Source organism: Dunckerocampus dactyliophorus, chromosome 12 (assembly GCF_027744805.1).
Source record: "Dunckerocampus dactyliophorus isolate RoL2022-P2 chromosome 12, RoL_Ddac_1.1, whole genome shotgun sequence".
Taxonomy (NCBI): Eukaryota; Metazoa; Chordata; class Actinopteri; order Syngnathiformes; family Syngnathidae; genus Dunckerocampus; species Dunckerocampus dactyliophorus.
Genome location: NC_072830.1, coordinates 9,710,615 through 9,985,556, shown reverse-complemented (window position 1 = coordinate 9,985,556; position 274,942 = coordinate 9,710,615). Strand labels below are relative to the sequence as shown.

Below are 274,942 nucleotides of genomic sequence, written 5' to 3'. Positions count from 1 at the left end.
GGAAGTGTTTGCAGCTGTGGACTGGGCAGATTAGCCGCTTCCCAGCATGCTTTGCTGTAGTTAAAATGATCACATTTGACTGTCTTATGCCTCTTTAAAGTGTTGTTTTGTACAGACAGGGTGTAATTGTTAAAGTCCTGCTGTTTTGAGTCGTGTACAGTTGAATTCTTTTGACGTTTGGTCTGAATCTCGCACCCTTATTGAGACTGGTTGTGAATTTCGTGGCATATACAGCTTTTAAAATGTAAATGCTATTGAAGTAGTTTATACTAGAGGAGTCACCATATTATACAGACCTCTGTAAGTCAGGGGTCTGAAACTCATGGCCTCCAGACCATTTGTGGCCCACCAAATCGTATCTTGGCCCGCGACTGTACATCAAAGAGTAGTGTAACTGCAGCCCGCAACATCCGGGCAAGCTCAGTGTTACTTCCATACTTACAGGGGCAAGTAAACACCAACACTGAACTAACAGTGGTGTTATCACATGGATGTATTGTGAATTGTATCGTATCTTGAGGTACCCTGAGATTCCCAGCCCTACTCCCAATACTTGATGCGGCCCGGCCTCACCCAGACTCTACCTCTACTGGCCCCCAGTGAAATTGAGTTTGAGACCCCTGCTGTAAGTACTTTGTTTGATTTCAATGCTACTGTATTTTCCAAACAGCGTAGGCCGGATTTGGTCCCCAGGCCTGAGTTTGACACGTGTGCTTTAGTTCAGGGGTGTCAAACTCATGCCATGGAGGACCGAGACACTGCAGGTTTTCTTTCCAGCCGGTCCCTGAAGCAGGTGATTTTATGGTCAACTTGAGGGATCGATTTGAGCGAAGGAGCGTCAATTAAATCACCTGCTGGAGAAACTGGTTGAAGAGAACCTGAAAATCATCCAGGACGTTTGTGAGGTGTTAGAACCCTTTGAGGAAGTCACGGACTGCTGTCATGTCAAGCTCTGTTATTTCTTGTGTCAGAGGACTGAGACATGCAATCAAAAGATGACTGGTGACAGGAAGTGCCCACCTTACAAACCTCACTTGAGAGACGACTAGTGACATTTGAGGACATGGCATGCTTTCAGATGGCTCCAACTTGGCTTCATCCAAGATTTTAATTAGACTGGTGCAGCGGTGAAGAGCTGAACATTATCAAAAATCTCCTCGCTGCAAAAATGGAGTCTGTGTGTCTAAAAGTCAATGCCTCCTCTGACATTAGTACTCAGCCAAGGAAGCCCAGACTCTTTTCCTCCATGGAGTCTCAAACAGCTGCGGCTCCAACTGACACAGCCTCACGAGCTCCCAGATTACTTGATGTTTACCCTGAAGATGCCAATCCTTTATTGTTCTGGACAGAAAACCAGAGCACTTTCCCAAAGCTAGCTGTACTTGCATGCAAATATCTTTCAACACCAGCTTCCTCTGCACCTGTTAGAGGATCTTTAGTGTTGCAAGCAAGGATATTCACACCAGAACAATGCTGCCTCAATGACTAATTATTTGTGCATTAGATGCAACAACTTCACCCTGTAAAGTACTTCAATAAACGATTACTGCATTTTGTAAAATGTCAAACATCTGCCATGAATCACCTATTTAAAATTAAAAATAAATATGTAATATTTAATATTTTTTGCAAATATTTGTACATATTAATTTTTTTAAATATATTTATTAATTTTTTATATACAGTATATAAAAATATTTAAGTCAGCTGGGATAGGCTCCAGCTCAGATGGACCCTCGTACAAACAAAGCACTATAAACAAATATGATATAATATTTGTTTTATAATATCGATGTAGATTTTCTCTTTGCAGTAATGTAGTATTTACAGTTGTGTTTTGTATTTTTAATGACGTTGAAATAGAATATAAAATGAAAATGGTCGTAGTTTCATAGCCAACCGCCAGAGGGCTATGTAGCTCCATTTATTTACAATTGCCCGCTAATGACGCACACACGCGTACACACAGTTTGCACACAATTGAAGGGTGGTGCGTTCATTGACACTTCGTGTTTACCCGTGTCGTTTCGCCACAAAAAACAACAACAACAAAAAACAAACAGTGGGAGGATTGGCTGGACCTGAACAAACACTCTTTACGCAAATACCCTTTACAGCAATATTCCTTACAGTAACTGCAGCTGGCAGGGAATGAAGAGACAATCACAGATGTGTATCCTCAGTGGGCAGCTTTGTAAAACACGTACATGCAAACACTTCCTTTGTGTTCCTGCAGGCAATTACAAGCACTCGATGGACTGGAGTGCTGCAGCAGTTTCTCACATTTAAAGGCTGCTGGGAAAATGTCCTAATTGCCTCTAATGAAATCCACTTTTATCACAGCAGCACCATCTTTAAATAGAAATGATAAAAGCCTCAGTACTGGATATAGAGAAGCTTTGTCTCCAGCTAACATTCACGTCTTTAGAATGGACCCTCTCATGCTAGCACCACGATGGCAAACATGACGTCTCCTTTTTATAGGGAATACAGAGCAAGGGCAAATCATCCTTTTGACTCGTTTGAATGTAAAATCCTGACGTGCGGTTCCCCTCCAGTCCTGTAGGTGGCAGCGTGCATTAAAGTGTGATGATTTGGTGGGTTTCTGCTCACTAGCAGCAATGATTAGTGCTTTGCGGAGGCAACACTGGGGTGGCTTTGTTAGGACAACAACAACAACAGATTCCATTTTATAACTCTTTGCTGGGTCCTGATGGAGAGAAAATCCTGCATGACATGACTATGGAATCAGGATTTGTTGCATTTGCTGAGTAATCATCTGCTGCTGTGTTGGGAAAGTTGTACTATCTATTAGTTACATAGCTGCTGCATTCTATGTATCACCTTTCTATATGCTTTCTGACACTGGTGATGCACGAGTGCCAGCTGTTTCATCTGTATTATGCGCATGAGTGCCAGCTGTGTCATCAGTGCTGACGCGCATGAGTGCCAGCTTTGTCATCAGTGCTGACGCGCATGAGTGCCAGCTTTGTCATCAGTGCTGACGCGCATGAGTGCCAAGCTGTGTCATCGGGGTTGACACACATGAGTGCCAGCTGTGTCATCGGGGTTGATGCACAAGTGCCAGCGGTGTTATTGGGTTGACGCACATGAGTGCCAGCTGTGTCATCAGTGTTGACATGCATGAGTTCCAGCTTGACACGCACGAGTGCCAGCTGTGTCACGGGGTTGACATGCATGAGTGCCATCTGTGTCATCAGTGTTGACAGATATGAGTGCCAGCTGCGTCTTCGGGGTTGATGCACAAGTGCCAGCGGTGTTATTGGGTTGACGCACATGAGTGCCAGCTGTGTCATCAGTGTTGACATGCATGAGTTCCAGCTTGACACGCACGAGTGCCAGCTGTGTCAATGACACAGCTGGCACACAGGAGTGTCAGCCTCTGCACACATGAGTGCCAGCTGTGTCGTCAGTGTTGATGAGCATGGGTGCCAGATGTGTCATCAGTGTTGACGGCACGAGTGCCAGCTGTGTCATTAGTGTTGACGCACATGAGTGTCAGCTGTGGCAGTGGTGTTGACACGCATGAGTGCCAGTTGTGTCAGTTGTCAGTTGTGCGGTGTTGACACACAAGTGTGTCATCGGGGTTTGATGCACGAGTGCCAGGGGTGTTATTGGGTTGACGCACATGAGTGCCAGCTGTATCATCGGGGGTTGATGAACAAGTGCCAGAGGTGTTATTGGGTTGTCACACATGAGAGTCAGCTGTATCATCAGTGTTGACGAGCATGAGTGCCACCTGTGTCATCGGGGTTGAAGCACGAGTGCCAGCGGTGTTATTCGGTTGACTCACTTGAGTGCCAGCTGTGTCATCAGTGTTGACGCGCATGAGTACCAGCTTGACATGCATGAGTACCAGCTGTGTCATGAGTGTTGACATGCATGAGTGCCAGGCTGTGTCACGGGGTTGACATGCATGAGTGCCATCTGTGTCATCAGTGTTGACACATATGAGTGCCAGCTGCGTCTTCGGGGTTGATGCACGAGTGCCAGCGGTGTTATTGGGTTGACGCGCACAAGTGCCAGCTGTGTCATCGGGGTTGACACGCATGAGTGCCATCTGTGTCATCAGTGTTGACACATTTGAGTGCCAGCTGTGTCTTCGGGGTTGATGCACGAGTGACAGCAGTGTTATTGGGTTGATGCACACGAGTGCCAGCTGTATAATCAGTGTTGATGAGCATGAGTGTCACCTGTGTCATCGGGGTTGATGCACGAGTGCCATTGGTGTTATTGGGTTAACAAGCATGAGTGCCAGCTGTGTCATTGGGGTGACACACGAGTGCCAGCTGTGTCATGAGTGTTGACGCACATGAGTGCCAAGCTGTGTCATCGGGTTGACACACGGTTGCCCGCTGTAGCATTGGTGTTGACACGCATGAGTGAAAGCTGTGTCATCGGTGTTGAGGCGCACGAGTGCAAGTTGTGTCATCAGGTTGACGCACATGAGTGTCATTTGTGTCATCGGGGTTGACGCACATGAGTGCCAGCGGTGTCATCAATGTTGATGTGCATGAGTGCCATTTTGCACCCTAAATTAAAGTGTCAGTTTATGTAGATTAGCCAGCGACACTCAGACGTGAAAGTAGAATTGTTTTGGCTACAGTTTGTAAGTTAGCACGATTAACGGGACATGCTATTTTCAATTTTGTTGACAGGGGTGTCAAAACAAGGACCAGGCTGCACTGACTACACCCCCACCCTGCCCATTCTTCCCTTTATCTACAAAAGTGCAATATCCTACCACTACTCATATTCATTAACATATCACTTCATTATTTCCCTTTCTTAAACGGAAACTTTATTCTATACTGTAAATGGATACTGTATATATTTTTCTGAATTTTCATATTTTCATACATGTCTGCACAGCTCCTTTAAATCTCATTGTACAGGTTTATAGTCATAATAAAAGGCATTCTATTCTACTCTATTTACCTTTACATTACAATAGAACACTTCACCTGCTCAAATAATGATCAGTTTGGTGACACGTGTGGTAAATTGATGTTTTTGTTAGCTAATTATTGTCTTGACCATATTTTACCTTACCAGTGCATCACTTTCACTGCAGTAAGTTCCAGTTCTATGGTTATCGTCATCAGTGAACATTGTCATTCATCAGGTGGCCCAAGAAAAATCGAAAGATTCTTGTGTAGTTAAAACTTAAGTTTGATATCAACTTTTGTGTGCCTTTTTTGAGGTATATTTTTCCAACAAATATTGCTGAGTTCCGAGGTCATGCGGCCAAAGAAGTGTTTGAAGTTTCCATGCAAATGTATTCCCGGGAAGAGCATGCATCTCATTCCTAGAGTCAAGTGTTCTCACGGCAGGATGCGCCTGAGAGAGTCCTCGTGCGCGTCTTTAAAGTCCTCCATAAGAAAGGGAAATGAGCTCATGGAAATCCAAGGAGATGCTTTACCTGCTTTTGGAGAGTCTTATTTAACAGTTGATGTCACGCCGCCGCATGCATCGCACAGGCAGGACAGGACAACTCACTTGGAAAATGAAAAGCGGTTGGTGAGGCAGTGGGCCGCAGTATTGTGTGCATGCTCACCAGCAATGCAGGCTAAAATGTCACGGTTGTGCAAATCTGAGGCATCTCTGGCGCCATCTTTGATTCTCAGTGCTGATGCATGTCCGCCTGAGGATGGCGCTCCAACACAGAGCCCTCCCAGCCAGCCGGGCTCTTCAGCATGAGAGCTGCGTGCGCTTGAATAAAACATGCAGCACCTGTACGCCTTCAGCGCTACAACATCAAGACTCAACTAGAAGCATTGCCATTTTGTCAGACACCATGTCGACTACAAGAAAATACAAACATCACCAACATACTTTTAATAGAAGCGTGATCGTTTCTTTCTGATGACTCTTATAACCCCAGGCCAGCACGCTAGCACGTTTATGATGCTCCACACTCAGCTAAAGGAAAGAAGGCGCTGACCCCAGTGAAGCTCAAATTCATCAACATAAACACAAACAACCTTTCAGAAAATGGCGGCACCACAGAGCGAGAGAGAGGAGGACCAGGAATCACTTTTGTGCACACCGGGAGGACAGAAGGACTGGAACAAATTAGGATTTGACCAACTGTACCTGTTAATTGGTTCTAATCAAATATCATGACATTACTACTACCACATCACTACTATCAGGAGAACCAGAGTATAGAGCTGAGGGAGCCGCATGCTGTGGCCCAGCAAAGTGCACTACATTCGGACACATACTGTGAGCAGCCCGTGTGCCACTGCAGAGGTCAAAAGAACCGAGGTATAAAGAGGGAAGAGCCACCTGGCGTGGCCCAATATGGTGCACTGTATTCGGACACACACTCCGAGCAGCCAGTGACGCCATGGAGGTCTCTGGCAAACCTTTTGTACTTGTCAAACGGCGCTGGCGTTTCAGGTGGCTGATAAGGTTTTTTGTGTGCTCCATGTTTTTTTTTTCCCCTCATCACGGGGCATTTCGTTCAACTAGCCCGCAAAATATCTTCCTCGGAAAGTGAATGTTTGATTAACGTCACAGGTAGGATAAAAAAGGAGCGCTTGATTGCCTCACCCACACAGCGTGGGTAATCTCGCCACATTGGAGTGTTTTTGAAATTATCAGAGCTATTTTTAATACTATGGATTATCGGTATGATGTCATAATTCCCTCATATCGGCCCGATAATTATCGGTCCGATAGTTATTGTGCACCCCTAAAAAAACCCTCATACATATATTTAAAGACACATCTTTGTGTTATTGTTATTAATATCACCATTTCAGCCACACATTTTGTGTGTTTCTGGTTTATTTGATTTCTATCACAGGCCCTTAAAAAAACATGACAGGGCTGCAAAGTGTACTTTGGAAATGTGCGGTTTACTTATTTTACCAAACAAAGAGTGACTTTTATCTTCTTGTGCCCTCAGCGGCTGGGTGGCACGCTTGTGGAGGTATTCAACTGTTACGTAAGTGTAAAAAAAAGTTAACCACTGTTGAGGCAGTCAGAAAGATAAAGTTTTGTGCGACTTTCAAGGCGCATTTTGAGTGAATTGAATTGAAAAAATCACCATGAATGCTTTGTTGAAGAGCAGCTTAATTATCTTCACTGAGACGATGGAGCGTCCTTCACTGGTGATGCTGAGGTTTGCTCTCGTCTGGTCGCAGTGGATGTAGCAGAGCCAACCATCTGTCTCCTGGCTCTCGTCCGTGCAACAATTTGCATTTATGGAGAGAAGGAAATGCACTGAAATCCCGTTGATCTCCTAGTGGAGAGGACAGGGCCTTCATTTTTAATGTAAAAATTTATTATATATGCTTTTTTAAAATTAATTAAATAATGATTTGCAGTACTATGGAGCTTTATATACTTTTGAGTATATTGCACAACACAGCAGCAACAGAACCAATGTTGTTAATAGTAACAAACTGCTGAGTCAGCATTAATAGTGCTGATGAGCTGGTTGTAAACAATACAACACGTATGACTTCACACCAACAGCTGAGTAGCATCATTTTAAAGTGCATGCAAAGCTAGATAAAGCTACATGCTAGCTACAGTAAATACCAATCATCATACTTCACATGCAGATACTGCCATCTTGTGGAGCAATTCAACTCACCGTGATTGGTTTGTTCAGCCGAGGTCCCGCCCTCGAGAGCAATTTAACTCACCGTGATTGGTTCGTTCAGCTCCGCACACGACAAGTGTCATTCATATCAAAATTGCGGGACAAACGAATATTAATCTTTCATATTAAGACGGGGGGCGCAAACTATCGTCCCGGGGGCCGCGAGTCTGAGACCCCTGGTGTAGGCTGTATACGCTACCACTCATGGATTTGTGACACGCTAAGGGCATTAATAAAGTTGATAATAAAGTTGAATCAATACAAGTTGGTTCCATTCCCAGTGTCACAGTGCCCTCTACTGGTCAAGCTGCAAACTTACCTGCAAATACAAACACAACAGCCTCTCCTCCTCTCCATCTCCACTCGCCAAGAAGACAGTTCTGTCTCAAGGTATGTTGGCGTATTTTGACTTGTACGTAACTTACAAATAACGTGCGTGAACGGGCGTCAACGATGGCATAACTAATTGCCCGCGGATGCGGGACGTATGAATCATACGTTGACATACGTAGAAAAGTTTTATGCAGGCACAAAATTTTTGGATGATTTGGACGTACTACGACGTATGCCGACGTGCTTCCGCGTGCTGTTAACATATACAAAACTTACCCATAACTTATTCGACGTACGCCAGCGTATTGGCCAATTTTTTCATACGTTGGCGTAAGCTGGCTAAATCGTCAGGGTGTGACAGGGCCCGTAGCACTTTTAATGATAGACGTTAAATGTCACTCAAAAGTCTGCCTGTCTATGACGTCCTCGTCTTCAGGGTGTGTGGTGGTCATGGGAGTTGTAGTGAACCTGTGAAATACAGTCGATTCGCTGCTTCTTCTTTTGGTCAGCTCATCCACTTCATTCAGTATTCGTATTTAACTCATCTGTCCTTATTTGAAGCTCTTTTTAAGTGACATTTATGGGGACATTTATGCAAAATAGGAAAATTCTGTACGGTCCAGTAGCGGTGACGCCTAGTGACGTCATCATCCAGCACGGTGTGTCCAGATGAAAACAAATAAACTTCCATCATATGTGTATTCTTGCTTGCAGGAGACAGGTTGTAATTTTGGCGGAGAGCACTATATGGTAAGGCGGGTGTGTATGCTTCCGCGTACGTAAGCACTTGTTTGTGCCGGGGCGGAAGGAGAAAGGAGAGGTTGGGAAGCCATAATTTATGTTGACCGTTTATTCATTTTGTCACACATTTACACTCGCGTTACTTAAGTATTCTTCTTTTGCTTTTACACGTTTCCTGACACTGCTGCACGCCATCCTGCCATCATTTCACAAGATTATAATAAATCCACTACACCACACGGTATCCTGTTCAGTGTCTCTGTTAAGTGCGTCAAGACGGAGGACCCATCCCGACCCTCTCAGTGGCAAAAGGTACAAGGAGGCCACACTACTCGAACCGTTCTTTCAAATGGCTGCTCTGATCAGGTGAGAAAGTTTCAACAGCTAACTGAATAAACCATACCACGTTCATTTGCGTAATGTCCCTCACCTTTGGGTGCAAAGTGTAGGGTTGGATTGCACTCTATTAAAGTAAATAATTCATCATGGCAAGCTGTACCACTCTCTGTTCATCCTGGTTTTGTATTGCATTTTCAACAATTTTTTTGTACCCATTGATAATTTATTATGAAGTATGTCAGCATTATTAATAATTTATACCTGATTCCCTTCCAAAAAACAACGGGACTCTAGGAAACTTCACCTGCACAGTTCAGTATCCAGGTATTTCACCTGGATATTATTTCTATACTATCTACTATTTCTCCTCACCGCTCGCAATATTTTGTGCAGCTCAAAACTTTCGGAGCGGTAGGAGGGACCATCAGCGGTGGCTGAGTGTATTCGGCGTTGCCTTAACGGGGGCCAACTTCTGTTAAACGGTGGTGCGCGGTTACGAACGGTGATTAATTTTTTTCACCGCTCCAGGAACGCTACAGCAAAGTTCGGGCGGTGTGACCGGGCCTTTAAATCAACAGTGGTCAATCTTGCTTTTTCACTGAGTGATAAAGGTTTAGAAGATTGGCTAGTAAACTGCAAACTACTACTACTACTACTACTACTACTACTACTACTTCAAACCCCTGGGTATAGTCAATAGAGAGTCAATAGAAAGTCAATCAGGAGTCAGTTGGGAGTCAATAGCCAGTCAGTGTGGTGTCAACAGATAGTCAATAGAGAGTCAATGGACAGTAAATAAAGAGTCAATAGGGAGATAACAGAGGATCAATAGAATCAATACACAGTCAATAGGGAGTCAGTAGAGTGTCAATAGGGACTCAATAGAGACTCAGTAGAGAGTCAATTTGGACTGAATGGAGAGTCAATAGAGAGTGAATAGGGAGTCGATAGGGGAGTCAATAAGGAGACAATAGAGGATCAACATAGTCAATAAAGAGTCAATATGGAGTCAATAAAGAGTCAATACGGAGTCGATGGGGATTCAGTAGAGAGTCAATATGGAGTCAATAGAGATCAATAGGGCGTCAATAGTGAGAAAATAGGGAGTCAATAGAGTCAATAGACAGTCAATAGGGAGTCAGTAAAGAGTCAATGACGATTCAATAGACAGTCAACAGCGAGTCAATAGGGAGTCAATACGGAGTCAAAAGAGAGTCAGTGAAGAGTCAATAGAGAGTCAATAGGGAATCAATAGGGAGTCGCTAGACAGTCAATTGGGAGTCAATGGAGGGTCAATAGGAAGTCAGGAAATAAAGAGTCAATATGGAGTCAATAAAGGATCAAAAGAGTCAATAAGGAGTCACTAGAGAGGCTGTAGAGCACATGTGTCAAACTTGTGCCATGGAGGGCCAAAACGATGCAGGTTTTCTCTCCAACCAGTTTCTTCAGCAGGTGATTTAATTGATGAGCTCCTTCCCTCAAACTGAAGGTGTTGATTATTAAAATCACCTGCTTTAGTGACCGTCTGGAAAGAAAACCTGCAGTGTCTCGGCCCTCCGTGGCACGAGTTTGACACCCCTGCTGTAGAGGGTCAATAGAGTCAAAATTGGGAGTCAGTAAGATTCTTGCCTTGACATCAAACTTAAGTTTGTAAACGTCAGCAATGGTGTTTCCATGGTGGCCATCTTGTCGCAATTGCTAATCAATCAGGTTCTCTGTCAGACCAACATGTCATTTGGCATGAGGGCCAATTCTAGACGCATCAAGCACGCTGAGCATTTTGAGAATTGTGTCTCCAAGCATATTGAATGTGTTGTGCCGGCGTTTCAATTCTCATTAAACAAAGTGAAAGTGATACTTTGAATAAGGCGGGAGACGCGACGGTCGTTGTTGGCCCGGCGGTGCAGGCACTAGATGTTGTAGCAGGTAAGCAGGCGAATAAATGGATGTCACTTTAATAAATGTATCAGACTGCCAAATCAATTAGAATTGATCCCCATTTATGAAAGCTGGCAGGGACATTTATTAAGCCTCTGAGGGTTTGCCGGCTTTGATTAAATGCTCTGCGCTTGTCAACACAACAACGACACTTTGCAAAGTGTCAGCTGACGTTTGAAACATAACTCCTGTTAGAATAAAAATATAAATAATAAACGTGGCCATCATTTGGCTTTGTTTGGGAGTCAGACTGCAACGCTCAATCCAACAAGAGATTCACTTTTTGACTCATTTGGTGGTAAATCTCATGATGGAATTTAGGCACAAATAACAGCAGCAGTTTGGCCAATCTATGCCTCGTCAATAATATCATTTTTTATTTTCATATATTTAAAAATGAAATTGTCCATAGGTATAACTGTGAGTGTGAATGGCTGTTTGCCCTGTGATTGGCTGCCGACCAGTCCAGGGTGTACCCAGCCTTTTGTCCGAAGTCAACTGGGATAGACTCCAGCATGCCCGTGACCCTAGTGAGAAAATGCATGGATGTTTGAAAATAATATCTAACAATATACACATACTTATACATATACTGTACATACATATACTTATACAGTACTGTATATGTACATTTTCATCATAATGTTAGATTGTTTTTATTTTTATGTATTTTTAAAATATCATACATTAAATTATTTAATTTTTTCATTAATTGTAATATTTATTAATTAATTACATTAATTATTTATTTTGGAAATTATTTTATTTTTATGAAATTATTAATTAGTAAATACAACAAAGGCACTCATGTCATTTGAAATCTCAAATTTATTTTTTTTATTATATGGTTAGAAGTAATTAATAAATATATTACGTGTTTGTCATAAAATGAAGTTATTCTGTTTTATTAGGTTTTTCATTGTGTAAATAGTCTGTGCCGTTTTAAAAAATTGATATATATCATTTTGATTTTTGTATAATATCAAACTTAGGCACTCTGGTATATGTTACTATTATGATAAATACACAAATATTAAGTCATGATTCTAGTTTAGTAACTGATTGAATTAGAACAATTAAAAGGCATACAGCTGTCCCTCGTTTATCGCGGTTAATTGGTTCCAGACCTGAATGTGTTAAATTAATTTCCACAATATACCATGTAATGCTAATAAATGGAATCCTTTCATAATTGCAGCATAGAAACCCTGTTTATGACTTTCTAATACGTTTTTTAACATTATTAGAGCCCTGCAGGCATGAAATAACACCCCTATAGTCACCTTTACACTCTTATTGTTGTTTGTTTACATCACATTGCGCAGGCTACAGGATCCCTGCAAGGACAGATGAGAGAGACGGCCACCGCTGGCATAGCAAGCTAGCAAGCTAATTAGTTAGCCTCTCTAATTTACTTTTTCGAAACTAAAAGTGTTTCAAGCAGAGTGGGGAAGAAGGACAAAGAAGCCAAAAACGTTACCACTTCCACACGGAACGAGAGGGTAACCTTTCATTTCATTTGATCTCAGCCACGTCATGTTGGCTCGTCCCCATGTGGAAGCGCGAATGTCATGAAGCGCGACGTGTCATCACAGTCATTGTGCTGGAAGCGTGCTTAGTGTGACAGCAATGATTGGATCAAACGTGCTTTAATGAAAGAAACAGCAGAGAGAGAAAAGGAGTCGATGGCCTTTGGTGGCATTACATTTGCATTTGATTGCATTTGGCCCTCTTCAACACACACATTGCATTTTGCTGCAATTCAATTGCGTTAATCAGATTAGTTTTCCGCAACAAACACAACGGCGTCCCCGCCAGAGGCCAACGTGGGCATCTTTCATCAACATATACACGCCATCACGTCAGATGTCTCATTTCCATTTGGCCGCATGCCGCCTGACTAATTAAAGATCTTAATCTGCTTGGATGCGGAATTCCAATCGATGGACCTTCTTTTTACACATTTCACACCAGTCATCACTTGCAAAAGTTTAGTTTCCTTCATTGCTGCCTCGGGGCCGAGAAGAGAAAGTCTACCTGTTTCATTGTCAACTATTAATTGCTCATAAAGCGAATGAATAAGCACGCTGTTTGTCTTAAAAGGTTGCTGACGAGGTAGCAGAAGATGAAGCACTGCAGTTTGTCACTTTATGGGACAAACAAAAAAGCCTTTTTCTTGCTGTACTTTTAAGATAAGATAAGATCATCATTGTGCAGTCGCCGAAACTACAACATCAAGTATAAAGTGCTTCAATGTAGATATAAAACAGTGACTACATCCTGTAAACTATACACATTCAAATGCTAGTAATAAATAATTCATAAATACATTATTGCAAGACCAGCTTCTTTCAAAGTGCATATTAAGTCTTCTCATATGGTAAAAATAAAAACAAAACAATTTTTGCAGTTTTCTTGAGCAAAAAGATCAAGTCAAATTGTCAGATCACAACTTCCGCCTTTGCCTTCGTACACAAAGCCCAGCAACAACGGACGTCGAACAGAATGGGGGGCGGGGGTGACGCCAACCTGGCAATTTTTTGTATCAGCGGCACTAACAATCCATGCTGACAGTGCGTCAACACAGCAATCGCGTCATTCGAGATGAGTTAGCATCAGAATCTGCTGTGTCATGTAAAATACTTGCAACAACTGCTTTCAACACAACAGAACAGGAGAAGCCGGCGTCACTACGTGCGAAACGTCAGACATCACGTTCTCTTTTACACAGACTCTGTCCCGCCTATGTTACAGCTCTAGCTCCTTTCACACTGCTAGCATTTTCCAACTTTTCTGTGCCATTGAATGCAGGGGACAACATCAACATGGCAATTTCCCACCTGTCCGTCCCTTGCGGCGTTAGGGGGTGAAGGGGTCAGGGTTAGGGAGCGTCTATGGTGCTGCCGGGTTGACAACATCCACCCATTTTGTGCCACGTTGTACGGCAATGCGTAAAAAAGGTCGAAAAATCCCGGCTTTAGCAGGCTATGTGAGTGGGGCTTGGAATCCAAATTTACTGAACAAGTTGTGATAATTATTTTTAACACGCTTGAATGATCTCCTTCAGCGTCTCCCAGGCTTGCAGGCACATTTGTTACTCCAGATCATTTCACATCAAGCTCACCTCCCGACCGTTTATTGGCTTCACGTTCCCGACTTCTCACCCGGGAATTCAGCTCGGCTTTTGACAGTTATTTCACGGAATCTTGTCGACGTGGTGGTGCCTCGTCACAATGTTGTGCCAAAGCGACACAGAGATGTTTGATGAATGTGTACTTCAGCAGTCGGAGCAGAAAATTGCAGCTTGTACTACCTGGATGCAGTTTGTGATCCAATAACTGTCAGATATCTTCATGCCTTTACCGCAGATATTCTTTGCACAACTCTAGTTCCCCAGAAAAAGATTCCAGTTGCACAGATTACTGTTAAAAAATCAGTAAGAGGTCCTTTTTGCATAGCAGGGTTATGGTGGGCAGCATTGGAACCCAAAAGGAGAGGCTGATAGTTTGCATAGTTTAATAGTTTATTAAGTCTTATTATTAAGTTTATTCGGTCACCCACACCATAGTGTGAAGTGTCACCCGCTGAGGTAGCGCGCCACCATATATACAGTATTCGCAGAAATTACGCAAACGAGCGACCGATGACCAGAGCACGCAGGGTGAGGGACGAAAAGGGGTGACAGCCGAAAACCAAATGTCCCTTCGAACCCTTAATTAACATCTTAGTCCAACTCGATGAGGGAAATACTCGATCCACAGGTTGTTATCAGGTAACGCTTCATATTATCCATCCGCAATGGAAAGTAGTCCCCTTTTGTTTTAAACCATAACTTGTTCTAGTTAAGTGAACGCATCGTGATCAGCCCGAGGTTAAGAAAACACGTAAAGCCAAGTTTAACTTCAGAAAACGTGCAAACTTCAAATCCCAAACTTGTCAGAGCTCTTTGAGTTAACAAGAATTATTAATTTGACAGAACTAAATCAGGCTGAGGCGTTTTACACTGCAGTGGAGTGAAACTGTGACAACCGAAATCAACTGAAAAGCGGTTGAGTGGAAAGCTATACAAAAGCAAAGTAACAACCAAAAGAGGTAAAGCCACACATAAAAAAGAGCAAACTACTGTAAGCACACAAGACCAGCAGGCGAGGAACGCGAGGCAGGAGGCACGGAGTAGCTCTGACACTAGAAGACAGTCCGGCGTTTAGCGTGCAGTCCAGAGCGAGTACAAGAAGCCTTGATTGCTAATGCCACTCAGGTGTGCAGCAGAGTGTGGCTCCACCCATGAACAACCACAAAGAGGAGAGGGGGCAGTGCAACGCAAAACAGGATCATGACAGTAACACTCCATTATAACCCACAATTTAAAAGGTCACGATTGCGTGAATATGTCATATATTGTTTGTAATTCTGTTCTACATTGTTCGATTTTTAAAAGCGGATGATAAATTCACAAAAATGACATTTATAGCACGAGCTAGCTCTCGCAGTTTAAACTCATTACCGGAAGTTGACGCCATCGGAGTACTGGCACTCAGGTAAACAAGCACTGCGGTGTAAAGACAGAGGGTGTTTATAGTGATTTTAGCGAAGATTTGATGCATCAATTGTTTTAGAGGAGGAAGAAAAAATTGGAGATGAAATAGAGAAGATTGGTCCCCTTCAAAACACAGAATTGTAAGTGTAAATTACTCTGGAGCTGCTTATCCTTCAATCATCGTATTTAAATCAGCTTCTTAATGAGCGTAAAGGGGATTTTATAGCCTGTTTGATTGTACCTCCCATAACGTAAACCTCCTTTTACGTAAATTCCACTGAACGTAAAGAATTTATGTAAAGTTTTTGCATCGTATTACGTAAGAAATTCCATATAACGTAAAGCGTCTTTTTTTTTTTCAATCAACTTTATTAATGCCTTACAAATTACAGCGCATCAAACCATGGGCATTGAAAAATAACAGTTGATAACAAAAACACAGAAAAACAGAAAAGTGATAAATAAATAAATTTAAAAAATAAAAAAAAGATAATAATAATTAAAGTAAGTTTCACCAGGGTACATGAGCAATGAAAATTAAATTGAATTAAGGATATTGAAGTGGGAGCATATTGATTTGAAGTACAGCTTCAGTTCTTTCATGAAAACATAAAAAAGGGGTTTCACTTTGGCAAATTTAAAGTCGGTGCAAGTTCAGACTAACAGAGTACTGTACACTTGGTGACGCCTTTCAGTTTTATTCATTTACAGTAATCTTATTTATTACCTTATTTCATATTGAAATGTTACTCTACTGTGTTTATGCTAACGTTTTCTTATATTTTCCCACCATATTTGGTGGGCTTTGAATATTTTGAAGGGCCAAAGGGGTGAGTTTGGGAAGATCTTGGAACGGATTAGGCTAAAACCCTATAACAAACGTTCTAGGAACTAATTATTTACGTTGTAGGGGCGTCTACTGTATATGTGGGCGACGCTGTCGTCGCCCCTGCTTCCCACAGTAAACATATCGCTGTGAAAAGATGTTACAGCCTTGTCACTATCATGGAATACTCTTAAGAAGACATTATGTAAACAAAACGCAGGGGTCATTTTTCCTTGTTTTGTGTACCAGTGGAATAGCATCCTTTTTCAAAATGCGTTTATACCGTATGCTCAGGCCAAATACTTCTTGTTCCGATGACGTCACTGTCCACAAATGAGGCTGAAATGCGAGCTTTTAACTTTCAAAAATTGCACAATGTAGAACATAATTACAAAAAGTATATCTGCCATATTTAAGCAAGGCTGATGAATCATCTCAGGGTCCCTTTAAGAAGTGTCACTAACGACCAAGCGCTTTGTGCTAAGCTAACCAAAAAGTTCCCTCAGCATTGTCACTATCATTCTGCACCTTCACATTTCCTGCAAACGACATCATTCAACAAAACACGTCTTAACCGTCTAGTCATGATATATACTTACTTTTAAATAAATACTTTTGAATCCCCATCAGTTGTTTAATGTCTCTTTCCCGTTGCGGAATGTGACCGAAAGTTGGAAGAATGATGAAGCGCTCGATCATCAAGCGCGGGAACATTACTGCTGATGAATGGCAGACAGCAGCTCCTCCCAGATAACACATCGGCGCTCAGACTCTTTGGCCAAATACCTTGATTAAAAACGCTGATCTTCCTAATGTTCTTAAAGATGGCGCGCTGCCAATGTGCCTGACAGTGACATTGGGAGTTTGTTACCAGAGTTTGCAGGTCTAGAAACCAACTGAACAAACAAAACAGCAAACTGTCAAATAAACAATTCTCAGGGCATTGAATCGATGGCAACTGGACTCCTCAGGTCGTCTTAAAAGACGTTTTTCTCTCGTCCGAGCAATAACATTGTCATGCCGTATGTCTCAGGTCTATTTGAGAAGCTCTGAATGAGTTTTAACAAACACAACATACCAGTACACTTCAAACCTGCTAACACTTTGAAACAGAGGTTCAAAGACAGGACTCCCCATAGCCAGAACAACAACCTGGTGTATGCTGTCCAGTGCAGCGAGAACGCACCCATGTTTACCCTGGGGACAGCAAGCACGGCACAACACAGATGGGCTAACTCTTCAGGTCGAGACTCTGCGGTCTCCCTGCACCTCAAAGAGAAAGAACACACTTTTGAGGACAAAGATGTACACATTCTGGACAGAGAAGAAGATGCTGTGGTGAGCTGAGGGGTGAGGGAAGCCATCTATGTTAAGTTTGAGAAGCCATCTCTGGATGGGCTAAAATGTTTCACATACAATGCTGTCCTTTCATCCCTTTCTAAAAGATTCAATCATTTATCCTCTAACAAATAAACAAGGCACGCCCACCTTGGTTTCAGGTGGGTCCATGACCACCAGTACATCTCATGACCACCAGTACATCTGAATGGAACGCTAACAAAGGTGATGCCACCCAAACCACCATTCTCGGTGGGCAAAGGCCCCACTCCATTGTATACTAATGATCGTCATTTGACACCACTACAGAGCCAAAGCATTCCTGTCTGGACCCGCCTCCTCCTTTTAAATAGATTTGATCTTTGATCTTGCAACAAGCTCTCAGACTGAAGCTGTCCTATCAAGTCTGACTGGTGTGTGTCCCACCTAGTCTTTGAGCATGAACTGATGAAGCCTGCTCGGATGAGAGGCCAAACATCTTCTCAGACAAACTGAACTGTCCAGTTGCCATCCATTCAATACCCTGAGAATACGGTGACCTGGATGAATGACAGTATTCACACGCATGGTCAAATAAACTAACCGTTTTTCTTTGAGCAAGGAACAAAGCGAAAGGATTGTCGCGCATGCTCCGTAGCTTAGCATGACTGAAGACCAGAATGGATGTAAATAGCATTAGCAGTGCTGGCGTTAGCGGTGCGCTAGCTAGTCACCAGGAAAGATTTTAAACACATCAGCAAAACATACGCACGTTATAGCCGTCTAATTCACCTTATTTATTATGTATTGTGTAAAACTAAGACAGGAACAACATCAAATTAAAAGCACGAAGCCACCATCCAGGAGTACCAGCCTGGGCTTTGTTTTTCAGAGAGGTTGTACAGCACAAATATGCACATTAGCACTCAATAAGGTCATCAAATCTTACCTTTATGCATTCCCACATATGAGGAAAAAAAGAAGGTCAAACTGCAGTATCGTAGTCTATCTGTGCAGCGTGGGAGAAAGTTAGATGGTGCGTTCAAGGACCATTAAAAAGAAAGTGGGAAAGGTTGCTGCTTTTGGATTTCTAACTGTATATTATTTTTCAATAAAATAACGGTCCATCTTTCCCAAATTGATATCCATTTCCATAAAATGTGATGTAGTTATTTACAAATTATTCTTTTTTTCTTTTTTTTGGGTGGCTGAAAGTTTCCCGTGGCCTGCGGGTTGGGGGCCCCCGCCTTACAGCACGCTTGGAGATTTGATGTGCTTTTTGACACATTTGAAAATACTGTAAGAATGACACTTTTATACAATTGGCTTCTTTATTTTATAATGTCAGATTCATGTCTACACCAACAAAATGTAACCGCTGAATCAGATCGAATCGAACGGTATCAAGTTGAATCGTATCTCTTGTACACTGTATCAAATCGGTTTTTAAAATATATTGTTTGTTTTAATCGTATCCTAACACAACACATAATTATACGCAACTTACATGAAGCTTTTCTTAAGAGATGCACTGCATAGGTTGTCTTCACTTCACATACTGAGTTTATTCTTTTTTACTGCATCGATCTTCTCTTAACCTTCCTTTTTGAGAAAGAAAAACAAACAAAAGGCAAACAAAAAGCCGACAGAACAGTGTTGCTGCGATCCGGCATGACGATGGTTTGAAATGTGACATTTTGTGTGATTCCAGAGGTGTGTTAATGTGGAAAAGTTTGCTGAGTTGTTTACCTGAGGGACTTTCAACTTCCTACTGCTTCTAAAAAGGACGGATGTTTAATGCGACTAAAACTAACACAGACAACGTAATGGTGGGCAGCTAGCGTCATTTCATCCGCGAGAAAGGACATCATCTTTCATCTGAGCTGTGAGGATGACATGCGCGTTTTCTCAGACCTCCTAAATGTGCCCGAGTGGCCAGGATGTAAACAGACTTCAGCAGAAGCTCTCAAGGTCAACGCATTCCTGGAAAATAGATTCCAATCCTTTTGGAGCCAATCTTACCGGCTGGAACATGGGAAGCTTTTATGGAACCTCTGTGTAGGAAATGTTGCCTTTTATGAGGCCTCACATGTGACATTGTCATGTGTGGCCGTTACATAAGCGCAGCATCCCTGCAGCCAGTCGCTCAGAAAATGTTGTCTTCAGCTCAGTGAGGCGTGCCAGCCTCTGACAGCCATTACCGCCGCCCCGTGCTTCCTCTGCATTGTGAGCATGAATACATTTCACTGACTCCTACTCGCGCCATCCTGCCAGGCAAAGAAATCTCCAGCCGGCCTCGCCACCTTTTACCCGATGAGAGCCACGCACCGGCGGAGGTAGAAGGTTTTTATTACCACCCTTGACCTGTTCTGTGTACACTTGTTTAAAATTAGGCATTTTGGGCAGGGTGGAGGGAGAAATGACATCAGCGATCATTTTAAGGTTTGACTGTGTGCGTTTCAAGCAGCCTAAGGTCGGAGACTGGAGTCTCCATCTTTTTCAGGGCAAATTTGGCAGATGCGTACTAGTATACCCTTCTAAAAATGTACATATTTGAGGAGATAGCTCTGCCCACCAACACAGAACTTGGTGGACATGTCAATCATGTCATAATGCACGCAAGTCCTTTTTGCCAAATCCCAGGGGTTGCAATTGAACTACAGCCGTCTTTACGCTTGCACGCATTTTGTCCCTGCCAATGAATAAATTGGTGGTAAACAGGTGCAGGGCTGCGTGCCAGTGCGCAAAGAAAATTTCGAAATGTTCCAAATTTGTGGCAAGCATATTCAACGCAATTTATGCCTAAACAATGCGAACGCTGCGTGTCTCATTCGCACGAATGGGTTGACTTTTCCACCACCTCTTGGAGCAGGTCTGGATGGAATTCTCAAGCAATTTCTCAAGCCTTTTGGATCTTCCGTGTGAATTTCTGTTAATGATCACAATGCCCAAAGCGATGTCTTCTAGACAGCAATTCCCTCTCTCACGCCTCTTTTTTTGTCGTTGCTCTTTCTGCAGCTGCAAGATAGTATAAGCTTACCTTTGTTTTTTGCAATGAGTTCAGTCTGTAGTTCAACATCTTTTCGGTCCCTTGCAAATGGAAGCCTTATGAGGCCTCATATAGAGGTAGGAGTCCTCCTTTTTGTGGAACTGTGAATTGTACTACGTGATGTGTTTCAATGTAACTTGTATGCATGTTCAAAATAAATGAAACCAATAGAGGATATGGATGACCCTAAATTATGACTATGTTTATGGCACATGATGGGATGTGGGTGGAGCATGGTGGCAAAGTTTGCTAACTGGATGTCATAAGGTCAGATCTTGATCAAATTTGGTCTGAATGATGACGCCGCCATGAAAAAGTCTCTTTGTCACTTTCCTCAATTACTGACAGCACCACCCGGTGGCAACAGATAATCAAACGTCTTAGGCAAGGGACACGAGGGACGTCCGAGATCATTTTAAGGTTTGACAGTGTGTGTTTCAAGCAGGCTAACCATGAGGATTTGAGTTGATGCTGTAACAGATTGCCAGCCAATGAGAGCAAGGAGCAGCATTTTTATTCATCCGGAAAATTGCAGAGCACAAAGACGGGAGGTAAACGTCACAGGGAGCAGGGAGTTGTTTACACTTCAAAGCATCCACTGTCTAAATCCTGACAGGAGATGATAAAAGTTTATTTATTTTTTAAGGATTCAAACAGCTCTTATTATTGCTCTTGTTTACCAACTATGCATTAGGTAATTTACTTCTTTTTGCAAACACATTTCTAGCTCCATTCCACCACCCAGTGCTCACCAATGTACTCAATTTCACCCACTTTGCTGCTTTTTAACAGCATTAGAGGACATTTATTCTGTTCTCCCCCTCACTCTTCAAAAGAAATTCAATGCAGTGTTATTTATACAATCCTAACAAAAGGCACATTCTATACGCAGCAGCTTTTAAAGTGGCTCCTCCAACTGTTTCCTTCTATCACCTTTATTGCCTGCAAGTGACAAAAATACAATCGCACAATCTGTCTCTTTTGGCGCCTGCATGGGGAGACTTGCATATAGTGCAGTCATACAGTAGACTATGAATAAACTTGCAGTATATTTTCAAATATTAATTACACAGTTGTCAAAGTCAATGGTTTTTGTTAGTAAATAATCCCAAGGTCAATAAGACACATTCACTAATGTCCTTGACATGACAGCTGTCGACGTTTAGATGTGAATTACGGTAAAAGTGCATCCAGATCTGAAAAACAAAGAAGAGTTTGTGTGTGAGGAGACTTCCTTTGCAGTCTCATCACTTGCACCACTGGAAAGCATCCAAATGTTTTTGGGGGGCGGGACTGTCACCTGTCATAAAGATGAATTCATCCCAAACTAGCAATCGATGGCATCACAGCAGGACAGAAGATGAACTCCCCCAGGGACGTTTTGTACCACCACTTTCTCCTCCGTGGGCCATTTGTCAAGAAAATTGTTTCTTTTTGATGCTTTGTGTGTGTTTTTTTTTCCCAGAGAAGACGAGCTAATAAGATGAAAAAGCTTTTCCGGGCACAAACGTCCTCTTTGGAAAGATGAAAGCGGCATTTTGACGGCACTTCCGTGTTTTTGCTGTTTGATTCTCGCTTGTCTTTGTCGCCATTGTGCTCACGTTGCAAATCTCAGCATTGTGAGAAGATATCTTAGCCTGGTAGAAATACTTTCATGTCAAATTAAAGAGCGGTGCCACGCCGTTACCTTGCGCTTGGTGCTAATTGGCTGTCCTTGACGCTTTCATGCTGCTGACAGTCTCGTCCCTGATTAAAAAGCTTCTTTTTCACAAGGAACTGTGACGTAAACACATTTTCTTCCACTTCATCTCTGTCGTCTCAGTATTTTTCTTTGACATGAGTTTATTTTGGGTTGTCATGATGGAATGTTTTCTCCCCAAGAACAATCTCAGTGTGGGACAACCAACCTCTTTCTGCACATACACTCCTGGTCAAAATGTTAAGACCATTTGAAAAATAGCAAGACTGTGCATTTTGCTCTGTTGGGTCTAAGTGGAGCTTCAAAATGCAAAAAGAAGAAATGGCACTGAGAGAAAAAAGGAATTTATTGCAAAGAAGCATTAAAGTGAAATAGGCTGTTCATCAGCTGATCAAAAGTTTAACAGCACAGCCTTTAAAAGGCAAAATCTTGGCAAAAATGTGGATTGAATGTGATTTAGTGTCAAGATTTCTTGATGGCAAAAGCAAAACAGCTTTCTCTCTTTGAATGTGGTGGGATTGTTGAGCTGCATGAGCGAGGCATCTGGCAGTGCGCCATTGCTCCTGAGGTTGAACGCAGTACGACTCATTTCAAACTTCTTTAAACAACCAAAGTCAAGTGGTAGACCCAAAACAATGTCACCAGAGGATCCCATCGGCTGTCCGTCAAGAAATGGAACCATCCTCGGCCCAATTGCTACTGGTGCTCAGTGCAGTCCAAGAACCATCAGACGCCATTTGAAAGACAAGGCTTTTAAAGGAGAATCCTCCACAATCCTTATGTGAGGAATGACCACACGTCTTTCTCTTTTGTGTGCGTTCATTACTGCACGTAATGGGATACACCTATGCCGCCTACAAAGACCGCTATTAAAACACCTATTACTGTTTTTATATACGGTGATGTAAATCATGCAAACTGATGAATGAAACTTTTTATTATTAAGGGAGACATTTCTAAAGCTTTGGGACTCCAGCGAATCACAGTGACAGCCATTGTCCACAAATAGCGAAAACATGGAACAGTAGTGAACCTTCCCAAAGTGACCCCAAGAGCGCCGCAACGACTCATCCAAGAGGTCACAAAAGACCCCACAACAACATCCAAAGAACTGCAGGCCCCACTTTCCTCAGTTAAGATCAGTGTTCATGACTCCATCATATGAAAGAAACAGGACAAAAACAGCCTGCATGGCAGAGTTCCAAGACCAAAACCACTCCTGAGCAAAAAGAGCATTAAGGCTTGTCTCAAGGTCCCAAGACCTTTAGGAAAATATCGTGCTCTGACGAGACAAAAGTTGAACTTTTTGCAACGTGTGTGTCCCATTACATTTGGTGTAAAAGTAACACGGCATTTTAGAAAAAGAACATCATACCAACAGTAAAATATGGTGGTGGCAGTGTGATGGTCTGGGGCTGTTTTGCGACTTCAGGACCTGGAAGACTTGCTTTGCTGTGTAAATGGAACCATGAATTCTGCTGTCTACCAAAAATTCCTGAAGGAGAATGTCCGACCATCTGTTGGTGACCTCAAGCTGAAACCAAGTTGGGTTCTGCATCAGGACAATGATCCAAAACACACCAAGTCCACCTCTGAATGGCTGAAGAAAAACAAAATGAAGACTTTCGAGTGGCCTAGTCAAAGACCTGAATCCTATTGAGATGCTGTGGCATGACCTTAAAAAGGCGCTTCATGCTGGAAAACCCTCCAATGTGGCTGAATGACAACAATTCTGCAAAGATGAGTGGGCCAAAATTCCTCCACAGCGCTGTAAGAGACTCATTGCAAGTTATCACAAACACTTGATTGCAGTTGTTGCTGCTAAGGGTGGCCCAACCACTTATTAGGTTTAGGGGGAATCACTTTTTTCATAAAGGGCCATGTAGGTTTGGATTTTTTTTGTCCCTAAATAATAAAAAGTTTCATTTAAAAACTGCATTTTGTGTTCAGTTTTGTTGTCATCGACTAATATTTAAATTTGTTCGATGATCAGAAACATTAAAGTGTGACAATCATGCAACAAAAAAAGAAAGGAAGGGAGCAAACACTTTCGTACCACTGTGCATGCTGCGAGCTTGTAGTAACAGGTAGTACATTCCTGATAACATGTAACACTTACAGTATTTTGCCGTATTTTGGTCATTTTAAGCATTGCTAGAACTTCCTTCCTGGGTGCATTGATTTCACATAGCAACATAGAAATGGATGCCCACACGTTCTAGCGTTAAGTATCCCAAACTCAAAAATAAAAACACAGTTCAAATATGTACCTTTTTGGTCGTGGTCTGAGGCACTGTGCACGTGGGCGAGTGAGTGGTGAAGCTTGGGCGGTTTGGGGTTTTTTGAGCTATGGTGTAAAACTTTTGATCAGCTATTTCACCTTAATGCTTGTTTGCAATAAATTGCTTACTCTAAAAAATGTTTGCATCACTCCCATTTCTTCTTTTTGCATTTTGCTGTCTGTAGAACCTCCTTGATCAAGAGTGTATGTGCAATACAAAAAGAAAAGGAGTAAAAATTCTAACTGAGACTTTGCTCACTTTATTTGTTTACTCAACTTGCTCGGTCATCTTTTTGGGGGCGGGCGGTCAAGCCTCTGCTCCGCTTCACAGCTTCCCTTCACGCATTAGCTGTTCCACTTGATTTGCTAAATGGATTTGTTCGCCCTGCAAACAAAGCATCTGGATTCGTCTCCGTGATTGAGATTCTACTGCTGGTGGTCTCAAACGAAACGCTGCTGTGCTAGCATGACCCGCACATTCTCGGCCCCAGACATGTCCACTTTTTGGAACATACATGCTTTTCAAAAGTATCTCTTCACCTACGATGTAAAAATGTTGTCTAGTAAGAGTAATATGTGTTCATGAGCACCAAAGGTTTCACTTTATAATAAGTTACACAAGAATACAGTAGCTGCTGAGGAACTAATGAAGAACTAATGAGGAACGAATGACTAAGGGACATAAATTTTGAGTAGTTCCTGAAAAACTAATGAAGAACTAATGAGGAACTAATGAGTAGAGTAGTTAGAGGAACAAAGGCACATATATTTAGAATAGTTTCTGAGGAACTAATGAAGAACTAATGAGGAACTAATGAGTAGAGTAGTTAGAGGAACTAAGGCGCATACATTTAGAGTATTTTCTGAGGAACTAATGAAGAACTAATGAGGAACTAATGAGTAGCGTAGTTAGAGGAATTAAGGAACATACATTTAGAGTAGTTTCTGAGGAACTAATGAAGAACCAATGAGGAACTAATGAGTAGCGTAGTTAGATGAACTAAGGAACATACATTTAGAGTAGTTTCTGAGGAACTAATGAAGAACCAATGAGTAACTAATGAGTAGAGTAGTTAGAGGAACTAAGGCGCATACATTTAGAGTAGTTTCTGAGGAACTACTGAAGAACCAATGAGGAACTAATAAGTAGAGTAGTTAGAGGAACTAAGGCGCATACATTTAGAGTATTTTCTGAGGAACTAATGAAGAACTAATGTGGAACTAATGAGTAGCGTAGTTAGAGGAACTAAGGAACATACATTTAGAGTAGTTTCTGAGGAACTAATGAAGAACCAATGAGGAACTAATGAGTAGCGTAGTTAGAGGAACTAAGGAACATACATTTAGAGTAGTTTCTGAGGAACTAATGAAGAACCAATGAGGAACTAATGAGTAGCATAGTTAGAGGAACTAAGGAACATACATTTAGAGTAGTTTCTGAGGAACTAATGAAGAACCAATGAGGAACTAATGAGTAGCGTAGTTAGAGGAACTAAGGAACATACATTTAGAGTAGTTTCTGAGGAACTAATGAAGAACCAATGAGGAACTAATGAGTAGCGTAGTTAGATGAACTAAGGAACATACATTTAGAGTAGTTTCTGAGGAACTAATGAAGAACCAATGAGGAACTAATGAGTAGAGTAGTTAGAGGAACTAAGGCGCATACATTTAGAGTAGTTTCTGAGGAACTAATGAAGAACCAATGAGGAACTAATGAGTAGCGTAGTTAGAGGAACTAAGGAACATACATTTAGAGTATTTTCTGAGGAACTAATTAAGAACTAAGAGGAACTAATGAGTAGAGTAGTTTGAGAAACTAAGGCACATACATTTAGAGTAGCAATGACATTTCCAATACGCTATTGTGGACCTGACACTTTTTTGACAAAAATCAGGTGGGCATGCATTTTTCTCCTCTGGTTTGTGCTTTGGTTTCAGTCCCACCTTGCCATTGACTGTCTTTTGAGTCAGTCTTCATGCAATCGTTGGGCAAAGTGTCCAATTTAGCTCATTTTAGCCTTTGTACTTTGCTGTCTGACTTTGTGATGCATTTTATTACCCGGCCTCACATCTAACCAGTGGAGACTGCATGAAATTGCAGCATAATTACCTCCCTACAATGTCTATAATTCTAATATGTCTGCATGGGAAGTTTTGAGATTAAAGCAGAAACCTAAAAGTCTTTGAAAGTTTGAGAGGAAGAAAAGCAGGAAAGTTCATGACTGAGGGAAAAACAAGTTCACGCGCTAATCATGCAAATCAGATGATGGCTGCCTGGCTTGAGTTTTTTTCTTGTTTTAATCCTGTCAACAAGATTAATTTGTACAGGGATTAATTGTGTAAAAATGGCGACCCAGTCGGGCTCATTACCATTTCAATTCCTTGTGATGCTGAACATCAGGGACATGAAATTCATTACCAGCTTGGTGAGGACGAGATTGTGTCCAAGAAGAGACACCTGTCCTGGCCGTCCCATGACAACCACATTAAGTCACACACTATTTGATAAGAGCACATCAGCTTTGGCAGCAGAACTCCATCTTTCCCACGCATCTGAAGGTGTCTTACAGCGTATCCCACTTGCATGTGTAGCAAGGCAGCGCCACGTGTTGCACTCAATTTTCATCTGCATGCATCAGTCAGTGAAAAAATAGCACTGTCTGCTCAAAACATGACGCTTATCATCCCCGCAAACATCTCCGTCCATCTCGCAGCTCGCCGGAGATAAAACACCTTGGAATTGACGAGCAGATGTTTTGTGTTTTCCTCGACGCTCTACTTGAGCAAGCAACAATCAGCGAGCAAATGAACAACGGTAACACGTGTCAGTGAACGCACCGCATGTACTGTAATTGCGTTTCTTTGGTTTCCCGTCACCAGGATAGAATGGGAATACACACGCTTGTCAGCTGCCCGGCTGACACTTCTCTGAGTGATCGATCGATGGATTAGCACGCTTGTGTTTGATATTTCCACAACCACAAGCAGTTACTCTATGTCCATTCTATCAATCTAATCTATTCCACTGCAAACTGTAATATGATTATGAATATGTTTTTGCATGATATCCATGTGTACTCGTAATCCACAGGAAGCCTCTTAAGGCCAGAGTGGCACTGAGGCGTGATGGGTGGGCAGATGTTGCCTCATGCACATGCAGGAGTAGAAGGAGAAGCATGGTCGATTTGTTCATGTGCAACATAAACCGTCGTGAATATGAACTGTATGTTTACGTCCATTAGTATTGCTGCTATATACATAAGTAGATATGGGGATATTTGCAGCTGTTTTGTTTTGTTTTCCGGCGAAAATGTATTTTAATGTAATGAAGTCAGCTGAAACTTCCAAGAATGTTGTGTATTTAATATTTCCGTGTCTGCCAGGTGTGGTGAAAGGTGGAAATCCAATTCCCGCATAAAAGAAGAACATGACGTTCGTCTTCTAAACACTCTCTTGACTTTCTAGCTGACGTTTTTTTCTTTTTTTTGTACTTTCTTCTTTGAATCCAACAAGCGCGGCCGTTTTTTTTCTGCTTATGGGTTTTATCACACAAGTGAGCGAACATTAAAAAAAAAAAAAAAAAGAAAGAAAAGACCCCAAAAAAAGTTCATTTCAGTTTAAAAAGCTGCTGGCGCCGCCTTAATTGGGAAGCGGAATATTTGATTTCTGGGGTACTTTAATGCCACATGATTTATGATGTTGTGCATTTTTGGAGGCTGCAGGAAATAATCTTCCATATTGTGTTTTGTTTAATGGAAATGAAAATGAGCTTCATCCACACTGGCAGAAGAGCTCCCTAAGGATGCTGATGCTGATGTTTTACCTTCGCAAACGTAGAACAACTTATTGATTTATTCTTTTTCTACTTGTCAGGGCAGCAATAAGGACGCCTCGTGTTCTTTCCAACTACGACAGGTCACATGTGTTGTCTCAGTACTGCAATTCAAGGGTGGGCGATTCTGCTCAATTTGGTTTTGACAGGAAGGCTAATACTGCTGATGCAGATATTGATACCAATGCTTTTTCAAGATCATTGATTGATTTTGTTATTTGTCGCTAACACGCTGGGAATGTATCCTCATGCCCTCACATGCTAACACGCTGGGAGTGTATCCTCATGCCCTCACATGCTAACACGCTGGGAGTGTATCCTCATCGCTTCACATGCTAACATGTGAGTTGTATTTTACTCTGTGTACAATGGTACTAAAAGTATGCTAACCAAAATATTACACAGCAGATTTCAGCATATGTTTAACAGCAGGTAAAAGGCAGTACGCTAGCATGAGTTAACTTGAGACAAATGTGCACATTAGCACTCAATAAGTCATCAAAACTTACCTTTATGCATTCCCACATAGTATCAGCATTTGACACCAAATATGAGGTGAAAGAAAAATGGTAAAAATACAGTAGTAGTCTATCTGTGCGGCATGAGATAAAGTTAGCACACGCACAATGGACATGCGTCAAGTGAGACGGATGTAACAGAGAGAATCCGGCCACTTTTCAAAATAATACACAAAAAATGAAATAATGAAAATTGATTTTTTCTTTCTGTGCGGCCCGGTACCAAATGACCCACGGCCCGGTACCGGACCGCGGCCCGGGGTTTGGGGACCACTGATCTAGATGATCTTTGACTGGTCTTATTCTGTACAGGTCTTTACAGACAGCAGAGCAGGTGTGGTTATATAGAGGATCTTTGAGTAAGGTTTTTTTTTTTTTTTTTCTTTAAATGTGTTATTTTATTTGTGACTATATTAGTCGATATTATGGGGTAAAAAAGTGAAGTTATGGAAGCCCATTGCATTGATTGATTGAGGTGATGTACAAAATAACAGTAAATGACATAAGTAACAGTGAAGAATAATTAGGGTGAAAAGGTTCACATTGATGCATGATGCATTCATGGACGTTATATGAAATAAAAGCAGGCCCACAATCATGTAAAAGAGCATTATTACGTCAGCAAAGGCAGCATCTTGGATGCAAGTCTTCTATTGGATTGTTTAGATGTGATAAGACGTCACACTGAGACTCGTTTGAGTCGTGCACAAACTCCACAGGTCCGTGCGGTCACTCTTCAGGCATTCAGCCGATGCGGAGAGCATCTCGCGTTAGCTTGGCCTCATCACACACGATGGCAGGCAGGACCCGATAAGGAGCTTGGAGCCTCGCAGGTATCACACCATTACAAACATGGCGGCACGGCCAGTGACAGGCCGACGGCACCGTGAGCACCCGCCTGAGACGGAACAGCGGCAGATAGTAAATCACCGCCTGTGGCCCCCGGCCTGAGCGACTGGAGACGGCTTGTGAGGTGATGAATGGCGCAACCAATACACAACCAATCTGGACGCGTTCCGTCCGGATAGCCATCTCCCTCCTTCTTCTCTTAGCCGCACGCTCCCGCTTGGATGGGAGCACCTTTTCAGCCGGGGGATTGAAAGGCGTGCTTCAGGCGGTGTATGGAAATGCGTGATGTTGGAATGATGCTCTGCATTCTTCCTGCATCTTGGCATCTTCTCTTATACGCCATTTACCAAAACATCCACCAATCAATGAGCCAGACCGCCCGGTTCCTGCTGATGTCACGGGGACTTTGTCGCCAAAGCCTCGTGTTTATGAAACACAGCAGACTTGAAGAGCGCTCCATCAAATTCCCTCACAGCAGTTGTTTCCTTTCCAGCATTGTGCACATCGTGCACGGCACAAAAAAAAGCTCAGGCGGCTCCGAGCAAAAAGATCGATGGCAAAAAGAAACAGGTATAAAACACACACCTCGGAAAGAAGAAAGCCAACTTTTAGGTTGCGTTTTCTGGGTTGTGTTTTGATTGTGTGGAGCGGAGGAATGAGTTTCTCCTGCCTGCGCTCCACTTTCAGGAACATAAAGTACATTTCTGCTTTTCAAAGGGGATTATGGAGCATGTGATACCCAACTGTGACAATTTCTGTGATAACGTTGACAGAACGGAATGAGAAACTTTGCAAGCAATTCCACAGACTTTTGGTGAATTGCAATATATTTTCCCACAACAAAGTAGTTTACAACAAGCCTCCCGCAACCTGACACCATCTTTTTATCAGCAGACACAACACAAACCCAGAAAAACTATTCGCACATGTTTTATTAAGGTTTAATTCAGGCACATTCTATATTTGCACCAACAATTCTTTATCAGTCAATCAATTTAACAGTAGTTTGTGTACACCTGGAGGTAAGAAGGACTGGAACAAATTAGGATTTGACCAACTGCACCTGTTGATTTGTCCTAATCAGATATCATGACATTACTACTAGAACATCACTACTATCAGGAGAACCAGAGTATAGAGCAGAGGGAGTCACCTGCTGTGGCCCATCAAGGTGCACTGTATTCAGGCACACACTCCGAGCAACCGGTGTGATGCCACGGAGGTCTCTGGCAAACCTTTTGTACTTTTCAAACGTGGCACTGGCGCTTCAGGTGGCTGCGAAGGTGTTTTGTGTGCTCGATGGGTTTTTTTTTCCCCTCATCGCTGAGCATTTGGTACGACTAGCACGTGAGATGTCTTCCTCAGAAAGAATGTTTGTTTACAAATGAGCTCAGGGGAAGTTACGACGTCACAGGCAGGAGAAAAAAGGGAGCGCTTGATTTGCTCAATGGGTAATCTCGCCTCACTGGAGCATTTTTTTTTAGCCGTTTTTTTATGTTAGTGGATTTATTGGTATGACGTCATAATTCCCTCATATATTCCCTCATAATTCCCTCATATATTCCCTCATAATATCCCTCATGAGAACGTGGAAAAGCAAACATAGATGTACCTTACCACATGCGCATTTATGAACGCGTGTATTGCACAACACAGCAGCAACAGAACCAGTGTTCTAATAGCCGTCATGAGCAAACTGCTGAGTCAGCATTAATAGTGCTGATGATTGTAAACAACAATATGACAAGTATACCACGCATGACACCCACGCCGACAGATGAGTAGCAACATTTTAAAGCGCATGCAGAGCTAGATAAAGCTGCTCACGATACTTCAAATGCAAACACCATCTTGTGGAGTTAATAAAAAAAATACATCAGGAGGTGGACCGATACTCACCTATGGTCTTGAGCTTTGGGTAGTGACCGAAAAGACAAGATGGCGGGTACAAGCGGCCAAAATGAATTTTCTTTGTAGGGTGGCTGGGCTCCCCCTGAGAGATAAGATGAGAAGCACTGTCAGAGTAGAAACACTGCTCCTCCGCTTTGAGAGGACCCAGATGAGGTGGCTTGGGTATCTGGTCAGGATGCCTGCCAGAGACGCCTACCTCGGGAGGTGTTCAGGGCACGTCCGACAGGTAGGCGACCTCGGGGAAGACCCAGGACACGTTGGAGAGACTACGTCTTTCAACTGGCCTGGGAAAGGCCGGGAGGAGCTGGGCGAAGTAGCCGGGAAGAGGGAAGTCTGGGCTTCAGGAGGTTGCCTACAGCCACAGCTGTAGTGCCAACGTGACCCTCTGCGAGTTACCGACCCCAGCAGTTATTTGCGTTGCTAGACCACATACGGTAGACCGTTAATAGTGTTTATATTTACTGCGGAATAACTGCCAGTGTGTCAGGTTGGTGTTGGGTTAAGAATTGTCACTGCTATCCAGACGGCGCAGTCCCAATTACAAGCAAACAGGTGTATCGCTAGTCTACAAACCCTGCATCCCTTTGACAAGCTGAGCTACACACACACACGTCTTTAAACTGCCTGCGGGCAATGGATTTTCTAAATATACAGTATATCTTGTATTTTTATGGTCTGCGTGGGACATCTGTTTCGGAATACATTTTTTATTGACAAAACACACACACGCTGAGGTGTTTATGGCTTTGTGAGAGCTACTGTATGCTTTGTGTTCTTGCATGGAACGGCACTTCCACTCAGGCTGCTGCAAAAATGAAAAGTACATAAATATTGATATGCACACGCGGCCTATCGCTTGTTGCTAAGCAGATTTGGTGACACCCTATTTGTCATCAGTATCGAGTTTGTATTATCTGTGTTTTATCCGCTAAACATACACACTAAGATTGATTCACTTGTTTATGTTTTTATTCGCTATTTATTCTTCAACCACGATGGAGGTGAAGATAAGGCGCTCCTATTGGATGAGAAAAGGCTGCCTTTTGTTTCCCCGTCCTGATTAATGCCAGCGTAGCAATCAGAATCATGGAAATGACATTGCAGCAATCAGATCATAAATGTTTGCTCCTGTGTGGCATTGATGATTTACAACAAGCTGAGGACCCCCCCCCCACACACACACACACACACACACGCACACAAAGGCAACGTGAGAAGGATGTGCAGCATCCTACAAGTCGTCATCAAACAAGAACATCATCCGGGATCAGTGCGTACGCGCTAGATAAGAAGTGCTGCATTATGCAGCGGTTACATGCTAGCAGACACAGACAGTCAATTAAGGCGCCATGGAGGGCGTCTCCTCTGCTTGGCGGAATCTTTGCAGCATGGTGCCTCATCTCCCTTGCAAAAGAGCCAATATGTCCTCTGTGGAGGTTTGGGTTCTCGAGCAGCTCGCATTGCTAAACAGCACACATCCTCTCCTGCTCCAAATGCTAATCATGCAAATGAGAATATTTTTACATGGAATCTTTTTTCTGACTCTTCACTTACCTGGAAGGTCAAGTTCTTCTTTTGTTCCCTAGAGGCATCGCCAACAAAGACCAATCACTGATAGCGGATCAAATCACACGCTCGGGACAGCATCCATCACCCGGCTGCTTAAAGGGTTACTTTGTGACACACAGAGCTCCATGCACTGGCCCTCTAGGCGTAAAGCTGCACACATCATCTGTTTCAGCGGCACGGCGACCTCGTGGTTAGCATGTAGGATATCCGGGTTCACTTCTCTGTGTGGAGTTGGCATGATCTCCTTGTGCGTGACTTCTCTCCGGGTACTTTGACGTCATTCCATAAAGGTGCATCATTGGATAAATTGTCCATACCAACACCAGGATTGACCAGAGACAACACATAATTATCTTGCTAGTCACTTGTGTTGCCAGATGTGGAAATATGTCCATCCATCTTCTTCCGTTTATCTGAGGTTGGGTCGCGGGAAGCAGGGAAGCCCAAACTTCCCTCTCTGGCTACTTTGTCCAGCCCCTCCCGGCGAATCCCGAGGCGATCCCAGGCCAGTTGAGAGACATTTTGTCTCCAGCATGTCCTGGGTCTTCCCTGAGGCCTCCTACCGGTCGGACGTGCCCTTAACACCTCCCCAGGGAGGTGTCCGGGAGGCAGCCTGACCAGATGCCCGAACCACCTCATCTGGTTCCTCTCAATGCAGAGGATCAGCGCTTCTACTCCCGAGTTTCTCCCTGATGACAGTGCTGCTCACCTTATCTCTAAGGGGGAGCCCAGCCACCCTATGAAGAAAACTCATTTCGGCCGCTTGTACCTGCCATCTTTCCTTTGGGTCACTACGCAAATATGCATTTTGACTCATGATCAGACTCATTACACTGACTACTCTAAGGCAGTGGTAGTATTGTCCCTTGGAAAGGTTTTGTGGAATAATGAAATGTGAGGCGTGTTCTGATGCGTTCAACGTTGAAGCGATGGAAGAGATGCAAGCATGCCCTTCGAGGTTGGTGTCACAAGGTCGTCAGTCATCTCCAAGGTCAAACTTCTCGGCAGCCTGTCCTCCGAGAAAGCTGCAGGACGAAGACGGGGAGATGGAATAAGAAAAAGTGATTACGGTGGAATCTGGCGTTGTGTGGATGAATGCACTTTGCCACTCAGAGGCTGATTGTGATTGACACCCCACGACCAGTCGCAGCCTGCCGGAGCATCTGTGCTGTCAGGGTGGGAGGTGATGGTGGTGGTGGGGGTGGTTGTCTTATTGTGATGCTGGTGCTTTCTTCCTGGAGTAACTTTCCCAGAGATGGCTTTGGACAAGAGGATGCACTGAAATTGAAAGAAAGAAACTGCAGCTCCTTCAGCTGCGTTTCTAACGTTGATGAAATTGACAGATTGATATGATTGGTGATGGGTGTAGTTGTTGCACGTTCAGTTACTCTTAATTTCATTTTCTCTGCTGATAATTGGAGCCGCCAGCGTCCAGTCAGTGGAAAGTCATGATTGTGACGGAGTGAAGGTGTTAGGAAGCTACACCTTCTCCACTGAGGTGCTTTGCCTGGCTCTTCTCACCACGGCCAACAAGCAGATAGAGCAGGGGTGCTCACACTCTTTTTAGCTTGCGAGCTACTTTTAAAATGACCAAGTCCCAAAGACCTACCTACTACTATACATATAGAAAATATATATATTATATATAGTATGTATATCAGGAGTGCACGCGCTTTCTCAGCATGCAAGTAGAAGTCAAAATGATCTACCTCTTTCTATAAAACATAACATATACAAAATGTAAGCAGTAAACTCTGAAATTCTATTGTAAATATTACTGATTAGTATTTCATATTCACATTTTCAAAGTTTACAGGTAATCAAAGTAGTTGCTGTCATAATTCACTTCAATATGGAAATAAAGATAATACACATAACTCCTAAATAGTTGTGTACATAACCTGAGTACTGGTAATATGTCAGTCAAATTAGCTATGTAACGTTCATTAGGGCACACAGTTCATGTATTACATCCAGTTAGCATTAGCTATCAAGCATTACCCATATACAAGAATTTAAAATGATGATGCAAAAGACAATGCAGCCCAAGTCAAGGCAACATATTGAAAAGGTTTCACCAATGGGCACATTTTTAATTTCATCATGAAATAATACTTTAAGAAGGGAACGTGTAGAAAACACTGATTTCTGTAGTAGAGTTCTTGACGCCAAGCAAAGCCAGTAAACAATACACTTTTTTTCTACGTAGCTAGCCGCTACAAGTGGACAGATAACTTTAGTTATAGATACTGTAGAGACATCTTACCACAGAGTTAGTTCATCCATAATCACAATAATAAAGATGAACGTTGCATCTTCGTGTGTAGCTTGAAACACTGCGGGGGAGCAAGCGCGAATCAGGAGGGGAGCTTGATGTCAGCTGACTGATGTCATATGACAACTGCAAAGTGATCGACCCAAACTACCTTGGCGATCTACCGGTAGCTTGCGATCAACGTAATGGTCACCCCTGAAATAGAACATCATCGACATCAACACTTACATTTTATCTGCTTTGTACTTTTGCTTTGTTTATTTATTTATTTGCTTCATTTAAGTGGCAACACAGCGATGCTTATCAGACGCCAGATGTTACGAGATCATTCCACACTTGCCAAACGCTGGCTGCTCTCTGAAAACGATCCTTTATTCTTCTTCTTTCATCATCAACTGCACTTTGGACTTTTTGTTACTAGGCAGGATTCATCAGTCCCATATTAGTATTGCATGCAAGATGATGTGCTGTAGGGGGGAGCTGCAAGGATGGGGGGAACTAAAAAATATTCATATTTATTAGGGATGCCGATACCGATCATTTATGTATTTGTTATGAGTGCTGTTGGCCCGGGGTGCTTTATAAGGGGGAATGTTAGAACAATTCCAAGGTCCCCTGACCACAAGGGGGCCCAAAAAATATGTAATTATTAAAAAATAAAAAGGAGGAGGGAGGGGAGAAATGTAATTTTTTTTTGATGGGGCCCAGAATTCCTGGCTGCACCGCTGCTTTTGGTTTTCAGATATGCAAAAAGGAAGCATAAAATCACCTTCATTTAGACAAAACATATTTGACTGGATGGATGGAAACTTCCAGAGGATGAGACAACTTCTTTAAGGAGGACTTTGCATGTAAGAGTACACTGGTGGAATTCTAGCAGGACTTCCAGGTAGCATGTAGGGGGGCTCCAAGTGAGAGAGCACGGGGGGAACCTGTAGCTCATGTACCAGCTCATGTAGTCCCATCAGTTCAAGGTGTCACTACACCACTAACGAAGTTCTTGGGCGTAATAATGTTAATAATAATAATAACAACAATGTCGGCCTCATGGTGGACTAGTGGTTAGCGTGTTGGTCACACAGTCAGGAGGATCTGGGCATCTCTCTGTATAGTTTGCATGTTCTCCCCGTGTGTGGGTTTTCTCCGGGTACTCCGCTTTCCTCCCACATTCCAAAAACATGCATGTTAGGTTAATTGGAGGCTCTAAATTGTCCATAGGGATGAATGTGAGTGTGAATGTTTGTTTGTCTAAATGTGCCCTGTGATTGGCTGGCCACCAGTGGACAACAATGTCGCTTTGGCTTGATTAATATGCAAGTCACCTTATGTAAATGGGACATGTTGGCGCTTTTTGCAGCTTTTTTCAGAAGGTTTTTTTAGGCGGAATAGGTGCGTGCCATTACGTGCATTCTTAGCTGCCTCTTTTTAGCTGTTTTTACATCTAAATTTATATAGAATGCACAGAAGAGAGAAAGACGTGTGTGTTCATGTCTCACATAAGGATTGTGGATGATGGGCGGCTTTTTTTAAATGGGCACTTTCCCTTTAAGGAGGTGCTCTTTTATCTGCTAATAGTAACTGAGAAAACACACACACTGCAAAAAAGAACATGGGGTCATGAACTCCAACCACTATCTCGCTCGCGGTGCGATCAACACAAACACTCACAGGGCGCCAACAAATCAATTACTTCATACTGTATAATAATTTCATGCTGCAGTAGCAGTAGTAGTCGTAGTACTGGTGGTAGTAGTAGTAGTAGTAGTTTTTGAGCATAGGTAGGTTGGTTATTTCAGGTGTTGAGCAAAGACAAACAGACTGATATCACATATTTTACAAATGGAAAGTCTGATATTCATCCTATTTATCCTATTATGTTGATATGTTGAAAATGATATCACACCAGGATCGGTATCTCATTAAAGCAATTAACCTTGTTTTGCCGTGATGGCTCCATTGCGGTGAGAGACCGGCGCCCGCGGCCGCCATCACGCATCACGATCGATTAGTCATGTGACACGCGGCATGATGTTTTCATGTTCTCCCGTTGTTGTGCGTATCATCACACAGCGATGATGTTGTCGGACTCCATGTTTGTCAGCCAACGTGCTGATGGAGCGATCAGCCGTGCGTGTTATTATCCGATCAGATGTACGCTGGGTGACATATTTATTATTATTTCTATTTCCTGTTCATCCCAAGTTACAGTAAGACAGAGTTTCTTTCCCTAGAAAGAAGTCAGATTCTAGTCCAGAGAGTTCTACAATAGTAAAGCTAAGAGAAGAGTTAGCTAGCAGCTAACATGCAGCCCCGCTCCTTCTTTTTTATCTACTGATAGTCGGGGTGCTCATTGCTGCCTCTTGTAGGACAGTCCAGGCACTGCAAGTCAAATCAGGGTTGATCCGACATGAATTGATTGATTGATTGACCTTACCTTGCTTTACATTGTTATGCTATTCACGTACCGTACCGTACCGTACTGCATCAAACTGTACCACTGAATAGCAGGGGAGACCAAAATGCAGCCTGGCCACCATTTTTACCCTGATTTTTTTTTTTTATTGTCAATATTATTTTACAATATTGTGCATATTGTCAAAATAATGACAATAATTATTACTTTTGCCAGCTGTAAGATGTTTTGTGCAGATATATTGACCTGCTTGGGATCGCTTTTAGCATCTTTAATGTAGAAAATGTATCAAAGTGCCCCCCCCCCACATTTTTCTATTGCGATGTCACTACACGGGCCCGTACCGCAAACACATATTTTCAAGGCGGCGCTTCTGCGACGTCACGTGCTGTGGTAGCTATTATTATTTTGAAAATGTATGAAAAGAAATGGTCCATAACCATTCTTCATATATTTGATGTATTGGGGGGTTATTCTCTTAGCGGCTCTTGTTAAAAGACTTCGCTAGCATGCCGATGTTCCTATCGTCTTTATTCACGATGACTTGTCGGCGTAAAAACGTCCACAATGTACATAACGCATGCGCAGACGAATAAATCCAAATCCAAATGCAATAAAACATATAAAAGACAACATAAATACGGTGCCATTTGCATGAAAACAACCATAAGCAGAGTGCAAAGGCGGATTCAACAGAGAAACGTGCTTAGTGCGCACGCTTAGTAGAAATCGTCTTGCTTGACGTTTATGATCTGGAACTTCCGTAAAATAGACTGATACTTTACATTTGCGGAGTACAAATCGAGTTTTGTCACACCTGACTGCTAAAAAAAAGGCCGACGCGTTCTGCATATACGTAGAACCGATTGTGTTTCAGGTAGAGATTGTGTCGTGACATGTGACCCCCTGTGCTGCGTTCGCCGGACCTGTGAGGAGGCTTAATGCAGCAAAGAGAATGTAAGCCTTTAACACTCCACCTGTCAGACCGCAGTCTCAAATCTTTCCCAGGGCTAATCGGCCGCACTTATACTAATAAGGTATTTTACCACAAAAAAGTGTTTTTTTATGTGTTAATTTGGGGTTAGGCAGCTCGTGTTGCCTTTTATCGCTTTTCTGAAGCTGCGCCAGGGAAGAAGCGCTATGAAAAAAATATAATGGCATAATTGCCCAATTATCTACATGAAATATGATTTAATAATAATAATCACGTCAAACATTCAATCATTTGCAGTGTTTACATTTCGGTGCTCGCTTCTCTTGTCGCTTCACATCATATTTTAAGCACACTGGTCATGTGTTGATGCGGCAAACGGACTAGTTTGTGTAATTTTCTCATGTGAACGTGCTTTACAGGACAGCGTAGTATTATGTATACTGTCTAAAGCCTAGTTACCCCGGGGGTGCAAGACCGCACTTCTTCTGTTTCAACCACGCGCACCTCCCGGGCTTGACTACTCCGCTTAAAGGGATAGTTTGGATTTTTTGTTGTTGTATGACAACCCCATCAGCAGTGTACAACAACAAGGAACTGCTAAAGTGTGAGTCTTATTTATGTCTAATATGTCTTATTTTCTGTGATTGTGTCCACTATATTGGGTAATACAAATGTAAAGGTGACTATAGGGGTGTTATTTCATGTCTTGAGGGCTCTAATAATGTTAAAAAACACATTTAGAAGATTGTAAACTGTTTTTTTATGCCAAAAGTACGTAAGTATTCCACTGATTAATATTGAATCCTACTTTGTGGAAATTCACTCATCACAGTGAATGGATCGTCATAAACGAGGGATTACTGGATATTGAAATATCTCATTTAGCTACACAAGGAGAGAATAAACAAATGCATTTTATGATATTTGATCATACTGTAGGGCCCAACGGTCGGGAAGACCTGGGTTCGAATCTCCATTGGGCATTTCTGTGTGTGTGTGGGTTTTCTCCGGGTACTCCGGTTTCCTACCACATCCAAAAACATGCATGTTAGGTTCATTGGCAACTCCATAGGAATGAATGAGTGTGAATGGTTGTTTGTCTATACTGTATGTGCTGCGATTGGCTGGCGACCAGTCCAGGGTACGCCGCCTGTCGCCCGAAGTCAGCTGGGATAGGCTCCAGCATGCCCCCCCGACCCTCATGAGGATAGGCGACATAGATGGATGGATGGATGATCATACGATATGAATTCAGTACACATTTTATTACATATTTGTGATTTTTTTTTACAAACATGTACAGTATATTTTAGATCAGTGGTTCCCAAACTGTTCCCAGTCGCGTACCCCTCCAGACATTTGGCCTGAAGCCATGCACCCCTGACTCACTTATGTTTTCATTTTTGTCATCTACCACCATGACAATGATTTGCATACCCCAAGGGGTACATAGTGTGGATATGGTGAAGTCTCCCACTTGCGTTAAAAAAGATGGTTCGGTTCCCATTAAAGGACTGCTGCAGGACCTTTGAAGAGTCTTTCAGGGGGTGTCTTGTTTGTCCACTCAGTGGACGTTCTTTGCTATCGTCTTTTCTTCTCGTCTGCATGTTCCACAGGTTTTCTCCCAGCAGATGACTGATGTGCTGAAATGAGGCGGGATTATAAACATGATGATGTTTCTCTCATGTTTGGGTGGAAATCATATAGTTGTGTCGTGGGGGTGCTAACATACTGCAGATGAAAAGCATGCTACAGCATGATGCTGCTGCATGAAACAAAAGGAAAGCATTTAGGCTGTTTTTGTTCTCCGTGCAGCGCTCCCGTTGTCTTGACCTAAGTCGGGCTGACATGTTCACCTCCTATCCTCAGTACCTATTTCGGGATGACTCTAACGCGTTGTGACATGGCTGGGGGGCAGCACTTCCTCTCTAGTTCTGGCAATACACAACCTCGCTAATGTATTTTGGCTGTTATTTATCTTGGCCCGAAAAACAAACGGTGTCTAGGGAGAAGAAGCAGCGCACCATTTTGTTTCACAGCCTACAGAGCTGATAGTAATGTAACGCGGGGGTGAGGTTTTTATTAGCGTTCTATACGCCTCGCGTCGGGAAGAAGGTTGGAGTCATTTTCAGTTTTGGACATCAAACTGTCTTCAGCCTATCATTGTCCATGAAAGAAATGCACTGCCTGGCCACAATAAGGTCACACACACACACACGCACACACTACACATGCACACGCGCGCACCACATGCACACGTGCACACACAATATTCAGTTGGACCAAACGATGTGCAGAATAGATGACTTAGACAGACTATTGATCCACAAGGAAATTGCTTGCTTACAGTAGCTCAACTGCAGAAGAAAAAGACAAACACTCTTAAATAAATAAAAGTGCATTATAAATAAAATGTAATAAAATAAGAAGAATATAAGATGAACAAGATTTGCATATTCACATATCGTGTGTAAAAATATGAGTAAATACAAGTACATTTACACTTTACACAAGGGAGGGAAGACAGTACAGGGCAATAATGTTGTGAATTATCTTTTGCAGACAGGTGAGGTGTTGTAGAGCTGCATGGCGTGTGGAGTGGATGAAGTCCTGTAGCGTTCACTGTGAGAATGGAACCAGAGGAGTCTTTTGGAGAATGAGCTCCGCTGCCCCTCTATTGTCCGATGGAGTGGGTGGGTGGGGTTGTCCATGATGGTTTGTCCAGTCCATGAGTTGGAGTAGAGTAGTGGTTCCCAAACATTTCACAGTCGTGACTCCTGCACACTTCAAAAACATAAACCACACAATGAAACATCTTTGATGGATTCTGAAATATATTCTATATTATGACATTATGTTAAAAAAACATGTGTGTTATTATTCAACTCACAAATAGGCTACTAATTTAAAACAGAGATGGTTTTAGAGGAGTAAGATATCTGGCAGATTTGTCTTCTGTTTGGTGAATTTATTTGTATTTGTATGTGTACTGAGTATTTAAGTGGTGACAAGCTGTGGTAAGATGTGGTCAATTGTGATCTTTATGCTCTTTTGCTGTGCTTCGGTCTGCAAAAACATGGAAACTGATGTAATAATTATAAATATTTATGAAAACAAAGGCACATAACGAACATACAGTAAATCAGTCAGGAAATGAATTCAATACGAGGCTTCTTACTGAGCCAAACGGACATACGAGCGCATTTAGCATGAGATTGTTCACCAAGCAAAAATGCACAGCAGCACGGAGCTAATATTATTAATAAAGCTCTCCTCTGTGCATTTATGCACAGCATTAACATTTGTGAACAAGGACGAGATGAAAGGAAGAATAGAAAATACACATCTTTCTGTGCAGCGTCTGAGAAAGTCGTACACATAAGTCTCAATCTGTGGCACACATGGTGTGTTCAAGGACTGCTGAACAAACTGGCCGCAACGCCCAAAGGAGGCACGTTATGAAACACGTGGAAGCATAAATTTACTCATATAGTAGTACCTCGCATAACGTAAACCTCCTTTTACGTAAATTCCACTGAACGTAAAGAATTTATGTAAAGTTTTTGCATCGTATTACGGAAGGAATTCCATATAACGTAAAGCGTCAAGTCTGTGCAAGTTTTTCAATCAACTTTATGAATAAGTCAGTGCAAGTTCAGACTGACAGAGTACACTTGGTGACGCCTTCTGAGGCTTCACGCTCTCATTGGCTGATTATCGGGGCACCGCCTACGCTCTCATCTCATTGGCTGATTATACAGCGCGTACGTGAGTTTGTGTGAGAGACAGGCTTCTCCCTTCAACCTCCTTTCCTCTTCGTAGTCGCCCTTAAACTAACTTAAACAATTAAGTTAAGTTACAAATTAAAATTTTGCACACAGCATTATCGTGTAGTGCGTGTGCGTTTGTCTGTGAGACCAGCTGACTCTCAGACTCTTTGAGTCGCGTTTCGACTCAGGCTAGTCCTCCTCCTCCTTCTTCTGCCTCCACTTGTGTGCTCCTGATCAAGACGTCTCGTGAACGGGAAGATTGTTTTTGTTTTTCAGTTTTATTCATTTACAGTAATCTTATTCATTACCTTATTTTATATTGGAATGTTACTCTACTATGTTTATGCTAACGTTTTCTTATATTTTCCCACCATGTTTGGTGGACTTTGAATATTTTGAACGGCCAAAGGGGTGAGTTTGGGAAGATCTTGGAACGGATTAGACTATTTACATGTATTTTACGCTTCGTATAACATAAAATCCCTATAACATGAAGGTTTTCGGAACGGATTATTTACGTTGTAGGGGCGTCTACTGTACGTGAAAAATTGTGGGCTTCCTAACATAGTCAGTGCATTCATTCAACAAACAAATGACACACCAATGAGTCACAGCACCATGTAAGAAGATCAGCTCTCATTTAGCACACAAAGTAAATCATCTTGAAAAGTCTTCAAGATGAAACACTTTTAATGCATAACGTCATCATCAGACTTACTTATTTGTTCTAACACACACACACAAAACAATGAAAACTTCATGCTGTCCTTCTGCACTGTATTACCTGCTGTGGCTGTTCACATGAGGCGTTTGAGCGCAGAACGTAAATCTCAGTGTTCAGCGCTAATGTAGTCAAGCCGTTTTTAATTTTTATTCATGTTCTCACATAGCAATCTGTACCCTACTTGAGGAACCTAGAAGGTAGAGCACACACATGAACGGTGTGATTGTCACTGGGCTCCACATTACACGTTCCACGTTAAGGGAGAAATAACACCGCAACACTTGTCATTTTTGTGACGTTCAGTAACAGAAAAAACACAAGAATCAAACAACAGAATCGTTGAGATCGACGAGCAAGCTGAAAGATCAAACTTTTACATAAATAAAACGCAACAAAAAAAACACAACATCGACATCAACAAAAAGCACACAACTTAAGGAAGCCAGAAGAAAATTCAAGTTGATGTAAAATCTACATGAAGAACCAAAGAAGAGGCCAAAGTACTTACGTATGAAAACACGAAAATATCATCATCTTGACGAACAAGAAAATGAAAGCCAAACCAACGATGCTCCGATCAATCTATCGTTATCTAACGCTAACGCTGCATGAGGGCGCAGGCAAGTGAATCAAGACCCTGACGTGGGCTCCTGAGTTTGGTGAATCCGGTAGGCGGACCTGTTGCACTTTCTCGGGTGACTTAGACGCCGCATTGCGCGCCGAATCATACGTGGACGTCACCACCATATTGGGTGTGGCAAGACAGAACGGGGAAGATGCCTAATTCATGTTGCGCATGGAATTCTGCCAACCCGTTTACAGTCCAAACAAGATCTCACGGCATGACCTTTCATAGGTAAGGCTGAAAAAATACTTTTGATTGTATTTGGCCATTATAACATCATTTTACCAACAGAATTTGTTGACTTTGTGGCAACCAGCCTACAAAAACTTTGTAGAAAGAAGCTTTATCAAGTTTGGTCCATTTTTTTGCATTTGTTTAAGGGACCGATCTGTCACTATGGTCATGGTTGAATTTATTTGAACATGCATACAAGTTACATTGGAATACATCACATCATACAATTAGAAGTTCCACACGTAGGAAGGAGTAGGAAGAAGTAATACTTATTTAATCCTACCCCCCATTAAATTTGAGATGTCCAATATTGGCTTTTTTGCCAATAACCGATATGCCGATATTGTCCAACTCTCAGTTTCCAATACCGATATCAGATACCAATGCCAATATGTGTAAAATCACATATCTCCTGTGGTGGAATTAACACATACTGTATCTGTTGTGAAGGTAATCGATACAGCATCAGCAATTAGCTTCTCAACGTGGCTGAAAACACCGTTGTAAAACACCTGAGAAATACTTGCGATTAGGTTTAAGCTCTGGAATTTGTTCTAAAAGTCAACAGAGTAGCTGTTTACATTTAATTTTTTGATCATCAAAAAGTCCAGGGAAGAAAATCAAGGGTCATAATTTTTGGCACATCAGTGAGGAACATGGAGCTAGGATTCCTGTCTATAGTTTCATTCCGTTCATCCACTGACCAGAATTTTGGGATCTTTTTTTCCAGTTTTTGTCCAATACTTACAAAGTAGTCATTGAACTTTTCAACTACCTCGTTCATACTATCATTATTGGCATTTCCAACTGTGAAATAATGAGGGTAGTCTGCTTTCTTACTATTCCTGATAATACTGTATGTCTGTGAAGGTTGCTTTGATCCAATCCTGGAGCATTTCAATGCTTTACTTATGTGTATTAGAGATATCATACATAAACAACCATTATAAACAACTTATTCATACATTTTTGCTTTGTTCTTTACAGATTTCAATCGTTATGCATTCCAAAATGTTATCAGTAACAAATTATATGTTCATCTTGTACTTCAGATGTTTGTCCACGTACACATACACTTTTCCTCCACTTGTTGTTCCTGTTAATGCGCCTAATTTCATAATCTTCCAGGTCAAGGTCCTTGTCGGCATAAATGCAAGTTTTTCTGAGATTGTGATTACTTTGTAGGGTTCCTTGAATTGATTCATGTTGTTATAATTCACCTCACAGGTGTGCCATATCAAGATGCTGATTAGACACCATGATTAGTGCACAGACGTGCCTTAGACTGCCCACAATAAAAGGCCTGAAATGCACAGTTTTATCACACAGCACAATGCCACAGACGTCGCAAGATTTGTGGTAGCGTGCAATTGGCATGCTGACAGCAGGAATGTCAACCAGAGCTGTTGCTCGTGTATTGAGTGTTCATTCCTCTACCATAAGCCGTCTCCAAAGGCGTTTCAGAGAATTTGGCATTACACCCAACCAGCCTCACAACCGCAGACCACGCGTAACCACACCCGCCCAGGACCTCCACATCCAACATGTTCACCTCCAAGATCGTCTGAAACCAGCCGCTCGCACAGCTGCTGAAACAATCGGCTTGAATTTCTGCACAAACTGTCAGAAAACCGTCTCCGGGAAGCTCATCTGCATGCTCGTCGTCCTCATCGGGGTCTCGGCCTGACTCCAGTTCGTCGTCGTAACCAACTTGAGAGGGCAAATGCTCACATTTGATGGCGTCTGGCACGATGGATAGGTGTTCTCTTCACAAATGAATCCCGGTTTACGCACACACGCACCACCCGACTCGAGTGAATCGAGTACTCGATAAAAACTCATAAAAATGACTCATGAAAACTCGAGCCAGTCAAAGGAATGGAGTTTCCCATCACTAGTCCATATTAGGTTAGCAAGGTCATGTGGTGGAGCAAAGAGAGGTCAGGAAGAAATGGACTCCAAAGTGATTAGAATCAACCTTTGGCGGCCGCACATAATGAGCTTCATTTAGCGATGCAGTCCGTCGGGATAATCACCTTGGCTCCTGCGGGCACAATCAGTCGCTCTCAGTATCACACGCCCAAATCTCCCCGAGGCGGCACAAAGACGTGTTTTCAAGAGCGCGCTGATCGAGGAGGCCTGGAATCAAAAGAAGATTCAAAGCGGCTTTTATGGAGAAACACGGTGGAATCTTTACCTTCAAAGCCGCGCTGCTGAATGGACGTGAAGGTAACAGAACGTAATAAAAGCAACCAAGTTCTATCCAGTCTCATTTTCATCTGGAATCTTTAACATCTTCTGGACTCGAGCAGCCCCACTGAAGATCAGGATTCATGTATATATGTATTTATTTAAATATAATATAATAAGATGTCATTGTGAGGAACAGAAACCTGTCAATCAAACATTTGTCTTTATCATGACAAGCAGTCGCTTTCATATTAGCTCGTCAGCAAAGATCCTGACAAGATGGCGAGCTGTAGCTTTATCCTCTGCGCTGTTCTATTTATAAAGCGCAGGCCACTCGCCTGTCTTCATGAATAAACCTTCCTGGCATCACTGCTTCCCACCGGGAATGCGATATGGGAGGCAGGCCGGCTGATGTCCGCACTTCCATCAGATGGAGCCCGTCAGCAGCACCTTAATACACTGGATTTTAGCACGAGCGTCTGTTAGCATCTTTCATTCTTCAGTGTGTGTGTGTGTGTGTGTGTGTGTGTATGTGTGTGTGTGTGTGTGTTCTCCCTAACCCCTTATCCCCCTAACCCCCCAAACCTAACCCCCTAACTCCCTGCGTATCTACGCATTCATACCTAATGTAATAATAATTGTTATTATTACTTACTTACTTTGTGTTACCAGTAGTATTAGTGTTATTTTCATTTTATAGTATGTCTTTTTTATGGAAAATATGTTACATTATTATTAAATATGTATATGACACGTTGTATACGACACCTCCCAATCTGCTGACTAAAAAGCTGACAAGGGAGAGAAAATTTGAAATTGAGCTGCACTCAAAACGTGCTTATTTTTTTTTTGCAGCGTTCAGTCAGCACCATATCATCAAAAAAAAACATGTCAAAAGATAACTGCACAACGTTAAGCTCATGAAATATATAGCCAAACAGCCAAAAATACATGTCAGCGATAACAGTCGTGATGATTGCACACCACACGGCTTTTAGATATCAACACATGATGAATTTAAAAAGGGTTTATTGGCTCCGTAACTACAGCTTTGCAGCTGGCGTGTGCGTTCAAGGCGCTTCCCACACTAATTAACGAGCGTGACGGTGCTGGACACGAAAGGTAACGATGGTGCCCGAATTCCCAGAGTTCCTGTACTTGGTCAATATTATTTGTGTCACAGAAAATGTGTGCTTATTTTGCAAGCAGCGCATCAATAATGACTTCCGCTGCAGATCACGTTACACGATCAATAAAGCCAAGATATTCCAACACCATTGTATCATCATGAGACCTCAATAATGTAACAATTACAAACATTCCATTTCTCCTCCTAACTGTATCCTACCAACTGTAGTCGTAGAATAGAAAATCCTTGTGAGCATCTCTGCAGGTACGGACTAATAAATGTGTTAGCATCTCTAAGGATTGCTTCAGGCTTTGAATAATATCCATCCAGGTTTGTATTTGGTCGTGTACTGCAAACAAGTTGATGCATAACTTTCATGTCAAAGGCAAGGCAGTGCGCGTTATCATACACGCACTGTAAATATATCACAAATATATTGCATTCCGCTAGTGATGGAAGGTGCAGCGCAGCGCCGTCGCATTTCAGACATGTCAGCTCCTCTTCATATTTAACAACGAGAAAAAAAAAACACAATTTACTTCCTAATCTGCGCGGTCATCAAAGAAAAGAAGCAGGGGGCTGATTTGGTAAACAACTGTCTCACATTTTTCCGAGCCAGCGCGCTGACGTGACCCCAAGGTGCCGCTGGCGGGATTGACAAGCCACTGGGGGGTGGGGGTGGAGGGTTGGGATTTGGAATAAATCACAGCGACAGGTCTTAGCCTCTCGCTGCTGCGCTCCGGGACGCTAATATATCTCCCACCAAGCCGCATGGCCCCCACGTTGCACTCTGATGAGAGCAACGACAAGGCGCCTGCAGGGAAATGAATCTTACCGCAAAATAATAACACCTTATGAACGCTAGCAGGTCGCTACGTGACCACATGATGCACAGATATTCATTTATTCCCATCACTAGCATGATGATGATGATGCGATGGATATGCTGATATTCTGGAACACTGATGGAACTTGTTTGGATTTCCAAGTATTCCCATTCCAGTCTGAGATCTTGCCAGGCACATTTCAACTCCGTTTGTGGTTCTGTATGACTTTAGAGGCCCACTTTTCCATGAAATTACTGGTTGAATTCTGAATTGTACGGCCTGGACTCCCGCCAGAGAGGAAGCAGTTCCAGTGGGAACTTATTCTGTTTCAAGACTGACTTGGTTTGTCAGGTTTTGGTCAAATTCTGAATTGTACGCCCTCAGAAGTGACTTGGAGACTCTAAATTGGACCAGTTGACGACATTACAAACGGTTGTTTGCGCCACAAAGTGGATGAATTGTTAGTTGGGAAATTGTTAACTAACGCAAAACAAGTACGTAACCTATTTGACTGACAGGATCTCAATGAAGATTAGGATACGGGAATTTATTCTGACCACATGAAGTCAACCTCCTGAATCAGAAATGGCGCCGCCTGCCGGTTCATTTCTTTGTTGACATGCTAACATTAACAAACACACCTTTTTGTTAACTATTTGCTTTATCTCAGGCCTTTGCCAACCTACTTTATTTTTATTTTCATATATATTCTCTATATGACCCTAAACCTAACCCTGAACCCCTAACCGTAACCCTAACCCGAACCCTGAACTCCCCATAAACTTAACCCCTTACCCTAACCCCTAACCCTGTGCCAACCTACTTATTTTCATATACTGTATATATCCATGTACATCCCTAACCCTAACCCCGAACCCCTAACCCTAGTCCCTAACCCCAAACCACTCCTCTCTCATGCCAGTCAGAGCGTTTCTTCCTGTCACTCACACCCTAAGCAGTTGTGATGAACCTGAGACTCGAAAGTAAGTCAAAGGTTGTTAGCAAACAAGAGGGGAGCAACTGTGATGCTGATTTGAAGATAATGCTGATCAATGAAGCAGAAGATAAGCAATATGATAGATTTATATCCTTTTTCACTGCAATTATTGCAGATTATCACACGTTATTTCACAGCAAAGCGTTTTTGCTCGTTTGTTGTTTTTTTTCTTCCTGTGGTCTGTTTCATTGAATGTTATCGTCGTGCGCACGTGACTCAATAATATGTCTCACTCCGAGTGGCGCTTTAAGTATTAATGCTGCACATTGTCATGTGACCTCTCAAAATATCTCCGTCTTGTTCATATTTTATGCCTCCTGCCTAATTTAAGGAAGGGAATTAGAGCATAAAATCAGCCTGCTCTACACACACACACACACACACACACACACACACACGACAGCGGCCGCCATCTTTTTCCTCACGCCAACAAGGGAGATGTTTTATTGGAGGTTTCATCTAAAACGTCGTCTCTCAGATGCAGAGCCAAACGTAGGAGGATGGGGAAGGGTGGGGTTGTGTGTGTGTGTGTAGTGGTGGTGGTGGTGGTGGGGGGTGGGGGGTTACAATAACCTAATTAATTAATCCGCTGCCAGAAACAGAGCCCCACTGTTCAAAATGCACTTCATTTAATTGTTGTCATTATTTCCCTGAAAAATGTCACGATGGTAAAGAAAAATGCTGAATTGACATGACACTCAAGTCACTTCTTTTGAGGTGTGCGTGTGTGTGTGTGTGTGTGTGTTTGCGTGTGCATGTGTGTGTGTGTGTTTTGTTATTATATGAAAATGTCACGCGAAATCAAGCCAAGTGCTTGTGTGACTTTCACACTTGACGTCATTGTAGTTGCTTTTTGTCCTTTCAGCTCCTAACTGAATAGAACTTATTATTATTATTTACTTTTATTTTTGAATACTTTTTTTATTATATTATTTCTTTGTGTTAGTATTAGTAAGAGTAAATTTTTTAATTTTATAGTAAATTTTGGAAAATATTTTAAATTGTTCAATTATAGTATTTGTTAAATTATATTATGTTAATATTAAAATATGTTAATATGTTAAATATGCCAGATGGCTCGCTCAGCTCGTCGCACCGCAGATTCATGGTGCAGGGGATCGGGGTTCAAATCCCGGTCAGGGATGTACTTGTTTGGGCCGCACGGTGGTCTAGTGGTTAGCATGTTGGCCAACACAGTAACAGTCTGGAGATCGGGAAGACCTGGGTTCGATTCTCCCTTGGGCATTTCTGTGTGGAGTTTGCATGTTCTCCCCGTGTGTGCGCTGGTTTTCCTCCCACATCCAAAAACATGCATGTTAGGTTAATTGGCGACTCTAAATTGTCCGTAGGTATGAATGGTTGTTTGTCTATATGTGCCCTGTGATTGGCTGGCGACCAGTCCAGGGTGTACCCTGCCTGTCGCCCGAAGTCAGCTGGGATAGGCTCCAGCATGCCCACGCTACCCTAATGGGGAGAAGTGATATAGAAAATGGATGGATGTTAATATTATAATTATTACATTATTTTCTATTATGTACTTTATTGTTACTAGTAGATAATTATCCTCGTTTTTTTCCCCCCTACAATAAAAGCCATAACAGAGCTTTCAGTGTCAACGTCCCAAATTTGCAACACTGTTGAACATGCTGCATCATGACGTTAATACTATGAGGATTCTAGTCTTACTCACAGTTTTTTTTTTAATGAAAGAGCTAAAACAAACATCACAGAGCAACGCAATGGGTAGTTAACGGCAGACAAGACACTACCAACGAATAATAACCGACTATGTGAGCTCTAAACGTGTAACTTAGCGGCTATTGACAACAACAGTACAGCAAAGCACGCTGGGAAAGAGGAATCGCTGCTGTCAAAACCATATGAGTAGACGCCGCTTCGCTGAGCCGTACGTCGACATCGCCACCATATTGGATGTGGCAAGTCTGTGCTAAACGTGAATACAAGTAAAGGTACTTCATAACACGCTTTTCTACAAAGACATACTAATACACAGTATACACTGTATACAGTGGCTTTAATGAGTAGGTTTAATGCAATGAAATAAGAATATAAAATAAAAACATAAAAATTATCAATCAAAAATAATAGTCAGGAAATTAATGTATTTTAAACGATACCCCTTTAACTCAAATTGAATTAAATCTTTCCAAAAATAACATAAGTCAAGGAACACGAAACACAAATGTATTCTTACATAAAATATGTAATACATTCACTCTCTCCTCAGTCGAGAATGAATGTATTACATATTTTATGGAGTAGCCAACAAAACAACTGTACTCATTTAAGAGTATTGTTACTTTACAACAATTTTACTCAAGAAAAAGATATGTGATGTGACAGATATCGGTATCGGTTGATAGTGGAATCAGAAATTGAGAGTTGGGTAATACCAGCATATCGTTTTTTGTCAAAAAAGCCAATATCGGACATCCCTAAATATTAACCATGAAAGGGACTTTTTGCAATGCTCAAGCGTAGGCCTGTCACAATAACAAATTTTGCTGGTCGATATTTGTCCTACAAATTATTGGTGATAATCGACATCATTGACAACATTTTTTCATTCATTATATGACAATACAGTACAATACAGTACATCACATCAAAAGCAATAAATTGTAATTTCTGAAGCGTATTTAACATCGTTATTGGAATGTCAAGCGCTTTTAAATAAATTAACCAAACAACACAAAAAATTCTGCAAAAAAAGACAAAAAAACCTCAATGAAAATAAAATGGACTTTGTCTCTGTTAAGAAAAAAAACACTCCAATAAAACACACACACACACACATGCAGTTATTGTATTGCTAATGTATTGTTAAACTAATGTAGGGGGCCGTAGCTGAGCTGGCCCACATATCTGTGGTGGCGGAGTAAATCACAATGTTTCTGATGTCCTCCAACACGTCTTCTTTCACTCGGTTATACAGCTGTTTGTGACATGTTGTACATGTACGTTCTCCCAGGCAATTTGTGCTGTCTGTCAAACATTAACATTTTCCGAAATGTTGCATTTCTTTTGCAATGTAGCAAGCTGTTTAAAAGCAGATAACGTCTCATTTTGATGTGTACCTAATGAAGTGGACAATGACTTGTAGCAGCAACAATATTAACATTGATATTTGTAGCACAATGACACACAGTATGACCCTCCCTGACTTGCCTCATTTGCCATGAACAGAAAAAGTCTGCTATCGCTATAACAACACTGACGATGCCGGCAAAAAACTAACAAATAAAAACAGTCTCTTGCATGACTCCCTGCATAAATAGAAGCATCCAACATGGCGCCTTGTCACTTGCATGGTATCACTGTCGCTGGAGCAACACTAAACCAAGTCAGGCTGCTTCCCGCCCCGCTTGGCGCACGTAAACATGCACGCAAGCTAACATTCTGCAGTGACAAACCATGCATTTCCATGTGATGTGCTGCAACCCCTAATCCTGCCTGGGAGCCAACAACACCTCATTTACACCTCTCACCTTCTCCAAGGACTACCTGTATATTCTCTTTCTTTCTCCAAGGAACACTCTCCTCTTTGCTCCCACTTCCCAACGTTGGATAGATAGATGCACGAATGGTTGGATGTTTGATTTTGTTTTGTATTTTTTTTTTTGGTCCTGTCCAGCCATTGGGGCAGATGGTATTGTTGATCTAAATGCCCTTACAAGCTAAATATTGATGTGATATCGATTTTATGCGACTTTATTTGATGTTTATTGTTATGCAAATGTGGAGCGGCTGGACCGGAGCAGGAGGGGATAGAAAAGAAGAAAAAAGAAAACAGAGGGGGGAGTGCAGGGACAAAAGAGGGACAATGCAGAGAGCTAGAACAACAGCAACAACAACAATTGCAACGACAATAACAAAACAAACAGGACTATATCAGCAAATGGCGGCTATAAAGACCATAATGGAGATGACAAAATCATATCAAAAGCCACAGTGATAATACTGAATTGAAACTTGTTAATGGTAATAGTAATCGTAGAAAATATTAACCATAATAGTGAACAGAATGACAGTTACTGTAATGCACACAATTGTAATGACTATAATCTTATTGCCATCCATCCATCCATGCATCCCATTCATGCATGCATGCATTCATACGTCCATCCATCTAGCTAATTATCCATCTGAGTCCCTGCAAAGACATTTTGCTTGATGGCGGCCATGTTTTTCAACCAATGTGACACACACGTGCTTGTCAGTCTCATAAAGGTGTGTGCCAAATTCGTGGTGATTCTCCGAAACACCATAAATTTACAAGAAATTTCAAGTCAATCGGACGTATGTGGTGTAGTAACAGTGCCACCACGTGGTGTATTTGTCATCAAAATAGTAGCACAGGCAACACAGCAGGGGCGCATGTTTTCAAACGTTTTCACCGTTTTGTGTGTAGCGCTTCAGAAGTCGAAGGTGACACGGGGTGACCAAATGTCCTGTTTTCCCAGGCCATCTCCTGTTTTTACATCCTTTTTCTGGCTGTCCTCTTTTTTTGTTTCGAAAGTGATGAAAATGTCCTGGTTTTTGTCGTTTTTCATGGGGTGTCATCCCTGAGAGGCTGCCCTTGTGGGCGGCTTTTTGAATTAGTGTTGCCAAAAAGCCAAATAAAAAGCTAAACACATGCATGGAGGTCATTGTGTGTTGACGTCTGGTGAAATTGGGGAGGTCATGCACAACTGCGGTTGAAATTTTCAAGTTCGTGTGACTTTAGAGGGCACATTTTTACCCAAAATATTAGTTACATTCCAAAGCATTTAGGTTTTGCGCTGGTTTTTGAACAGTCTTCCTTTGGAATGTGGGTCTTTGTTATAGATAGTATTTTCTAATACAAGAATAGTGCATGCTTACAGAGGAGGCATACTTTAAATGCAATAAAATGATAAGGCGTCGTTGAGTAAATGTATTATTAGTGTTATGTGAGGATCTCATTGCTGAGTGTCCTGGGTTTTGCTCATGAAAATATACGATAAAAAAGCAAAACAAATGTACAGTTAAGTGAAAAACTCGGCCCCCCAGTAGGCTTCTATAGGTGGTCTCTCATCTGTGCTGTCTAGAAAAGGCGAGTGAACGGAGGTTAATAAATGTAATAAATGCTAATGAAGAAGTGAAGCTCAGGCGCTGACCTTCTCCACACTGGAGTCCCTGGTAGCCTAACGGGATGTCAAGCATGCATGAGTAGCCTGTCGCATCGCGTCCGCCTTAGCCCGCCCAGACGTCTCTTATATAATGCTAATCGCAGAAAGGCAACAATGTCATGCCTCCTTGCTTGCTTGTCTCTGTGATTTGTTCCAGCAAAAGCTTCCATTTCACCTCCACCGCCATCGCTCTGTAATCCCACACTCTTCCAGTCAGGTGGGCGACCCCTGAGTGAAAAAAAAAAGCACGTCAGGCTGCCTCGTGCCCAGCAGATGCAGCTGCTGCTCATTGTGCAGCCACTCATTGCAAATGTGGGGAGGACATTACATATGCATGAGCGACTGCAAGCTGCTTTGAAGACAAACACGGATGCTCCATGGTCATGAAAGCAGGAGGTGATATCTCATCAATCACCACTTCTCACGATCATTACACCTTTGCAGCAAAGTAGCGAGATCAGTGTGACGTGTGACGTGTGTGCGTGTGTGTGCGTGTGTGTTTGTGTATGTGTGTGTGCGGTTGCCAGTCTCAGCTTGTTTGCATTTAGAAGTCAAATGTGGCACAGCGACACTCTCCACCCATCCCGATCTTCCCGAAAGAGAGCGACAAGCGGCACACTTCGCATTCGTCTGAGCAAAGCGCATGACTTTTATTCACCCACAGAAAGACTGTCAGCGTGTGGGCGACACGCAGGATGTACTTTAGCATCTTACGTCTTCTCACTCAAACCTCATTTCACCAACCATGACAATCTCTGCTTCACCGTTTTACACGTCAACGTCACCCTGACATCACGATCAACCACACACTCACGACGTTACAACGCTATCATACATTTCTAACCAACCAACCAAAAACTGACTGACTCACCAACTACCCAACTGACCGTCTAACTAAAAAGTCAGGTAACTGACTTCCTGACTAACCAGCTGACCGACTTGCTAACTCACGGACTGAATAATGTACCAACTAACTCATTGACTAACCTACTGACAATGTAACTAACTAACTCCCTAACTAACTGACCGATTGTCTAACTGACCGGCTGATTCAAACAATAAAGCAACGATTTAAATGACCAACTAACCCACCTAGCGCTACATTACAACTGACCACTTAGTAACCGAATGACTAGCTACCCAAACAACCCAGTGAATTTCTACCTAACCGCAGTAAATGACTGACTGAACAACTTACTAACTGATTAAGTACCTGAATAACTAATGCCGCATCTGTGTGGATGAAAGGATGAAACCATGAAACACTGAAAAGGTTTCCGTGTGGGTAGCCCCTAAGTAACCAACATACTAACTCACTGACAAACTAGGCGAGTAACTACTGTAACTAGCTTTATGATAGACTAACTGAATAACTAAGTAACCATCCGACTAGCTGACGTAAGAAGTAACCAACAAAGTATTCGACTAACTAACAACGAACTAACTGAACACTAGAAACTGACTTAGGTGACTAACTAACCAACTGAAGAAGTGACTGATGGGATGATTGTTTACTTATCGATTAGTCGCTGTGTCTCAAGACTTTTGTCCATCTACAGTAGTATCGGGTGACCAACCGTCCTGTTTTCCCAGGTTTTCACGTCCTGTCCTGGCAGGGCTGGGTTTTTTAGTGTTTAGTTAATCCTCATGCTGAGTCCAAGTCTCGTAAAATTGGGACATTGTGCACAACAGCAGTCTGTGACACTTTTGTTGAAAATATTGCTTGCATTCCAAAAGATAGCAAGCATTTGACTCTAGGTTCCTGTAAGTGTGTCTGGTTTTTGAACCGTCTTCCTTTGGAATGTGTGTCTTTGCTTCTAGGTGGTATTTTGTAATATCAGAATAGTCTATGCATAGAGAGGAGACGTACTTGAATTGTAATGAAGTGATAAGGCATCTTCGAGGAGACTTCCATTCCAGTATAATTTCAGCATCTCATTGCCAAGTGTCCAAATGTGGTGACTTTAATATCGTAGTGTAATGGCCAGCACTAATCATACCAGTCATGTGACGCAGTGGTAAAAACAAACAAGCAAAAAAGCCGCAAGTGAACAAACGTCAGATTTCCTATTAAAGTGTGGAAAAAGCCATGATTAGCTTAATCAATGTCATCAGTGCACTGGCTGTAATGTTTGGCCATGTAAGAAGAGAATGAGGGACAGGACGCTGTCCTGGGGGGAGCGGGTGAGATTATCGTCCATCTCTTCAATTAACTGTCGGCTTTTGCAGAAAAGGAATTAAAAAAAAGCAGAAAGTGAAAAAGCGGGTTGATAAAGCCGAGGCCACAAATTGAAACGGTGGCCTCATGCATTTGTGAGTGTGGACACAGACCACGCTAAGTGCACGAGACAGAGGGGGAAAAAAAGAAAGAATTCAACTAATTTCCGACGAGAGCCCTGCAAAATGCGCTTGATATCGATATCAGGCGATAAGCATAATGAGCTTTTCTTCTCCTGGGTTGGATGAGAGGAAATCACATTGTCCGTGTTGCACATGTAAGTCTCATTATCTCACCTTAACTTTCTTCTTTTTCAATTCCCACACTCTTTGCGATGCAGAGTGATAAAAAACTCTTCTTTTCGAAAGCAGTTTTATCGCAAACTCATGGCCAAACAGCAAGATAGCGAGGCCTTCATGCTGGCCTGTGCCCAGACGGTCCTCGTCGTCCTTGTCTTCCGCTTCTTCAGACACCAAGGGTCAACCTTGGAAAAGGAGACACAACATTAGGTACGCTAATGAGTGCTTTTTCTATGCCGCTTATCCTCACTAGAGTCACGAGTATGCTGGAGCCGATCCCAGTGCTTCGGGCGAGAAGTCACCAATAGGCCACCATGTGGTCCTAGTTGTTTGCCCTGGTGTATACTGGAGAACTAGAACTAGAACTAGAACTAGTTTCTAATATGTTGGTTACCCGCATGAAAATGTGCTGAATATTAGAAGCAGAACCTCACAGTTCCATAATCACACATTTGCAAGCTATAAGCATAATTAGGCTTGCAAAAAGTGCACATTTGCAATTTTTCCCAGGGCTTGGGGTGAAGTTAAGGCTGCGTGTTGACTCATTTTCAGTGGCTAGTAAATCTATACTGCTATACAGGCTGTATGTACGCTGCCTTAATTTCACCCACTAAATTTAGAGAGAAAAAACATTGGAATGTGAGCAGCAATGGACTGTAGCCAAAGGTGTCCACGTCATAAAACGGGATATTTAGTGCACAGAAATATTGTGACTATCAGGTTGTGACTATGCGCATGGGCAGAGTGCGTCTACATCCGGTAGGCCTATTTTTCAGCAGTCACGTGTTAAGTAAACCAATTATTACTACTCATCACAATGGTTGTTTACATTCAAATTAGACGGTATTTTATGTTTTCTTTTATATGGTTTATTGTATCTGTATTTGTATTTATTCATGTATTGTATACTTGACCAAATATGGCATAGCCTGTGGCACTATGTTGTACGTTGCCTAAGTTTTAAGTAGGGTCACATTTTACGCATTATTTCCAGGCTATTTTGACATCATTAAAATAAGAAAAATGTAATAGTTAGCATGGTAGCGCTATCACGCTGTGCAAGATAGCACAGCAAGTGCAAGATAGCAAGATTGCTGTGCAAGATAGCACTACAAGATAGCACTACCAAAAGTGCCGAGGCGGTTCTTTCACGTCCCAAGATCATGACATGTATGTATTTGCATATAGACATAGGTAATACATAGGTAGACCATGGAGAGGATTATCCTGCAGCACCTGCGACCCCTGGTGGGCACTCAGCTGGACCCCCTGCAGTTTGCTTATCGGCCTGGGATCGGAGTGGACGACGCAGTGATCTACCTGCTGCACAGATCTCTGCTACACCTGGAGGACAGCGGGAGCGCTGTGAGGGTCATGTTTTTTGACTTCTCCAGTGCCTTTAACACCATCCAGCCATCACTACTCAGAGTGAAGATGGAGAGTGTGGGAGCAGACCAACACCTGACTGCATGGGTTATAGACTACCTCACCAACAGACCACAGCATGTGAGGCTCCGTCACTGTGTGTCTGACATGGTACTCTGCAGCACAGGTGCCCCTCAGGGTACGGTGCTCTCCCCTTTCCTCTTCACCCTCTACACCTCGGACTTCACACACAACTCCACACAGTGTCACATCCAGAAGTTCTCCGACGACACAGTCATTGTGGGTTGTGTTTCAGAGGGGAACGATCTGGAATACAGGACGGTCATCAGGGACTTTGTCAGATGGAGTGAGCTTAACCAGCTACAACTCAACACCAGCAAGACAAAGGAGATGATCATTAACTTCCAGAGGAAAACACCTCACTTCACACCGGTGAACATCCAGGGAGCGGACATAGAGTTGGTAGACAGCTACAAATTCCTGGGTGTTCACCTTAACAACAAACTGGACTGGTCCGTCAACACCCACGCCCTCTACAAGAAGGGCCAGAGTCGCCTCCACCTGCTGAGGAGACTGAGGTCCTTTGGTGTGTGCAGGACTCTCTTACGAACCTTTTATGACTCTGTGGTGGCCTCAGCCATCTTCTATGCTGTGGGCTGCTGGAGAGGGGGCAGCACGGACAGGGACAGGAGCAGGATCAACAAACTGATCAGGAGAGCGAGCTCCGTCCTGGACGGTCCTCTGGACTCCGTGGAGGAAGTGGGGGAGAGAAGGATGTTGGCTAAGCTGACATCCATCATGGACAACACTTCTCACCCCTTACACGACACTGTGGGTTCTCTTAGCAGCTCCTTCAGCAGCAGACTGTTACACCCACGGTGTAAGAAGGAGAGATTCCGCAGGTCCTTCATACCGACCGCTGTCAGGCTCTACAACACCTGCACCACCTGAACCATGTCGTTTTCACTATGCATTCTTTACACTGTATTCTTTACTTGCGTAACTTGTTTGCTGCTGTAACAAGTGAATTTCCCTGCTGTGGGATAAATAAAGTACAAATACAGTACAAATACAATACAATACAATACAGTAAATTAAATGAAATGATAACAGTCAGCATGCTAGCAAGGGGGCAAGGGGCTAGCAAGATAAAACCTGTTACGACAAGGTCCAAGGCAGTTGTATACTGTCCATAAAACATGCCATGTATGAATTTGCATTTAGACAGTAGTAAATTGCATAAAATGCTAATGTTGGCATGCTAGCACTAAGTGCAAAAAGGGCCAAGGCAGTTCTATTGTGTCTCTACATTATGTCATATGTGCTTGTGCAAAGAACCATGCAGTAGCGAACCAAGGCAGACAGCTAGTAATGTGCAGATATGGAGTTATGGCTCTGGAGTTCTGGAGAACCACGGTAGAAAGGGACCAGGGATACCATGGTCCGTGTGTGGAGCCCCGGGCGGATGCTGGTAAGTGTCAACAACGCGTTCGCTGCACAAATTCCAATACATGTTGCAGACTTTTCTCCTCTTTTATGTGTCACTTTTCTGTTTTGCTTTCATTCAACACAGCAGGCTTTGTGATCTTGACAGTATATCTTCTCCGCATTTTGTGCTTGTCTCCTGAACTTTTTTCCCCATTATGATGGACTGTCTTAGTAATAGTGTTTTCCCAAATACACATTTAAACGATTAGTACTAGTTGTGAAGTATACCAGATGTCAAGAGTTTAGAACATGGCCATAAACATGCCACCGCCGTATAAGCGGTACTACAAGTACTCTTCTAAGGTTGACTTTTTATAATATTGTCCCTTGGCAAGACTGAATAATGTGCTTGCTGACACATGAGGAGCGTACTGACTTTTTTTAAGATGCAGTAAATGTTGTCCTAAAGTGGCGGTTGAACTTTTGCGACAATGGGTGTCGCTTGGAGACAAAAGTCCATCCTTGTCCATCCTTGCTGTTTGGGCATAAATTCACAGGTTGAAGAAGAAAACAGGATGTAATCAATTTGGCCACCTGGTGCCTTATCACCACTTGCAGATCCTCCCTTTGCTCCGGTTTATAATTTATTTACTGTCGCTATCTTTGAATGCTCCAATGCTGTGTTGGAATAAAAAGTTGATGAGTCAGCTTGTTTCCAGGAGGTGAGTGCTGATAACTTGCCTTCATGCCAAAGAGGGATCAGATGTGGAAAGGTCGCTGTTCCACGCAGGGACATGACAGGATGTCTTTCCCAGTGGAGTGTGTGCATTTATTCATCGTTTTTTTTATTTTCTCCTGGCGACTTCTATTCCTGCAGGACGCTTGATGTGCGTGCATCAGATTGCACCTTATCAGAAGAAGCAGACTGCACGTCCTTGGATGAAGTCACTGAGCTCTCAATCCGCGTGTGGCTGGGCACGTACGTTACTCACACTTCTCTTGCTAGGCTGCTACGTACAAAAATTTTGTTATGTACCCCAGAAATGAATGAATGAATAAATTATGCCTAGACCAAGGTCTATTATGAGTACAAACATATGTGAATACAAGTGTTATGTACTATTGTGGTCACTAGGTGGCAGTAATGGCACAAAACATTGAGACATTAGCTTACATGACATTACCTTAACACTGCATGAAGTCATGAAGTCAGCCATGGCATGTCCCACATGATAGAGTGGAAACAAGTTCTGCACCCATTCTGTGTGGAAGTGGTAAGTTTTTGCCTTCATAAATTGAGAAGAAATTTACGTGGCTCTAACATGTCCGAGATATACTTTGCAGGACCATGAAAAGACTTGTACACAAGGAGAGCTGCTTTAAAGTCTATTCTCTGAGCGACAGGAAGCCAGTGCAGAGACCTGAGTACTGGACTAATGTGGTCATATTTCCTGGTTCTAGTCAGGACTCGAGCATCAACATTCTGGGTGTACTGCAGCTGTTTTACAGCCCGTTTAGAGAGCCCGGTTAGAAAGCTGTTCCAGTAGTCTAGCCTACTGGAGACAAAGGCACAGATTAGTCTCTCTAAATCTGGTTTAGACACTATTCCCTGGATTTTTTTGGCAAAATTTTTTGGGTGGTAAAAAGCTGATGATGTTATTGATTTAATGAGGCTGTGAAAGTTCAGATCTGAGTCCGTTATTACCGTTAGATTTCTAACCTGATGATTAGATTTTAGAGGAAGATTGTCAAGGTGGCTCATAACACTTTCTCTTTGTTTCTGTGGGCTAAAGACAATGATTTCAGTTTTGTCTGAGTTTAGCTCGAGAAAGTTTGGTTTAGTTTATTTAAACATGAAGGTTACAATGGAATACATCTCATGAATCATTCTTTGACAGTTCCACATGTCCAAAAAGGAGTAGGAAGAAGCAAAGCTTATTTAATCCTACCCCTCATCTATTCCACATCTAGTACAACACTTGTTATTCACTTCCTGCGTTCCATGTCATGTTTTCTGTGGTAATCAGGATAATAAAAAGATTTTTTTCCTTTTTTCTTTTTCTTTTTTTATTTTCCCTTCCCCCTTTTTTCTCTTTTCTTTTTCTCCTCCCCTTTCCTTAAAAAAACAAAAGCAAAAATATATATATATATATACATATATACATATATATATATATGCACATGTAATTAACCTGACAGAACAATCTTTGTGATAATCAAGACTCTTCTGCCTTGTATTTAGCAAACACCAACTGCTTGTATTGTTTTTTGAATTTGCTCATCTCTGTACATTGTTTGAGTTCTTTACTCAATCCGTTCCATAATTTGATTCCACATACAGAAATGCTGTGGGTTTTCAGCGTTGTTCTCGCGTATAAATGTTTTAAGTTCAATTTTCCTCTAAGATCATATTTCTCCTCTCTGATTGAGAAATACTGTTTGAGGTTTTTTGGTAACAAGTTATTATTAACTTTATGCATTATTCTAGCGGTTTGAAAGTTTACTAAATCTGCAAATTTGAATATCTGTGATTTTAAAAATAAAGGGTTTGTATGTTCTCTATACTTGGTATTATGAATGATCCTCACCGATCTTTTTTGCAGTACATTGAGTGAGTGAAGATTGCTTTTGTAATTATTACCCCATATCGCCACACAATACATTAAATATTGTAATACTAAGGAACAGTACAGAGTGTGGAGTGATTTTTGATCAAGAACATATTTTGCTTTATTCAATATAGAGATATTTCTCGCCACCTTTTGTTGTATATATTTAATATGAAATTTCCAACTCATTTTTTCGTCTATTATAACCCCCAGGAATTTATATTCTTCCACTTTTTCAATATCCACTTCATTAATTTGTATTTGATCGTACATCTCCCTTCTGCTATTTCCAAATAGCATTATTTTAGTTTTACTTATGTTCAGGGATAATCTATTCCTGTCAAACCATGATTTTTGACCATTTTTGACCATTTCATCCTTGACCTTTTTAATGAGTTCTTGTGTGCTTTCTCCACAACAAAAGGCGGTGGTATCATCCGCAAATAAGACCAATTTTACATCCTTTGTTACTTTACAAATGTCATTTATATACAAATTGAACAGTTTTGGTCCCAGTATGGAGCCCTGGGGTACTCCACACGTGGTGTGTAAACTCCCAGATGTGTGTTCTCCTAGCTTTACAAATTGTTTCCTCTTTGCTAGATAACTTTTAACCCAATTCAAAACTAATCCTCTTATTCCGTACCTTTCTAATTTTGAAAATAAGATATTGTGGTTAATTGTATCGAAAGCTTTTGTCAGATCCATGAATACAGCTGCTGCACATCTTCTGTTGTCTATGGAAGTTGTTTTGCATCTGCACACTGATCTGTTTGATGCAGTGAAAGAGTAAATCTGCAGGACCATGTTCATGTGCCGGCAGTGACATGTAGATCCGAGTGTCGTCTGCATAGTTGTGGTAGGACACATTACATCTGCATATTGGGTGGCCTAAATGAAGCATGTACAGATTGAACAATAGGGGTCCCAGGATTGACCCCTGGGAAACCCCACAGGTCATAGCCATTTGGTCTGACACAGTTACCAAATCCAACAAAGTACTTCCTGTCCTCCAGATAGGACTTGAACCAGTTTTGAGCAGTAACAGAGATTCTCACCCAGTTTTCTAACTTCTGTAAAAAAAATCACATGGTCAACTGCGTCAAAGGCAGCGCTCAGGTCTAGCAGAACTAAAAGTGAGACTTTGCCTGCATCTGTGTTCCAATAGATATCATTTGTCACCTTGATCAGAGCTGTCTCAGTGGGGCCTAAAGCCTGATTGGAAGTATCAAACACATTGTTAGAGAAGAGAAAGTCAGTAAGCTGTTGGTATACAACTTTTGCTAAGACTTTTTTCCAGTGTCAGATCGAGATGTCTAGCTGGCTGCAGAATAGTTATTTGTGTTGTGGAAATGACTGCATTTTTTTTATACCTTGAACTTTGTCTAGAAAGAATGTTGCACTCATTGCACGTAGATGAAGAAATGAGTTGTAAGGGCAGTGAAACTGGAGGGTTTTTAAATCTGTTAACTGTAGCAAACAGTACACAAGAATTGTTGCTATACCGTAGTTGGTAATGATTTCAGAAGAATAACGCTCCCTTGTTCTGCACAAGGTTGTAGCTTTACTTTGTAAACCTCATATTGAACCTGGAGCTTTGACTGGCGCCATTTCCCTTCAGCTCTCCGGCACACCCTTTTTGTGCCATGACAGACTCTTCGTTTCTCCTATTTTTAACCATTCTAACCTTGACAGGAGCAAAGGTATCCAAAACATTTACAACACTTGCTGTATAAACGCTCAACAGATCATCAACGTTAGAACATGGGGAGTTTTCAAACCTCACCCTTGTCATAAACTGTGTCCCTGTGCTGCCATTAATGAGTCTTCCCTAAACAACTGCAGACCCAACCGCTGGTTTGGGTGTAACAGACAGGCCAAAGAAAAGTGATCAGATAAAGCAACAATCACAACATTCACATTTGAAATAGCAACACTCTTAATAATGATCAAATCAAGAGTGTGCCCTCTGCTATGGGTAGGTTCAGTCACATGCTGAGTTAGGTCAAACATTTCAAGGACAGCAGTGAGCTCTTTAGCATGCTTGAGTTGAAAACAGCTCGTATCGCGTTGGTCACTGCCACCACTCCGTTGTTTTTTTTTTAGGTTTTCCTCAGCTCAGCTCGTATCCAGAATTACTTGGTAAATTTGTTTCATTACGTACGGAGAGCATATGACAAGACGGAGCTGTAAACGGCTCATGTTGCATTGGTCACTGCCGGTGTTTTTAGATTTTTATTTTTTTGTCTGCTTGCGTCTAATTCGGCTGGTCATATAAAGTCAGCTGGAAACTTTGCTCGTACTACTGAACGTGGTGCTTTTGAGAAAACTACAGTAAACAAGGCTGGCAGATTATTTCCCTGTTTGCCATCACTGGATGTTTGCATGAATCACCAACTTCACACAGATCATGAAAAAACAATGAAATAATAAAGTCTTACAGATCACATATACACATACACAGTACACATAGAGCTGAATAATAATGAATATAGGAACTTCTGATCAATCTATGCCAATTTCAGACTTATAATGTACTTATTTAAACCCCAACTATTGAACCCACTTCCGGTTTATGCCCCGCCCAATCAAAGTACAGATACGGATACAGATAATGTCGATGGGTGAACAGATGCAGATATAGGTAGTTGTGTACTCGCTCATCCCTAGAGGTTATCCAGGTTATCCACTCCACCTCTGTTCATGTGTGGGCCTTTTCCTTTAAACAGATCCTCTCTTTGCCAGAGGAGAGTGAAATTCTCAATGAAGTGCAGTTCTCTGCACTCACAGACTTTGGCCATGTGTTCAACTGAAGCTATGCTTGAAATGTACAGTATCTATTCACAAAAAGCTGGTTTTCTCCCTTGTCTAGTCGGGAACAGATATTTTCCAGAAATGTACCCATGTTCTACTTCTGTTTACTAGGGAATGGAAAAACGTCCAAACAAACCTTTTTCTTTTTGATGAAAGATGGGAGTCTAATTATTCTTTTGGTAGATTCCATGTTTATTTAGCTATAGAACACAATATTCTGTGTGCCTTGAAAGATCAGTCAAAATTGCCTAAAATGGCCATTACTGAAGGGGTTGTGTTTTGAAAAATGGCTGTGATTGAGTTAATTTATCGTGGTCGGGTCTGGAACCAATTAACCGCTATAAACAAGGGACGACTGTATTGTGTTTGCTACACTAGCAGGCTACCAGCTGCAGGATTTTTTTTTTTTTTATTGTACAGTATTTGCATAAGCTGTTTTCAAATACCAAAGTTGTGTGAGCAAGATTGTTGAAAAAAATGGCCGTCGTCAAGCAAAATGTGGGCGGGACTTAGCAGCCAGTTGCCCACATTTGTCTCATGATGATATGTGTATGAAATGTATGCTTGAATTCTCAACACAACCCATAGGGGGTGCCCCCATATCATTTACACGCAGTGGTCCCCAACCTTTTTGAGACCAAGATCCCTGGTCTCGGCCGTAAAACTGCACAAGATCTACCCCCCCCCAAACAAGCGAGCTATATACATATAGATATGTAGATACAGTAAATGCTTTGTGTTATTATTAGTTGTTGGTTTTAGTTGGAGTTGTTGGTTCTTATTTGAGAACTACGATCTGTGCAGTGTGGGAGAATGTTAGCACATGCACACAACTATGGTGCGTTCAAGGACCGCCGAACAAACAACATAAACATGTAAAAACTGTCGGATTTCGTACTATACAGTATATTATTTTTTGACTAAAATAATGGCCCATATTTCCCAAATTGATTTCAGCCCCATCCACGGACCAACACTAGGCTGCCTCCCGGAGGTTGGGGATCCCTGTGCTCAAGAGCACCTTTGGCAACATGACTGTAGTTATTTCATCACTTGGCACAAAGTGTATTCTGCCACAATGTAAAAACGATATCAGCATATGTTAAGTAGAGTATGTATGCTAGCTTGAATGTGTTAGTGGGAATTCTTTTTAAGCTCTAACATGAAAGTAAGAGCTAACACAGCCACAACCATTCAGACGTCTGCAGCAGTTCTGGTGATGAGGCCAGTATCACTGCCCACCCTGCGCTCACTTGGCAGTGCTCTCATTTTCCCGCTTGGAAGCCCGAAAGCCTAATGAAAGATGTGCAGATATCGCCATCGCTCCACCACCTTGCTCAGCACAACTGAGTGGAGCACATACTTGCTTTTTGAATATATTTCATATTTCGAAAGAGAAGAAGCAATAAGTGATAATAATCACACCTTTGTGTCTTTTTACATTTCCACAGCACAGAAAGTTGCATGTATATCTAATGACTAATACTCCACTGCAGAAGAAACAGCCAGCACAAAGTGTAGAAATCTTTACCCAATAACAAATCCTCACCAGCTTGGATTAATGAGTACAAACAACAAACGATCCAAGCTAGAATTGAAGGCAAAGTAGGGGAGGTCATTAGAAAGACACAGCTGGGTGCAACACAAAGGCAGGTGAGGACTTCATTGAAACACACACAAGGACCAGGACGGAATGACAACACATGAATATTAAAAAAGCAAGGATCTGAAAAAGTCCCACAGATAAACAAGCGCCACATTTGGAATGATCCATCCCTCCATCTTCTACCATTTATCCGAGGTGAGGTCGTGGGGGTGGCAGCCTAATCAGGGAAGCCCAGACTTCCCTCTCCGTGGCCACTTCGTCCAGCTCCTCCCGGTGGATCTCGAGTTGCTCATAGGCCCGTTGAGAGACATAGTCTCTCCAACGTCGGTCTTCCCTGAGGCCTCCTACCAGTCGGATGTGCCCTGAACACCTCCCCAGGGATGCATCCTGACCAGATGCAGGAACCACCTCATCTGGCTCCTCTCAACGCGGAGGAGGAGTGGTTGTACGCCGAGTTTCACCCGGATCACAGTTTTTGTCACCTAAACTCTAAGGGAGAGCCCAGCCACCCTACGGGGCACATTCGACCTGTCATCTTGTCCTTTCGGGAAAGCTCATGACCATAAATGAGGCCTCGGGGAAGACCCAGGACACGTTGGAGAAACATTGGGCCTCATTCATGAAACGTTCTTACGCACAAATGTGTTCTTCAAGCCTTCTTACGAAGATTTTTGGCATTCACGAAACGTGTTCTTAACTCACAGTTCTTAGATCTAAGAACAAATTCTACAAACGCTCAGGAGGACTCTTATGCACAAGCAAAGCTTGCACTTTCAATGCGCAATCGCCCTCATGATGGATTTTGCAACCTGATCTCAAAAAATGTAGTGCAAATAAAATATCCCAACAATTATTTATCATCAAAACAACTAAAATATACTCCATGGATAAATATATAATCAAATCCCAATTCATCAAAAAAAAAAAAGGCTGGCTGGACGTGCGCTGTGCAGAGAGAGAATGTAAAGGGACCATTAGATTTATTTGCTGAAAGCCACGAATATTTGATGTCCTGCTTCAGGCTTCAGGCTTCCCTCTCTGTTCTTGCAGGTGTTCAGGATCATCAGAATAACATCACAATGAAACGTGGTGTGTCTATTGTGCACGTAGCACCCCCAGATAACGACATGCACCCCCAGCCACGTCTTGAGCCAGAGCACGGGGCTGCTGTATTAATTAGGCAGCGTCTTATCAAATGTAACCACAGAAAAAATACATTGTCACACACAAACTATGTATTTTGACTTTATTTTTCCATCATGATTGTGTAAATGTTTTCTAGAGTTTCCCAAATGGTTTGGTTTTTGATTGATGGCCCACCTCCCGTTTCCTCCAGATCCCTCCGGTGCAGTCCAATCTTTTTATTTGCCTCTATTTTAAGTCAAAACACTTCTTTTTAACCTCTGCGGTGGTGCGTTTCTCCGTGGAAACGGCATTTATGTTTCCTGCAATGGTGCTCCATGCCGACTCTTTTTGGATGGCCTGATGACCGGTGGATACACGTGAAAATAAGGTGGTCTTGTGTTCGCTCACTCCTTGTAAAAGCACCTCTATTTCAGTAGAATTGAAGTTTTTCTCCTCAGTCTTGCCCTTGCGCAATGCCATCTCCGCCTCCAGCTGCCTGTTGCACACGGCACATTTTTTACCTTATATAGGAAATAATAGGTGGTGACCTATGCAAATTAGGCCTTACGTGCACGTGCATCCCCGTTGGCATTCATCAACCTAAGAACACCGGTGCGAACGATTATCCCTACTTAAGAACGTGTCGTGAATGTGGCGCAGTTTCCAACCCACACCTTCTTAAGTACACTTCTTAAGAAGACTTTTAAGAAGATGTTCGTGAATGAGGCCCAATGTCTCTCAACTGGCCTGGGGACGCCTCGTAGATCGGCCAGTGAACTGAGAGCGATGCCTTTCGACTCAGCTCTCTCTTCACCACAACGGAACGATGCAGAGTCCGCCTCACTGCAAATGGCGCCCCAATCCGCCTGTCCATCTCGTGTTCATTTGGAATTAGCATCGAAAAAAAAAAGCGCAACCATCTACATGTTTGAGAAAGTGCCTGAAAGCAGACTTCATCTTCTAAAGACATCAACTTAGATGTGATCTTCTGATGACATGATGCCATAGTTAAAAAAAAATAGAAAAACTGCTGAAAGAAATGATTGATGCTCTTAAAAGCTGCCGTCCTCCAGCTACGTCGCGCTAATAGCTAATCCGGATTTTGACTGTGACAGCAAACCTCGGCTAATTAATCCACTTTGATACAAGCTTCGATACGCAGCCGAGCAGCCAGCTTCTGAGAGATCAACTCCCAGCTTATCTCCAAAAGACGACGACGACTCGGAAACATTAGCATTCCAGCAGCGGATGGACTCAGCCTTTTCCATTTACACATCGCATGGAAGCCGACCAGTATAGCGTCTTAACTTCTCCACCTCTGAAGTCAATTCTTTTTTTTACGTCTTTATGCTAATAGCGATTCACAGATGTCACACTAAAACATGCTCACTAAGTCAACGTCTGACCCTGGCTCTTTCTATTCCTATTATTTCCAATGGGATTTGGTTCAGAGCTCAACCAAGGTCCCTGATTGGCTACACAAGTATGTCACATGACCAGGAAGAGAAAAACCCACTATTTGCTAGGCTTTTGTTGTCTGTGTCATGTAAGACATCCGATCTGTTGGATTTAGCCGTGATCGTGCTCCATGAATTCTGCCCAGCGACAGCTGGCCATACAAATGAGTCACATGACCAGGAGAAAGCTGACTGCTAACCTGCTAGCTAACTGAAGTTTGATTTTAATTGTGAGATTGTACGATTTGATGCGCGCCTCCAATTGAATGCATGGCTGTTAGGGGCAGCAGTGATTGTGCCCCATGAATTCTGCCTCGCAATAAGTGTGAGCCATCCTGATGCGCTACGTGGCAGCGCCTAGCGAGCTGCCGTAGCTAGCTCAGTTTTTATGTTATTGACTTATTAATGACCTGTTCTGTTGTCAGAGTTGATTTTTAGGTTGCAATTGGCAGAGAAATTGAAAGTAAAAATGCTAAACCTAGTTGTTTAAGATAATAATGTAGTGTTTCTACTGAAGTGATTCTAATTATTCCAACACGAGTCAATTATTCATAGATGTCCATGTATTTTTGATAAGAGAATGTGCCTGCTAGTAATCATCAAATGGATGATGTTGTGAATTAATGCCAAGACCAAAAAGCAGAGCCCCGATTGGACGTTTGAGGTGCAGGAAGGATGCTGCAGCTATTTTAAGACGTGTGCCCGAGGCTGCTTATTTGCTTTATGTGGAAGAAACACATGAAAAAATGATTTGCATGGAGACACGTATGTTTTTTTTCTCGATTAGCTTCTATTTAGTTGAACTGCAGCTTAGCATGCGTTCATCTTGACAAGGTGATGTTTGTCTTTCAGCGTGCAATCATTTTAATATCTCATGCTTTCATTGTAAACCCGTGTGGCCTTTTAGCCATCTTGCAGAGATAAGACACTAAAAATGTGGCGCGGTGTAGCCTTTGAGTCACGTGACATGAAATCAAGTGCGTGTGCTTGCAAAGTAATAATAAAGTTTATAATAAAAACATCAGATGTTTTCCATGGCTGCTCTTTCCTTGCAGATGTTTATGGTCAGATATTGTAGAAATGCGATCAATAGCTTTGATCAAATGCTAATGATGACATGAAAGCAGTGCAAGTATACTTGAGTCATGTTGTTATGTGAATAGAAGCAATATTAATACACAAAGATGATTTGCTTTTATGACAAAAACACCGAATAGTAAATGTCTCTTGGAGATTAATAAAGTGTCTATCTATCTATCTATTTACATTCTTACAGCTTTCATCTTCTTGCTTTCTTCTGCTTTTAAAAGGGACGATTCAGCCAATGCCGAGCTAGTTGGCTCAATCACCACAAACATCTCACAGCAAAAATTGCTCAGAATCAAGAGTTGCTCTCAGTTCTTGCGGGGCAAAAAAGCAAAAAACGGAAAAAAATCTGAGAACAAAAAGCCAACGTGATGCACCGTAAACCTTCTTTCAGGTTCTAGCTTTCTACTTCCATGACGAATTTGTGTTGCTACTGCTGCGTTCGAGTATGCTGAGAAATTGGAAAAATCACACTCAGAGCTTATGAGTTGACTTCAAAGGGCAATATTTTGTATAAATAGATAAATATGGATAATTTTGTATACATAAATATCATTTCTATTGTCTTTTATAATAATGTAGATGAATATCGTTTATACAGTTGGCCCTCACCACTTTGCGCTTCAAGTTTTGCGACTTCACTCTCACGGTTTTTCCAAAATATATTCATGAATAAATCATGCTGTTTTGTGATGGAATATGGCCCATTATTAGTAAAATGCAGTTTTGGGCTAATTTTCAAGCATAAAGATGGCCAAATGAACTAAAATGCAAATATAAATACACTGTGATGATATGAATGATGATTGGGCGAGACACACAAGCACCACAAAAAATAATCCCTAACACGGCTACTGTTGCAGCCATAGCTAATTTATAGTAACACACACAAGCACGAGTCTTATTTATGTCATATTGGGTAATAGGACTGCAAAGGTGACTATAGGGGTGTTATTTTATGTCTAGAGTGCTCTAATAATGTTAAAAAGAGTATTTAGAAGGTGGTAAACAGGTTTTCTATGTCTTAAATGTCTTATTTTCTCTTATTATGCCTATTATATTGGGTACTATCAATCAATCAATCAATCAAAGTTTATTTATATAGCGCTTTACAATAGCCCACGGACTCCCAAAGTGCTTTACAATAAGCCGATACATAAGAACACAGCATAAAACATGAACACAAAGTAAACACAGAATAAAAACTCTATAAGAAAATGCTTCAGTGCTTCAGTCAGTAATAGGAGTGTAAAGGTGACTATAGGGGTGTTATTTCATGTCTACAGTGCTCTAATAATGTTAAAAAGGATATTTACAAGTTGGTAAACAGGTTTTCTATGTCTTAAATGTTTTATTTTCTCTTTTTATGTCTATTATATTGGGTAATAGGAGTGGAAAAGTGACTATAAGGGTGTTATTTCATGTCTAGAGTGCTCTAATAATGTTAAAAAGTGTATTTAGAAGGTGGTAAACAGGTTTTCTATGTCTTAAATGTTTTTTTTCTCTTATTATGTCTACTATATTGGGTAATAGGAGTGGAAAGGTGACTATCGGGGTGTTATTTCATGTCTAGAGTGCTCTAATAATGTTAAAAAGCGTATTTAGAAGGTGGTAAACAGGTTTTCTATGTCTTAAATGTTTTATTTTCTCTTTTTATGTCTATTATATTGGGTAATAGGAGTGGAAAAGTGACTATAGGGGTGTTATTTCATGTTTAGAGTCCTCTAATAATGTTAAAAAGAGTATTTAGAAGGTGGTAAACAGGTTTTCTATGTCTTAATTAAACGTCTTATTTTCTTTTATTATGTCTACTATATTGGGTAATAGGAGTGTAAAGGTGACTATAGGGGTGTTATTTCATGTCTGCAGTGCTCTAATAATGTTAAAAAGCATATTTACAAGTTGGTAAACAGGTTTTCTATGTCTTAAATGTTTTATTTTCTCTTTTTATGTCTATTATATTGGGTAATAGGAGTGGAAAGGTGACTATAGGGGTGTTATTTCATGTTTAGAGTGCTCTAATAATGTTAAAAAGAGTATTTAGATGGTGGTAAACAGGTTTTCTATGTCTTAAACATCTTATTTTCTTTTATTATGTCTACTATATTGGGTAATAGGAGTGGAAAGGTGACTATTGGGGTGTTATTTCATGTCTAGAGTGCTCTAATAATGTTAAAAAGCGTATTTAGAAGTTGGTAAACAGGTTTTCTATGTCTTAAATGTTTTATTTTCTCTTTTTATGTCTATTATATTAGGTAATAGGAGTGGAAAGGTGACTATAGGGGTGTTATTTCATGTTTAGAGTGCTCTAATAATGTTAAAAAGAGTATTTAGAAGGTGGTAAACAGGTTTTCTATGTCTTAAACGTCTTATTTTCTTTTATTATGTCTACTATATTGGGTAACAGGAGTGGAAAGGTGACTATCGGGGTGTTATTTCATGTCTAGAGTGCTCTAATAATGTTAAAAAGCGTATTTAGAAGTTGGTAAACAAGTTTTCTATGTCTTAAATGTTTCATTTTCTCTTATTATGTCTATTATATTGGGTAATAGGAGTGTCAAGGTGACTATAGGGGTGTTATTTTACGTCTAGAGTGCTCTAATAATTTTAAAAAGCGTATTTAGAAGGTGGTAAACAGGTTTTCTGTGTCTTAAATGTCTTATTTTCTTTTATTATGTCTACTATATTGGGTAATAGGAGTGTAAAAGTGACTATCGGGGTGTTATTTCATGTCTAGAGTGCTCTAATAATGTTAAAAAGCGTATTTAGAAGTTGGTAAACAAGTTTTCTATGTCTTAAATGTTTCATTTTCTCTTATTATGTCTATTATATTGGGTAATAGGAGTGTCAAGGTGACTATAGGGGTGTTATTTTACGTCTAGAGTGCTATAATAATTTTAAAAAGCGTATTTAGAAGGTGGTAAACAGGTTTTCTGTGTCTTAAATGTCTTATTTTCTTTTATTATGTCTACTATATTGGGTAATAGGAGTGTAAAAGTGACTATCGGGGTGTTATTTCATGTCTAGAGGGCTTTAATAATGTTAAAAAGTGTATTTAAAAGGTTGTAAACAGGTTTTCTATGCACCTAACTACCACAAAAAATAAATTTATAAATAAGGGATCCTACTTACCCACCATAAACGAGGGATTACTGTATTGCGTTTTATAATAATGAATAGATAATGAATAGATAAATATCATTTATATGGTGTAATATAGATAAATATAATTCAATAATAATTTCTATGATTGTTGCTCATATGTTTATATATATATATATATACAGTATATATATATTGTAGTTTATATTATAGAGTGCCCTCAATAAAAACAAATAAACAATCTTTTTTCACCACAGCACCATCTGCTGGACGTGCTTGGACATTGTTTATGCATTGATCATACCAATGTTCAACCTGTAGGGATCATGAAGCAAGCAGTTGAACAGGGAGAAAGATTCCTTCCTGAAACTTTCTTGCTTCCACGCTGTGACCTTCTAATGTAGGCGTTATCATCCTGCACATACTTTCTTTTTCTGCCACTCTTCGACCTTGCACGCGCTGCATGCTGACTGCGGGGGCTGGGGGCGGCGGGGGGGCGTGGTTTTCTGGGCGCGTATGTCTTGGAAGTAATGAAGAGCTTTGGAGGAGAGAGAAGAAGGGATGATTGCCGTTTGCGAAATCAAAGCAAATACATGGTTTTATCTGTGGCGGTCGGCCACAGATACATTTATCAAAAAGCAACAAATCTTGGCAACTCCGACATGAGAGCACATATTGTTCTTCTCAGTGTGCAGTGGGTGTGCCTGCCCCCCCACCTTCTAAAAGCACTCACAGGTGGCTCCGTCTTGTTTGTGACATTAAAAAAAGTGGAATTGTACTTCTGAACACATTTGTTTTAGGGATTAAGGAGTAGGAGGAAGAGGGGGTGTCTCCAGGATGTTAAACTCCATTTAGCAGCGTAACGTAGCGTCTTATCGGAAGCAGAGAAGTTATCCGTCGCTCCAAGCCGAGATGGAGCTGTGAGATGGCCACTTAGCGCAGATAACGCCATCATCACACTTGTGTGCACTTTTTCCTCCAGTGAGGATGAGAGAAAATGTCAAATGAAAAAAAGGAAAATGTGGTGATTGTGCTCCCGTTCAGTGTATCAATGCTAATCTTTTATGCTCACACTTTATTGGTGGTGTTTTTACTTAGTTTAGATGATCATGTTTCATGCTTTTGTGTTCATCAACATCACAGATAAAGACAAAGATATGGAAATAGATTGACTAACTAAAGCTAACAGTTAGCTCACTTGTGCTAACACGCATGCTAATGCGACAGCTAACTGCATTAAAAATGAAATTCATAATGAAACTGTGTGGATTTTGTTGATATTTCTCATGTTTTTGTCAACTCAGCTTCTGCCATCCTGATTCTTTCTTTTGTAACTTGGCAACGCTAACAGTTAGCTCACTCGTGCTAACACGCATGCTAATGCTACTGCTAATTGCATTAAAAGTGAAATTCACAATGAAACGGTGTTGAGTATGTTGATGTTTCTCATATTTTTGTCACCTCAGTTTCTGCCATCTTGATTCTTTCTTTGATGACTCGGCGACGCTAACAGCAGCTGTGGCTAACACTCTAATGCTAATGCGGCCCTGCTGAAAAAAACAGCATAGGTCAGCATGGAAATTATGCTGGTCTATGCTGGTTTGGTGCTGGATTAGCAGGTGGACCTTGCTGGTCTATGCTGGTCAGTGCAGGTCTATGCTGGTGCACCTTGCAGGTCTATGCTGGTGGACCATGCTGTTACTGTATGCTGGTCACCAGCACCAGCATGCTAGCACGAAAACACAACATACGCTTGTCTATGCTGGTCATGCTGGTCATGCTGGTCATGCTGGTAGCTGGTCTGTGCTGGTTTTTCCTTATGGACAGGTTAAGTTGCACAGTTGTGAGAGTGTTTCTTTCTTTTTTTCCTCAACTAATGATGAAATCGTTCTGTCTAAATGAGCAAACAATGGCTGGTAAGTGAAAAGAATAGAAAAGCGTACATCAGCATTGCTTTAGTTAGCTGTGGTTTTGGCTTAGAAACACACTTTAATGCAACAATCACATTTGTTTTCTTTTGTTTGATTTGAACATGTATTTCTCCTCCACCACCATGACAATAGATGAACAGGTGATGTTTTTTATTGATTATTTTGGGGTATTTACGTGCCTGGCTGAAAATTAGTGCAGATGGAAGCTAATGTCTACTTTTTAAAGTACATTTAAAGTATTTCTACCGTGCTGGGATTGCATATGGAATATTTTACATGATACTGCATATTCATTTGGACATTGTTTATTCCTCGCAGGCTTGTTGAAAGCTCCCCATGAAATATGAAGTAATATTTGTGTAAATGATCTTTTTATTTGCATACTGTGCGTTTGAAGCGCGGTTGCAGCATGTTTAAACTTGACCACAGATGGCAAGAAATAAAAAGAAGCTATGTAGAAATACAAACTGTAATGTTTTTCTTCTCTTGCAGACAAACAAACGCTGTTGGATGAAAGACGTGTTCTCCGCGGAGACAAAGACTTGGGAAGCTCCCAATGCAGATTTCACGCTACAGACCTGGACTCGCTTCCGCTCATCAGCACTTCTGCCAAACTTGTGCTCTCATTTGTGTCGCGCTCAGCAGCACATTTGCGCCAACTTTCATGAGGCCGTCAGTGGAGACACATGTGGCTTCTTCTCAAGACACATTACTCACGCAGAGAGCAATAATCAACAACAGCAGGTATGACAACAACAGACCGACCCGACAAAACCGCTAACATAAAAAATAGCTCCGATAACCGATCATTTAAAAAACTGCTCCAATGAGGCGACATTACCCGTACTGTGTGGGTGAACAAATCAAGTGTTCCTTTTTTCTCCTGCCTCAAAAAACCTTATCAGCCACCTGAAGCGCCTGAAACGTTTGAGAAGAGCAAAAGGTTTTCCCGAGACCTCCGTGGCGTCACACCGGCTGCCCGAATCCAGTGCACCTTGCTGGGCCACGCCAGGTGGCTCCCTCCGCTCTATACTCAGGTTCTCCTCATAGTCGTGACGTGGTAGTGACGTCAAAATCTGGGGAGTTGGAACACTGAGGATTGACTGTATTTTTACCTACAGTTTATTTATTGCTTCATTGCGCTGAGTCACATTCAATCCAACAGCATTGACTTGCTGTTCTTCGCGGGAACCGAAGCCTTGTCAATTCAACACCGCAGCGTCACGCTTAACACGATGCACGAGCCACCTAATTCGCTGCGTCACGACTTTCAAGTTTATCTACAAGTATGTGGCGTGCAACATCAACAACTTGTGTTTATCCTCACAGCAGTGGAGATGTCTGAGAAGGAGCGGATGAAAATAAACCAACTGATGAGAACCTTGGTGGAGTTGATGCAAAAGGGACTTTTTTTTGGTACGCTGCTGAATGTTCTACAGGGCGTGACTGCTCAGGAGGAAGATGCAGCACTGAAGATGGCTTCCGATTTGGCTCTTAAGGGGAAATTTAATGTGGAATTGCAGATAACAATTAGCAGTGTGAGTATTTGTCTGTTTTTCGCGGCACGTCGTAATGTGAAAACATTTTAGGTAAGACATTGTCTTTACCTGACGCTCACTGCTGTATTCGTGAAAATGCCATACAGGCACATTTAGATGTTTTTTTAAACACCTAGTCCATATTAGACCTGGTCCACTTCGAAAACCACCCCACCTAGACCTCTCAAATGTGGACTGGATTCATCTACAGACCCCAAAGGTTCATATAAACAGTTTGTGATTAGTGAAACCTTTATTGTATTTGTGAAAATGCAATATAGGTACATTTCTCTATGTTTTCAGCCTATAGACCATATTAGACCTGGTCCATTTTGATAAACCACTAAGCCTAGACGTCTCAAATCTGGACTGCATTAATCTACAGACCCCACAGGTTCATAAAAACACAGTTTCTGATATAGACTAATATGGTCTACAGGCTGAAAACATAGAGAAATGTACCTTTATTGCATTTTCACAAATAGAATGAAGGTTTCACAAATTACAAACTGTTTTTATGAACCACTGGGGCCTGCAGATTCATCCAGTTCAGAATTGAAAAGTCTAAGCCTAGTGGTTTTCAAAGTCTACTGTGGACTAGAGGCTAAAACAGAGAGAAATGCACCTTATTGCATTTTCACAAGTAGAATAAAGGGTTCGCAAAAGAAATAATGAGTGTCAGGCAAAGGTAATGTCTTAGCTAAGATGTTTTCACGTCAAGAAGTGTCACAAAAAACAATCAGTGGACAAACAGTCACACTCATATTAGGTTAATACCGCTTTAAATCAAATCGGAAGCTGGCGAATCGGAAGCTAACTTCAAGGTTGTGAGGTGGATGAGGATGGATTTCTCCAAAGGTGACATATTTAGTCATCTCCAAATACCTCCAGGTGTTTATGAAGTGTCACATGATGCCGTTCATTCATACTTCATATTTTCCACTTCCCACACGTCACCTACTCAACACACAAAACCTTCTCTTGGCAGTGTCTTCCTGTCTTTCAAGCAGCCTCTCAGCTTACCAAGTACAGGAAGTTGTCTTGACACAACGATCACGCTCAACCATTTTGTTAAAATGGTGTGTACGTTTTGGAGCAAGACAATTCAACCTCCAACGTTTCCGTAGATGAGTTTTTTGTAAACGCTTTGACGAACATAAAATATGCAATGTTTGTACGCACAATTGTAAGACATTAGCAAAGTTAATACGCACGTGTTCATGAACACCATTTCATCTTCCACTAAACCAACTTAGATGTTTTTGCAGTGAAGATCATTTCTAGTTGTCAAGTCTGTAAAAAAAAAAGTTCTTAAACACTGAAGTTGGTCTTAAATGATCCTAACTTTGTTTTGGAAACAATAAAGCCGCTTAAAAGTATTTGACAAAGTGTGCTAGGTTTTTTCCATTGAATAAACTGAACATAGATCCATCCATCCATCCATCCATCCATCCATCCATCCATCCATCCACCCATCCATCCCGTCTTCTTCCGCTTATCCGAGGTCGGGGAAGCTGAGAATTCTCTCTCCCCGGCCACTTTGTCCAGTTCCTCCCGGTGGATCACGAGGCGTTCCCAGGCCAGTTGAGAGACATGGTCTCTCCAGTGTGTCCTGGGTCTTCCCCGAGGTCTCCTACCGGTTGGACGTGCCCTGAACACCTGCGGACCAGATGCCCAAGCCACCTCATCTGGCTCGTCTTGATGCGGAGGAGCAGCGGTTCTACTCCCGGATGCCAGTGCTTCTCACCTTATGTCTAAGGGAGAGCCCAGCCACCCTACGGAGAAAACTCATTTCGGCCGCTTGTACTTGCCATCTTGTCCTTTCTGTCACTACTCACAACTCATGACCATAGGTGAGGGTGGGAACGTAGATCGGCCGCACCAATACAGCTGTCTATTTTGCGTTCCATCCTTCCCTAATTTGTGAACAAGACCCCGAGGTACTTAAACTCCTCCACTTGGGGCAGGATCTCATTCCTGAATGTAGATGTACAGAGGAACCTTGGTTAGAATCATTAATTCATTCCAGAAGGTCCGACTCAAATCAAATCTGGTGTTAACCAAATCAAAATTTTCCATAAGAAATCATGTAAATCCAATTAATTTATTCCCGAAAACCAAAAATGTTAACTCAAAAAACATTTTTATATTTTTACAACTATAATTTTACACGCAGTAAACAATTGGAAGTTCATATAAATGATAAATGAAATGGATAAATTTACTTTGAAGGTTACTTTTACCTTCACTGAAGACATAATTGTTGACATGCGTGAAAGCAGGTGGTGGTGGTTGATCTCGCTGCCACGTGGCGTCTTTGGGAACAATCACACCTTCAGTTAAGGTAAAAGTAACCTTAAATGTTCACTTATCCCTTTCATTCCTCATTCATACGCATTTAAATGTCGTTTATGCATGTAAAACTATAAAAACATGTTTTTTGCTAACATTTTTGAGCCAATTCCTGATGACGTCATGGACGTAACTTCCGCTTCACATTTTGTTTAGCTAACTAATTGGATGCTAACAAAAAAAATACATGAAGAACACAGTTGGAGTATTAATAACACAACAAGACGCGGAGAATGGATGCAAACCGAGACAAAATTGTGGTGTAAATTTTTGAGCGTTAACCGAAAAACACAAGGTTTACTGTATTATTAAATAAATCTCATGTGCTGCTTTAGGAAGAATTGAAGACGGATTAGTGTTATGAACTAATTGTAAGTCTTGCTGTTTTTGTAAGCACTGAAGACTTTTTAGCCTTTGGAAAACCTAATAAAGATAATCCAGAGTCTCATATCAAGCTAACACACTGTACAAGAGGTTAAATGAACCCTCAGTCAAACCCGTAGTTTGAGTTAAACGGCAGAGTTTGGAAACAAGTTTGACACTTCCTGTCAGGAATGTCAGACTGAAATTGCTTGTCAGAGCTTCCCAGAGAGGTGGTCCCTGAAAGGCCTTTGAGGTGATGTCAGCACATCTCTTCACACATCCACAGCTGACTGTCCTCCTCCTGCATTTCTACCGAAGTCTACTTATTCAAATGTCAGCATCACATCTTGGAAGAAAAGCTTGAGTCGTGTTTTCTGGATTAACTTGGAAAATCAGGCCTTGCTGACTCATTCATCTGCTCGGCTTCACTTTGGACTTTGCTGCTTCTGTGTTTCAGCATATGGTTCTGGTGCTGCCCACCTGTTCCTGGCCACATTATTCTGCTTTTATTGCTTTGTTCACCGTGCCTCACATATCCAAAGAGCGGAACACTTCCCTGGTGTGGAATGTCCACATCCTCTTCCAGCATTCCTTAACAGGACATCTTCTCTAAATAGCTACGAAGCTCATTTCAACAATTTATTCCATATTTTTGCCATTCATGAGCTGCCTCTGCTATAGAAATATAGTTTAACGCTTCCCCAATGTCTGATAGCAAGACAGCCTCTTAGCATTCCATTCCAAGCATGTGACAGTCATAAAAGAAAGTCATAGTTATGATGAAATGATTTCCAATCAGCTGCACCAAATCTTACACTGCAACCTCCGTCCATAAGCACTTATGGTACTCATGGTGGCCTTTTATTGTAGCCAAGCTAAGGCATACCTGGTGGATGAATTATGATTTATGAATAGGTATGTCACGAGACACCCAACTCACAAGATGAGGCACTGCACGAAATTGCGTCCACGAGACGAGACAAGATTTGAGCATTAATTTTTAGAAAAGTACAATGAACAAATGCGACAAACTTTTTGATTTAGCACAAAACAATGCAGGTCCGTTTTGAAATGTTTATTGTGCAACAAAATTGACACTAAAAAATCGTATTGTCAACATTTTCCAGACCAAATAAACCACTTGTGGGACTCTCTTGGTTTTCCGCATTACAAGGAAGTCAGGAAGAGTACCTCTGGAGTGGTGAACCGGGGTGGTGGTCCCCCTTTTCAAGAAGGGTGACCGGAGGGTGTGTTCCAACTACAGGGGGATCACACTCCTCAGCCTCCCTGGGAAAGTCGATTCCAGGGTGCTGGAGAGAAGGGTACGACCGTTAGTCAAACCTCAGCCTCGGCCTCGACCTCACAGGAGGTGCAATATTGTTTTGGTCCTGGTTGACGAACACCGGACCAGCTCTACACCCTTGCAAGGGTACTGGAGGGTACATGGGAGTTTGCCCAACCGGTCTACATGTGCTTTATGGACTTGGAAAAGGCATTGGAATTGGTGGCGCGCTACTACGTGCCAGTCAGTCCTTGTAGAACCAGAGCAGGAGCCTGGTTCGCATTGCCGGCAGTAAGTCCAGCCTGTTTCTGGTGAATGTTGGCCTCCGCCAAGGCTGCCCTTTGTCACCGATTCTGTTCATAATTTGTAAGGACAGAATTTTTATGCGGAGCAAAGGCGCGGGGGAGACCAGTTTGGGGGTCTTAGGATCTCATTTCTTCTATTCGCAGATGATGTGGTCCTGATGGCCCATTGGGCTGTGACCTTCAGCACATGGCAATACAGTATATGGAGGCCGGCAAATGATCCAGTTCATTTTCATTTATTAAAGGGATAGTTCGGATTTTTTGACATGAAGTCCAGTTCTGGTCAGATTTCTGTGATGAAGAACGTAGTTCCGCTTAGCTGCTGGGGACAATTAAGTAAAGAGTTTGGCTTCTCAAAACAATATGCGTTCAAAAGATGAATACATTTGCATCACAAAAATGCCTTCTCAAAAAAAATCAAACCTCCCAAAACGCTCTGCGTTATATTTGTCTCCCGCCGTAACACATATGGAAACAAGATGGCCGCAGCGCTCCCTTGCAGACGTTCATGTGTGCGTCTTCGTCACATTCACATGAACGCACAGGCGACAGCGCACAGGAATGCTCTTTTGAACGCATATTGTTTTGAGAAGCCAAACTCTTTACTTAATTGTCCCCAGCAACTAAGTGGAACTACGTTCTTCATCACAGAAATCTGACCAGAACTGGACTTAGGGGACCAAGTGGGGGGTGAGTCGCTCTTATTGGACTACAATGCTGACGGGGACGTCATACAACTTCATGTCAAAAAATCTGAAGTATCCCTTCAAGTGATGATTAATATATGGTTCATTAATAAAAAAAAATGTAACATTGCGAGACAGTTTTTCTCTGAACGAGAAATCTCGTCACGTTTTAATCTCGCGAGATCTTGTGACACAAGATCTTATGACGTCCCTAATTATGAGTTATGAGTGCTTACGAAAACAGACGTAGACAGATTTGTCAACAATAGTTGAGAGCGATAGCTTTTGTGTGTGTAGAAAACATCTTTGACTTCAGCTCATGAAAAATGGGGGCAAAGACAAACGTGTTGTGTTGATATTTTAGTGTTTTTGTGTTGAGTCAGCTGGGATAGGCTCCACCCAAACTGACCCTATGAGGATAATGGAGAAAATGGAGGTATAGATGGATATAGATTCAAACATCTTTAATTTCCCTCATGATGCGTGTTTATTGTTTTGTTGATATTAATTTGCTTCATGCGGGTGTACCTAATATTGTGGACAGGGCGAGTACGACAGATTTATTTCATAAATGTCTTTCATTGTTTTTTAATAATGAAATTAAAATGAAGCCATTATTAACACTTTATTACCCTTTTGATTACACTTTATTAGATAATACATTTTTATTGCCTTTCATCTAGAACAATTCAAAGTTTTATTAAAAAATAACAAAAATTAGGATACATAATACATATTTTAAATTATTTGTTGTTATGTTTTTGTTGATTTATAATATTTAAAATATTACCATTCTCTTTAATATAAAATAATAAAATAAAGAAAAGGAGAAAAAAGTAAATTACGTCTGTGTTTTTAATGTATTTTTTTTTAGCCATTATGTTTTTTTAGGCCTTGGCGGAGGCTCCCTGAACTTTCCATCCCACCACTGAGGCTCCTCCCTTCCTTGTAACGTCAGCAGATCCCAAGCTCTCCCGGAGCTTGTGGCGGTGGGGGGGGGTAGCCAGTCAGTCGGCGAGGCGTCGAGCTGGATAGAACCTCTCACTTTCTACTTCTCGTTCCAGGAGAACACTGAGGATCTTCGGTGCTTTCCCGCCTTGGCTTCGCGCAGACATCGCTCCTGACGGGAACTTGAGGAACACAAACCGCGGGAAAGGGGACGTTTTCCCCCCTCAAGTGTGTGGAAACTTCCCGGCTTACATTGCCCACGTTTGGAGAGACTTGATCCTTGGATGGAGCAGACTCACTTGACGCAAACTCTTGTGAGCCGAAAGAGAGGGATCGTTGCGTCAAATTGATCGCCTAGTTTGCACGTGAGGGACGGAGGACGACGAGTAGTACCACCAGTAGTAGTACCAGTAGTAGTATTACTAGTAGCAGTCCAGGGACCCCCACCACCACCAGCCCACCAGTCACATCTGCACTCCGCTCAAGTGGGATTTGCGCAAGTTTGCATGCTCGCTCTTTGTGTGCGGTTGTAAGAGAAGAGCCGCAGAGTTGAGGTGCAATGGCGCAGCTGTGTGCGGGGATTTACGTGCTCCTCCTGGCGCTGCACGTCCAAGGTAAGAAAAAACAGCCCCCCCCCCCAACAAAAAAACTCTCTTTGCCTCATTTGTCTTTTTGTTGTTTGCATCATCCTCATTTTCATCATCAGCTTGCATGAAGGATGCTTCATGGAATTAGCACACAAACACAAACAAACACATCACATTTGCAATTCGGAGCGCTTGATGCAGAATTTGACTGGCTGTAAAAAAAAAAGGTGACATTGCAGCGGTGCACTAGATGGCGCAGTGCGCGAGGGCCCGCAAGTTGGGCTCCTTTCTTCCCAGTCTACTGGGAGGGTTGGAATAAAACCAGTTTGGCATCCTCACATGAAGACACTATGAAAATCTTTTATTTGGATTTGGAATATGATATTTATTAGGGCTGTTGATACACACTTTAATTCTTATTATGAGTCATGCAGAGTTGCGTTCAATGACACCACGTAATTCAAGTAGATTTCACTCATCAAATTCTACTTCCGCAGTAAGAATTACGTTAGGTGAGTGAAAAGAATATCCTCGTATTGTTTTTCTTTGGCTTTCAGTTTATTTAGACCACACATACACGCATAATCAAGACGTTTTTGGGATTTTCGGAGTGCCCATGAATGCATCTCGCGGTCGTCTCGTGACAATGAGGAAGTGTCGTTCCGAGGAGGACTTTGTGGGAATATTTAACATATTTAATGAAATAAATGAGTTCACCGCCGTTAACGAGCTATTTTTGACAGCCCTAATATTTATATGATGTTTCATGTGTGGCTGAGAGGAAGTGTTGACAAATGAGTGCTAATTTATTGAAGCTGGTCCAAGCCAGGGGACAGCCGTCATGGGAAACATGTCCCACGTCTGCAGTGTCCAGAAGGGTGAAAATGATGGGTAGACGTTGTTCACTGGGTTGCGTTCTTTGATCAGAAGCTGTGTGTGTGATTTCCACTGAGATGATCCCTTTGCTTGCTGAGAAGATCAGGATTAGCCAGCTCCCTCCGGGATCCGCTGTTTGAAGCTGTGCAATCAAGGGTGTGCAAAATGTCTCCAAAATTTCCACTGGAGGCGTCTTGGGAAAGATTGTTGTTTGAGTGAGATGGGAACTTTTGCGGCGGCGTTTGTATGCCGAGCGACGGCCTTGTGATGTTTGCACAGCGGCGCTGTCGGGAGAAATGGAATCCGATATCATCAGATCCCAACACGAGTCTTAAAATGTGTGGATTGAATGGATTAATTGGCAAAACACTGAATGAATTGTTAAGTGTACATATTCTTTATTGACCACCTACACTCACTTTTGACTCAAGAAGCAATTCATCAACAATTGATCGCTAGTTAATGATCAGATGTGATGGTATGCCTGAAATGTGACTGCAGTATCAGTGGACAGATCGGATATCGCCATCGGAATACTTCAATCAATGACATAAAGTAGTGATGATATTTGAAGATATTCCTCCTGCTGAATCTTTATTTTACTTAGTGGTAATATTTACTTACTTTAGTGGTAATACTTACTTTAGTGGTAGTATTTGCTTACTTTAGTGGTAATATTGACGTACTTTAGACAGCCAAGTAGTGTCAACAGCACCTCTGCTGGTTGCAGCAAAATAGTGCACTGTTTTCCTGCTTCAGTTGCTTCAAGATGGAAGGTTAATCAACAGGTAATTAATTCTTAGTTGCGGATTAATTGATTATTGCACCCATCCTTAATTGTAGTTGGGATAGTTTTTATCTTCTAGCATTAAATTGGAGTCGTGTATGAAGAGCTACTCTACGGTGTTTCCATGCAACTGGAGCAAAGTGCGTGTTGATGCAAAGACGCTGCAGCTGAGATTCTTCCTGTGGAACGTGCACTGACAAGAATTTGCTCTTCGGGGCCCCCGAGGGTTAAAGGGCATCACCATAAATGTCCTCCCTCTTTTGAAGGCCTAATTGATATACAGCATGTTCCAGCCTCATTATGGAAGCACAAACAAGTGGGCGGGGCCTGAACCAATGCGTGTAACAGGACGCCTTGTTGCTAGCCATCCGTCAGAACCAAGAAAGAACGCAATTTGGGTTCAATCAAGGCTTGTGGTGGCCAAATTCTAAACAGAGTGAGCCCTCGCCAGCGAGATGATGGTGGATCTGCGGATGGTAATTTGAGCTCCTGCTGTCTTTGGCCGGAGCGTGCCAGTATTCCACACTTTTTCTTTTATTTCAATTCTCAACCAGGTGGTTGTCGGTGGCGCCGCACCATCATCAGGCACATTTTGTGTTTCTATTTCATGGTAATATTATATCTGTGATTATTTTGCTATTACTATGATGTTATTTAGGGGCTTAGTTAGTAATGCAAGTCAGTCACTGTTTGGCTTCTATGTGAGTTCACGTGTCGCTGGTCCTTTAAATGTTGAGTCGCTGCATGTGCGGTGTTTCCTGTGTGAGTGACAGCCGTATTCTTTTCAGGTGCATGTGGAGCGGGCGCATGGCTGGCGGCAGCAAGGCCAAAGTGTGCCTTTAGGCGTGGAAGGTCGTAGCTTAGGGCGGACGGGTAAAGAATCCAGGGGGTCGGAGGCCACTGGGAGGCAATCAGAGCTCTTGTAGGGGGTGTTTGATGGTTGCTGTACATACGTCTTTAATTACAATGCTGACTTTGCACATTTATGACTCTCCCTGTGGGGGGATTTTTGTTTTCTTCCCCTGTTGTTGCTTTGATAGTGATCCAAAATGCACTAAACCAAAGGTTCTGGAGAGGTAGGACATAAACCCAAGAAGTGAATTAGGGAACCTTTATTTGGACATTTTCCTTCCTTCCAGTGGTTAAAGGTAGAAAAGATGACAACAGTTGGACCTGGAGTGGATAGGTGTGTAACCATGAAGGTTGGTGCTGATCCAAATGAGGAAATTTGGTGTTAGTTAGCCGAAACGTCCCATCTGAAATCCCTTAATCAGATGCATTAAATTTGAATTTAAAATACATTTATTGAGGATCTTTTCCCAACTGTAGTTATCATTTAGAGATGCGCAGTATCTCTTTTTTCAATCCGATGCCGATAACTTCTAAAGACCAATATGGTACAGATTAAGTGTAGTTTGTGCACACCTGGGGGTAAGAAGGACTGGAACAAAGTAGGATTTGACCAACTGTACCAGTTGATTTGTCCTAAACAAATATTATGACATTACTACTACCACATCACTACTATCAGGAGAACCAGAGTGAGAACTAGAGTGAACTAGAGTGGAGGCAGCCACCTGCTGTGGCCCAGCAAAGTGCACTCTATTCAGACACATGCTCCGAGCAGCCGGTGTGCCACTACAGAGGTCAGGAGAACCCGAGTATAGAGTGGGAGGAGACCAGTAAGGTGCACTGTATTCGGGCACACGCTCCGAGCAGCTGCTGCGATGCCACGGAGGTCTCTGGCAAACCTTTTGCACTTTTCAAACGCGACGGCGCTGGCGTATCAGGCGGCTGATAAGGTTTTTTGTGTGCTTGATGGATTTTTTCCCCCCCTCATCGTAGAGAATCTGGTACAAATAGCATACGAAATGTCTTCCTGGGACAGTGAATGTTTGCTTACTAGTGAGCTCAGGGGCTGTTAACGTCACAGGCAGGAGAAAAGAGGAGCAGTTGCTTTACAGTAGGGGTAATCTCGCCTCATTGGAGCGTTTTTGAAAAATGATCTGTTATCTGAGCTATTTATGACATCATAATTCCCTCATATCGGTTTGATAATTATCATGCACCCCTATTAAAATTTCTACTGTGTTTTTCATCATTTTCTTTAATAAATAATTGCATAAATGCACAAATGACACAGTCTATGTAAATACAAAATGTTATCTACTCAGGTGTACAAGTTGGTGCTAATCCAAATTAGGATAGTTTGGCCTTGGCGGAGATCTCTGTTGAGTGCCATTCTAGTTCTTTCTTTGTTTTTGAGGAAGATGATGCAGAAACGACACACTGGATTTCCACGTGGAGGGATGGCGAATGCGCCAAAAAAGAATCCATTCAGTTCTGATCCAGATTTCATTTATGTTTTCTACCCTTGATTTTGCAGCAAATATTGTCCGGCCTTGGTGGAGGTCTTGGCTGTCCATGGTTTGTTGTGCAATTGCTGATTTTTGGCAAGTTGCTGGGGCTGGTGGACTCTAGTGGTGATGTACGAGGAAGACACCATGGGAATTGTAAGGTCTTGATGCTTTCAATGTGAATACTAATTGCTGTGATTGTTTCTCCTCGGGGGCGTCTGCTCCGCTGGCCGCTGAGGTGATGGATGGGAGGGAAGCGTGGAGAGTCCTGGGAGAGTTGCTTGACGCGAGCTGACAGGAGATTAAGCGTGGCGTTTGCTGCAGGAACTAATGGAGGCGCTGGCTGCAAGTTTTCTTTGAGCGTTTTCGTTGGTTGTGCTGTCAGCTCGCCAGCGAATCTCTCCCAGAACAGTTTATGAAACGGAAAGTTTAGATTCCGTTTGGTCCGCCACGAGTTGCCCTGCAGTCATTTGCAGCCTCTCAAACTATATTTTCCATGCAAAACATTTGAATTGCTGTCTTTGTGTTCCTCGCAGCATTTGAAGGAGTTTTACTTGTAAGATAATGCCTCGCGTTTCCAGCCCCCGTGCTCCGTGCACACTGAATAAAACATGCAGCTGAAGCAGACAACCTGAGTCTTCGGAGCACAAATAGAATCAGGAGTGAACGAGTGATGACCTCCACATGCCTGCCATCCATTTTGGAGCAGAAATCCTGTCGCGATGACCAATAAAACACTTTATTACCTTATTTTACAATCACCTGGAATGTTTGTCTGTGAACCAGGAAGCCAAGACGAAGCATTTTCTCATTTTAATGGTGAACCACTAATATCAGTCATGCAAGTCATGGTCATCCACGAAGCTTGCATGGAGGCAACTGGACTCTTCTTGTTGCTTGAAGATATTTCACCTTTAAAGTACGACCAACTACCACCTACTACCAACTACTACCTTCTAGTACCTACTGCTACCTATTACTACTACCTATTACCACCTACTACTACCTACTAAGACCAACTACTACCTTCTACCCACTACCTACTACTACCTACTACCTTGTGACCTACTACTTCCTACTACTACCTACTACTACCTACTACTATGGGCTACTACTTCCTACTATTACCTGCTACCTTTGTGGAAATTCACTAACCGCGGTCGGGTCTTGAACCAATTAACCGCTACAAACAAGGGACGACTGTTTTTATCATTTTGCTGTGATTTGCATCAGCCTCCTCCGTAGAGGTCAAGCTTACATTCTTCCAATACGTAGCCTTACCTTTACCTTTTTAATTGATTTTGTCTTGTTGGAATCGCTTAGGTTAGGTTAGCTCATGTTATGCTAAGCAGTGTTATGTGACGTTATGTCCCCAACCTTTTTTGACACACGGACCGGCTTGTGTTCCCACAAATCTCCCGAGGACCGGGGGCGGGGTTTCCTACATTATAGCGATCTAATTTATCTTATTTCTTATGTATTGTGTCAAACTAAGACATTAATAACATCAAATTAAAAGCACAAAATGGATGCCGACCCACCATCCACCAGTTCAAGTTCCAGCCAAGTGTTTCCAGAGAGATTATTACATCGCTGTTTGACGTGTGTGGTAAAAGGCAGTACGCTAGCATGAATTAACTTGAGACAAATGTGCACATTAGCACTCAATAAGTCATCAAAACTTATCTTTATGCATTCCCACGGAGTATCAGCATTTGAGACTAAATATGAGGAGAAAAAAAATGGTAAAATACAGTAGTAGTCTATCTGTGCGGCATGAGATAAAGTTAGCACACGCACAATAGACATGCGTCAAGTGAGACGGATGTAACAGAGAGAATCCGGCCACTTTTCAAAATAAGACATGAAAAAAAAATGAAATAATGGAAATTATTTTTTCTTTCTGTGCGGCCCGGTACCAAATGACCAACAGCCCGGTAGCGGGCCGCGACCTGGGGGTTGGGGACCACTGACGTACATTACATTATGTTAATAGCTACCGGTTGGATATTTTGGTGGACGGAGGCTTCTTGCTGTTCTTTCTCATACTCGGTCATCATGTTGGATCAGGATGAGTTAAAAAAAAAAAAAAAGCATGGCTATCGGCAGGCGGCAGGCGCAATTTTCTGCTTGAAATCCTTGAAATTCTTCAGTTTCAGCTGGAATCTCCGAATCAGCAAAGCGAGGAAAAAGGAAATCAATAAAGGGGATCAAATCTCGCCCCGAGCTTTTCTGATTTGGCATTAATCTGCCTTCAACATTTTGCCTTCTGTTTAGCAGACAGATTCTTGTCGCGGGATTAACCGGTTAAAATCCTACTGACTGACTGACTGAGCCCGTCCCGTGTTTGTCAGATTGGGGGTTCCGGCGGTGCTTGATAGGCTTATAATGCCTCCTAAATGGATCTTAATCTTCTTGTATGAAAGTAAATAACCTCGCATGTTGGGGGACTTTTGCAGCGTTTTGTTGACACTAATTGGCGTTCAGCCTCGTCTGCTGTGTTGCCATAGCGACAACCTTTATCCTCATACGACACGCTTTTAAAATAAATCGTCTTGTTGCGAGTGTAAGAAAGTTTGAAAGGCGTACTTTTTTAAAAATTTGTGTTGAAATGGAGACGTTATTGTTGCTGACAGAGCGCCTCAGAAAGATGAGTGTATTTTTCCAGGACGAGGAGATCCAGTTCAGATTTCAGGACTAGTGGCGCTGGCTGCGTCCAACTCGTGACTCAAACCATCCGTTCCCGCCTTCAGAGACTCAGTGTGTCAGTCCCGTGACGAGCAGCGGCACCTTCCAGCGAGGGCGTTTGAATGAAAGTCTTTTTTCGCAAACGTAGTGGCGAGCTTGCGTTCCAGAAAAGTACGCTGTGATGAAATTTCCATCATCTGCGTGTTGGGGGAGGGCTGCATCCGCTTGCCATAGTTTGACATCTTTCTCCGCCTCCTCCCCTCCCTCCTGATTCCTGGTTCTTCCTGTTGGCTTTGGTGGAAAAAAAGGGGGGGGGGGGGGAGGGTTGTATCATCAAGTGTTTCCTTTCCTGACCTGACAACGTGCTCGTAAGCGTAGCAGAGGTGGAGGTTTATTTTTTTCCTCCCCGACACCCACAAAGCTCCTTAGCAGCCAACAGACGAGCGAAACATGACTGATAGCGGGTCAGCGTCTGCCGTATCGCTCTCGGCACGAAACTTTGATTCTTGGAGAATAATTGCGCTCCTCTTTGTCTTCTGTTGTGCCAAACGTCCGCTCGCCTTCCTTCAATCGCCTCCGCAGCGGCGATTTGGTGGAAGTGTTCCACCGCGGCACGGCGAGGGAGATAAAGACCAACAAACCCACGGCCGACGTTTGGCATCGATCCTTCCGTGTCGCCGTGACCGAGCCAAATGGGTTAATGTAGTCTGATATTGATTTCACTTTCAAGCATGGCTGCATTTCACTGCCATGTTTGCATTCACTCAGCTGCCACTTCATCTACTTAACTTTATTCTACGTCTTTATTACTGACCTTTATTCTATTTCATTATGACTCACCTTTAGTCTATTTCATTCTAACGTACCTTTATTGTACTTTCATTATGACTTACCTTTATTGTACTTTCATTATGACTCACCTTTAGTCTATTTCATTCTAACGTACCTTTATTGTACTTTCATTATGACTTACCTTTAGTCTATTTCATTCTAACGTACCTTTATTGTACTTTCATTATGACTTACCTTTATTCTATTTCATTGTTTCTTACCTTTATTCTACTTCATTATGATTTACCTTTTTCCTATGTCTTCATTGCTTACCTTTTTTCTATGTCTTCATTACTTACCTTTGTTCTACGTCTTAATTACTTACCATTATTGTACTTGATTACGTACCTTTACGTACCTACTTTATCCTCTGCCATGCCAGCCTCGATGCCCACCGGAGGATTATGTGTTGAAGCGAGACAGAATTACGTCACACCTCAGCAAGCATTTTATTCTATCTCGTTGAGGGACCATATTATTGGCAGGAAACTTGGATATACTTCAGAGTAGTCATTGTACAGCTTGTATAGCAGTACAGATGTAGTATCCTGTGAACATGAGTCAACACAGCTATTATTGTCTAAACACAAGTGAGTACATGTTGGAATTGATTGAACCGCAACTCCCCATTGCTGGCAGCACTCGTGCACTTCCCCAGACCGTGACCATACCACCACCGTGCTTGACTGTGCACGAGACACACTTATCTTGCTACTCACTTGTGCTGCCAGGTATTTACACATTAATGGCTAGTAGTGTGTTGATACTTCATCTACGCTGCTATACAAGCTGACTCGTATAAAGTTGATATCCAACTTGTATTGTCCCTTGACAAGATATAGGGCCATAAAAGTGTGACTTTAGTGCCGTCCAGCATGTATGAGAAGATGCTTTCTTTCCACAGCTGACAACATGAAGCAGACGAGGCGAGTTAAAGCCCTTCATGACGGTGCACGCACACCAGGCTGCTGCAGCTCCCCAAATGTATTATTTATGTAAAGACACGGCTGACAGGCCGGGGAGGATGTCCTACTCTCCTCTCTGGAGGACTCCTCCTCCACTTATTCTTTTCCTTTTGCTGTATTACTCACACAAAACATGACTTATTTCTCCATTGTGTTGTTTTTTTACGCAAACATATTAAGAAGCTCAGCGCTCGTAGAATCCACATCGGCTAATTCCGCAGGCTGACTTTCCTCTTTGCATTGAGCTCATTAAAGTGTCTCGAGGGATTATTTATCTAATGTGTAACGTAGCCTGCCTTCAAGCAGTGAGGACAATAGATGTTTGTTTGCAGGCTAGCTGTGTTTGGAATACGGTGGAAGTGCTAGGAAGGGTACGGAAGCTACCAGGTATTGTCCCTGTCGTCCAAGTGTTTTACGCGTCAGGTTTGCTGGATTTCTGTGCTAAGAAGCCTAACCCAACCTCAACCCCAACCCCAACCTCAACCCCAACCCCTACCCCAACCCCAACCCTAAAATAACCCGAAACCCATTTTGCCTCCATTGCTTGAAGATGACCAACAATGAATTCCAACATAATGAATTCCTGCGTGCAAAGTTACGCATTACAACGTGACTTCGCCAACTACTGGCTCGGCATATGACATCATATTTCCAGATGTTTTTGCAGGACTACACTGCCAACTACTGGTATGGAAAGCACAATGCAGCATCTGTGATTGTTGTTGCAGAAGTTTTTGGTTCCTTCACCAAGATGTTGTCCTTCCTGCTGGAAGAGGTGATGTTTACGGTGGAGCTGCTAAATAAATGCTTGCCGCCCCCTCCTTTCCAGCTGCCAGGGTGGGGGCATGCACGGATCTCGCTGTAGCTCTAGCGAGGAACCTGGAAAGCGTGAGTTGCTGCATCACGCGGGGGACATTTTATCTTACTGCAGCGATTGTCAGCTGAGCCGGGAAGAAGCCAAATGTCACGTCAAGGCAAGAGAAAAGCTTGCTGTTGGGGGGGCGGAGGCGGGGGCACAGGTTCTCCCACCATATGAGGTACATGTCAGTGAGCTGTGTGGCTACAAGTGGTGATGAGCACCCCCCCCTCACCGTCTCTGCTGCTGACTTCATGGATGATCCAAGTGGAGCGTCCATGTTGGAATGAAGAGGGACATTCCTAACCTGCAGGCTGCCAGCTTACAAATGGTTTTAAGAGCTTTAGCTTCCTTCCCAAAACATGCAAATATGAAAAAAACAATGCCTGCCTGGAAGAAGAAACCACTTGTGGAGGTCCTCATGAAGGCCCTGCAGGGGGTTGGAGCTCCTCAGCGTGGCCACCTTCCAAGGATGGTTGCAGTCGGCCTTGCTCTTGTTTGGACACGTTGGGACTGCGTGTACAAATACCAGCTCAGTCATTATTTTCCAGCTGTATTGTCTTTTTTTCTCCAAGCTATCTTCACGTGCTTCTTCTTTGGCTTAATTAAGACTTAATGACAAAAAGTCAAAAGTGGAAATTAAATTAGCGGCTCTGTGGTTTGCTGGATTTAATACACGGTTTTGATTTTTGTAATGAGTGTAATGAGCGATGCAAATACCTTTTCTATCAAGAGGGACTGGGGGGGGGGGGGGGGGGGGGGGTGAACCAGCGCTCCCATGATGCACTGGGCTTCCATAAAGGAAAGACAGGGAATGTGTTTGTTGTTATACGGGATTTAAATGTTTCATTCTATCGATTGGATGGTGGGATTTGCCAGCGTAATCCCACTTGAAGTTCCCCAGTGCTCGCTGATGAAATGTTTTTAAAAGGTGGGTATTAGTGTGTGTGTGTGTGTGTGCGGGGGGGGGGGGGTGTCAGGCTCCGTAACCCCCATTTTCATGTATTTGTTTGGGTAAGTGAGACCTGGAAGGCAAGCGCTGAGGTATGAAGGAGGTCTGAGTGCATCCAAACGCACGCCCAAGGAGGCGGCGACGGCGGCTTCCCGCTTACACTGCACCCCCCTCCCACCGCTCCCTCCTGGTCCTGACCCACTTTCTTCTCCCCCCCCCCGCTTTAATTGCCGCTCGGCACACTGAGGCCATCTGCTCGACTGTAGCCAGTCGCCATGGAGATGCTGGGAGGCTTTTCGGATTTGCTCCACAGTGACCAACAGGGAAATGGAGGTCAGGGATTGGGGGCAGGGCGCCGGCCGACCACGAGCATGGGGGGTACACACCCGTGTACGGATGGGACTGTGCAGAAATACACCTGGAACATGAACGGGGCACTTAAGTATCTGGAATACCATACCTCATGCATATAATAAATAATAACACTCTTCATACCATTCTTTTAACTCCAGTTTTGGACAGCACTGTACAGCCTGCTAGTACATCATTTACGACATTATCTAGCGGTATATCACCTGGTATCACGCGCACACACACGTCATAGAATGAATGTAATGCGATCGCTCCTCGTGGCTTGTCAATGATAACCAATATCATTCATAATGAAAATAAAATAATCCAAAAGTCAACCCCACCGCACTCTTGCTCACCCGAGACTATGTTCATGCACGTATTAAAGACGTGTCATTTCACTCCTCTCACACGGAATTAATGATAGCAGCCACCTTCCACAGTAGGAATCATCAAGATGACTCCAAACAGGAAAGTCAGAGAAACTAAAGTGAAAGAAACGAAGAAGAAAAGTGCTGATGCAAGTAAACGTAGCATGAATGATCAGTGTGAGCGCAGGCCTGCAGGGGCCAGGAGAGGGAGGGGTAACCCAAGTCCATCACGGTATGAATGGTCGTGTGTCAATGCGCCCTAAACGTTTCATCACTTGCAGCAGTAGTGGGAGTAGCAGGATACAGTAGCTCTAACAGACCTTTAGCACTTTAGACACCCAAGATGGAGGGATGAATGGATGAATGGATCGATCGATGGATGAACGAATGGATGGATGAATGAATGATACTGTAGATGAACAAATGGATGGATAGATGAATGAATGGATCGATGGACAAATGCACGGGTGAATAAATGAATGGATGGATGAATGGATCGATGTATGAATGAATGGATGGATGATCAAATGCATGGATGAATGAATGGATGGATGGATGAACAAATGGATGGAGGAATAGATTAATGAATGAATGAATGAATGAATGCATTCATGGATGGATGGATGAATGCATTAATGAATGGATGGATGGATAAATGCATGAATGAATGGATGAACGGATGGGTGGATGAATGGATAGATAGATGGATGAATGGATGGATGGATGAATGCTAGATGAACAAATGGATGGATAGATGAATGAATGGATGGATGAACAAATGGATGGATAGATGAATGAATGGATGGATGAACAAATGCACGGGTGAATGAATGAATGGATGGATGAATGGATTGATGTATGAATGAATGGGCGGATGAACAAATGGATGAATGAATGGATGGATGGTTGGATGAACAAATGGATGGAGGAATAGATGGATGAATGAATGGATGAATTAATGCATTAATGGATGGGTGGATGAATGCATTAATAACTGGATGGATGGATGAATTGCATGAATGAATGGATGTATGGATGAATGGATGGATGGATGGATGAATGATAGATGAACAAATGGATGGATAGATGAATGACTGGATGGATGCACAAATGGATGGATGAATGGATCGATGTATGAATGAATGGATGAATGAATGTCTGAACGATTGAATTAATTGATGAATGAATTAATAAATGCATGAATGGATGGAGGGGTGGATAAATGAATGAGCAAATGGATGTATGAATGAATGAATGCATAGATGGATGATGAATGGATGAATGAATGGATTAATAAATGAATGAACGAGCGAATGGATGGATTGATGATTGAATGAATGCATGAATGGATGGATGAATGTATGTATGGATGGATGGATGAATGAATGAATAGATGGATGGATGAATGAATGCATGCATGCATGAATTAATGAATGGATAAATTAATGAATGCTTAGATGAATGCATGCATGCATGAATGAATGGAGAAATTGATTAATGGTGGATGAATTTACTTAAAAATTATACTCGTAATACCTAGTAATACCTAGTAATACCTAGTAATACTTAGGTATTACCTAAGTAATAGCTAGGTATTACATAAGTAATACTTTGTATTACCTAAGTAATAGCTAGTATTACTTAGGTAATACAAAGCTAGGTATTACCTAAGTAATACCTAATATTACCTAAGTAATAGTAATATTACTTATGTAATACCTATCCAGGTCACCTGTAGCATCACATCTGCCTTGTTTTAACTTAAACCTTCAACATTCTGCTGGCCTTCAAGGCTCTAATTTGGTTAAACGAGTGAAGTCCTTTGTCACATTCCGGCATGTTTCCAAGTTAATGGCTGGAAGTGAAGCACGTGGAGAAGCCCAGAAAGAGTTTTTGGGAAACTCTTCATGTTTACTCATCTTTTAAAGGTCAATATCGGTCGCTGTCTTTTCTTGGTTGCCATTTATAGGTCAATACCTTGTTAGCAATCCAACTGAGTAGCTTGTCTTGCCCGTGTCACGGGGCTGCCGAGTAATGTTGATGCAGAATGTGATTAAGATGCTGCGATCTTGATTGAAGACACTTTCACTCTGCTTATTCTGTGGAAACAATGAACTCGGAGACTAAAACTTTAAAAACATCCAGCAGATTTAACTCAATGAACTGGCAAGCTGGAAATTCCATTTTTCACTCGTAAAGAAAACTCAGTTATTGCTTTTGTACTTTTGCTAATCAACACAGGAAACAATTATGTAAAAAAAAAAAAAAGAAAAGAAAGAATTGTTATTTAGGTAGACAAAGCCTGACAGGATGACAAAAGGTATTCTATTTCTATGATGTAATCGTATTTCAGCACTGAATGAGTTTCCTACTAACGTTAATAGCATCTGCTTTGTTTCAAGAAAAGGTGGAACATTGCTGCCCGAGGCTTCCATTCAAATACTCCGACTAAATGTCAGTAAATGATGTCTGTTGACAGTCAAAGCAAAAACTAAAAACTCTTTGAACTTTCCAAAGTCATATTGATGCTTTTGTTGTAGCAACACACCACATATCATATATCATTCTATATACTCAAGCATTCCAGCACTAAACTTGTTTGTTTGGTGGTTGGTTTTATTTTCTAGAGCAGCTACAAAACTAGGGTTAGGAATGGAACATTTTCCCTCTGCTTTGAGCAAGAGAAGGGAAGTTTCCACCCATCGTACCACCTCAAGGGTTCCTCTTCGGAGACAGTGCTGTGACTTTCTCGCTATTTGCATTGACGCAGCAGACATGGCTAGCTGTTAGCAATAGTGCAACATGCAAGCTGAAGCTAACTAGGAGGTGTACTGTAATCCGAGTGTCGTTCCAGGCAGCGTGTGAAGGTCACATGTGGACGTATTTGATGCGCTTTGGCCTCCTGTGGCAGCTTATCCTGCAGCAGATTATGAGATTATAGTGATGAATTCAATTGTATGATATGATTATTATTGTTATTATTATTATTATAAAGTTTTATCTAGCTGGTCTAAGCCGGTGAAGCTGGGCCGGCTATATCGATATTGATTTATTTGTCCTTGGCTTCAAGCATTAAAAGACACACATAAGAGAAGATGTACCGTTGCAGTGGGTCCTTGCGATGCCAAAGTTCTGATTGTTGTTTGAGTGGCGGCCATGTTAATTAGTGTGTTTACCGCAGGACAGCTGCTTGGCTTCACTGCTGGATTCTATTCCACCAACGTGGTCCCTAAGAGGAGCGTCTGGCCTTGCTGCTGTTCTGCCTCATTTCAGTTTGGCTGTTCACCTTGAAACAGTCCAAGCTGATCTTGATATTGGGCTAACTTTGACCCAACTCCCAACTAGTTACAAATGTGCCCTCATATGATTTATTTAGCTCTCATGTGGTCTGAAATGGAACTTTTGGCAGCAAAGAAGCCCTCAGTTCAATTATAATACTGTCAGTACTCGGTGGATGCCCAGGAATATGAACAGGTAACGCCACTCAGACTGCATCTTAACCAGGCAGGTAAACCAACGCCCCCTCAGGGGTCCAACAGGACGAGTCTATTGAGATTTATTACGATTGTCAGCTATTTGTTTACTGGACGCTTGTGGCATGCTCATGTAACGTCAATGTCCGTGGGGCATCTTCCTGCAGGATCTTTGTATGAGTCAACAGGATCCGCAAATTAACTCCAAAGCTCGAAAATGGATGGAATTGATTGGACATAGTTGTGAAACAGTTATTCACAAAAGGTGTATACGCCCACGACTTTGTTTAAAAGCAGGCTTCACTATACATCTTAAAATGCAGCTTTGCCACCTGTCCGTTATCAGTCAGGTATGTATGTATGCTATGTTTTTTTTGCCATTTGTTGGCGGTCCCTGACGTAACCCCACTGAAAAGTGGTCTATTGTAATATGGACCTTTAAAGGTCCTGCATAATTGTGCGGTTGTGCTTGATGATGAGTGTAAACATGCGCTCATCAGGTGTTGGCATATGGATCACAGCGATGCTCGCCGAGTGTGAAAAGACGTTCTACTCAGACGGCGTGCATGGATTATCAGCTTCCGTCCCTCTGTGCTGAATGCTAACAGCCTTCCTGTCATCAAAGCTGTTTCAGTATTCATCACGCATTTCCCCTTCCGAGACTTCACGCAGAGAATCTACACATTTAGTTTGGTATGAGCCCCGCAGCGTGTAAAATGCATCTGCAATCGCACGGAGCAGCGCGAGCATATATCAGAAAAGAAACAACAGTCACAGCAGGGCTGGGGGGCTGGTTAAGCGCGGCGTGCGAGGACGGCGAGCGGTGTTATTTTCTGACTAAAGTTGGGTCTTAAGGCACTGAAAGCGGGTGCTTGTGGGCTGATGTGGTGTATGGAGAGCTTGTTGTACTCCGTCAAACGCACGAACGTCTTGGGCATTCGTGCGTTACTTAAATAGAAGGCGGCCATTCTGGAGCGATGTGAGGGTAGCGCCTTACTAAAAGATAACCTTTGCTTTATTCATACCCTAACCCTAATCCTTTCCTCTAAACCCTAACCCTCCACATTCACAATAACGTCAAGAAGTGACCTGTGTGTACAGCTCAAACAGCAAAAGAAAGCCCTGGCAAGAGTTTCAGTGAGAATCAGAAGGCCTGAGAACGCTTGAAAGCGGGGAAGAGGTTCTGTTTGAAATTAAAAGCACTTCAGGATCAGGCCGGCGTGAATGAGCTCTTTGTACGCCGCATTTGCACTCATTTGTGTTGCTTCTGCAGATGCCGACTGGATGTGAAATGTTATGACAAACGAGGAGATTACAGGTGTTCGCATTTCATGACGGAACACGTTTGTCGTAATCCACCTGATTGTCCGTTTCGTCTTCAAGCTTCAGCCTGCAGCCTGGAAACCCTCAACCACCTTGCTTGTTCTTCATTTCATCCGGTCTTCAACAAAAAGGTGTCATGGATTTGTGCTTCGTGATGAAGCAAGACGATCCCAAACTCGAGTGAGAAGTGTCTGACTTGCTTTTGAACCAGTTTCACTCTGGTGTCCTTGGTGGTGTGTCTGCAGGGGAAAGGAGGTCCAAATGCGAGGATGAATTCCTGCCCTGCCAAAAAAGTACTGACATAACCTTGCAGGATTTCCCAATTGTCCGTCACTGTACCCGCGCAGACGAGGTGATGAACCACATTGCTGCTTGTTGGTATGCGTGTCAAGGAATCACGGTGCTTTGTTGTTAGCGTTGCTTTTAGCCAACGGTCCACAGACACCGGAAACGTCTTCTTCCTGATTTGTTTTGACCGTCGGCAATGCTACCGACACCCACAGGACTGAGGTGGAACAGCAAGAAGAGTCAATGGCGCCGACCAACCATCGTGTGCTTGAACTGACAACGAAAGCGTCCAAGCTAGTGACGTGTGTGCTGAGCGTTATCCAACGTAGCATTGGAGACGAATGATGTACGAGCCAGAAGGGATTATTCAAATGTAATTGTTGAATATTCTCTGCCAGTAATGTCAGATTATTCCCCACTCTTGACTTCTACCTTCCATTTAGCATGAATATTTATGTGAGGCTGTCAGGCGCCTCGGATGAATCAACAAGAAAGAGAGAGCAGGTTGATGTGTTGTAAATCAAAGTCCAAGCAGCTAAAAAAAAAAAAAAGATGATAAAGATCCAGTTGGAAATGAGTAACGTTCCCTGTGTGTCATCCAAAAATCGTGGCTGGCCTTTTAGGCTAAAATCCACACCTATGTGGATCTTTGCAAAACAAGTTCACAGGAAAACACATTCTCAGGAGTAAAAGTAAGCAATTTAGCCAATCAGAAGCGTCTATGATGTCACTTCCGTAGGCGGCACAATAGCAAACATGGCCAGTTGGAGGAGATACACTGTACTTGTGGACTGACAGCCAAGTAGAGTTACTGTTAAGTATGGTGGAACCTTGGTCAGCGTCATTTATTCATTCCAGAAGGTCTGACTAACCGAAACGGATGCTCACCGAATCCATTTTTCGCATAAGAAATAATGTACATCCCAGTCATCCATTCCAGAAAGCCAAAAATGTTAACAGAAACCACCTGTTTAGAGTTTTACAGGCAGGAAATAATTCTAAATGCACAAAAATGATGACCGAAAGGGATAAATGAACATTTAAGGTTACTTTTACCGTCATTGAAGACGTGATTCTTGGCGTGACTGTCCCCAAAGACGCAGTGTGGCCGCAAGATCAAAATTGAGACAAAATTCTGGCGTAAATTTTCCGAAAAACGTGCTAACTGGGGGGAGGTTCCGCTGTACTTTGTCGCATTTTCTGCAAAATGTAACAAACGTTCATTGAAACCTAAGACACGTTGATGACGAGGATCACGCTATGAAGTGTAGTTCATTTGCAAGGATGAAGACATTCACACTCTTCGAAGTTCTGCTGTGACGCTGTCGTTACTGAAATAATCCTGCGTGTGTTTGGCTAATTGTCCTTGTTGACTTTCCTCCACGGCCGTAGTGATGGAGGACATAACGGGCTTATACAGTGTACTAGAGATGCACGATATCTTTTTTTTCAAACCGATGACTTTCTGTTTCTCAAGACCGATATGGTACCAACAACCGATAACTTTTTTATGTCTACTTCTTAAATTTTGTGTGGTAATAAAGTGTAGTTTGTGCTGGAACAAATTAGGATTTGGCCAACTGTACCTGTTGATTCATCCTAACCAAATATGACATTACTGCTACCACATCACTACTATCAGGAGAACCAGAGTACAGAGCGGAGGGAGCCACCTGCTGTGGCCCAGCAAAGTGCACTGGATTCAGGCACACACTCTGTTGTTAACTCAGCTGTTATGATGCCAAGCAGGTTTCGGGCCAACCTTTTGCAATTTTCCAACGCCGCAGCGCTGGCGTTTCAGGTGGCTGATAAGGTTTTTGTGTGCTCGATGGGTTTTTTTCCCTCATCGTGGACTAGCATGCGAAATCTGTCTGAAACAGTGAATGTTTGTTTACAAATAAGCTTACGACATGCTAACTTGACAGGCAGGAGAACAAAGGAGCGCTTGATTTGCTTGAAGTCCCTCATATCGGCCGTAATTATCATGCACCCCTAATAAATACCAAAGAGAAACTTTCCCTGTGCGGGGAGCAGCTTAGTACCTTGTCCTTGACATGCTAATATTTTGCTTGCCAAAGTTGTCCCACCAGCAAGAGGTCCGATTGGGTCCCAAAATGGCCATCGTTGGCGCTGCAGCAGAATTGGAGAGCAAACCAGCAACAGCAGCGTCCTTCCAAGCGAAAGTCGGAGAATGTTTACTCTAACACGTGAAACGTCCTCTCGGTATGTCATGCTTGCCGCTGCACGCATGAAATGATCCTGATCCGGTGTGGAAACGACGGCACGTAGTCCTTACGTCGTCTGACAAGCCAAAAAGTTTTCCGAAGTATTCACCCAGGCGGCAGTTTTCCTCTTGTTTTAAGGACAAAAACCTACTATTTTGTGTGGATGAGAGGCCGAAACAGATAGAAAAATAAACCCTTTTAAGAAATCTGTTTCGGTGTGGACATGGCCTTTTATGCCATGGCAGCGTTTCTTTCAGGTCAGCTTCCACATCACTAAGTGTTTGCATGTGGAGGTATTTTTAGCAACACACACACACACACACACACCGTGTGTGAGGGCAGCATCATGTTGAACATTCAGACTTAGCGCTGCGGAGGGATGTGCTTGTAGCGCTGGCGGATCGGTGGGGGTGGGGAGGTCACGTGCTGACCTCATTGTGTGCACGAGTAACTTCACTGCGGCATCGCTGCTCACCAAACGCGGCGGCAGAGTGACTATCTGCCAGCTTTCTGACAACACACTCGCTCGCCTGACTCCAAATACATCACACACTTTTTTTCAGTCAGAAAAAAAAAAAAAAAAAAATCCAAGTGGACCCCCTCCCCTCATGCTGTTAAAATTGTAGAGATTTATTATTTTTATCTCCGAAATAGCAGCTGACAGGCTTTATTACTTCTCCACCCTCGCAGCCTGCGCGTCGGGGCAGCAGCTTGCAATTGTGTGAAAATAAAAGTCACTTTTTACACACGCACAGGTTAATCATTTACTTACTGAGACCCCCCCACCACCGCCACCTACTCCCCCACTGTGTTGACAAGTCAGCATCCCGCAGTCCTTGTCAGACACGGGGAAAACGTACAGCTCCCGCATCTGCATCTCGCATGGACAGTCGGCAGAGCTCCATTTTAAGATGTGTAGTGAAGCCTGCCTTTTCCCAAAATGTGGACGTATATGCACGGGGGCCGGCTCATCAAGCTAGGGGCAGGTCAGAGGTGGTATCATGTCCGTGAGGAAGGAGGTTTTTTGTTTGTGATTGAATAGCAAGCGTTTGAACGCCTCTTCTGTCTCAAGTGAGGGACGTGATCGGTTGTTTTCGTCTTCACCGTTCATAAACACATATCACTCTTACCGCATTTACAAAAACAACAAAAAATATGATCAGATATGCTGTGAAATAAATAAATACATACAGTAGTGAAGGTTTTTCTCAAAGTGTAGAAATAAATGTAGTTGAAAAGGTGAGTGTTGATGTGAAAGTCCCGTGTTCCAAGACGGCAGCTGTGGGACTTCCTGCCTCCCCCGCTGACACGGGAAAACAAAGCTGGCAGGCCGGACGGGGGTGGGGGGGCTGGGGGTTAATTACAGTCATCTAAGGGTCGCTGACGCCGTGGCCAGGTGTGTCAAAGTACACTTAACCTCCTTTTGGTGCCTCCCGATGACCTTTGCCTTCCATGTGTGACGTAGAAAGTACACCAGGCTGCCATTGCTTTTCCACACATAAGAAGGTGGATGGAAAAAGAAACCATCCAGCTTGTCGATGACCGCTGTGAATACACGTTTTTATATTTTGGACATGGAAATCATCATGATGTGTTTTCCATGTCTGCCCCTGACGTGACTCCAGCGTGGCGTCCGTCAGCGCGAGGCCTTCGTCTTCTCCTGACAAAGAGTGCGAGCATTGTACAACATCATCTATCATCCCGCCGCCTTTGTTCAGCGTGGTGTGCGATGCGGGGGCCGGCATTCAGCTTGACAGGCGGCTGCAGATGCAAAATGACAGTGACACAAAGCGGGGCCACCGCGCCGCGCCTGACGCCGCTCTTTTCAATGCAGGCCGGGCTTGACGGGACTTACCAGCCCACCATCAGATGCCCGCCGCGCTCTTGACACCTCTTTGCTGGCTGGAGATGAACTTTGAAACGTATGACTGAAAAGATTCCCTTTGTATGAAACAACGTACGTTTATTCTTTCATGATGAGGGGTGAGCAGCTTCTCATCTTCTACTTTCTATCCTTTCACAACGCATCTTCCTAAAACATGGGAACACAGCCACGCCCTTCAGTTGTTCCGCCAACACGCCTTTCATATTTCATGCTGTCATTATGCTCATGCTTCCTGCTTGGATCCTGCCTGCTTCCTGTGTGGTTCCTGCTTGGATCCTGCATGGTTCCTGCTTGGATCCCTCATGCTTCATGCTTGGATCCCTCATGCTTCCTGCTTGGATCCTGCCTGGTTCCTGCTTGGATCCCTCATGGTTCCTGCTTGGATCATGCATGGTTCCTGCATGGTTCCTGCTTGGATCCTACATGGTTCCTGTGTAGTTCCTGCTTGAATCCCTCATGGTTCCAGTGTAGTTCCTGCTTGGATCCTGCATGGTTCCTGTGTGGTTCCTGCTTGGATCCTGTATGGTTCCTGCTTGGATCCTGCATGGTTCCTGTGTGGTTCCTGCTTGGATCCCTCATGGTTCCTGTGTAGTTCCTGATTGGATCCTGTATGGTTCCTGCTTGGATCCCTCATGGTTCCTGTGTAGTTCCTGATTGGATCCTGTATGGTTCCTGCTTGGATCCCTCATGGTTCCTGTGTAGTTCCTGCTCGGATCCCTCATGGTTCCTGTGTAGTTCCTGCTTGGATCCTGCATGGTTCCTGTGTAGTTCCTACTTGGATCCTGCGTGGTTCCTGCCAGGTTCTACACCTACCTTGTGTGTAGAGTGCTGTGACTTCGCTGTCGCTATACAAATAAAACAGACGTGACAAATGAGAATTGTGTGAGAATGAATGCAACACAATTGCATCTAAAAGGTAACGTTAGCGACTTATTTCAACGGGAGCGTTTTAGTCCTCTTCTTGGATTGGGTGAAGATGCATGATGAAGATTGACCGCAGGAAAGAATAATAATAATAATAATAATGGAACTATGATGATTGTGTGTAACATGTGTGGTGGCGTTTGTGTCGTTGTTTGTGGATCAGGTCTGTTGTTTAGCTGTGGATGTGTGAGCTTGTGTGTTTACTGTGACGTGTGCACACGTCCATGGATGGCAAACACGCCAATAATGAAGTTATGGAAAGACCTTAAGAATGATCAGGATGTGGTCTTTCTGCTGAGAGGAAAGCAGAGAAGGATCATCTTTCTTTCATTGGGGGTGAAAGTGCACATCCGCATGCCTTGTTATTTTTAGCCATAACCTGGGGAGACGTTACGTTACCCGACACTTTTCATGTAAAAGTAAGCAAACATCCCCCCCCCCCGACGCTTGGCCTTTCTTTGCTGCACAGCTGACATTCCCTCCATGCAAGGAAACCTCATGATACTATACTACACAATACTACAGTAGTAAGTATTCTAGCCACGTAGCAGGGTTATGTTTGACAGTGCTCACCGGAATTACTAAACAACAAACAACATGTTGCATTTAAGTGTTCCCACATTGTGGTATTTTTCACCAATTAAGTGTCAGAAGTACCCAACAGTGTACAGGAAGTGTGAATTTCAACCATTTAAAAGTGTTTTAATAAAGTGTGTGTGTGTGTGTAAAACAAAGCAATGTGATGCCAAAGTGCTAACACTACATAGTACCATCATGCTCGGTTAGCATATTTGCTGAAGAAAAAATCTGAATCAAAACTTCAGGCTCTCATGGCCCACATTTAAGATGTTTAGTGAAGCCTGTTTTTTTTTTCTTTTTTTTTACAAAGCTGTCACCACTCAGGTGTACGTTTATTAGAAATGCATGAGAATAAGTCATGAGTAACATGGTTGCTTGGTAAACACATATTAGTGATGTGGCGTCATGCAGCCCTGTACAGTACCTTCAGTACCACATGACCTTCTTCACCACAAGTACTGTTTATACTCCATAGGCGAATACAACAGTGTACTGCATGGCTCCATTTGTGCATTCTCTCCGGCAGGTGGAGGGGGCGGGGGGCGGGGGGTGGCTCTTGTTTAAGTTGGATACCTGCTCTGGGATGGCGGGGGCCGTTTAAGATGACACGTCTGCTGCGAGGAGGTGGAAATAATTGGCTCGGTCGCCACCTGCCCTCCCCTGTTAGGTGGGGGTGGGGTGGGGGGGGGGGGGGGACGCAGACATCAGCAGCTCACGTAATCAAGAGCGGGGACCCCTGCTGATTGGGTGTAAAAGAGGTAGCAACCCCAGCTTGGTGTAATTTGAGTGGGGGGGCAGGCTGTACAACAACAAAGTGCGAGTGGAAGTGCAAGAGCAGCACTAACAATAACGTGTCGAACACACTTTGGGGAAATGATGTCATCTCAGCAGGCTTTTTTGGGGGGGGGGGCTGTGGGAAAGTGGGTACAACATGATAAATGTTATTAAATCATGCAGATGGCGGGCACAAACAGTGGCGTAGGAAACAATAGTCAATGGGCATTCCTGCAATAATGAAGCTGTTATTTGTGTGTTGGGGGGGAGCACGGGGGGGCAGACACAGTAGTGACTGCCTAACGAGGCTGGCGTCTGATTGGCAGAAGCAAGAGGAGACTTTTCTTGTTTTGTGAATGCACGCTAGCAGGACGTCGATAATAATAATCCGTCCTGTTATGATTTATTTGGAATCTGAAACAGCAAGCGAGGCTTTGGATCATCTTCATGGGAACGTTCCGGAATGAAAAGTGGATTCCAGGAGTGGCAGCGTGCCAGAGAGTGTAAAGCAATACAAATAGACTTTGTGTTGTTAATGTGCTGCAACACCGCGCCGTGCCCGCTCCATTGGGAAAAGAATAACAAAGAATCCAATAAACTATCCAATTTATTCCTAATCGAACACACACAATCACAACAGCTACTTGCTTTTAAGCAACACGTTACTTCTAACCTATGCTAGCTGTCTGCATCTTAAAATTACATGCTAGCATCATTACATGTTAGCATTATTACATGTTAGCATTATTACATGCTAGCATCATTACATGTTAACATTATTACATGTTAGCATTATTACATGCTAGCATCGTTACATGTTAGCATTATTACATGCTAGCCTCATTAGATGTTAACATTATTACATGTTAGCATCATTACATGTTAACATTATTACACGTTAACATTATTACATGTTAGCATTATTACATGCTAGCATCATTACATGTTAACATTATTACATGTTAGCATTATTACATGTTGGCATCATTACATGTTAACATTATTACACGTTAACATTATTACATGTTAGCATTATTACATGTTGGCATCATTACATGTTAACATTATTACATGTTAGCATTATTACATGTTGGCATCATTACATGCTGGCATCATTACATGTTAACATTATTACATGTTAGCATTATTACATGTTGGCATCATTACATGCTAGCATCATTACATGTTAACATTATTACATGTTAACATTATTACATGCTAGCATCATTACATGTTGGCATCATTACATGCTAGCATCATTACACGTTAACATTATTACATGCTAGCATTATTACATGTTGGCATCATTACATGCTAGCATCATTACATGTTTACATTATTACATGTTAGCATTATTACATGTTGGCATCATTACATGCTAGCATCATTACACGTTAACATTATTACATGTTAGCATTATTACATATTGGCATCATTACATGCTAGCATCATTACATGTTAACATTATTACATGTTAGCATTATTACACGTTGGCATCATTACATGCTAGCATCATTACATGTTAACATTATTACATGTTAGCATTATTACATGTTAGCATTATTACATGCTAGCATCATTACTTGTTGGCATCATTACATGCTAGCATCATTACACGTTAACATTATTACATGTTAGCATTATTACGTGTTGGCATCATTACATGCTAGCATCATTACATGTTAACATTATTACATGTTAGCATTATTACATGTTGGCATCATTACATGCTAGCATCATTACATGTTAACATTATTGCATGTTGGAATTATTACATGTTGGCGTCATTACATCTTAGCATCATTACATATTAACATTATCACATGTTAGCATAACATGTTCGCAGCATTACATGTTAACATTATTACATGTTAGCATTACATGTTGGCATTATAGTATGTTAGCATAATTACATGATGTTGTATGTTAGCATTACATGTTGGTATTATTACTTGTTAACATTACATGTTGGCATTATTATATGTTAGCATTGTTACATGTTAACATTATTACATGTTGGTATTATTGCATGTTAGCATAATTACATGTTAACATTGTTACATGTTAGCATTACATGTTGGCATTATTAAATGTTAGAAACATTATATTTTAGCATAATTACATGTTAACATTATCACATGTTGGTATTATTACATGTTAACATTGTTGTATGTTAACATTACATGTTGGTATTATTACATGTTAGCATAATTACATGTTAACATTGTTACATGTTAGCATTACATGTTGGCATTATTAAATGTTAGCATTGTTACATGTTGGTAGTACTCCATGTTAGCATTATTAGATGTTAGCATTGTTACATGTTGGTAGTACTCCATGTTAGCATTATTAGATGTTAGCATTACGACATGTTTTGAAAAGTAAGTCAATTGGGCCAAATGGTGTAAATGTATGATTGCACTTGTAGTTTACAGTAGAGATGGGAATCAGCAAGTAAGTGTTGATACTGTGATGTGCCAATGATAACACAATACAGCAATTATGTGATTAAATTTAATTCATTTATTATTTATTTATTAATTAAAATCCATGATACTTCCCAATATTACGTGAAAAAGGGGAATGAAAGGGAAAAGTGCATGAAATTAAATGAAATTCAACATATAAGACGTTTTTTAGAACAGTGGGAACAAAGTCAATATTTTATTTGAACACAAAACAAACACAGTTATGAAATAGGTTTCCAACAGGAATGTAAGAATGTCACACAGTATCACATATCCTATGTGTGACTGACATACTGATATCATCTTGACACCGGTGTTGCAGTATCAATACTGGCTTCACGCCCAGTTTGCAGTAGTGGAGTACTACATCATACTGTGAGCCAACTGGGATTGTCAATCAGGCCTGCCAATCAAAATGGAGCAGAGCTCAGTGGTCTGCTCAGCGGCGCCCCCTGTTAGCAAACCCTGAGCTTTTCTGCTGAGGAGTCACGACTGCAGGAAGTTTGAATTCTCTTCTGTCTCCTTTGCCACCAAACTCAGGAATGCTGCGCTGCCAAAGTGTCACTGGAGCTTTTTCAAAAAATAACGCCGACGTGCACTTATCACATGACAGCGCTCCACCTCGCACACGCTCGTGCACGCCCAGTGGCATGCCTACGTGCACTGCCTACTGGGAGTGGAGTTAACGTGTGACAGGCGGGCAAGTCCGAGCTCGCTGCTGACCCGCCAAAGGCGCTGTTTCATCAGCTGAAAGTGTCCCTCATAGTATTACTCCTAACGACAAAGTATTACACATACCGTAGTGACAAAGGATATTTACACTTGGACATCAACAAACAATGAAGGAAATAGCAAAATAACTGCAGATTAGTTGGATAATCGTTGGATTAATGGTTGATTTATGGGTTTATAATTGCAGCTCTATTCATATGCAATGTTGGTCTTCAAGCTGCGGTTCCGTGCCCTCATCAAGCGCCCACGGAGGCGGCAGTCAAGCTCGTCCTTCCCACAAACGGCCGTGGAGGCGAGTGTGGCCGGCCGGCCTCCCTCTTAGCGGCCGTGTCGCGGTCAAACTGCAACGTGTGCAAATTATACGTGAGCGCGGCCAAAAAGCTGCGGCGTAGGCGGCGCCCCCGCCCGCATCGCCTCGCCTCGCCTAACCTCGCCCGCTGACATGTCAGACGGATCAGCTGTGGGCTGTTAAACCGGTCTGCGGACGGCAGGCAGAAAGAAAAGCCGTTAAAAGTCCCTGCAGGAGGTTTGGATTGGTGCGTTTGCCAAAGATGGAGTGTTTGCTTAGCGGCCATTAGGGACTTTTATTTGCACTTGAGAGCGCGTTGTGTTGTTTCAGCACCAGAGAGATTAGAACAAACCTTCTCTTAGTCTCTTACTCACTTACTTACTTACTTACTCACCTACTTACTCACCTACTTACTCTCTTACTGACTTACTTACTTACTTACTCACCTACTTACTCACCTACTTACTCACTTACTGACTTACTTACTTACTTACTCACCTACTTACTCTCTTACTCACTTACTTCCTCACTTCTACACGCTAAACATCTTCTCTCTCCAGCTAACCTCACGCTCCCTTTCTTATCAGCACCATCCTGCTTTCTGGGTCACGTCTCCAAACACCACTTTCACTCTGTCAGGAACATGACATTTTATTTTGGTGAGGGGAGGAACATGACATTTTATTTTGGTGAAGGGAGGAAGGCGGCATTTTATTTTGGTGAGGGGATCACTTGACATTTTATTTTGGTGTGGAGAAGAATGCGGCATTTTATTTTGGTGAGGAGAGGAACATGACGTTTTATTTTGGTGAGGAGAGGAACACAGCATTTTATTTTGGTGAGGGGAAGAATATGACATTTTATTTTGGAGACAAGAGCAACATGACATTTTATTTTGGTGAGGGGAAGAACATGACATTTTATTTTAGTGAGGGGAAGAACATGACATTTTATTTTGGTGAGGAGAGGAACATGAGATTTTATTTTGGTGAGGGGAGGAATATGACATTTTATTTTGGTGAGGGGAGGAAGGTGGCATTTTATTTTGGTGAGGGGATCACTTGACATTTTATTTTGGTGTGGAGAAGAATGCGGCATTTTATTTTGGTGAGGAGAGGAACATGACGTTTTATTTTGATGAGGAGAGGAACACAGGATTTTATTTTGGTGAGGGGAAGAATATGACATTTTATTTTGGAGACAAGAGCAACATGACATTTTATTTTGGTGAGGGGAAGAACATGACATTTTGTTTTGGTGAGGAGAGGAACATGAGATTTTATTTTGGTGAGGGGAAGAATATGACATTTTATTTTGGAGACAAGAGGAACATGACATTTTATTTTGGTGAGGGCAAGAATATGACATTTTATTTTGGAGACAAGAGGAACATGACATTTTATTTTGGTGACAGGAATAACATGACATTTTATTTTGGTGACAACAGGAACATGACATTTTATTTTGGTGAGGGGAAGAATATGACATTTTATTTTGGAGACAAGAGGAATATGACATTTTATTTTGGTGACAGGAATAACATGACATTTTATTTTGGTGAGTGGAAGAACATGACATTTTATTTTGGTGAGGAGAGGATCATGACATTTTATTTTGGTGCTTGCTAATGTAATGTAGAGAAGTGGAGGTGAGGTATCATGTGACCATATTGTCTACATGAGAAGGTTCCACACATCTGAAGAAGACACAGAATGTTCTCATGGTTTGGTTCTCCTCACGTGCACGTTTTGTCCAGAATGAGCTGGCATGAAGCCAGAGTAAACAGCCCTGCAGTAAAGCCAACACGCTCGCGGGGCTTCAAGCTTCTCCTGAAGGCGCTTTCATTCCAGCCACGGCTTTGCAGGAATGAGCTGCAGATCTCCTGTGAGGGAACTTTTTCATGTTCAAGCCCCCCAGCGTGCGATGAATCAGATGAGAATGTGGCCTCATGTGTCGTATGGAAGAATGTATGACTTGTAATGTTTCCACTCGGAGCTGCACAAGCTAACTTCATCCAATACTGTTTTCTAACAATGCTAACAACTCGTATGCTGTCTGCTAGCATGCTCGGTACAGGTGCAGACCTTTTACGTTCGTATGAGAACATCTCATACCTTAATGCACAAGAGCTAAAGCCTAAAAACACACGTAGAATGCTAACGTTGCTAACACTTGTAGCAATATAGCAACTTGACCAATCAGGATTATACATAGTTGTGCACTATTTAAAAAAGGTAATAAGACTGGATAAATTGCTAACAGTTGCTATGCTACCGTATAGCAAGACAGCAACTTGAGTAGCTACAGACAGGCCCATAAGGATTATTTATAATGTGCTGAAGTCTGGTGCTATTTCAATAGACTAATCAGACCGGATAAGGTGCTAACATGCTAACTGTTGGTATGCTAACTCATAATAACATTGCAATTTCAGTACCACTCGGCAAACAATAAGGATTATATGTCATGTCCTATTATATCAGGTACTCTTTCAAAAAGCTAATGAAATTGGATAAAGTGCTAATTGTCGGTATGCTAACATACACCAAAACAGCAACTCAAGAACAGAATGTGATCTACAGTATCTATCTATCTATCTATCCATCCATCCATCCATCCATCCATCCATCCATCCATCCATCCATCCATCCACCTACCTACCTACCTACCTACCTATCTGTCTGTAGTCGGATACTAATTCCAGTTACAAATGCAACTAACTACATTGCTAACATGCTAACAGCTTGCCCGTCATAGCATAGGAAAATGCAATGGCAGACCCAGCAATTATGCATGTTAGCAAACAAACGGCTGACATGGAGATCTAAATTGAACGTTAATGTGTCTCATTGTGGAGTAATTGCGCCGTGCGGATCCATATTTTTGCAGGATAGCACTTTGCTGTCCTTTTAATGATCCTAATGAAGGCAGCGGGGTGTGTTGGCAGCACTTCCATAAATAAGACACGTTTGGATCCCGCGCTTCCTTCTGGGGCTTTTCTGCTGCTTTGCTTCCATCGTGCACTTCCTTCCACAGCACCGCTCCCGTGAACATTTGATGCGCTCGCTTCCCGCCTCTTTCCTCACCCAGCAGCCAGCAGGGGACGACACTGCACGGCCACGAACCGTTTAAAGCCACCCGACGCGTACGCTCGCGCGCGTCTTTTTGGAAGAAACGCGCGTGTGAAATCCACTGGCCGTGTTGCCATTTGAACGAAGACAACCCAGCTCCTTTTCTTCCTACCTCATGTGCTAACATTTAAACCTACTCATTTGAATTTTGGGCTAGAAAAAAGGCAATTTCCTGTATATATACACATGTTTTAATTTGAGTGGAATCTTACTTGGCCACGTTCTCTATAAGAAAGTATGTTTATGTCGACTCAATTAGGGTGAAATGTTTACATTTGGAGAGCATCTCTTTAGAATATTTCAATGTGGATTCCAGCCAGTGAAAGGAATAATCCCTCGCCATTTGCTTCTGCTGCCTGCTGACAGCGTGGGCATTGCTTATTCATATTCATATTTTTTACATTCATATTCCGGCAGACTGCAGCGAGTAAACGCATGGAAGCAAATATTTAAGAGGCTCGGTAAATAAAAATGCTTTCTGCTAAAATGACTGTCAGGAGTCAAAGTGCTTTTCTCTTCCCACCCATTGGGTGACGACTCGACTCTTAGCTTGCTATTGCTTTCTATTGTATTCTGTTCATTTATTGTGGACGCAACTTTACTTACTAGTCCATATTTTGTATCATAGATTTTCGCAGTCCTCTTAGTGGTCTTCATAAATGCGTGATCATTTCGTTCTGTTTGCTGTCAAGTAACGTCGTATTCTTCCATTGATTTGGGGTAAAAATGCCAAATGCAAAATGCCGTTATTCCAATTCCAAGCGATATAATCACCTGGATGTGGAATGCAAATGATCCGTATTAACCGTCGCCCTCGTTTATGACTTCAGCACGTTTGCGTTGAGGGTTGAATATTCCAGATTGCGATGATCAGACACGACCCGGCAGGCAACACAAACTCTGCAGGATACGCGGGTATTCCCTCAATGTCTTTCAAGCCGGAGGTGCAGATGGCAAGCGGCGCTAATTCAAAGGCGCACACAAAGCTTTCCGTTCCTTTGTGAAGACGCTTCCCTCGCAGTTTGACGCCAGCGATCACAGAAGCTTGGAACTTTCCGCCAGGTAACTCCTGTCTGGATTGTCAGGATTGCGTTGTTGTTGTCGTTGCGCGCCTCGCTGCGCCGCATCCCCCAGATGGCGGGGAGTCTTTCTGGTGCGCGGCCGAGCGTGTCGTGTCAATGGAAGGTCGTGGACGTCGGCCGAGTTCCGTGCGGCTTGTGGGCCGCCTTTTGTTGTCCTTATCAGCAACCATGCGCTTGGACATGCTAACCCTGCGGGGGGAGCGGCTCGCAGCGCTCTGCTCTTCACGCACCGCTAGCGCCACGTCAACGGAGCACACGTTTCGTGTGCCAAGAGAAGGGACTGGAAACACTGCAATGTGCATCCTCACCGCTAGTTGGCGATGTCACTGCGAAAAGAAAGCAAGCGCTTTTTCTCCAAAATACTGGCAGGGGTGTCCAAACTTTTTCCACCGGGGGCCACATTCTGAGAAATGAAAGGGTGGAAGGACCACTTTGATATTCCGTCAAGCAACACATTGAGATATGCTGAGAAGCGAGACGTAGCCCAAGAAAAAGCTGCACTTCAGCGTTGTCATGGAGGTGAAATGCGACTAAAAATGACGTTTTTTCCATAATAATATGAGTTTATGACTTTTTTTCTTCATATTTTGACTTTATTCCTGTGAAATGACAGCTGTTTTTTTTTATTTCCCAACTATTTCATTTCAGCTTCCCTCTTGTCAATTTTCTTCTCATAATGATAACTTTATCTTATATCTTATTTTTTAAAAAATATGTGTTTTTTCTTTATTTCAACATTGTTACAAAAACGACATTTTTCCTCGTTTTACCCTGCAGCTTTTTTGCCATTATAAAATATTTCTTTCTCTTAATGTTTTGACTTTACTTTGGTAAAATGTCTTCTGTTTTCCATTTCTGCTGTTTATTTTTTTTTCCATTTTCCAAATATCTCAAATTTCAAATATTTTGACTTTATTATTATTCCCATGTTATGAATTTTCCCCCAAAACTAAGTTTCCAAAAAATTACAACTTTATTCATTGTTTTTGACATAACAAAATACTTTAATATAAATATTATTGAATACTTTAATAGAAATATTATTTAATACTTTAATAAAAATATGATTTAATACTTTAATATTTCAACTTCATGCTCCTAAAATGACATTTTTCCTCTTACCACTACTTTATTCTTGAGAAATTCTCATTTTGAAATAAATATTTTGACTTTCGCATTTTTGCTGCTAGTATTGTTTTGTTTTGTTAAGTTTACATGTTAAAAAAAATCACAGCCGCGGGCCGCAAATGGCCCCCGGGCCGCACTTTGGACACCCCTGACTGATGGAAATACATGATGTGACGTGTGTTGGACACAGTAGTATTGTAGTACAGTACATGTACTTGAACAAGTGTTCTAAATAAAACCACTCACATCGTATCTTATCTTATCTCTTAGCTCTTGGTTCACTGATGAATATTATAAAATATAACATAGTAACGGATGACAAAAAACTAAAAAATATCTCTTAAATAAAATCCATCCATCCATCTTCCATGCCGTTTATTGCCATAAACTGGAGCCTATCCCAGCTGCCCAACTCCCAAACTGCGATTCGAACCCTGATTTTCCTGACTGTGTGGCCAACATGCTAACCGCTCGGCCACCGTGCGGCCTGAATCAATAAAGTACAAAAGTGTGAAAATAAGACTGGCTGCTGTGGAAGGTGCAGGAAAAGCAGAAAATGGCCGTGAAAAACCTCCGGAATGTGACTTTGTGGAAGGAGCGTGTTAGCGTAGCACTTAGCACGCCGTGCTTCTTTCTGCATGGCTACTCTCACGTTGCCGAGTGGGGGCGCGGCCCCGGTCACGTGATCTGAGCCTAAGTAGGTCAGCCTCCTTTTAGTGCAGCCGAGCGGCAACACGCTCGTAGCTCCATGAATATTTCACCCTTTTTTCTTTCAAACAACAAAGACGCAGTTGGTCTGATAAAACACAAGCAAACAATGGCGGCTAGCGTGATCGCCACTAAACGACGGCATTTGGGGAATCTCTCGCAGTGTTTCCACATCTTTCATCATCACGCACACAAAAGCTATGCCATTAAATGCACATGAGTTGATTCATCCATGAAAAAAACATTTTTTTTCAATATATTAAGTACAAACTGTACTTACTATATCATGTAGCAGTTAGCATAATAAACCACGGGGCCGCTATCACGTAGCATCACGGATAACAGGAAAAAGTGGTGTATCTGTCCTGCAACGACTCACACGCACCGATTCATCCATTATGCATGCGGGGTTGGAGGTCGGCTGTGCCGCGTGTGGGCGTGCACAGCGGCCATGCTGTAGCGCCATGTTGAAGTCTTAGCCGGCCTTGCTTTCACTCTCTTTATTCATGGGTGCCACTTCTTCCCTGCCCTGCAGAAAAGCATGTGTGTGTGTGTGTGTGTGCGTATGTGTGTGTGTGTGCGCATTGCAGCTGTTTGTGTTGTGTTGTCAGGAGAAGCGGAGTATCGAGCGCGAGGAGCCACCTGGCGTGGCCCAGCAAGACGCACCGTATTCGGGCACACGCTCCAAGCAGCCGGTGTGAGGCCACGGAGTTCTCTGGCAAACCTTTTTCGCTTTTCAAACGCCAGGAGGCTGATGAGGTTTTGTGTGTGCCGAAGGCTTTTTTTCGCCTCGTCGTGGAGCATTTGGTACAAGTAGCACGTGGAATGTCTTCCGCGGAAAGTGAATGTTGGTTTACAAGAGAGCTCAGGGGAAACTACGACAGGACGCTAACGTCACAGCGCTTCCTTTGCTCACCTGCGTACGGGTAATCTCGCCTCATTGGAGCATTTTTTTAAAATTATCCGTTATCAGAGCAATTTTTAATGTTATTGGATTTATCGGTACAAACGTCATAATTCTTTCACTTTGGCCAGATAATTAGCGAGCACCCCCAGTTAATAGGAAACTAATGTTTACCCCAAAAGAACCCTACTCATAAAAGTGCAATAAAATTGATATATAATACTTTTTTCATGTTTACCGCATCAGATCTTTTCAACAACTTCAGAACCTTGATATAGTTTTTTTTATTATTATTTTGTATTTTTTTAAAAATATTTTTATGCCCTTTTTGTCAAAAGAGCCCCTGATTTTTTCCAAGGCAAAACTGCAAAAATGTGAAAAATAGGTGCAAAGTGGTGCAAATTTTAAAAAAAATGTATAATTACAATTATTATTATTTTTTGTCATAAAAATCCCAGCTATTTTCCAATGAGAAAAACATAAAAAATGAAATATTGTACAAAAATGAATTGCAAAGTAATTGAAAACAGCATTGATTTTGATGCACCATTACTTTTTTTTTAAATGTACTTTTTACTGTTAGGTACCGAAATGTCGTGTAAAGTTTTCAGACTTGCATGAGATATTTTTACAACTTCAGAGAAAGGAGGCTTCATCCGGGGTTCATCCAGTTCGCCTTAAAACTGACCGACATGTGGAAAACTCCACGTGAAATCAAGTTCAATGGGTTCAAATGCAAATGGTTCATTTCTTTCAATTGCTCGGCGTCACACACACACAACCAATCATCACAGCAGAGAGTAAGCAGCCATTTGATCTTTTGTTGGTTTTGCCGTCTCAGGATGCAAGTCTTGCATCATCGCATGATCACCCCCTTCCTGGTCACATGACCTTGCAGCAAACAAACAAATGATGCAAGCGAGAGAAAGACGTAGAGACCGTCGTCACGTCTAACGGAGGAAGTGCAGAGAACCTTGGTTAGCATCATGAATCCCTTCTAGAAAGTCCAACTCAAACTGAAACCTCCTCTAACTAAATCTATTTTTCCTGTACGAAAGAATGAAAATCCAATTCATCTGTTCCAGAAAGCCAAAAATGTTAACCCAAAATACCTCTTCATGCTTTCACAATGATAATTGTAAATGGATAAAATAATTGGAAATGCATCATCAGCACAGAAACCACCTTCCTGTTTTGCTTATTTCTTGAATTTAGTAATAGTGTTTCTTCTTCATCAAAATACTGCCACTTGAAACTAAATTGTGGCTTATTTTGCAGCCGTGATCAATAAGAAAGGCAGATAACTACAGAGTCAACCGCTGACGACACCATTGACGGGCGACGTAGCTGAGGAACAATGACTGTCACTCCGCAACCTGCACCGGAAACGCGATTGGTTCTACGCATGTACAGAACGTGTGTTCATCCAGTCGGCCCCTGTTTTAGCTTGTAAACGTCAGGCGACACCATTTCTACTACGCATGTGCAATGTATGTCACCCACCCCACTCCCAAAAAACATTATTACGCAATTAAGGAGGAATTTCAACATAATCAATCGATCAGTTTTACGGAAAAAATACAGACAAAAGCATTTGCTTTCCGTACGTGCATCGCGTTCGTTTTTATGAAGATCAGTCTTGTTGAGTAAAGACGATAAGTCTTTTCATGAGAGTCACTAAGAAAAAAGCACCACAATATGTTACATATAGGCCGCACGGTGGTCTAGTGGTTAGCATGTTGGCCGTGCAGTCACAGTCAGGAGATGGGGAAGATGGGGAAGTTAGAATCTCCGTTGGCCATTTCTGTGTGGAGTTTGCATGTTCTCCCTGTGTGTGGTTTTCTCCGGGTACTCCGGTTTCCTCCCACATTCCCAAAAGCATGCATGTTAGGTTCATTGGAGACTCTAAATTGTCTCGTATGAATGTGAATATGAGTATGAATATGAATGTGAGTGTGAATGGTTGTTTGTCTATATGTGCCCTGCGATTGGCTGGCGACCAGTCCAGGGTGTACCCCGCCTGTCGCCTGTCGGGATAGGCTCCAGCATACCCCCGTGACTCTAATAAAATCTCTCGAGGAGATGGATGTTGCATATATGAAGTATGGTTATGGACTATTTATGTTCATACATTTAAAAGTAACGGTGGCTACCACAGCCCGTAACATCGCAGAAGCACTGCTGTAAGAATTTACCAAAGGAGTAAGTGACGTACTGTAGGTCTGTGCATAACTGACTGTGTTTCGGGTAAGGATAATGACTTCCGCTTCCCTGCTAACACGATGCTCAGGAGGTTTTGTGATAAAAATACATGAAGAACACAGCTGGACCCCCACAGTGTATTAATAACGCCACAAGACGGGGGCTAACTGGAAAATGTACGCAAACCCAGGCAAACTTTGGCATGCGTTTTTGAAAAAGACGCTAACCGAGGATTCCACTGTTGTCACATGCTCGTGTTTTTACATTTTTCGTCAAGCTGCCATCACATTATTTTTAAAGGAACTAAAATTGTTGGATAAATTCCTTTTTCAGCATCGTGCTTCCTCGTTCTTTCTCAGCCTTTCAGCAGGAGTGTGCCAATGCCACATTTTTATTTGAAGAATGAATGAATGGGGAGGCACACAGGCGAAAATCGAAAAACACTCCAGCGTTGCAAGTCTTTCAACTGTGTGCTAGCCCTCATTTTGCACATCGTGTCCAAAAGAACATTTTCTGCTTCTGTCGCCAGGAGGGAGGCGACGGCGCCCACTGGAGCGGCGATCGTAATTCCCATCATCCCGAGTCAATTGAAATGTGCGTGAGTGGATTAGGACGGCATGACGGCCGGCTTGGAAGACGAGTGTGCAGGAACTTCATGAGTTGAACTTTCTTTCATGATCTTTAATCCCTCGGCGGGCGGCCACACTTGAAGGTTATTTTTAGAGTTATGTAGAAAAGGATGAAACACGAGCTGAAGCTGCAAACGTTTGATTGTGGACATCCCTTTTAGGCTAACTCGCTCAGCTGGATCAAGAAAAAAAGCAAGGGAACGCTACAAGCTTGTTTGCGCTGCCAACAAATAGAAAAGGCCGCCATCGATCGCGGCGGAGGACACGGCGTCGGTGGGGGGGACCGCCTGGCCGCACAGAGACAGGTGTTGCTCGATATTTGTCCCACTTCTTTGACCTTAAAGCTTTTAATCAGCTCTGCCATGGAGCTTGTCAATCCTGTCAAACAATACGCACGCCGCCCCCTCCCTGCTACAAATAACATCCCCCTAGAAAGTCGCTTCATGCGGCGTACGGCTATTTGTCCTCGGCCTCCAGACGGAATTTGAAAAGCTGCTAATGTCGAAGCGAAGGCTGTGGGACCAGGATGGTGGAGAAGGCAAGGAATACAAATTTGGTCTTCAATTTAACGCACGGCTTTTCATACGCATCAAAGTCAACCTGTTCATTTTTATGAATATGCTTTTGTGAAGACAGAAGGCAAATTCAGTCAACTTCAAAGTTTTTGAGAATATGAAAGACAGTATGAAGCCTTTAAAGAAACTTCCCACATCCGGTCGAGGTGCGGCCTTTCCTCTTGTTTTTTTATTTCATAGGTTCCACTGAATCACCCTTTGCCTTGTGCTGAAGAGAGACCTGAGCCGGGAGGCAAAGCTCTCAATTTACCAGTCGATTTAAGGTCCACCCTCACCTGTGGTCATGAGCTTTGGGTCCAGACTGAAATAACCAGATCTCGGATACAAGTGGCCGAAATGAGTTTCCTCCATAGGGTGTTTGGACTCCTAGGGTGAGGAGCTTGTTCATCCGGGTGGGGTTCAGAGGAGAGCCGCTGCTCCTTCACATGGGGAGGAGACTATTGAGGTGGCTTGGGCATCTAGTCCAGACACCTTCTGAACACCTCCCTGGTGAGGTGTTCCAGGCATGCCCAGCGAGGAGGCAGACCTAGGACACACTGAAGGGATTATTTCTCACAGCTGGCCTGGGAACGCAAGGCGTTCCCCCAGTGGAAGTGGTAGCCGGGGACCGGGAAGTCTGTGCTTCCCTACTCAGACTGCTGCCCCTGCGACCTGGGTCCGGATAAGTGGAAGAAAATAGATTGTTTAACGACGCTAACATACTTTTGAAGAAAATCTAAAAGTAATGTTTGAGTTTATTTGAGTGTAGCAAAGTTACACTGAAGCACATCACGTTTGCACAATTCACTTGCACTTTTGTCAACACAGACGACACTTTTGAGTCAGCAAACACGTTTTTCATGGAAATTTGACCTCAACAAATGTAAAACTTCTGCAAAGTTCAAGTCTGGAATGAACTCAAGAGACTATTTTTTGGACTGGAGTATGAAATGTTCAAGTTTGTTTATCCCAGAAGAGATCAGTCGGACACACTTCTCTGTATTTTCAATCTTTACTGAAGCAAATTGTCTGGAAGATGTCACAAAGCTCAGCGATGGTGTTTCAGTCCATCCAATATGAGAGTTGCAGGAAGAAGCCTCAAATTGCTTATTCTTGGGTTCCACCCTTGCAGGGGTGGAACCACTCCCCTACGTGTATCAGTGGTGTGGCTATGCGTCTGCTTCTAACTGGTTCCAGCTCGTTTCAGTGCAGGGTATGCTTCTGTTGTTTAATTCTCGCCATCTCTACCAAGGAGCACTTGGACAGAAACCTCCACAAGCCCAGTGTAATACCCAGCAATACACAGAAAATACACAAAAGACCAAAGCCACGTTCCAGTCCTTTTGAGCTTCTTCCTCCTAATTAGGCCTTTCCTAGCGAGCGCGTTAGCAAGGCAGGCTAGCTCTCGGGTGAATGACAGCGCTTTCAATGCGCTCTAATTGAGTTGCTGAATCTGGCGGCGACTCACTTTCCGCGCCCGTGATCAATAGCGCGACGCTATCAGGACGTGTCAGCGATGCTTTTCTCCTTTTTTCATCAAAGCGCTTCAGCAGTCGCAGCCCATCGAGTCCTCCCCGCCGAGTTCAACCACGCGCCGTCTTGCAGGCTAATTTGGGTTCAGGTTTGATTGCTGCTGAAAGGGCGGGGGGGTATCACACAATAGAAGTGCAGTACGCAGTGACTTCTGCTCAGTGGCGTTTCCACTACTCACAACCTATCCCCCCACCCCGCCCCACCCCGCTGGCTGGCAAGTATGGCCCCCTTCTCTGGTGCTAAGAGAACCCCACTCCTCAATTCTCCACAGCAGCAAAAAAAAAAAAAAATGAAAGCCATGAGTTCATTTCCTGCCTTTCTTTGAGCCCCTAGCCCGCAGCCCACCCACTGCGGCGCTGTGCAGCCCGACACCCACCGTTGTTTAGCCGTTTGGATCCCTGCGATTGATCCCAGCTGCCACCCCGCGTACAATAACCGAGCGCCTTCTTGTTTTTCCTGCCGTGCACATCTTGACTTGTGACTCGGCGCAGGTCTGCATGTCATGTCTCGTTGTGAGACATCTATCAAATGCCGAAGTCGTGAGTAACTGGACTCGCCGTGTCCTTGTGCTTCCCCCATTCTGCTTAAAAAGTCCCACAGCATCAGTGGCAGGTTGGATGCCCACAAGTTTTTTTATGCATGGACTGCGTGCTTGTCAGGGGCCTTGAAGGAGCCACACGGTGACAGCGTTGTTCCAAAGCGCTTGATTTACTGGATGTGTGAGAGCGAACACGACGCAGCAAAGGACTCCCAGCTGGAGAGCACATGCGGCAGAACACAAACGCGGTGGTGCGATGCGGCGAGCATTCCAATGCTCGTATGTATGTGGAACATGGAGCCCGAGTCGCCTCGCAGAGCCAGGCTGTGGTCGTGGTTTAGGAAACGCCGCAGGACCGGCCTGGGAGTCCTGCCAAGAGGCGAGGAGATTTACGATGAAAACACACATGAAAACAGAGAGCTTGGCAGACCAGCTGAACGATCGACGTCTGTGTGTTCCCGCACGGACATGTGTCCACACCGCGCTCATCTTTTTGTTTGCATGGAGAACTTGCTGTGGGTTTTATCTTAACATACTGAAACCTGAGATCATAGCCTCTTTCACACAGAGATCACACATTTATCAGCCTGTGCCTTTTACACAGAACCCAGCAAAGCCCAACATTGTTGCAAGTCTCATACAGCAACACGGAAAACACAATCACAAAATGAATGCTTGACTTCATCGCCCCGATAATGGATATCTTTTTTATATCTCCTTTTTTTTAATTTAGATTTAACTGCACACCTGGAGGTACGAAGGACTGGAACCAATTAGGATTTGATCAATTTACCTTTTGATTTGTCCTCATCAAATATCATGACTACTATGATTATACTACATTACTACGACCACATCACTACTATTGGGAGAACCAGAGTATAGAGCTGAGGGAGCCACCTGCTGTGGCCCAGCAAAGTGCCTCGTATTCGGGCACACCCTCCAAGCAGCCGGGGTACCACTACGGAGGTCAGGAGAAGCGGAGTGTAGAGCAGGAGGAGCCACCTGGCGTGGCCCAGAAAGGTGCACTGTATTCGGACACATGCTTCACGGAGGTCTCCGGCAAACCTTTTGCACTTTTCAAACTCTGCTGTGCTGGCGTTTTTGAGGTGGCTGACAAGGTTTTTTGTGTTCCCCCCCCCCATCACGAAGCATTTGGTACAACGTCCGTCCTTTTAAAGTGAATGTTTGTTTACAAGTGACCTCAGGGGAAGTTAACGTCACAGGCAGGAGAAAAAAGGAGTGCTTTATTTGCTGTGGAGCGTTTTTTTAAATGATCAGCTCTTTTCGATGTTATCTGATTGAGCGGTATGACGTCATAATTCGGTCACATCGGTCCAGTAGTTGTCGTGCGCCCCTACTTTCAACACACCAGAGTGTCATTAATGCGTTTTGGGTTCTGCTTCTGTTTATGTCGCCAATCGCTTTTGATAAAGGCACCGCCCTGACCCCGTTTGTGCTATCGGGAAGCACTGATGAGGATGAAAATGATTTCAAAAAGAAGATAAGGTGAAATAAGTAACATGGAAGTGGATCAGCTTAAGATCGTGCGCACGTTCCGAAGCCGACGACAGAAGCAGGAAGATAATCCAAGCCTAAACGAAACGACCGCGAGGCCATGCTGGTATCGTAAATGTGTTTATTTGCACTTAATTCTGCTAGCGTACGCCGGTGTGACGCGCTAAAGACTTCATGAACGGGTCGGGCTGGAGGAGGAAGAGGAGGCGTTGTTCCCTCATGGATGTGCACGCTCTGTTTTTTTTTTTTTTTTTTTTTTTTACTGTTATTTCACACATCTTTCAAAATGTAGGATATACACAATTTCCTTCACCAGTGGAACTCCCAGGTGACTTTTTTCCACTATCGATTGCTGGCGCCGCTTCTCTGGTTTTAATAAAAGCTGCCGGGTAAGCAGCCGTGCTCGGCAACACGCGCGCACGTTTAACCTTCACTGGAAAAAGGAACGCAGGTCACACGGCCAAAAAACATTCTCACTCTCGACCATTTCTGAAGGTCACCTTGCAGGGAGGCTACACGTTTATTGTGTGTGTGCGTGTGTGTGTGTGTGTGAGGGTGCGTATGTGTATGTGTATCTGTGCGTAGGGGCATGTGTGTGAGTGTTTGCATGTGTGTGTGCGTGCATGTGTGTGTGCATGTGTGTGTCCATGGTGTGCATGTGTGTGTATGCGTGTGCGCACACAGGTATGATATGATCAATATCAATATTTATGTATTCTAAAATGATATCAGTCATATGTTGTCATATATATTCCATGCATGTGGCCCTCCTATAGTATTATAAACATTTCCAATTCAAATGATGGTATTCTATACTAATACTAATACTTTAGTAAGTTAGAGACGTATTGTCCACCGTATTAATGAATGAATATGACAAAGTGAAATATGTGGCATATGTGTGTGTAAATAGTTTATGATTGGCAGTCTTTGTGAGCTTCTTGTGTGTTGTTTATGTTTTATTATGCATCAGATTGTTTTATTAGCGTTTTGCCATCTTTACCATGTCCGAGCCTCATTCGCCTGTCATGATTTTTCCTTGTTTTTATGACGTTTCTGTTCTGCTTTGGTAGCACTTGCCTGTAACAGGATGCCTGACTTCCTGTTCCTGCTGCTGTCAGGCGGGACGGTGGGCCGCCTTTGCCACCTGCTCGTGTTTGTGTGTGGTGGACTTTTGTTCAGCTCGCTGGTATCAGGGGTGATGTCATCAAGACCGCTGTTTGCTTTGGGTCGTAGCACCGAAACCATTGCGGGTCGTGTTTGCTTAAGCTGCAGGGGAGACGGGGGAGGGGCGGGGGCAGTTTAATTCCTTTTTTTTTCTTTGCCTATCTTTGTCGTAGCTGTGGTCAAAGACGGACTAGTAAAAGTCGTGTCAAATAACAGAAATATGTGTTCATGAACAAAGGTGGTAAACATCGTCTCCATCGTTTCTTTGTTCCCCTTTGGAGGGAACACCCGCTTTATGACGTCATGAAGAAAAAAAACCTAAAGAAAAGCACACTTGGCTGCACATCGTAAAATGGGAGTTCTGTCAGTCACTTACAGATGCGGGAGCTGGAAGTTTCCTCAGCGAACCCAGCATGATGTTCCTTCAGCATCACGCTAGTGTTGTCCTGTCCTGCTACTTCTTGCCACTACATCGTATGTGTTGAACAGCCGTGGTTCCCAAACGTTCCACAGTCGCGTACCCCTTCAGGCAATTGACTTGAAGCCGTGTACGCCCGACTAGTGCACACTTAAAAAAACATAAACCATGAAATTGAACCATTAAACATGATTCATTGGTGAATTCATTTTATAGTAAGCATGGTCAAACTTTGATACAAGTTGTACACGAGCGCGAATAAATAGATAAGATGTGAATTCCCATAAGTATTCGTCCTATGTATCTTTTCAGCCGGCTGTCGGGATCTTTCCCATTGAATGGGCGGAACTTGAGCTTCACTTTTGTCCGCTTGCAATCGCTATGATTTAAATCTGCATATTAATTTGACACCAAATTGAAAGGGAAAGTTGAACAAACATGATAAAGCGGCGTCCAAAGTACAAAAAGACATACAAGCAGCGATAAAGCCTCGTTTTCAGGGGAATCTCCACTCTCTCATCCTGACACGCACATACATTTGCGGGTTTTCCCAGCGCGGGGGTTGGCACAATATAAGTTAACCCAACACAATCGTCAAACGTACTTACTTGTTCATAGAACTCACGCAGCGCAATGAAGAACTTCATGCCGTGTCTCCTTCCTTCTTTCTGCTCTCTGTGCTGTGAGGCGTTCAGGGGCGAGAATTGCGAGTGTTAGGCGCTAATTGTTTTTCATTTTGATTCACGTACCCTCAGTGACAATTAGCGTACCCCTCGAGGTATGCGTACCCCACTTTGGGAACCTAGGATATCCACGTCAATTATATGTTGCATGCGTGTATACAGTATGTCAGGGCAACCTTTACTACCCAAAGAATCTTTTATGACATCGTGAAGAAAAACCAGGCTTCGCTACACATGCTAAAATGGAGTTCTGTCAGTCAGTTACAGACGTGGCAGCTGTAAGTTTCTGATCATGTTGTTTTTCTTCAGCGAATGTGCGAACCTAGCATGACGTTACCGTGTAATGTTAGCACTTTAGCGTCATGTTAGTGTTGCCAGTGTTTGTGTCCTCCTTCATGTTGCTACGTTGAATCTGTCATATGTTATATGAGTGTATCTGTCAGGGGTCGGCAACCTTTACTATGCAAAGAGCCATTTTGCCCCCTCGTATACGAAGGAAAAATAGTCTGGAGCCACAAACGTAACACAATTTGAGTCTTTTTTTCATTTTACCCGTTCCAGCAACAGGATACAACAAACTTGAGTGCAGGTTGCGAGGCCTTTTTCAGTCCTTCCTGTTATTAATTGGTGTAAAATGAAATTAAAACGCGGCCCACTTTAGTATAATCATTTTAAAAAACGTAGTTGCACCCCGGCAGTTGTAAGAATGTACTCATGGTTAGCTTACCGCAGGGATGGCCTGCTCAGGAAGCCCCCTGCAGGTAAAGGCAGACCTTAGACGTGGATGTGATCCACATCGAGGCTGAAGAGCCGCATGCGCCTTCGGAGCCACAGGTTGCCGACCCCTGGTATCAGTTAAAAGTACACAATGGCGGAGACACACACAGCTCATTAGCATTAAAGCTACACACACACGGTAGGGTTTACTATAAGCACTTTTAAAGTGTCTGAATTCTCGCACCAAGGCGAACACATGACACGCACTTAAAGTTATGAACAATATGAGAGAGTTAAAGCTGCTCCCGGGGTTTCTGTTCATGTGTGTTTATGTGTGTACGCTCCCAAGCGGTGGTTGCCGCGGCAACGGCACATGCCGCAACATGAGGTGAGAACGGGCCTGCACGTACGCGCCCATCGACCCGAGCGCTGATGGGAACGCAGCACGCCGCCATTACGTCGCCGTCTTCGCTGTCGCTCTCCCCGCAATAAAACAACAAAACAAAAATGCCGTCAGGAGCCCATCGAAGGCGGCCCGTCAAGCCGGGAAGTCGCCCAAGGCTGTAAATATTGTCGCTAATCATTAACATTTACAGCACGGCAGATGCTACGCTGTCCTCAGCCAGTGGAGCGCTTCAAGTGGGACCATGAGAAACATCTGCTGCTTCTTACCTGTTTGCTGCGTCACATGACCTAGCATCATCTTTAGGGAGGGACACCATCAAGGAATCCATCCGTTTTCAACCAGGCTCAACAAGTTTGTTGCCTTAAGGGGACCGCAGAAGTAGCAAAGCACTTCATGTTAATGCTAATGCTAACTGAAGTCGCTGTCCAATGAAAAACATGAAACAAAACACCACAAATATTCGCATAAAAAGTACAAAAGAAGTACATCATAGACATTTAGGAAGAAAGGCTTCCACCAGACGTAAATCATTGTCTTCCAAAAATCAATGTACTTCCAAAAAGGAACGGAGGGTTTGTTGCCTAAAGGGGCTGCAGAAATAGCAGAACACTTCATGCTAACGCTAATGCTAACTACATTTGCTGTCCAACGAAAAGCAAGAAACAAAACCCCACAAATATTTGCGTAAAAAGCACAAAAGAAGTGGAAATGTGGAGATACGGGATTTTTGTAGCACTGTGACAAGAAATCCATCAAAAATGAATTAAATTGCCAACGATACCAATGATATCTGCACACAGCGATTGTTTGATAATGAATATTTTGGAAGGAAGGCGTCCGCAGTACATAAATCATTTGTTGTACTTTCTTATCATAGCGTAAAGAATACAAGACATTCCATTCATGTATTAATTACATCAATTATTCATTTAAATAATGTACTTATTAATTAAAATGAATTAATTGCATTATAATTTAAATTACAGAAGAAATAAGTACATTTAATTATAATTAAAATTATTAAATCATTTATTTTAGTTCTTAATTTAAAATAATTTATAATTTAGTCATCAATTTAAGTAATTAATTAATTAATTTGAAACCCTGAAGTATATTGAGGATATTGAGGTCGCGGGGTGATTTCCAATATAGCCCAGCTAGCATACAGCGACAGAAAAAACATAGACAGAGACAAAATCATATAAAATATGTGGAAAAAGGTATTTTAAACAATAAAAAAGAAGTCAAATAATAAAAGCGTTCAAATAAATGATGAATTTGGAACAGGAAGCCTCGGGCTGTGCCTCGTCTCCCGAGACCACATTAGCTTTCTTTTTTTGAAATAAGGCGTTTATGTCTGACCAGAGAATATGCAACATAATACACGCACACGGACACGATCGCGCACCTCCCAACCATCTGGAACTGATATCAGGACATTTATGATATCAATTTGCTATCATTGCAAAGCTCATCATCTGCATCATCTTCCTCCGGCTGCTAATTTATGGAGCAAAACCTCCGAGAGTTCTGGCATAAATGTGACAAAGATTGCAATTTGCCGTCACGGTTTGCCGAGGCCGTGAGAACGTGACAAAGAAGAAGAAAGTGATTGCGTCTCCGTGAGAAGCATCTGATGAAGCTCATCACGCTTTGGTTGCTTGCTTATTATTGTCACTTTTTATCACATGTGCAATATCGAAATAAAATCATCTTTTTACAACTTGACACAGAAAAATAGCAATTTTCTCAGAGCATTACCCGTTTGTTTCTTTTTTTTTCTTATTTTCTTATCTCATTTTAGCCCAAAATATCATTTTTGTTCGATTACAACTTTTTAATAAAACAAATATGATCTACTTCAACCTTAGACGTTATTAATATGTTATTATATTTTTGTATTAATTAATAAAAGAATAAAAATATGATGAATTATTAATTACTAATAGAATTATAAATAATTATAAATAAATTATACTTAGAAATTATAATTATATAAATAATAATAATTATAAACAATTCAGACTTTTTTTTACTTACATTTTTACTTACAACTTTTTCATGAAAATATATAATATAATATATATTATATATATAATATAATCTACTTCACCCTAAAATATACTGTACTACTTTATTATTAGCATAATATATTATTAATATATTATTGTATTTCTAATTAATTAATAAAAAGTATATCATTCATTATTCAATAGTAATATCATTAATACATATTAAAATGATTTTCCTTACAACTTTTTCATGAAACTATATAATATAATATATATTATATATATAATATAATCTACTTCACCCTAAAATATACTGTAATACTTTATTATTAGCATAATATATTATTAATATATTATTGTACTTCTAATTAATTAATAAAAAGTATAATTCATTATTCATTAGTAATATAATTAATACATATTAAAATTAATTTTCCTTACGACTTTTTAATAAAAAAAATATGATATACTTAATCCTCAAAAAAATAGTACTTTATTATTACTTATTAGTACTATATAATACTATATAATGTACATGTTCCCTCGGCGGGGGATAGGTTCCCAAAATAGCCTGCAATACGTGAAATCGGCGACGTAGCCCACTTTATTTATTTTTACAATGATTATAAATGTTTTAAGGCTGTAAAACCCACCAAACACTTTGTACACTTTTCTCACAGGCAATAACATTTTCTCACATTTCCCGCTTGTTTAAACACTTTCAACAAAGTTCAAACCTTGGTTGGAATTTTAATGATCAACATTCATGACCAACACAAGAAATTAAGTCATTTGCACTCCTGTCACCGTGCCTTTTCGTCCAGGCTATCCTTATTAAAACATATCGCTGCAGACGAACCAAAGATTCATTTACAAGCTAGCAAGCTGGCGATGACACAGGAGACACGGCAGGGCGGTGCGAAGGAGGTTGATTGACAATGGTCTACAGCCAATCAGGACACAGGAAACAATGGCAGTGCAGACAGACGAGAGAAGGAAGAGACAGGCACTCAGTTCTTCTTAAAGGGCCAGGCACGGCCTGTAACGCTGTAATAAAAACCAAAAAAATAAGCAAAACAGCGAATCCACGAACCTGCGAGGGAACACTTCATTGTACTTCATTGTAATAAAATACTCCATGTACTGTATACTAAATCAAGTTAAGAGACGGCACACGTCTGAAAATCCATTTACCTGACACTGGTTTCTTTTATAGCAGAATATTTGAATTCGACTTTAACTGTGTTATTATGAGCAAATGAGGAGTTGCGTTCAAAGACACCACGTCATTTTAATTGAATTCACATGTTTTGAGTGAATTTTCTGGGATTTCTGAACACGCTTAAATGCCGCATATTGTACCTCCGCATTAAAGGTTACAAAGTGAGCGATAAGAATATCCATTTATTGTTTTTCTTTGCATTTCTGTTAGTTAGACCACACATACGCGCACGGTAAAGACGTTGTTGTGACGTTCACAGTGTCCCTGAATGCATCTTGCGGTCTGTCTCGTGACAATGAGGAAGTGTCGTTGCAATGACGAATGGACTAGAGACGTGTTTGTGTGGCACGGCTTGAGTATGAGTTCATTACTTCAAAAATGTACGTAATTAAAAAAATGTAACGGAATTAAATAAATTAGATGCCGCCATTGACGCTCTGTTTTTGACAGCCGCCATTATTTACATTTTATTTTTTAATTAATTGATTAACAAATTTAAAAAATATAATGAATTATTGATGAGTAATATAAGTGTACATATTAAAATTAGGACTTTTTTACTTACAGCTTTTTAATGAAAAAGATCTACCTCATCTTCAAAATGACTATTATTAGTGTTGTATAACGTTACTATGTTATTATTTTACTTAACGAATAAAAAACTAAATAAATATGAATTAATTAGTCATATAATTATACATGATTAAGATTATGACTTTTATTTACTAACATTTTCGCTTAATTACAACTTTTTAATCAAGAATATACAGTATCGTGTATTTCATTCTTGAATAAATAGAAATAAGTGGCTCATGTGTGGCCGTGAGTGAATGAGGATGGCCTTCATGGTCGCCGTGGGAACGGCAAGCACGTTAAGCATTCATTATCCTGAGCGGGTCAGGCTGCCTTTGATCCCGCCCACTTCAAAAATGAAGGAAGTGTTGTCGCTAACGTTCATCACTGGCGCAAATGCAGCGGAACACTTTTGATGTCGACGTCTCGCTAGCTATCTCTCTAGGCCGCGTCTTTAAACGGTCGACATGAATGAAGCGTCGCCTGTGAAATACGTGCACGGCCGTGCTTCGTCTGCGGCCTGGCTGGCGTCTTCAGCAGTGAATTATTCCCAACTCTGCCACAAATGACTTTCTTCTGGGATCAGTGCAGCGGCAAACGAGCCAGTAATTGTCTTTTGAAAACGGCGTTGGCAAGACGAGCTGCCAAGGAGCGCTTGTTTTATGGAGAGGGCTGGCCTGCTTTGCTGTTGTTTTATGTCAAAAGGAGACACTTTCACACCGACTGGAAAAGCTGCGTTCTTTTTTATGGGGCTGTTCTCCATTAGAGACACACTATTCAGAAGTCAACCTGCTTCTGATGTAACATCACCGCCGTAACAGAGGAGGGACAGAGGAGGGACAGAGGAGGGACAGGACCTTTGTCCCTGCAATTCTGTTTATACTGTATACTGTATATATATATATATATATATATATATATATATATATATATATATATATATATATATATATATATATATATATATATATAAATATATATATATATATATATATATATATACATATATACATACATACATATATATATGTGTATATATATATATATATATATATATATATATATATATATATATATATATATATATATATATATATATACATACACATATATCTATATACATACATACATATATGTGGATATATATATATATATATATATATATATATATATATATATATATATATATATATATATATATATATATATATATATACATACACATATATCTATATACTTACATACATATATATAATATATATGTATGTATAGATATATATATATATATAGAGATATATATATATATAGATATATATACGCATATGATACAGATATATACACACACACACACATACTGTATATATATATACTGTACACACATACTGTATATATAAAATATGACTTTAGTCCGTTAGACCTTCCATTATTTTTGTTTTGCTGAAGAAAAAAATGTATGTATGATTATTAAAAAAATATATAATAAAACAGACTTTATTCATGTAAGATTACTTTTGATTTTAAATGAAAAGAATATTTATTTTTGGAAGCTTCATTCTCGTATTAGGACTTCCTTTTCTGAAAAAAGTTTTAAAAATATATTTTTTTACATTTTTTTATTTTTGTAAATTTTGTAAATGTAAATATTTACATTTTTTTTTAATGAAAAGAATATTTATTTATTTTTGGAAGCGTCATTCTCATATTAGGACTTCCTTTTCTGAATTTTTTTTGTTGTTTTTTTTACATTTTTTTTATTTTTGTAAATATTGTATTTGTAAATATTTACTTTTTTTTAAATGATAAGAATATTTATTTTTGGAAGCTTCATTCTCGTATTAGGACTTCCTTTTCTGAAAATATACATTTTCTTGTAAAATGATATTTTTCACCAAAAACTGCTTTATTCCAATTAAGATTCTTGTAAAAAAAAAAAATAATAAAATCTGAACAAAAAAAAAAAAACACGTTAATTCTTGCTGGATTACAAGTTAGTTTTATTAAAAATCCTACCTTCTCGTGAGATGCTGAATATAGTATCTATGTATTTTACTCACAGTCATTAGTAGTGATTGTATTGTAGAAATATGACGATAGATATTTGAGCTTTTTGTGTGCGATGGTGAGAAAGGATGGCAGCGATGTGAACGCTGGAATCCAGCTGCAAATCTTCCATCTCCACATGAAAGAAGCCGCTGGAGTTTGTCTTCCATTGCGGGTCGTTATCAGACCTCTCTGCAGCGCTCCGTGTGCGCCTGATGGTTTCTGATGGCGCCGGCTTCTGTTTGCCACATCGGGCTCTGTCTAAATGTTCCGCCGGGAGGCTGGTACCATGCACCACTTCTATTCTGATGTTTTCCTGCAGCCTTCCTGATTTGTCTCATTTGGAGTTGCACCGGTTGCCAGGTGGCTGCTGTCGTTCATGACTTGAGTGAGGAGCAATCGCGTGACTTAATGACGCATATCATTTAGAGTCTTTCTGTTTCGTTTCTATTACAGTATAAATTGTTTCTCTTATCATGAAGAACTTGCACGGCGCGATCACATGACTGTGACTATGCCCCACCTCTTCCGATCGTGTCAAACTTTAGCACACTAGGGCCCTGTCCACACGGGAACGCTCCTGAGATATTGTTTTGGCAAGATGGCAAAAAATTGCGTCCACACTGTGCCGGATTAGTAAATAGTTGCATCCAGGAACCACGTGACACACCAAACCATAGAAGAAGAAAGAACGCATGCATATAAATCCATCATCTTCCGCTTTCTAAGGCTCATCTAGACTTACGACAAAGTGGAATTACTTCTATGAGTCACAAAATATCAGAAAAATGTCGGATGGGGTGAGTCATGTCCGTCCAAATTATTCAGATATTATGTTGGCTTCAGGTCAAAGCTCACTTCTGGTCACGTGACCGTGACGGTTCAGTGATGTCATCGTTTTTCGTAAAACAGCGGTTGCGGTTGTCTGCATGGAAATGACAAGCAGGTGTTTTCAGATTTTCTCACTCAGGCACCTGGCACCCTGGGACGGGCCTCGTGTGAGTATGCCCAAAAGGTTGTTTCATGCTCCTAACATGACGTACACCTCCCAATAAACCTAGGCTTGCGTTGCGGTGAAGTGGACCGTAAATGCTGCGTTTGCTGGGTTTGAGTGGCTCAAGAGGTGGAACAGGTAGTCCAGAAACCAGAAGGTTGGTGGTTCGATCCTCGCTCCCAGTCACCGTTGTTGTGTCCTTGCGCAAGACACTTCACCCACCTTACCGGCGTGGCCGTAGGTGCTAATTTGCATTTCCAGTTCCAATAGCGCTCACTGTCTCTCTTTAGTTGCCCTTGTTCACTAGCGGCAAAGGACTTTAACAAGCTAAATAGGGGAGTGTCGTGGTAAAACAGCACCCCTAGTGTTTTGCTATGGAATTGCAAGGACTCTGCAGAACAAGGATCTAGGCGACTACGCAGAACCATCCAGCAGCCCTAAATATCCTCCCCCTCCTAGATCTCTCAGGAAGTCCGCCAGTTGCAGCTCACCTCCTGACAGCGATGCAGGCTGCAATTCGCTGCAGCGTCAGGCGAGGACTTCCACTCTTTTATGGGAGTGGAGTCCCCCGTGGGCGCCCCTGGCCCTCCAGCAGCAGGGATTTGGGCTGCGGAATTATGCAAACTCCCTTTTGGTTTCCATGTGTGTGAGTTTGAAAGGAGGGAGGGACTGCAGCATTTCTGTATTGTTTTTCAAAGCCCCCCAGCCGGCAAATTGGGTTTGCCATTTGAGAAAATATCACAGACGAGTCGCACCGAGCGCAAACGCAAGCGGAGATAAAGCTGGGCCCGAAGGTGCGCAAGGACACAGGTGTTCCTCCAGGTACACATGACAAGGTTGCTCGCCCCCCCTGTCAAGCCGCGTTAGCGAATCAATCTATCATCTTCAAGTGCCATGAGACCAAATCTCCGCAGTCGTGGTCGGAGGGAAATGAAAGATGATGCGCGCTCGCTAACTCGAAAAGGTTGTCACTTAGTTTCTCTAGCGTGGAGGCGTCGGCGGCGACGGCCATGCTTGAGCAAAAGCTGTAACAATGCAAAGAAATGATCCTTCGCCACGCCGCCGTCCCTCACGGGCCGCCACCAGCCGCTCCGCAACTGCTGATGTGGAAAATAGCAAATAAATACATGGACACGATGCACTCCTGCTGATTTACCGCCCGTGTCGTTGTGCAAATGTGACAGTTTGACGCACCAGGCAGGCGGGGGCGCCGTCATGAATACGTCCCAGAGGAAGCGTTGCCGCTCATCCGATGTCAATGAAAGCTTCTTTCACCAACGACAACAACTTCCTTTGTGTCACTTTCTACCACTTCAATCACACACACCACTCCACATGATGACTCGTTTACATTCACTTTCTCCGAGTCCGGGCCCGTACCTTGGCTGCCTGGAAATACCAGGGGGTGTCGGGGGCCAGGATACGGGACATCATCATGAATCAGGGCGTGGTGTCGAGATAAGACCGGCGCGTCTCTTTCCAAGATAATAACAAGCTTGTTGTTGCACTGAAGGAACAAACACACACATCTCACCTAAACGTTCACCTTCCTATGCTGATACTTCACTACACACACTACTTGGATGCACTACTCAAGTACTCCTATGCCATACTCAAGTACTTGGATGGAATACTCAAGTATTTCAATGCAGTACTTGTGTAATTGTATGCCATACTCATGTACTCAGGTGCAGTATGGAGCACTTGTATGCCGTACTGTTGTACTTGGATGCCCTACTTGTGCACTTGGATGTAGTATTTAAGTACTTGGATGCAGTACTGGAGTACTTCTATGCCGTACTCGTGCCACGTTAGCGTTTAGGGTTAGGGTTTTGTTTTTTCTTAGAGTGTGTGTGTGTGTGTTTGCTTCCATGCTGCCAGTGGAGCTGGCAGGTACTGAAGGATTTGGGAGTGAAAGGTAATTAAAATGACAAAGGTTTTACCTTCTCTAAGGGGCGTAGGGGCTGCTGAACAGACTTGGTTGTCCTTGTTCTCATTCATTAGTCATGCATTGGTTGTCGTCGGGCCCTCCCATCTCATCAGGAGCGCTAGATAGACCCGATGGACTTGGGATGAGGCTGCAGGAGGTGAGGATGATGTACGGAGCAATTTAGGAGGCATCGTTGGGACTGATGTGTTTCAGTGCATGCACAGTGGAACCTCTGAGCTTTGAAACCATCCTTTCCATCCTTTCCACCATCTCGTTCATGCAGACATCGAGCATGGCTTTAAGCACAACTGCAGTTTTTAACTCAATTATAGATGTGATTTTTCCTGACAATGCTGGCTTTCCATGCTTTCCACTTACTAAGTTCTTATTTTCATTCTCCTATGTGTCTCTTGTAGACGGCAGCGCTCAGATGGTCCAGATGGACTCGAGTAAGTCGGGCTTTGTTGGCTCCCAGGTGGAGCTGCGCTGCATCTTCATCAACAGCAGCCCGCCGGTGAAGATCTCCCAAGTCACCTGGCAGAAGCTCCTTAACGGAACCAAGCAGAACGTGGCCATCGCCAACCCGGCCCTGGGCGTGTCCGTCCTGTCGCCCTTCAAGGAGCGGGTCAGCTTCAAGCAGGCGGCGGTCCGTCACCGCACGCCCTCGCTGGAGGACACCACCATCGTCTTCTCCAACCTGCAGCTGCACGACGAGGCGGCGTACATCTGCGAGTACACCACCTTCCCAGCCGGCAACCGCGAGAACATGGTCAACCTCACCGTCTTTGGTAAGTACGACGCAATGTTGTTTTAAGCTAACCCTAAACCTAACCAGAGGAGTTGCAGGGATAGCCTTGTCCGGGACCCAGAGGGTCGTAGCGACATGCGCGAGCCAGGGCATCGAAGGTGGCTCTCTACGTATCTCTCTATGCACTCCCAGAGAGTGTTATGGGGGAGTCATTAAAATTTAAACCTAACCCTAACCTAACCCTAACCCTCGCTACCGTGTTGTGACAGTGTTTGCTAGCCTCTTTTTCCGCACCGTGACAGCATAAGCAACCTTTTCTGCGTCTAATGCTGAACGTTCTGCTGAGAGCAAAAAGAGAAGATTTCTTCCAAGCTGTGACCGGATGGGTTGAAGGTGGTCAGTCAAATTAGTCTTGAATGTTTTATTTTCCGCGTCAGATAACACGCAAGTCAAAAGGTACATCTTCGTCTTTATCCAACAGTTCAAAGAAAGGCCAAAGTCTCCGCTGCCAAAAGAACCGCGTTTGAACCCCTCCAGCGTGCCGCCTTTAGCCTCCACTCTCAAGCCGTTTGTAGAAAGAGAGTCAGAGTTTGTGTTAGCGCGACCTCCGCTGATGACTGGGTCGAGTGCGGACGTCAGGCGTGATGATTGGGGTGGTGACTTGTCCTTTTCAACGCTGGAGGCACACAAGCACGTTTTTTTCTATTTTTTTCACTGAAAAAAAGCAGGAAGGCACCACAGAGAGCGGTCAATAAAATTGGCAGACGAGGCTGGGATCAATAATCCACTTGAGGGTGCATCATCTCATCTTGCAGGCCATCTTTCAAGGCTTTAAAATGATGATTGGGTGAATTACGGTTGCAAAAACAGACTGGAAATAATCCAAAGCATCACCACTCACACACGAGCGTTCATACCGTATTTCTAGTCATTCGGATTATTTCTTTTGCGCAAGACTATCATTAATCACGTGCCAATCACACGGATGAAATGTCTTTATTATGCAGACGAATTAAGAAGTGCCTGAGTGTGCTGTGGTTTTTGCTTTGGGATTATTTTGAGTTATTCGAGTGGGAGTCCACCCTGAAGTGGCCCCAGTTGCCAGGGTGCACCTTGTGTCCCTGAGCCTCAGTGGTGTGTTTTGGGCCTGGATCAGCTTGAAGAAGCTGCAAGCACGTCGTGTCTGCATTTAGCAACATCACGCCTGCCTTTTCATGTCCTAAGAGTGGATTGCTAATTGGAAACCCCCAAAGGATTCAAATGAGATGAGTGTGCATTTGGGCCGAGTGGGGGGCTCCATCTGTGAGAGCTTTGCTTTTTAGCTTTGAGGGGAGGAGGAGCAACTCGGCCTGATTAGAACTCTGCAGCCCCCCCGAGGGTGAGGTGCGCTTTTCATCACACCGGGCTTGGGTTTAATGAGCTTTAATCACACTTTTCACAACCGACACCCGCTCTCGTTGCAGCCCGCCCTATGACCCGCATGACCTTGACCACGCCCACCATCGTGGCCAGGGCCCAGCGCCGCAAGATGACGGTGGCCACCTGCGTGTCGGCCAACGGGAAGCCCCCCAGCGTCATCAAGTGGGACACCAGGCTGAAGGGGGAGGCCACCTTCCAGGAAACCCGCAACCAGAACGGCACGGTGACGGTGCGGAGCAACTACGTCATCGTACCGGGCCGGGAGACGCACAAGCAGAAGCTGACGTGCATCGTGACGTATCGCAACGAGAGGTTCGCCGACAGCGTGGTGCTCAATGTGCAGTGTAAGAATTTTTATTTTCCACCAATCACAACTGTTTGGAAGGATGACTGTTATGCTAGCATTGCTAACCTTATCCTTGATGCAGTGACGTAATTACAGTTACTACCTGTCTGTATGGGGGGAAAAACCCATGCTTATGGGGGGAGGTGTCTATTACCAGGGTATGTATTGGAATAATTAAACAATGTCAATAAAAATCTATAAATAGAAAAGCATAACTAAAAAGGTAGCGTGTCGCACACAACGCTGTGGAGCGACAGTTTACTGGAGTCCTAGTTGCTGGAAAAAATACACAAGTAATCATTAATACTGCGGAGGGAACGTTTAAGACACGATGATGTCTATTAGGGAGTTATGAGGTCTTATATACTGTCACGAAAATATGTGCCTGTGTTTGCTCTTATAAAATCTTCTAAAAATGGTAAAGATCGGTCATTTCGGTTCTTGGTGGACATGTTGCTGAGTAAATAAAATCATTGAACGATTGCTTCCATAGTTGTCGCCGTGTGCTGGTGGATGTTGTCATGTGACTCGCTGGCTTCAGTTGACTGTCAACGAGGAAAAGAAAAGCAACGAATGAGCTTCTCAGTATGCACCCGCGTCCCTCCTGCTAAATAAACATTCAGCTTGCCTCCCTTTGGTTATGTTTCAGCTTTTATATAATATATGTATTGTGCAGTGGAATATAATCAAAATATAATATTTGTTGTGTCGTGAAATATATTGCAGCACTGCAATTAGCATCTTTCAAAGGCCAATTGAACGCGTTCACTAAATGAGCGAATATGTTCGGAAAATAGCTCGCACATCAAATCACAAAGTCGGCTTGTATTTGCTTCTTATAAATCTCCCATTTGTGTCACATATTTATAATACATCTATTCCAAAAAACAGTGGACAAAATGGACGATATATCAAGTAGAAGTTTCCTAATGATGATTTCCCGTCAGAGTAAGAATGGTGTTTGTGTTTTATTAGAAATATCTGACTAAACACACGCAAGATAGATGAGTTTCACATAAAAATGTTGAATTATCTCCGATCATTTCTATTTCACACACGGGATGCGCATTTGATTAAAGGCTACGTCACAACCGGATGCACGATTTTGCCGTGTGATTTTTTGTGTTCCCCAAATCGCTGCGTTTTTTGGGGGGGCGGGGTTTGCTGGTGGAGACCGTAGTTGTGGTGAGTAAGATGACCGTGCATCCAACAACCTGTAAGTGGAACGTGCGTATCACGCACCAAATCTGATGCCGTCGCTTCATTGGTACAGCCAACGCACGAAAGTTGTAACATCCGTCAAACTTGCAGTAAAAGTGACTGATCTTGCGTTCCATGCGGGCATTTTGGCCAAACCTGACACCAGCAAAACGTACAAAAGACACACGTTGTCCATACGGACGACACAGAAAGACGTACGAAGTGCATGAGTTTGTCTTGCATCCAGAAAACAACTGAAGCACCCGTAAAGTTTGTTTGACATGACAAAGAACCTCTGCGATCGGCCGTAGGAGCCTGTACGACCGATTGTGATCTAGGCTTAAATTATCAATCAATTCATCTATGAATTCTTATTTTTTATATCCTGTATTGTTTTGAATGGGACAGAGACACTCCCTCTGAGAGACACTCCCTCTGAATGTTCTTTTCCCGACATTGCAGGGTGTTTCAAAAGCATCAGATGGTAATAAAGATATCGTCAGGTCATTTTCTGAGGGGAAGTCAGTGTGCGTTCGGGTGTTCTACTAAGCGTATGTGTTGCTTGTTGACATTTTGACGAGTGGAGTCTTGCGCGTGTCAAACAGAACACAACATGTCTGAGTTTCACTCATCAACCAACTTTGGAGGACCGAGGCAAATTCCTGCCATTCCTCCTGCGGTTCTCCCAAAAGTTCCTCTGCTGCAAGTTGTGCATCGACACTTTGACAAACACCCCCCCCCCCCCCCCCCCCCCCCCCCCCCCCCCCGCACCCCCACCCCCTGTGTGTGCTTCTTTTGCAGATGAACCCGAAGTGAAAATCGAAGGCTTTGATGGCAACTGGTACCTGAACCGTCAGAACGTCCAGCTGACCTGCAGGGCCGATGCCAACCCCCCTGTCACCATCTACCAGTGGAAGCTGTGAGTGCCAAACAACACCTGACACAACACTTGATTACGTGTGCTGTTTACGTGCGGGTTTTTTAAATGGGAAAATGACGCGTTGTGGATTTTAGGAGTAGGATGTGAGTAGATGGTTTGTGTGCTTTCTTTGTTGTGTAGTGTAAAAGCAGACGTGTACGTCCTAATCTTGCAGTCACTTCAACACAAGAAAGACAACGTCTCCATTGTCCTCTCCAGAAAGACGTCTCCGTTTGTTTGTTAGTAACCAAGATAAGAAACACAAAAGAGGAACCTCGCCCCATCATGACCAACAACCAAACCAAACACTGCTTTTCTTTGGCCTTTGCCTTCTGCCTCTGGCCACTAAGTACTACCTAGCTATAGGTAGTACTAGCTAATACCTGCTCCTGGAGGAGCTAGTAAGTAGCACCTAGTAGGTATTACTGGCAAATACCTGCTCCTATAGCAAGTACCAAATAATACCTAGCCGGTATCGGCTAGTGTGTGAGAGGTATAAAGTAGGAGGTGGTATGTATTGTTATTGTCAGAGCTGTGACGTTCCTTGGAGGCTACAGGTAGGGTCTGAGGAGAGGGTGTACACGTAGGGTCTGAGAAGACTGTGCACAGGTTGGGCCTAAGGAGAGGGGTACCCCTAAGGACAGGGTCTGCAGGTCGGGTCTGAGGAGAGGGTGTACAGGTAGGGTCTAAGGAGAAGGTGTACGTTTGGGGTCTGAGGAGCGAGTGTACAGTTTGGGTCTAAGCAGAGGGTGTACCGGTAGGGTCTGAGGAGAGGGTGTACACGTAGGGTCTGAGAAGGGGGTGTACAGGTAGGGTCTGAGGAGAGGGTGTACAGGTAGGGTCTGAGAAGGGGGTGTACACGTAGGGTCTGAGGAGAGGGTGTACACGTAGGGTCTGAGAAGGGGGTGTACACGTAGGGTCTGAGGAGAGGGTGTACAGGTAGGGTTTGAGGAGAGGGTGTACAGGTAGGGTTTGAGGAGAGGGTGTACAGGTAGGGTCTGAGAAGGGGGTGGATGAGTTTGGTGTTCCCAATGAAGGACACAACATAAAAAGGTGAATTCTATTGATTTTGAATGACATCAAGTATTTTTTCCCTACAGAATAGGAATATTAAGGTATTATTTCCATTAAGAACCCTGTTGTTTTTGAGTATTATTTCTTTAGTCATTAGGTTTTATTCCTCTCAACACATCTTAACAAGAACCCTGTTGGTTTTGAAAAACATGTGATTGGAGGCGGCCGTTAGCCGAGGTCAAAGTGCATTGTCAAGCTTCCTGGGAGTTTTTTTCACATCAAAGAAAGAACCCTATTGATTTTCTGATGTCGTGTTGCATGGAGATGAATGTGCTGATGTCAGCCGTAATAAGCAAGCAGTCACATGACCGCAGTGCACGTGCTCTGTTGACATCTTAAGCAAAGAGGAGGATGCGGGGAGACATGAGGACGAGGAGACGTGATGTAGAAGGACGAGGACGCCGCAATGACGGATGGGACGGGACGGCCGTCGCTGGCTGAAAACAACACGCTAAATGTATTGTGAAGGTTCCCCTGGGCTCCGCTGTGGAGGTCAGCGCAAGGCTGGGACAGAACCATCCGGAACAGGCTGGCCCGATTGCGTCACTCGCAAGCACACACACGCACACACAAAGTAGAGGTGCAGGCTTTCATGTGACATCAGCAGAAAATCAACATCATTTCCCACAGGAAATACTGGAAATAACTCGCTCATCATAAAACATGTATGTGCAGCAATACAGTAAGAATAGGAAGTGCTCACTTTGTACCGAAGTGACATTGCTAATTGTATGCAAATGCTAACAGCTAGCTCTATGCTGAGTCAATGACCAAGGGACACTAAGAATAGGTAGTCACTAACTCGCTAGCTTTATGGTGATTAATGAAATAGCAGACACCTTGACTTGGAGGTCGCTAACTAGCTGGCTTCATGGTGATTAATTAGCTTAGCCTGGACATGGAGAGCGCTAAGAGCTGGTTTTGCATTGGTTGAAGTTGCTAATGATGCTGTCAAAAGCTGGCCAGCAGTGTTATTGTGGCCGGGCGGTTAGCTGACGGCAATATGCAGTTGCAAACTATTAGCTTCATGGTGATGGAAGTCTTGCCTTCTTTTGTAAAGACAAAGTTGCTGTGGCTAAAAAGCTAACTGGTATCATCATTCCATCCAAATGATTCCTTGATGTTTACAATATGTATATGCTAACAGCTAGCGTTAGACTGAAAAGTTAGCAGATGCTCCTGTTTGCAGTAGTACGAGTTAGCAGTCACTGAGCTAAGATTTAGCTTGAACGAAGCACTTCAGGTTGCTAGCTGGTAGCGATATACTGAGTGATTATGCTAAACCCTGCTCAATGCCATTTTGTCATGTTTTTCTGAGAAAGTCTTCTTCTAGCTAACAGCGGCTAGCATGTGCCGCGGTCCAATCCTTGGCTGACACAGGAAATGGCTACTTGTGGTTGAAAGTTGATGGGGTCCAAGGGGTCCTTTGTAAAAGGTCACCATAGCAGAATAGAATGGAGGTCTACCCAAGCGTGACCGCAAAGTGGACTAAGAAGGCAAACACCTGAGGGGCTGACCCGTCCCTGACCCACCCTCGCTCTCATTGACAGCTTATCAGTGGATCAGCCAAACGTGGACAGGAAGTAAGCCCCGCCTGGCAGCTTGTTTAGTATTCCAGAGGCGCTCCCTAAGGCTGCAGCTGACGTGTTAGCACCTGCTGGGGTTCTACCATGATGGATGATGGCGGTGATAACATGCTAGTCACTGCTGTACTTCATATTGTCCCTCATTTAGTGCCTTCTAACGCCAACTCTTTCTACTTTGTGGCAGCTTGAACGGTTCACTGCCGAGCAACGTGGAGATCAGGAACAACAGCCTGTTTTTCAAGGGTGCCGTGACCTACGACCTGGCCGGCACGTACGTGTGCGACGCCACCAACGGCATCGGAACGCGCACCGGCATCGTTGACGTCAACATCACAGGTAAGCCGAGACTGTAAACCGTGGCGCCGTCGGCTTCCGCTCTCTGGCATGGCTTGCTTCTGCTCTGAAGAGCTCCGCCCTCTTCCTCTCTTCAGCAGTTACTAACTTTACTGTTAGCGCTTTCTGAGACACTGCCGCTGGCTTTACATTGAGTGAGTGGGTCGTGGTTAGCACAGACTAAGTGAGTGATGTCGCTAACTGTTTGCCAGTGCAAGATGGTAGCAGGTCGCAGTTGATTTTTCAGTGATTGATGTTTGCACTTGGTGCTATTACACTGTCTGAGTCTGGTCTTAGCTGGTGCTGACAATATGCTAACAGCTAGAGTTAGCAGATGCCATGTAGTTGTGGGTGGCTTTCGGGTGGCTAGCAATGTGCAAATGGTAGCTGGTAGTGTTAGCCCAAGGCTAAACTTAGGAGTTTCTGAAAGCTAGAATTGTATGCGAATACCTGCTTGATGTCTGTAACTGCTAGCATAACGTTTTAAGATGACAGTCACCAAGAATAAACATAGCTATCTTAGCAGTGATGTAATTAGCGGTGGGTATTTTTCATTTTTTCTCTAAAAAGATACAGGATTTTCCTTGGACAGCAACAAAATGCTAACTTTTATCACTGAAAATTAGAAGAATAGTTGCTAAAAGCTAGCCGAGCGCCGGCCGGCTATGTAGTTAATTAGCTTACTGTTGCGAACAGTGTGTAGTTTTTAACAGCAGTGCCTGAACAACAGACATTGTTAATGTCGGATTTTGCTCATGTGAGGTTGTATAAAACATATATTTGGAGTGACGAAATGCTAACTTGAATGGAGTTGCTACAAGGTGATGTGATTTCTTTGCTCACTACCTGGAATAACGTCAAAGAATGCATTGATGGAAGTGATTCAGCCCCTTGGCGGTGGGCAGGCTGTGGGATTGTGCGATACGCGCTACTTCCTGGTCTGGTATCAGAGTGTGGACTTCCTGGGAGGCATGCTGACTCACACTGAATGTCCAACAGCTGCGTCTTTGTGTTGCTATTCTTTCCCAGCGAGGGTGTACGGGGGGGTTGGTGATGTCACCGCCCCGCATTGTGTGATAATTCAGGTGTGAGAGGCTGCCGTTAGTCACCAGACAGGAAAGTGAGGAAGTCATCAGCCAGCAGGAAGTAGCGGTGCTGAGGCTTGTAAACACACAATACGTGCTTTCACCAAGACAACACCATTTTCTATTTCTTTTGGGGGGGGTTTAAACGCAGGCTTTGTTCTTTGTTGCCGTTTTATTGAGTCAACAGTGCGTGGACCTGTTGAAGCACATTCACCTGTGTGTTTGCGTACACGATTTCTACCTTTCCCTTTGTCCCTTTGTTGTATTCTAGCAGGTCACTTGCTGTGTCTGCCTGGCTTTTTAAGAACAAAAAATATAAATTGTTGTTACTTGCCGTTCAAATGCTTACCTGGCAGTGAAACTAAGCTAACGCACGGCTAGTGTTGCGACATGGCGGCCTGTCAGCGCGGGTGCTTGCTGTCTGATGTGGCGAGGAATGCGATCTTGTCAGAACATGGCCGCCACCGCCACTCCCCCTCCACCTACCCTCATAGCCACCTCTCACTCACACGTGCAACACGAAGACATGGCCACAATATGCCTGACTTTCCAGCTGAGACTGTAACCTTGCACACTGCGGGTCTGGGCTCGCCCTCATTGCGCTATCACGCTAGCACATGATGACATTTCCTGTCGATTCTCTAAAAGGCCCCAACATACTTGTTACTCTCTGACTAGTGTTTGGCTAAGTGTATGAAGCTAAAATCGTGCTAACTGGGCTTGCAGATTCTGCAGTTAGCAACAGCTACCTGAAAGCTAGCTTAGCCATTGCAAATAATATGCACTTGTGTCGTTACTGTACCAAGTATGTGATTAGCAAATGAAAATACAAAGCCGCTAACAGCCAAGCTTAGCCGGTAATGTGCAGTCGCTAACAGTGACTAGAAAAGAATAAATCGTACTGTATATGTAACAGCTAACAGCTAGCAGTATTCTAATGACGATCGTGGTAGCACTCTGTCAAACAGTACGGTACGAGGTTTAATACAGTTGCTGTTTCCTGAATGGTTAGCAGATAGTGGCAATATGCCGTTGCTAACAGGCATAAAGTCATTTCAAGTTGCTAACACTTTGCACTTAACATTAACGGGCTTCCTCGGTTCGTCTTTAAAAGAAAAGTGCACTTTTTGGGGAATTTTGCCCATCAGCCCATCATCTACAATCAAATGTTTCTATTAACAAATATGTGAGGCATGAACACGCGTCTTTCTCTTTTCTGTGTATTCGAAAGAGAGAAAAGAGTCCGCATGAGGGAGCAAGCAAGGCATGTAATGGGACGCACCTATTTTGACTATAAAGCCCTCTAAAAAACAAGGTTTTCAACAAGGTTTTATGGTTTTATATCCATGTAGTAGCAGGTGCATTCATGATACCATGTAATACTTACAGTATTTTGCTCACTTTAAGCATTAGCGGGACTTCCTTCCTGGGTGCATTGATTTCACATAGCAACATAGCAAGCGTTAACTTTTCCAAACTCAAATAGCAATGGCGGCAGCTCCAATATGTGGCGTTGCCTTTCACTAAGTGGCCTGAGGCATTGTGAACAAGTGTGTGGTGAAGCTAGCCGGTGCGGTGTGGCAAGGTGTCACTACGCCAATAAAGTAGTTCTTGGGCGTAACAATGTTAATAGCAATAAGAATAGCAATGTCGCTGTAGCTTGGGTAGTATGCAGGTCACATTGTGTGCATTTTTGGAGCTTTTTTCAGAAGGCTTTGTTGGGGGAGTAGGTATAGATATTAACGTGTGCTCATGTCTCACATAAGGATTGTGGATCATGGGCAACATTTGTTAAAAAGTGCACTCTTCCTTTAAGTTCAGGCGAATGGTCACTCTTTTGTCGTTTCATTGTTCTGACTGTTTGATGTTTGATTATTAAATAACATCAACATTGTGTTGCTTTAAAGGGCAGAAATTCAATCATTTAGTGTTCGGTCAATAAGTCATTCATGCCCGGCATTTTCCAGCCCGCTCCAGTTGAGAAAAATAGTAAAATAGTAGAAAGAGTAAAAAAAAAAACAATAAAAAACGCAATGTCTGACGCCTATCAAGATGGCAGCACTGCGACGTGCATAATGCATGAGCGCGGCGACAGCCGACTGACACAGCAATATGCACCTGCCAAGGAAACACCCCCGCTTCCAGTTTTGGGGGAGATAAAATGTCCGAGACAAGCTGTTTGGATGGGAGGAAATGTGTTTTCTCGCACGGGGGAAGCGGCACTGATGGAGCACTTTAGGCAGGCAAATTTTAATCAAGCTGCTCACTTTGCAGCCAACCATTTGTTGGAGTGTCAGCGTGGAAGATAGCGCCTTGTTTCAATTAGTTCGGGGACGGCGTCCACCGTGGCGAGCGGCGTGCACCGGGTGCGTCTTAAACGACTTGGAGGAACGCAAGTGAGCGACGTTTGAAGGCAGAGTCACCACAAACAACCAAGACCAGTACGGGACATCACGATTGGACAGGAAGCAGTGTTGTATTAAAAATGGATTTTGGTTTTTATTACGTTTTGTTACAATTTCTAATCACATTTGTCAGCGTTTTTCATGTAACGTACATTTTTCTAAACATCACGGAGCAAATGTATGTTTTTGCAAACCAGGAAGACAATTTCCAGGTAAACCTAAAATGTTGTATCAAAGACGCTTTAGTGGGTAAAACGAGCCTAACGAAAGTAAATATCAGAGAATTTAGAGTAATGGATGTACAGTCGTCCCTCGCCACATTGCTGTTTGAACATCGCTCCCTCACTCTATCGCAGCACTAATTGATAAATAAGATAAATAGATATGTAGTATTCAGGTCACCAGGTGTCAGCGATGTTACACTGCATGTAGTCAGCCATGGCATGTCCGACATAATAGAGTGAATAAAAAAAAAAGCCCTCCCATGCCGTGTGGAAGTGGTACGTTTTTGGCTTCTTACTTTGTCCTTCTTCCCCACTTGAAACATTGAAACACTTTTTTAAAGTTTAAAATAAATAAATTGGAGGCTCAGTAGTTAGCTTTGGTAGCATGCTATGCCAGCAGTGGCCATCTTTTTTGTCCGTGCAGTGATCCCGTAACCTGCGCATTAGCATTGTGGTGTAAACAAAGAATATCGAATCCTACTTTGCAGAAATTGACTTATTGCAGTCTGGTGTGGAACCAATTAACCGCCTTAAACGAAGGCCGACTGAAACACACGTTTTTGTAAACAAGTTTACGTATGTGTTTTACGCATCAAAGACAACTGCTTGTATTTTAATGACCCAAACAAACGTTTTACAAACAATGAAGACCATTTTCGTAAACACGGACGGCAAACATCTTGCGTGTTTCATCGAGTGGTCGCGGTGTAAACATCACAGAGATTTTAGTGTTTTTAATAAAGCAAATGTATTTTTTTTCTTTCCAAAACACAGTTTTTAACTAACCTAGCTTGAGAGTTAAGGTTTCTGAACAAACCTAGCATACCTTTGTTGGGGGAACAATGAAGACAATCGAGTGTCTTTAACCAACGGGACGTGCGTGTTTTCAAAACGGGCATTTTCCACACAGAAAGTTAGTGTTTCAAAGCCGGACCCTTCTTGCTGTGAACCACTCCACAGCCGCCGCGCAGCTTGATGCCATTTCAAAGAAGGAAATCAGCCTTTCATGACGCTAATCGCCTTGAGAACAATGGCGCTCTGTTTGTGCACGGCGGCAAACAAATGGTTGCTGCCGTCTTCATTTTCTCGCCATCGCAAAGAGTCGTGATGAACGTCCTCTCTGTCGGCCTTCCAACCGCGCCATCATCGCTGCGCTCTCCTTGTCTTTTGTGGCGTAGTGTCGGGGAAAAACGTGGTAACGTTTCTCGGCCTCGGAGTGACTTGATGCCGCAAGGTGATCTTTTTTTTTTTTTTTTGAAGTGGTAGCACATTATCAGGATGAGGCATGGAGGAGGATATCAGATCAGTGAAGGTTCAGCTGGGAGACTAACCGTCTGGAAACGTTCATCCTCCACTTTCATGCGCTCTTGTGTTCCGGTCTCGCCGTTTCCTCTAAAAAAGCGTGGAAATGTCAGCGACCGTGTGAGGAGAAACCTCTTCACACCTAACGTCTGCATTGTTTTAGGCGCGGTACTCGGGATGAGCGGGTACACTACGATCTGTTTCTGTGTCTGTTCACCCATCTAAATGATCCACAGCTCTACTCGGACTGGGCGGGGCATAAACCGGAAGTGGGCGTAGTAATGTAGGTGACGTAGACACAAATGCAGTTGACAATAGCAGCCGAAGCAGCACGCTCATGGTTAGCGTCGCTGAGCCATGTGGCGCCACCCCGGAAGCAGTTCAGAGTCGTGACTCAGATCGGTGACGCTGATTCTTCTGAGTTTTTTTTCCCGCTGAAAGAAGAGAGTCTAAAGTTTCTTCATATAGTTTTAATGTTGATGTAGTGCTAAAACATGGCTGGCAGTCAATGACTCAATGATAACAACACAATTCATAGCCGAAATAAAATACTCAAAGACTCAAAAGAATCCAAGCCCCCCCAGTACACTCAGTCATGTGCAACTGCCAAAATTAAACCTTAGAATAGAAGTGGTGGAACAAGTAAATGATCAGCATGAACGCAGGCCAGCGGGGGCCGGGGGGTAAGGGGGAAATAAGTCCATCGCGGTACAAGTGGTGGAGTGTGAGGACGAACTACTGTAAAGCAAGCTTGCAAGTCGTCCTTCCTCCCTATGTGACTGACAGCGAGGATGGCTTCCTCCCGTGTTCCCGCTCGCAAACACCATGTGACGCCATGGCGGTGTTCATTTTTATCAGCCGCCTTCGCCGCTCGTCTGGAAATGAAAGCGTCCAGGAGTGGGCGTCACGGTGTGTGTCAACATGGAAGTCCTTCCATTTGCCCAGGTCTCCCCGAGCAATGTGAAATTTGTTCTTCTCCGCCTGTCTCAATTTGCGTCCGTCTCAGCCCACGTATTGCACGCGGTGCTCTCGCCAACTGGCGCGGTGCCTTGCATTATTCATGCATCCAAAGGCCACATGTGTGCGTCTTGTGTACCATTACACGGCAGCGCGTCGGGCAGAGTGTCTGCTGCGTCCTGGCCTCGTCGCTCTCCGAGAAGCTCTTTAGAACCTTGTCTGATCGTGCAAACGGGTTCCCACGGGCTGATGGCGGAGCAGCGCTTCTTCGCTGCGGGAGGCGCTGCTCCTGCCAGGATGGCGCCTCATTATCCAAATGAGGCTTTAGCATGAGACGCCGCAGACACTGAGCATGTTAGCATGCTCTGTTTACTTCAGCTAGCTAACATTAGCGCCACTCATGATACATTTGTACAACACCAAAAAAAACCCGTTCACAAAGACCTCCAAAAACCACACGGCAGTTTGCATGCAAGGCCAGTGGGTGGCGATCTCACTTCATGGTGGTGTGACAAAACTTGCACTCTGAATTCAGTTTTTCAACATCTTAATGTGAGTGAATTATTTTTTCTTATAAAAATAGTACACTTGGTACACTTTTTTTCTTAATATTACACAAAATCATACAACAAAATAGGGAAATATAATACCATTGATAATAAAATCATTGTCATAATGCGAGTGTTCACAGAATTTCAATTACTAAAATATGAACCTACATATTCATATCACAACTAGTGCTGATACTCCGAGAAGTACGTCGTATAAAAAAAGAGTGAAAGTGAAAAGTGGCCTGACAAAAATGAGCCGTGTACAGAGAGATAGAACCCATTTATCGGATCCATTCGTCATGTTATTATTCAAGCGTGTTAGCTCCACTCAGTAACAATAATAATAAGAACTTGATGATGGCTGAAGACATTGCGTGTGGATGCTTAAGCAGAATGGAGAGATGAAGGAGAAAAACAGAAATGAGCAGGAAAGGTTTGAGTGTCGAAATGCAGAATGAATATATGTGAGTATTTAGGACACGGAAAAAAATTTTATCAACCAAAAAAAAATTGAGCAAGCAATTTCAAAGCATTATTGAATAGCATGATAGTGCTGTGTGTCTGCATATGTTAATACTTATGAAAATGTTAAAAAAGTGCTACTTTGCTAGTGTTAACATGCTAGCTAGTTAACATGCTAATACCTAACATAGCACTGTTTTGAAAGTGTTTATATAAGTTTCTATTCACGAAAACGGCAAAAATACTAATTACTATGCTAATGTTAGCATGCAAAACTTAACATGATAGCGCTGAGTGGCTGTCAATGTTGATACTAATGAAAATGGCTAAAAATTCTACCATGTTAAGTGTTATCATGCCAACATTAGCATTTTAACATTGTAGGGACATTAGCATGTTAACATTGCTAGCATGCTAACACTTGACAGCACAAAGTGTTTCCATGAGTTTTACTTTAAAAAAACGACTAAAAATGCTACTATGCTAACGTAAGCACGCTGCATGCTAATGTTAGCATGCAACACCTAGCATGGTAGTGCTTGAAAATAAAAAAATAAAAAAATATCAACCCATAACACCAATGTATCAAACTGAACCAAACCGTGACTTTTGTGTATCGTTGCACCGCGAGGTAATACTCATAAAAATGGCAGAACATGCTATTAATGTTAGCATGCTACGAAGTAGCATGATAGCGCAATATACCAGGAATGCTAAATGTTGTGATTGAGTTGTGCATTTTGACTTTGGAATTGTTTAAATCTGTTTTTAGAGAAAAGTGGGAATTTAGTGAGAAGTGAAAATGTTTGTCCTTTGAAAAACAGGTAGCCTGAATGTCCTGAACGTATTGAACAGTTTGATGTCGGAATGGCTTCAATCTGTTGAAAAATCCGGCAGTCGAAAATGTGGCATTTTGCGTAGAACAAAAAATTTTGACCCAATGATAATAATGATGTCATCGTTATTTCAATATGCCAACACAGCGACAGCACAAGATGGAGGAGGGGTGAAGCTCGTGCGTTTATGTTCTGTATTTGGAGAAGTAAAATGTCACCAGGGAAGCAAACATGAGAGGCGAGCACATTTGTTTGTGCACGCTGTGCCTGTTTGGCCTCTCCGGAGGATACACGCACACGACGGCGATGCTGTGGCCCGAGCGTCCCGCTCTCCCATCTCGATGTCACGCCTTCCCGAGAGCGCCGTCAAGTAGGTCAGACGCTGTCCCGGGGTCGCGCCGCTGGCTCCAGATCTGCCGCGTGGACATCCAGCAACGGAATTAAAAAATAGAAGCACAGCAGAGCTGCATGGTAAACAAGCAGCTGGCCCGACCTCTGCCTGCTTAAAAAGCACACGAGCGTGCAGATTTGTGCGGTGTAATGTGTGCTGACCCAATAACTCATCCTTACGTCACATCCACTTTGCACCACAGGCTCTAAGGAGAACACGGTGTTGTTTAAAGGCACGTTAAAGGTCCTTTTTATTAGCAGTAGCGTTGCATTATTTATCTGCAACATGGTTGACCTTCATTAACCACACGTATTTGTAGTCCTCACTAAGCCGCAGCAACTTCCTGTTCCTGCACGATAAAGCGACACGCTGCAGGTCATTGAGAGCGTGTGTTTAAGTGGACACGGGTCACTTCTGGATGTGCTGCTGCTCCTGTGAGATTAAACACACACACACACACACACACACACACACACACACACACACAGGTAGCATTCTGCCTTCCCACCACACAAATATCCTCCTAGTCTCAGCTTGTCAGCCTTTTGTGGGCCATATTTGAAATATACTGTATCTCCACCTGCACACCTCCTGAGGCCTTTGCAAGGATATTAGGTGTGGGTTAGGGTTAGGGTTACGTTTAGGGTTAGGTTAAAAATGATGAAATCACTTTTGGCTTTTTAGTAACACGGCAGTTGAACCGTTGGTGTGTGGAGGCAACTCATTTGCTGAAAATGTGAAGACAAGGAGTTGGGAAAATACATTAAAAATGATATATATGTATACTCCTGATCAAAATGTTTAGAGCAGTCGAAAATGTGGATTGAATGTGATTTGCTGTCAGGTATTCACACTGTCATGATCTTTTGATGTCAAAGGCACAAAAAAAAGGTTCTCTCTTTGAACGCGGTGGGATTGTTGATTTGCATCAGCAAGGTCTCTCGCAGCGCACCATTGCTGCTGAGGTTGGACGCAGTCATTTGAAACTTCTTCAAACATCCTGAGGCTCATGAAACAAAAAAAGTCAAGTGGTAGACCCCAAAAAATGTCAACGGCCCTGAGCCGGAGGCTGTCCGTCAAGACACGGGACCATCTTCGGCCCAAATGAAGGTTGTTACTGGTGCCGAGTGCAGTGAAAAAGCTCTTCAAAGGCCTCATCTCCTTCAAGGTTTGGAATTTGCAGGAGAGCACCAAACATGGGACATTGAAAGGTGGAAGAACGTCTTATTCTCCCTTGACGGTCTTGATGGCTTCCAACGTTACTGGCATTACAAGAAGATCCCACCTGAGATGTTTTTCATGCGGCACAGTGGAGAGGCGTCAAACGGCAGCTGGCTATGTGGAGATGTTGCAGGGGGCATCCCTCATGACTGAAGACCCTCATCTGTGTGGTAATGCCTGGCTTTTTCAACAGGACAACACCGTACTTCTTCCAAGGGAATAAGCTCACTCTTTTGTACCATCCTGCGTGTTCCCCTCATCTAAATCCAATGGGGAACATTTGGGGATGGATGGCAAGGGAAGTTTACAAAAATGGACGTCAGTTCCAGACAGTGGATGCCCTCCGTGAAGCCATTTTCACCACTGGAGCGACATTCCCACTAGCCTCCTGGAAACACTGGCATCAAGCATCCACAAACCCATTTTTCAGCTCATTCACAAGACATTACTGACTCCTTTTTTGAACATTTTATTTCTATCTTATGGGGGTTGGGGTTGTTTTTGAGCAAAGTCTTAAACCGATATTCAGAGAAGATATTCATTTGCAGTAAAAGTATCAAAATAGGAGTAAAAATGTTGAATAATACAAACACTTAACTTCGTTTAACTGCCTAAGGCGTGTTTATTTAGCCGAACAAATAATAGCTCCAGAAGAGAATGGAGTTCCTAGACTCAAAATATTCTCTTGGAAGTTGAATGAAAACTTAAATAAACAGCTTCCTGAAATGTTTCCACAGGAAATAAAGTAACATTTATATATAACTTATCTTTAGGTTCAAATACAACAAAAAGTACAGGGAGTAAACAAGCTCAGCAGCAACTGTTGTAGAGTTCAATAAAAAGAGCATTGTTTCAAGTGATTCAGACATATCGGGACGTGCTACGAGCTAACAAAGCTGCCGCTTGTGTTTGTTCCGTTCTTAATGTTACGTGCTTGTAGTAGTCGTGAGCTGTACAGTTTTTCTCGTAACTTTCACGCAAACACACACTATTCTCCACATTACATCCATTCTCCTTATTGCTAATATAGTCTGCTGAGCGTCAAAATTCCAAATATCGCCCTGATAATCGGTTGACCACCGATATACAGTAATATAATAATATAAAATAAACATATCTATCCAATAGCGTGTCTTACGGAAGGAGACATGGTGGTCTGATTGTCACTTTTGTTAAGTTTGCTGCAGATAAGCATGGAGAAGTCCAGGAAGTATAAGTTAAGTGTACTAATAACCAGTATGTATGTTTGTGTTCAATTCAGATGTGACAAGACAGGCTGGATAACTATGATAATAATAATAATAATAATAATAATGGTTGGCTGAATTAGCTGGCTTGTTACGTCATTTTTTATTTGTCTTCCACTCCTCAGCGTCTGCAAGTCACCCTTTAATTTACCTTTTCATCCTCACTGAGTCACATAACCGCGCCACTCCCACACCTCTTTGAACCTCCACACTGTCCCATCACAACATGCTGTCTGTGTGATTGGAATGTTAGCACGGCCTGACTCGTTCGTTGCGCGTGTGCCGACATGATCGGCTTAAAAATAAAAAAAAGAAAAAGAAGAATGCCTGTAGGTCGCCTTTTGAAAGTCTGCTCCTTTCCAGCCAAGTTTGCTTATCTTGTTGCTCCCGGCATGTTCTCCTGCTTGTTTACTTACTCACGGACAAAAACATCATCACACCACATGACCTTAGCATGAGCGAAAGTCTTTGGACACACTTTGTGTGACTTTTTGTTGCACCCTGTCAGTTCACACTTCATTTTTGGTTTGTTTGAAAGGAGCTGCAATGTGTTTGCTTTGCTAGTGTGCTTCCTTGTGTGCACCAAACCAGTAGGAGATGGAGTTTGCAAGTTCTGGAGCTCAAATGTGAACGCTACACGGACCAAAGACCAGTGTTAACATGAGAAATGATAAAAAGTATCTAAAACCATAACAGTAACATAAATTCCAGGCTATTGAGCCCATCTGAATGTAAGCCACACCCACCAAATATAAAGAGAAAACAAATGTTCATTTATACTCGGAGTGCACAATCATTATCGGGCCTATAGGAGGGAATTATGACATCATACCGATAAATCCAATAACATTTGAAATAGCTCAGATAACTGATCATTTTAAAAAACGCTCCAATGAAGCAAGATTACCTGTACTGTGCAGGTGAGCAAATCGAGCGCTCCTTTTTTCTCTTGCCAGTGGCGTTAATAGCCTGTCGTAACTTGCCCTGAGCTCCTGAGCTCACTTGTAAACGAACGCTCACTTTCAGAGACAGTTTGCATGCTAGTTGTAGTTGTTGCGCCGCGATGAGGGGGGGGGGGAACCTAGCGCACACAAAAAAACCTTCCAAAAATCTGCTACGTGAAACACCAGCGCCGCGGCATATGAAAAGTGCAAAAGTACAGGCAGAGACCTCTGTAGTGGCAAACTGGCTGCTCGGAGCATGTGTCTGAATACAGTGCACCTTGCTGGCCATGCCAGGTGGCTTCTCCTGCACCGATACTGCTAGTAATGATATGGTAGTAGTAATGTCATGATATTTGATTTGGACCAATTAACAGGTGCTGTTGGCCAAATGCTAATTTGTTGGAGTCCTTCTCATCTCCAGGTGCGCACTAACTACAGTTCAATCTAGTAAATTTAAAAAAAGCTATCGTTTATCAGCACCATATCGTTTTTGAGAAGCAGAAAGTTATTGGTATTTGTTTGAAAAAGAAGATATCGTGCATCTCTAATGTATACACACTTGTCTGTAAACCGCAGGTGTCCACGTTGTAACATGGGATATTTACACAGAAAGACGCACTATAAACCTTGCAATCCTACCGACACTTGATGTTACTAGCATCACTCATTAGCTCCAATGAGACGTGAGATGCTTTTTTTGCCCCCCATGGGAGTTGAACAGCTACCGCGGTCCAAGCAGAAGCTGCCGTCATTCTACACTTCATCAAACCTACTTAACATGTCGCATCAAACCACCATAAATTAGCCATAAATTAGCCGCATCATTGTTTAAGCTGCAGGGCTCAAAGTGTGAAAAAAGTAGCGACTTATATAGTCTGGAATCTATGGTATATTTGACAGGCTTTTTATGAAATATAAAATGGTCAAAATATCCAAATTATACAAATAATCTTGACATTCAACCCAGCAGATGACATTTTGCTTCGTAATATTTGAGTTAGGTAATACTGTAAGTCAGGAAAGTGTCCACGTGTGTTAACGCATCCTGCATCTTCATTCTTCATCAAGACATGCTGGACATGCTTCCAACCTTGTGGGAACACGCAGAGTAAGACCCCTTTTCTGTTCCCACAAAGCGTCTCCACCAATGCTTGGATGACTTGGCTGTGGAAATCTCACAAATGGACAAAAATTCCCACGGACACGCTCCAAAATCTTGGTGGAAATCCTTCCCAGAACCTGCAATAGCTGTAAATCATGTCCATATTTACTTCCTGTGGACCAGGGCTCTCCAAACCTTTTGTCTTCTGAGAGCTACTTTCACATCACAAACATGGCTGAGAGCGACTCATTTGTTTTCATAGCTTTTTTCAACCCAAACAAACGGACTCAACTTTAGCAGCCTTTTTATTTTGGCTTCGAAGTGGAATAACTTGCCGAAATGCTGCTAAAAGTACAGAAAGGTCCCTGGTACCAGATACTGTAGTATGGTATATTCGATACTACTGGTATATACATTGCTATGGATTCATAGTTGTGTCCATGTTTTGTGATGTTGTTTATTTGGATTACAGTGACATTTGTTGGTTTTGTAAGAGTACGAGAGTAGGAGTACTACATGCGCCAACAATCGTGGCTTTTTCTTCCATTTTGATGGCATTGTGACATTTCTTTCATCATACAGTAGCTTTGGTGTCATTGGAAAGTTGCGACTGATGATTCATTTGCAAAGCAGGTGGCAGTAGTGAGCAGATTGATACCGAACTATTCATACTACCGATACCAAGGTTTCCTATACCAGCACCGATTCTCATATTGCAATATTGATTGTTTTCACACATTTGCGGGACATGCGTTGAGCGCCTTGGTATCGGCATTGGTATCAGTTTGATGTCAGTAGATGTGGGGTCATATCGGCAGTGTGTCCCGACTGATTTTGAAACTTGTGAAAGTAAAGCAGCTGCTTTCACCGCAGTTTCCAAAAGTGTCCAATAAGACCAGAAAAAGTTGTTAGATTTGTTGTTGTTGAGTGGCTACATTACCCAGCATGCCTTGCGGTATGTGGATGGGGGTGTCATTTTGTTGGTGTGTAAGATGATGTTGGTGTGGTGCAGTAGATACGGTTGTATTGGTTTTGGTTCTTCTTCTTCTTCTTTCCTCCTCTTCTTCATCTCCCTTTTCCTCTTCTTTCCTCTTCCTCTTCTTCGTCTTCTTCCTTTCCTTGTCATGTGTGGGATGTGCATTCAACGCCTTGGTATCAGCATTGGTATCGTATCCGTAGTGTGTCGATGTCTGCCATTACGACTGATTTTGAAACTTGTGAAACTAAAACAAACCCGAGCAAAAAGGTCATCCTACGTCGTTGGATTTTGGTATTTTTACCGGCTGAGTGTGTGAAGCCAATGGGATTAGCAGCACCCAGGGCCTGGTTCTACACATGAATGAGAGAGCAAGCCGGGTCACCCCGCAGAAGAACATCCTCCCACGGAGTCAGAAGATGAGGCTTGCAAAAAAAAAGAAGTAAAGGCTTTTCTGTAATCCTCATCATCCTCACCTCTGTGATGTTGTCATCATTAGCACCTTGTTAGCCTCGGTCAGGATGGACGGAGCTCCCAAAAAGGATCAGGTGATGACGCCTGTGGTGGAAATCCTTCCAAACTGAAAGCAATGAACCTGAAAGAAGTCGTTAAACGTTTTTTTCATGAGGAAGTTCCCAAACAGGAATGATTGCTTAGCTCCCGAAGGGCAGGGCCGTGGAACTGTGGATCCGTGTAGATTTACTGGATTGTCCACATATCATAAACCTTGACTACTGTTCATGTCTGTTTTCATAAAAAGACAAAAGAAATACGTCATGAGTTTGAGGAAGGGCAGCTTTTGTTTTGTTATGACAATGCTAGCCAACAAGAGCACTTGGTTAGCATACCTTTTACGTAAAAAACTTCCACGTGTTTTAGTTTTTGCCTCTCAGTTTAATCAATCAAGGTTCATTAAGTCATGTTCGTTTATTAGCAGAACCAACATGAACAGCGCATCATTGTGAACAGCAGTATGGTAAATGTAACGCACGTGAGTTTGGACATTTTCAAGCGCATGCAGAGCGAGATGAAGCTGCCGAATGCTGACTCGTCATACTACAAATGCAGCTACTGCCATCTTGCAGTGTTAATAAAAATGTTTTTCCATATGTTAAGCGATAGTTTGGATTTTTTCACATGAAGATGTATGACATCCCCATCAGCAGTGTAGTACATCAACGGTGACTTAACCCCCACTCGGTCCCGTGAGTCCAGTTCTGATCGGATTTCTGTGACAAGGAACGTAGTTCCTCTTATGGGTGAGGTCGGATTTTTTAAAGAGGCATTTTTATGATGCAAATGTATTCATCTTTTGAAGGCATATTGTTTTGAGAAGCGGAACTACGTTCCTCGTCAAGGAAATCCGACCAGAACTGGACTCACGGGACCAAGTGGGGGTTAAGTCTCTGTTGACGTACTACACTGCTGATGGGGATGTCATACAGCTTCATGTCAAAAAATCCAAATGACCCCTTTAATGACGATTAGGCATACCGTGGTATGAAAAAGTCGCGGTTTCAAAACCGTTAAAATATTCCATTGTACGGTACCAGAGAAAGTGGATGTCGGGCACGGCCACCATGTGGACATACTCCGTCACGTCCTGTGTTATTCCTCGCAGTCGGAACTGAGATGTGCTGCCAAAAGTTGTGCAGCTTGACCGTCGCGGCATTGCTAGCAGTGACGTCAGCAGCCTTGTTAGCATCAAGCGGCGCCGGTGTGGCGAGACGTGTGCCCCCGTGGATCCCGTAGCGTGTGGATTTAGTGTGTATTTCACATGGCTTTGCAGCTATCCAACTAATGTGTAAGTACAGAACACTATCTAAGTCCATTTTCCACACGTTAACCTGAACATCATAACCTAATATGGCGCAAATGTCATTCTGGTGTAAACAAACACGTATTGACACTACGCGTTGCGGCTTAAAAGGTGTAGTAAAGGGTAAAAAACACAAAAATAGCACGATTAAGTGAAAACATTACAACATGTATTCTGGTATAAGCATGTGCAGTAGCGCTAGGTGGCAGAACTCAATGAAGCCACACGCCATCATTCCACCGGCACTGCCGCGCTGTTATTATCGTTGTCGGTGGACATATTACTCACCAAATGTGGAGAAAGTACCTCTCCCACTTGTATCCTTCTTACTTCCTGTCAACGCTCTACCAGGTCACATGGCCGCCTCGCTTGCCGACAGGTCCCGAGGACTCCGCCTACACGCTGTGCCTGTGTTCACGCCACCGTTATTGAAACGCTATTAATAAAAGGCATTGAACACGATGGGGTTTACGTAGGGTGCCTGACAGCACGCAGGAGAGAGCAGGCGTTCCACCAACACGCCGTCGCTAGCGGCGACACCTGCCAGCAGACTGATAAAAACCGTCCTGATCCTCTTCCAGGCAACACAAGCCTGCATCAGCGCCGCGCTGGGAATATTCACATGGTGTAACCTTGACTTGGAAGCACTAAAACGTAGCATTGAGATTAATAGGCGGCGAGATGTGCCGTGAAAGGCGATAATTCAATCCAGGGGTGTGATAGATTTATACGTGTAATGAATAACATGAAATAGTGACTTTTTTTTTTTTTTTTTTTTTTTTTTACACCGCCGCCATTCTCAAGTGCATTCATCACAATGTTGTTTTCTCCATTTGCATCTGACCTGATCAGGCTTTTCAAAGATTTACGGCTGGCAATCATTTTAGTGGCAAGATGCAGGAGCAAAAGTATTGGGACAGCTACAGGAAGTCAATGCAATGGTTGGATCTTGTGGAAAGACGATAAGTGAGCAAAACCATGAAAAGCATAACAAATATTTTTTTTATTGTCGTTTTGTCGTCACAAAGGAGATTTCTGATGCTTTTAGTTGGGGGAGGGGGGGCCCACAGCAGACGCTTTCACGACAGTTTCCAAAAGCATCCAATAAGACCAGAAAAGTTGGTAGATTTGTCGCAAATCCAATGTAACCTTTTGGAAAAAAAATTACTTGGTAAATATAGCGTAATGCAGGGGTGCCCAATATGTCGATCGTGAGCTACCGGTTGATCGCCGAGGTAGTGTGGGTCGATCACATAAACGTCATTTTGTAGATGTCATATGACATCAGTCAGCTGACATTAAGCTCCCCTCCTGATTCGCTGTCGCTCCCCCACGGCAAAGATTAAGTGGTGAGCAGATGTTTAGGTAGACACGGAGATGCAAGTTCTATATTATTCTGACTACAGATCAACTAAGTGAGTGGTAAGATGCCTTTTATGCCTAAATAAAGTTATGTGTTCACTTGTAGCAGCCAGTTATGTAGAAAAGAAGTCATCCTGAACTCCACTATAGAAATGTGTGTTTTCTACACCTGCGTTTCTTAAACTATCATTTCATGATGAACTGGAAAATGTGCCCATTTGCTGAAAGCTATTTTAATATGTTGCCTTGACTTCGGCTGCATTGTCTTTTGCCTCATCATGTTTGTTTCTTGTATATCTGTATTGTTTGATAGCAAATGCTAACTGGACGTAATACATAAAGTGTGTGTCTAATGAAGGCTAAGTAGCTATTTTGATTACCCAGCATGCCTTGCAGTGTGTAGATAAGTCTGATGTTGCTGTGGTTAAGGAGATAAGGATGCATTACCTAACAACAACAGTCTGTTGTTGTTAGTGTGAGTGAGGTCGCATGTGTGGGTTCGTGACTTCATGTTCCTTTGTGTAACACAATAGCAGACCTTCCAACATGTACTCATTTTTTACTCATAAAATGTCTCCAAGGTTGGCATAGTAATGGTAAATAGACTATTTGTGTGTCCTCACAAGGTTATTTTGCGTAGTCTCAACATACTGACAGGTGACTTTTTGCACACGAGTAGACGTAAAGAGGTGATTGATTGCGTGCGTGGAAGCAAGTAGCAGCAGGGACTACTTTCTGCCGTTCTGTGGGCGCTGAGGAAGTGATGATGTCATGGAAGCTCAGCAGACTCAGACCGTTAGAGACGACAGTTGCTCCTCTTTTCATCCTTTGTGTTTGCTCGGCAGAACGCTGGAATGACACCTTTGCATTGTGATTGGCCGGTTCCACATGATGGAGCAGCTGTTTTGCCTCGTCGGTGTGTTTCCGTAGCACTTCCTGATCTTCATTCGCCGTTGGAGAACAATTCCACGTTTGCTGCATGAACCTTTCACTCACTCCATTCACTTCCCGTATGAATTTGCATGCAAGGCTGCCTGCCACTCGGGCCCGGGGTCCGCCATGGGGGGGTCCTCTGTTTCCCCTTTGCTTTCCCGTCCTCCTCTCCCTTCCTTCCACCTGCACAGTGGCACCTCCTCCTCCCACCAGAGCACTGACACACTCCCTTCCATCTGTCTTTTCCTACCCAGAATTCCCTAACAACCCACCCGGGGGCGATGAGATCCCGCAGGAGCAGCACAATGCAGGTGTCGCCATCGGGGTGGCCGTGGGGGGTGTGGCCCTTTTGGGCGTGGCTGCCATACTGCTCTTCGTGTTCCTGCGTCGCCGCCAACGCACCTTCAAGGGCGACTACAGCACCAAGAAGCACGTGTTTGGGAACGGCTACAGCAAGGCCGGCGGGATGCCCGCGCACCCCCCCATGCCCAAGAACCTGCAGTACCCCGACGACTCGGACGACGAGAAGAAGCCCACGCAAATCGGTGGCGGCGGCGGCGGCTTCGAGGCGAGCGAGCGCGACTTTGACGGCGAGGCGGAGGACCTGAAGAGGCCGTACTTCACGGTGGACGAGGGTGAGAGCCGCGACTACGACGAGCGGACTCTGACCTTCCAGTACGACCCCGAGCCCGAGATAGCCGACGACATGATCTCCCAAACCGACGGCTCTGTCATTTCCAAGAAGGAGTGGTACGTGTAGCGGGCGGGCGGTGCCCACCCCACCCCGAGCAAACAACTCCGTGGTCGCACGCCCCCCCGCCTCACCCTCCATCACCTCCATCACCAACCCACACTGGTCAAACTGCACCCTCCCCCGTGCACCTCCCCTTCCCCCCCTCGCTCCCCCAAGCCTGAGCCCCCCCCTTCCTTCCTCACTAGGCCCCCACCATGGGACCCCGTGTCCATTTAAAGGAACCATCAGGAACGTTGGTGTCCTCTGTATTACATATAAAAGACTGCTGCACATGTGTGAAAAGTCCAACACTGGATTTCTTTATTCCAAAATCATCCTCACGTTTGCTTTAAAAACGTCTTTTTCTGTGTTTATGTTTTTTTCATCTTGGGATGAAATGTTTGCAGACTTTGGCATTTATTTCTTTGTTTGGGGTCTTTGCTCTTTCAACCCCTAAGTGGCCATGTGGGGGCGATGATGTGCGTCCTCCCCCGACCCCACCCCGTCCCCCCATGTCTTGACATTTGCCAGGGAAAATGTCACCATTGTCACTCGGACAGGTTGGAGCACTCGCCGCTATTTATGTTGTGCGCAAAGCGTCTGTTTATTGTGTGTGCGTGTGCGTGTGTGTGTGTGTGTGCGTGTGTGTATGGGGGCGGTGAGCGTCAGTTTTCTCGAGCCTGCCGAGGAAAATAATCAAAGGGAATTCAAACATGACGGCGGCCATCCTGGAGCAGAATCGGTCGCCTGCTGCTTTTCTTGGTGTTTGTCTTTTTAAATGAATGAATGCTATTTCTTTGTCTTTTTATTCTTGAAAGATAAAAAAAAAACACTGTTAAAAAGTGCTTGTTTGCCTCGTAAACACACGTTGAGCGCCACTTGAACAAATTAGAAAGTCAATAACGCCTTATTTTATGCATGTGTGCGTGCGTGTCCTCATTTGCAGTCAAGAGTTTTCGGGCGCACAAGCGAGGTGGTGAGTTTGGGTGGTTATAAAATATATAAATATGAGACATAAATGGGATAAAATATCTGTGCTAGCTGGAGAATGTTTTACAGTGTACAGTTTTTTATTTTTTTGATGCGCATGTCGTCATCGTGCATTTTTAAATCTAACAAAGTGTCTTTCTGTTGCTTGTTTTTTTCCATTGGTTTAGCTTGGATGTATTGGTCTAATTAGACGTCCGTTTACTGTTCCGCTTCTTCGCCCCATAAAAGCATTTTTTTAGGGGGTAATTATCGGGGACGTCTTACCGATAAATCCAAACATTATAAATAGCTCCGATAACCAAGAATTGCAAAAAAAATAATAACGTTCCAATGAGGCGAGATTACCCATGCGGGTGAACAAATCAAGCGCTCCTTTTTTTCTCCTGCCTGTGACGTTAACGGCCTGTCATAACTTCCCCTGAGCTCACTTGTAAACAAACATTCACTTTAAGAGGAAGGACGTTGTACCAAATGTTCCGTGATGCGGGGAAACAAACAATCGAGCACACAGAAAACCTTATCAGCCACCTGAAACGTTTGAAAAGTGCAAAAGGTTTGCCAGAGACCTCCGTAGCATCACACCCTCTGCTCGGAGCGTGTGTCCGAATACAGTGCACCTTGCTGGGCCACAGCAGGTGGCTCCCTCCACTCTGTACTCTGTACTATAGTAGTGATGTGGTCGTAGTAATGTCATGATATTTGATCAGGACAAATCAGCAGGTACAGTTGGTCAAATCCTAATTTGTTCCAGTCCTTCTTACCTCCAGGTGTGCACAAACTACACTTACATCAACATTTTTAAAAAGTAGCTATGAAAAAGTCAGCGGTTATCAGTCTCGAGAAGCAGAAATGTATCGGTTATCGGTTTGAAAAAAAAGATCGTGCATCTCAAATGTTTTACGTTAGAAATCTTTTTATGTTTTGTTGAATTCAGTGCCTACAAACGTTTATTGACAGAACACAAAGAATGACAAAATGTCAGCGAAAAACACAAAGGAAGGACGGTTCGACTGCGAGATGAAACTTTTCTAAGCACAAGCCGCTGAGGAGACGAAATAGCGAGCGTCAAACGCTGCCCCCTTCTGGTTGAAGCACAAAGTGACACAACAGGTTTGCGTTCCGTTCCTTTTTGTAACGATAATAATGACTTCATTCCATCCTAATCTCCTTTTTGTATTGAGTGTGTCGTTGTAAATACTGTACAGAAGTGGAGAGTGTAGTCCACTGTGTGTGTCAAATATTTGGACTGCAGCCCAAGAGGACCAGCGTCTCTCCGAAGCCCCCGCCTGAACGTGCTTTGAGTTTACTGCCGCGTTCCGTTGGATGGATACGAGAGAAATTGTCTGCAGCCATGTGAATGTATATTTCTAATATGCTCAAAAAAATCACTTGTTCAAATTGTGATGACCCAGTGAAGTAACTTGTATTTGTTTTAAGCATTAAATGACTTCAATAAACAAACACTGTGTGTGTGTGTGTGTGTGTGTGTGTGTGTATGTGTGTGTGTGTGTGTGTGTGTGCTTAAGAGTGCTGCTCATAAGTAGAATCAACACTCACAAAAAGATGTCAAGCCCACACTACAGAAATAAAAAGGTACAGTACAGTAATCCCTGACCATATCACGGTTTTTCAAATAAAAATAACTAAAAATGGCTGATTTGTTGTTGACTATGGCTTATTATTAGTCCAAAAATATTGAAAGGCAAGTTATGTGTATTATTGTGGTCACTCGGCATCAGTAGTGTTATGAGACATGATGTTGGGTTACATTACCTTTCACACTGCATGGGGACAAGCCAACACGCCATGGCCGAGACGGACACGCCATGGCCGAGACGGACATGCCATGGCCGAGATTAGTGTCTTTGTCATTCACCCCACTCCGTTTTAAACACTCCCTCAAAGTTAGAATAAGTAAATTGGAGAGGCTAACTAGTTAGCTCAGTCTCTTATGTCCCTGCAGTGATCCTGTAGCTCAAGCAATGTGATGTAAACAGAAAATAATAAAAGCGTAAAAGTGACTATGGTTGTTATTTCAATTCTACTTCACGTTAAAAGCTCTATTTAGATAGTCGTAAACATGTTTTCTATGCTCGAACTACGAAAATATTCCATTTATTAATATTGAATCCTATATAGTGGAAATTAATTTATCGTGGTCGGTTCTGGAAGCAATTAACCGCGATAAACGAGGGATTACGGTCCACAGAAATGCTCAATATTGGCTTTCTTATATCCAATGTGTTGCCTTTCAATAGTATCAATAAAAAAGGTTTGTCTCATTTGTGCTTTTTAACATTTTTAGTCTGGCTCTTATCCATAATCCTTCGTAATATTCTGATGCAAACCATATTTCATTTTCTCTTTACAATTAGCTGCAGGCTGCATATGGCCCGCGGGCCGGACTTTGGACTCCCCTGCAATTCTCTTTTTCAATGCTTAAAAACTCTGCAGGGCTCTCTTGATGCAACCGTCCTTTCCTAACATGCAACCTCACCTCAGCCATCACACACACGCACACGCACACACACGCACACGCACACACACGCACACACACACAACAGGCAGTGCAAACAGCAACATTCTAATGTATTTTTGCATTTTCAAGCTGGCTGCATACTACAAACACACTAAATATATGTACAATATATATATATATATATATATATATATATATATATATATATATATATATATAAAATGTTAAATATTGTAGAAACATATTGGATATATAAAAAGTGTTTAGAAAATCTAAAATATTGGCATCCCAGTTGTACCCCATCCATGTCATACCCTCCATACCAGAGCCACCCTAACCCACCCTCCATGACTTATGCTCCATACCCTGACTTTCCATAGCGTATGTTCCATAACTCCACCCTCCATACCCCTACCCTTTAAAACTCTACCCTTCATAACATAGTATGCTCCATACCATACCCTTCCCTTTTATAGCCTTCCATACCCCAACCCTCCATACCATCCATCCATCTTCTATACTGCTTCTCCTCATTAGGGTCTCGGGGGCATGCTGGAGCCTATCCCAGTTGACTTCGGGCGACAGGCGGGGTACACCCTGGACAGGTCACCAGCCAATGGGCACATATAGACAAACAACCATTCACACTCACATTCATACCTATGGACAATTTAGAGTCGGCAATTAATTAATGCAATTAATTAATTAATGCATGTTTTTGGAATGTGGGAGGAAACCGGAGTACCCAGAGAAAACCCACACATGGGGAGAACATGCAAACTCCACACAGAAATGCCCAAGGGAGAATCTTCCCGATATCCAGACTGCAATTGTGTGCCCAACATGCTAACCACTAGACCACCGTGCGGCCCTACCCTCCATACCATACCCTTCGTAACTTTACCCTCCATGCCATACCCTCCATACCCCTACCCCCTCCACACCATAACTTCCGTAACCCTAACCTCGATACCTTTACCCTCCATGCCATACCCTCCCTACCCATACCCTTTACAACCCTATCCTCTATAACACAGGTGTCAAACACAAGGCCCGGGGGCCACATGTGGCCCGCCACATCATTTTATGTGTCCCGCGAAACCTCGAGAATAATGCATGTCAATAAAGCACTTCACCTTTGACCTTCTAAACGTATTTGATCCGTCATTTTGACAGAAAAATGTTACTGCATGCAGTTCTTCTAAACGTCAGTATTGTCTAATCATGACATTCTCACTTCACTTCTCATTTCAAAGCAAGTTAGCCATCAATTTGTCAGTAGAAATATAATAATCACATGCACGGGCAATTGTGCAACAATATCATGAGGTTCTGTTCATATTTCTATTCATTTATGCTGACAGTTACGTACTAGTGGCCCTCTGAGGGCAGCCGTAACTGCGATGTGGCCCTCAATGAAAATGAGTTTGACACCCCCGCTCTATAACATATGCTCCATACCCTACCCTCCATAACCCTACCGTCCACTGCATAGTCTCCATGCCCTCCCATAGACGCTGCAAGGTATCCTTCCCCCTGCATGCCACCTCCATCTTGAAATGCAGCTGGGAGGTATTTCTAGTCTATTTTAAGTATGTCATTAAATGATTTTATAAATAAATGTACATTCATACGGTGTCTCACTAGACTAGACGATGGAGGCCTTTTATTATGTTTTAATCAGCACACAATGATGTACTTTGAGTATTTTGACAAAGTAGTAAAATAGTAACTCTCCAATGTTAACACTTTGCTTATGCTCAAAAAACACTTTCATAAATTTCCTAAATATATTAAAGAGGGTGTTTATAGCGAGCAGGTGATGAGCGTCGATGAGGACCACGTGTGCAGACGCATGCAGGTGAAGGGCGTTCCCTGACGATTAGCTAGCAGGCATGACTGATTGTATCGTTAGCATGATTTCATTGGCTTCTTATTCATGAACTGAAGATGAAGCTGTCGAACTTGTTCGTATTACAAGAAGGTGTTATTTGATTTGACTTATTCATCACACGGTGGCCTAGTGGGTTAGAATCTCTGTGTGGAGTTTGCGTGTTCTCCCCGTCCGTGCGCTACTCCGGCTTCCTCCCGCATTCATTCACATTAGGCTCATTGGAGACTCTAAATTGTCCGTAGGTATGAACGTGAGTGTGAATGGTTGTTTGTCTATACGTGCCCTTCGATTGGCTGGCGACCAGTCCAGGGTGTACCCCGCCTCTCGCCCGAAGTGAGCTGGGATAGGCTCCAGCACGCTTGTGAGGATAAGCGGCATTAAAAATGGATGGATGGACTTCTTCATCGTCATTTTTTATCATGACTATTCAGTTGTTTCAAATAAAAATGACAATTTTTCTATAACTCATATTGCATATAGCAGTATTTGTCTTATTTTGTACAAACAGTGTTTATTAGTGACGTAATAATAATAATAATAATAATAATAATAATAATAATAATAATAAATACTTTATGTTGAATAATTGGCTTTTCCAGCAATTTGGTAAAAAGCAAATGTGCAGCATGATTATTTTTTGTGTATTCCAGTTGTGCTGGTAATGTTGTCCTCATTTGCACCTCAACTCACCTTTTCCACTTTCTTTTTCATGAAGCACAAAACGCACAATTAGAATGGATCGATTATTGATGTCTTACTTCATCACGCAGTATCTTCCTCTACACAAACTGCACAAACCATCAACACGCCGGGCGTCGTACGGCGAGGAGCTCAACGTTATATATTTACATTTGAATTATTCATACACCGAAATAATTCAAATGTTTATTCATTAAAAAATAACATAACTTTCGGAAATGAATGATGAAATAAGACGAATCCATTATGAGCGTTATGTGCTGCTCTGCTGCCACCTGTCTGTCGTCTGTGGCGTTGCACTTGCTGGGCGTTCTCGGGGCGGAGCCACCTGCGCGCACCTGAGTGCAATCATCGTCATCATCAACAGGCCTTCTGTTCTTCTGGACTCTTTTGCGTTGTACAGTATGTTATTTTTTTGTGTGTGTGTATATTTTTCCCACTCCTTTTGCGTGCACTTTGGTATTATTAAACGTTGTACATTATTTTTCTTGTGTCTGCTTTTGGTTCTTAACAATCAGTGAATGGACTTTTCATGTTGTGTATTCTTTTGGATCATTGCTAACTTCGGTTAGCGTTTGCTGTTCATTGTTTCTTGGAAGTGACTTTCTTCTGGCGTCAGTGCTTGAATTGGATTTGGCGCCACCTGTTGCTGTTACTTTGAATGGAAGCTTCGTAAATCTGTTTATTGAACTCATTCAACACCAAAGACGCATTCGTACGTTTTTATAATCCCGAGCGCCCGATCCCAGCAACGTATTTATACATCTTTTGCGTTTTTTGGGACGAGAGGGAAAAAGAGGTGATGATGCAACTCTCCACGAATGCATTAACACTTCAGAGCACCTTTAAGCCATAAAAAGAGGCCACAAGGTGGCAGAAGTGCATCGTCGACAGAAAAAAACACACGTGACAGGAAGGAGGAAGTGAGAGAGCGTGGAGGGGTGTAGCGTGCACACGCGAGCACGCACACGCGCATGCGCGCAACCGCACATGCGCACGCATAGTTCAGTTCCAAATGTGAAAACTGTGAAAAGTTCATAGTCTTTTATTTGTAAATAAATTGTTATCTTGATGTAAAACAACCCCTTTTTGTGTTGTTTATGTTGGTATGGTTGTTTAGATATTTGAGCTGTCAAAAAAAAAGCAAAAAAATATTTGTGTCAGAGTAAAAGTTATGCTTGAGATGTATCTTTTCACAAAAAAACTGGCTTTCTCCCTTTTTTAGTTGGGAACTGAAATTTTCCTGAAACTTTTCTATGTTCTACTGCTGATTATCCATCCATCCATCCATTTTCTCCTCATTGGGGTTGCGGGGGCATGCTGGAGCCTATCCCAGCTGACTTCGGGCGACAGGCGAGGTACACCCTGGGCTGGTCGCCAGCCAATCGCAAGGCACACTGCTGATTACCAAAGAAAGGAAAAAAGGTAGAAACAAAGGTTTTTTTCCCGATGAAAGACAATAGTGTAATCTTTCATTTTTATAAATCCATAGAACACAATATTCCGCGTGCCTTGAAAGATCAGATCCATCAAAATCATCTAAAATGTCCGGTACTGAGGGGGTCGCCTTTTGAAACACGTCTGGGACTGAGTGAGTTAATTGAATGCGGGCTGAGTGAACTCTGGTGAAAGCAAACATTCTCCTGGTCTGTGACTCACGTGGTTTGAAGCGCTCCCAGCAGGGCTGCAGGAAGCGCCCCCTGCAGGACTGTTGACCCTCATCAGTGTACATTCATGTCAGCCTGCATTCCCGCTAAGTGTGTCACAGGGGGCGGCGCCGTGGCTAGGTCCACGACCCTTTGTCAGGAGCGATTGTCGTCATGTGAGGTCCCATTTGTCTTAACCGCTCATTGCAGCGGCCAGGCTAAAAAAACAGGCAAACGTTAGCTTCTAATAGAACAAAAACAGGTGAACATCGACGTGGCGGCATTACAACGCATGTCGCATGTCGGAAGGTCGTCTGTCCAAAAGCTGACGCACGCACAAACGCAAGCAAAGTGCGGAATAATTCCCCGCGGCACTCGCTGGCTGTGACAAGTCACAGCCAATTAGCTGCCTCGGGAGGACTGGCCAACTCCTGCAGAAGATCTCCATGCTCCGAGTGCAAGGTCAGGCAGGTCGCAACCGCATCAGCTGATGGTTGTTTACTGCAACCTCGCAAATGACAGAAATTGACTGAAAGTAAAATCCAGTCCAGCGCAAGCGTATTTGCCCCCATGATTGATCGATAAGTTTCAATAAGCTTTGTTGCTAGCTCTGTGGTTTGACGTCGCACTTTTCTTCTTTGCGTCACGTGTGCACCTGCACGAAAAGCTAAAGAAAAAGCATGACTTTGGAGGGGTTTCACATTGGCGGCCGGTGTTCTTTCATTCTTGTCATATTTTGATATGATCTGCTCATTAAACAGGTGACGCAGCCTTTTGATTTATTTCCATGCAGCCTCATTGTGTCGTCTACTTTGGAGCCGCGATGAAGCTTTTTGTTCATCGTCGGCGAGGGAATTGAAGTGGGGGCTTCTTGTTTTGTTGTTTGAGGTGGGGGGGGGGCGCCCATCAATCAGCTGATCTTTTGTGTCGTTTTTCCCGCGATTGAACGCTTGCTACATTATCATCGAGCCGGAGCGCCGGTGAAAATGCCGCTGTGTGTGTGTGTGTGTGTGTGTGTGTGTGTGTGTGTGTGTGTGTGTGTGTGTGTGTGTGCGTGCGTGCGTGTGTGCGTGTGTGAAGACGAAGTCGCTAATGATGATTGTGCTTCAGTCGTGTTGCTGTGGCAAAAGAAATGGAAAAAGTGTTCCCATAATAAATATCCCAGCCATATTGTGCTCCCACATTCGGTGAAAGCGTACCAAGCACATTGGAAGGCTACCTAAAGGGGCGGGGCTAGACACGGTGCAGTGTGTTGATTGGTGGGCAGAGAGTGCTCACTTTCTGAGTGAGAACAAGTCGGAAAAAGAAGAAGATTGTTATTTTGGTTTACCGTGATGAAGTCACGCTATTGACGTGTCCAGGCTGTACCGTGTCCATCGGGCTCGCCGATTGGCTGGCGTGTCATCCGAGCCGAACCGGCAGGGAAAACAGAACCAGGCAGCGGGTTCGGTCCTGATGCTGATCGATGAGCGTGCTGTCAGCGAGCAAGCTCCAGTGAGAGCGCTGACTTTTCTCAAAGCGTAAACAAGGAAGGATTAGTTTGTACGTCTTCATTTGTTGCTGCTGTCAGCAGCTCAGCGAGCCAAGCTAGCAAAGATCAACAAAGCCTTGCTAGCTTTTGGAGAAAAAAACAACACAACATTCCTGCACATGCTGGGGCTTCTAGGGACAGCAGCTGGATGAATATTCATATTATTATATATATTTACTTATTTTATATAGTATTGTTGTCACAAAGCATCTCTGTGGATGCTGGTGTCAAAGATTGTCTCAGCTAGGAAGCGCCACTCCGACTCTAAGCACGACTTTCACAGCTTTTCCCAATGACTTGTCAAAAAGTAAAATGAATGAAATAATACGCTTGTATTCAAGTATAATATTTAGATATTCACTTGTAGTTCTTGTGTCGGCTCAGCATTTTTCCAAGTCATTCCCACCACCCTGCCAAGGAGGCAAACATGACCGCCGCCAGCCCCCATACCGCACACCCAACCCCCCCATCGTCGTGTCAGCTGTGTGATGTGTGGGCGTGGCTGATGATGATGATGATGATGTAAAGAGCGATTCAATTCTCTGCTTGTGGTCTCTTTCACATTGGATTTGAAGTGGAAGTGCAATACAACACACATAACCGTGTGGTGTTATATGCTCGTCTATGTGGAATAGTGACCTCTACTCAGCTGCATCTGCACCACACTGGGAGCTGTTTCTAATCTTGTCAAATACGTTTGCCAAATTATTACAAACGGCCCTCAGAGTGATGCAGTGCGGTTCGAGCAGAGCACCCACAAATATTTCATCCAAACGATTCCCGTCAACTTTGGCCGTCCTGACTCACTCACGTGCTCCCCCCAGCCCCCACCTCCTCTTGCAACACGTGTGTTTGTCTTTGGGTGATGATATGCTGTGATTATATACCATACAAGTGGCAAGGAGGAGCCATCACACTTAAGGGCACTCAACAAACACTGGAGTTTCACTGACTCACGGGTACTCAAGGAAGACTGGAGTTTCACTGAATCACAGGTTTTTGACAAAGGCTGGAGTTTCACTGACTCACGTATACTCAACAAAGACTGGAGTTTCACTGACTCATGGGTACTAACAAAGGCTGGAGTTTCACTGACCCACGGGTACTCAACAAAGAATGGAGTTGTACTCACTCACAGGTACTCAACAAAGACTGCAGTTTCACTGACTCATGGGTACTAACAAAGACTGATGTTTCACTGACTCATGGGTACTCAGTGAAGACTGGAGTTTCACTGACCCATGGGTACTAACAAAGACTGGAGTTTCACTGACTCACGGGTACTCAACAAAGACTGGAGTTTCACTGAATCACGGGTACTCCATGAAGACTGGAGTTTCACTGACTGACTCATGGGTACTAAAAAAGACTGGAGTTTAACTGACTCACGGGTACTTATTGAAGACTGGAGTTTCACTGACTCATGGGTATTAACAAAGACTGGAGTTTCAGTGACTCACGGGTACTCAACAAAGACTGGAGTTTTTAGTGACTCACAGGTACTCAACAAAGACTGGAGTTTAACTGACTCACGGGTACTCATTGAAGACTGGAGTTTCACTGACTCGTGGGTACTAACAAAGACCCTCTAGTTTCACTGACTCACGGGTACTCATTGAAGACTGGAGTTTCACTGACTCATGGGTACTAACAAAGACTGGAGTTTCACTGAATCACGGGTACTCCATGAAGACTGAAATTTCACTGACTCACGGGTACTCATTGAAGACTGGAGTTTCACTGACTTATGGGTACTCATTGAAGACTGGAGTTTCACTGACTCATGGGTACTCATTGAAGACTGAGTTTCACTGATTCACGGGTACTAACAAAGACTGGAGTTTCACTGACTCACGGGTACTCAACAAAATCGACATAGACTGATTGAGTACCCGATTTACTTGAGCGAGTGATTCAGTCATTCAGCAGAGCATACAAATATCTTGAAGGCATTTGACTTTCTGCTAGCTAGAACTGCTGCTGTCCAAAAAATAATAAATAAAATGCTGATTTTTCCTCGATGGAAGGACGGCAGTGACAAGCACCTTCCAGCATACGCACACCTGACCCCTTCAGGATACAGCGGTGCCTCCGTTATGACGTTTCTATATGTTTTACTGTGGGAAGGAAGAATAACGATGTTGCACTTCTATGAAAGACATCAGACACGCTACAAAGTCATGGTGATCATACTATTATATTGGCAACATGTGGACTAACACAAACTGGCAGGGACCTGAAGCCAACTCAGTGTGTAGTGTGGAGTGTGTAAGTGTGCAGTGTGAGTGTGCAGCGTGTGAGTGTGTAGTGAGCACAGTGCAGTGTGCGGTGTGTCGAAGTGTGACGGTAGGCAGGTTCGTTCGTGGCAGCCTCCCTTGATCAGCAATGTGCAAATTCAGCAATTTTTTGTTCAGAAAACGTTCGAAATGATTCGATACAGAAAATACATCAATAATACAAATCACTGGACGCATATTAATCAGTGTTTGATGATATCATTCCTGCCTCACTGTTACAAAGTCATGATGCTAACCTTCTGTTTTCAGTCACGTTTTGTGACACCCCCCCCCCCATGTCCCTGCACTTCATTTACGGCCGTTGGACCAGTCGGTCGTCCGCCTTCCCACATGCTGGTGGAAGTCCAAAGGCGACGACGTCAACGAGGCTGAAATTGAAACGTCATTGATCGGCTGATGGAGTCGTTGCTTTGCTGTGATTGAGAGGACGTTTCTCTCTTTGAGAGCGCAGAGATAAAGAGTGATGCCCCCGAGAGGCTGGGAAAGAAATGATTAGGCTCACGTGCCACTCAATAATCCCTGAGAGCATGTCTTCCAGGATGCAATTACCCAGGACCAATGGGACCCGCTGGTGCAACTTTAAATCCAACCCGCTTAATAGATCACATGTGTCCGTACAGACGCGTCCGCACTGCTTGCGTTTGATTGGTGGAATTCCAGCAAAAGATGCCACAAACTTCTCCTTTTCATCTGTCATGAAAGTTGGAGTCCAACTTCCCCCAAAATGTTTTTTTTTTTTTTATATCTTCGGCCTCGCTCCTGCTCTTCAAGTGCCTCGCCGGGTCGGGTTTCCTCCGTCCCCCCCACCACCTTGTGGATCTCGCTGGGCCTGGACCGCCTGGCAAAGCGCTCACGATTCATGGGCCGACCTGCCAAGAGAGGGCGGGGGGAGGAGGGGGGGCTGCGGGCGGAGCGCGACCACAGTTTGGAATTTCTTTGCTCTTTTGTCATACAAACGCAGAAAAACGAAAGCAGATGTGGGAGCTCATCAGTGACAGGCCGTCTCCGTGGCGACCAACGCTCGCTGCAAAGCCAGACACGGCGCGTCCGCAACGAGCAGCAACGTGAGGATTGAATTATTATTTAGGAAGGTTTCTCACCAGGCTGAAAGAAGCACTGTTAGCTTTCCTGGCAGATCTCTGATAATTAAACACACAAAAAAAACACTTCTGTCTTTTATATTCATGACTTGAGCAACTGGCTGCGCTTTCAGATGGAGCATATTTGTCATTTGGACTTTTTAACAGAACATTGAGTGTATTTTTTATCACGTGGTGGGCGGAGTCTGTGCTCCAGTTCACTTCTCTTGGTGTGATTTCAAGTCAGCTGTGGTCTCATGAAAAAAAATCATCTTCCACGAGCCTCTTAATGCTGTTACCGATGCAAAACTGTCTTGGCTCCGTATCGCAGTCGCGCTCGCTCCCGGTTAGCGGGGAAGGTCCTGCAAGTGTGCCACCTCAGTCCTCGCACACAACAACAACAACACGCTAACGTTCCCTCACCATGGTGGCGACTCTGGTTTCCACACAGCAAATCATCTGTTCCAGGGTCAAACTGTGGCAATGTTTTAAGTCGCGTACACTTGTAAGTGTAAAAAGAAGTTAAGTCGACTTGAAAAAGCATAAAAATCAGGGGTGCATGATAATTATGGAGGGAATTATGATGTCACACCGATAATATGATAACATAATATGATCAGCGTATACAGTGTTCCCTCGTTTATCACGGGGGATGGGTTCCCAAAATAGCCCGCAATAAGTGTAATCCGCGAACTTTTTTAGAATTATTATATATGTTTTAAGACTGCAAAACCCCTCACCACACACTTTATAGACTTTTCTCAGACAAGCAATAACCTTTTCTCACATTTCTCTGTTGTTGAAAAACTCTCAAAAAAGTTGAAACCTTCGTTAGAATCTTAATGATCAACCTACAGTCACTCACTTCACTCCTGTGACCGTGCCTTTTCGTCCTGGCGCCGTTCCGCTGTACTGTAGCGTTTTTCTATCCTTGTTAAAACATTTTGCTGGTGTCCTCCTCCTGTTGCAGCCCTCCTCCTTCGAGCCACAGATTCATTTACAAGCTAGCAAGCTAGCAATGACACAAAAGACACGGCAGGGCAGCACGAAGGAGATTGATCGACAATGGTCTACAGCCAATCAGGACACAGAAAACAATGGGCAGTGCAGACAGGCGAGAGAGAGAGACATTCGACTTCCCACAATGCAATTCTTCTTAAAGGGCCAGGCTCGGCCTGTAACAGCGTTCATACGCTGTAATTTAAAAAAAAAGCCACCGCAAGCTCGCAATAGCCGTATTAAAGAACAGATTGAACAAATGCATGTCTCTATTTGTCACAATTAGAAGTTGAACTTGGCAACATTTTCCTTTGGCCCTAATAAAATGATTGGCGTTCATGGCTGTCGCTCACCTCTGTCTGGCATACGTGAACACACCTGTAGCACGCGCACGTGCACGAACGCAGTCTCAGATTAGTGAGTGACAATTGGGAGTTATTGTGTGCTTATGCTAGGTTATACTTTTAGGCTGTACTGCTTTGCCAAATTGCTATTATTAGCTGACAACAAACATATTAATGTGTGTGTTGCGTGACTTGCAATGTCAGAACAGGAAGTGGGCGGAATATGATGCTTGCAGCACACTGGAAAGATAGCGCCCCCCCCCATGCAGTACCTAAGTAAGCTTTAATTGTCAAAGCTTAAGGCCGTTCCACTAACTTGGTTGGAATGGAGGTAATACTTGGATGCAAACGTTTACGAGGGAAAGGAGAGGACATGTCGGCTACAGAGGACACATCGTGTCGCGATGCCAACTTTGAATTTCAGTCGTTTTCTTTCAAACCAGAAACGCTCACTGAGCTTTACCGCTTTGGTGTGACGGGTCCCGTGTCTTACCAACATCGGCATGTATCGTGCGTGTTTGTGGGGGTGGTGTCTTTTGAGGAGAAGAAGCCTGATGTTCCTCTCGGAACAGGTGACTCTTGGAACAGGTGGTTATCACGCCGAGAGCCAGAGAAGACGTGAGCAGACGATTAGGAGGAAGAAAGGCGGAGGTGCGGTCAGGCGATTGATGGCCGTCCAGTCGCAGTCGCCATTGAAATCCTCAGCTGGTGGCCGGGTTTTTTTTTATTTTTCAAAAACGAACACCTGCCGGAGCGGGCCGCCAGCCTCCGGGGTCCAATTGGAGCGAGGAATAAATGAGCTGTGGAGGTAATTTGGAGATAGCCTGTGAGCCGGTGCCCGCGTTGGCTGCAGATAAGAAGTGACAGAAATGAAGACAAGAAAACAAGACCATTTTTCACTCTGCCTTTGCTAAATTAAACTGTCCCCTTTGGTGTGCCCCCCCCTTCCACCCCCGGCTTTAATTAAAACACACACTTGCATGCTCTCTCACACACATACACAGGTGGGAGATCAACGGACATGTTGAAGTTTCTATCTGAATCCGTTGGGAAACTTCATGGGCTTTAGGGTTTTTCTTGGACCCCATGAAAGTGCAGATGTTCTAACGCAACACTTCCACCTTACACTGCAGAACTATCTTCTGTCTTGTGCAGCGTTTGCCTCGTTGGTCCTCGGATATAAACTGGCAGGGAACACTAGATGCGGTTAGCTTGGATAAGTTTTGGTCTCGGGGCCTGAAGGATGCTCGTTCAGTGCCCAGTATCACTGACCAAGATGCTGAACACCATCTTGGTGTGGATTGTGAACTTTGGATTTAATGAAGCCGACCTTAGCGCCGACGAGACGATATTGTATATGTACTGGATGACTGTATTTGTTTCAAGGAAAGTGCACTTTTTTGGGAATTTTCCCCATCATCCACAACCCTTACTTGAGACATGATCACACATCTTTTATAAACAGTTAGCATGAAGAAGCTAACAATGCACGTAATGGGACACACTTATTTAGACGCTAAAGCCTTTAAAAAAAAAAAAGCTCCTGCAAGGTTTTATGGTTTTATATCCACGCTGAGAGCATGTAGCAGCAGGCACATTCATGATAACATGTAATATTTTCAGTATTTTGGTCATTTTAAGCATTAGCAGAACTTACTTCCTGGGTGCATTGATTTCACATAGCAATATAGAAAGGGACGCTACAGCTAGCGTTAACTTTTCCAAACTCAAAAACAAAAACACAGCAGCAGTGGTGGCAGCTCCGATATGTAGCGTTAGCTTTTGCTAGAGGCCTGGGGCATTGTGAGCGAGTGTGTGGTGAAGCTACTAGCTAGCTGGTGTGGTGTGGCGAGGGGTCACTACGCCAGTAACGTAGTTCTTGGGCGTAACAATGTTAATAACTATAATAATAACAATGTTGCTGTCGCTTGGTTAATATGCAGGTCACATTATGTAAATGGAGGTTTTGTCAGAATGCTTTATATATAATAGAATAGGTGCATCCCATTTTTACCTGCCTCTTTTTATCTCTTTTTATATCTTTAGAACACACAGAAAAGAGAAAGACGTTTGTGAGATGTGTTCATGTCTCACATAAAGATTGTGGATGATGTGCAGAATTCTACTCCGAAAGCGCTGCACACAAAAGGGTGAAAATGTGTAAAAACATGCACCCCGACTGTGTCACCTGTGCTATTATCTTTATAATAAATAAACAACATGGTGGCGCTGTTACCTAACCCCAAAGTGTGACACCTTAATCCCTCAAAATATTGCATTTTTTCAAAAATTCATTAATTAATAAATGATCGCTGTTTTGTGGTTGAATACAGCCTATTATTAGTAAAATAAAATATGTATATTTAAGCAAATTGTACTTATTCTTGGCCTAAATTAAACATTTTTAATCATAGAAATGGCTAAATGAACTAAAATATAAATGCAAAGCAAAAGAAGCATTTTCAATGTGAATGTAGTATTCTACATCCTCACTAAGGCGAAGGTGGTAGAAGGTGGTAAACAGGTTTTCTATTTCTTATATGCCTTATTTTCTCTCATTAGATCTACTATATTGGGTAACAGGACTGTAGAGGTGACTATAGGGGTGTTATTTTATGTCTGCAGGACTCTAATAATGTTTCAAAGAATATTGACAAGATTGTAAACAGGTTTTCTATGCCATAACTATGAATTTATATCTATTAATCTATTAATATTGAATCCTACTTTGCAGCAATTCACTTATCATGGTCGGTGGTCTGCAACCAATTAACCACCATAAACGAGGGGTTACTGTATTTGTGACAGTGAGCCCTTCAGGATGTCAGCATTCCTTACGCGGTGGTGTTACATCGTCCATCCGTCCATTTTCTATGCCGCTTATCCTCACTCGGGTCACGGGGATGCTGGAGCCTAGCCCAGCTGACTTTTGGGTGAGACTGGACTGGACTGGTCGCCAGCCAATCGCAGGACACCTATAGACACACAAACATTCACACTCACATTTGAACAATTTAATTAACCTAATGTGGGGGGAAACCGGAGTACCCGGAGAAAACCCGCGCATGCACGTGGAGAACATGCAAACTCCACACAGAAATGCCCAAAGGAGATTCAAACCCAGAAATGCCCAACAGAGATTCGAACCTAGATCTTCCCAATCTCCTGACTGTGTGGCCAACATGCTAACCACTAGGCCACCGTGTGGTGTGTTACGTTGTCATAATATGTTGTTATGGTTTTGTAAAATGTCTTTAAACACAGTTTGTTTTGCCGCGTGACACCTCCAAGCAATGGTGGCTGCTGATGCAAAAGCACACAAAACACCAGATGAACCCAGATGTACTTTTAGGCTCTCAGACGAGTTAATCAAATAGGGCTTCGCACCTGTCAGGCGCCCGGCTGTGAAATTTTGATTGGTTTACAAATGGCTGCAAATTGCTGGTTGTGATGTTTTGAGGTGCGTCGCTACACTTAGTGGGTCAATTTGCTGTGTGGCCTGTCATGCGGCACACAAAAACTCTCTCTTGCCTGGACGGAGAAGTCCTGTAAGAATGACTCCAAAAAAATTTGATTTGACCAACTGTACCTTTAGATTTGTCCTTAACCAGATAGATAGATAGATAGATAGATAGATAGATAGATAGATAGATAGATAGATAGATAGATAGATAGATAGATAGATAGACGACTGGATAGATGGATAGATGGATGGATAGACGGCTGGATAGATGGATAGACGGATTGGATAGATGGATGGATAGATAGTAGATGGATGGGTAGATGGTCAGATGGATAGACGGCTAGATAGATGGATAGACTGATAGACAGATGGATAGACAGATGAATAGATGGATAAACAGCTAGACGGACCGATAGACGGATAGATAGCTAGGCGGATGGATAGTTGGATGAATGCATAGATGGATAGATGGCTGGATAGATGGATGGTGAGATGGATACATGATAGACAGATGGATGGATAGACGAATGGATACACAATGGCTAGACTTATAGACGGATGGATAAACAATGTATAAACTGATAGACAGATGGATAGACAGACGGCTATAAGGCTGGATAGATGGCTACATGGATGGATAAACGGATAGACGGATGGCTCGACGGCTAGATGGCTAGACGGATGGATAGATGGGTACACGGATGGATAGATAGACGGCTAGACAAATGGATAGATGAATAGACGGATGGATAGACAAATGATAGACGGATGGCGAGACGGATAGATGGACTGACACAGAATAGACTGCCTTTTTTGTCCAACTGCATGTCCTTAATGGATCATCTGAGCATATGGTCTGAGAACCAAGTTCAACCCTTGAAATGATGCAGGCGTAAGCTCCGATGCAAACTAATAAGAGACATTATTGGGCTGTGAACGACTTCGCCAACCTCCACATGCTAACACTTTGGGGATGGGACAGTTAAGAGACGTGTCTCCAAAGTGGTCCTGTGAAGAAGGCGTGATGATGGTGGACGATGTTTCATGAGGACGCTACGGTCATTGTTTGAATATAAGATTTTAGGGCAAAAGTCAGTAGAGAAAGGTGGACTTGTAGTTGTTGGCTGCCGTGTGAGTCATCTTTGCAGCTGCTCTTGTGTTTCAAATCTTGCACAGCAAGCCAACAGTGTTAACGTTTTCCCTGCCAAGACCCAAACCATTTTGGACCGGCACACACACACACACACACACACACGGTTCCAGAAAGCAAATGTGGGTCATCCACACAGGTTGACTTCACCCAGAGACGGCTTCCAGTAAATGTGAGGAGGAAATAAGCCGTGTTGGAGATCCCTCTGATTGTGGATGAACACACGGCATGCAGCACGGTGGATTCGATACTGCAGGAAAAGAAGCAAAAAGCAAATATGAAGCTTCCGAGACCAAAATCATTCCCGCTTCAATGTTGGTCTCAGTGGACATGTGGGGGCACAGTCACGGCTGCACTGTTTGCTTTGGCTTTTTTGTCTGTGTGTGTTATTCCAAGGCTGGAGGAGAATAATGAAGTATATTTTTACAGGGTAATCATAACATGTTTTGCCCTTAATTTTCCTCCTCTATTTCTTTAACCACAACCGAGTGATTTCCAAAGGTAACAAACGCAGCCAATAGAAAAAATCTGCACATTTAAAAAAAAAGAATCCCTTGCGTGCGTGTTTTTAATATGTCATTCATGGGTGCGTGGAGCCTTTTTCAGTGCCTAAAAGTCCAAATTTAAACATGAATTAACCCTAACCCTAACTCCAACTCCAAGCCTATTTAAAATTACATTTAAAATTAGATATAAAATTAAATTTTTTAATTTAATTTCGAATTAAATTAAAAATAAAAACATTTAAAATTACAATTAAAATATAAGTGTATTAAAATTTGATTGAACCAAAATGTAAATTTATTAAAATGTATTAAAATCAAGATTAAAACCAAAATTAAAAGGTAAAAGAATTATAATTTGGAATTTAAAATTTGAAGTTATGTTTAAATTAAAAGATTTCAAAATTAAATGTAAGGTTTAAAACTACATTTCAAGTGAGATTTAAAATAAAAATTCGAAATTTAACTTGCAATTAAAGCTAAAATTTAAAGATGTAATTACAAATTTAGACTAATTGAAATTACTTAAAAAAAATGAAATTCATTGCAGTTTATGAAAATGAAAACCTAAAAATACTTTAAAAGGATGCCTTTCACTCCCTAACCAATTAGGCACTCGCATAGGGTGTCATGGGGGTGGGAGTCATTGGGCTACAGTACAGTCCAAATGTTTGGACGCATGCAATACAACGCCATGGTCCCAACCCCATTAATAAGGCAACAAATTCCACTAAGTAACCCTGACAAGGCACACCTGTGAAGTGAAGCTCATTGAGAGAACACCCAGGGTTTGCAGTGCTATCCAAAAAAAAAAACAAGACATAAAATAAAATACGACATATATAGAGTTATTTCACATTTTTTTGTACATAACTCCAAATGTGTTACTTCATTGTTTTGAGAATCTAAAATGTAAATAGTCATGAAAATAAAGAATTGAATGAGAAGCTGTGTCCACATTTTTGGCCTGTACTGTATATTGTTCTCACACTGCAATGAAATTCGAATACAATGTCATCAAAGAATTATACGAGGGGTTGCAGGGATAGGGTTGGTGCGTGAGCCATCGACGGTGGCTCTCTGTCTATCTATGCGCTCACAGAGAGTGTTAATAGGGGGCGTCGTTAAACCTTGCCACCTAACCACCACCTTGCCACCACCTAACCCTTTTCTGAGTAATTCTGCTAACTGAAAAACCAACAATGGTGAACAAAAGAATGCCTCTTTCCCTTGGTTTATTACTGCAGTTGTCCTTTGCAGTATATTGTAGCTACAGTGTGTGTGCAAGCACTATGCAGCAGAAGTACTTTTTGCTTTTTTATATTCCTAAAGACTTTCACAACCTGATTTTCTTGGGCAGGTTTTACTACCTCCTCCCCCCCAGCCCCATGTGCTCTTTCCACTCGCAGTTTTCCCACCGCAGATCATTCCCTGCGACCGCAGCCGAGCCTTGAGATTCTCTGGCGGTATTTAGCGCTGGAAGTCGGCATCTCCAGCAGCTCGACAAGCGTGCCTTTTGAAGCGAGCGCTGCGAGTCGAAGCGAGGCAAACGTCTCAGCTGGGCAGCAGGGACTCGCTGGTATGCATGCGGAATCCTAAAGGTCACCCCTGTTATGTGGTCTCAGCCAGACGTCAGGTCTGTGTTGTGTTCCGTCACGCCAGCCTCACCGGAAGATGATATGCATCTATACGTGCACACTCCTGCACAAACGTGCACGCTCCTGCATAATAGAGCTTGCATGAATCCTGAGTTGGAGCTGTGATATTTGGACAAGAACCCTCCTCAGTGACGGTAATAGGCAGAAAATTGCACTTTGTGGCGGTGCTTCATGTTTTTCACCCGTAGAGCAGCGAGACCAAGAGCCAAAAAGCAGCAAGAAGAAGAAAAAAAGCTTCACATGCCATTTGGTGCTAAGATGAATGTGCGTATTTCTGTGTTTGAGCAGCGTGACATGAGCGGCGTCGCAATGGCGGCTCAGAGTGAACGGCGTGTGCCATCGCAAACACTGAATTTTACGTCTCTTGGAAGAAAAAGTCCATCCATGTACTACGAGCACAGGGACACAACATATTCTATCTTCTGCTTTTATACTCTTTTACCACTTTAGTCCACCTTTTTGGTGGTTGAATTCAGACGTAATAAATGTGTATATTACTTAGTAGTAGCACATAGTGTGTATATCGTTTTCTTTATACCCCAACATCAAATATCAGTATTATTGCTGCCCCAACTATGCATTCTTTTGGTCATGGCATACTAGGGATTCACAATAAAAACAATTTCAAGCCCTCACTGATGACTTCATGCTTCTCAAGACCAATACTGATAACCAATAGCTGTTTCTATCTATTATTTTTTAAATTTAGATTTAACCGTAGTTTGTGCACACCTGGAGATAAGAACGACTTTTAAAAAAAAATTTATTTGACCAACTGTACCTTAGATTTTTCCTTAACCAGGTAGCTAGACAGACAGATGGATAGACGGATAGATGGATTGACGGATAGGCAGATAGACAGATGGCTAGCTGAACAGACAGTTGGATAGATGATAGATGGACTGAAGACTAGACGGATGGCTAGCTGGATAGATGGATAGTCGGATTGATACATGGATAGACAGAGAAGGATAGATGGATGGATAGACAGACAGATGGATAGACAGATAGATGGATGGATAGACAGATAGATGGATGGAATGACAGATAGATGGATGGATAGATAGATAGACGGATGGATAGATGGATAGACAGAGACGGATAGATGGATGGATAGACATGCAGATGGATAGACAGATAGATGGATGGAATGACAGATAGATGGATGGATAGACAGATAGATGGATGGATAGACAGATAGATGGATAGAATGACAGATAGATGGATGGATAGACAGATAGATGGATGGATACAGATAGATGGATGGATAGACAGATAGATGGATGGATAGACAGAGATGGATGTAATGACAGATAGATGGATGGATAGACAGATAGATGGATGGAATGACAGATAGATGGATGGATAGACAGATAGATGGATGGATAGACAGATAGATGGATAGAATGACAGATAGATGGATGGATAGACCGATAGATGGATGGATACAGATAGATGGATGGATAGACAGATAGATGGATGGATAGACAGAGATGGATGGAATGACAGATAGATGGATGGATAGACAGATAGACGGATGGATAGACAGATAGATGGATGGAATGACAGATAGATGGATGGATAGACAGATAGATGGATGGATAGACAGATAGATGGATGGAATGACAGATAAATGGATGGATAGACAGATAGACGGATGGATAGATGGATAGACAGAGACGGATAGACGGATGGATAAATGGCTAGATGGATGGATGATAGATAGATCCATCCATCCATTTCCTATGCCGCTTATCCTTACTCGGGTCGCAGGGTCAATCGCAGGACACATATAGACAAACAACCATCTGCCGTGTTGTTATTTTTTCCTCCTGTCACAAAGTGTTTGCTACGTGTTAGCTATCCAGTGCGTCTGTGTGTCTGAGGCAGTGGGGGGGGTCCCACATGATCAACACTGTTTGTTTACAACACTTGTTTACAGCACATCACATGTAGGAGAAAAGGAAAGCTAACCCACCTACAGCACAGTCTTGCCTCAATCGAGCATGTTTTTTTTTTAACCGTTATTGGAGCTACAGTATTTGTTAATGTTGTTGGATTTATTGGAATGATGTCATCATTACTTACTGTATATCATTATAAAACGTATGCAAAGTTTCCGTTTTAAAACATTCAACATGAAAAACATGATACATTTACTTACAAGTCATTTCTGCAACTAAACATCTGAAATATTTAGTTTTTTTGGTAATTGAAGGATCATTGTGGAGTAACTGCTAAATGCTAACCTATTTTGATCAATGCCTAGCGTATAACATGAATCGATATACCACAGGCCCCTCCCATGAGCTCACCACTCATGGAAGGGGCCAAAGGGGTCGGGTGCAGAGTGAGCTGGGTGACAGCCGAAGGCGGGGACCTTGGCGGTCCAATCCTCAGCTACAGAAACTAGCTCTAGGGACATAAAATGTCACCTCTCTGGTAGGGAAAGAGCCTGAGCTGGTGCATGAGGTTGAGAAGTTCCGGCTAGATATAGTCGGACTCACCTCAGCGCACAGCAAGGGCTCTGGAACCAGTCCTCTTGAGAGGGGTTGGACCTTGTTCCACTCTGGCGTTGCCAGCAGTGAGAGGCGACAAGCAGGGGTGGCAATTCTTGTTGCGCCCCGGCTTGTGGCCGGCATGTTGGAGTTTAACCCGGTGAACGAGAGGGTAGTTTCCCTCCGCCTTCGAGTGGGGGGACGGGTCCTGACTGTTGTTTGTGCTTATGCGCCAAACAGCAGTTCAGAATACCCACCTTTTCTGGATTCTCTAGAGGAAGTACTGGAGAGTGCTCCCTCGGGCGATTCCCTTGTTCTGCTGGGGGACTTCAGTGCTCACGTTGGCAGCAACAGTGAGACCTGGAGAGGCGTGATTGGGAGGAACTGCCCCCCTGATCTGAACCCGAGCGGTGCTTTGTTATTGGACTTCTGTGCTTGTCACAGATTGTCGATAACAAACACAATGTTCAAGCATAAGGGTGTCCACATGTGCACTTGGCACCAGGACACCCTAGGCCGCACTTCCATGATTGACTTTGTGGTCGTATCATCGGACTTGCGGCCATATGTTTTGGACACTCGGGTGAAGAGAGGGGCGGAGCTGTCAACTGATCACCACCTGGTGGTAAGTTGGCTCCGATGGTGGGGGAGGATGCCGGTCAGACCTGGCAGGCTCAAACGTATTGTGAGGGTCTGCTGGGAACGACTGGCAGAGTCCCCTGTCAGAAGGAGTTTCAACTCCCACCTCTGGGAGAGCTTCGACCATGTTCCGAGGGAGGTGGCGGACATTGAGTCTGAATGGGCCATGTTCCGTGCCTCTATTGTCGAGGCAGCTGATCGGAGCTGTGGCCGTAAGGTGGTTGGTGCCTGTCGTGGCGGTAATCCCAGAACCCGTTGGTGGACACCAGTGGTGAGGGATGCCGTCAAGATGAAGAAGGAGTCCTATCGAGCCTTTTTGGCTCATGGGACTCCGGAAGCAGCTGACAGGTATCGGCAGGCCAAGCAGTCTGCGGCTCTGGCAGTCGCTGAGGCAAAAACTCGGACATGGGAGGAGTTCGGAGAAGCCATGGAGAACGACTTCCGGACGGCTTCGAAGAGATTCTGGACCACCATTCGGCGTCTCAGGAGGGGGAAGCAGAGCACAGTCAACACCGTGTATGGTGGGGATGGTGTGCTGCTGACCTCAACTCGGGATGTTGTGGATCGGTGGAAAGAATACTTCGAAGACCTCCTCAATCCCACCGACACGTCTTCCTATGAGGAAGCAGAGCCTGGGGACTCCACGGTGGGCTCTCCTATCTCTGGGGCTGAGGTTGCTGTGGTTGTCAAAAAGCTCCTCGGTGGCAGGGCCCCGGGGGTGGATGACATCCGCCCGGAGCTCCTTAAGGCCATGGATGCTGTAGGCATGTCTTGGTTGACACGACTCTGCAGCATCGCGTGGACATCGGGGGCAGTGCCTCTGGATTGGCAGACCGGGGTGGTGGTTCCCCTTTTTAAGAAGGGGGACCGGAGGGTGTGTTCCAACTATCGTGGAATCACACTCCTCAGCCTCCCTGGTAAGGTCTATTCAGGGGTTCTGCAGAGGAGGATCCGCCGGATAGTTGAAACTCGGACTCAGGAGGAGCAGTGTGGTTTTCGTCCTGGTCGTGGAACTGTGGACCAGCTCTACACTCTCAGCAGGGTCCTTGAGGGTGCATGGGAGTTTGCCCAACCAGTCTACATGTGTTTTGTGGACTTGGAGAAGGCATTCGACCGTGTTCCTCGAGGAATTTTGTGGGGAGTACTCCGGGAGTATGGGGTATCGGACCAGCTAATTCAAGCTGTTCGTTCCCTGTATGACCGGTGTCAGAGTTTGGTTCGCATTGCCGGCAGTAAGTCGGACCCGTTTCCAGTGAAGGTTGGACTCCGCCAGGGCTGCCCTTTGTCACCAATTCTGTTCATTATTTTTATGGACAGAATTTCTAGGCGCAGCCAGGGCGTTGAGGGGTTCTGGTTTGGTGGCTGCAGGATTGAGTCTCTGCTTTTTGCAGATGATGTGGTACTGCTGGCTTCATCAAGCCGTGAACTTCAACTTTCTCTGGATCGGTTCGCAGCCGAGTGCAAAGCGGCCGGGATGAGAATCAGCACCTCCAAGTCCGAGTCCATGGTTCTCGCCCGGAAAAGGGTGGAATGCCATCTCCAGGTCGGGGATGAGATCCTGCCCCAAGTGGAGGAGTTTAGGTACCTTGGGGTCTTATTCACGAGTGAGGGAAGGATGGAACACAAGATCGATAAGCGAATTGGTGCGGCGTCTGCAGTGATGCAGACTCTACATCGGTCTGTTGTGGTGAAGAGAGAGCTAAGCCAAAAGGCAAAGCTCTCAATTTACTGGTCGATCTACGTTCCTACCCTCACCTATAGTCATGAGCTTTGGGTAATGACCGAAAGGACAAGATCGCGGGTACAAGCGGCCGAAATGAGTTTTCTCCGTAGGGTGGCTGGGCTCTCCTTTAGAGATAGGGTGAGAAGCACTGTCATCCGGGAGAGACTCGGAGTAGAACCGCTGCTCCTCCGCATTGAGAGGAGCCAGATGAGGTGGCTTGGGCATCTGGTCAGGATGCCTCCCGGATGACTCCCTGGGGAGGTGTTCAGGGCAAGCCCGACCGGTAAAAGGCCTCGGGGAAGACCCAGGACACGTTGGAGAGACTATGTTTCCCAACTGGCCTGGGAACGCCTTGGGATCCGCCGGGAGGAGCTGGACGAAGTGGCCGGGGAGAGGAAAATCTGGGCCTCCCTGCTTAGGCTGTTGCCCCCGCGACCCGATCTCGGATAAGCGGTAGAAGATGGATGGATGGATATACCACAGGTATGTCGTAATACTATGTGAACTTGTATATTAGTGGCAAACATCTAGAAAGACAAACGGCAAAGAAATCAGCATAAACCTTTCTATCATACAAGTATTTCCATAATATTGCATCTCATCCATTTTAAGCTAACTATTACACAAAGGCAATCTCTCAGTCATCACTGGACATCAACAGTATCAATATACTAATTAACTGATGGTTCCCACCCTTAGTCCAATGCTGTGTTAGTCTTTTAGCATTGTAGAACAATGCTAAAAGACTAACATACATACTGTAGCAAAGTTAGCAACAGTCTTTCCCCAAAGAAAGCTAGTTGTCAAACTCAAATAAACAACCTCTAAATTATTTCACCAACTTTGTGTTGTTACTTTTATAAGACTGCATTTTGATTTATGATTCCTGCATCTTTCTTTCTCTGATTTGATTCCTTCTGCGCTTGGCTGTACTTGTTACATAAAATATACCCCTCCTTATAAACAACGTTCACTGCCATCATGTCCTCTTACTGCTTCCAACACGCTGATGAAACTTAACGTCTTGTCACTTCCGATCTTCTTTTCCGGAGGGAAGCCTCACGTTTTCACCCAAAAACCTTTGTATGGCGCTGGTGTGTCATCAATCACAATGAAGTCGTGTTAGCGAGACTTTCTCACACATTTTCCTGCTCAACAAAGCACAGTGACTGTTTGTAGCAGTCCAAGTCTGGATCTGAGACTCCGAGGTGCACTTCTATCTAATGTAACTTGTCATGTAACTTGTAATGTAACTACGTAATGTAACTTGTCATGTAACTTGTCATGTAACGCCGCCCACCTCTATTAGACACTTGGTGCACCATGAAGGAGATTGATTGGTTGAGGTGATAATTGCGTAACGAAGCAGGATAATGATGTTGACCGATGGCCGTGATGACTGTCAGATAATTCATAAAATTAATTTAACTCCATCACAATTTATCCTCCACTCTCATAAATAGCTGTAACGTCACCCTAATGTTGGGAGGTTTTTTTATTGCCAGAAATGATTGGGAGCATCTTTGCGAGGGGGGGCTTTCATTTATCGACTGAAGTTTGAGCGCTTTGCACAACCTTTTTATTGAGGCAAGCAGCTTGTTCGTCTTTGCAGCTTTTGTACTGTACAATACTGTATCTTGTTGGTCATATCATCATCCATGTTAGAAACGTGACAAACACGCTAGAAACCTGTGAGAAACATGTTAGAAACATGCTAGAAATGTTGTAACATCTGAAAAACATGTTAGGAACATGTGAGAAACATGTTAGAAACATGCTAGAAACATTCTAACATCTGAGAAACATGTGAGAAACATGTTAGAAACATGCTAGAAACATTCTAACATCTAAGAAACATGTGAGAAACATGTTCGAAACATACTAGAAACATTCTAACATGTGAGAAACATGTGAGAAACATGTTAGAAACATTCTAACATCTGAGAAACATGTGAGAAACATGTTAGAAACATGCTAGAAACATTCTAACATCTGAGAAACATGTGAGAAACATGTTAGAAACATACTCAAACATTCTAACATCTGAGAAACATGTGAGAAACATGTTAGAAACATGCTAGAAACATTCTAACATCTGAGAAACATACTAGAAACGTATCAAATGTCTTAAAAATGTGGGAAACATGTTAGAAACATTCAAACATGCGAGAAATATGTTAGAAACATACTGGAAACATTCTAACATCTGAGAAACATGTTAGAAACATGTGGGAAACATGTTACAAACATACTAGAAACATTCTAACATCTGAGAAACATGTTAGAAACATGTGGGAAACATGTTAGAAACATACTAGAAACATTCTAACATCTGAGAAACACGTGAGAAACATGTTAGAAACATGCTAGAAACATTCTAACATCTAAGAAACATGTTAGAAACATGCTAGAAACATTCTAACATGTTACAAATGTGAGAAACATGCTGGAAACATGTGAAAATTGAGAAAAAAGCAAGAGAAACATGTTAGAAACATGTGAGGAATATGCTAAAAACATGTGAGAAATGTGAGAAACATGTTAGAAACGTGAGAAACATGCTAGAAACATGAGAAACATATGAGAAACATGCTAGAAACATTGGCGAAACATGGGAAAATATCTGAGAAAAAAGCAAGAGAGACATGGTAGAAACATGTGAGGAACATGCTAGAAACATGTGAGAAATGTGAGAAACATGCTAGAAACATGTGAGGAACATGCTAGAAACATGTGAGAAATGTGAGAAACATGTTAGAAACGTGAGAAACATGCTAGAAACGTGAGAAATGTGAGAAACATGCTAGAAACATGAGAAACATGCTAGAAACATGGGCAAATATCTGAGAAAAAACCAAGAGAAACGTGAGAAACTTGTTAGAAACATTTGAGAAACAGGAAAAAATCTGAGAAAAAAACGTGAGAAACATGTGAGAAACATTTTAACATGTGAGGAACATGTGAGAAACATATTGGAAACATGCTAGAAACATTCTAACATGTTAGAAACGTGAGAAACATGTGAACGCCATCCAGGTAAAACTGGGACCTGACCAGCAAAAGACGACTATGGATCCAGTCCCTGTCTCGGGTTCTGCTGGTCAGCAGAGAACGGTTCCTTGACTGGAATGACATTTTTCCATGAGCAAAAAAAGGTACTAGCGGATACCTTCAGGTAGTACGGGGTACTATAGGGTACTATTCATTGTACATGTTCAGCTGGGCCTCCAACTGTGCTGAGCCGATACCATTTGGGTGACGTAAACCACCAGCAGATTTGTGGCTTCAGCATTTACGCTAAAGGAGGAGAAATGATAAACATGCTATCATTAGCGCAGCTTAGCTTAGCTCAGCCTGTTGCTGTGCCTTAGCAGCGTTACACATTCTCCGTTTCAGTTTCTGCTATGCGGCAGTACTCCGTTTTCTTGCTGCCCTCAGTCTCCTGTTGGATGAAATGTGTTTTTGTTATTGTATCTTTCATTCTTGTTAGTCGTTTGTCTCCGGGTGACGCGTTCAATGTGGCATGGTTTTCATAATTTCAAAAAGTACTCTGCTATTACACTTATGATGCCAGTGTCGGCACGGAACGCATATGCAACCTGAGGAGCACCTGTATAGCTGCTAAACTGCTGCCTTGCAATCATGCCTCATTAAGCAAGTAGTTGTTTTACTTGTTAATGGTGCTGAATTATCAGCTAAAAGCTCCATGAAGCCTCAATGTGGAGTGAGCGTCCCGATAGAAATCACAAAGAATGTAAATATAAAAGTATTTCTCATGTTAGTTTGAGTCCCACTGAGCTTGTTTGAATACATGCCAGCATGTGGCGACACAGCGGCTTCGCGGGAGAAAGAGGACTGGGTGGGAGGTGTGGGTTTGACGGTGTATTGGAAGACGAGCTCGCGCAGCCCCGAAGTGTTAAATTGAAAAGTGTCTCTCTCCAACACGAGCGCGGCGAGCTGGTCTGTCGGCTTTTAACTGGCTGCGGGAAATTACAGCCGTGACCTCAGCGTGGAGACTTTTTTGCTGACACGCTGACGAGGAGGTGGAGACCAGGCTGCAGATGTGTGGAGAAGAGCAGAGGGCCGCTGCATTAACATTCCTAGCATGGAGGAGTTCTGTGAAAGAGCCCGACAGGGAGGGAGGGAGGGAGGGTGGGGGTAGAAGGAACGACTATCAGCACGCTCCTTTGATGGAGCCAAAAAAGAAGCTCGTTTGCAGATTAGTGATGATCCAAGCACTTATCCACTCCCCCCCACGAAACGACTGGAGGAGAACATTGACACAACTTTTACAGCTGCAGAGGGTGACACCAGACGCATTTCTGCAATGTTCTCAGTGTGCTAACATTACATTTGAACATCATGCTGGGTTTGCATATTCACGGGAGCAAAACTAACAGCTAACGGGATCAAACTCACAGCTTCTCTTTGCTTGCACCTGACTGACAGACGGTTGGCAGAATTTTATTTTAAGATGTGTAGTGAAGCCTGCTGTTTTTACAAAGAGGTGGGTGTGGTTCATCTCGCTAAGGGCATGCATCAGAGGTGTCCGTGAGGAAGGAGGTTTTTCCTCCACGATGTGAAAGGCAAGCATTTGAGTGCCTCGTCTCTTCAAACTGGAGCAAACGAGTGAGGGAGATGATAGATTTTTTGTATCACCTTTTGGTGCTCATAAAGAAATATTAGTTACAACGTCATTAAAAAGTCACTTCCACATAATAGCAAACTTCATGAAGACATCAGCTCTGTGTTAAGACTTCCTGCTGATTATGAGGCTTAATGGTAGTTAGGGCTGCACGATAAGTATCGGACCGATATGAGGGAATTATGACATAAATCCGATAACCGATAATTTTAAAAAATGCTGCAAAGAGTCGAGATTCGAGCAACTCAAGCGCTCCTTTTTCCTCCTTCCTGTGATGTTAACAGCCTGTCGTCACGTCCCATTCGCTCTAAGAGGAAGGATGCTCCGCAATGAGGGGAAGAAAAACCCATCGAGTACACAAATTAACTACCTTATCAGCCACCTGGAACACCAGCGGTGGTTTACCAGAGACCTCCGTGGCGTCACGCCGGCCGCTCGGAGCGTGTGCCTGAATACAGTGCACCTTGCTTTGCCACGCCAGGTGGCTCCCTCCGCTCCATGCTGTAGTAGTAACGTCATGATATCTGATTAGGACAAATCAACAGGTACAGTTGGCCAAATCCTAATTCTGTCCCTCTTACCTCCAGGTGTGCACAACTACAATTTAATATGATAATAATATAATAATGTAATAATAATGATGTTAATAATAACATGAATGTTCAATTTCTTATATTCAGATAAGCTTTTTAAGGTATGTTGAGTAGAAATTTGACCTTGGCATGTTTGGACTGACATCTTCTTCAGAAGGGTCAACTGCCCACGGTGACGTGGTCCTTATCAAATGTACGTCCTAGGTGTGGCGTTTTATTGATATTTTAAGGATACCCAACGATGCTGAAAGGCCTTGTCGCCGTGCTGACACCGAGGGCTCAGCACTGTGTTGATTTTTGCTATCATTACCATCAAAGGCTGATTAGTCGGCCTTATTGCCTTAACGTACCATTGAGTCGCAAAAATGTTTACACGAGGACTGCGCAGGCCGTAACGAGACAAGAGGATGGCTCGGCGGGCGTTCATTCAGCCGTGCAGCGACGTCCATTCTGCCCGCAAGCCTGAGAAAACAGCACAGCGCACAAGAAGAAGTCATTATGTGGTTTGGACTCAGGTGTTTGTCATCAAGCCTGCGCTCTTCATAAACACGTCCCATGTGCCACCAATTTGTGTCTAATCAAGTGCTGCCCTCTGTGGGCCGGTCTAGAACAGCAATCCCCCACCCCCCCTCCTCTAACCCCCACCCAGGTAGGCAGTACTGAGTGGAGTGGGATGGTCTCCAGAGGACACGCTGCTGTGGAAAAAATCAAAAGAAGAAGAAGAAGGCGACATCAGCAACCTCCAGTTCCCACAGGAGACAGCTCTGGAAACATTGAACTTTAACGAGATTACCTCCTAACTCTGAGGCGGGGGAGGGGGGTTGGGGGCAAGGAGGAGGGGTAGACACAGCAGCAGCATGTGGCTCTCGGAATTGGCAGCGTGAAATACAGATTTATGAACTCCATTAAGCCACATTTCTGTCTTTTATTGGGGGCCCTGCAGCATTTACCCAAATGTGGGCTGTGTGTTGGTGCTGGTGGGTGAGTGTGTGTGTGTGTGTGTGTGTGTGTGTGTGTGTGGTGGGGGGGGGGGGGGGGGGGGGGGGGGGGGGGTTCTTCTGGATTAATTGCAAACAGATTGGTCTTTTACACACACATAAGGTCCGTGTAAGCCGCGGATGAGGACATAAAGGCCACTAAATACCTGAACTGGCTGCTGACATGCTAGCAGAGCAGACGCTGTGGTCTTTTGGGGAGCAGGTGGTCACGTCTGAGGGGCCGTTTCAGCCGCCAGACCCTCAATCTGTCCACTTGAACACATCGCCCCTCCCTCACCCCTGATAGGAGCAATTAGAAACAGTGATAAGAGGAGCGCCATCCATTGTTGTAATATCATCAGACTAGAACATCTACACCCACAGATGTGCATGGGGGTGTAAAGGTACGCCATCATCACGGTTCGGCACATACCTCCACAACAAACTGCTTAGTTTTGTCCTTCCCCGTCTTTGCGGCTTTCGTCTTATCCACTCGTCTCTGTCCCTTTATGTATTTCACCAAGCAGAGCCAGCTGGCCCATTAGGCAATATAGGCACACTTAGGGCGCCGTGGCCTCCAGGGGGTGCCAAAAAACTCATGCTATTAAAAGTAGTTATTACTAAAAGCAATGCCTTTCAGTTTCTTTTGTAAGCGCATGGAAATGTCAGAAGGAGGGACCGCCATGTGAAATCCACTTTGAGTCGTGCCGACTCTGAGGCCAAGTGTTCCCAAACAGGAGACGTTAACTTTGGCACAAACACTAGCCAAAGACTGTGTTTATTTAGGAGTAGGACGTAGACGTAGATGCTGTATACACGTAGACGGCTCGTTGCCGCCGTATTGGATGTGGTAAAGATGCTGATTGAGGCGCTGCATGGAATTGTAGCGGCTGGTTTACAGTCCAAAGCAGCCTTGCACAGTAAAATACTTAACATCATTTGAATTCATGATGCTAACATTTCATTTTGATGTCTATTTGTGTCCGACATCAGATGGACTACAGCATCAGGCCAACCCGTTCAATGAGTGTAGAACCCTGGTGCCGTAAACACTTCCCGTCCCTCACTTTTAATGTGGGAACTGGGCTGTACCAACTCGATTCCACCAACATTTCCACCCCTCATCTTCTTGCTAGAAGGTTCTTCATTTACCTCACCATCCAGTGAAAAACAGCATGAGGTTTAGCATCATCATGGTGCTTCATGAAGGCCTGTGCAGGAACATAACAAATCTCCGGCTTTCCAATAACGGCTACGTCTGCCATCTTGTGTCGCCTGTCAATCAAAACTCATGGTCCTCTCGCACACCAACATGTTCAACATACAGAGGCAGTGGCTGTCCCCGGGGCTCGAACGTGCGGCCTCGCCTGCGGCAAATAGAAGCAATGTGGCAGGCGGAGGCTGCACCTGCGAGGCCTTGCTTGTGATGGAGTGTGAAGCTCTTACATATCCATCATGGCATCGTGCATTTGACAGGGAGCCACACTGGGGCCCACGTAGGCAGGAAGGAAGGAATAAGCAGCAGGAAGAAAGAAAGGAAGGAAAGCAGATAGCAGGAAGGAAGGAAGGCAGTCAGGAGGAAGAAAGGAAGAAATGCAGGCAGCAGGAAGCAATGCAGGAAGGCAGCAGGAAGGAAAAAAGGAAGAAACGCAGGCAGCAGGAAGGAAGGATGTCACAAAGGAATGCAGCAGGAATGAAGAAATGAAGGACTGCAGATAGCAGGAAGGAAGAAACATAGGCAGCAGGAAGAAAGGATGACAGGAAGGAAGGCAGGAAAGCAGCAGGAAGGAAGAAAGGAAGGAATGCAGATAGCAGGAAGGAAGGCAGGCAGGAGGAAGAAAGGAAGGAACACAGGCAGCAGGAAGGAAGGATGTCACAAAGGAAGGCAGCAGGAATGAAGAAAGGAAGGAATGCAGATAGCAGGAAGGAAGAAACGTAGGCAGCAGGAAGAAAGGATGGCAGGAAGGAAGGCAGGAAAGCAGCAGGAAGGAAAAAATGAAGGAATGCAGATAGCAGGAAGGAAGGATGGCAGGAAGGAAGGCAGGAAGGAAGAGAAGGAAGGAATGCAGATAGCAGGAAGGAAGGAACGCAGGCAGGCAGGAGAAAGGAAGGCCGGAAGGCAGCATGAAGGATGGAAGGCAGCAAGAAGAATGAAAGGCAGGAAGGCAGCAGGAAGAAAGGAAGGCAGGAAGGAAGAAAGGAAGGAATGCAGGCAGCAGGAGGAAAGGAAGGCAGGAAGGAAGCATAAAGAAAGGAAGGCAGCAGGAAGAAAGGAAGGCATAAAGGAAGGAAGGCAAGAAGGCAGCAAGAAGAAAGGAAAGCGGGGCGGCAGCAGGAAGAAAGGAAGGAAGGCAGTAAGGAAGAAAAGAAGGCTGGGAGGAAGACAGGAAGGCAGGAAGGAAGGCAGCAGGAAGAAATGATAGCAGGAAGGAAGACAGGAAGGAAGGCAGAAAGAAAGAAAGGAAGGATGGAAGGCACAGGTGGTTGCACGCTGCATATAAAAAACAGCAATAAGTCATCCATCAAGTGCAGCCAATGAAGGGAGCGTGCAGAACAAGAACAAAGAAAAGAAGACAAGGTGAAGTGTGTCTCACGCGTGCACGCTTGGCTGCTTTACGCTTTTTATGAATCAATAGTCATATTTCAGTGGCAGCTGTACAAGACATATTTAAATGTTATCTACACTGACTTGGAGCAAACCTTACACAGCCTATCCCTTCGTCCTTATGTCCTTACAGCCTTACGTCCTAATGTCCTTACAGCCTTACGTCCTAATGTCCTCACACTGAGAAAAATCGGAGACAGGTCACTGGGTCACATTTATCCAGATGTGATTTTGTTTTGGTGACATTTGAAATATGCTCACAGGTCACTTCATTATCTAATGTCAATACCAATACAAGATAAAAAATAAAGGTTATTATTGTGTGTGTGTGTAGTAGTGCACGTAATGCTGTGTGTGGAAAACCAAGCGTGTCTATAGAGTATACACGCACACACGCACACGCACACGCACACACACACACACACACACATATATATATACATATATATTTGAAAAGTGCAAAAGGTTTGCCAGAAACCTCTGTGGCGGCACACCGGCTGCGCGGAGCGTGTCCCCGAATAGAGTGCACTTTGCTGGGCCACAGCAGGTGGCTCCCTCCGCTCTGTACTCTGGTTCTCCTGATAGTAGTGATGTGGTAGCAGTAATGTCATATTTGATTAGGACAAATCAACAGGTACAGTTGGTCAAATCCTAATTCTCAAACTATTTCTTTGCCGGGACCAAATCAGCCGGCAATAAAAATCAAGTTGAGAGGGAAAACCGACCCCCAGGCTGCAGTTTGGACACCGCCAATCAATGAAGAGGTGATTTCTCGAGTACATAGCGTGTGTTTATGTCACCAGCATGGTGTCATGAGCATTGCGTGGTACCAATGTGGCCTCCTTGAAAAGGTGTTGACTGGAAGGAGGAACACGTCACACTACTTGACTGGGTCCAATCACGCCAGCTCATTTTTGCCTCCCTGAGTGTGAGCTGTGTTATTTGCACGCCTCTGTTGCTTAAAGCGCTAACAAACCCTTCAGCCACATCCTCCAACGTTCCCTTGAAGATGTGACACTGCGCTGGCATGAGGTGCAGTTAACGTACACAAAATGAAAGCTTTCATTTGTGATGATTCCTGGTCCTTTCCTATTGGATCGGCTTTGAATGGGTTGGAAGTTGTTGCAAATAAAGGCAGAATATCACACTGGACCCTGCACCATTTCATTGTTCTATATGGAGCCCTCAGTGGAAAAAGTCTGGACCTACCTGATGTAAATCCTCTACGCTGGCAGCTCGGAGGACCCACCACAGGGAAATTGCGTTGTGATCCAGGCGTTTGTGTGTCGGTTACACAACACTCGACTATTGTGTCTGCCATTTGCATGAAAGCAGCCCGCGGACTTTGGTAGCGCCATGAGACAACAGCAGCGACCGTGGCTTAGCTGTTGCCATGCTACAGCCAGATTGCATTCTTCAAAGATGCTCTTCATCCATTCTTTCTGGGGGGGTTGATCCCACCTTGCATTAGAAACACCTGACAGATGTTGTCTCCAAGGTGGACGAGAATGCGTTATTGTGCTATCATGTGGAACCCACTTACGTCGGTCCCGTTTATGTTGACATAAGTCAGCCAATCCGAGAAGGGTCAACATAAACGGACTCCACTACATCATGTGGTCATATGAGAGATGGCCGTCTGAGGATACATGGTTAGCAAGGTAGCAGGCAGGCCCCTCAGCCCTCTTGTCTTGTCACTATTAGAAATGGATGTCCACATAATAATTGAGTCATCATGAGGGTGCCCCCTCCCTTTACAGTGGACCATTTGCAGCCCGCTGCCATTGCTAACTAATTTTTAACTCAAGTTAACTCAAGCTACTTCTAGTTAATTCAAGTTAACACAAGGTAACTCAAGTTAACTCAAATTAGCTCAAGATGATGCTAGTTAATTCAAGTTAACGCAAAGTAACTGAAGTTAATTGAAGTTAACTCAAGCTAACTGTAGTTAATTCAAGTTAACTCAAAGTGACTCAAGCGAACTCAAGATAACTCAAGCTAGCTCTAATTAATTCAAGTTAAGTTACGTTAGCTCAAATTAACTCAAGTTCATTCAAGTTAACTGAAGTCAATTCAACTTAATTCAGGTTAACTCAAGTCCAACCAAACTTGAAGTTCTCATTGACTTTGTACAATGATAACTGTACAATCTGTACAATGTATACTTGGGATGCTTGTACCCCCCCCGCCCACACAAACACAAACACACATTTGGGTTGAGACATTCTCTCTTGCATATTTAATTTCTGCATGCTTTTTGCTGTAAATTTAACACAGGCCCGTGTGTCTGGTCCGAATCATGTTCATGACTGAGTGCTTCCAGACGCACGCAAAGGCGGGTGGCGTGGCGTGCAACAACAGCACTCTTTAAAAGTATATTTTAGAAGTTTCTCAGGAGACAATAGCACAATATAGAATGACCATGTTATTATAAAACAGGCGGCATTTTGCCACCAAAGATGTGACGGTGTTGGTCCGTGTTCTCAGGCGGGCGTGTTGGCTTCACCGTCAAATCGTCACCAAGTCCGAGATGCTTCTGATGGGCTTTGCATCGAGCGGCGGCAGCTGAGAGGCCACAACAGAGCCGCATTCATGGTGTGCCAGGCCAGCAGGACAATGGCGTCTTCCTCTGTGGACACTTTGGATGCCTTTTTAGGATGAAAAAGCTGTGCTGTCAAACAAACAAAAAGATTTTAACAGAACATTTTTGTGCTTGAAAGCTTGAAAGCAGCTTATGCGTTTATTTTATGTACTGTACATTTTCTAACCCCCATTTTTGCCCAGCTGCACAAAGAATCATTTTCATGCCGCATCCTGACAATCTTGTTCCTTCTGTCTGCTTCTCAGAGAAGCCAATGGCGCGGGGTCCCCCGGGTGGCGTTATCGGGATCCTGGGAGGCATCGTGGCCATTGGCCTCATCATCGGCGTGGCCGTTACTGTGGTCATGGTCCATCGCCGCCAGCAGAAGACCCGCACAGAGACAGATAACGACCTGTGAGTAGCAAAGCCTTTGCCAAAGAGTGTTGTAGGGCGGGGGTGGAAGATTAGATGTGAATTTGTGTTGTACCCTCCACAGAGATGAGGTCTTTGAAAGGTACAAAAAAACATTTATATGGAGTTAATAATGCAAACTAGGGATGAGCCGGATACTCATTTTAGACAAGTATCCGTTACGGATAATGCATTTTTGCCGAGTACGAGCATGAAACGAGTACAGCTCGTCATTATCCGTAATCTTGATGAAGGATGTGCATTTGACAATGAAACGGTTCGTGTCGTGTTGGTCACTGCCTCCACTCCAGATGGGGTTTTTTTGGGCCTTCCTCGGCTCATATCTTGTTACTTGCTAAACTTGTTTCATGATGTACGCGGTGCATTTGACAAGACAAAGCTGTAAACAGCTCGTGCCTGCTTGCTTGGCTGGTGCTTTTGGGAAAAACTGCAGTGAACAAGGCTGACAGATTATTTCTCCGTTTGCCATCACTGGATGTTTGCATGAATCACCAAAATCACGCATATCATTACAAAATAATAAAATAATGGTTTTCCATATCACTTACACACATACACAGTGCACATATAGCTGAATAATAAACAATAAATATAACAACTTCTGATCAATCCATGTCAATGTCAGTGCAAACCTCTCTCCTATTCATCCTGAGAAACCCTGTCTGACTGCACAGAAACTACAAATATGAAGGATAAGTTCTCTGCCTAATATCATGCGTTATATGGGAAACACTATCTAATGTAGTGGAAAATAGTTCACGAAGCTCACCTTAGATCTATTAGTATATTTATTGATGCTGTTTCTGATTTGATTTCAGACGGGCAGCTTGCGTTTAAAGATGATCAGCTAATCTCCCTTTCACAAAGCACGCCTCATAAAGTCTTTAGCCTGGCCAGCTGCTGCACAACAGAGGACGCAGCATGGCTGAAATAACAGCAAATGTGTTTGGGAAAAGGAAAAAAAAAAAAACCCATCTGTTTGCTTGCAGCCATTCTGTACGTGAGGGAGAAACATTCATGTTGCATTCTGCTAATCACCTCTGTCGTGCACACCTGGCCTCAGCAGACAGCGTCATGTTCGGTTGCCATGGTTACCACAACAGGCTTCTATTTGTGGCGGGTGCACAAAAAGAAAGAGGCAAAGAATCAAATCGCTGCATTTTTTTTTTTTTGCTGGTGGAGAACGTAGTTGTGGTGACCATGAAAGAGTAAGGTCACCTCGCACCCAACGTACAACCTGTAAGTGGAACGTGCGTACCACGCACCAAGTCTGAGGCTGCTCAGACGTACGGCTGTCACTTCGCTCGTACAGCCAACGCTCGTAAGTTGGAAGACCAACGTCCATCAAACATTCTATGCAGGCTTCGTATGAAGGTTACGAGATATACGTTGTGCGTACCAACCACGTAAGATCCGTACCGGAAACATGATTGGTTCTGCACATGTGCGAGACCTACATCACAGAGCTTATGCGACGTCACGCGCACTGAATATATTCTTTTCAACTTATGAACATATATGGTCAATAATCATACATAATATGTGTAATGTACTGTATTGGAGGTTCTTTTCCTTCATGACGCTTATTAAAATACTTGGCCAGCATGTAGATGGTCTTTAGTCACCAATCGTGACCTCATGCAGCACATGCACAGATGCACAGACGTATACGTCATGGAGCACGTAAGAAATATCTGAGCGTGTGTTGGCTGCGCTAGTTACGTATGTGGGGTGCACGTGTGGTGCACGACACACATACAAAGTCCGCAAGTGCGAAAAATTTACATTTTGCCCAAACCTGACACCAGCAAAACCTACCAAAGACACACTTTGGCACGAAGACTTACAAAGGGAGTAAGTTTGTCTTGCAACCTGAAAAATACATACAGTAAGCGCCCATAGAGTTTGTATGACATGACAGGGAACCTCCGTAGCCGGTCTACGGCCAATCTACGGCCTGAAAATCTATGCGTCGCATGTGCAACCCCCATGCCTTTCTTGCGTTTTTTTGCACGTAGACCGGCCGTAGGAGCCCGTCCAACTGGTTGTGACTTAGACTTGAAGTTACCAAGAGTCCAGAATTTTGATGGTAGCTTTAATGTAATAACATGAAATAAAGCTTATGAAGTAATGAGTATTAGGTAGAGGTAAATAAGTATTTGGAGGTGCAGGTCTACAATCTTGTTGATGGTCTTTTAGTCCATCAACAGGTCTACAGTCCATCAGCAGGTCTACAGTCTTGTTAATGCTCTTCTAGTCCGTCCCGGTCTTGTGCAGGTCTACAATCTTGTTGATGCTTGTCTAGTCTATCCCGGTCTTGTACAGGTCTACAATCTCATTGATGGTCTTTTTGTCCATTTATTTCAGTCTTGTGCAGGTCCACAATGTTGTTGATGCTCTTCTAGTCCGTCCCAGTCTTGTGCAGATCTACAATCTTGTTGATGGTCTTCTAGTTCACCCCAGTCTTGTGCAGATCTACAATCTTGTTGATGGTCTTCTAGTTCACCCCAGTCTTGTGCAGATCTACAATCTCGTTGATGGTCTTCTAGTCCGTCCCAGTCTTGTGCAGATCTACAATCTTGTTGATGGTCTTCTAGTTCACCCCAGTCTTGTGCAGATCTACAATCTTGTTGATGGTCTTCTAGTCCGTCCCAGTCTTGTGCAGATCTACAATCTTGTTGATGGTCTTCTAGTTCACCCCAGTCTTGTGCAGATTTCCAATCTTGTTGATGGTCTTTTAGTTCACCCCAGCCTTGTGCAGGTACAATACAATCTTCTTGATGGTCTTGTTGTCCATCCAGGTCTTCTGCAGGTCTACAACCTTGTTGATGCTAGTCTAGTCCATCCCGGTCTTGTACAGGTCTACAATCTTATTCATGGTCTTGTTGTCCGTTTCAGTCTTGTGCAGGTCCACAATTTTGTTGATGCTCTTCTGGTCCATCCCAGTCTTCTGTAGGTCTACAAGTTGTTGATGCTCTTCTAGTCCATCCTGGTTTTGTGCAGGTCTACAATCTTGTCCATGGCCTTGTAGTCCATTTCAGCCTTGTGCAGGTGTACAATCTTGTTGATTCTCTTCTAGTCCATCCTAGTCTCGTGCAGGTCTACTATCTTGTTGATGCGCCACTAGTCTTGTTTAGGTTTACAATGTTGTTGATGCTCCTCTGGTCCATCCCGGTCTTGTGCAGGTCTACCATTTTGTTGATGGTCTTGTAGTCCATTCCAGTCTTGTGCAGATCTACAATCTTGTTGATGCTCTTCTAGTCTGGTGTATCTTTACAATCTTGTTGATGCTCTGCTAGTCCATTGAGGTCAGCTCTTTGGTCTTCCCCATGGTGGTGGAGAGTGTTTGAGTGACAGGTGTCTTTTATCGTTAATGTTTCATGTTATGTTTGTTTGCTCTACAGGGGCAACAATGCTTGCTGCTTGGTAGGGGATCAAATATTTTTTTCACTCAATCAAATAAGTTATTATTATTATTATTATTATTATTATTATTATTATTATTATTATTATTATTATTATTATTATTATTATTATTTGACATTGTGTCTTTCTTGGTTCCAATAAAGTTACCATAAAAATTCTGGACTTGTTGTCTGCCTGAACTTACAAGATCAGCAGATACATACGAATACTTTGTATAATAAATGAAATAATTAGAAATTGGACATGGAAATGCTTTCTGGGACGGATTGTGTTGAGTCCAGTGTCGTTGCCAAACGTGCCAAGGTGCCAAACGTGAACCCCCGCTCACAGCCATCAAAGTATCTTCCCAAGGACATTTTACATCACCTGTAGTAGCCTCTTAACACCCCCCTCCCACCATCACCACTGCTTTTTGTCCTCCTTATTCTCCCCCCTCTGCTAATCTAGTCTCTCTCTCACTGTGATGTCAAAGTAACTGCTCTCTGTCTCCCCCTCGCCTCCCTCAGCATCGCCGTTGCGGCTGTAGCTGACAGTTGCGTGACACAGGCTGCAGAGAAGCCAGAGTCCGCCACAAGGAAAGTAGAGGCTCCTGACCCCAGTCTGTCCCCCACTGAGCCCTGCCCCCCCGGATCCTCTATTCTCTTGCCCGCCTCCAACGGCAGCCTGCAAGTGACGTACTTGAGCACGCCGCTGTGAGCGCTAGAGGAAGAGAGAAAAAAAATACACATTACAATTTTTAAAAGAGGCGGGGCCACTGTGTCTAACAATGGCGCAAATTGACATTTTGATGTAAAACTTTGTTGATTAAAATCTATGTCGATGATTGGGCAAGCTCGGGCAGACTGCTGGCAAACATATCGAATCAAATTGCTAATCAGACGGAAAAGAATCTGATAGAGGATTTGGCTGCTGTTAATCTCACCGATAAAGTGTTTTTTGTTAGCAACCCATCCTAACACCCAACTCCTCCCACCTCCATCCTCCTTCCCGTCCGTGTGCATGCCTGTCGTCAACGCTGCATGACCAAAGTGATGTCGATGGTGTACACGTCTTGTTTCCTTGTCTAGCTCTGCATGCGCTGTAGTCTCACGTGACCCAAGCTTTCATGTTTGTTCAGTGTCTTAACCCTTTTAGAAGCGCAGGACCCTTTTTTCTAGAAAGCCCAGGGTTGAAGAGGTTAGCGTGGAAATGTGTTGAATCATGTGAGCGTCGAGAATGACGTGATTGTCGGGATGGCAAAGGGACGGCTTCGCTCTGCATGTTGATGTTAATGACCTCCAAAACATGGCCAAACAGCAACATAATGGGACTCGCCATCGGTCATGGCTGATAAATCACACGGCCGTTCAGAGGCCGCACGGGCGCATTCATCTAATGATTATCAAAACAGACGGCCATTGTCAAAAGCGATCGTCTGAGAATAATGTGTTCATCACTCTTCCTGCACCCGCCCCCAGAAGATTTACGACCTTTAAAATGCACCAGCGGTGGCGATTGTGGCAGCGCTGAAATGAATCTGCTTGCTGCCCTACCTGACATTGACACATTGACACTAAAACTGGGCGGCATAAATCACCTTTTGACTCCAGCTTCCTCAGCCGAACGCACCCTGCAAACTATCACTCCCGGAATGGGAAACCCCTTGGATGCAAATGATCCCTCCCGGAATGGGAAACCCCTTGGATGCAAATGATCACTCCCGGAATGGGAAACCCAGTTGATACAAACTGTCACTCCCGGAATGGGAAACCCCTTTGATGTGAACTATCAATCGTGAAGTGGGAAACCGCTTTGATGCAAACTATCACTCCTGAAGTGGGAAACCCCTTTGATGCAAACGATCACGCCCGGAATGGGAAACCCCGTTGCTGCTGGACGACGTCATAAAACTTTCACAACTGGGGACTAAAACTGCAGCAAAAGACACTTGAGCAGAAAAGAGGGGGCTGAAGATACAGAATCAGTCTTTCGTTAATGATGGTAAATGCACAAATTCTTCCTGAGGTGTTCACACCCGGTATTCACATGAAGAAGACGTAGTACGAAAGCACAGCACGTCAACGCCCAATGACAGATATCTTTCAAGTATACAGTACGATCAATTAGAAAGCTACCTATTTCATACATATCAGAACATTCTAGAGCAGCAGCAGATAAGATAAAAATATGAATAAAGTTGATAGAAATATTGAAATATTGAGTAGATAAGCTGTATATTAGTATATTGAATAGTGAGTGAGATGTACACACACAAGGTAAACAATGGTCTGTTTCATGGAACTGTATTTAGTTAAGTACAGGAATGGGTATTGTTTTTATCCCTCATACAATAGTTACAGTGATTCACTGTGTTGTGGAAAGTTTCGATTTAAATAATCAATCCATCATAATCTATTACTCTATCCACTCTCTACATGTACTCCACTTTGTAGTTTAACATAGTATTAAAGTATTTAGGACACTACAGTTATTGTTTTGATGTCTTTGACGATTAGCCTAACATAAGAAGCAAAGCAGATGAAAACATTAACAGGAAAAGTGCACCTTTTTTTGGAATTTTGTCCCCCATCCACAATTCTTATGAGATACATGAGCACAATTCTGTGCATTGTAAACATATAAAAAGAGGCAGCGAATTAATGTACGTAATGAAACGCACCTCCATTTACATGATGTGACCTGCATATTAACCAAGCTACAGCCACATTGTTATTATTATTGTTACAAACATTGTTATGCCCAAGAACTACTTTACTCGTGTAGTGACACCTCGCCACACCACACCGGCTAGCTACTAGCTCACAGTGCCTCAGGCCACTACAAAAGGTAACGCTACATATTGGAGCTGCTGCTGTTAACAAATGTAAATAATTTGCTTAAATTTTACATATTTTACTTTACTAATAATAGGCTGTATTCAACAGTCATTTATTAATTAATACATTTTGGAAAAAAAAAAACACAATATTGTGATTAAGGTGTCACACTTTTGGGGTTCAATAACAGCGCCACCATGTGGTGTATTTATCATAAAGATAATGGCACAGTTAACACAGTAGGGGTACAAGTTTTAACACATTTTCACCCTTTTGTGTGCAGCGCATCCGGAGTAGAAAGGTTAGCTTACAGGAAATGTGCCCGTTTATTTTTTAGAATTTTGCCCACCATAAGGATTGTGGATGATGGGCAAAATTAAAAAAAATAAACAGGCACATTTCCTGTAAACTAACCTTTCTACTCCGGACGCGCTGCACACAAAAATTCTTCCCAAAAGTGCACTTTTCCTTTAGGAAGCACAAAGAAAAAGCACTCAAGGAAAGCAGTAACGCTCACCAGTATGCAAACACGCCTGTTGTAAGGAACAGGAAGTGCAGTATTCGCGTTAATACCAGGTGTGAACCGTCTGTGTAGGCTCTCAGTCGTACAGGAGTTGTCCATCGAGGAAAAGGCTTCTTGAGACGTCATCTGTACTTCTGTGTAGAAGGTGTCGGACGTTTCGCTCCTCATCCGAAGAGCTTCGTCAGCAAACTAATAAGTGCTGGTAGCTTAGGCCTTAAATACAGTAAGAGTGGGCGGAATTGGTGTGCCAACACCCTCCTCCTATTGGTTCGTTACACTAAGCCTGGGCGGAGCAGTGGTATAATCCTATCCTGTTATTCACACCTACGATAAAAGGGAAGTGTCGCTCCCTGAATTGGGTATGAACGACTCTGATACTGGCTTGTTAGCATCTATTGTTCTGGCTCGGCCCTGCCTTCACCTCATTTGCAAGACTAAGAGCTGTGGGTTTTGGTCTCAGTAACCTGCTGAACACAGGGTCCAAATTAAACCTCAAACCACCATTCCGATTCAATGATGGGTTCTGTTGTTTGACAAAAATAGCTTCCTTTACTCCTCTTTCAAACCATCTGTTTTCTTTGGCCAAAATCTTTACCTCGCTGTCCTGAAAAGAGTGATTGGTAGCTTTCAGGTGTAGATGTACTGCTGATTGAGGACCACTAACATTGTCCCTGCGATGTTGATAAAGCCTTTTTTGGAGCATTTGCTTAGTTTCCCCAATGTAGTGCTCTTTGCATTCCTCATCTTTACAGTGGATGGAATAGACCACATTGCTCTGTTTCTGGTTTGGAGCCTTGTCTTTAGGATGCACTAATTTTTGTCTCAGGGTATTTACTGGTTTGAAATAGGTAGGAATTTTGTGTTGCCATAAGATCCTCTGGAGTTTTTCGGAGACCCCCGCTACATAAGGGACTACCACTCCTCTCCTTTTTGCTTCTGTGGGCTTTTGGGTTTCTTTCCCTACTCTCTTCTTTTGACATTTGTTAAAAGCCCACCGTGGGTACCCACAGGTTGAGAGCGCTCTCTGGACATGTTGTGTCTCCTTTTTCTTTCCCTCAGCACTAGTTGGTATTTGTTCCGCTCTATGTTGGAGGGTCCTAATAACCCCTAGTTTATGTTGTAGTGGATGGTTTGATTCAAAAAGCAGGTATTGGTCAGTGTGTGTGGCCTTTCTAAAGACCTCTGTAAGTAGCTGTCTGTCCTTTCCTATAATTACCTTGCAGTCTAAGAAGGCTAGTTGGTTTTCTTTAGTGTCCTCGCGAGTAAATTTCCTACCTATTTCAAACCAGTAAATACCCTGAGACAAAAATTAGTGCATCCTAAAGACAAGGCTCCAAACCAGAAACAGAGCAATGTGGTCTATTCCATCCACTGTAAAGATGAGGAATGCAAAGAGCACTACATTGGGGAAACTAAGCAAATGCTCCAAAAAAGGCTTTATCAACATCGCAGGGACAATGTTAGTGGTCCTCAATCAGCAGTACATCTACACCTGAAAGCTACCAATCACTCTTTTCAGGACAGCGAGGTAAAGATTTTGGCCAAAGAAAACAGATGGTTTGAAAGAGGAGTAAAGGAAGCTATTTTTGTCAAACAACAGAACCCATCATTGAATCGGAATGGTGGTTTGAGGTTTAATTTGGACCCTGTGTTCAGCAGGTTACTGAGACCAAAACCCACAGCTCTTAGTCTTGCAAATGAGGTGAAGGCAGGGCCGAGCCAGAACAATAGATGCTAACAAGCCAGTATCAGAGTCGTTCATACCCAATTCAGGGAGCGACACTTCCCTTTTATCGTAGGTGTGAATAACAGGATAGGATTATACCACTGCTCCGCCCAGGCTTAGTGTAACGAACCAATAGGAGGAGGGTGTTGGCACACCAATTCCGCCCACTCTTACTGTATTTAAGGCCTAAGCTACCAGCACTTATTAGTTTGCTGACGAAGCTCTTCGGATGAGGAGCGAAACGTCCGACACCTTCTACACAGAAGTACAGATGACGTCTCAAGAAGCCTTTTCCTCGACCAGGTGTGAACGGCTTATGTAAACCTCATGTAAACCTTTGCACTCCTGCAGCTGCTGTCAGAAACGTGTTGCTGTGTTTGTCGTGTAGTCCCGAACTGCTGCTTGAATACGAAAGATTGTCCATGCGGTGTTGCCATCACGTCTTGTATCGCAGCGTGTGTGTGTGTGTGTATGTGTGTGTGTGTGTGCGTCGTCATATCAATGCCTGAGGTTTGGATGTAAGCCGGCTGTGTATAATTGTAAAGTTAAGTGTTCTCCACCACAACGAAGGATATTTTTTTGATAAACTTGTTCGAGAACAAAACCCAGTTGTTGTACTTTTGTGTTTATTTCCTTCCTTTGAGTCTTTGTGGTCCGCCACGGGCGGACCAAGACAGAGTGTTCAAGTAATTGCCTCCTGAAGATCAAATCGCTCTTATCGCCTGGCAATTAAAAGTATCATTAGCATTTAAATTACCGAATAAGATTGTGATCAGCAGAAATCAATGAGAGCAGCGGGGGTCAGCTCCAGCGTTGGGCCGCGCTGGTCAAACGACGACTTTGTGGTCCTAAAGGCGGAAGTCTTTATTGTGATAAAAACATCTCCTGCAGGTCACAAAATGCTTCTTTGCTGTAAATCTCCCGCCCCAGATTACTCTTCTCACTTTGGGGATTAGCAATGTTTTCCCCTCACTATCCCCCTTAAATCTCCCCCCTTAAGCCGCCCTGAGCTCTCCGTGTCCAGCCGAGCGTGGCAGAGGTCGGAGGTCCTCAAGGTGGACGCCTGAGTGCAAACCTGGATGGAGCTCCCACTCCCCGCCAACTCCGTCTGGCACTTCCTGCTTGTGGCGCTTGTCAGCTTCCATTAGTGCCGGACAACGAGATGGGCCGCCACACAGGCACTCAGCCCCGCCCCGGTGGCGTCATCACACAGCTGAAGGCTGCAGAGTGGGAATGAGGACAGAATGTGACAACATGACACTAGCTTGTTCGTTAGCTTGATTAGCTTTCATCATTCGGGAAAATGAGTGCAAGCTGATAAGTGATATGCAATAATAAGTGCATGCAGCATCTTCACTACTCCAGACGACAAAGGTTCTGTGTTTGTCTTGTTGGACTTGGGAACATGGGTGTACCTTTTGGACCCTGGTAAATTCCTGGTGGGTTACACTCGTGTGTAGATTTGATTCTTCAAGAACAAACGTGCTCTCCTCCCACAGGCAGAGCTGGCCGCGCCGTCCGTTTGTGGTGAGGCAAAGATTCACCGACAGCTGCCACTTAGAAGCTTATAGAATCTGAAGCGTTTTGACCCGACATCACACATTAATCCCAGGGCCCCCGAGGTCCACGGACCCCCAAACATCTCATCAAAGCCGATTATTGATTTTATTCTTCGATTTAAAGTACCGTTTTTAGTCTTAATTCAAGTGCTTAAAATGAGTCAGGAAGACAGTAGTTAAACAAACTTGTTGGCATGGTTTGGAGAAAAATGAAGCAGAGTTACAACAGTGGAGTGGAGAAGAGGAGAAGTGAGAGAAAAACAACAGTTTTTTCATCAAAACTACCAAAGGTGTCAACCTTTTTCACATGGTTTTGATGTAAATACAGAAAATAAATAATAACAAATAAACAAAATAAAATAAAGAAATTTAAAATAGAATACAATACGGTTTTTGTCAGTGCAGTACAAGGATGTGGAGGGACCCAATTACTGGGTTTGCCTTGGGTTCCCAAATGACTAAATACGCGCCTTTGTGTGGATGTCATCATTAAGGACTGAGGCCGAAAGGACTTTTAAAAGACAGCTGCTCTTCCAAGACGTCTCATACAGTCCCGATTAAACAAAACTGTATTAACCTTTGCCTCAACCATCATAATCCTTTTGGATATTAATAATGCTTGGGTTACTTGATTGTACACTTGGAGAACACAGCAGCCGAGGATAACAAACACACAAAGCTGCTCTTTCATTTTAAAAAAACCCTCGCTGGCCACAGGTGTACTGTAGGTCCACCAGAACAACACAGTGGCATCCAATACAATAGAAGATACAATGGTGTGTACAAGAAAATAGAAGTGAAATGTTTGCCCCCTTTTTTTGCATGTTTGTCACACTTAAATGTTTCAGACCATCAAACTAATTTAAATATTAGTCAATGACAACACAACTGAACACAAAATGCAGTTTTTAATTGAATGAAACTTTTTATTATTAAAAGGAGAAAAAAAATCCAAACCTACATGGCCCTGTGTGAAAAACTGATTGCTCCCCCTGTTAAAAAGTAACTTAACTGAGATTAATTGAGATCTATTAGTCTAAAAAAGGTTACAAAGCCATTTCTAAAGCTTTGGGACTCCAGAAAACCACAGTGAGAGCCATTATCCACAAATGGCGGAAACACCGAACAGTTGTGAACCTTCCCAGGAGTGAAAATTACCCCAAGAGGGCAGCAACGACTCATCCAAAAGGTCACAAAAAACCCCACAAACAACTGCAGGCCTTACTTGCCTCAGTTAAGGTCAGTGTTCATGACCAAGACCAGTGCTGAACAAAAAGAACATTAGGGCTCGTCTCAAATTTGCCAGGAAACATCTTTTGGGAAAATACTCTGTGTCTGACGAGACAAAAGTTGAACCTTTTGGAAGGTGTGTGTCCCATTATATCCGGTTTAAAAGTAACGCCGCATTTCAGAAAAAGAACGTCATACCAACAGTAAAATACGGTGGTGGCAGTGTGATGGTCTGGGGCTGTTTTGCTGCTTCAGGACCTGGAAGATTTGCTGGGATAAATGGAACCATGAATTCTGCTGTCTGCCAAAAAACCCTGAAGGAGAACGTCCGACAATCTGTTGGTGACCTCAAGCTGAAACCAACTTGGGTTCTACAGCAGGACAATGATCCAAAACACACCAGCAAGTCCACCTCTGAATGGCTGAAGACTTTGGAATGGCCTAGTTCAAGTCCTGACCTGAATCCTATTGAGATGCTGTGGCAGGAGCTTAAAAAGGTGCTTCATGCTGGAAAACCCTCCAATGTGGCTGAATGACAATTCTGCAAAGACGAGTGGGCCAAAATTCCTCCACAGCGCAGTAAGAGACTCATTGCAAATTATCACAAACGCTTGATTGCAGTTGTTGCTGCTAAGGTTGGCCCAATCACTTTTTCCCACAGGGCCATGTTGATTTGCCTTTTTTAGTAATTAAATGTTTCAATTAAAAACTGCATTTTGTGTTCAGTTGTGTTGTCATTGACTGATATTTAAATTTGTTTGATAATCTGAAGCATTTAAGTGTGACAAACATGCAAAAGAAATAAGAACTCAGGAAGGGGGCAAACACTTTTTCACACCACACCACACCACAACGTCAGTGTTCTTACTCACTTAGTAGCCAATATTGGTGGGAGTGTCTCTTCTCTCACAGATTTTTATGATGTTCATTTTCACGTCCACGGGCATGGCTTTCCTTTTCTTTGGCGCACTGCCAAAGAAGAGACATCTTGAAGTGTAAAAAGTGAGCTAATATTCTTTCTCAGCGTGGCCGAGCAGAGACGCTGCATTTTTCTTCTCCAGCGAGTCTCGTGTGCATGGACCAAAATAAAGATTTTAACTCATTTATTGGAGTACGTCTGGAACCACGAAACATTGGAACTACGAACAGAGGACCACCTGCTCTGTAGTTTGCAGTGGTGTAGACCTGCAATGCGTCACAATGAGAGTTAATTGTCTGGAATGTTTCTCTTCAAAAGAAACTAGCATCATAATAAATAACACCCGTGCAGTAAATGCTGCTCTTCCACTGCTCAGTTTGATGTGTGTGAGTGATGATTTTATTTGGAGTAGAGTTTAGTATTAACGGGATAGTTCCGATTTTTTGACTTGAAATTGTATGACATCCCCATCACCAGTGTAGTGCATCAACAGTGACTTACCCCCCCCAATTGGTCCCGTGAGCCCTGTTCTTGTCGGAGATCCGTGACAAGGAACGTAGTTCCGCTTTGTTGCTGGGGCCATTTAAGTAAATAGTTTGCAATGTGAAGCGACCGTCTTCATCACATACACAAGAATGGACAGGCGACAGTGCGCAGGGATACGGCGGGAGACAAATATAACGCTGAGCGATTTGTGAGCTCTGATTTTTTTGAGGAGGCATTTTTGTGATGCAAATGTATTACTCTTTGGAATGCATGTTGTTTAGAGAAGACGAACTCTTTACTACTTTACTCTTTAGTCTATACTAATTGTAAAGCAAAAACATCAACTGATTGTCATGGAATAGAAATGGAAACAATAAAAGGGTTATCAATGAGATCGTAGGACCGTAACTTATCATTTCAGACTGGAACAAAATGAAAATAGCTCAAGTATTTCCAATCTTTACAAATGGAGATAAACATCAATTTACAAATAACCGACCAGTTTTCTTATGACCCCAATTTTCAAAAATTATCGACACCTATGAATTATTTGAACTATGAATGAATTACTTGCTGATAGTCAATATGGATACAGAGCTAACATTTCAACCTCCATGGCACTAAAACCAGATTATCCTTGAATTTAAGTAAAACTAAAATAATGCTATTGGTAATAGCAGAAAGGACACGTACGACCAAATACAAATAGACAGAGTGGACATTGAAAGGGTGAATGAAAATAAATGTCTGGGGATCATAATAGATGAAAAAATGAGTTGGAAATCTCACATCAAATCACTTCACACTCTTTACTGTTCTCCGGTATTACCATATCTAACCTTCTGTGTAGCGATGTGGGGTAATAATTCTAAAAGCAATCTTCACTCACTAAATGTACTGCAAAAAAGATCAGTGAGGATAATCCATAATGCCGCGTATAGAGAACATACAAATCCCTTATTTTTTAAATCACAAATATTAAAATTCGCTGATTTAGTATATTTCCAAACTGTTAAAATAATGCATAAAGTTAACAATAACCTGCCACCCAAAAATGTCATACAATACTTCACAAGAGAGGAGAAATATGATCTTAGGGAAAATCTAAACTTTGAAACATTTATATGCGAGAACAACGCTACAAACCCACAGCATTTCAGTATGTGGAATGAAATTATGGAACGGACTGAGCAAGGAACTCAAACAATGCAGCAAGATGAGCGAAATCAAAAACAATACAAGCAGTTGATGTTAGCAAAATACAAGGCAGACGAGTCTTGAACTTGTTTTGTTATGCTTTTGTTATGTCTCTATTTATTATTATTTATTTATTATTATACTGATATTGTGAAAAATTCTTGGTACGTTATCATATTGTTACATTACCTTATCATTATTCTATGCATTAAAAATCACATATGGAATACAGGAAGTGAATAAAATGTACCATACAAGATGTGGAACGGCTGGGGGGTAGGATTAAATAAGCTTTGCTGCTTCCTGCTCCTTTTGGACATGTGGGACTGTGAATTGAATTATGTGATGTATTCCGTTGTAACTTGCATGCATGTTCAAATAAAATTAAACCAGAACCAGAACCATACTTAAATGACCCGGCAACTAAGTGGAACTACGTTCCTCGTCACGGATCTCCTACCAGAACCGAACTCACGAGACCAGTTTGAGGGGTAAGTCACTATTGATGTGCTACCCTGCTGATGGGGGTGTCATACAACTTCATGTCAAAAAATCCAAACTATCCCTTTAGTACTTCCACCTTGTATTCCCATTACTTATTCTCTGTGGAACAATTTTACATTTCCATTTCATCTGTTTATGTCAGGTTTTTGTTTATCTACTCCCCGTTTTAACATCAAAGAAAATAATATTGGCGTTTGATATAACAACTACTTTATTTTATGGCTCTGAAACTAAATCAACAGCAAAAAGATTGGAATCTTTGGAGATGAAAAGAGCAAAGAGCAACAATGAAGAAGAACTTCATGGACGTTATAGAAGTCACTATTCCCCACTGTTGCTAACATCTCAACATGGAACATAAACTATCAAGACTGCAAAGTAACAGCAAAAAAAAACCTAACAAGCGACTGGCGAAACTTGATCTCCGACCTTCAGCCACTCGACACACTGACATGATGATGATGATAACGATGAGCTGCTTTATGGCCAAGACAAATGATCCTAAATATGTTCGAAAAGGTGAAAACAAAAAAATGAAGTGTGGAATCTGACTGACGTAGACGCGCGCACACACACACACACACACATGCACGCGTGCACATGCAGTATCTCACCCAGATGTGTTGTGTCTATTGTGACATCCCACAATGATGACGGTTGATCTGCAGGCGGTGCCCCCGAGGCCTGATCACAAACTCAGTGGGGGGAAAAAAGAAGGCGCAAGAGGAAGAAAATGGCCGCCTGGGGCTGTGGTGCGGGCAGCCGTGTGTGTGTGTGTGTGTGTGTGTGTGTGTGTGTGTGTGTGTGTGTTGGGGGTGTCGGTAGTCACCACGAGACATGCTGGCTCCCAATGAAATGTCATCATCATCATTCTAATCGTCAGCAGAGGCCCTGTGGGTTGGGAGAAGAGGTTGACCACAAAGTATGTCAACATCCTGCCGGTGGAAATTCATCCCCGGCGAGAAAGGGTGGATCTTAAAAGGTAGAAAAGAAGCAAACACGTGTCGCTCTTGTGTGACTCACAATTACGTCTGCCAATTAGCCCACCGTCTCACCTTCGGAAGCGTCCTCAGCTTCTTTCTTCAGTGAGGATGGAAGATGGATGTTCCTCCCATTTCCATGCTCTGCGATGGCGGGAGCTTTTTCTCGACGAGGGATGGCGCCGCATGATGCCTTGCCGCCGCAGGCAGGAGGGCTGGCGAACAGCCGCCGCACACACGAGGCAATACGGAGCGGAAATAACGAGCGTGAAAGGAGTCAAGAGGTGCGCTCATGCACAAATTTTCTGCACATTAAAACGCCTGCTTGGCCTTCCGGGAAAGGTCATGTTATTCAATAAGGATGCAGATAAGACATGTCGCTGCACACCTCTCTTCTTCATTATCTGGCGTGTCGGGATGCGACGTGTGACTGCTAGCATGTACCAGGGTGAAGGTTTCTACTGCGTAACAAGAGCACAGTGACACCTCCTGTCGCAAAGAGTGATCTCCAACACTTTCAAGCTTCCTGTTTGCCCCGTTTCATCCAGGGTCTGCTTCATGGCCACCCTGGTCTGGTCACGTGGCGATATCTCAGGTTATCTGACATTTCACCGCAGTCCGCCATTCAAAACACTCCTTGAAAATAGAGAGCGCACCTGTTATATAGAGAATCTTTGGCATTTTTTAGGGAGTTTTTTTTTTTTGGAGCAAGTCCTTGGAGAAAAAGAACAGCACAGTGCTCCTGTTATATTGAGGATCTTTGACGAAAATGAACAATTGAGTTCATACAGTCCTGGTTTGGAGTCTACTGTAGGAATTTGTGCAAGACGTGGCACCTATGATGATTTTTATGAAGTCCTAAGAAGGAAAGGAGGACATGTGGTCACCGGGCTGCAGAGGCACATGGGAGCTTTCAGAGCCAGCCCTCAAGATGACATGTCAATCAAAGACTTGGCATGAGGTTGGAGCCACCCAAAGGACCTGACTCACACATGCGCTTCTCCCTGCCCCCTTATACCCCAACCCCACCCCCCTCCACCTCCCACCCCTCACCTCAGTGTCCAATTACAGCCCACTCTCGTTAGCACAGTGTCGCTCCAGCCTTTGAAAGGGCGCAAGGCCGCCGCCACACAGCCGCCAAGTCGAGAGCTATGAAAAGCCGAGGCGAGAGAAGGCAAGTGCAGGCAGGACTTCTCATTACCGAGTGCTGCGGGGCGACGTGACGGGCGGCCGCCGCTGACACCGCCGAAGGTCACGCTGTCTTTGCGCTCTCTTTCAACAGGACCGACCTCCCACCGGCGCACAAGCCCGCCCCTCCCCCGCCCAAGAAGAAGAACAGTGACATGAAGGGACACTTGACGTCTGATGACATCCAGGTAGGACCCCCGCCCTCAGCATTTGTTAGCATTGCACATATACCTGTATAGTTTATACTTTTATTGCAAATGTTGATCCGAAGTGGGAGGAGAAGGTTGAAGTCACGCTAACAGGAGGGTGTGTTGTAAACATGCATGATGTAACACAACATAACACAATGATAAGGTACGATATAACACAATATAACACGTAATTATGCATGATATTGTCAGGATTGGCTTAAGCAGTGTTTTGGATCCCATGAAGCAGAGAGAGGAGTCAGTCCATGTTTATAACAAAAAGAGTCCTCACACGGGAATAAAAAACAGTACACAAAGAGAGCAAAAACCCAAGGAGTCCAACACAAAAATAACGGGCAAGGCCACGTAAAAACGAGTACAAAAAACGCTGCTACAAAAAGTGGTAGCAGGGAAAAAAACAATACGACTAAAGGCAGGTAGCTTTAGCACAAATACTAATGAGTCGCTGCTGGAGGAAGCCGGGCGGGACGTAAGAATACTCACAGTACAGGTAGGTAGGCCAGCGAGCTAAACACACGATAAGGTAACACAGAAGGCATACAAAGACAGGATGCAGGTGAAGTGCAGGAAACAATCTGGCAATGAGCTGTGAACACCAGTTTAAGAAGGCAGAAGCCCTGACGAGCTGCAGGTGTGCCACAGTAGCTCCGCCTCTGCAGGGAACAGCATGCACTGCAAGACACGGCAGATAGGCGGCAGCAGAGCGACAACACGGAGCATGAGATATATAACACAATATAACATGATGATATAGCATTTATAACACAATATAACAGGATTATATACTTCTTGCCACTTTATAGTGTATATTTTTAATGTGGGATTTCCAACTCATTTTGTCATCTATGATGTCGCCTAGAAATGTATTTTCATTCACCCTGTCAGTGTCCATGCCGTCTATTTTATTAGCATGTAAGTATCCTTTCTGCTATTACCAAATAGCATTATTATCTGTTTTTATCAAACCATCTTTTTAGTATAGGCATTTCATCGGTGATTTTTTTTTTTTTAATTAGCTCGTGTGCCAGAACAGAATGCGGTAGTATCGTCTGCAAATAATACTAGCTTTAGGTCTTTTGCGGCTTGATATAATTTATGTATAGGTTGAACAGTTTTGGCCCTAACATTGAACCCTGGGGTACGCCGCATGATATATTTAGGCTTGCAGATGTATATTCACACATTGATTCCTGTTTGCTTAGTAGCTTTTTACCCATTTCAAGACTAACACTCTGATTCCATACCTTTCTATGTTGTGGATTAAAATATTGTGATTAATTGTATCAAATGCTTTTGTTAAGTCCATAAATACTGCAGGTGCGCACTCTATGCGGTGTATAGCGTTGGTCATTTTCTCCGTTATTTCAATTAGTGCCATGGAAGTTGAAATGTTAGCTCTGTATCCATCCTCGCTGTCCGTGATTAAATCATTCTTATTCATAAATTTATCTAATCTGTTGCTGAATACCTTTTTGATAATTTTACAAAATTGTGGCTATGAAGAGAATTGGTCGGTAGTTAGTGAATTGATGTTTGTCTCCAGTTTAGAAAACTGGTACTACTTTAGCTATTTACATTTGATTTGGAAATAGTCTGAAACAGTCTGAAATGATATTACAGATGTTCATCAGTGGTTCCGCTATCTTGTTAATGACCTTTTTTTATCTTACCCATGTCGATACCATTGCAGTCAGTTGATGTTTTTGCTTTACTTTTATTGACGACATCGATTATTTTTGTCAAACCAGTAAGGAACATGGAGTTAGGATTTCTATCTATACTTTCTTCCCCCTTCTTTTGTTGACAAGTAATTTGACATATCTGTATATATATTTATCTGTTGACAAGATATAACACAAAAGACACAGCATGATATAACAATATACACGATGATACTGCATGATATCACACAATATAACAGGATGATATTGCATGATATTAAGTAGGTGTGGAGGGGAGGGCAGGGGGTTTAAAATTTGTATAGACTAATGTAGTAAAGGGTTCAACAACGCCACCCCTAAGAGGGGAATAATGAAACTAAGGCACACAGGTAAGCTTACCTTGAATGAGGCGACAGAGACACTGGCTCCATTTACAATATTTATTATTCTTATTACAAATCCTTAAAACAGACTTTTATTTCAAGTTAATTAAAATAGTGGCTCTCGCAGCTCCTGGGAAAAAAACACAATTTTTACAACATAAACATTTGCAAAATGTTTGCAAACAAATGTTTGCACAAACATGTGCAAAATAGAGCAACAGTTCAGTCAGTTCTGACTTGACTCAAGTCAACGCGAGCGGCACAGTTCGTTGTTTGGTGAGGGAAAAGCGTTCCGTAGGGGGGAGTGGGGTAGCTCCCGCAGAAAGCCCCAAACGTAGCCCCCAACTAGTTGTAGACACTGGAGGGTTGCTCGCATTTACCAAGCGTGCATTAGCCGCAGTAGAAAAGCGGCATTAACAGCAAGCAGACGGGACCGGCGGACATGCAGTACCGGCACAACAAACATGCAATATGTGTCAGCTCGGAAATTTGCACACGGGCAACACGGCAGCGTCTACCAAAAACAGAAAAAAAGGACGAATAAATCAAATTGGAATAGACAGCTCATGCACCAGGAAGACGGACATACTTACCACTCGACAGCAAGCTTGTCGCTCATTGAGAGAGAGGCGAGAGGCGCAGACACGGGAGCCTATAAACATAGCATAGAGGCTATAAGCTAAGCTAAGCTATGCGCTACGCCGTGACCAGGGGGAACCCTACCTTGAGTTTAGTTGCGCGCGGCATGTGTCCGCGAGCGGCATTAACCCCGTTTATGCAGCGGCTGTCTGTGCTGCCGAGAGGCACGAAGCGAACGCGGAAGTGAACGCCGAAGGGCACCCAGCGAGAGGTCAAAGGGCGAGTGACAAAGCAGCAGGCACTCTTATAGAACGTCACCTAGCGCTAGCAACCAATGAGGATCAGTCCAATAAGCAGTGCACGTGTCTTCTCATATCACCACATCGGGATGAGCCGGATACTCGTTTTAAACGAGTATCCGTTACAGATAATGCATTTTGCAGAGTACGAGCATGAAACGAGTACAGCTCGTCATTACCCGTAATCATGATGAAGGAAAATCCACAATGGGTAACTACTTATTCACTCTTCACGCTCTGTGATTGGCCAGTCACACACAGCGACCACCTAGACAGACTTCCTAAAGCCAGAGAGAGGAGTACGCGATGCATTTGACAAGACAGAGTTGAGAACGGCTTGTGTCACGTTGATCACTGTCTCCACTCCGAACGGGTTTTTTTAAAAAAGATTTTCCTCAGCTCAGCTCGTATCTAAAGTTGGTAAACTTGTTTCGTTACGTACGACAAACAAAACTTTAAAAAGGCTCGTTTTGCGTCGGTCACTGCCGGTGTGTTTTAATTTGACTGGGGATATAAAGTCAGTTGGAAAACTTTGCTCGTACTACTGAACGCGGTGCTTTTGAGAACACTAAAGTGAGCAAGGCTGACAGATTATTTCCCTGTTGGCCTTCACTGGACGTTTGCATGAATCACCAACTTCACACAGATCATAAAAAAATAATTAAATAATAAAGTCTTACAGATGACTAACACACAAACGCAGTACACATATAGCTGAATAATAAACAATAAATATCGCAACTTCTGATCAATCCATGTCAATTTCAGACTTAAAGCAATGGATCGAATGTAAGCCCCACCCGTTTCTGGTTAAACCACACCCACTTATGGCTTATGCCCCTCCCACTTTGAGTACAGCTACGGATACAGATAACTTAGATGGATATAGATACAGATACAAATAGTGGTGTACTCACGCATCCCTAACATTAACATAACACGATGATATAGCACGATATTACACAATATAACGCAATTACATTGCATGATATAACACAATATAACACAATGATACAGCATGATATAACAGGATATGACATGATGATATAGCACGATATAACACAATGATATTGCATGATATAACACAATATAACACAATGATACAGCATGATATAACACGATATGACATGATGATATAGCATGATATAACACAATGATATTGCATGATATAACACAATGATACAGCATGATATAACACGATATGACATGATGATATAGCACGATATAACACAATGATTATTGCATGATATAACACAATATAACACAATGATACAGCATGATATAAAACGATATGACATGATGATATAGCACGATATAACACAATATAACACAATGATACAGCATGATATAACACGATATGACATGATGATATAGCATGATATAACACGATCATATAGCATGGTATAAAACAACGTGTGTAACGGTTATTGTGGAATTTCACCTGCTAGATTTTCCAATGAAGTAGAAAACAAATACAACAAATACACTTAACTTTGCCCAGCGACATGGCCAAGGAGAATCCTGAACTCTTTCTGTTTGGTCTTCCCTGCTACAGTGGAACACGTTTATGTCGACTGGCTGGCGACATAACTAAAATGGAAAAGGAAACTTCCCATTGCATTTACTTGCAAATGTATCCAGACACGCAGAATGGCTGATAATAAAGGATGGAATCTTTTTCACTCTGATCATATTCATAATGCTAATATTAATACTGATAATGATAATATTAATACTGACATTAATGATGATAATATTAATAAAGACAATTGTTACAGACAGTCAGGTGGAGATCCCAATATGCAGAGCCAGACACAATCCAGGTCAAAAATAGTCTCTTTAATTTAGTCGAGCAGGAACCAAACAACAAAGGAATCACAAAAAGTCCAGAATCCAAACTGAGGTAGAACGGTGCAACTAAGGTAGTAAAACAAAAGGCACCGTGGAAAAAGGCAAAACTCACTGATGAGCAGACGGCGTCACAGGAGGCAAGGAGCACGTGGAACAGGCTTATAACAAACACAGCATTCTTAAGGCCAAGAGCACAGTAGCAAACAAACTGGTGTATCGCAGGCCGCATGCAAACCAGTAGTACAATCCCACGTCCTCCTCCTGCAGCCATGTGGCTTAAGAGCCCTTGATGACAAAGTGGCTACAGGTGTGCCTCGTGGCGCCGCCCACTCAGGGAGTGAAGGGATCTACAAAGAAGCACACAGAGGTCAAAAGGTGACAACACCAAAATGAAAACAGAACCTTAACAGATAATGTTGATAATGAGGAGCGATAAAAACACACACAGGACTGGACTTGTTACCTTATCATGAATAATTATTATTATGCATTATTATTATTACGTATTATTATTATTTATTATTATGCATTATTGGCGATTAATAAAATATCTATCTATCTATCTATCTGTCTATCTGTCTGTCTGTCTATCTGTCTGTCTATCTACCTATTGCTTATGCTAATATTAATAAAGATAATGGTAAACATGGTTGCTGTGTCTCGTGCAGGTGGTCCATCTGGACAAAGACGAGGAGATGCAGAAGCTCCCGCTCCAGCCACCTTATTACGACATGGCGCCCTCTGAGTCCACCCCCTTCACCGATAAGCCGGTGAGTACCCGCCCCGAGCGGCTCCATCAAGGGGGTGTCTCCGGCCGCCGCCCGCTGCCCGCTTTCTGCTGCTCGTAACTTGCCAGTGAGAAACCAAGCATCTGATGTGAAATGATTTACACCTTTACACTTGATATGTGCTGAAATTCCACGATGAGCTCCACTCACCTCTGCTGGCTGCACCCTCCATACCCCCTCGGCTCTTGATGGTAAAAAGTAGATTGGAGGTTTCATGACATGCCAGGTCTGTAAATCCACTCATTGCTTGGGCTAAGCTCTTTATCTCATTATTTACACCAGCACCTCGCCGCCCGCACACACCTGACCCCGACACCACCCCAGCCCAGCCTCACCTCTCCATAATCCGAAGCCTTAATGACTTCCTTTAGTGGCCACACTTTCATACGTAGCATAATCTCAAGCGTTGATCAGGAAATGTTAGGCCTTGCGTCAGGCGCTATGCTACGCCAAGACCCGCCGCAACCGCCCCATGTCGCCCCCCACTCTAGTCTCAGCTTTAGTTTGCTTTGGCTGGAGTTTCTGGTTCGTGTTACACAAAGTTTTGGGGGCTTTTAGACACTGGGTATGTTGTGTGTGTGTGTGTGTGTGTGTGTGTGTGTGTGTGTTTACTGTTGTTTTTCAGAGCTTATTATGAATTTCATATGCAGCTGAAGTCTTATGGAGTGAACCCTGAACGTATGCTAAACCAGAAGCAGTGAAGGCATCGCCAAACAATCGAAAACATTCATCAGACCTTTAAGCCCAAATAGCAGAAGCTTTGTGTGTCAGACATCAATCTTTGATGAAGAAAAGAAAATACTTTAAATGTTAAAAAAGTTTATGAAGGTTTAGTCCAGGCTGCTCCAAACTAAAATAAAAAAAAGAGGTTTAACTTTTTCACATGACTGTAAAAGACATTAGTGGCACCTCCTATGTCCAGCCATCAATCCATCCATCTTCTTTCGCTTATCCGAGGTGATTGTCGCCGGGGAAGCAGCTTAAGCAGGGATGCCCAAACTTCCCTCTCCCCGGCTACTTCGTCCAACTCTTCCTGGCAGATCCCGAGGCATTCCCAGGCCAGCTGAGAGACATCGTCTCTCCAATGTGTCTTGGGTCTTCCCCGAGGTCTCCCACCGGGTCAGACGTGCCCTGAACACCTCCCCAGGGAGGGGTCCGGGAGGCATCCTGACCATCCTGAACACCTCACCTGGCTCCTTTCAATAGGGAGGAGAAGCGGTTCTCCTGGACTTTCTCCCAGATGACAGTGCTTCTCACCTTATCTGTAAGGGAGAGCCCAGCCACCCTATGGAGAAAACTCATTTCGACCGCTTGTACCCGCCATCTTGTCCTTTCGGTCATGACCATATGTGAGAGTAGGAACGTAGATCCACCGCTAAATTGAGAGGTTTGCCTTTCGGCTCAGCTCCCTCTTCACTACAACGAACCGATACAGAATCCGCATCACTGCAGATGCCGCACCAATCTGTTCGTCAATCTCGCATTTCATCCTTCCCTCATTTGTGAGCAAGACCGGATTTGGGGCAGGATCTCATCCCCGACCTGGAGATCTCTTTTCCAGGCAAGAACCATGGAATTCGATCAGTGAGAGATGAAGATCAAGGCCAATGAAGCCATCAGAACCACACGATCTGCAAGAAGCAGAGACCCAATCCTGCAGCCATCAAACCGGATCCCTTCAACATCCTGACTGCACCTAGAAGTTCTGTCCATAAAAGTAATGGACAGAATCGTTCTGACACCGGTCATTTAGGGAACGAACCGACTGAATTCGGTGGTCCGGTAACCCATACGCCCCGAGTACTCCCCACAGATTCCTCTAGGAACACGGTCAAATGCCTTCTGCAAGTCCCCAAAACACATGTAGACTGGTTGGGCAAACTCCCATGCACCCTCAATGACCCTGCTGAGAGTGTAGAGTAGGTCCACAGTTCCACAACCACAACGAAAACCACACTGCTCCTGAATCTAAGATCCAACTATTCAGCGGATCCTCCTCTTCAGAACCCCTGAATAGACCTTACCAGGAAGGCTGAGGAGTGTGATCCCACGACAATTGGAACGCAACTTCTTACAAAGGGGGACCACCACCCCTGTCTGCCTCGATGTAATGCTTCTCGCAAGGGCCTTTAGGAAGTCTGGGCAGATCTCATCCACCCCTGGGGCCCTGCCACTGAGAAGCTTCTTGACCACCTTGGAAACCTCAACCCCAGAGTCCCCAGGCACGGCTTCCTCATTGGAAGATGTGTCGGTGGGATTGAGGAGGTATTGGTAGTATTCCTTCTACCGGTCCACAACATCTCGAGTCAAGGTCAGCAGCACACCATCCCCACCATACAGTGTTGACAGTGTACTGTTTCCCCTTCCCAAGATGGCGGATGGTAGTCCAGAATCTCTTTGAAACCGTCCGGAAGTCATTCTCCATGGTTTCCCCAAACTCCTCCCACGTCCTTACGGCCACAGTTCTGGGCAGCCGCCTCGAAAATGGAGGCACGGAACTTGGCTCCCTGTGTGTTATGTTGAGAATACATTGTATGACATGCTAGCACCAGTCCAGGGTGTACCTTGCCTTCTGCCCAAACACAGCTGGGATAGGCTCCAGCATACCCTAACCTTAGTGAGGACAAGAGGAAATGGCTGGATGGACATGCCAGCATGCATGTAATTAGCATGTTTTTGACTAAAGACTTTGATAGTCCAACCTGATTGGTTAAATTTACTCCATAGCACAGGCAACATGGTCGGGTTGCACCTTTTCACACATTTTCACCCTTCATCAGTACAAGAGTTCCCCACCTTGCCTTTTCACATGACGTAATGCATCATTATTATTATCTTTGACTGACTTCAAACCATGTTTGCGTCTATGTTCAAATCTTATGCAATAACTTGTAAAACACAGACAGATAAGAGGAAGCTGCTATCATTTTTTTCTTTGTCAAAAACAAAGAAAATAAGACAAAAATGAAGTGATGCTAACACACACATCCAACATCAGGCTCATTTTATCACAACACACACACAAACACACACAATAAAATGAAATATTACTTAAATAAACATATGACCTTCATGTGAACCTCCGCCAGGGCAAAACGACCTTCATTTGGATCAGCATATGCCCAACGTAGTGTTTACATTTACATATATTTTTAATTTCAACAGCAGAAGCGCTATATGTATATCAATCACTCATTCATTGTGACTCATTTAGAACGGTTACCTTCAAAGACACCACGTAATTTAAATTGAATTCACTTGTTTTGAATTTATTTTCTGTGATTTCCAAGCATACTTAAATGCAGCAAATTGTACTTCCACAGTAAGAGTTACATTACTGAGTGATAAGAATATCCACTTACTGTTTTTCTTTATTTTTCTGTTTATTTAGACCACACACACACACACACACATAATAAAGATGTTGTTGTGATGTTCAGAGTGTCAGTGAAAGCATCTCACAGTGGTCTATTGACAATGAGGAAGTGTTGTTCCGAGGAGGACTAGAGACATGTTTGTTTATTTTTGTTGTCATTGTTACATTTGTCAACAGAAATGTACCTTTAGTTGTATCAGGCATTAAAACAGACAAGAAACTGAAGAAGCGAGGGTGGTCTATTCATTTTTTCCATGACTGTAGGGTGTTGGAATTGCACTGCTGTAAAGTTAGCATCATCCTGATGGCGCTTGGACTCACGCTAGGTCGGTTGTCGTAGAACATCCCATTTGACTTTGCAAGTTTAGCAAGACTGACTCGCTAGCAAAGTGCAGAGTTCCTAATGATGATTCTCCAAGGGTAAAACACAATCTGCCCATTCCCATTGTGAGGTGGCTCCAATTTTCCCCCTGATTGCACCCAGCTCATGACAAATATTCCACATATTTAAATAAGCAGACAGTGCAGCAGACCAGCGCTGAGGGCGGGAATGAGAGGCCGCAGATGTGAATTATGAATGTGAATTTATGTAAAAGCCTCAATCTTTTGCATGTCTTCCTCCCTTGGATGGAGATGGAGAGCAGCAAAGTGTCATCCTTTTCCTCCTCTCTCCGTGCCCTCCATCCAAAGACATGACCCAAAGAGGTAGATCACATCTGATATCAATTGTTGATTTCATGATTTATTTTAATAGTGTTTGCATCAATTGTCAGAGAAGAACATATTTTTCCTTTTGCTTTTTTTCACAGCAAACGGAACATACTGTAGATTTCACATCACTGTTTCAGTCTTCATCAAACTTCTTCAGGGCATTCTTTATTTTTTTATCTACCTGAAATCGATGTGCAGACCACACCAATCAATCAGAAGCCAAAAAATAACACACTAATGATCTATTTTGCTTGTCAGCTAAGTTCCTGGGATCGTGATAAGGTTCCAAATCGTGTGTTTTGGTGATCATCAGGCTTGTTAATGTTGTATGCCAGTCATGACAGACTTAAGTTAGCCTCTTCTATCAGCTTTCTTTGCTTGATTCCGCTTCAAGCAACTTTAGGCCCCTGTCCACATGGAAATGTTCCTGGGATTTTTTTTTGCAGTTTGGAAAAAACACTGTGCCACACTGTGCCAGATGAGTAAATAGTTGCATCCAGACGGGAGAGGATCACTGGGTGAAAAGGATGCAATACACAAGGTACACCTGTGTGTGGCGCTGTGAACAGAAATGCAGATGGAACCACATGACATACTAAATGACAGAAGAAGAAAGTCATGTTGGAATATAAGACAACAAAATATCAGGAGAATGTCAACTGGGGTGACTCGTGCCAGTAGAAATATTCAGATACTATGTTAGCATGTCGGCTTGTCACTGTCACGTGACGGTGACGTAATTGTTTTCAGGAAGTAGAGCTTGCTTGTCCACACGGCAATGACAAGCCGCCTCTTTAAGATTTTCTGGAAGCTGTTTTGAAAAAATACTGTTTCAGGGCACCCAGAATGGATGAAAGGCTGAAAGGATCAAATAGTTTTCCGTTTCCATGTGGATAGCCCCTTACTGTTGACATGCTGCCTTTAAGTGGCCACTTCAGCGTGTTGAGAAGACTGAGAGGAGGGAAAAAAAAGTATTTTTAGGCTTGGTGGTGAAGGCATTGTGTTCATTGATTAGCTCGTTTTAGTCATTAACTCCGTCACTTGGGCCAAGTGCTCATCGGGTCAATTGGTCCTTCAATCACACACGCTAGCTACCGACCGTGTCTCAGCGTCTGCATGACTGCAGCGTCTTGTCAATGAAACAGAGCCAACATTTGTAGCTGCTTTTCTAAATAAACAACGTTTTTGTGTGCAAGACTCTGAAGCAATGTTTTTTAAAGACAGATTATTGTGAGGGAACGATGGAACGTGAGATGGACAGGCGGTGCAGCGTCGGCAGTGATGCGGACTCTGCGTGGTCCCTTGTTGTGAAGAAGAAGAATCCCTCCGTGGCAGACGTCTCTGTGACACTCTCCCGTTTTTTTCTATTTTTTGCTATTTTATTGTTCATTTTGGACATTCAATACACTCACACAGTTCATTACAACAGAGAGACACTTTTGAACATCGGCAGGGTTCACCATGAACTTTCATTTGGCCTCTCAGACTTTGCCTTTCTTCTGCGCCGGGAGAACGCAGCAGCCTGCGGGCCTGGTGAGCTGAATACCCGGCAAGCAAAGCATCCGAGGCGTAAACGAGGCAAGCGGGCCGGCCTGCATGCTAGGCTAAAAGCTAGAGCAACTAGGCCACCGCTACCAAGCCTGCTGCTAGCCAACGTCCGATCTCTTGAAAAAAAGATGGACGAACTCAAGAGCAAGGATTACAGCTCAACGTGAGATCAGGGAATGCTGTGTGCCCACCTTCACAGAAACCTGGCTGAAGGAGGATATACCGGACTCGGCGATCTAGTTGGAAACATTTGCTGCTTACCGGGGAGATCGGACTTTAGCGTCTGGTAAACACAGAGGTGGCGGCGTCTGTGTTTACGTAAACAAACGGTAATGCACAGACGTACAGACGATGGAAAAGCACTGCTCGCAAGACATTGAGCTGCTGATGGTGAAATGCAGACCTTTTTATTTGCCTCGTGAGTTTAGCGCTGTGTATTTAACTGCTGTTTACATCCCACCATGAGCTAACACCGCTAACGCACTAAGCCTCCTGCATGACATCATTGATAAACACGCGACCAAACACACGGACGCTGTATTCATTATATCTGGCGATTTCAATCACTGTAACCTCAGGACTGTCCTCCCCAAATATTACCAGCATGTGAGCTTTCCCACAAGGGAAAATAACATCCTGGACCAAGTCTACAGCAACATGAAAGGTGCTTTGAAGGCTGTTCCAAGACCCCACTTTGGAAAGGCTGACCACATCTCCATATTCCTTTATCCAACATACAGACAACTTCTTAAAAAAGCTCCCCCTGTACATACAGCAGTTAAAGTGTGGAATGAAGAAACAGATCAAGTACTTCAGGACTGCTTTGGCTGCACAAACTGGGATGTGTTTAAAACTGCAGCGGGGAGGGAAGATTGTACTGTTGATTTGGATGAATATGCTTCTGCTGTTACTGGCTACATTAGCACATGCATAGAGACTCTTACCACCACCAAGTATTACAGAAAATACCCTAATCAAAAACAGTGGATGAACTGTGATGTAAGGGCTAAGCTACGTGCTCGTTCGACTGCATTTGTCATGGGCACCACTGAGGACTACAAAAGGCCAGATATGACCTGAGGAGGTCCATACGAGAGGCCAAAAGACAGTACAGACAGAAGCTGGAGGGCTACTATTCCACCTCAGACACCCGGAGCATGTGGGCGGGGCTCCAGCACATCACAGACTATTGACAGCAGAGTAGCGTAGCCACGTCCAGCCAAACCACACTTCCAGATGAGCTGAATGAATTCTACGCCCGCTTTGACACCCAAACTCCTGATGAGCAGAGAGGGTGGCTGGACTTGGGGAGCACACAGGACTCACCTCTCATGGTGACATCAGCTGATGTGCGCAGGGTTCTGAACAAAACAAACCCACGAAAAGCAGCAGGCCCAGACAACATCTCAGGACGTGCACTTCGGGTTTGCTCATCAGAGCTAGCTGATGTGCTTGCTGACATATTTAACCTGTCGCTTGCACAAGCATCTGTACCGACCTGCTTTAAGTCCACCACCATAGTGCCCGTACCCAAGAAGAGCAACGTGACCTGCTTGAATGACTATCGCCCTATAGCACTCACTCCTATTGTAATGAAGTGCTTTGAAAGGATAGTCATGACCCACATCAAAAAGAGCATCCCGGCGGCAACTGTGGACCCTCTACAGTTTGCATATCGCCAGAACCGGTCCACTGATGATGCAGTCAACACTGCCATCCACACAGCCCTTTCTCACCTACAGGGCCAGGACACATACGTCAGAATGCTATTTATAGACTATAGCTCTGCTTTTAATACAGTCAGCCCCCACAAACTCACAAATAAGCTCCTCACACTTGGCGTGTCACCCTCCCTCTGTAACTGGGTGTTTAACTGTCTCACAGGCAGGCCCCAGTCAGTCAGAGTCCACAATCGCACATCCAGCTCAAGAATTGTGAGCACTGGGACCCCACAGGGGTGTGTGCTGAGTCCGCTCCTCCACACGCTCTTCACCTACAATTGCGTGGCCTCCCAGAACACCAGCATCATTAAATTTGCGGATGACACTACAGTCATCGGACTGATCACTGGTGGTGTTGAAACATCATACAGAAGAGAGGTGGCGGACCTCATAGCTTGGTGTCGTGATAACAATCTCCTTCTCAATACAGATAAGACTAAAGAGATGATCATCGACCCAAGAACAAGGGAAAAGGAGCCGCATAGACCCCTGTTTATTGATGAGACTGAGGTGGAGAGGGTGAAAACCTTCAAGTTCCTTGGCACACACATCAGCGAGGACCTCACCTGGTCTCACAACACCCAACAAATTATGAAGAAGTCCCAAAGGAGACTGTACTTCCTGAGAAGACTGAGGAAATCTGGCATGTCCGCCACAATCCTGAGTTGCTTCTACAGATGCACTATCGAAAGTGTCCTTACCGCCTTCATCACTGTTTGGGACGGTAACTGTACAACACGTGATAGGAAGGCACTACAGCGGGTGATCAAGACCTCACAGAACATTGTTGGGGCAGCCCTCCCCTTGCTGCAAGACATTTATAAATCTAGAGTCCTACGCAGAACACACAACCTCATCAAGGACAGCACACATCCACAACACTCATTATTCACACTCCTACCATCAGAGTTTGAAGTCCAGGACCACAAGGCTGGCAAACAGCTTTTACCCACAGGCCATCAGGCTTCTCAACGAAGCACTCACACACGCTGCACGAAACACACGCACACACTCATAGCACTGTATTATTTATTTATTTATTTATTTATTTATTTATTTATTTATTTATTTATTTATTTGTATTAATGTCTCTTCTGTTGTTGTTGCTTAATTTATTTGTTAATATGTTTCTTATGTTCTTATTCTTTCTTGTGTTTTCTTTCTTTTCTTGGGAGAATGAACAGAATAAGAATTTCATTGCATAGTAGAACTACCTGTTTTACTATGCATATGACAATAAAACTCTTGAATCTACCATCACCTATGGTCATAAGCTTTGGGTAGTGACCGAAAAGACAAGATGGGGGGTACAAGCGGACGAAATGAGTTTTCTCCTTAGGCTGGCTGGGCTCTCCCTTAGAGATAAGGTGAGAAGCACCGTCATCCGGGAGAAACTAGGAGTAGAAGTGCTGCTCCTCCGCATTGAGAGGAGCCAGATAAGATGGCTCGGGCATCTGGCCAGGATGCCTTGCGCACGCCTCCCTGGGGAGGTGTTCAGGGCACGTCCGACTGGTAGGAGGCCTCGGGGAAGACCCAGGACATGTTAGGGAGACTATGTCTCTCAACTGGCCTGGGAATACCTCCGGATCCTCTGGGAGGAGCTGGACAAAATTAGCCGGGGAGAGGGAAGTCTGGGCTTCCCTGCTTAGGCAACTCCACCTCGGATAAGAGGTAGAAGAAGGATGGAAAATTTCTTTTATTTTTGCAATATGCCAATAAAAAAAACAAGTGTAGGGCCTAAAATGGCCCTTGGGCCAAATTTTGGACGGTGCTGACTTAAATGTACCTGTCATGCCTCGCTGTACCGAGTGTGTGAAGCTTTCATGTTGGCAGATACTGGGCGTGTTTGTGTGTACTTTTTCATTTGTGTCCTTTTGGCTGCTTTGTGTTGTAATGCACGAGTGGCGTTCATTGCACTTGTGCATTGTCACCTGCCGCTCTTCATCTCTCCGCCGCTGTCGCTCCTCACACGCCTCTCGCCCTTTCTTGTCTCCAGAACTCGGGCCACAAGGACTGTGAGGTCCAGTACGCGGAGCTGGATACTGCAGCCTTGGCCTCGTCTCCCAGCCCGCGAAGCTCCGCTCTGTCTGGCCCCGGGGACCTTGTCGAGTATGCAACCATCCAGCCTAGCTCACACTAGCGCATGCCATTATAGGCCTTTCCCCTCAGACTTTGGCCTGCAGGTACACAGACCCATGCACTCATCCTCTTCCTCCTCCTGTCACATGCGCCGACCTCCCCTTTTAAAGATCCTCACCCTCACTGTCCACCTTGTCCTTTGGTGTCGGCCATCTTTCTTGGCGCTGCTGTGCAGACCTGCTGTTATTTCCACATCACTGACACACTCCTGGCTCAGGCTATGTCCACACCAACATGGATATTTTTTTGTATACATTTCCGCCTTTCATCCACACACAAACATCAGATGGAACATAAATTCGCATTTCATGTCAGCCTTTATTGAACTTTTTCAACACTTTTTTCAAAATACTTTTGGTCTACATGGAAATCAACATGCAGGGCATGCCAAAGTCACAGGGGGCGCTGATGTTCCAAGCTGTTGGTAGACGGCAGTCATCGTTGGCCAGACAGTAGCAATAAAAATTATAATTGCCAACTAGCATAAAGTGTGCTTTGGTCATCATTAGCCTGTTTCCGCTGTATGTTTATACAAGTACAATATATACAATATGAGCCAATATGAGGAATTCAGGGTAAAACTCAGAGCTTTGGCACAGAGGAGATTTTGACTATCTGAGACACCTCATTTGTGTCTTCAGACTTTGCTTCCTCTACGGAAGGTGAAGGTGTGGGATTGAGAAGGGCTTCCTTTTAGTGCCAGATAATATCCTCAGTTGAGTACAGCAGGCCTCTGTTCCCACTGTAAACGGTGTGGACAGGGCACTGCTTCCCCTTTATGAGGTGCCGGATGGTTTGCCAGAACCTCTTCGAGGCTCACCAAAATACCCAAAGCCGAAGCCCCATGCAGCTTGGCCTGCCAATACCTGTCAGCTGCTTCTGGAGTCCCACAAGCCATACCTTCACCACATGTTTGGGCCTGCCAGGTCCGGCATCCTCCCCCACCATCCATTCCAACTCATCAGCAGGTGTTGAGTTCACAGCTCAGCCCCGGTGTGTGCAAAACATGCAGCTGCAGGTCTGATGATACGCCGTAGGGTGCCCTGATGGACCCCAAGAAGGCCAGGTACTCTGAGTTGTCCTTTGGTGCATACGCACAAACCTGGATGGACCTTTTCCATTCCCAGATTTTTTAACTGTACTGCGTGGAAGGAGATTTTTTTCACACCTTAGAAAACATCCATGTTGGTGTGACATGGCCTCAGAGATGCAGCGTCAAAAACGGAAGCAAAAGTAGCCTGTAAAACCTGCGAGAACGTGTAAAAATCACCATTTAGTCAAAATGCTGCAATGTACATCATACACTTTACCTTTTTTCATGCATGAGTTATCGTGTGAATGGAGTGGAAATCATATGCTTTGAAAATAGCTCACCATCAAGCAGCCAATCATGGAGACGCACAAAGGTTTCTCCAGAAGTGTTTATGCCACTCTTGTCTCCATCCATCAGGTGTAAAGAAAGTCCAACCTTCATTAAGGAGTCACAGCAGAGTGGGCGGTGGTGGGGGTGGCGGGGGTGGCGGGGGGCACAGACTGGTTTTGTTGGCAGAGTGGTTCCCATAGCAACCCGACAATGCTGGGGTTCAGGATGCTCTCGGCCCTGCTGGGACGTGCTCAGAGAAAGAGCAGCAGCCGTTCTCTTCGCATTTAGACGCAGTTCCATCCATGTGGAGGTGCCCTATGGAGATATAAAGACATTTCAAATCATGATATTTTGCCCAGGAAGGTGTTTGGACAAAAAAAAAAAAACATGAGCTTGTCTGCTTTTTGAGAGAATGGAATTGGAGAATAATAAAATCCCAGTCAAATCATTCCAAAATAAACCTGACAAGCCTGCAGTGCCTCAAGGGAGACAAACAAGTCCAGCTCTGGACAATGTCTCTGGTTGCTAGGAGACGCTTTTGGTGCATCTTCTCCATGAAAGAAAGCAGCTTTTCTCGTCATAACCTATTCAAACTATGGCAAAAACACAAAATCCTGACGGGGAATAGCTCGCCGTATTTCTGCAGTGTCTGTCCCTTCACAAAATGTGTATTGTTGAGTAGTGTGTACTTTGCTGTGTTTCATATTTTCAACCTCTCATGGAGCTAACCAAAATAATAGCATCACAATAATAATTCATCAAATGAAGAGAAAAGAGGGTTACCGATTTCTTTTGAATTACGTTACGTATGACCAAGACAAAATCTATCAATTCTTTCCTTACACATCCCTCGTTTATGGCGGCTAACTGAATTGAAGTGAATTTCCTCAAAGTATTTCTTCCTTGTTAATAAAGTGAATCGTTTTGTAGATAGGGTGTAGAAAATGTATTTACCATCTTCTAAATGCAGTTTTTAACGAGTAGTGCACCATAATTATAGTCTCGATATGAGGGAATTATGTAGATAAATCCAATAACTAATAATTGGATTAATAACTAAAAATAGCTCCGATAACCAATCATTTAAAAAAAAAAAACGCTCCGATGAGGCCAGATTACCCGTACTGTGAGGGTGAGCAAATCAAGTGCTCCTTTTTACTCCTGACTGTGACATTAATGTAAAGATGTAACTTCCCCTGAGCTCACTTGCAAACAAACATTCACCTTCTGAGTAACACATTTTGCGCGCTAATTGTAACAAATGCTCCGCGATGACGGGGAAAAAAAAACAGATCACACAAAATACCTTATCTGCTACCTGAAACGCCAGAAAAGTACAAAAGGTTTGCCAGAGACCTCCGTGGCGTCACACCGGCTGCTCGGAGCGTGTGCCCGAATACAGCGCACCTCGCTGGGCCACAGCAGGTGGCTCCCTCCGCTCTATACTCTGGTTCTCCTGATAGTAGTGATGTGGTAGTAGTAATGTCATATTTGATTAGGACAAATCAACAGGTACAGTTGGTCAAATCCTAATTTGTTCCAGTCCTTCTTACCTCCAGGTGTGCACAAACTACACTTACATCTAAATTTTTAAAAAGTAGATATAAAAAAGTTTGGTTTTGGTACCATATCAGTTTTGAGAAGCAGAAAGTTATTGGTATCTGGAAAAAAAATATATCATGCATCTCTTTTTACCGTTATTAGAGAGCTCTAGACATGAAATAACACCCCTATAGTAACCTTTACATCCACATTACCCAATATAGTAGGTGTAATCAGAGAAAATAAATGTAAGTCATTAATAAAATTTGTGCTCATGTGTGTCACAGTAAATGAATTCCCTTAGTGGTGTTGGGGGTTCAGAGTTGAGCTATGGCCGCAACAGCTATGACCCATGTTATTTTTATGATTAGTATTATTATTATTATGCATCCATCCATCCATTTTCTATGCCACTTATCCTCATTAGGGTCGCAGGGGTATGCTGGAGCCTATCCTAGCTGACTTTGGGCGAGGGGCGGGGTACACCCTGGACTGGTTGCCAGCCAATCGCAGGGCACATATAGACAAACAACCATTCATGCTGACATTCATCCCTATGGACAATTTAGAGGCGCCAATTAACCTAACATGCATGTTTTTGGAATGTCGGAGGAAACCGGAGTACCCGGGGAAAACCCACACACGCACAGGGGAACATGCAAATTCCACACAGAAATGCCCAAGCGGAAATTCGAACCCAGATCTTCCCGATCTCCTGATTGTGTGGCCAACTTGCTAACCGCTCAGCCCTATTATTATTATGATTATTATATTATTATTGTGCCTGATCGTTTTAAGCTGCAATAAAGGCCTGTTGTTCTGGTGATCAAGTCTGGTGCTTGTCTGACTGACACCTGGTGACCAACGTACAATACAACATTCACAATTAGAATGCGTCTTATGACTTCTATTTGTATTTTAGTTTATTAGTCATGTTTAGTTTATGTTAATTTAGCATTTTTATGCTTAATTTAGGCAAAAAATACATCCAATTTGCTTCAATATGCATTTACGTTTTAACTAATTGGCTGTATTCAACCACAACACAGCATGATTTTTGAAAAAACATGATAGTAAAGCCACAAAATTCGAAATGTGAAGTGGTGAGGGACGATTGTATCAGCAAAAATGGTCACATGTTAAAGACATAAAGTGAAGAAGTAATCAGTAATAGACATGGAGAAGCGGTAGGATTAAATAAAAATAATGTTAAATTGTGTCAATGTAACGGAGATGTTTTTTGAGCATGTCTGAAAGAAGATCAAAGCATCTTTAAATGTGTCTCCCAAAACTGGAGCTAAACATCACGCTTCCAGAAATGTTGGACCGGTGTCATGTGCAAAGTACAAGCGTTGGATGTCACAGTGATGGTGAATATTGACCGAGTAGCATGTCTGCCCCCCCAGCATGTACAGTCAGCAGCTAAGGAAGTGATGATGCTGCAGCTGCAACATGTCGGCTTTCCCTCTACGTAGAAAAGGGTATTAGCCTCCTGCCCTCAGGTTGCGCCGTTCGATAAAAGCTCAGACCAGCTCGTGATTGAAAGCGTTCGTTCATCCAGACGTTGCTGGGATTCTTTTTTCAGCGCAATAAAAGCTTTTCAAGTCAAGTCGCCTTTGGGGCAGAAAATAATCTGTCAAATGAATCAGCCTACTGTTAATCGCCGCATGATTGTGTGTGTTTTTTTTAAGTGTTGCTTTGACAGACTTATTACATGATCAGATATTTGGGCAGCTCCTCTTGAAAGCACTTCATCGCCGCTTAGAATGACTTCAAGGTGAGCCAGATTTCATTTAGATTAGCGCTCAGTTCAAACGCACGTGCTTGATAAAGTTCCCCTCGGCCCCCAGTCCCTCGTGTTTGCTCAAAGTTGGAAGGAACTTTAATTGCAGTGGCAGGAAGTCTGACCTGGTAGATGCTGTCAGGGAGGATCTGCGGGCTATTGGCGTTTTTGGGAAAGGTGACGTTGATACAGTAGATTATTCTGAATGTGATGTGGCAGCTTGGAAATACTTTTTTATCATCTTGCGGTGATTATTAGAAGATGATGTTTTAGGAAGATAGTTTTAAACGGTTGAAAAATACAACCCAAGGACCAGCCACTGATTTGAGCTTCTTTTAAAATGAAGATGTCTCTCTTCAGAGGACATCCCACCCTATCAGACAATCTTACTGAGTTCTGTCTTTCTTTTCCTTTTTTGTTTGGACAAACTATTGACTGCGTATTGTATTTGGGATATTCCGTATGGTAGCAGAATGGGACGCGTTCCCATTAAAAGACGGGGACAGGAAGTGTTTGTGACCTCATGCGTCTACTTGGTAAACGAATACAGTCCAGCCTTTGGCTAGCAGTACACTTGGGAACACTTGGCCTACCCAGTGAAATACGTAAAAAGGTAAGTGGGTAAAATGAAAGCAGTGTGCTGCCATTATTCAGTAGGGATGGGGAACGGGCTATTGTACCCAAAATTAACCCAAATGTAACCTTCAAACCCAGGTGTGTGCCAAACCGCGAATATGGCATACTGTTACACCCTTTGTGTAAAGTGTCCAAAATTGTGACTTCATGCCAGTGTGTGTAACAAGAAAAGTAGTAACTGATATTCTCAGGGCATTGAATGGATGGCAACTGGACGGATGGCTAGCGGTAGTCATGGCCAGAAAGCCTCTTCCGTGGTAAAAGTTACCTGTTTGGGAACACTTTGTCTTCATGAAAAGTGGGTAAAACGAAAGCGGTGTGCCGCCATTGTTCAGTAGGGATGGGGAACGGAGCTATTGGACCCAAAAGGAACCCAAACGTGACCTTAAAACTGAGGTGCGTGCCTAACCGTGAATATGGTGTACCGTTCCACCCCTTTATGCCAAGTATCCAAAATTGTGACTTCATGCCAGTGTGTGCGACAAGAAAAGTAGTTACTGATATTCCAGGGCATTGAATGGATGGCAACTGGACTGTTCAGGTTGTCTTAGAAGATGTTTGGCCTCTCATCCGAGCAGGCTTCATCAGTTCATGCTCAAAGACTAGGTGGGACACACACTAATCAAACTAGATAGGACAGCTTTAGTCTGATAACTTGGTGCAAAGGCCAATTTATTTATCCTGTAAAGGGGGAGGCAGGTGCAGACTTGAATGGTTTGGGTCTTTAGTGATGTCAAATGATGACGACTACGATACAATGGAGTGGGCCTCTGTCCGCCAACAATGCTTGTTTGGGTGGTATCACCTTCGTAAGCATCCCCTTCAGATGTAATGATGGTCATGGGCTCACCTGAAACCAAGGTGACAAGTTGCCTTGTCTCTCAGACCAGAGCTGTCCTATTTATTTTGACTGGTGTGTGTCCCGCCTGGTCTTTGAGCATGAACTGATGAAGCCTTCTCAGATGAAAGGCCAAGCGTCTTCTCAGACAACCTGAACAGTCCAGTTGCCATCCAGTCAATGCCCTGACAATACAATGGCTTAATTACTGATATGTTGTGTAAACCATCTGACTGGACCAGGCTCCATCACTATCTGTGCTCTCTTGACTGCTTTTGGAAGATTTAGGAAAAATCAAACAGCGGTTGGGTCCAGCCGAGCCGCCTCCAACACATTTGTTTTTTCACTAGTCTGTAATTTTACTGTCATATTTGACAGCTGACTTTTTGGGGAGTAGTGTTGCTGCTGTTGTTGAGCTTCTGTGACAAAAAAGTAATCATGACCTCAGGTGAGCTGACAGCGTAGGAATATTTGTTGTGCATGGAAAAATGCAGCAACCTTAAAATACCCCTTTAGATACAAGGAGTCTATGGGTACACAATAATCACGGTACCTTAATGTTTAGGTCACGCTTTGTTTCATTTTGGTTGCGGCAAGGGAAGAAATTGCAAAACATGAAACTGCTTAGCTTAAACTAATATTTCAGACACAGAAAAGTAGGTAGTCCTCTCTTCCTAATCATTACCGACCCACTTAAACCAAAGTAAACATCCATCTCCATTTACACACCTATTCTAAAACGACTTACCTTACTGCCACCTGACCTGCCTGACCACGTATCGCACCTAGCTACCGTTTTCTTCCCAGCCTACCATTCTACATACCGACCAACATAAAGAATAATTTTCCTACTTATGTATAGCACATGCAATAACTACCAACCGACCAATCTACCTACTGTACCTACTACTGACTGACCAGATACCTAGCTACATGCCTACCCACCTTCCCACCACATCATGTCATTAAAACCCAGGATTTCTCTGAAAACAACCACCTCTGTAGGGGCACACTGGCTGCTCGTAGCTGGGCCACAGCAGGTGGCTCCCTCCACTCTATACTCTGGTTCTCCTGATAGTAGTGACGTGGTAGTAGTAATGTCATAATATTTGATTAGGACAAATCAACAGGTACAGTTGGCCAAATCCTAATTTGTTCCAGTCCCGCTTACCTCCAGGTGTGCATAAACTACAGTTCAATCTGAAGTTATCGATATCGGTTTGAATAAAAGATATGGTGCATCTCTAATATAAGATCAGTCGGGTTCTTGATCTGGCATAGAGGCACATGGGTTGTTGAGCCTTGAGTTTGAGTTTGTTGAGGCGTTCATCTAGGAATAGACCTACAGGAAAAGAGAGTTTCATGCTCCGCCGTCCACTCGGCTGGCCCCAAAATGCCAGGCTTAACAACAAGGACAGTGCTCCCCATAATAACACCAAGCAAATATGTTTCTCAGCCTGCCTGCAACCACTCAAGGTCTTATTTTCTCCTTGATGTCTGTATTTTTGTCACCCCAAACAGAACCTTGTCGTTTAGTCCAAGTCCAGTCTTGATGTAACGGTTTTACTAGCAGCTTGCTTACTAATGATGCCCCCAGACTTTACCCATAGAACATACTCTATGCTCTGTACACGTCTACCAATACAACCTTACTGGAAATCTCTTTGTGGCTTTATTGCCAAATCCTTCTCCAGAGCTGGGATGCTGGTTTTCCTAGATGTAGAGATGTGTGAGGAATCGTTGTAAGTCCCCCTTTTATTCACTCTCATCTTTTATTGTCACAATTGCATGCTGTTTTTCTCACTTTCTTGTCATGTTTTCTGATGAAAATGCTGTCATTCCATCTTAACCACTTCCATTCTTGTATCAGCCTGGGAATTACACTTCACACATTTGTAGTTCAACAAAAAAATTACACAAATTTACCACAAAGGCTCTTATTCCATTGGAAGGGTTTTGTACGATCAAATCTGTTATAAACGTCCCCTTCAGGCTACGTCCACACAGACACGGATATTTTCAACCACATCCAAATGGAGGTGTTTGTCTTTTGGAAAACTTTTTTCAGTGTTCGTGTATGGATGGATACAACTGTCTTGTGTCGTCAGAAATGTATTTCACAACTGAACATGAGCAATATTAGGTTTTACAATTATCGTTATGTAATGTTATGTATCGCTTATGGTGCTGATTTCATTTTGTACAGTGGTAGATGATGACAATAACAATAACAAAAATATATTTTTAGATACTGTGAATGGGTCAAAGATGAGACGAGACATTACAAGAACATTTTGGAAGAAATCAACATTTAAAATGCCAAAATGTCCTTCCTGAGAAACATCCAGGCTTAAAATCTACTTGGGCATAATTGAGGTGATTTTGCAATAAGGCCTACTAACACAGTAACAACCCATTTTTTTAATTCAATTTTTCTTCCTCCATATATTGGAATTCCCTAATGTCCTCCCTGGGTAACAGACATTCCATTTTTTAAATACATCTTCCATTTTTTTTTCTCTTTTTGGCATGACAGTTTGTATGTTCAAGAGCACCTAATAAACCCATTCCAGTGCAAATAACCACATATTTCACATACATTATCCTTTTTCTGAGCAGTAATTGTTTGTTGAACTCAGTACTAACTTTTATATTTAGCAATGATAGAAATATTCATAATTTTAAATCCATTCCCGTGGACCAGGAAGGACATTTTTCATACAGTTTGCATACTAAAAGTATGCCATTTTAATTCTTAAGATTAATCTTTGTTGATGAGTTGTATCCAGAACACAGAACGAGTTTCAATTGACATTTTTAGACACTTTCATATACACCTTTGACTCATACTGTAATATGTGTGTGTAAGTGAGCACTGATTTTGAGGAAAAATTGCACTCTTTTTTGGAATTTTGCCCATCATCCACAATCCTTATGTGAGACATGAACACATGCCTTTCTCTTTTCTGTGCATTCTAAAGACATAAAAACAGTTAGCATGAGGGCGCTAACAATGCACGTAATGGGACACACCTATTTCAACTATAAAGCCCTCTAAAAAAGCTCCAACAAGGTTTTATGGTTTTATATCCATGCTGTGAACATGTAGTAGCAGGTACATTCATGATAACGTGTAATACTTACAGTATTTCGCTCATTTGAAGCATTAGCGGAACTTCCTTCCTGGGTGCATTGATTTCACATAGCAATATAGAAAGGGACGCTACAGCTAGCGTTAACTTTTCCAAACTCAAAAACAAAAACACAGCAGCAGTGGCGGCAGCTCCGATATGTAGCGTTAGCTTTCGCTAGTGGCCTGAGTCATTGTGAGGGAGTCTGTGGTGAAGCTAGTCGCTAGCTGGCTAGTAGCTAGCTGGTGCGGTGTGGCGAAGAGTCACTACGCCAGTAATGTAACGTAGAAATGTTAATAACAATAATAACAATGTCACTGTAGCTTGGTTAATATATGCAGGTCACATTATGTAAATGGAGCGTTGTTGGCGCTTTTTGGAGGGTTTTTCAGAAGGCTTTATAGGCGGAATAGGTGTGTCCCATTATGTGCATCCTTACCTGCCTCTTTTCATCTGTTTTTATAGCTTTAGAACGCACAGAAAAGAGAAAGACATACGTGTTCATGTCTCACATAAGGATTGTGGCTGATTTCCAAAAAAGAGGAGTGAGTTTTGTTAGCCCCGCCCTTCCTCCTGCGTCGGACCAATCATGTCCTTGCCTGCCCTTTTGTCTCCCACCTGTCTTGTTTTAGGTGTTGTGTTTTATTCTTTGTGTTCATTTCAGTTAAAAACTACCATATTTGCACTCATGAGACATAACACTTTATAATTATTATACTATATTAATCATTATATTATATTAATCAGCACCTCGAAGTTCGAGTTCCAGACCGTGAAGTGCCATCTCCGGGTCGGGGATGGGATCCTTCCCCAAGGGAAGGAGTTTAAGTACCACAGGGTCTTGTTCACGAGTGATGGAAGGATGGAACGTGAGATGGACAGGTGGATTGGTGAGGTGTCTGCAGTGATGTGGACTCTGCATCGGTCTGTTATAGTGAAGAGGGAGCTGAGACGAAAGGCAAAGCTCTCAATTTACCGGTGGATCTACGCTCCTACCCTAACCTATGGTCATGAGCTTTGGGTAGTGACCGAAAGGACAAGATGGCGGGTACAAGCGGCCGAAATGAGTTGTCTCTGTAGAACGTGTAGGTGGCTGGGGTAAGATGAGAAGCGCTGCTCCTCCACATTGAAAGGAGCCAGATGAGATGGCTCAACTGGTAGGAGGCCTCGGGGAAGATCCAGGACATATTGGAGAGATGTCTCTCAACTGGCCTGGCAACGCCTCAGGATCCGCCAGGAGGAGCTGGACGAAGTACTCGGGAAGTTTGGGCTTCCCTGCTTAAGCTGCTGACCTCGGATCAGTGGAAGAAGATGGATGGATGGCTGGATGGATGGATAGATAATTATTATTAGTTTTTCATTTGTTTGTTTTGCTATGTTTTTGTTGTTTTCCTCATTTGTTTGTATCAAAGGAAAGCTAGCAACTTGCAAAGCATTTCTGGCTTATGTATAGAAGGTCCAAGCTGTTGGGACCAATGATGTTGAGCTCTTTGCTGAACTTCCCCTCGAACAGCTCCTTGTCATGTCAGCATGCAGACAGCAGCTCTGCTAGCATTTTCTCTTTTGGAAGCAGCGCAGGATGACAAAGTGTCTGCAGGACACTGAGCTCTGTCGTGTGAAATTCTTCCTGTTGACCTGTGTAGAACAAAGAAGGCGATGCGGAAATGTTCTTGCACGAGGCATCGTTTGACTTAATAAAGCTTTACTCTGTTCTTCTTTTCCTCTTGCCGGCATCAAATTGGGCTCCCACTAGGCACCTTAACTTACAAATGCGTGATAAACATTACAAAGATGAATCAACAACCATCCATCCATTTTCTTCTGCTTATCCAAGGTCGGGTCGTGGGAGCAGCAGCCTAAGCAGGGAAGCCTCCTCCCGGCAGATCCCGAGGTGTTCTTAGGCCAATTGAGAGACATAGTCTCTCCAACATGTCTGGGTTTTCCCCGAGGCCTCCTGCCAGTCGGATATGCCCTGAACACCTGCCCAGGGAGGCCTCCGGGAGGCATCCTGACCAGATGCCCGAGCCACCTCATCTGACTTCTACTTCGAATTTCTCCCAGATGACAGTGCTTCTCACCTTAACTTTAAGGGAGAGCCCAGCCACCCTACAGAGAAAACTCATTTCGGCCGCTTGTACCCGCCATCTTGTCCTTTTGCTCACTACCCAAAGCTCATGACCATAGGTGAGGATGAGGGGAGGAACGTAGATCAACTGGTAAATTGAGAACTTTGCCTTTGGGCTCAGCTCCCTGTTCACCACAGCGGACTGATGCAGAGTCTGCATCCCTGCAGATGCCGCATCAACCCGCCGGTTGATCTCTCGTTCCATCCTTCCATCACTCTTGAACCGGATCTTGAGGTACTGAATCAGCAACAGAGCAAAATGTACATTTTTGCCATTTTTCAACTGGTCTTAAAGTACTTATCAGGAGTGTTTATCCCCTAATGACGCTACATGTCACACACTCAACAACACCCCCTATCCCTCTCTGCCAGGACTCTGGGAAACATCCGGAAGAGCCGCTGAACCCCGCCGAGTACATGAGCCACCAGCGCGACATGGAGCACCTGGCCGAGTCTCAGCCCGCCCAAGCCCACCCGCCCGTCACCTTCCTGCCCCAGCACGCCTACGCCCAGCCCCCCTCCAACGAGCCCATGTACTCCAACACCGGCTTCTCCGCCCCTGGCTCCCGACCGCCTTTCCCCAAGGAGCAGTCCGTGTGACAGGGTGGCGTTTCCCGCCTCTCCAACCGGTCATAAGGTTAAAACCCCGCCTCCTGCCAGCCTTGTGCCCCGCCCTGCTTGTTTCCAACTTCAGTGCTTTTCTACTTCCTGTGTACAACGTTTGTTAGCACCTTCCTCACTAGCTAGTCGTCACCGTTGCTTTTCTCTTTCTTTCCGTGTCTGTCAATCAAATCGCTTGCTTGCCTCCTGGAAAGTCGACTGTAGTGTGCGTTTGCTCCGGTGTGTTCTTGTGAAAATATGAAGAATAATAAACAAAAAAAAGATTGTTCTCTGATGACGAACCCTTTGACTTGCCAGGATTATTATGTGATGGTGAACCCTTCGTCGCTTGGCTGTTTTTGATGGACGTTTTGGCTCGTTAGAAGTGAATGTTAGCACAATTAGCTAGCAGGAAACACACGCGCACACAATCATGAGGAAAAAAAAAGGGCTTGCGATTCGAGACTATCTCTTGTTCCAGTTCTTTTTATGAAATAAAATCAAGTATTTCCTAGCAGTAGCTGCCAAAGACACGTAGCGCCATTGTAGTTTAGCTCCATTGTCCAACGAGAGGTGATAAGATCTTTGATTGGTGACGCACGGTGCTCGGCTTTTCATATCTGTCATTTGTGTTGATGCCGAGGAAGACAATCACTGTCCTTCAAGCTTTGTTTCCACCAAGCAGCACACTTTGGTTCTTTTGCGTTGGTAAAATATATGTAGCACTTTTTCAGCTGCTAACAATGAGTATTGGAACGAGAAGCAAGTGTAATATGGGGAAGCGCATTGTTTTATTTTTGTAGAGTCGGTGCAAAGCGTTTCAAGTCCCCAGACGGCTGAAAAGTTATCACGAAACATTGATGTGACAATCGGTTGTACCTCACATTATCACCATCGTCCTGTGTGAGCAATGCTACCTTCATTAGCTTCCAGTCATTAGCTTCAGCTTTACCTCCCATTTGCTGGCACTGCCTGAGTTGGGATTTAAAAATCCCGCTTCTAAAATCATAACAATGCGTGTCAAGCTGTACGAGGCTGAGCTGGACACTGAAGCGGACCGCTTCTTGGTGGAATCGTGGCTGACTGGCGAGAGAACCTAAAACTGTTAGAAAAAAGCCTCCATCTGTGACTTGATTTTTGTGTTTGTTTTGAATAATAATTTCATCGCTAAAGTCAGCAGCCTCACCAGAAAAAAGCCTGCCACTGTACAAAGCACTTGATTGGATACCATACATAAGCTAGCATCACACATACTGTACACTACTTACTGTACTTACACTATAGTACTTACTGTACATACATAAGCTAGCATCACACATACTGTCCACTACTTACTGTACTTACACTATAGTACTTACTGTACATACATACTGTAAGCTAGCATCACACATACACTACTGACTGTACTTACTGTACATAAATAACCTAGCATCACACATACACTGCTTATTGTACATACAGTACATACAATACTTGTAGTACATACAGTATAGTACATAGAGTACATACAGTACAGTACATACAGCAGATAAAGTACATACTGTACATACAATACAGTACATACAGTATAGTACATACAGTGCATACAGTATAGTACATAGAGTACACACAATACAGTACATACAGTATAGTACATACAGTACAGTATTTACATTACTTACAGTACATTACATAAAGTAGATACAGTACATAATGTATACAGTACATACAGTACAAACAGATACACTACATACAGCATACAGTACATAGAGTACTTACAGTACATACAGTATATACAGTGTATATACAGTAGATACAGTATATACAGTACGTTAATACAGTATTTACAGTATATGGAGTAGTGTACAGTACATACAGTATATACAATACATTGCATACAATATATACAGTACAGTACATACAGTAGATACAGTACATTACATATAGCATTTACAGTACATACATTATATAGAGTAGTTACAATGTATATACAGTACAGTACATACCGAATATACAGTACATACAGTAGATACAGTATATACATTACCGTACACACAGTATTTACAGTACATACAGTATTTAGACTACAGTACATACAGTATATACAGTACTGTATTAGATACAGTATATACAGTATTTAGACTACAGTACATAAAGTATATACAGTACATACTGTATTTACAGTACAGTCCATCAAGTATATGCAGTACATACAGTATATACAGTACATACAGTATATACAGTACAGTATATACAGTGTATATACAGTAGAGTACATACAGTACAGTACATACAGAATTTACAGTATAGTACATACAGTATATAGAGTACATATAGTATTTACAGTACAGTATATACAGTGTATATACAGTACAGTACATACAGTATATACAGTACAGTACATACAGAATTTACAGTATAGTACATACAGTATATACAGTACATATAGTATTTACAGTACAGTATATACAGTGTATATACAGTACAGTACATACAGTATAGTACTTAAATAAATAAAGCCCTCCTCACAAAGCAAATTGGAGTGACGTGTACTGTTTGTGTGTATTTTTGTTGCCATGTAAGTAATATGTGCATGTACTGTATGGGAAGAAAGTAGTATGTGCATGTAATGTATGGAAAGAAAGTAATATGTACATGTAGTGTATGGGAAGAAATACTATGTACATGTACTGTATGTATATGAAGAAAGTAATACAGTATGCACATGTAGTGTATGGGAAGAAAGTACTACCGTACAGTATGCACATGTAGTGTATGGGAAGTATGTATGTTTGTGTTTGTGTTGAAAGTGAATTCATGTTAGTGGTGGTTTTAAAAAGAGTTTGGACATTTTGTTTGCTTTGTTAGCAGTAGAAGCGGAGGAGTTTTCTAGCGTAGCACTGAAACACAGGTTTGTCTTTTAGTGACACATTTGAGTATGATGATGACTATGAAATACTGTACGTACATGTCAGGAAGTCATGAAGTATGCTTCACGTCATGTCATTTTGTCAAAAGTGTCAAATCCTTTTTCTTCTCTTTTTATCCCCGTCACGTTTAGTTCTTTAAAGGGTTGCTTTTCCACATCGTCTTGTGTTTTTGTATGACTGTAACATTTACTTTTATTTTTCTAAACATACAGTATATATATTTATTTATTAGGTTGGCCACACCTTCCATTTGTGCGACAACACCTGAGTAGCTTCTTGCGGAATGATGACATGATGTGATTTGAAAAAAAAAGAACCTCTTTGTTTTTTATCATGTTTGTTGTAAATATTAACATGTGTGGAAAAAAAGTTGAAGATTAAAGCTCACAAATTGCCCGTCTTTCTTGTCGAAGCTTGGTGTTTCCTGCGTGTTTGGGTGCACTCGTTGATGACAGAAATACGAGCCAGCGCTTGACTTCTAGAGTGTTTGTGTTGGCAAAAAAGTCATCTTGGTAACCATGGCAACTGTGTGGGAGAAAGCAACCAGGTCTGCATCTCATGACAACAAGCCACTGCAAAAAATGATATTCCTTCACGTCACCTTGACCATGTTGTGATGACCTTTTCCAGTTGCACAAAAATCAAGAGAATGAGAAAGGAGTGACAGGAGCGAGGTAAAGGTGAGTTGCAGAGGCACGGTAAACTCTGCAAGAAGAATGTACGATAAGAAAGAATAGGAGTGTTTTTCATGGGAAAACACTACTCCCTGCATCGCCTACTGTATATCCTGCTGTGTCACGTAGCAACAAGCTAAGCTAAGCCCGGACATTCTCTGCTTTCTTTCATGATGCGTCAATTCCTGCATAAATGAGTGTCTTTAATGCAAACATCCTCATCATAACAGTGGACGTTAGATTCTGTTGACTGCTGGAGTCACCATGGTGACATCAAATTGTCTTTAACAACACTGGACCCTCAGACCACCCGGTTTATTGCTAACATGTCACACAAGTACCACAACACAAACGCAACAATCACACACAACTCATATATGCAGACAAAATATCCATCATTCTTCCATCTATCTATTCAAACACCACCCATCCATCCATCATCATCCACCATCCATCCACCCATCCATCCATCCATCATCCATCCATCATCATCCATCCATCCATCCATCCATCCATGCACCCACCCACCCATCCATCATCCACCCATCCATCATCCATCCATCCATCATCATCCATCCATCCATCCATCCACCCACCCACCCACCCACCCACCCACCCATCCATCCATCCATCCATCCATCCATCCATCCATCCATCCATCCATCCATCCATCCACCATCCATCCACCCATCCATCCCTCCATCCATCCATCCATCCATCCATCCATCCATCTATCCATCCATCCATCCACCATCCATCCACCCATCCATCCCTCCACCCACCCATCCATCCATCCATCCATCCATCCATCATCATCCATCCATCCAAACCCACCCATCCATCCATCCATCCATCCATCCATCCATCCATCCATCCATCCATCCATCCATCCACCATCCATCCACCCATTCATCCATCCATCCATCCATCCATCCATCCATCCATCCATCCATCCATCATCATCCATCCATTTCGACACGCATCCTCTTTCATTCATATCATTTATTCAGCCATCATCATCCATTCATACATGCATCATCATTCATTCATGTTTATATTCATCGTAAAGATCATTTATTCAGCCATTCATACATGCATCCTCATGCATTCATTCTTATATTCATCATAAAGATCATTTATTCAGCCATCATCATCCGTTCATACATGCATCATCATTCATTCATGTTTATATTCATTGTAAAGATCATTTATTCATCCATTCATACATACATCATCATTCATTCATGTTTATATTCATCATAAAGATCATTTATTCATCCATCATCATCCATTCATACATGTATCATCATTCATTCATGTTTATATTCATTGTAAAGATCATTTATTCATTAATCAACCACCATCATCCATTCATCCATGCATCCTCATTATTTCATGTTTATAGTCATCATAAAGATCATTTATTCATCTATCATCATCCGTTCATACATGCATCATCATTCATTCATGTTTATAGCCATCGTAAAGATCATTTAATCAACCACCATCATCCGTTCATACATGTATCCTCATTATTTCATGTTTATATTCATCATAAAGAAAGATCATCTATTCATCCATCATCATCCATTCATACATGGACCATCACTCATTCATGTTTATACTCTTCATAAAGCTCATTCCTCCCCCTATTTAGTCACCATCCATTCATGCGTCGTTGTATTCATCCCTCCATTCTTCCAACAGGGGTTAACTTTGTTTTTACACTTATGTGACAGTGATGATGGTTAAGGTGGGGCTTAGAACGTCACCTGGAAAGTTTTATGGTGGCCATGTATGTCATTATTTAGTGGCATGGCATCATTTATTTCATCTTGTAATATCAAAGAAATATAATGTCATATAGATATAATGTCAGTAATAACAGTGTAATAGTAGTGCGTATGTGTGTGTGTGATTGTCAGTGAAGGTCACACAAGGACACGATGACTGCCACTGAGTAGTTGGACAAAAGTGTATCCACGGGGACGGTGACTGTCAGGTAAGCTTTGAGGTAAAAAAAAAAGAAATAGAAAGAAGAGAAAGTCATTTAGCGGAATGAGAGAGTCTCTGTGGAGAGATGATAAGCCTGGAGGGACGCTGCCAAGAGGCTCGCAACGACGCTCCACTCGCATTCTCCGCCTGCACCCGAGTCCATCACTGTCCTGGACGTGAGACACAGGGACGTTTGCACCAGGACGCCACAGAAAACTGATGGATGACGATGAAACTTTGACAACAACACACAGGACAGATACAATGATGGAGGACAAGCCCAATCATCCATTCATTCATTCATGCATTCACTTACTGAAGATGACACACCATCCAAATTTGTCATTATCATCCATTTGTCTTTCCATTCTGCTCTCTCTCTCTCCGCTCCACACCGTCTCCCCAACAAGAGTCTTCAATGAAGGTAAAAGTAATGGTGAATGTTCATTGAGCCATTTTATTCCTTATTTGTAATTATTTCACTTGTATTTTCTGTATGTAAAACTATAATTATTCTCTATAAAATGAAGTTGTTGTTCATGTTTTTTGGGTGTCTGGAATTGGATGTATGTACATTATTTCCTATGGAAAAAATGCATTTGCTTTTTGTACCTTTCAGTTTTAGTTGGACCTTTTGGAATCCATGTCATCCATGACAAAAGATACCACTGTAAAGGAAAATATAAAAAAATATTCTTAAGAAACACAAGTAAAGGACACTTTAAACGTTTGAAAATCTCATCAAAGTTCCATGCTGGGTTAGGAGCCAAGGAAGAAAAGTAGGTTTGAAGATGAGTTTTAAAAGTGGACAATGAAGGGGTCGGTCTAATTTGAATTTGGAGATCACATTTTAGGAGAAGCAATGGAGAAGGCGCTGTCTGAGCTTTATGCTTCGATTTTGGTACCTCCACGAGCAGCTGATCAGGGGACCTGAGGAACACAGCAGGGAGGGCATAGGGATGCCGCTGCTCTGAGAGGTAAGGTGGGGCAAGGTCATTTTAAGAGACAGTAGAGAAGCAGTGGAGGATTCTGCAGCAGCAAAATGAACCCAAAAGCTTTTGGGTGCTCGACAGGACCTGAACCATTTAAGAGCAGGAAATTCAAATATTGTTGTCGACTGTGTCAAATGATGCTGTAAGGTCGAACAAGAACAGATTTAGATTATCATAAGAATCAGCGGCCATGAGAATGTCAATGTCATGACTCAATGCTAGGGAGTGCTTTGAACCCAGATGGAAAAACCTTGAGAATGTCATGCTCATCTAAGAAAGGGTTTAACTGGGTAAAAACTATTTTCCTCACTCGGAAAGTCAGCTCAGAAATAGGCAACACTGAATGATCCAGACCACGTCTTGATCGAGGGTTGAACTTCTGCATGTTTAAAATCTGTAGAGGGACAGATAGTTATTATTCATGGTAAGAACTGACTGCCCTCTGCAAGGCAAACCAGATGAAGAAAACACGAGGGGAGCCTGAAGGATTCTACAAAGCACTAACTCCTCTAACCTTGTTGGAGTCACTGGTTCAACTGATCAAAGAACAGAGACAGAGGCTTGCAAGGACGAAGCAGAGATGAGAGCCCTTGTAGAAGCAACCTTATCAATAAAAATAAATACATCATTAAAATTAAAAAGTCAAGGAAGGACTTATAGGAGGGTTCCAAACATGCAGACTGAGTGGCTTTAATGACTGAATCAGTGGTTTTCATGTGAAAATGTGGATTATCCATCTTCTACCGCTTCCCTTCCCAGTTCCTCCCAGCGGATCCCAAGGTGTTCCCAGGCCAGTTCAGAGACATAGTCTCTCCAACGTGTCCTGGGTCTTCCCCAAGGCCTTTTACCGGTCGGACATTTTTTAGCTTCTTGTGCTGTGATGGCATCAGTCCTTTTAATTTGAAGTCACACCTGGAGCTTGTCATTCTTCCACCTGCGTTAAGCACTGACAGCACAGGTTCTGTCAGTGAACCAGAGCTTGGGTTTGATTTTAGGCTCTTGATTTTTAAAGAAGCCAAAGAGTCCAAGATTGGAATGAAACCAAGAACTGAAATGAAGCATCCAGTACTACAGAAACAGGCAATGAAGTGGATGCTTTCACCATATGTGGCTACATTCTGATCCCTTCTCCTCCCCAAAGCCTTCCCCAATATCCCTGACTATGACTCTGATCAGTTATTGATGTGACCTAATGCTGTCTTTTCTCTCTTCCTGTTTCTTCTTTGTCTGTCGTCCCTCTAACCATGTTCTGTCAGGGGGACGCAAAAAACTGTCCTCAAATACCACAGGCATGTGGTCCAAAAAGCACATTGCCGTAGACCCCATATTAAGAACTTGTGATGTTCCGGTCACTCACGTAACTGCTCTTACAGCAGACTCTTTGAAGTGATTGAGCTGTTGTTTTTTCTGGTCTTTTATTTTGTCAAACTTGCATGTGATTGGTCAAAATGTGTGCCTCCCTATGTGTGGACACCAAGCAGAAGGAGGAGGGCGGGGTTACACACACAACGTTATGTTTCTAAATGCCAGTCTTCGCGAAAGAGCAGCAAAAACACCAACAACTTCCTGTATGTTGTTGTTGTTCATGATGTCATTTCAAGTTGACTCAGTGTCGCCAACTCATGTACAGGATGTAAATATTGCCCTCTAAAGGGGGGAAAGCGGACGTCGTGTTTGGGTGCGCGTTGAACAGCCAGCAAGTGCTAACAAGGCGGCACCCCACTGTGGGCCGAGCCCATGGAGCTGGCAAGCTAATGCGTTCGGGGCAGTTAGACTACCGCGCCCTAAGGAAGCTGCTCAGCGTGAAAACACGGGACGTTTATTGGCAATAATATTTTATTCATGCAACACAAACTGCTGGATGCCGTCTCCTGGCTGGAAGAGGCTGAGAAGCGTGAGCCATTCATCTTCATCTCTTACTTTGGTCATGTGACACCACACGGAGCTGAAATACACCTATCATATTATATATTTTCCAGCACCTCATTACCAATACCAATATCAAGCGATGTAAAATATATTTTTTTGTATAACAAATGACTGTTTACCACTGTGGTTCATAATACTGTATGTGCAAGTTATTACCTGCTCAGCCTATGGTCAGCAGGTAGTGCACTGTCGGGACTGAGGAACTGTGACCCAAGGACACTAAAGTTAAATAAAACTAAAATACATCTGCCGAACCGCCAAAAATGAATGGAGCAGAAATCCACCATGATGGTGAGCAAGAGAGGTAGGCGGGGCAGACAATAGTGTGCAATGTATTCACTAGCTCTGAGCTGAGTATAAAATAAAGTTATACACTGTGCGTACACTTTGATAAAATGGATGAATGTTATTTACTGAACACAATGAATATATACTGTATGTATGTATATACGTATATATACCATTGATCAAAAAAAATTAAGGAACACTTCGAAAACACATTAGATCTAAACTGGGGGAAAAATGATCTTGAATATCTTTCCTGATAATGGGATGATGTATTAGTAACAAAATGATGCCACATAATTTGATAGAAATGAAAATGATCACCCTATAGAGGGGGGAAATCAAAGACACCCCAAAAATGAAAGTCAAAAAATGATGCAGCACACTGGTCCATTTTGCTAAAATGTCATTGTAGCAACTCAAAATGATTCTCAGTAGTTTGTGTGGCCCCCACGTTCTTGTACGCATGCCTGACAACGTCGGGGCATGCTCCTTATGAGATTACGGATGTTGTCCTGGGGGATCTCCTCTAAGTGTTCCTCTAATTTTTTTGAGCAGTATATATACATACTGTATATAGACTGTATATACACTCCTGATCAAAATCTTAAAACCAGTTGAAAAATTACTAGAATTTTCATTTTGCACATTTGGATCTTAATGAGGTTTTAAGTAAAGCTACAATATGTAAAAACAAGAAGGGGGAGTGAGACAAAAAGCATTTTGAAAAAGTAATTTACTGAACACAACAATTAAACTGAAATAGGCTGTTTATCAGCTGATCAAACTTTAAGGCCACAGGCTATGAAAGCCAAAATTTGCTCAAAATGTTCATTTTCTGTCAGGCATTCACACGGTCATGCCCTCCTGATGGCTAAAGCTAAGAAGCTTTCTCTATTTGAACGTGGTCGGATTGTCGAGCTGCATGAGCAAGCCCTCTCGCAGCGTGCCATTGCTGCTTAGGTTGGGAGCAGTAAATCAGTCATTCCGAATTGTTTTAAAGATCGTGAGCATTATGGAACAAAAAAGTCAAGTGGTAGAGCCAAAAAAATCACACCTGGGCTGAGCCGGAGGATCCAATTGGCTGTCCATCAAGACACAGGGTGGTCTTCGACCCAAATTAAGGGCCTTACTGGTGCCGACTGCAACGCAATAACCATCAGGCGGCATCTGCAGGAAAAGGGTTTCAAAAACAAAAAACAAATTCAAAGACCTCGTCTCCTTCAACGCCACAAAACTGCCCGTTTAGATTTTGCCAGGGAGCAAACATGGGACATTGAAAGGTGGAAAAAGTTTTATTCTCTGATGAGAAAAAAATGTCCAGGTCCAGATGGCTTCAACTGCTCCAAAAAACCTGTACATTAACCGTGCAATAACTGTGCTATAAACCGTGCAATAATCACGTGGCTTGATCAACATGTACACAGCTGTAAGTAGTGAGTGTAACTTCTTGATTTATACTACCTTGATTTTTGCACTTTGTGTGCTCTTGTACTTTTGCTACTGTGACAGTGATAGTCATCTGCCACTCAAACTGCTCTTTGTCATTTCACAATAAAAGCACACTGTTAATGGTTAAGAAAATGGACTGTATGAAAGGAAGTGAAGGTGACGTATGATTCAGTGTGATTCAATGTGTACATTTGATGCTGTATTTCAACTGAAAGCACAGACAATGTTAAAAGAACTATGCACTTTATTTAGTCTAGACAACATAGAAGATGCATGGATTTAACTAAAGTGCGTGCAGCGGTACCTGTTTCTCATTAGCTGTGGAGGTGGAGTCGCATTACAGATAAACACTTCACACTTATTGTATTTGGAATATTTACAATCCAAAGGCCAAACCTGGAAATAATTCCAGACTGTGGACATACTGAACTTGTTGCTCCGTGATGAGGGCTCACTCCTGCATCGATATCATTATCAGCAGTAACAATGATACCAATTTGATCCAATATCTTATTTTCATGGCAATATCAGCCAATAATATCCCTGGTAAACATCTACAGTATTTTAGTCAATACAAGTATATGCTTTAATACTAATATTACTAATATTAAAGCCATGATACTGTATGTCATCCCTAATATTCTATATATATATATATATATATATATATATATATATATATGTGTATATATATATATATATATATATATATATATGTGTATATATATATATATATATATATATATATATATATATATATATATATATATATATATATATATATATATATATATATATATGTGTATGTATATATATATATATATATAGTATAAATGCCAACCCCCCAACTGCTTACATGCCGCCTATGATACAGTATATGCACATACATGCACACAAATGAATTGTTTATGGAAGTAAGAACTTGCTGTTATTTATCATTTTTCTATGGAGGAGGCAACAGAGACGTTTTATAATATTTGTATTTCTGCAGCGTGAACGTGCACACGGTGTGCAGTTCATTTGCTCCGTATTGAATAACAAGCTGGGATCTATTTCAAGGCAAGACATGCAGCCATGAATTTGTTCATATACTGAACTTTTGGGGGGGGGGGGGGGGGGGGATTAACTTGCACAGGAAGATATCTCACTCTGACACAGAATTGTACAACTGACCTGCCCTTGTAGTCTCTCATGAGGACCATAAGAAACAGAAGCTGTCACTTTTAGTATGCCATACATTTCATTCACGCGCATACTGTATACATTTATTTTATTTATGAGCGCCTCTACGATGCTTACTCACCGTCCGTGTTTGCAGAAGCTGACTTCTCGCCCCTGAGAGAGAGAGTGGCGATGAATCTTTCAATGTTCCACTCGTACGTCGGCTATCTGCTGAATAAGCCATGTTATATTTTAGCAACAGGGCACAGACACATCCCAGATAAATATTGCACAATCATAAATAATTCCGTTTGTTCCTCCGCCAGCAAGGAGCTGCTGCTATCTAGCAAGAGGTGCTAATTGGCAGGAAGAGTCAACCATGGCACAATAAATGTTATCATGAGGATGATGTGACCACATATCGTTCACCATTAATAACATGTATTGAACAAGCGTGGAAGTGGTCGATGCTTGCGGCGTGCCTCAGTTATCATGATAATCATGTGACCACATATCGTTCACCATTAATAACGTGTATTGAACAAGCGTGGAAGTGGTCGATGCTTGCGGCGTGCCTCAGTTATCATGATAATCATGTGACCACATATCGTTCACCATTAATAACGTGTACTGAACAAGCGTGGAAGTGGTCGTCGCTTGCGGCGTGCCTCAGGGAGCCTGTCTGGTACCCTTTGTGGTTGTTGATGCTAATGCGGCAGCTTGTCAGCATTAACACCCTTATTCACCTCATGCTGTCTGCATCCAAAAACACAAGTGTTGAGGTCGTTAGCATTGACACGTGCAGAAAATAACAAGGCTTCAAGTGTTTTTATACGCCACAATGTGGCGCAAGTGATGCTACGGGCCATTTACCTTTTAAATACCGTCTACAGCTTCTTGGAGGAGGCGGGACAATGGAATGTAGAATGTGGCTTAATGATGAAAGAAAGAAATGTAATTTCTCTCTCATGCATATGGATGTGATAAAAGTCATTCCTGCCTTGTAATATGTCTTTATTGCGGTGTTATTTAGAAGCAGGCGTGTCTTCAATATACTGTTTGCGTTTCAATGTAATATATTGCTTCACGTAACTCTCAAGCTCGTGTAAAAAGAAGCTAACCGCTGTTTAACATGAAAACAGCGTTTTTTTGTGTGCTCGATGGGTTTTCTCCCCTCATCGCGGAGCATCTGTCACAACAAGCACGTGAAACGTCTTCCTCGGAAAGTGTGTGTTTGTTTGCAAGTGAGCTCAGGGAAGTTACGACAGGCTGTTAACGTCACAGGCGGGGGAAAAAAGGAGCGCTTGATTTGGTCATTCACACAGTACGGGTAACCTCGCCTCACTGGAATGTTATTTAAAAAGTTAAGATTAGTCCCACAAGGGGACATTTCAGAGCAGTTTTGGAGCAATTTTGTTTTTGTTATCGGATTTATCGGTATGACATCATAATTCCCTCGTATCGGCACGATACTTAATGTGCACCCCTAAAGTGTCCTAAAATTGAGTCGTCCTTGGTAAAACTCTGATAGGTGGACGAGGACATTCAGAGATTGTAACGCCAAGAAGGACACAGTTGGAAGGCAACGTTTAAATTTGTTATAAACTGCCTTCCTAATCTTAGCGCGTCGTCATAATCCCACAATAATGTCTGGAGGAATGATTCAAATGTTGCCTGCATTCTAATCTGGGCTGCTCTAATTGCAAAACAAGGATGGCCCACAATGGCCAGCAAATAAGATCCCAAATAAGCAGGAATTATTTATGAGGCCAGCAGAAGATTGAATTCACTCAAATGACAAGAATTTGTTGGGGAAATTGCATATCCAACACATAACACATTTATTGTTGGTTTATTGTTAGTTTGCTATTTTCACACGCCCTCACCTTCACTCCTCACCATCATCACCTCTTCATCTTTCCGTTCCACCACAGACCACGGTGTGTGTGTATATATACAGTACATACAGTATATATATACAGACTTGATTAAAATCTTAAGACCGGTTGAAAACTTGCTAGAATTTGCATTTTGCACATTTGGATTTTAATGAGGTTTTAAGTAGAGCTACAATATGCAAAAACAACAAACAACAACAACAAAAATGAAATAGGTTGTTTATCACCTGATCAAAAGTTTAAGACCACAGGCTATAAAAGCCAAAATCTGCTCAAAATGATCATTTTCTGTCAGGCATTCACACGGTCATGCCCTCCTGATGGCTAAAGCTAAGAAGCTTTCTCTTTTTGAACGTGGTCGGATTGTCGAGCTGCATAAGCAAAGCCTCTCGCAGCGTGCCATTGCTGCTGATGTTGGGTGCAGTAAATCAGTCATTCTACATTTTTTGAAAGATCCTGAGCATCATGGAGCAAAAAAGTCAAGTGGTAGTGGTAAATCCCATAGAGAACATTTGGGGATGGATGGCAAGGGAAGTTTATAAAAATAGCCATCAGTTCCAGACAGTTGATGCCCTTCGTGAAGCCATCTTCACCACTTGGAGCAATGTTCCCACTAGCCTCCTGGAAACACTCGCAGCAAGCATGCCAAAAAGAATTTTTGAAGTAATTAAAAAGAACGGTGGAGCTACTCATCACTGAGTCCTACTGAGAAAAGTGTTTTTTCTGGTTTGGAGAGTTTTTTGTTATTTTTTTGAGCGATGGTCTTAAGGTTTTGATCAGTTGATAAACAGCCTATTTCAGTTTAATTGTTGTTTTCAATAAATTACTTTTTCAAAATGCTTTTTGTCTCACTCCCCCTTCTTGCTTTTGCGTATTGTAGCTTTACTTAAAACCTCATTAAGATCCAAATGTGCAAAATGAAAATTCTAGCAATTTCTCAACTTGTCTTAAGACTTTGATCAGGAGTGTGTACACACACAGTGGTGCGGTGTAAAAAAAGTGTTTGGCCCCTTCCTGATTTCCTATTTTTCTTGCATGTTTGTGAAGCTTAAATGTTTCAGATCGTCAAACAACTTTCTATACTATTCAATGACAACACCACTGAACACAAAATGCAGTTTTTAAATGAAACCTTTTATTATTAAGGGTGAAAGAAAACCCAAATGGCCCTGTGTGAAAAAGCGATTGCCCTGTTAGAACATTACTTAATTGTGATTTATCACACCTGAGCTCAAGTGGAAAAGCTTATGAAGCCATTTCTAAAGCTTTGGGACTCCAGGGAACTACAGTGAAAGTTATTATCCACAAATGGTGAAAACATGGAACAGTGGTGAACCTTCCCAGGAGTAGCCGGCCAACCAAAAGGACCCCAAGAGTGCAGCGACGACTCATCCAAGAGGTCACAAAAGACCCCACAACAACATCCAAAGAACTGCAGGCCTCACTTGCCTCAGTTAAAGTCAGTGTTCATGACTCCACCATAAGAAAGACACCTGCATGGCAGAGTTCCAAGACCAAAACCACAACAAAAAGAGCATTAGGTTTAGGGGTCAACCACTTTTTTATACAGGGCCGTGTAGGTTTGGATAGGTCAGGGTTTTTTTCTCCCTTAATAATAAAAACTTTCAGTTAAAATCTGCATTTTGTGTTCAGTTGTGTTGTCATTGACTGATATTTAAATTTGTTTGATGATCTGCAAAATGTAAGTGTGACAAACGTGCAAAAAAAAAAAATCAGGAAGGGGGTATGTCTGTGAAAGATGATTCGATTTAAGCCAAGATACACAGGTTACGATACGATTAAAAAACTGTATATTTCAAAAACAGAACGATTTGATTCATTTTGATTCAATTCTACGGATAATGTTTGTTGATGTACACATGAATCTTACATAATAAAATAAAGATGTCAATTATATGAAAGTGTCATTCCTTCATTTGTGTTTTCAAATGTGTAAAAAAGCACATCATGTCCTCAAGCATGCTGTAAGGCACTGGCAAAAATAAAGTCAACAGAATAACATAGAATAAATGTATTTATTGTTTCGACACAGACTACAAAAAGTTTTGCTGAATTAACATCTTTTTCTTTGATGGGATCAATATTTTACATTCTATATTTTATATCTATATTTTTTAGGGGTGCTCCAATCCATCGGCCACCGATCAGTATCGGCCAATTTCCGTGAAAAATCACGAGATCGGCAAATGCACAAACTGGGATGTGTTTAAAACTGCAGCGGGGAGGGAAGATTGTACTGTTGACTTGGATGAATATGCGTCTGCTGTTACTGGCTACATTAGCACATGTATAGAGACTGTTACCACCACCAAGTATTACAGAAAATACCCTAACCAAAAACAGTGGATGAACTGTGATGTATGGGCTAAGCTACGTGCTCGTTCAACTGCATTTGTCATGGGCACCGCTGATGACTACAGAAAGGCCAGATATGACCTGAGGAGGTCCATACGAGAGGCCAAAAGACAGTACAGACAGAAGCTGGAGGGCTACTATTCCACCTCAGACCCTCGGCGCATGTGGGCGGGGCTCCAGCACATCACAGACTATCGACAGCAGAGTAGCGTAGCCACGTCCAGCCAAACCACACTTCCTGATGAGTTGAATGAGTTCTATGCCCGCTTTGACACCCAAACTCCTGATGAGCAGAGAGGGTGGCTGAACCTGGGGAGCACACAGGACTCACCTCTCATGGTGACATCAGCTGATGTGTGCAGGGTTCTAAACAAAACAAACCCACGAAAAGCAGCAGGGCCAGACAACATCTCAGGACGTGCACTTCGGGTTTGCTCATCAGAGCTAGCTGATGTGCTTGCTGACATATTTAACCTGTCGCTTGCACAAGCTTCTGTACCGACCTGCTTTAAGTCCACCACCATAGTGCCCGTACCCAAGAAGAGCAACGTGACCTGCTTGAATGACTATCGCCCTATAGCACTCACTCCTATTGTTATGAAGTGCTTTGAAAGATTAGTCATGACCCACATCAAAAAGAGCATCCCGGCGGCAACCGTGGACCCTCTACAGTTTGCATACCGCCAGAACCGGTCCACGGATGATGCAGTCAACACTGCCATCCACACAGCCCTTTCTCACCTACAGGGCCAGGACACATACGTCAGAATGCTATTTATAGACTATAGCTCTGCTTTTAATACAGTCTGCCCCCACAAACTCACAAATAAGCTCCTCACACTTGGCCTGTCTCCCTCCCTCTGTAACTGGGTGTTTAACTTTCTCACAGGCAGGCCCCAGTCAGTCAGAGTCCACAACCGCACATCCAGCTCAAGAATTGTGAGCACTGGGACCCCACAGGGGTGTGTGCTGAGTCCACTCCTCTACACGCTCTTCACCTACGATTGCGTGGCCTCCCAGAACAACACCAGCATCATTAAATTTGCAGATGACACTACAGTCATCGGACTGATCACTGGTGGTGTTGAAACATCATACAGAAGAGAGGTGGCGGACCTCATAGCTTAGTGTCGTGATGACAATATCCTTCTCAATACAGATAAGACTAAAGAGATGATCATCGACCCAAGAACAAGGGAAAAGGAGCCGCATAGACCCCTGTTTATTGATGAGACTGAGGTGGAGAGGGTGAAAACCTTCAAGTTCCTTGGCACACACATCAGCGAGGACCTCACCTGGTCTCACAACACCCAACAAATTCTGAAGAAGTCCCAAAGGAGACTGTACTTCCTGAGAAGACTGAGGAAATTTGGCATGTCCACCACAATCCTGAGTTGCTTCTACAGATGCACTATCGAAAGTGTCCTTACCACCTCCATCACTGTTTGGTACGGTAACTGTACAACACGTGATAGGAAGGCACTCCAGCGGGTGATCAAGACCTCACAGAACATTGTTGGGGCAGCCCTCCCCTCACTGCAAGACATTTATAAATCTAGAGTCCTACGCAGAACACACAACCTCATCAAGGACAGCACACATCCACAACACTCATTATTCACACTCCTACCGTCAGGCAGACGCTACAGGAGTTTGAAGTCCAGGACCACAAGGCTGGCAAACAGCTTTTACCCACAGGCCATCAGGCTCCTCAACGAAGCACTCGCACACGCCGCACGCAACACACGCACACACTCATAGCACTTTATTTATTTATTTATTTGTATTATTTACTTGTATTAATGTCTCGTCTGTTGTTGTTGCTTAATTTATTGGTATATATGTTTATGTGTTTATGTTTCTTATGTTCTTATTCTTTCATTTGTTTTCTTTCTTTTCTTGGGAGAATGAACAGAATAAGATTTTCATTGCATGGTATAACTGCTGTTGTACTATGCACATGACAATAAAACTCTCTTGAATCTCTTGAATCTTGAAATGCCGATAAATGCCTTTCAAAGCTGATCACAAGAACCGATACCTGTGGCTAGCACTATTGCAGCCCGCAGCGATCCTTTCGTGCAGTGTAGTGTCTTGACCTAACTAACGTCTCTGGCAGGTCGTCCTCTCACATTCCGTCCCCACAAAACAATACCACTCATGTCTGCCGTGTGGAACTTAACTACCAACGCATGCCACTGAAGCTATCTTGCCGGGGTGGCAATACAAAGCTTTAATATGGCATTTGAAGAACAACACTTGACGGAGTATGGTGACTTCTCGAGGCTCACGTTATTATCATCATTCAGACGGCAGCCAACGCAGCCGTGTGGCTAACACTCAGGCGAATGTGCGTGACAGGCAGAAGGCTAAGCTAATAACCCGCAAAATAACTGAATTAATCAGCAGGGGAAGACAAAGTTCACCCAGCGCTTTGTCAAATACCTGGAAGTTCCACCAATGTACTCTCACATCCAAAGTCCAAAGTCAAAGAAGGCGTGTCGTCCTCTGGAAGTTTCACCATGCAATGATACATGTTCCCTTCAATTCGTAAGTCGACTATGTTTTTGTCTAAATTAAGGTGATTTTGTATTTCCTTTTTTTATATGATATAGCCAGTAGCAGGGGTGCAGCCGAGAATTCTGTGTACCATGGAATTTATTAATTAATTACTAGTTAAGTAATTAGTAAATACCTATTTTTGGGTCGTTGGCAGTCAAAGGATCTTGGAGTTTTTCTGACTTTTCCCCTTTATTCGGCATCCCTGACCAATAGCACTAATTATAAATAAATGTAAAAACGTATAATTAATCCATGTGATCGGTACCATTTCAGTCCTGGATGATCGGGATCAGAATCAGCAGCATAAAACCCTGATCGGACCATCCCTAATATTTTTATTAGGGCTGTGAAATGTTTTTTTTTAAATCAGATTAATCACGGCTGTCAAATGAATTAATCATGATTAATCACACTGTTACCTTATATTATCTGATCATATTACCTTATTTCCCTATGTATTTTAAACTAGTAAAAAGTACATTTGGAATTCAGCAAGTGAACAAATGCATTGCAATTGATGTGAAACAGATGGGGGGGGTAGGATTAAAATAAGCTTTGCTTCTTCCTACTCCTTTTTGGACATGTAGAACTGTGAATTGTACTATGTGATGTACTCCAATGTAACTTGGATGCATGTTCAAAATACATTAAACCATTACCATTGCCATTATTATGTCTGAAATATGTCCACTTTTACAGCATTTTATTGAAAGAAAGATAAATGACAGGGCAGGATTCTATAAATTTGTATGTATTAACAGCAGCAAATGAACTTAAAATTTAAATCAAGTTAAGAAATGGCACATGTCTGAAAATGTATTTACATTTGAATCGGACTTGAACTGTTATTATGAGCAATGAGGAGTTGCGTTCAAAGACACCACATCATTTAAGTTGAATTCACATGTTTTGAATGAATTTTCTGTGATTTCCGAGCACACTTAAATGCAGCAAATTTCACTTCCGCATTAGGAGTTACAAAGTGAGTGATAAGAATATCCACTTATTGGTTTCCTTTGCATTTCTGTTTATTTACACCACCCATACATTGTCCTCCGCCGTGTTCGGAGTGTCCATGAACGGATCTCACGCTCTGTCTCATGACAATGAGGAAGTGCCGTTGCAGTAAATGGACTGGAGACATGTTTGTTGGGGGTGGTGTATGGTGTTGGAATTGCACTGCTGTTGATGTGCTCAGGTAAGAACAAAGTTAGAAAAGCGCGTCAGACGCTGTGTGACTCTGTGGGGAGCTACACCGTGCCGCCGTCTGTCGTCATAACTGAGAGTCGTGGCTTGCCATATTAGTTACCGCCGTCAACGCTCTATTTTTGACAGCCTTCATTTTTATACAGTACCTGTTACATTTGGATTTGGAACATTTAAGTTTGAACATGTCTTAATGTTGCTAGAAATAGAAGTGGCGCCACCGAGCTAATTTTGGTTGCATATTGTGTGCAATGACAATAAACATCCATCTATACAAAATCTAACAATGATAAGAAAACACAAGTCTTAACCTTAAATAGTGAAAAGCCCCTTCCTTAAATGATGACACATCTCTTCCAAATAATTAAATAGAAGTAATGCGAGTAATGCAATGCATATGCTGTTTTAGCTTGGAAAAGTAAACAATCTCAGACTGAAAATGTCAAATAACAGTATTAATCATACATTTCAGGCTGAGTATAGCGCTGTCGACACTCCAGATGTAACATTTCAAAGTAATCAAGTTACAAAGCAGAAAACTTACCATGCTCGCCTCTATTGGTCTGGCTGGTCAGGTTTCGCATCCTTCTTGAAATTAATCGAAAGACGTTCCAAACTGCAGCTTTCAAACCCCGAAGTTGGCGCGATGTAGGTAGCTGGCGTGCGGGCCTTAGCTAGCTAGCCACTGCGTTAGCATTCCTGTCTTATGCCATGGCAAGTTATGGAGCATGCGTGACAATGCTCTTGCCGGCAGCCCAGGCTCTCACGCTGTTCAAAAGACACTCCTTCAACTGTTTGCTTTCTGCTTTTTAAGCCCTCTAGACATGAAATAACACCCCTATAGTCACCTTTACACTCCGATTACACTATAATATAGTAGACATAATAAGACAAAATAAGCAATTTAAGACATAAATAAGACTTGTGCTGATGTGTGTTTCAATAAATGTCTTCCAGACGTGTGGACAGGACGTGGCGTCTGGGATTTAGAGTTGAGTTTTGCAAGAGTACGGCGACAACAGTAGCCTGTGTTATTCTGATGATAATGATGATGATGATAATGACCATTTTTACTATTGTTATTATTGTGCCTGTTGTGAGATAAATAATTCAAAAATAATAAAAGCCTGTCGTTGGCGAGCAAGTTTGGTGCGTGTTGCTAGTGACACCTGCACAACCAAATAAATATAAATGAAAATGTGAAAAAACTAAAGAAAAAAGAGAAAAAACTTGTTGACTTTAAAGTTGTTCACTTCATTTGGTTCAAGAGCGACACCCCTGACTCCTGCTGGTGATGCCGTGTGTGGAGCTGTCCTGGGTCCTGCATGGCTTTTATTAGGTTTCAGGCTCGGATTTGAATTAAAACGCACACTCTGTCATGATTACTGGATGTGATTTCAATAAAGGAAAGCTTTTTAATTTGAGCTTTTATGAAATCCAAATGGCTGCTGTTGTGTGTGTGCATGGACACCATCGCTATTTCAGTACAGAATGTCTGCTGGCTTTGTCCTCTGTGAATATTTTCAAAATGTCTCATCAATAATTCAAACTATTTCAGGCCTTACAGGGAGCAAATGTGAGCGATTGTTGTCATCAGATGAATTCCCGCTGTTAGTGTAATTCCTGTTAGCATTCAATCTCCAACCATCACACTTCTCACACTCGCTGCCATTGTCACGAAAATTCCCTTTACCACTCCAGCATTTTCATTGTCATTCCCATTTAATTGCTAACACTGCCACTTCAACACCTGCAAGCATCCCCACTTATCATTTGCACTTCACATCCCCACTATTAATGTTATTCAACAGCATCAACAGAACAGCATCTATGACAGCAACTCCTACTAGCATCCCCACTACTGCCGCTAGACGACATAAATACGGTTCCACTATTCGCAATATTCCCACTATCAATCCCTATCATCATCAATCATCATCATCCTTGGTTGCGATGCAAATCCCGCAGTCATAGAAACGTTTTTCCACTTACCCAAAACCAACTGGAAAAGATGCCACAGAGTAAGTCACCGCGATATTGATTGTGATACATGGAGAACATAGTGCTTGATATCACAACACAGTCCATTTAAGAATGTGGGATAATACCTTACACATCATTTGGCTGTCTATTACTAGTTGTTCATATGCTTGTTCCTGTTTCATAGTCAGTACAGATCGGTGACCTATCGCATTGTTTGGTCTGGTGCGGCGCTGCATCACTACGCCAGAAAAATAGTTCTTGATGTTAGCTGCTACAATAACAATGTCCCTGTAGCTTGGTTTATATACAGTACAGGTCACTTATGTAAATACTGCATTGTTGCCGTTTTTTCCAGGTCTTTATTGTGGGTGATGAGCAAAATCCCCCCAAAAGTGCAATGCTCAAACATTTCCACGATTAGACCCAACGGCAATCCCATTTAAATTCCCACTACTTCACGCTTTTCCTTTTTTGTTCAACAAAACACTCCCATTATTTTTCCCAAGCGCTCAACCAAACACGTATTCCAACTGTTAACATTCCCACTGATATTCCTGTGGACACTCCGGATGGTCATGTGACGTGGCTGATTTTCCACCCCGGTGCATATCAAATTTGCGGAGTGTAACGTGAATATTTGCCCGCCGCTAAAGAGGTGCAGGGCGCAGCTGCAAATGTTTAAGCTGGCGTTCTGGTCCAATTGTTGTGTTCCGCTCACGGTTTTCTCAGCTGTGTTTGGAAAAGGGGGATGAGTACACGCGCGCGCTCATTTGCATTTTGCCTGCAGGGAAATAAATCCTTTTGTAATGGAGCCCCCCTCCTCAATAAATGAAGGAATAAAATGTGTGAAATATTTGTCTGCATTTAAACCGGCAAACTTAATTCATGTTTCCTGATAAAAAAAAAAAACAAGAATGGGAGCAAAGTGTCACATTCAGATGAATATAAATCTATGCAGAGAGAAATGCAATTGTCATCTAACCTGGTGGGGGGAGGGGGGACACTCACTGCATGGAGACGGATGAGGACGGGAACTGACAAACATTCCTCCTAAAAGCCAGATTTTTCTTGATTTTGCTTCCTGTCAATTCCCTAGTCTGCAAAGATATACAGTAGATATCAAATATATGAAAGCAATGCATAGACATGTTCTGGTGCAGTGGTCCCCAACCCCCGAGCCGTGGCCCGGTACTGGGCTGTGGGTCATTTGGTACCGGGCCGCACAGAAAGAAAAAAACATTTCCATTATTTAATTTTGTTATGTTTTATTTTGAAAAGTGGCCGGATTCTCTCTGTTACATCCGTCTGACTTGACGCATGTCTATTGTGCGTGTACTAACTTTATCTCATGCCGCACAGATAGACTACTACTGTATTTTACCATTTTTCTTTCACCTCATATTTGGTCTCAAATGCTGATACTACGTGGGAATGCATAAAGGTAAGTTTTGATGACTTATTGAGTGCTAATTTGCAATTTGTCTCAAGTTAATTCATGCTAGCGTACTGCCTTTTACCACACACGTCAAACAGCCATGTAATAATCTCTCTGGAAACACTTGGCTGGAACTTGAACTGGTGGATGGTGGGTCGGCGTTCATTTTGTGCTTTTAATTTGACGTTATTCATGTCTTAGTTTTACACATAATATACATAATAAATAATAAATAAGATAAATTAGATCGCTATAATGTACGAACCCCCGCCACCCCTCCGGTCCGCGGGAGATTTGTGGGAACACAAATGGTCCGTGGGTCAAAAAATGTTGGGGACCACTGATCTAGTGGACCTTCCGTGTATGACAAACTCTCAGAAACCTCAAAAGTCGCGAATTAAACTCAGTCGTGCAGTCGCACAGATTTTTACTGCAGCCCCATCATTAGGTACACCTGCACCAATTTCTATCTGGATGTTGCACCTGGTTAATGTGGACGTAACTGTCTTGGTTGGCGTGGTTCTTCAACAGTGCGTGGCAGTGGGGAACAGAACCCCTTGATCGGCAGACACTTTTTAAGTGAATAAGGGTGTGTTCCAACTACAGGAAGATGAAACTCCTCAGCCTTCGTGAGGAAGGGATGCTGGAAAGAAGGGTACAGGAGGTCCAATGTGGTTTCCGTCCTGGTCACGGAACACTGGACCAGCTCTACACCCTCAGAAGAGGGAGAGTCTTCCCAACTGGTCCACTTGTGCTCTGCGAACTTGGAAGGAGGCGTTTGACCGTGTCTGTTAAGGGAAAATCTGCTGCTGGCTCCAAAATAGATGAGAGATGAGACAAGTCATTTGAGGATAATGAGAGGTACAGTTTCATAAAACTTGCAAGCAAGGAATCAAATCAATACATCCTGAACTTCTACAGAAAATGTCTGACTATTCCTGCTAAATGTAAGTTCATATAGATGCAGGTTTGGGAATAATGTGAATAGACGGGAAGCAAATTGTGCAATCGAGTGTCTTTTAGTTTTATTCCTGTAAGATGTTGCAACTGCGAGACTATCACATGATGATGCCGCTTCGTGTTTACACATGTTTACGCCAGATGGCAATTTCATGAATGGCTTTGTCATTCATGAATTCCATTGACGTTTTACACACTATTTTTCATTGTCCTGGTAATATGGGACAAAGTCCCTTTTCAACTCAATATGGGATGCATGCTTGTCTTTCTAAATACAGGAAGATTCCACGCAACACAGCTTCCGTTCTTATCTCAGGCAAGATGACTGGCAGAAGCAGTCCACAGAAGTAAAGATTCAGTCCTCTTTACGGATCTGTCTTCACTATGCTAAAGCAGTGGGCCGCCATTGGAAATGTGAGATTTGCTTTGTTTCCTCGCCATCTAATGAGCCAGTTAACATTCCATTGTTCACCTTAATTGATGGACTCCAAATAATGACTCCTCCATCAGGCAGTGTTAATGGTTTTATTTACTACTCACCACAAACAAACATCACATCAAAGGAGGCCTGCAATGTGACCGCATTGTTTTTTGAACGACAGTTAACTCATTCAATGCCAAAGACGTATTTATACGTTTTCATAAACCCGAACGCCGGATCCCAACAACGTATCTATACGTCTCCTACGTTTCTTTGCGTGAGAGGCAAAAAGAGGTGATGACGCAACTCTCCACTAATGGATTTCACTTTAGAGCAATTTTAGCATTTGAAAAGTGCTCGGCAGGGATCATGTGGACGGAAAAATCACACGTGACAGGAAGGAGGAAGTGAGAGAGCGTGGAGGAGTGTAGCGTGCAGAAAGTGACGCATTATAGGGAAATTTTAACGCATGCACATGCACACGCGTGCGCACACATGCACAAACATAGTTCAGTTCCAAATGTGAAAATTGTAAATAGTTTATGGTGTCATATTTGTAAATAAATTGTTATTTTCATGTAAAACAACCCCTTTTTTGTGTTTATGTTGGAATGTACTACCAGTCAAAAGTTTTAGAACGCTCCAATGTATTGTATTTAATGTTAAGATGGTCTGTCTCTCTTTTATTGTTAATCCCCTGTCTTCTTGCCATTTTTGCAGCAACAACTTACTTTCTCCAGCACACACAGTGCTGTTCAACTGATGTTCACGAGGGTATAGTACCACAGTTTTTATGCAGACAGAGGCGGTGCTAAGTACTCCAGTACACGGAACACCTGTGGGAAGTTAGTTCAGTTGCACCAACTGCCAAGGCTTGATCAACGTCCATTTCTGCAGAACAGCTTTAAGTTGTTGACCCATTTTGTGCTCCCCGAAACAGGCCTTTTTGTATCACTCTGAAATACACATTATTTTTCAGTTTTGGGTATTATTTTATTATTTATTATTTCATTATTTTCCACTTCACGACTTACCTTTGTACCATTTCAAGCTATTCATTGGACTTGAGCGACTTGAATTTCAATAAATAACTGGAAAAACTGGGGCGTTTTAAACTTTTGACCTGTAGATTTTTAGATATTTTCGCTGTCACAAAAGCAAACAGATATTTGTGTCATAGTGAAAGTTATGCTTGGAATGTAACGTTTATTTTCTCCTTTTTCTCATCGGGAACTGACGTTTTCCTGAAACTTACGTATGTTCTGCTGCTGATTACTAAAGAACGGGACAAGATAGAGACAAACTTTTTTTTTTGAATGAAAGACAGGAGTCTAATCTTTCTTTTGCTAGGTTCCATGTTTATATAGATGTAGGACACAATATTCTGTCTGCCTTGAAAGATCAGTCAAAATCGTCTAAAATGACTGAAGTGGTTGTCTTTTGAAAAATGGCTGGGATTGAATAAGTTAAAGATGTTGTATGCAACACGAATATATTTATCATCAGTAGTTTTAGTAGTAGTCCAATGCAATTTAAATAAGTAGCGTAACATGCACGTTAAAAGCTGTCTTTCAAAATCAACTTTACTTTTCTGAAACTTGAACTTTTTTGAACTTATTCAAAGCAGACAAGGTGATTCCTTCTGTGAGATCAGGAATGATGCTCGCCAGCATACATTAGATTTGCCATCTCGTCTTCCCAAGCTTTTAAAGGAAAAGTACACTTTCTTGGGGCAAATGTTGCCCATCATCCACAATGCTTATGTGAGAGATGAACACACATTGTCTCGTTGTGCGTTCTAAAGATAGAAAACAGCTACAAAGAGGCAGGTAATCAATGCACGTAATGGAACACACCTATTCCGCGTAGAAAGGCCGCTATTAAAACACCTTCAAAAAGCTCCAACCAGGTTTTATGGTTTTATATCCATGCTGTGAGCATGTAGTAGCAGGTACATTCTTGATAACGTGTAATACTTACAGTATTTTGCTCATGTTAAGCATTAGCAGAACTTCCTTCCTGCGTGCGTTGATTTCACATAGCAACATAGAAAGGAACGCTACAGCTAGCGTTAACTTTTACACACTCAAGAACAAACACAGCAGCAGTGACGGCAGCTCCAACATGTAAGCGTTACCTGTCGCTAGTGACCTGAGGCATTGTGAGCGAGCTTGTGGTGAAGCTAGTGGCTAGCCGGCTAGTAGCTAGCTGGTGTGATGTGGCGAGGTGTCACTACACCAATAATGTAGTTCTTGGGCGTAACAACGTTCAACACGTGTGTTCATGTCTCACATTAGGATTGTGGAAGATGGGCAACATAATTTTAAAAAAAGTTATTTTAAATTGAACGTCAATAGAAGAAAAGAAAAGGCACCTTTTTCTTTGCATGCACGTAGTAATCAACCAAAAAAAAGAACTTTACCACAAAGAGTCAGCAAGTGTAAAATGTGTATGAATCGTAAGCCAACAAATTTCATCCAGAAGTTGAACCTGAACATGAAGAGTGCAGTAACACGCTCCACGGGCTTGGAGGTGTGACACGATGAATAATACGCTTAGCAAAAGCTGCTTAGCCCGTCTGCAGGTACAGCTTCTCTACACTTTGACATTGCTGAAGTGGTCACATTTAGGACTGAGCTCCTAAAGCCGAGGTGCCGCTTTGCCCTTTTGAGCAGTTTTCTATCTCCTTGTGCATCTCTTTGCATCCTCTTTGCTGACAAGCTCAGAACTTTGGACGGCATTTGTGAATTGGACTGAGAGTTGGACATGGCCAAGTCAACCGAGAATGAAAAATAAACAAGTGCGTCAGCTTTCTTAACACCTTATTACAAGCTTTCAACAAGAATGTATTTTTAACATTCATTTCAACAAGATGAAGCTCAGGGTCCAAATTCTCTTGCAATGATACAAAGGTTGGATTCTATAAGGTTGTTGTTCTCCTTGGCTTTGGTCCGTGTAGCGTTCACATTTGAGCTGGACTAATCCAGACCCCATCAGGTTTTAGCTGCACTCCAGGTCCAATGGTGGAACCTGTAAAGGTCTATCCTAGTATTTGGAATGGAGGAAATTAGGGATGTAAATGTCTTTGTGGTAGACAATTCGATACGCATCTAGATACACTTCCAAAACAATATATTTTAGAAATACAACGATTCGATACAGTGTGCAAACGATACGATTTGGTTTGATATGATTCAGCGGTTAAATTTGTTGACGTAGACATGAATCTTACCTCATAAAATAAAGAAGCCAGTTCTATAAATTGGCATTCTTACAGTATTTTCAAATGTTTCAACCACTGGACGGTAATAATAATAAAAAAAATAACACTGAAAAAAATTTAAAAAGCATATAATTTGTAAATAACTACATCAAATTTGATGTAAATGGCTATCAATTTTGGAAATATGGACCGTTATTTTATTCAAAAATAATATACAGTTAGAAATCTCCTAGTTTTGTTGTTTGTTGTGAGCGGCAACTTTTGCCACTTTGTTGGAAGGTCCTTGAACAAACCATGTAACTTTGTCCCACGCTGCCCGGATAGACAACTATACTGTATTTTTACCCTTTTTTTCACCTCATATTTGCTCCTAATTGTGGATACTATGTGTGTTTATGTATGCATAAAGGTACGATTTGACGACCTTATTGAGTGCTAATGTGCATATTTGTTTGGTACACAACCTCTCTGAAAAGCAAAGACCAGGCTGGTACTGGTGAATGGTGGCTCTGGATTCATTTAGTGCTTTTAACTTCATGTTGTTCCTATCATAGTTTTACACAATACATAATCAATGAGATGGCTATTATCCATCCAGGAGGCTGATACCGCATCTCTCGCTTGTCAAGCATTGATGTCTATTGATTGAATTATTGTTGAGTGTTTTAAAATAAGTACAGTATAGATAGAACTGATTAATTAATTAGTCTAATAACTTAGTTAATGTTGACAAGCAGTTTATAGAAAAAATGCTTTATTAAATAATTAGCGGAGTAGGTGAACATCTGTTTAAGTGTGTCAAAGGTTAAACAGCCAGAATGTAGACAAAACGACCTTGACATAGGCTGAGGAAAAGAATACAGTAAGTCTTATCGGGACAGCGAAGGAATGATCCGCCGGCGTCACAAGCGTTGTCAAGTTATCTTTGGAGGGACTGCATCAATGGTCTCAGCAAACAAGTGTAAAAATGGCTGTGGGACGATCGGGAGGGGCTCTTTTTCATTTTCAGCCAGGAGATGGGTGCAGGTGAAATAAAACGGGGGTCCAGGTACCTGTCTGACTTATCTTTCAATGATTCTGTCTGACTTATTCTTCAATACATTTGGAAAAAAATAAAATAAATCCAAATAAAAAAAAAATAAATAACGTCCAACCTAAACCTTGGTAAGGACCAAATCTCGTCAAAACGTAAATTATTTTTCTTTGTGATGTTGCTGTAAGCCATTCTGCTATGGAATATCAATATTTGAATGGGTATTTGTTTAATAGATGACAAGGAAGACAGGATTGACTATGTGTTCTTTCGATGGGCTAGCTGTTAGTGTTTATTGACCTTGACCTTGGAGTCCACCCCAGGGTTCCAAAGACTGTGTTGATCCTGATCAAATAATCCAGTGCAATTAGAGAAGTGGCAGCAGAGTTTCATACCAACATGATGATCATCCCTTCATCATTGCAGACATTCATTATAATAACAACTTCACTTTCTTCCTCCAAGGTGGACAGACAGCCCGAGTTGAAGCGTGCTGGGATTCTGTCAGATTCTCTCCTGACGCTAATTGCTCAGCGGACCTGCCCTGCAGTGATTGAATCTGGCCCCCCACCCACGCCAAGGCGGTGTGCGGTGTCAGCGCCAGTCAAGAGCAGGTCAGCGAGCCCCGCCTTAATAGCGGCCATGAATAACCGCCGTCACACATCTTGACAGCTAACGGCTTATTAAGCTCCTCAGAGGACCGACTGCTGCTAAACGCAATCGTTAGCATTGACTGACTGTCAATTGTAATGCATTCACATTAGCAAAACAACATTTATGACATTATTTTATGAAATGATTCAATTTAACAGCTGGAATGTTTTCATTGATAATAATGCGTCTCTTCATAATAACAAGATTCCAATATTAATGCATTGGATTATTTATAGCAAACTTTTTCCATTTAGAAAAACTTTCATACATTTTGTACATTAAATATGCTAAAAGTAATCCAATGTAGGTCACTTTATGGTATTGTACAAGATATATAATAATAGATATATAAATAATATATCTCATTATTAATCAAATTATTTTATTTTTACAATAAAATGGCCTGCAGGCCACACTTCGGACCCAGATGATTTACAATTATTTGCATTATGCATCATAATGCAGTATATATTAGGGTTGCAACCAGGGTCGTTACTTGCGATAGGCGACTGCTGAGGGCCCCCAAGCCAACAGGGGGCCCCAAAGCTGCATGTTCAGCCTCATCTGAGGTGAATGACAATGGCCTGTCTTCATGTGTAGCTACCCATCCATCCATACAAGTTTTCTTTTCAGTACAAGGATGCAGACAATTGGAGAGTGTGACATTAAAGTTTCTTATTGGTTGAAGTATTAATAGTTCCATCATACACATATGTATATGTAAAACAAATAAAAATCCCCCAAAAAGCAAACAATACTACAAAGGCTTCATCTCCTTCAAGGCCACAAAACTGGCCACGTGGAATTTGCAGGAGAGCAGCAAACATGGGACATTGAAAGGTTGACGAAAGTTTTATTCTCCGTTGATGGTCCTGATGGCTTCCAATGTTACTGGCATGACAAGGAGATCCCACCTGAGATGTTTTCCACACGATACAGTGGAGTGGGGCGGCATCACGATCCTTCAATGGAACAATGGAGTTTCAGGTTGTGCAGGGGCGTCAAATGGCAGCTGGCTATGTGATGATGTTGCAGGGGGCATCCCTCATGACTGAAGGCCCTCGTCTGTGTGGTAATGATTGGCTTTTTCAACAGGACAACACTGCACTTCACACAGAACTTCTTCCATAGGAATACCGTCACTCTTTTGGACCATCCTGCCATCTAAATCCAGTGGAGAACATTTGGGGATGGATGCCAAGGGAAGTTTACAAAAATGGACATCAGTTCCAGACAGTAGATGCCCTCCGTAAAGCCATCTTCACCACCTGGAGTTGAAGGTTGGAGCATGACCATTTATCCACTAGTTCAAAGGTTTATGGCATCAAATTGAGCCGTCCTCACCAGAGATGTGTGAAGTTTATTGAGGATGCCTTGCTTAATCTTTCATTTTTTTCTGTTCAAAAAGGAGGAATGTAATTACTCTGTAGGCCTAATTCAATTAATTTGCTGATACTCGCTGATGAATGACTCAATCCTCAGAGGCAGAGAATTATGTTCTGATTTAATGATCTGCGACATAAACCAGTTACCACTTGCTTTTTTGCCCACTAATTTTTCTAAGAGCTTTGGTCATTCCTCACCAATTCCTCATCAATCAATCAATCAGGCTTTATTTGCATATTACTTTTCATTAGGGATGGTCCAATCAATCAACCACCGATTAGTATTGGCTGATTTCCATCACAAAAGGTGGTCGGCAAATGCCTTTCCAAGTTGGTCACAGAACCGCAAACCCTACATGTGTGCTGTGTCATGTATTGTTGTAAACACCCGTATTGCTGCGAGAATCAGAAGTAGTCTGTAAAACCTTGGCGTCAGTTTGACAGCTTGAGACAGACCACGCCAATCCATGCCAGCGTGTTTCACTCCCTTTTCAAACCTATTGCTCTTCAACTTTTCCTGCATCTTTGTTTGCATGCTTTGCCTAGCTTAGCTCACTCCCATCCGGGCCACGGCACCAATGTAACCCGCCCTGTTTCGCACCGCCCGCACTGGGGCTCGAACACAGGACCTTCGCAATGGGAGGCGAAAGTGCTGAACACACGGCCAAAAGCCCGGACTGTCGACCACGTGTCCAGCGCAGCTCTTAAGGCAGAGGGAGTGAGGTTTACCAACGTACACTTGCACAGCCTCACAGGCTGGCATCCGTTACACATGCAGGTTACAATGGAACACGTCTTATGAATCATTTCACAGTTCCACATGTCGAATAGGAGTAGGAAGGAGCAAAACCGAAATTACGCATACTGAAATGATGTGGGTTTTAAGAGTTGTTCTCGCATATAAGTGTTTTAAGTTTAATTTTCCTCTAAGATCGTATCTCTCCTCTTTTATAGAGAAATACTGTATGACGTTTTTGGGTAATAAGTTATTGTTAACTTTATACATTATTTTAGCAGTTTTAAAATTTACAAAATAAGCAAATTGTAATATCTGTGATTTTAAAAATAGAGGATTTTTTATGTTCTCTATATGC

General features: G+C 43.0%; 1 protein-coding gene across 6 annotated transcripts; it reads left to right on the top strand.

The window, feature by feature from the left end:
* Positions 1 to 83,255: 83,255 nt before the first annotated feature.
* Positions 83,256 to 246,624, top strand: nectin1b (nectin cell adhesion molecule 1b). 6 transcript variants are annotated; one of them, XM_054794083.1, is made up of 11 exons: positions 83,256 to 83,819; positions 136,295 to 136,666; positions 138,090 to 138,389; positions 140,393 to 140,510; positions 143,355 to 143,506; positions 199,313 to 199,460; positions 203,411 to 203,481; positions 216,129 to 216,220; positions 221,683 to 221,784; positions 231,155 to 231,267; positions 243,088 to 243,278. In XM_054794083.1, the coding sequence occupies exons 1-11, from the start codon at positions 83,765 to 83,767 to the stop codon at positions 243,116 to 243,118; spliced, it is 1,554 nt and encodes a 517-aa protein (XP_054650058.1). In that variant the 5' UTR covers positions 83,256 to 83,764; the 3' UTR covers positions 243,119 to 243,278. The 6 variants fall into 6 exon arrangements, with proteins under 6 accessions (XP_054650058.1, XP_054650057.1, XP_054650055.1 ...); XM_054794082.1 differs by having other exon boundaries at positions 231,155 to 231,341; positions 243,088 to 243,233; XM_054794080.1 differs by lacking the exon at positions 243,088 to 243,278 and adding an exon at positions 239,154 to 241,531.
* The last annotated feature ends 28,318 nt before the right edge of the window (positions 246,625 to 274,942 follow it).

What these genes read in the sequence shown, in the direction of transcription:
- nectin1b (XM_054794079.1), top strand. Translation starts at nt 83,765, where the DNA reads ATGGCGCAGCTGTGTGCGGGGATTTACGTGCTCCTCCTGGCGCTGCAC. An exon ending in ACCATCTACCAGTGGAAGCT is followed by an intron (nt 140,511 to 143,354) that starts GTGAGTGCCAAA and finishes ACTTTGTGGCAG; the next exon opens with CTTGAACGGTTCACTGCCGA. An exon ending in GCCAGAGTCCGCCACAAGGA is followed by an intron (nt 203,482 to 216,128) that starts AAGTAGAGGCTC and finishes CTTTCAACAGGA; the next exon opens with CCGACCTCCCACCGGCGCAC.